This window comes from Heteronotia binoei, chromosome 21, assembly GCF_032191835.1.
Source record: "Heteronotia binoei isolate CCM8104 ecotype False Entrance Well chromosome 21, APGP_CSIRO_Hbin_v1, whole genome shotgun sequence".
Taxonomy (NCBI): domain Eukaryota; kingdom Metazoa; phylum Chordata; class Lepidosauria; order Squamata; family Gekkonidae; genus Heteronotia; species Heteronotia binoei.
The window spans coordinates 12,595,891-12,875,144 of record NC_083243.1 but is presented as its reverse complement, the minus strand read 5'-3'; the positions used below and the strand labels follow the sequence as shown (position 1 = coordinate 12,875,144).

The 279,254-nt window shown below is 49.3% G+C and overlaps 2 protein-coding genes across 2 annotated transcripts; one reads left to right on the top strand and one right to left on the bottom strand.

The window, feature by feature from the left end:
* Positions 1–103,738: 103,738 nt before the first annotated feature.
* On the bottom strand, positions 103,739–140,882 carry AP5M1 (adaptor related protein complex 5 subunit mu 1). Its single transcript, XM_060263157.1, has 9 exons — positions 140,789–140,882; positions 135,075–135,292; positions 128,796–129,447; positions 123,955–124,182; positions 119,736–119,875; positions 117,041–117,126; positions 110,946–111,061; positions 107,089–107,185; positions 103,739–103,962 (listed from the first exon to the last, which is right to left on the bottom strand). The coding sequence occupies exons 2-9, from the start codon at positions 135,140–135,142 to the stop codon at positions 103,880–103,882; spliced, it is 1,470 nt and encodes a 489-aa protein (XP_060119140.1). The 5' UTR covers positions 135,143–135,292; positions 140,789–140,882; the 3' UTR covers positions 103,739–103,879.
* A 133-nt stretch (positions 140,883–141,015) lies between these two features.
* Positions 141,016–213,765, top strand: EXOC5 (exocyst complex component 5). Its single transcript, XM_060262171.1, has 18 exons — positions 141,016–141,136; positions 149,484–149,578; positions 154,202–154,349; positions 160,485–160,679; positions 174,588–174,652; positions 175,815–175,843; positions 175,972–176,081; positions 178,211–178,255; positions 183,282–183,422; positions 184,873–184,955; positions 191,237–191,446; positions 192,591–192,738; positions 196,374–196,482; positions 200,931–201,051; positions 203,409–203,495; positions 206,621–206,729; positions 210,409–210,624; positions 213,501–213,765. Exons 1-18 carry the CDS (start codon positions 141,023–141,025, stop codon positions 213,687–213,689), a joined length of 2,214 nt encoding a protein of 737 aa, XP_060118154.1. The 5' UTR covers positions 141,016–141,022; the 3' UTR covers positions 213,690–213,765.
* Positions 213,766–279,254: the final 65,489 nt, after the last annotated feature.

The window sequence follows — 279,254 nt, the reverse complement described above, 5'->3', positions numbered from 1 at the left end:
GTGTGCCTTAGCGGGTTTTTTTAATTTACACAGCTGTACGCTAAGATCCTATAGATCCAGGGGTGACCAAACTTGCTTAACATAAGAGCCACACAGAATAAACATCAGTTGTTTGAAAGCCGTGAGACGGATGGAATGACGGACGGAAGAAAGGAGAGGTGGAAAAAAAGCAACTTTAACTTGAAATGCATTCTCCAAGCTACTGACAAATGCCTTCTCCAAGCAGCCAATGGGGCAGAGGGGGCTTTGAGAGCCACGTCTGGCCACCCCTGATTTAGGATTACCATATTTTGAAAAGTCAACAAGAGGACATATTCCCCAACGGACTGCTTCCAACAAGCGATTGCTATGTCAAATATCTTTTAAAATACCCCTTTTCTATTTAAGCTGTGAGCATTGCTACCAACTAGGAATAGTTCTAACTTTCCAAGTCGAGGATATTTTCATCATTTTTTTTAAAAAAACAGAGCCCCAGATACCCGCGGATCAATTCTCCATGATTTTCTATGGGAATAAATCTCCATAGGGAATAACAGTTCCCAGCAGACATTTCCCTCCCCTCCCCCCGCTTTCTGACGACCCTGAAGTGGGGGGAGGGATCCAAACCGGGGGATCCCCTGCCCCCACCTGGGGATTGGCAACCCTACTGAAAACAAATGCAGCTTTTCTTTCTGGCAGGAACTCTTCTGATATTAGGCCACACCCCCTGATGCAGCCAATCCTCTCGGAGCTTCCAGTAGGCCCTGTACTAAGAGCCCTGTAAGGAATTCTAGCAGGACCTCCTTTGCATATTAGGCCACACCCCCTGATGTAGCCAATCCTCCTGGAGCTTCCAGTAGGCCCTGTACTAAGAGCCCTGTAAGGAATTCTAGCAGGACCTCCTCTGCATATTAGGCCACACCCCCTGATGTAGCCAATCCTCCTGGAGCTTCCAGTAGGCCCTGTACTAAGAGCCCTGTAAGGAATTCTAGCAGGACCTCCTCTGCATATTAGGCCACACCCCCTGATGCAGCCAATCCTCTTGGAGCTTCCAGTAGGCCCTGTACTGAGAGCCCTGTAAGGAATTCTAGCAGGACCTCCTTTGCATATTAGGCCACACACCCCTGATGCAGCCAATCCTCTCGGAGCTTCCAGTAGGCCCTGTACTGAGAGCCCTGTAAGGAATTCTAGCAGGACCTCCTTTGCATATTAGGCCACACACCTCTGATGTAGCCAATCCTCCAAGAGCTCACAGTAGGCCCTGTACAAAGAGCGCTGGAAGCTCTTGGAGGATTGCCTACATCAGGGGTGTGTGGCCTAACAGGCAAAGGAGTTCCTGCTACAAAAAAAAGCCGTTTTAGCTCAGGAAAAATGGCCCCAGAGCAAGCTAATTCATGCAGTAGCTCACAACTTTGATGTCAGTAGCTCATGAAGTAGAATTTTTGCTCACAAGTGCCCACAGCTTAGAGGGAGTATTGCTGGCAACCCTATTACCTATTTATTATGTATTTTTCTAACACTTCTCCCAGAGAAAATTGGCTGGTTTGTAAGGTGGACTGCACGGCACTATACCCTACCGAGTCCCTCACCCAACAGGTCTGCCCTCAAATCTCCAGCTATTTCTCAACCTGGAGTTGGCAACCCTATGCAAAGCAATGAGAGTAAGACAAAGGGTTTTCTTAGAAAATGGCTAAATGACAGGAAGAGGAGGAGAAGAAGAAGAAGAAGAAGAAGAAGAAGAAGAAGAAGAAGAAGAAGAAGAAGAAGAAGAAGAAGAAGAAGAAGAAGAAGAAGAAGAAGAAGAGACAGACCTCCTGTGCCTATGAAGGAAGGTCGAAGGATCTGGGCATGTTTAGACTGGAGAGGAGGCGGCTGAGAGGTGATATGATCACCATTTTCAAGTACCTGAAGGGCTGTCATAGAGAGGAGGGTGTGGAGTTGTTTTCTGTGGCCCCAGAAGGTAGGACCAGAACCAACGGGTTGAAATTAAATCAAAAGAGGTTCCGGCTTAACATTAGGAAGAACTTCCTGACCGTTAGAGCGGTTCCTCAGTGGAACAGTCTTCCTCAGGAGGTGGTGGGCTCTCCTTCCTTGGAGGTTTTTAAACAGAGGCTAGATGGCCATCTGACAGCAATGAAGATCCTGTGAATTTAGCGGGAGGTATCTGTGAGTTTAGAGCGGTTCCTCAGTGGAACAGTCTTCCTCAGGAGGTGGTGGGCTCTCCTTCCTTGGAGGTTTTTAAACAGAGGCTAGATGGCCATCTGACAGCAATGAAGATCCTGTGAATTTAGGGGGAGGTATCTGTGAGTTTAGAGTGGTTCCTCAGTGGAACAGGCTTCCTCGGGAGGTGGTGGGCTCTCCTTCCTTGGAGGTTCTTAAACAGAGGCTAGATGGCCATCTGACAGCAATGAAGATCCTGTGAATTTAGGGGGAGGTGTTTGTGAGTTTAGAGCGGTTCCTCAGTGGAACAGGTTTCCTCGGGAGGTGGCAGGCTCTCCTTCCTTGGAGGTTTTCAAACAGAGGCTAGGTGGCCCTCTGACAGCAATGAAGATCCTGTGAATTTAGGGGGAGGTGTTTGTGAGTTTAGAGTGGTTCCTCAGTGGAACAGGCTTCCTCAGGAGGTGGTGGGCTCTCCTTCCTTGGAGGTTTTCAAACAGAAGCTAGAGGGCCATCAGACAGCAATGAAGATCCTGTGAATTTAGGGGGAGGTGTTTGTGAGTTTCCTGCATTGTGCAGGGGGTTGGACTAGATGACCCTGGAGGTCCTCTTCCAACTCTTGGAGGAGAAGGAGGAGAAGAATTATATCTAGTATAGCCAGGAAGTCCTAAGGTCAGAAACACTTCAGATAAGAAGTGAACAGTGACTCCTGAGAGAGAAGGTTCTCTCCTGCCACATATTTTGTTAGTGAAGGTGATGCTAGACTCTTGCTCTTTTCTGCTGCTACAGACAGACTAACACAGCTCTCCATTTCCACAGGAGAACATAGGAGGACTGTCTCTGGCTACTAGCCATGATGCCTAAAGGAACCTCCACATTCAGAAGCAGTCTACCTCTGAATACTAGTGCCAGGAGGCAATGTTAGGTAGGGTTGCCAGCTCCTGGTTGGATCATACCTGAAGATTTGGGGGTGGAGCCTGAGGAAGGGAGAGTTTGGGGAGGGAAGGAAATTCAATGGGATATAATGCCATAGAGTCTACCTTCCAAAGTGGCAATTTTCTCCAGGGGAACTGAGTTCTGTTGCCCGGACATCAGTTGTAGTCCCAGGACATCTCCAGCCACTACTTGGAGGTTGACAACAACTCGCTACGTCCTGTTGTTGTTGCACTTTCCCTATGAAGAAAGGTTGAAACGCTTGGGACTCTTTAGCTTGGAGAAACGTCGACTGCGGGGTGACATGATAGAGGTTGACAAGATAATGCATGGGATGGAGAAAGTAGAGAAAGAATTACTTTTCTCCCTTTCTCACAATACAAGAACTCGTGGGCATTCGATGAAATTGCTGAGCAGAAAGGTTAAAACGGATAAAAGGAAGTACTTCTTCACCCAAAGGGTGATTAACATGTGGAATTCACTGCCACAGGAGGTGGTGGCGGCCACAAGCATAGCCACCTTCAAGAGGGGTTTAGATAAATATATGGAGCAGAGGTCCATCAGTGGCTATTAGCCACAGTGTATGTGTGTATATAAAATTTTTTGCCACTGTGTGACACAGAGTGTTGGACTTGATGGGCCGTTGGCCTGATCCAACATGGCTTCTCTTATGTTCTTATGACGGGAGGAACTGGTGGCCACGGTGTGAGACGGATGCTGTACTAGATGGACCACTGGTCTGATCCAGCAGAGTTCTTCTGATGTTTTAATGAAGGCCTCTATGCCCTGTTGTTGGCCCTCTAGAGGAACTGGCTGGCCACTGTGTAAGGCAAGATACTGGACTAGATGGACCACTGGTCTGATCCAGCAGGGCTCTTATGATATTATTAGGTTCTTTACGTTTGGTGGAAGTTAGAGCTGAATCTTCCCTTCTCACCTTCCCTGAAGTTTCGTTCCGTGTTCAGCTGCATTCTTCCGAATTCACACGTGGTCATCAGGCAGGCATGTCCATGGCTTTGGGCTTGGTTCTTCTCAGACATGAGGCCTGCAAAGGAGTCCACTATTTTTCATCAGCCATACACTGTTGAAAGGCCTAGGCCACCGAATCATATTCTGGGACGTTCTGCCATAAAACCTGATCTTAAAGCAACGTGGCTTCTTCACCGTGGGCTTCAGAGGTCACGTTCTCTCTTCTTGAAGTCACAAAGCTCCACAGTGATGTCAGAACTGGCTGCCCATCCAGCGGATGGCTTTGCACAGATATGTGGGATTTTAGGGGAGGGACGGTGGCTCAGTGGCAGAGCATCTGCTTGGGAAGCAGAAGGTCCCAGGTTCAATCCCCGGCATCTCCAACTAAAAAGGGTCCAGGCAAGTAGGTGAAAAACTACTTGGGACCCTGGAGAGCCGCTGCCAGTATGAGTAGACAATACTGACTTTGAGGGACCCAGGGTCTGATTCAGTATAAGGCAGCTTCATATGTTCATGTTCCTACTATCAGTTTTTTTAGGAGAGGGACAGTGGCTCAGTGGTAGAGCATCTGCTTGGGAAGCAGAAGGTCCCAGGTTGAATCCCTAGCATCTCCAACTAAAAAGGGTCCAGGCAAATAGGTGTGAAAAACCTCAGCTTGAGACTCTGGAGAGCTGCTGCCAGTTTGAGTAGACAATACTGACTTTGAGGGACTGAGGGTCTGATTCAGTAGAAGGCAGCTTCATATGTTCATATGTTCCCACTATCAGGTTTTTTAGGAGAGGGACAGTGGCTCAGTGGTAGAGCATCTGCTCGGTCAGCAGAAGGTCCCAGGTTCAATCCCCGGCATCTCCAACTAAAAAGGGTCCAGGCAAATAGGTGTGAAAAACCTCAGCTTGAGACTCTGGAGAGCTGCTGCCAGTCTCAGTAGACAATACTGACTTTGAGGGACTGAGGGTCTGATTCAGTATAAGGCAGCTTCATATGTTCCCAATATCAGGTTTTTTTAGGGGAGGGACGGTAGCTCAGTGGTAGAGCATCTGCTTGGTAAGCAGAAGGTCCCAGGTTCAATCCCCGGCATCTCCAACTAAAAAGGGTCCAGGCAAATAGGTGTGAAAAACCTCTGCTTGAGACCCTGGAGACCTGCTGCCAGTCTGAGTAGACAATACTGACTGTGATGGATCGAGGGGTCTGATTCAGGAAAAGGCAGCTTCATATATGTTCAAAACCTATATGTTCATATTACGGTTGCCAACCGCCAGGTGGTTGGAAGCCTGGAGAGACCCGTGTTCGCTAATATGACTTCGCAAAGTCACAATTTCTAAAGTTTATCAATATTACAAAATTTTCACAGCTTATTTATTTATTTATTTACGTTATATTTATAAGCCGCCCATTCTGTACAGACTCCAGGCGGCTAGCAGCATAAAGCAGACAGTAAAGAAAAACAATATTAAAGCAATAAAACAATCAGATGAATGACAACGGTACTACTTCAGGCGGATGCTTCGTAGAATCCCCTTCGTATTTAAATCCACAAATTGATACAAATGAATGAATCCCGCAATTTGTCAAAACGTATGCCCCTACCAGGCTTATTCCAAGTACATAGTGACCTGGTTCCCTATCTTAGAAAAAATTGATAGTGATCCATTTTATATTAATTCTTACAACAAATCTAAATTATATAAAGATTTTTTTGTGGCTATAATTTACTTTAATATATTTAACTATGTAAGCCTACTATTGGTTTTTCTCCTTTATTTTCTATGTTTAATGTGTGTTATTGTATTGGTTATTTTTATTAATGTATGTAACTTTTATACTTATCTATGATATGTTCATTTTCAGAATTTTCATTAATAAAATCATTTGAAATTTAAAAAAAAAACAAAACGTATGCGCTTTAAAGCAATAAGCACACAATCATTCAAAAGGATACAAGCGCTCGCGCTGACAAGGCAACATTACAATATAGGAATAATATATGGATATCACGGAGAGAGTCCATCCACCAAGGATGAACATTTCTGAGAATGAGGTTGTCCTTGTAGGTGCGGTAAGCTCTCAAACGCAGTAGAGACGTAGTCGTAAAAAGACGATGCTGCTATAGAAGAAGGTGAACATATGAACATATGAAGCTGCCTTCTACTGAATCAGACCCTCCTGGGTCCATCAAAGTCAGTCTTGTCTACTCAGACTGGCAGCGGCTCTCCAGGGTCTCAAGCTGAGGTTTTTAACGCCTACTTGCCTGGACCCTTTTAGTTGGAGATGCCGGGGACTGAACCTGGGACCTTCTGCTTGCCAAGCAGATGCTCTGCCACTGAGCCACCGTCCCTCTCCTTTAACATAATAATAATAATAAATTTTATTTATACCCCGCCCTCCCCGCCGAGGCAGGCTCAGGGCGGCTTACAGGACGTGGTAAAAGCCATGTTAAAACAATAAAACAAGACTATACAATTCAATACAGATAATTAAATATTTAAATAATCTAAAAACAGTCTAAAAAAATATAATCGAATAGTGCTATTATCTCAATTATGTTAATGTTAATGATGGCGTGATGTTTATTCCAAGCTCCATCTTAGAAAGCTAGCCAGAAGAGGGCGGTTTTGCAGGCCCGACGGAATTGGCCAAGATCCCGCAGGGCCCGCACCTCTTCCGGCAGCTGGTTCCACCATTGGGGTGCTTTATAGAGAAGGCCTGTTCTCTAGTTGTTTTTAGTTTGGCCTCTTTAGGCCCAGGTACTTCCAGAAGGTTTTGTGAACTGGATCGTAGTGCTCTCTGGGGAACATATGGAGAGAGGCGGTCCCTAAGGTAGGCAGGTCCTCGGCCATATAGGGCTTTAAAGGTAATAACCAGCACCTTGTAACGAACTCGGTAAACAACTGGCAGCTCGGTAAACATATGAAGCTGCCTTCTACTGAATCAGACCCTCGGTCCATCAAAGTCAATATTGTCTACTCAGACTGGCAGTGGCTCTCCAGGGTCTCAAGCTGAGGTTTTCCACACCTATTTGCCTGAACCTTTTTTAGTTGGAGATGCCGGGGATTGAACCGGGGACCTTCTTGTTGCCAAGCAGATGCTCTGCCACTGAGCCACCGTCCCTCCCCTTGAAGCATATGAATCAAGTGAAGACTTGAAGCATATGAATGAAGAACATGATGAAGTAGTCTCTCTCCTTGAAAACCCAACAGGGTCCCCATAAGTCAGCTCCAACTTGACAGCACACAGATACTGGCCTGGAATAACCCAATCTTGTCAGATCTCAGAAGATAAGGAGGTTGAGCCCTGGTTAGTAATTGGATTGGAAATGCTAGACAGATGCAAAGCTATGGGGAGGAGGAGGAGGAGGGGAAAGAGGAAGGGGGTTGGTTTTATATCCTGCTCTTCATTACCTGAAGGAATCTTGAAGCAGCTTACAATCCCCTTCCCACAAAACAGGCACCTTGTGAGGCAGGTGGGGCTGAGAGAGTCCCGAGAGAACTGTGACCACCCAGCAGGCTTTGTGTGGAGGAAGAGTGGGGGATCAAATTCGGCTCCCAGAGTCTGCCGCTCTTAGCCACTACCGTTGGCTCTCAGGCCGTGGCCCTCAGTCTGCAAAACCTGAGCAAGATTGTTAATGAGATGGTGCTTTTAGAGTTTATTTGATCATAGCGTTACCATAACTTTCTTTCTTTCTCTCTTTCTTCTCCTCCTCCTTCTTCACCCAAAGGGTGATTAACACCTGGAATTCACTGTCACAGGAGGTGGTGGCGGCTGCAAGCATAGAGGGTTTCAAGAGGGGATTGGATAAGCATATGGAGCAGAGGTCCATCAGTGGCTATTAGCTACAGCGTATTGATGGAACTCTCTGTCTGGGGCACGTGATGCTCTGTATTCTTGGAGGGGGCACAGTGGGAAGGCTTCTAGTGTCCTGGCCCCACTGGTGGACCTCCTGATGGCACCTGGGGTTTTTTGGCCACTGTGTGACACAGAGTGTTGGACTGGAGGGGCCATTGGCCTGATCCAACATGGCTTCTCTTATGTCTGGGGCAGTGATGCTCTGTATTCTTGGTGGTTGGGGGCCACACTGGGAGGGCTTCCAGTGCCCTGGCCCCACTGATGGACCTCTGATGGCACCTGGGTTTTTTTTTGGCCACTGTGTGACAGAGTGTTGGACTGGATGGGCCAACGGCAAGATTCAGCATGGTTTCTTTCTTTCTTTCTTTCTTTCTTTCTTTCTTTCTTTCTTTCTTTCTTTCTTTCTTTCTTTCTTTCTTTCTTTCTTTCTTTCTTTCTTTCTTTCTTTCTTTCTTTCCTTCTTTCTTTCTTTCCTTCTTTCTTGCTTTCTTTCTTGGGACCTTTTGCTTCTCAAGCAGATGCTCTACCACTGAGTCACTGTCCCTCCCCTGCTCTCCGGGGTCTCAAGCTAAGGTTTTTCACACTTATTTGCCTGGACCCTTTTAGTTGGAGATGCCGGGGATTGAACCTGGGACCTTTTGCTTACCAAGCAGATGCTCTACCACTGAGCCACCATCTCTCCCCAAATGGCATCAGCTCCTGCAGGGCACAGATGTTACTCAGCAGAGAGTTCCACCAGGTTGGAGCCAGGGCCAAAAACATAGCATTTCACACACACCAATAAATGCTTGCTTTGGCAATGTTGGGAAAGAGCAAGAGTCCAGCAACACCTTAAAACCTAATAAAATTTCGGGGTGGGTGGGTGGGTTATGAGCTTTTGTGAGTCCCTGCTCGCTTCTTCAGTTTGGTGTAGTTTGGTGCCAGTTTGGTGTAGCGGTGAAGTGTGCAGACTCTTATCTGGGAGAACCGGGTTTGATTCCCCACTCCTCCACTTGCAGCTGCTGGAATGGCCTTGGGTCAGCCAGAGCCCTCATAGGAGTTGTCCTTGAAAGGGCAGCTGCTGGGAGACCTCTCTCAGCCCCATCCACCCTGTTGTGGGAGAGGAAGATAAAGGAGATTGTGAGCCACTCTGAGACACTGAGATTCGGAGCGGAGGGCAGGATATAAATCCAATATCATCGTTGTCGTCACAACTCGGGGAGGGGGGGGTCTTACCAAGTGCTGCCACCACTCTTGGTTAAAGTTTCCCCTTGAGAAGGTCCAGAGTTCCCTCCCAAGCCCTTCAGGCCTCTTGTAGCTTAGGCCAAATAAAAGGCGTGAGGACCAGGCAGAGTGAACAACAGAGTGAATATTTTAGTGTAATATAAATTCACAAGGTGCATTAACCAGTAAAAGGGTAAAGGGAAAATAAACAGAAGTCCTAACGTGTCTTAACTTACCGTCCCTAAACTACTAACCAGCACTCACCCCTTCCCTTGGGTGAGGGAAATTTCCCCTGCTCAAGCTCTTCAGGCACAGCTAGGCTTCCCAAGCCTCCCGCCCTGGCGGGAGAATACTGGATTTTCAGCCTCTTTTCCCGCTTTCCATAACTCTGGAAGCGGGGGGAGGAGGGGGGAATGGCGCCAAGGAGCATTTGCGTCGTCCGGGGAGGAGGTGCTGAGCCTGGCAAGGGAATCTTGAGAAGGGAGGCTGGCTCGCCAGCGAGCGGGTGGAGGTGGCTGCCGAACGCAGGCGGGTCTTGACGGACTCCAATGCCCGATGCTTCTCCTCCTCCCTTCCCTTCCCACCCAGCCCCGTTGCAGCAGCCGTTCTTCCTTTTCGCAAGCTGCTTCCCGCGCCCAGTCAGCTGGCTGGGGGGGGGGGAGGAGAGAAGCCCCGCCTGCAAAGGACCATGTGCCTTTGCACCTCCGGAGGCTTGATTGCAAGGCTCCACTTTGGGATGGTGTGACTGCTGCTGTAAAGAAGCTGGCAGCAACTCGTGAGTAGAAAGGCCAGTCCCTCGCTTCAGTTGCCAGAAAGGGGGGGGGGGGAGGGAGGAGGAGAGGGAAACGTCTTCATTATTCCCTATGTGGAGATCAATTCTCATAGGGTATAATGGGGAATTAATCTGGAGGTTTTGGGGGCTCTGGGGGAGCTGTTTTTTGAGGTAGAGGCACCAAATTTTCAATATAGTATCTAGTGCCTCTCCCCAAAGTACCCTCCAAGTTTCAAAACGATTGGACCAGGGGGTCCAATTCTATGAGCCCCAAAAGAAGGTGCCCCTATTCTTTGTTATTTCCTATAGAAGGAAGACATTTTAAAAAGTGTGCTGTCCCTTTAAATGTGATGGCCAGAACTCTCTTGGAGTTCAATTATGCTTGTCACACCCTTGTTCTTGGCTCCGCCCCAATGTCTCCTGGCTCCACCCCCAAAGTCTCCTGGCTCCACCCCCAAAGTCCCCAGATATTTCTTGAATTGGACTTGGCAACCCTAGGCACAGCCTGCCTCCAGCTCAGCCTTCCAGGGAAAGAATACACCTTTCCTAGGCTTGGCCTTTATATTCTCTTCCCAGGCCCCACCCCTCTCTGGGCCTGTTTCCCTCCAAAACCCTCGCTACCCAATCAGAGGGACAGAGGGGATCCTGGGAGATGTAGGCTTTCCCCAGTAACTCCTAAGAAGGCTTCCCTGGGGCCTGCAGGCCTCGCTAGGCCCAGGATCATGAGAATCATCATCTTCTTCTTCTAGAACTATGTTTCAGGTAGCCAAAGAAATGTGCTGTGACTCACTAGAGCCCCCCCACCACAAATTTTGTTAGTTTTGAAGTTGCTCCTGGACTCTGGCTCTTTTCGACCACTACAGACAAGGGTTGCCAATCCCCAGGTGGGGGCAGGGGATCCCCCGGTTTGAAGGCCCTCCCCCCCGCTTCAGGGTCCTCAGAAAGCGGGGTGGGGGGTGGGAGGGGAGGGAAATGGCTGCTGGGAACTCTGTTATTCTCTATGGAGATTTATTCCCATAGAAAATCATGGAGAATTGATCCGCAGGTATCTGGGGCTCTGGGGGGGCTGTTTTTTGGGGTAGAGGCACCAAATTTTCAGTACAGCATCTAGTGCCTCTCCCCAAAATACCCCCCAAGTTTCAAAAAGATTGGACCAGGGGGTCCAATTCTATGAGCCCCCAAACAAGGTGCCCCTATCCTTTATTATTTCCTATGGAAGGAAGGCATTGAAAAGGTGTGCCGTCCCTTTAAATGTGATGTCCAGAACTCCCTTTGGAGTTCAATTATGCTTGTCACAGCCTTGATCTTGGCTCCACCTCTAATGTCTCCTGGCTCCACCCCCAAAGTCCCCAGATATTTCTTGAATTGGACTTGGCAACCCTACTACAGACAGACTAACAGGGCGCCCATCCTCATATCTGGACGTTTGCGTAATATCACAAGAGGGCAGCATCGTCCTCCTTTCTGGGAGATTTCACACAAAAACGTGATTTTCTTTTCTCAGAAGTCGAAGGAAAACCCACACAACTGTGGGACTGTTAATGTCAAGGTGCGCTTTCACGCATTGCATTTTTCGGTGGTCCACCTAAGACGTACTAGCCGTGCACCGAATAAAATTCAGAAGGGGGCGGGCAGAATATCCTAGCAATTCACATCACAAAAAGCTGGGGCTGGCTGCATGGGCTTGTCAGCAGGGGCCGTTTGGTAGAAAAATAGGTGGTGGAGCTCGTTAGCGTAACTAATTAGCATATGCTGCCCCTCCCACCAGCCAAAAGCAACCCGGCGCAAGAAGGGAGAGCCCTGGGTGAGCGAGGCCTGCTTGGCCTGGCTAGAGATCCAGGCAGCCCAAGCAGGCCTCAATCGCCTGAGGTTCTTCTGGGCCACCCCCCTCCTGTCAAAAGGCCAGCAAGCCATCCGCCGCCCAAAATCACATAAGAAGTGGAGAAAGGGTGGCGCTGGCTTCTCCAGGGGTTAATAAGGGCTGCTGGGGGCGTGGCAAAGCCCCTGGTGGCTGGCTGGCCGCTCTCCTAATCCAGGGATTGTTATGCAGCTGCACCTACTATTCAGTGGACAAGGTAGGTGGGGAGGAAGAGGAGGAACCCTCAGAAAGGTTCAGGAGCTGTGCTCCTGTGAGTGCCTGCTGAATCTGAGGCCTGCAAACATAAAATATAAATGTAGAAGAAGAAGATGAAGATATTGGATTTATATCCCGCCCTCCACTCCGAAGAGTCTCAGAGCAGCTCACAATCTCCTTTCCCTTCCTCCCCCACAACAGACACCCTGTGAGGTGGGTGGGGCTGGAGAGGGCTCTCACAGCAGCTGCCCTTTCAAGGACAACCTCTGCCAGAGCTATGGCTGACCCAAGGCCATTCCAGCAGGTGCAAGTGGAGGAGTGGGGAATCAAACCCAGTTTTCCCAGATAAGAGTCTGCACACTTAACCACTACACCAAACTGGCTCTCCAGTTGCATAAGCTTACAATGTAAGCATAACCTTACAAGAATTACAGGAAGAAGGAGGAAGAGGAGAAGGAGAAGAAGAGGGGAGGAAGAGAATGAATTTATATCCCATCCTTCTACCTGAAGGAGTCTCAGAACAGTTTACAATCTCCTTTCCCTTCCCTTCTCCGCAACAGACACCCTGCAAGGTGGGTGGTGCTGAGAGAGCTCTCCCAGAAACTGCCCTTTCAAGGACCACTGTCTGCCAGAGCTCTGGCTGACCCAAGGCCATTCCAGCAGCTGCACTTCACCACTATACCAAACTGGCTCTCCCAATGAGCCTCACGAGGAGGTGGAGGTGAGGAGGACTTTCCGGATCAACTCTGTGGCACAAGAGACAGGGGGGTTTCAAGCTTCCCAAACCAGAAAGTACCCCCACCCAAGAAGGCAGATACAGTGCATGTCTTCCCCCCTCCCAGTTTTACAGTTTGATATAGCGGTTAAGAGTGGCTGACTCACTCTAATCTGGAGGTACAATTCTCCACTTCTCTTCCACATGCGGCTGGCTGGTTGACCTTGGGCCTGCTGCAGTTCTCTCAGAGCTGTTCTTCTCAAGAGCAGTTTCTGTCAGCCCCACCAATCTCACAGGGGGAGGGAAGAGGAAGGGAAGGAGATTGTAAGCCTCCTTGAGACTCCATGTGAAGGGTGGGGTATAAATCTAAACTCCTCCTTCTCTTTTTCTTCTTCTTCCTGAGATTCTCGTAAGCTTATGCTTATGTTTATATTTTATGTTCGTATGTTTTGTATGTTTGTAAACTGAATTTTTTTTAAAAAAAAAATCAAAATGTAGGCTTCCTCTAAACTTTTATGGATTGGCACATGAATAAAAAATCCTGTCAACCAAGAAGGTAGCACATATTCATTACAGAACCTGTGCAGGGAGAAAGAGCCGAAACCTTCCTCCTCAGTGCTGGGACCTCAGTCCATCCCCCAGCTGGTGACTACCAAGGTTAAATAGCAAGTCTGGGGTTGCAGCGCTGTTGAGTGGCTCTTCCTCAGGAGGTGGTGGGCTGTCCTTCCTTGGAGGTTTTGAAACAGAGGCTAGAGGGCCATCCGACAGCAATGAGGATCCTGTGAATTTAGGGGGAGGTGTTTGTGAGTTTTCTACATTGTGCAGGGGGTTGGACTAGATGACCCTGGAGGTCCCTTCCAACTCTATGATTCTAGGAAGGAAAGAAGGAGCTTCCTCCGGAGGTGGTGGGCTCTCCTTCCTTGGGAGTTTTTAAACAGAGGCTCGATGGCCATGTGACAGCAATGCAGATCCTGTGAATTTAGGGGGAGGTATTTGTGAGTTTCCTGCATTGTGCAGGGGGTTGGACTAGATGACCCTGGAGGTCCCTTCCAACTCTATGATTCTAGGAAGGAAAGAAGGAGCTTCCTCCGGAGGTGGTGGGCTCTCCTTCCTTGGGAGTTTTTAAACAGAGGCTCGATGGCCATGTGACAGCAATGCAGATCCTGTGAATTTAGGGGGAGGTATTTGTGAGTTTCCTGCATTGTGCAGGGGGTTGGACTAGATGACTCTGGAGGTCCATTCCTACTCTATGATTCTATTTTTCTATGATTCCTTAAGCACGTGAAGAGATCTTGTGTGGCTCCTCATATTGGCGAGACACGCATAATGCAGCAGAAAAGAGCAAGAGTCTAGCACCACCTTCGCTAACAAAATATGTGGCAGGAGGGAACCTTCTCTCTCATGAGTCACTGTTAACTTGTTATCTGAAGTGTTTTTGACCTTAGGACTTCCTGGCTATACTAGACACAATTTTTCTTCTTCTTCTCCTCCTCCTCTTCCTTCTCCTCCTCCTCTTCCTCCTCCTCATAGAGTTGGAAGGGACCTCCAGGTTCATCTAGTCCAACCTCCTGCACAATGCTGGTAACTGACAAATACCTCCCCCCTAAATTCTCAGGATCTTCATTGCTGTCAGATGACCGTCAAGCCTCTGTTTCAAAACCTCCAAGGAAAGAGAACCCACCACCTCCCGAGGAAGCCTGTTCCATTGAGGAACCGCTCTAACGGTTAAGAAGTCCTTCCTAAAGTTGATCCAGAAACTCTTCTGATTTAATTTCGACCCACTGGTTCTGGTCTGACCTTCTGGGGCCACAGTAAACAATTCCGCACGTCTGGAATTCTAGTCCCTTCCCTTCCCTAAGAAAAGAAAACTTAAATCATTTTCAAATCAGCACCTTAGTCTGCCAGATTCATTAATAAAATTAAGCATTCTATACCATTTCCAAGCTTGTCTGTTGTTCCACAATGGGCAATAAATCAAAGGTCACCTTGTTTCACATTTCAATCACTTTATTTGCTCTTTCAGCCATTTAAAAACTTCAGGTTCTCACACGGTAGGAATGAACTGAGAACACAGAAGGAACCTCTTTGGCTTATAACCAGGGCTTTTTTTTGTAACAGGAACTCCTTTGCATATTCGGCCATACACCCTTGATGTAGCCAATCCTCTTGGAACTTACAGTAGGCCCTGTACAAAGAGCCCTGAAAGCTCTTGGGAGAACTGGTTACATCAGGGGTGCGTGGCCTAATATGCAAAGGAGTTCCGGCTACAGAAAAAAGCCCTGTTAGTTTTTTGTTCTTATGGCAATACGGAGCACCTGCAGCTAGTGTGGGTTTGGTGGGTTTTATGCTGTTGTCGTGTTTTTGTTGGGGTTTTTTTTAAAGCTATTTATTTACTTTTGAAAGGGATCCAGATTTATTCCGGCTGTGCAGAAGCGATTACGCTTTCCATGCACGAGGGGAAACAGCGAGACTATATTCCCAGTTCTGTGTGTGACGGCAGACTCACCCACCACTCCGGTCTGCATTCAAATGCATTTGTGTTTGGAGATAGATAGATAGATAGATAGATAGATAGATAGATAGATAGATAGATAGACAGACAGACAGACAGACAGACAGACAGACAGACAGACAGACAGACAGACAGAAGGAGCCCCATGGCGCAGAGTGTTAAAGCTGCAGTATTGCAGTCCAAGCTCTGCTCAGAACCTGAGTCCGATCCCGGCGGAAGCTGGGTTCAGGTAGCTGGCTCAAGGTCGACCCAGCCTTCCATCCTTCCGAGATGGGTAAAATGAGTATTCAGCTTGGTGGGGAGGAAAGAGTAGATGACTGGGGAAGGCAATGACAAGGAAAGGAGAGGTCCCCTGTGCAAGCAGCAGTCGTTTCCGACTCTGGGGTGATGTTGCTTTCACGTTTTCATGGCAGACTTTTTACAGGGTGGTTTGCCATTGCCTTCCCCAGTCATCTATGCTTCCCCCCCAGCAAGCTGGGTACTCATTTGACTGACCTCGGAAGGATGGAAGGCTGAGTCAACCTCAAGCCGGCTACCTGAAAACCCAGCTTCCACCGGGGATCGAACTCAGGTCGTGAGCAGAGCTTAGGACTGCAGTACTGCAGCTTTAACACTCTGCGCCACGGGGCTTCTTACCACCCCGTCAAAAGTCTGCCGTGAAAACATCATGATGCGGCGTCACCCCAGAGTCGAAAACGACTGGTGCGTGCACAGGGGACGACCTTGACCTCTAAGACACTTTGGAGAGAAAGGCAGGGTAGAAATGAATCAAATAAATAAATTAAAAAGTCCCACAAGCATTGAGCTCTCTTTTGTACGGCAAAACCACCCTCTTGAAGCGAGTTTGACAGATGGGCGAAAAGTCTGGCATGTTTATAATCAAACATTTTTCTTTCTTTCCCTGGCTTATTTAGCAAGTTGCTTTGACTAATTGAGAAAAGTTTAATGAATTTTGTGTTTCTCCCCCCCTCCTGTGGGGGGAAAAAAAAGGGAAAAAAAGTAATTGCTTTGTGTTACCAATGTACTCATTTGAAAAATTCATTAGATTCCTGTTTTCATGTAAATACTTCTGCCAAATTGCATTAACCAAGCCTAGCCTATTAAAGGTTCATGGTTCACATAGTATCTGAAAAGGAATAATTGTATAACTGCTCAGCGAAAACAAAGTAAATGTTTCTCCTGAGCTTCTGCAATTAAAAAAGGGGAAATTAGAACTGTTCAGGCTCAAAAATGCAAATATGGCATGTTGCCCACGAAAAGGAAAATAAAACGATAATTTGCAGCCGGAGATGCGGAGAATCTTGTGATTTACCCCCCCCCCCCTTTCCCGGTGGTATCTTTTGTGAACTGTCGAGACTTTCAGAACGGCGGGGCTTCTTTTTTTTTTTTTACATATGGTAAGTTTATTTTAGAAATTCCAAGTTATACAGAACTTTGTTGGGTGAAGTAGAATCAAGTAGATTAATTCCATATAAAACAAAATTCTACTATGCATAAAGTACTATGGTATATAACATTGTAGGACATCTTATTTAGCATTTAAGATAACATCCAGTTCGCCAGCCAACCAACCAACCAACCAATCAATCAATCAATCAATCAATATCTTCTAAGGATAAATTAACTGGTAATTGGGCTAGAATTTTGACTCTTAAGCTAAGGATAATGCCTTGCTCCATCCCAAGCCAAACAAAAGGGAATATTGAAATACAAAGAGAAAGAAGGGACAGCGTAAGTTAGAAAGAATTATAGTGAGAGAAACTGTGGGGCTTCGAGGCAAGGTGGCAGCAAAACCTTGAGGTGATCTTTCGTGAGACCAGCACACCTCAAGCGTTCATTCTCTGTCGAAATCAGCTTCGGTGTCTAACTTTGTAGTTTCCTGTGGCAAGATATGAATGACGTCGGCTTGCAAATTCTGGTTCTCAGGCCCCATTTTGGGCGGGAGCAGAGCTATTATTATTATTATTATTATTATTAGATTTTATTTATATCCTGCCCTCCCCGCCTAGGCAGGCTCAGGGCGGCTAACAACATTCAGATAAAACATTATACAATATATACAATAATTTAAAACGCCATTAAAAGTTATACAATAGTTAAATCCATGTCTTAAAACCATTCCAGTTTATATAATTTAACATTTAACAGCAACAGGGATGTTCCTGGCGCTATTCTATCCTTTTACGTAGTGGCAGAGATCACTATATAGAGTCACTTTGATGGATCATCAGTTCGGCCATCCTTTGTCAGCAGTCTGCGAAGGCCTGCCTAAAAAGGATGGTCTTGCAGGCCCTGCGGAATTGGTCTAGGCTCCGCAGGGCCCGCACCTCTTCCGGGAGCTGGTTCCACAGGCACGGAGCTGCAACGGAGAAGGCCCGTGCACAAGTGTTCTGCAATTTCACCTCCTTTGGCCCAGGGATAGTCAGCTTGTTCTTCCCTGCTGACCTCAGTGCTCTTTGGGGCTCGTATGGGGAGAGACGGTCCTTCAGGTAGGCAGGTCCTCGACCATATAGGGCTTTAAAGGTAATGATCAGCACTTTGTAGCGAACCCGGTATGTAACTGGCAGCCAGTGCAGTTCGCGCAGCCTTGGCTGTATGTGCTCCCATTTTGGGAGTCCTAGTAACAGCCTGGCCGCTGCGTTCTGCACTAGCTGCAGCTTCCGGGTTCGACACAAAGGCAGCCCCATGTAGAGGGCATTACAGTAGTCCAATCTTGAGGTGACCGTCGCATGGATCACTGTTGCCAGGTCCTGGCGCTCCAGGAAAGGGGCCAACTGCCTTGCCCGCTTCAGATGAAAAAACGCCGACTTGGCAGTGGCTGCTATCTGGGCCTCCATCGATAGTGAAGGCTCCAGTAGAACTCCCAGGCTCCTGACCTGGTGCGCCACTTTCAACGGCGCACCGTCAAAAACCAGGAGAGGTATTTCCCTTCCCAGAGCACCGCGGCCCACGCAAAGGACCTCTGGCTTCGTTGGGTTCAGCTTCAGCCCACTCAGCCTAAGCCAGGTTGCCACGGCCTGCAGTGCTCCAGAACCTTTAAATTTTATTGTGCTTTCTTTTTTAAAACCATCCCCCTCCCCGCCCCAAATACTTGCTTCTGGGCTCCATTGTTCAACCCCCCTGCGAGAATTCTGCTGAACTCTTAAGATTTGACAGACTTTCTAATATTTTCCCTCACCAAAATTGGGGGGGGGGGGCGAAATATATAAAGCAGACAGACAGAAGCTGCCCTTTCAAGGACAGAGTCTTAGAGCGGCCTACAATCTCCTTTATCTCCCTCCCCCACACCCTGTGAGGTGGGTGGGGCTGGAGAGGGCTCTCCCAGAAGCTGCCCTTTCAAGGACAACCTCTGCCAGAGCTATGGCTGACCCAAGGCCATTCCAGCAGCTGCAAGTGGAGGAGTGGGGAATCAAACCCGGTTCTCCCAGATAAGAGTCCGCACACTTAACCACTACACCAAACTGGTTGGTGTAGGATGGGAGGAAGAAGGATGGGAGGAAGGTTTTCTGATGACAATTATAATCCCAGAAGCATTTTAAGGTAGATGCTGAGCTGATATAATTTAGTACACCTTCTGGTGATGTCAGGGTGTGTGTGGCATGTGCAAAGCAGTTATGCAAATGAGTTGTGCTAATGAGCTCCTGCACCTCTTTTTCTATGAAATGACCCTTGCCGGTTATCCATCTGAGGCACATCACGGTATGGACAAACAAGTCCTTTGTGGGCTTGAATCTTAACGCCGGCAGCCGGCCAGTTCACGCATCATTTCTGCTTTAGACCGCCTCGAACTCTGCTGCTTTCTTCATTCTAGCTTAGGTTTGCCAGGTCCAATTCAAGAAATATCTGGGGACTTTGGGGGTGGAGCCAGGAGACTTTGGGAGGGTGGAGCCGGGATACTTTGGGGGTGGAGCCAGGAGCAAGGGTGTGACAAGCATAACTGAACACCAAAGGGAGTTCTGGCTGTCACATTTAAAGGGACCATGCTCCTTTTAAATGCCTTCCCTCCATTTGGAATAATGAAGGATAGGGGCACCTTCTTTGAGGGCTCATAGAATGGGACCCCCTGGTCCAATCTTTTTGAAACTTGGCGGGTGTTTTGAGGAGAGGCACTGGATGAGATGCTGAAAATGTGGTGCCTCTTCCTCAAAAAACAGCCCCCCAGAGCCCCAGATACCCACGGATCAATTCTCTATTATACCCTAAGGGATTTGGCCTCCATAGGGAATGACGGAGTTCCCAGCAGACATTTCCCTCCCCTCCCCCCGCTTTCTGAGGACTCTGAAGCAGGGGGAGGGCCTCCAAACCAGGGGAACCCCTGCCCCCACCTGGGGATTGGCAACCCTACCTCCCCAATGGCACTCCCTGCTAGAACATCCCTGTTTGATTCTGCCTTCCAGCCTCTTTATTTCTGGAGTCTCCGGCCTAATCCAGCATGGCATCCACCAACACCTTTTCTGGTGCCCATGGAAGTGTTTTTAGAAGGTCGGTGAGCCCAGGTGGGTCTTTTGCCCAGCTGAATGTCTGACTGGCTATTAGCGATTTGATTGGCTGTGCAGGTATTTTAAAAACGTCGCTTCGGCAGCAGCTGCCGGGATCGCATGAGACATCCACTGCGACGGAAGGTGAGCTACGGCAGCCATTTTCTGGCTGGGTCCACCTCTGGTGGCAACCGTTGTGTGGCTGCCATTTTGTGACTGCGCCCATCGCACAGTTTTTGAATTCCAAAGATGACTGCATCTCAGAGCGGTCACAGTCTCCTTTCCCTCTCCCCCCCCCCACACATCTAGGGTTGCCAAGTCCAATTCAAGAAATATCTGGGGACTTTGGGGGTGGAGCCAGGAGACATTGGGGGCGGAGCCAGGAGCAAGGGTGTGGCAAGCATAACTGAACTCTAAAGGGAGCTCTGGCCATCACATTTAAAGGGACTGCACACCTTTTTAAATGCCTTCCTTCCATAGGAAATAAGAATGGGGCACCTTCTTTTGGGACTCATAGACTTGGACCCCATGGTCGAATCTTTTGGAAACTTGGGGGGTAATTTGGGAAGAGGGACTGGATGCTATACTGAAAATTTAGTGCATCTACCTCAAATAACAGCCGCAGATACCCCATATCAATTCTCCATTATTTCCTATGGGAATGTCTCCATAGGGAATAATAGAGTTCCCAGCAGACATTTCCCTCCCCTCCCCCTGCTTTCTGATGACCCTGAAGTGGGGGGAGGGCCTCCAAACTGGGGGATTCCCTGCCCCCCCCACCTGGGGATTGACAACCCTACCCACAACAGACACCCTGTGAGGTAGGTGGGGCTGAGAGAGCTCTTACAACGGCTGCCCTTTCAAGGACCACTCCTACGAGAGCTATGGCTGACCCAAGGCCATTCCAGCAGCTGCAAGTGGAGGAGTGGGGAATCAAACCCGGTTCTCCCAGATAAGAGTCCGCGCACTTAACCACTACACCAAACTGGCTCTTGGATGCTGGATTAGACTGAGGCTGCCCAGTGTGCCGTTTTCATGTTCTTCCGCCCTTCGAAGGGCTTCATCCCTTTGAATTTAGTAACGTCGTCGACATTTCATTCCTATGAAGCCATTCCTTCAGATGTCCAGGTTTTGGAATGGGAAGTTTGACAATAAGTTTCTCTTGCAAAAAAAAGAAACGGAGGGGGATATTCCCGTTCTGGCCCAACACGCAAAGTCTTTGTAATGACTCGTGACATTCCGTGTTCAGTGTGTACATTTGTGGGGGGTGGGGGGTGGGCTTTTGCTGTATTCTGCTATCGATCCGCCGTGCCACGAATGAGCAAATAGTGTGAAAATATAGGTAGGATTTAAAAAAAAAAAATCCCACATCTCTCGTTAGGTTGGAGGTGTGCACATCAGAAGGGCTAATTGTCGGAATCTTTAATTGTTCCCCTACGACCCCAGCTTCCCTCGTGCGATAGTGGGACACCGGTGGGGCTATTAGGAAGGCGATTTGACTGTCGCTCTGGCTAATGGAACACTTTCCTCTCATTTTCTCCTTAGGGTGGCTGTAGGAGTGTAGCCTTATAATTGTTGCTCTTACGGTAATTGGAGGTAGTAGGAGTATGTATAATTCCATTGTCTTTCCCGTAAGGGGGTAGGTTTATTTACGACCGATTTCACGACTCCTCGCCCGTGGAAGGAACACAGGGAAGACTGCATTAGTTTGGCTTCCTAGATGGGCGAGAGCAACCCGAAAGCTGTTATTAACTGGGGTGGGGGAATGAGTACTAAAGTGGAAGTCTGGAGCAATCATTAACAGTGTGTGTGTGTGTGTGTGAAGTGCCATCAAGTTACAGCCGACAGATGGTGACTCTGTAGGGTTGCCAAGTCCAATTCAAGAAATATCTGGGGACTTTGGGGGTGGAGCAGGGAAACTTTGGGGGTAGAGCCAGGAGACATTAGGGGTGGAGCCAAGATCAAGGCTGTGACAAGCAGAATTGAAACCCAAAGGGAGTTCTGGCCATCACATTTAAAGGGACAGCACACCTTTTCAATTCCTTCCTTCCATAGGAAATCATGAAGGATAGGGGCACCTTCTTTTGGGGCTCATAGAATTGGACCCCCTGGTCCAATCATTTTGAAACTTGGGGGGTATTTTGGGGAGAGGCACTAGATGCTATACTGAAAATGTGGTGCCTCTACCTCAAATAACAGCCTACCCCAGAGCCCCAGATACCCGCAGATCAATTCTCTGTGATTTTCTATGGGAATAAATCTCCATAGGGAATAACAGAGTTCCCAGCAGACATTTCCCTCCCCTCCCCCACTTTCTGATGACCCTGAAGCGGGGGGAGGGCCTCCAAACCGGGGGATCCCCTGCCCCGACCTGGGGATTGGCATCCCTATGACTGTGTAGGGCAGGGATGTCGAACTTATTTGTTATGAGGGCCGGATCGGACAGAAACGTGCCCTTGTTGGGCCGGGCCAAGCGTGTCATAAAATGTAATGCCAGGCAGGGAGGATATATATCTACGGGACCGTGTTTCCCCATTTGTTCCCCAGAGAGCACTGCTAGGGCTGTTAAGCCCCCAGTCTGGGCGGGGGGGGGGGGAACCCTCCCCCTACGTCACCGGCACAATGATGTCACCTGAAAGTGACGTCGTCATCCTGGCGATGTTGTGCGGCGGCTGCTCTAGGTGTTTCTGGGAAACTCTATGGTTTTCCCGGACGCTCTAGCCATTTGGGAGGGGAAAACTCTATGGTACAATAGGTACCATAGCGTTTTCCCCTCCCAAATGGCTAGAGCGTCCGGGAAAACCAGCTACACAATGCTGGAGACTTGCAACTCTAAGCACTGCGTTTGAGAGCTCTAAATCCGCTACCAATTCCCGGACCAACGGAGGCCAGACTAAGCTCTACACGGGCCAGGGCTTTCTCAGTGGCAGCACCAATGCTGTGGCTCAGTACCTCTGCTGTGCAACTGAGAGAGCTTGGCAAAGCTAGCTCTCCTCCCCCCACTTCCTCCTGTGTGATCGAGCAAGCCTGGCAAAGTGGTGATGCAGAATTAAGCAAGGGAGAGGGCGAAGGAAGCAGACGACAGTGAGTTGCTCGCGGACCTGATAGGAGCCCTGTGGAGGCCACATGTTTGACACCTCTGCTGTAGGGTTTTCAAGGAAAGAGACTAACGGAGGAAGTTTGCCATTGCCTGCCTCTGCGTGGCGACCCTGGAACTCCTCGGTGGTCTCCCCTCCAAATACTAACTGGGGTTGACCTTCCTTAGCTTCTGAGATTGGGGAAGCCTGGCTATCTGGGTCCATTAGAAGAAGAAGACTGCAGATTTATACCCCGCCCTTCTCTGAATCAGAGACTCAGAGTGGCTTACAATCTCCTATATCTTCTCCCTCCACAACAGACTCCCTCCTGTGGCAGTGAATTCCACATGTTAATCACCCATTGGGTGAAGAAGTACTTCCTTTTATCCGTTTTAACCTGATTGCTCAGCAATTTCGTGAGGTGGGTGGGGCTGAGAGAGCTCTCCCAGAAGCTGCCCTTTCAAGGACAACTCCTACGAGAGCTATGGCTGATGCAAGGCCATTCCAGCAGCTGTAAGTGGAGGAGTGGGGAATCAAACCCGGTTCTTCCAGATAAGAGTTCTTGCACTTCACCACTACACCAAACTTAGCAACAGTGTAAAAGATGGACCAATTTCACACTAGGTTCGTTCTGGGTGGAGAGCCCTTTTGCTCCCGGTCCTTCTCTCGGTTTTTGTACAAGCTGCCCCGGAGCTGTGAACTGATGTGCCACTTTTCTGCAGCAAGCGAGATCCTCTTACAAACAGTTTCTGCTTGCCACAGAAAAGCGATGCGCCAGTTCACAGCTCCGGGGCAGCTTGTGCGAAAACGGAGAGAAGCGCCAGGGGCAAATGGGCTTTCCACCAGGAGCAAACCCTAGTGCGAAATTGGTCAAGATGTCACTGTGTCATTGGGAGCAGAGGAGAGGACTCACAGGAATGGGTTTAAATTAAGGACGGGAGGGTACCGGCTGGATACCAGGAAAAACCTTTTTGACAGAGTTGTTTAACAGTGGAGTCAGCTACTGAGGGAGATGGTGAGCTCCCCCTCACTGACAGTCTTTAAGCAGCGGCTGGACAACTCCTTGGAGAGGCTTTTCTTCCACGCTTGGATCCGTCCCCCCACCGTCACCTGATCATTGTTGGGATTTCCCAGTGGGAGGATCAGGACTTCCAGTTAAGAACATAAGAGAGGCCATGTTGAATCAGGCCAATAGCCCATCCAGTCCAACACTCTGTGTCACACATAAGAACATAAGAGAAGCCATGTTGGATCAGGCCAATGGCCCATCCAGTCCAACACTCTGTGTCACACATAAGAACATAAAAAAAGCCTGTTGGGTCAGGCCAGTGGCCCATCCAGTCCAACACTCTGTGTCATGCATAAGAACATAAGAGAAGCCATGTTGGATCAGGCCAGTGGTCCATCCAGTCCAACACTCTGTGTCACATAAGAACATAAGAGCAGCCATGTTGGATCAGGCCAATTGCCCATCCAGTCCAACACTCTGTGTCACACATAAGAACATAAGAGAAGCCATGTTGGATCAGGCCAATGGCCCATCCAGTCCAACACTCTGTGTCACACATAAGAACATAAGAGAAGCCATGTTGGATCAGGCCAATGGCCCATCCAGTCCAACACTCTGTGTCACACATAAGAACATAAAAGAAGCCTGTTGGGTCAGGCCAGTGGTCCATCCAGTCCAACACTCTGTGTCACATAAGAACATAAGAGCAGCCATGTTGGATCAGGCCAATGGCCCATCCAGTCCAACACTCTGTGTCACACATAAGAACATAAGAGAAGCCCTGCTGGATCAGGCCAATGGCCCATCCAGTCCAACATTCCATGTCACACAGTGGCCAATATATGTGTGTGTATACACACACACACACACACATATATATATACTGTAGCTAATAGCCACAGATGGACCTCTGCTCCATATTTTTATCCAATCCCCTCTTAAAGCTGGCTATGCTTGTGGCCGCCACCACCTCCTGTGGCAGTGAATTCCACATGTTAATCACCCTTTGGGTGAAGAAGTACTTCCTTTTATCTGTTTTAACCTGACTGCTCAGCAATTTCATTGAATACCCACGAGTTCTTGTATTGTGAGAAAGGGAGAAAAGGACTTCTTTCTCTACTTTCTCCATCCCTTGCATAATCTTGTAAACCTCTATCATGTTACCCCGCAGTCGATATTTCTCCAAGCTAAAGAGCCCCAAGCATTTTAACCTTTCTTCATAAGGAAAGCGTTCCAAACCTTTAATCATTCTTGTTGCCCTTTTCTGTACTTTTTCCAATGCTATCCTTTTTGAGGTGCGGTGACCAGAATTGTACACAGTATTCCAAATGAGACCGCACTATCAGTATATACAGGGGCATTATGATACTGGCTGATTTGTTTTCAATTCTCTTCCTAATAATTCCCAGCATGGCATTGGCCTTTTTTATTGCAACCGCACACTGTCTTGACATTTTCAGTGAGTTATCTACCACGACCCCAAGATCTCTCTCTTGGTCAGTCTCTGCCACTTCACACCCCATCAACTTGTATTTGTAGCTGGGATTCTTGGCCCCAATGTGCATTACCTTGCACTTGGTCACATTGAACCTCATTTGCCACGTTGACGCCTAATTGCCCAGCCTCAGCAGATCCCTTTGGAGTGCCTCACAACCCTCTCTGGTTCTTACCACCCTGAACAATTTAGTGGCATCTGCAAACTTGGCCAGTTTCCCGTCCAAGTTCAGAGGCCTTGCTTAGTTTCTCCTGCTGCCCAGCCCCTGGTCACTGAAGAGACCGATTATTGCCTTGGGCCTCTTTGGAGCAATAGCTTCTTGCCAACTACCTGCCTGCCCCCTGACCGCACCCCCCCTCAGATAGAGTGGTTGGTCCATGTGGTACAGAGAACCACTCCCAGCACCAACAATTATAAAGTGTTCATTAAAAAAGAAAATGTTCACAAGCAGGGCTTCTTTTACTTACATACATATAGTAAAATATCGTAAAATAAAACTGTATAGGTATACAGATATAGGCAGAATTAAAGCGGCACGTAAAAAGGAGATTGATCAAATGCTTGACGAAGTATGAAAATTATATCTTGTCATGGAACGAGGTCAGAATGTATGTAGAAATAAAATTATAAAAAGTAATTTTTGTATCGAAAAGTCAGGCAATCGATATAACGTATAGTACTTAAAAGAAGAAAATTATATTAAGGCATTTAAGTGAATGTATATTTGATTAAATATGTTGTATGCAGAACATTGCCAAATCACCATAAGGTGTACATAAGAACATAAGAGAAGCCATGTTGGATCAGGCCAATGGCCCATCCAGTCCAACACTCTGTGTCACACAGTGGCCAAAAAAAAATATTTATATACACACACACACACACACACACACTGTGGCTAATAGCCACTGATGGACCTCTGCTCCATATTTTTATCTAACCCTCTCTTTAAGGTGGCTATGCTTGTGGCCGCCACCACCTCCTGTGGCAGTGAATTCCACATGTTAATCACCCTTTGGGTGAAGAAGTACTTCCTTTCATCCGTTTTAACCTGTCTGCTCAGCAATTTCATCGAATGCCCACGAGTTCTTGTACTGTGAGAAAGGAAGAAAAGGACTAATAATTCCCAGCATGGCATTGGCCTTTTTTATTGCAAACGCACACCCTCTTGACATTTTCAGTGAGTTATCTACCATGACCCCAAGACTACGACCAGGACAGAGGAGGAGAAGAAGAAGAAGAAGAAGAAGAAGAAGAAGAAGAAGAAGAAGAAGAAGAAGAAGAAGAAGAAGAAGAAGAAGAAGAAGAAGAAGAAGAAGAAGAAGAAGAAGAAGAAGAAGAAGAAGAAGAAGAAGAAGAAGAAGAAGAAATAAACAAACACAAAATTAGAAGTAAAGAAGATCAAGGAATTCTGGCTTGTGTGGTTGAATGTCACTTGCTGTAACAAACTCAATAAAAGGAAACCATTTCTCCGTAAATGTTGAGTGTTCAGTTTCTGAATTTGAATGGTGGATGTAGTCTGTGATTTTTCCCATAATGAGAATGTCCCAAACCTTGGATAACCAGCTGGAAATCAATGGAAATTGAGGTGATTTCCATTTTGAAGCAATTAGGGTATTTGCCGCTACCAACAGGCTTTATATGAATGCTCGTCTGAACCGAGGTACAGTTGAATCTTGCCAAATTCAACTAATTGAAAAACCAATTGCAGAAGAAAAGGAATTTCATATCCTGTTATAAGTTTGATTTCTTGCGGTATCTCACGCCAAAATGAAACAATATGGGGACATCTCCACCAGCAATGAGCAAAGCCACCCACCTCTCCACAATTCTTCCAGCATAACGGGGAGTGTTTAGAAGAGATTAAAGATAGCTTTTTAGGTGTAAGATACCAATGAGTTATGATTTTGTAAGATAATAGTTTTGTACTGATCAGGCTAGTGTGAAATACGTTAGATGACCAGACCAGGTTCCATTGATCTTCACTGAGAGAGATCCCACAATCATGATGCCATTTAGATTGACATGGTAAAGGTTGAGCACTATCTAGAGAAATCAGAATGACATAAGATTTAGAAACTATTCCTTTGTGACTGTATTCTGACTGCTTAAGAAGTAGTTCAAAAGCAGAGTAAAGCAGGGCTTCTTTTGAGCAGGAACTCACAGGAACGCAGTTCCAGCTGGCTTGACACCAGGGGGTGTTGCCTGATATGCAAATGAATTCCTGCTGGGCTTTTTCTAAGAACATAAGAGAAGCCATGTTAGATCAGGACAGCGGCCCATCCAGTCCAACACTCTGTGTCACACAGTGGCCAAAACGCAGGTGCCACCAGGAGGTCCATCAGTGGGGCCAGGACACTAGAAGCCCTCCCACTGTTGCCTCCCCAGAGCACCAAGAATACAGAGCATCACTGCCCCAGACAGAAAGTTCTATCTATACCTTGTGTTTAATAGCCACTGGAGGAGCTCTGCTTCATATGCTTATCCAATTCCCTCTTGAAGCTGTCAGTGGCAGTAAATTCCACGCGTTAATCACCCTTTGGGTGAAGAAGTATTTCCATTTATCCATTTTCCCAAATGTTCAGCAATTTCATTGAATGTCCACGAGTTCTTGTATTGTTCTTGTGTCTTTCTCTACCTTCTCTATCCCGTGCATAATCTTGTAAACCTACAAAAAAACCACTTCAAGACTCTTTCAGTTAGTGGAGGGTGGGGTATAAAACCAACTCTTCAGAGCTTCCGGTTCTGTGGCTGCTCGTAAATCTGGCAGTTGGGGGGCTTGTAAATCTGGCAGTTGGGGGGGGTCTTCTGGCAGGGAGACTCGACTCCAAGACTCTGGGAGGGTCTTGGAAGGCATGCATATTGACAAGGCTCTGGAGTTTGGTGGCGACCGACTCCCTGAGCAGCTGTCACTGTGATGCCCCGCTGCTTTGATCACCATTTCTGAATGGTAACAGAGAGGATTGCCGGCTTCTTCTCTTTTTCAAAGCATCTTTTTTTCTACTACAACTATCAAAACAGTACCTTGATCTACAACTTTACAGACTACTGAAATCTTTATTTCAAAACCAACTCGGACTGTTCTGAAAGAGGGGGAGGAGGAGAACCCCTCCCCCACAACAGAGGCTCCCAAAAGAAAAGATCGAACAGATTTGGGCTGACTTGGTTTAAAACGAAACAACATATCATATTACAACTTGAACACAGGTTGACTGATGCTAAAAGGGAAAAGTGCATTTGAGGACTTATTGGGACTGAATTGAGTCAAACTGGAATATAAGAGAAACATATCTTTTAAATGGAAATTTGGAAGGATTTGTTAATTTGGGACTTTGAGGTATTATTCAGTATTCACCATTGAACTGAGTTATTTTGTGGAAAGATGACACAGCAAGTGAAAATGGATGATCTAAAAGACTTTATGGCTACCTTATCCTCTATAAAACAGGGAATTGGTTTCTTAAAGGAGTTGATAACAGATCGGGTGCAGAAGTTTCTGGTTAAATGTAATGAGGCTGAAATTATACAGGAGCAGATAGACCAAGACAATCAAGATCTTCCTAATGAGCTGGGAAAAGTGAACAAACAAGTATCTGAAAATGTTTTGTGTGATCTCAAAATGGAGGTGTCATACTCAGTTTCACAGCAGAGATCCAAACCTATCAAGATAAACACAAAGGGGAGTGACTTTGTTTTGGCATCAATGCTTCCTGTTGTACTGAAGAGCAACTTAAGGGGAGAATTGGCAGATTCGACAAAAATCCACAGTTCTATGGCAATCTCTAAGACAATTAAAACTTTCAAAAAGAAAAGGCTATGAGCTCTGGCGTCTTCATTTGGATAACACTGGCATATCATCATGGAATTGGTGTATTATTTTGAGATGGAAATTTGGATCTTTAAGGCTTTATCATTTTTTTTTAATTTTTCAATTGGTTGGTATAAATAAAAGTCTAAACCAGGGGATTTGTAGGTTTGTATGGATACTAAATTAGAAATTTATTTATTTATTTATTCTTCGCATTTATATCCTGCCCTCCCCACCGAAGCAGGCTCAGGGCGGCTGAGGGAACTGGATGGCAAAATAGGCTGGAATCTAGGAAATGGTAATATTATTTATTTATTTATTTGATTCGATTTTTAACCCGCCCTTCCCGTAGAACAGGCTCAGGGCGGGTTACATCATAAAAATGGTCCATAATAAAAACAGTAAAAAACCAATTTAAAATATAAAATCTAAGATTACAAAAATTAAGATGGCAGATTCTGCCTCACAGATGTGACCTGTTGTCCAAGTCCAGCAGATCTTGTAGCACTGGGATGGTACAAAAGGAGATCGAGGAAGAATCGTACTGCTACAGCACCAACCCCAAATCAGACTTTTCCCTGCAGCCACGGTGGCCGGACCTGCCTGTCCCGCATTGGTCTTGTCAGCCACCAGCGAGCCTGCAACAGATATGGACTACTGCACCCTTCTTAAATCTTTGTTCGCGAAGTCAAGCCGAGAGGGATGGTATGAGGTGGAGGGTGAAGCCGGTAACAAGTGATGCCCACTGCCTCAGCTGAAAGCCTGACGAAAGAGCTCTGTTTTAAGGTCCTGCGGAATTGAAGCAGATCCCGCAGGGCCCGGATCTCCAGGGGGAGCTCATTCCATAGCCCTAGCAGAGGTTGTCCTTCAAAGGGCAGCTGCTGTGAGAGTCCTCTCAGCCCTACCACCTCACAGGGTGTCTGTTGTGGGGGAGGGAGATAAAGGAGATCGTGAGCTGCTCTGAGACTCTTGAGTGGAGGGCAGAATATAAATCCAATGTCTTCTTCTTCTTCCACCAGACAGGGGCCAGGGTTGAAAAGGCCCTGGCCCTCGTTGAGGCCAGATGGACGTCTCTGGGGCCGGGTATTACCAGAAGTTGTTGGTTTGTTGACCGTAAGGACCTATGAGGCTCATACAGGGAGAGGCGGTCCCGAAGGTATGCTGGCCCCTGGCCATATAGGACTTTAAAGGTTAGTACCAACACCTTGAACCGGATCTGGTACTCAATGGATAGCCAGTGCAATTTGGAGATCCCAGTGCTGTTGGGGCGTGGGAAGTATGGCAGTGGGAGAAGGTGGTTTGTAGGAAGGAGACAGAGATATGGATATGATTGGTCCCCTTCCAATCTTCGTCCCATCCCGAGAGATGCTGGCTCAATTAAAGATACAGGGAAGGTTTCATAAGCGTCTTTTTAAAAAAGAGGGTGTTTCTTAGAAAAACTTAAAGCACACTGGGGAGAAAATATTTAAAGGATAAAACAATAGCTAATAACAAACTATAGAGACTTAAATATTTTAATAGCTAAAGGGATATTTTATATTTTATTTTTAGAAGCTAAATCCTCAGTGAACCTAGAAGTACTAAAAGTTATTTTAGTAGGGCGGGATATAAATCTGTGGAGAAACGCCATTTTAGTCAGTGGTGGTGCTTCATTTGGCAGGGGTCAGTAAATCCCTCAGCAGGCTTTGTAGCCTTCCCCTCACTCCCCCCCTCCCTTCCAGAGCCAAACCAACAACGCTAGGGGGAAAATCTCCTAGAGAGGCAGGAAGTGCTTTTGTTCTTGGCATGTGTGTTAGCAGGAAGAGAAGGGCAGTTGGAAGCCAGCGCTCGAGCGAGCATGTGGTGAGCAATGGAGGCTCCTGCTTGGGAGGCCCCAGGCAGTCAGACCAAGTAAGTCATTCTCATAGACAGGGCAAGTGTAGACCAGGGACAATACGATGCGTTTAAAAACCACCTTTATTTTGTTATGCTGTTTGCTGTGCGTGTGCTGTGCTGTGCTAACTTTTTAAAGGCAACTGTTTTTGTTTTGTTTTTCTTTCCCTATCTTTTTCTCTTTTTAAATAAATATATTTTTACTGTTTAAATGCTGGCAGTCAATCTCTGTACCACCTAGATCCCCAGACCGCTTTAGACCACGCTGTGGTGAGAAGGGGGCCCCGGGGAAGGGGGAAGGCATGCAGTTGGATAAGGTGCCAATCCTCCAGGGGTGCCCCAAAGAAGCGCTGAGGTCTCTGTGAAACCCAAGTGCAGGGTGGCAGAGGACCTTGAGGCCTGGCCTCACAGCTGGAGAGGGGGATTGGGAGTCCTGTTCCTCTCAATCTGAACCCCGGGACTGAGCAGGTGGTGGCAGCGCGCCCAAGGGGCAGGAGGAGAAATAGCTCCCTCCAGGAGTTGGCGACTCCATAGGGAGCAGACGGGACCGGGTCTGAAGGCAGAATCGGGCCGGTTCCGCCACACTTGGCGGCAGCGGTGGGATAAGAACAAACAGAGAACTTGATTGGCCAGGCATTTTTTTTTTATACGTGCAAGCACCCAGAGAAAGCAACAGAGGTTTTGTTTTATTTTCGGGTCAACTGGAATAGGGAAAGTTCAGTTTAGTTAGGATGGAGCGTGCTAAGAGGCTGGAAATCCTGGAGATGACAAAGCCACAGCTCCAGGAAGAGTGTGCAAAGCACAAGCTGGAGTGTGACAACATGACTGTAGTAGATATGACAGACCTCCTGTTGGAGTATCATAAGCATGCAGGGGCACCTGCAAAAGTGCCCCCTACCCAGTCAGAAGCAATTTTGCGGTTACAGATGGAACTGGAGAGAATGCGTATCGAGGCGGACCGAGACCGCAGACGGGAGGAAAGAGAGAAAGCTGAGATCCTCAGACAGGAGGAACGAGAGAGAGAGGAAAGACAAAGAGAGAGGGAGCTGAGACGAGCTGAGATCCGCAGACAGGAGGAAAGAGAGAGAGCTGAAATCCACAGACGGGAGCAGGAAGAGCAACGTCGCCATGAGCTTGAGGTGCTACGTCTGGAAGCTGAACTAAGCAGAACGATCAAAGCCACCCCCAAAGACTTTGCAGTGTACAAGGAGGGAGAAGACCCCTCCACATACCTCTCCAACTTTGAGAGGGCAGCCAAACAGTGGGGGATTGCAGAGGAAGACTATATGTCTTACCTCTGTAGCGTCCTGACTGGAGAACTCTCAGCCATCTATCACAGCATGCCTATGGAAGATGGGGGGATAACTTTTGCGGCCTATAAAGCCACTGTATTTAAAAGGTTTAAACGGGGGCCAGACCACTCCCGAAAGCAGTTCAGGGGTTTGGCTCCACAAGAAGGTAAATCCTATTCTGAATGTGGGGTAATGAAGGAACAAACAGTTCCAGTGTTATTGGGCCGGGATTTGTTGGTTGGCCAGTACTCTATCAATGCTGTAACCCGCAGCCAAACCCTCAGGGGGAAGTGGGAGGAGGAAGGCAATGTTAGGGAAGCCACCTCACCACCAACCAGGGAGGGGGAAATAACCCAGGTTACTGAGGACGAAGAGAGGGCAGTCACCCAGGAGGGGGAGGACCAGCCTATCTCAAGCCCTGGAGGAGGGTGTTCCCAAGGGGAAGAGGGGTGTAGCTTTCCCCAAGTGCAGCAAGAGGCTGTCGATGTTCCTAGCGAGGAAGGAAACCTGTCTAGCGTAAAGGATGTGCAAGCTGAAGAGACCGAGGTGGAGAGTGGAGATTTCACAGGAGGTTCTGAGAGCAGCAAGGCTAATGTGGGCTCAGAGGAGCACATAGCTGAAGGCTTGGGGGAACAGGAGTGGTTCCAGAAGGGGGTCCGGAGCGGCCTTAGGTTGGAACCGGTTCACCAAGTAGCTGTGGATCAGGAAGTGGGATCGTCCGAGAAGCTCTCAGAACAGGTTGTCTTGAAGCAGGGCAGACAGGAGTCCTGGGAAGCTGTGGGACCTTCCAGGCAGGAAGGGGGTCAGTTTGGTAGTGCTGAAAAACCAACCGAGGGGACTGAGAACCCAAGCCAAACCCTCAGGGGAAGGTGGGGGGAGGAAGGCAACTTTAGGGAAGCCACCTCACCACCAACCAGGGAGGGGGAGGACCAGCCTGTCTCAAGCCCTGCAGGCGGGTGTGCCCAATGGGAAGAGGGGTGCCAATTTCCGCAAGGGCAGCAGGATGCTGTGGAGCCTTCCAGGCAGGAAGGAGCTCAGTTGGCTGACACTGAAAAACCAACTGAGGGGGCGGAGAACCCAGATCAAACTTTGGCTGGGTGTTCTGGAAACAGTGGGACTAGGGGTGGCTTGAAGGAACAGATGATAGGAAGTCTGGGGGAGCCAGAAATATTCCTGTCTGAGGTTCAAAGTGACCCTAGGCTGGATCCACTGTGTGAGGTGGCAAGGGACCAGAAAGTGGAGTTCTCAGAAGCTGAGACAGGGGATAGGGTGATGGATTTCCTGCCACTTCATACTGGTGAACGGAAAGTGGAATGGGAGGGACCCCATGTGATTGTGGATGACCTAGACGAGGCTACTTATGTGGTGGCTATGGAGAAAACGGGAAAGGCAGTTAAAGTGGTGCAGGTGAATATGCCACAGCCATTCTCTGCGAGGTCCATGGGGTTGCATATAGGTAGGAAGGAAGGAGACAAAAAGAAGCTGGGACAGCAATTGTTTGGAGCCCCAGAGGTGGTTTTCTGGGAGGTCAGAGTGGACAGAGGGAACATTCCACCAATGAGGGATAAAGAGGAGGCAACTGGGTGGGAACTGGGCAGTTTCCAACCTCATATGTGGGGCCAGGAATTTCCTCCTTTGATGGACCACTCACCCCAGCAACAGCAGCAACGAAGGGAGAGCACCAAACTCCAGAGGTGGTCCTGGGAGATGGAGGAATACATCTTAAAGACTGGACATTCCTTCTGCATGCAGCAATGCAACGTTTTGTCCAGAAAGGACATGGACACCGAGGTTGTGGGACTTTGTGTATTATTGGAGAAATACCTGAATGTTTGTGTAATATTTTGGTTAACGGGTTTCTCCTTGTTTGATTGGATTCTGCTACGGGGTCACCTCTGTAGGAGGCAACCCCTCCGGCTCAGAATTTAAGGAGGGGGAAGTGTGGAGAAACGCCATTTTAGTCAGTGGTGGTGCTTCATTTGGCAGGGGTCAGTAAATCCCTCAGCAGGCTTTGTAGCCTTCCCCTCACTCCCCCCCTCCCTTCCAGAGCCAAACCAACAACGCTAGGGGGAAAAATCTCCTAGAGAGGCAGGAAGTGCTTTTGTTCTTGGCATGTGTGTTAGCAGGAAGAGAAGGGCAGTTGGAAGCCAGCGCTCGAGCGAGCATGTGGTGACCAATGGAGGCTCCTGCTTGGGAGGCCCCAGGCAGTCAGACCAAGTAAGTCATTCTCATAGACAGGGCAAGTGTAGACCAGGGACAATACGATGCGTTTAAAAACCACCTTTATTTTGTTATGCTGTTTGCTGTGCGTGTGCTGTGCTGTGCTAACTTTTTAAAGGCAACTGTTTTTGTTTTGTTTTTCTTTCCCTATCTTTTTCTCTTTTTAAATAAATATATTTTTACTGTTTAAATGCTGGCAGTCAATCTCTGTACCACCTAGATCCCCAGACCGCTTTAGACCACGCTGTGGTGAGAAGGGGGCCCCGGGGAAGGGGGAAGGCATGCAGTTGGATAAGGTGCCAATCCTCCAGGGGTGCCCCAAAGAAGCGCTGAGGTCTCTGTGAAACCCAAGTGCAGGGTGGCAGAGGACCTTGAGGCCTGGCCTCACAGCTGGAGAGGGGGATTGGGAGTCCTGTTCCTCTCAATCTGAACCCCGGGACTGAGCAGGTGGTGGCAGCCCGCCCAAAGGGCAGGAGGAGAAATAGCTCCCTCCAGGAGTTGGCGACTCAATAGGGAGCTGACGGGACGGGGTCTGAAGGCAGAATCGGGCCGGTTCCGCCACAAAATCGAATAAAATAAAATAATAAATTATAAATTTACAAATTAGAAGTTAAGATCACAATTTGGAAGCATCTTTGTTTGGATACTTTTGAATGTATTTTTCTCTCTTCTCCTGCGTTTACATATGTTTGAATATTGGGTAGGCATTGTCCCTAATAATTTAAATTAATTTGAATAGTATTTAAGAGATATGTCTTATTTCTATTGGGTTATATTAATTTAGATGAAATTTTAGCCATGTAAAAAATTATTTTAGTGTTTTTTTTTCCTGTTCAAATTTGGTTAAAGCAATTTAGTGGAGGTTATGTCATAATTAAGCACTCTCTCTTTCTTGGGTCGTAAACAAGACCTTGTTTTCTCTCCTCTCTTTATAAGTATTATGGCATTTGGGCATATGTTATCTCCAAGAATGTTTAATTAATTTTGAATAACTTTTTTTAGTGTATGTTTCATTGTTATCAATTTATGGTATCTTAGAGAACGGATATGCTGTATAACATTGGAGATCTGCTTTTCACGTTTTGCTTGGAATTCTTATTAATATAGATAGTCAAAGGGTTGTATTGAGAAGTTATCTTATTTTTTGGTAGTAAAGAGCTTGTATGACAGACTAAAAATCTTTCCTCACTTTCTCCTTCACATTCTCCTTTTTTCTTGTTTTTAATTATTCCGCTTGTTATTTTTCCTTCCGCTTTTCGTTTCCTTCTCTCTTCTTATAGGTATTAAGGACAGGTGGATATGATCTATAATTTGTTTAATAGAACTGTAAGAAATCGTAAAAAGTCACAAAACGTTTGTAGAATTTTATGGTAATATTGGGTTAAGATATGGTACCTTGCAGGTATAATGAATCTTGTAGCTTTTTCTGTAGCAGAAATAACTGTAGCGTGTATATTTTATTTTTCTTCGGTATTGTTCCCCCTCTCCCCCCTCCCCTTCTGCTTAAACTTGAACTTAATAAAACCAACTCTTCTTCTTCAGTTCAGCTGCAGAGCTGGAAGGAAACTGGTGACATGGGCTCTGATGAGGGGCCTGGCCAGGCAGAGCTGACAGGGTTAACAGACCCAGTGGAGCCGACAGCTGGGCCCTCTCAGAACTTGATTGATGGCCTTCAGTGCTGCTGCCCACAGCGTTCTCAGCACCTGGATCTACAGCTCTACAGCTATGGAGAGCCAGTTTGGTGTAGTGGTTAAGTGTGCAGACTCTTATCTGGGAGAACCGGGTTTGATCCTCCACTTGCACCTGCTAGCATGGCCTTGGGTCAGCCATAGCTCTGGCAGAGGTTGTCCTTAAAGGGACAGCTGCTGTGAGAGCCCTCTCAGCCCCACCCACCTCACAGGGTGTCTGTTGCGGGGGAGGGAGATAAAGAAGATTGTGAGCCACTCTGAGACTCTTCAGAGTGGAGGGCGGGATACAAATCCAATATCTTCATCTACCTCACAGGGTGTCTGTTGTGGGGGAGGAAGGGAAAGGAGATTGTGAGCCGCTCTGAGACTCTTCGGAGTGGAGGGCGGGATACAAAGCCAATATCTTCATCTACCTCACAGGGTGTCTGTTGTGGGGGAGGAAGATAAAGGAGATTGTGAGCTGCTCTGAGACTCTTTGGAGTGGAGGGCGGGATACAAATCCAATATCTTCATCTACCTCAGAGGGTGTCTGTTGTGGGGGAGGAAGGTAAAGGAGATTGTGAGCTGCTCTGAGACTCTTCGGAGTGGAGGACGGGATATAAATCCAATATCTTCATCTACCTCACAGGGTGTCTGTTGTGGGGGAGGAAGGTAAAGGAGATTGTGAGCTGCTCTGAGACTCTTCGGAGGGTGGGATATAAATCCAATATCTTCTTCTTCTTCTACAGCTGATGAGGAACAACAACAGGCAGACACACACCCCAGTTCACCACTTTGCCTTGCTCTTGTACCGGAAAGGCTCCTTCAGGACTTAGCAACTCGACAAAAAGATGCCAGAATGCGAGCAAGATGTTTGCTCAGTCCAGAGTTTTAGCAGGCGCCAGGCTGTCCCTGCTCCTTGCTAATTGGAAACAGCAGCAGTGGGCTATCTAAGCTGCTGCTGCGAGCTGCATGCTCTGGGGAAGCAACAAGTCCATCCGGTGACTTGCGACCACTCCGGCTCCCGTTCCTCGGCTCTGTTCCTGCTCTGGCTTCCTAGTTTCCTGACTCCTGGTTTGAATGACTCTGCTGGCAGACTGTGATTCCGACTCAGCCACTGGTTCACTCAACGCTCCTCTGGCTTTGACTCGGACTGAACTCGGACTTCCCTGCACCCCAGCGTGGACTCATACTGCAGCTGGAAGATTTGTTCTCAGACTTCCCCCAAGGAGGGGGGGGGGGGTAGTATGTCTTCTCCTCCAATTTCACCCATGTCACCCTCTGGTCTGACAGGTGTCTGAAACCGTTTTGAAAACCCACAAAAGCTCTTGACTAGAAACAAATGTGAGATGTGAAAATGTTCAGAATTGGGAATGAGCCAGTTTGGTGTCGTGGTTAAGTGCGCGGACTCTTATCTGGGAGAACCGAGTTTGATTCCCCACTCCTCCACTTGCACCTGCTGGAATGGCCTTGGGTCAGCCATCGCTCTGGCAGAGGTTGTCCTTGAAAGGGCAGCTGCTGTGAGAACCTCTCCAGCCCCACCAGCCTCATAGGGTGTCTGTTGTGGGGGAGGAAGGTAAAGGAGATTGTGAGCCGCTCTGAGACTCTTCGGAGTGGAGGGCGGGATATAAATCCAATATCTTCATCTACCTCACAGGGTGTCTGTTGTGGGGGAGGAAGGGAAAGGAGATTGTGAGCCGCTCTGAGACTCTTTGGAGTGGAGGGCGGGATATAAATCCAATATCTTCATCTACCTCACAGGGTGTCTGTTGTGGGGGAGGAAGGTAAAGGAGATTGTGAGCCGCTCTGAGACTCTTCGGAGTGGAGGGCGGGATATAAATCCAATATCTTCATCTACCTCACAGGGTGTCTGTTGTGGGGGAGGAAGGGAAAGGAGATTGTGAGCTGCTCTGAGACTCTTTGGAGTGGAGGGCGGGATATAAATCCAATATCTTCATCTACCTCACAGGGTGTCTGTTGTGGCTGGGGGGGAGGGAAAGGAGATTGTGAGCCGCTCTGAGATTCTTTGGAGTGGAGGGCGGGATATAAATCCAATATCTTCATCTACCTCACAGGGTGTCTGTTGTGGGGGCGGGGGGAGAGGGAAAGGAGATTGTGAGCCGCTCTGAGATTCTTTGGAGTGGAGGGCAGGATATAAATCCAATCTCTTCATCTACCTCACAGGGTGTCTGTTGTGCGGGAGGAAGGTAAAGGAGATTTTGAGCTGCTCTGAGACTCTGAGATTCGGAGTGGAGGGCAGGATATAAATCCAATATCATCATCATCAATCATCATCGCATTTAATTTCCAAACCCGGGGGTGGGGGTGGGGGCACAACCCTCCAGTTATTGTGAGGGTAAAACGACTTGGCCAAAAGATGGAAGATCATTTGCTGGAAGGAACTACAGGACAAGGTATAGGCTCCTGTGTCTGGCTTGTAGACTTTTCCCGAAATCTCATCAAAAGCCAAGATCCGTACAAAATTACCAATGAATTCACTAAATATAAGAAATTTCACACACGATTAATGTACAATTCATAAATAATTTCATCAATTTCTGGTAAATCCCAGCGGAATTTGGAATATTCTATGAAGGGACTTTTGTAATGATTCTAGCACTTTGTTGGACTTCACAGCATTGATGCAATTGTGAAGAAATACTACTTATATCTTAGCACGATGTTACCTGCTCTGAGCTTGGACACAGGGAGAGCGGGATACAGGAGAGAATAATGAAAGCTGCTTTGGCGTTTTAGGTGCCAGTCCACGACCAGGAAGAGCCGAGTTCCAATCCACACTCTGCCCTGGAAGCTCATCAGCTGACCGCTGTCCAGTCACTCTCTCTCATCCCCACGTACCCTTAAGGGCTGTTGTGAGAATAAAATGCAGCAATGGACACATTGATGGTACTCAGTAGTAATCCTCTTCATGGATAGGGAGAAGGAGGACGAGGAAGAGAAGAAGGAGGAGGAGAAGAGGAGGAGGAGGAGAAGGAGAAGAGGAGGAGAAAAGGAGGAGGAGAGGAGACGAAAGGAGGAAGAGAAAAGGAGGGGGAGAAGGAGGAGAAGAGGAGGAGGAGAACAGAAGAAAGAAGAGGAAGAGAGGAGGAGGAAAATGAGGAGGAGGAGAAGAGGAGGAAGAGAGGAGGAGGAGGAAAATGAGGAGGAGAGAAGAAAGAGGAGGAGAAAAGGAGGGGGAGAAGGAGGAGAAGAGGAGGAGGAGAAGAGAAGAAAGAGGAGGAAGAGAGGACGAGGAGGAAAATGAGGAGGAGGAGAAAAGGAAGAGGAGAAGGAGGAGGAGATGATGATGATGATGATGATGATGATGAAAATAAGAGAGAGGAGGAGGAAAAGGAGAAGGAAAAAAAGGAGGAGAAGAAGGAGAGGAGGAGAAGTCATTTTTATATCCTGCCCTTCACTACCTGAAGGAGTCTTAGAGTGGCTTACAATCTCCTTTCCCTTCCTCTCCCCACACCAGGCACCCTACGAGGTAGGTGGAGCTGAAGGAAGCTCTGAGAGAACACCTCTGAGACAACTGTGACTTGCCCAAGGTCACCCAGCAGCTGGATGTGGAGGAGGAGTGGGGAATCCAACCCGGTTCTCCAGATTCGAGTTTGCCACTCTTAACCTCTGCACCAAACCGGCTCTGTGAACTTTATGGAACAACAGTGGATTTACGACAGACAGAAGAAAGCACTGCTTCATTTCTCCATGCATATCTGACTTGTGGAACTCACGGCCACAGGAAGTTGTGGTTAATGCTCTGGCAGCGTTAACAGGAGATTCGATAGGTTTGTGGAAGGCAGCCCAGTGAACCTCCATGTTCAGGCAGTGTGCCTCTGGATATCTGTTGCTTGGGGGCAAAGGGCTCCTTCCTCCAAACCCCACTTGTGGGGATCTCAGCAGCATCTGGTCAACCACTTTGGAAAACAGGATTCTTGACAGGATGGGTCTCCGAACTGTTCCAGCAGGACTCGCCTTACACATCTGAGATTCTTCAGAGAGCCAGTTTGGTGCAGTGGATAAGTGCGCGGGCTCTTACCTGGGAGAACCGAGTTCGATTCCCCACTCCTCCACTTGCACCTGCTGAGATGCCCTTGGGTCAGCCATAGCTTTCATAGAAGCTGTCCTTGAAAGGGCAGCTGCTATAAAAGCACTCTCAGCCCCACCTACCTCACAGAGTGTCCGTTGTGTGTGTGTGGGAGGGGAGGAAGAGGAGATTGTGAGCCGCTTTGAGACTCTTTGGAGTGGAGGGCGGGCTATAAATACAATATCTTCTTCTATCTCACAGGGTGTCTGTTGTGGGGGAGGAAGGGAAAGGAGATTGTGAGCTGCTTTGAGACTCTTTGGAGTGGAGGGCGGGATATAAATCCAATATCTTCTTCAACTTCACAGGGTGTCTGTTGTGGGGGAGGAAGGTAAAGGAGATTGTGAGCCGCTTTGAGACTCTTTGGAGTGGAGGGCGGGATATAAATCCAATATCTTCATCTACCTCACAGGGTGTCTGTTGTGGGGGAGGAAGGGAAAGGAGATTGTGAGCCGCGATAGACTCTTTGGAGTGGAGGGCAGGATATAAATCCAATATCTTCATCTACCTCACAGGGTGTCTGTTGTGGGGGAGGAAGGGAAAGGAGATTGTGAGCCGCTCTGAAACTCTTCGGAGTGGAGGGTGGGATATAAATCCAATATCTTCATCTACCTCACAGGGTGTCTGTTGGGGGGAGGAAGGGAAAGGAGATTGTGAGCCGCTCTGAGACTCTTCGGAGTGGAGGGCGGGATATAAATCCAATATCTTCATCTACCTCACAAGGTGTCTGTTTTGGGGGGGGAAGGTAAAGGAGATTGTGACCGCTCTGAAACTCTGAGACTCTGAGATTCAGCATATAGGGCGGGATATAAATCCACAATCATCTTCTTCAGATTCACAGTTATTTCACGAACAGACCATTTTCATATCTTCCCAGCTTTTTTTTTAAAACTTATTTTTAGCCCCGTTTTTTCCCCCTCTTCGCCCACTAACATAGCTGAAATAATTACCCCTTTTCCCCTTATTCCCCCCCCCCCCGAGGCTTATATTTACCCATTTGTTAAAAGGATTTCTCCTGCCGGCCTGCTGTTGCTGTGACAGGAAGCCTCCAAGCGCACAGTAGGCGAAATAATATTGTATATTGCACAGCAAAACCCCCTGCCATTGAATGTTAATTTAACCAATAAAGTAACGGCACGGTAATTAGGAGCCTAATCATTCCTTATCTCTTAACGGGGTTAAAAGGAGAAGGCAGATTTACCCCGGCGCGCTCACCAGCTCAGAAATTGCTACGCCAGCCGCTCACACAAACTGCCTCAGTGACTCTTCTGTGGCTCGCTAATGCAGACGCTAAGGGAGAAAGCCGTGCGGACGCCGCCACTCATATGGACATATGAAGTGGCCTTCTACTGAATCAGACCCTGGGTCCATCAAAGTCAGTGTTGTCTACTCAGACTGGCAGCGGCTCTCCAGGGTCTCAAGCGGAGGTTTTTACGCCTATTTGCCTGGACCCTTTTTAGTTGGAGATGCCGGGGATTGAACCTGGGACCTTCTGCTTACCAAGCAGATGTTCTACCACTGAGCCACCGTCGACAGTGGATCCAGAGCTCTCCATTTTGAGGGCCGTGCCACTTCCGGCTTGGGACCGTTTATTTATTTACTTTATTTCTACCCTGCCTTTCTCCCAAGTCGGGGGCCCAAAGCGGCTGGCGTCTCCTCCATTTTGTCCTCACAACAATCCTTGTGAGGTGCCTTAGGCTGAGAATGTCTAGAACAGGGGTGGCCAAACTGTGGCTCAGGAGAATATATGTGGCTCTTTCACACATATTGCATGGCTCTTGAAGCCCCCACCACTCTGTTGGCCAGCTTGGAGAAGGCATCAAAAGTTAAAGTTGCTTTCTTTCCACCTCTCCTCCCTCCACCTCTGTTTGTATTATGTAGCCTGCTGTGAAGCACGCTAGATCAAGAACTGTCAAACTGACAGCTAATCACATGACAAGAGTCACAGGACTACTCAACCTGGCTGATGCAAGAACTGGCAATATCCGGATCTGTCCAGAGGAGTCACTATGAGCCAGCAGTTTACCTGATTGGTGGGCAGTACTATATAAGCAGCAGAGTACCAGAGTGGGTTTTCTCTCTATGTATATGGGTTCCTGGCGAAGCACTTTGTTACTCTGGACTGTATATGTATATAACTTCACCGTAAATATCTGTATAATACACGGTTTGTTATACTACCAAACTGGCGTGTTGGCTCTGCATTTCGACGCTCCTGTTGTTAAGGCAAGTTACTGCTTTGGTCTATGTTGTGTCCTAGGCTCAAATGGGAGAACTGTTACTTTTGGAGGGAAGCCGAACAAGCCAGAGCTTGAACTCCACACCAGGGTTCCAGAGAAGGCCTAAGCGTGCCCAATCAGGGGAAGGATTGAAACATAAGTAGCCAATTAATATCCAGGCTCATACTGTACCCTGATAGGCCCTTAGGGCCCTGTAAATAGCCAATCCATGTAGATAGTTAAGGACCAATCAGAAGGGGGCAAGAATTGTATAAAGGAGCGGGAAGTTTGAACAGAGCTCAGTGTGTGTTGTGTGTGTGTTCCTGAAGTAAAGCTTGCTGAAATCACTCTCCGACTCTGGTCTCTTACTGCGCCGACCCCAGTACATTACAGTCTACCTGCGCTCAGCGCCCGCTCCTGCCGTCAACCTCCCCATTTATTTTCCTTCCTTCCTTCCTTCCTTCCTTCCTTCCTTCCTTCCTTCCTTCCTTCCTTCCTTCCTTCCTTCCTTCCTTCCTTCCTTCCTTCCTTCCTTCCTTCCTTCCTTCCTTCCTTCCTTCCTTCCTTCCAGCACTCAAACATCTGACGTTCATGTTTTGTGGCTCTCAAACATCTGATGTTTATTCTGTGCGGCTCTTACGTTAAGCAAGTTTGGCTGCCCCTGGTACGGACTTTTGAAGCCTTCTGTGAACTTTTCTACTACTTATTATTGTTTGAATTTGCGGGTTTAAAATCACTATAGAATTTTGACTTCGACATTAGTGAAATAGACACTTTTGGAATCCTTGTATTTGTGTGTACTGGGTAACCTTCACCGTTTCGACATTAGTGAAATAGACACTTTTGGAATCCTTGTATTTGTGTGTACCGGGTAACGTTCACCGTTTCAACAATAGTGAAATAGACACTTTTGGAATCCTTGTATTTGTGTGTACCGGGTAACGTTCACCGTTTCGTTTCAGCGTTTACCCTTTTCCCGTGATTCTCTTGTGGTCGCAGCACGGCTGGAAAACAGCCGCTTTTGCCCAGCTTCAGAACCTGAAGGTACAATTCACAGAATTCGAGCACATAACGCCCCCCCCCTCCCCTCCATAAGCAAAAGGGAATCATTTGCTCTAAGAATGTCCCCTTTGTTCGCGTGCAGTCGAGATGGTCGTTGTACCCCTCCAACCTCTGACTCCCGGTGACAGTGAGCTACAAGCCGGTGTTGAAAGGCCTTTTCAACAGCAATTTGCTTGTTCCAATTTGCTTTTCGAGGTCAGCGATCAGGCTGGTGAGGGAAGCCAGTAAAAGAATCGAGTTCTATTAATTGGGTCCGGCCGGCTCTCTTGTTTGAGTCCTATTGAGTTTCGCGGGCCGTTCCACTTGGCGAGCTGATTGAATCCAAAGTGCCGCCGCCCGGCCCTGGGTGCGAGTCTACGGTTTCACCTCCAGGCGGGAGCTCTGCTGGGGTGCGGTAACAGATACGCCACACCTGTTGCAAAGGTGAGGAAATGTGGGGGAGACCTCTGCCAGGGAAAGGGGCGCTTCGTTCTGCTTCCCAGTGGAAGACATCCAATTCCTCCCGAGACGACCATCTCTGGTGCTTCGTCAACAGGCTTGGGATCCTATCTGAAGAACCCTTCTTTCAAAACAGCCAGGAGTAAACGCAGGCTTCCTTCCCAAACCTGGAACGCAGGGCTTTTTTTTAAGCAGGAATGCACAGGAACGCAGTTCCGGTGGATCTTGTGTCAGGGGGTGTGGCCTAATACGCAAATGCATTCCTGCTGGGCTTTTCTACAAAAAGCCCTGTGTGAAACAATGGTGCCATCAGGGGATGTGGCCTAATATGCAAATGAGTTCCTGCTTGGCTTTTCTGCCACAAAAGCCCTGTGTGAAACGATGGTGACATCCGGGTGGGGTGGGGTGTTGGCTAATATGCAAATAAGTTCCCGTTGGGCTTTTCTACAAAAAAGCCCTGTGTGAGACAATGGTGATGTCAGGAGTGTGGCCTAATATGCAAATGAGTTCCTGCTGGGCTTTTCTACAAAAAAAGCCCTGTGTGAAACAATGGTGATGTCAGGGGTGTGGCCCAATATGCTTCTTGCTGGGCTTTTTCTACAAAAAAGCCCTGAGTGAAACGATGGTGACATCAGGGGGTGTGGCCTAATATGCAAATGAGTTCCGGCTGGGCTTTTTAAACAAAAAAAGCCCTGCTTGAATGACATGTGCTAGGATTCTTTTAGGGCCAAAACTTGGGGGGACCCTTTCAGATAGCCTTTGTCGTCCATTTTGGTAGCCAGTTGCTAACGGACTTTTTTGGTGTCCTTTCAGAAACAACAGTTTTAGCAACTGACTGCTAACAGATTTGATTTACCTTTTCGTACAAAGCCACTTGCATCCAGTTAGCGAAGCGTAGCTGAGCTGTTCCTGAGGTAAACTGCTTTCTTCTGTTTTCACCTCTTTCTGGTGTTTCTGAATTTGTGCTTTGCACTTCAGTGCTACAGTGGCGCTGTTGAGATGCCTTGGCACTATTGAGATACATTGAAGAAGAAGATTGCAGATTTATACCCCTCCCTTCTCTCTGAATCAGAGACTCAGAGCAGCTTACAATCTCCTTTATCTTCTCCCCCCACAACAGACACCGTGTGAGGTAGATGAAGATATTGGATTTATATCCCGCCCTCCACTCCGAAGAGCCTCAGAGCGGCTCACAATTTCCTTTCCCTTCCTCCCCCACAACAGACACCGTGTGAGGTAGATGAAGATATTGGATTTATATCCCGCCCTCCACTCCGAAGAGCCTCAGAGCGGCTCACAATTTCCTTTCCCTTCCTCCCCCACAACAGACACCCTGTGAGGTAGATGAAGATATTGGATTTATATCCCGCCCTCCACTCCGAAGAGTCTCAGAGCGGCTCACAATCTCCTTTCCCTTCCTCCCCCACAACAGACACCCTGTGAGGTAGATGAAGATATTGGATTTATATCCCGCCCTCCACTCCGAAGAGTCTCAGAGCGGCTCACAATCTCCTTTACCTTCCTCCCCCACAACAGACACCCTGTGAGGTGGGTGGGGCTGGAGAGGGCTCTCACAGCAGCTGCCCTTTCAAGGACAACCTCTGCCAGGGCTATGGCTGACCCAAGGCCATTCCAGCAGCTGCAAATGGAGGAGTGCGGAATCAAACCCACTTCTCCCCGAAAAGAGTCTGCACACTTAGCCACTACACCAAACTGGCTCTCCAGTTAGAAAGCTCCAGACAGCTTCTGAGAAATGAAATTCGCTATATGGAACCGCCATCCCTTTATCACTTCACTTGGAACTTGGCCGACAATGACTAACATCTGGTTTAGAACAGTAACGTGAAAGGAGCTGGGGATTCATTCATTCATTCATTGTTCAGGGTATAAATCCACACTGGCTCTCAAGAAGAAGAGATTAGATTTATATCCCGCCCTTCACTCGGAGTCTCAGAGCAGCTTACAATCGCCTTCCCTTTGAGCCATTTGTGAGCGTGAGCCATAAGTGAGAGAGCAATTTTGTGGAGACCCTGTCAAGCATCGATATTTCTCAATAACCAGTCTTTTGTCATTGAATCAAAAGTTGCTTTATTGTAGAAACTCCCTAGCTTTACCAAGGACAGAATCCACGGAAGTAATGACATATACAGACTTACACAGTTACTTTATAGGATAGCTTCAAAGGATAACATACAGATGCAATTTGAGTCACGGGTTCCAAGGTTACTACACAGTATGTATTACTAAGGAATGTAGGCTATTAAAAACATCTCCCTTTCTCACACTTTCTCTGAGAGCAGATAAGACCTGGCTGTGTGAATCTGGGGGAGAGGCGCATCGCACTGTTACCAGCAAGGCTAACCTAAACATCCTTGGGCCAGATGGATTTATTACTTGCCCTTAGGTTGTAAAAGAGGGGGGAGCAGGAGAGGTTGGTGTTCTGCTCTTTGTCTTAGGGACCATCTTGGCACACAGAAATACGCATGCTTGACAGTCCCTATGAATATTATTTAAGCATTGCACAAGTGGAATATCGCTCACTGATAAAGGCTTGAAACGGGTGTGGCAGAAGTTGACGACCTGCCCAGGGGATTCCAGCTTCTTTCGACATGAGAAAATTGAATGCTTTTGCATCAACTGGAATTGGCACCAAGTCCATTGGGATTCAAGATATGGATGCTCTTTGATGTTCTTCTTCAAAGGGACTTGTTTCTCTTTATCGTATTGCTGTTTTGTACAAATATTGGTCATTTGTCGCTATAACCTTGGGGCTGTGTTTGTATCTCTGGAGCGATTTCTATTGATTTTTTTTCCCCACCTGGGGATTGGCATTCCTAGGGTTGTCACATTGAGCTGGCGGGGGGAACCTCCCCCTACATCACTGGCGTGATGATGTCTCCCGGAAGTGACGTCATCAAAATGGTGGTGCCTGTGGCACCATAGAGTTTTTCACATCCCAAATGGCTAGAGCGTCTGAGAATACCATAGAGTTCCCCCCGCCCCGGAAATGCCTAGAGCGGCCCCACACGGGAGCACCACCATTTTGATGACGTCACTTCTGGGTGATGTCATCTGGGAAGCTGGGAACCCTAGTTGCCAGGTCTGGGCTGGGAAATACCTGGAGACTTTGGGGGTGAATTTGAAGTTTGATCAAAAATCTAATTCGATAATCCCCTGAACCCAAAGCATTCAGGTGCAAAGGAGGGAGGGCACTTGAACATAAGAACATCAGAGAAGCCATGTTGGATCAGACCAGTGGCCCGCCCAGTCCAACACTCTGTGTCACACAGTGGCCAAAAAAACCAGGTGTCATCAGGAGGTCCATCAGTGGGGCCAGGACACTTGAAGCCCGCCCATTGTCGCCTCTCAAACACCAAGAACACAGAGCATCCCTGCCCCAGATATAAGTATATAAGAGAAGTCATGGTGGATCAGGCCAATGGCCCATCCAGTCCAACACTCTGTGTCACATAAGAACAGAAGAGAAGCCATGTTGGATCAGGCCAATGGCCCATCCAGTCCAACACTCTGTGTCACATAAGAACAGAAGAGAAGCCATGTTGGATCAGGCCAATGGCCCATCCAGTCCAACACTCTGTGTCACATAAGAACAGAAGAGAAGCCATGTTGGATCAGGCCAATGGCCCCTCCAGTCCAACACTCTGTGTCACAATAGAACATAAGAGAAGCCTGGATCAGGCCAATGGCCCATCCAGTCCAACACTCTGTGTCACACATAAGAATGTAAGAGAAGCCATGTTGGATCAGGTCAATGGCCCATCCAGTCCAACACTCTGTGTCACACATAAGAACATAAGAGAAGCCATGTTGGATAAGGCCAATGGCCCATCCATTCCAACACTCTGTGTCACATAAGAACAGAAGAGAAGCCATGTTAGATCAGGCCAGTGGCCCATCCAATCCAACACTCTGTGTCACATAAGAACATAAGAGAAGCCTGGATCAGGCCAATGGCCCATCCAGTCCAACACTCTGTGTCACACATAAGAACGTAAGAGAAGCCATGTTGGATCAGGTCAATGGCCCATCCAGTCCAACACTCTGTGTCACACATAAGAACATAAGAGAAGCCATGTTGGATAAGGCCAATGGCCCATCCATTCCAACACTCTGTGTCACATAAGAACAGAAGAGAAGCCATGTTAGATCAGGCCAGTGGCCCATCCAATCCAACACTCTGTGTCACATAAGAACATAAGAGAAGCCATGTTAGATCAGGCCAATGGCCCATCCAGTCCAACACTCTGTGTCCCACAGTGGCCAAATATATATATATATATATACACACACCGGTTTGGTGTAGTGGTTAAGTGTGCGGACTCTTATCTGGGAGAACCGGGTTTGATTCCTCACTCCTCACTTGCAGCTGCTGGAATGGCCTTGGGTCAGCCATAGCTCTCACAGAACTGTCCTTGAAAGGGCAACTTCTGAGAGAGCTCTTCCAGCCCCACCCACCTCGCAGAGTGTCTGTTGTGGTGAGGGGAAGGGAAAGGAGATTGTGAGCCACTCTGAGACTCCTGCAGATAGTGAAAGATGGGGTATAAATCCAATCTCTTCCTCCTCCTCCTCTTCTTCTTCGCCTTTCCTAATGCTACAATGTCTTTTCTGAAGCGCAGTGACTAGGACTGTACAAAGCATTCCAAATGAGGCCACACCATCGACTTATTCTTGCAGCGTCTCTGTCCTTGCAATAAGCCTTGCTGGTGCATGGGGGGCGATCCTGCAACGCATCGCCTCAACTGTCACCCAGTCATCCCGCCATTTCTGTCACGGCAGAATGATTTCTTTTCAGGAGCTGCCTGTTGTATCCCTGTAAGAGTCATTACAGGCACCCCTTCTCCCCCACCCACTTAAGGGGCGGGGGACTGCTCCCTATGTCAAGAAAGCAGAACTGTATGACAGTATGAAGAATGTCCATTGGGTTGCAACCGTTTTTAATTAACCAATTTTATGGATTTTTCGTGTATTTCTTCTTGTACATCGCCTAGAGCCCGGCATTGGCCAGGATGATGTAGGGTTGCCAAGTCCAATTCAAGAAATATCTGGGGACTTTGGGGGTGGAGCCAGGAGACTTTGGGGGTGGAGCCAGGAGACATCGGGGCAGAGCCAGGAACAAGGGTGTGGCAAGCGTAATTGAACTCCAAGGGAGTTCTGGCCATCACATTTAAAGGGACCGCTCACCTTTTAAAATGTCTTCCTTCCATAGGAAATAATGAAGGATAGGGGCACCTTCTTTTGGGGCTCATAGAATTGGACCCCATGGTTCAATGTGGCCAAGTGCAAAGTAATGCACATTGGGGCCAAGAATCCCAGCTACAAATACAAGTTGATGGGGTGTGAACTGGCAGAGACTGACCAAGAGAGAGATCTTGGGGTCATGGTAGATAACTCACTGAAAATGTCAAGACAGTGTGCGTTTGCAATAAAAAAGGCCAACGCCATGCTGGGAATTATTAGGAAGGGAATTGAAAACAAATCAGCCAGTATCATAATGCCCCTGTATAAATCGATGGTGCGGTCTCATTTGGAGTACTGTGTGCAGTTCTGGTTGCCGCACCTCAAAAAGGATATTATAGCATTGGAGAAAGTCCAGAGAAGGACAACTAGAATGATTAAAGGGCTGGAACACTTTCCCTATGAAGAAAGGTTGAAACGCTTGGGGCTCTTTAGCTTGGAGAAACGTCGACTGCGGGGTGACATGATAGAGGTTTACAAGATAATGCATGGGATGGAGAAAGAAGAGAAAGAAGTCCTTTTCTCCCTTTCTCACAATACAAGAACTCATGGGCATTCAATGAAATTGCTGAGCAGTCAGGTTAAAACGGATCAAAGGAAGTACTTCTTCACCCAAAGGGTGATTAACATGTGGAATTCACTGCCACAGGAGGTGGTGGCGGCCACAAGCATAGCCACCTTCAAGAGGGGTTTAGATAAAAATATGGAGCAGAGGTCCATCAGTGGCTATTAGCCACAGTGTGTGTGTGTGTGTGTGTGTGTGTATATATATATATATAAATTTTGGCCGCTGTGTGACACAGATTGTTGGACTGGATGGGCCATTGGCCTGATTTAACATGGCTTCTCTTATGTTTTTCCAAATGCACCTTTAAGACCAACTAAGTTTAATTCAGAATGTAAGCTTTCGTATGCTCTTAAGCAGACTTCATCAGACAAAATGGGAACAGAAGCAGCAATTCTTAGTATAAGTGGGCTGTGTAGAATCATGGGAATGTTTATAGCAGATTAAAAGAATCGCAAATAGGGATCTGTGTTTGTTAGCATTAGGACAAAGCAGGGCTGAAAAAACACTGGAGGGTGATAAAAAGCAGACTGCTGTCGTAGGTGCGAAGTGCCATAAATCTAGGTAACATTCTGGCTTTGTTAGTTTAAACAGAGGGCGTGGTTTCTCAAGAGATTATAACATCTATTATAGTCTGCCATTAGAAAAAAAGGAAGACATTGAAATACAGTGGAGGATGGGTTGGTATATGCAATAAGACAAACAGCCAATATCCCCCATTTGAGTATGTCAATACAAAAAAACCAAAACAAAAAAACCCCAGATATTCTGATACACTTTTCTAAAAGAGAAATAATATAAGTTAGCCATTAGAAAAACAGGGAGCACTGAAGTATAGTGGAAGGTGGGTTAGTATTTGTAATGAAGATATTGGATTTATATCCCGCCCTCCACTCAGAAGAGTCTCAGAGCGGCTCACAATCTCCTTTACCTTCCTCCCCCACAACAGACACCCTGTGAGGTGGGTGGGGCTGGAGAGGGCTCTCACAGCAGCTGCCCTTTCAAGGACAGCTCTGTGAGAGCTATGGCTAACCCAAGGCCATGCTAGCAGCTGCAAGTGGAGGAGTGGGGAATCAAACCCGGTTCTCCCAGATAAGAGTCCGCACACTTAACCAGTACACCAAACTGATTCTACACTGCCCACTTATACTACGAATTGCTGCTTCTATTCCCATTTTGTCTGATGAGCCAGTTTGGTGTAGTGGTTAAGTGTGCGGACTCTTATCTGGGAGAACCGGGTTTGATTCCCCACTCCTCCACTTGCACCTGCTGGAATGGCCTTGGGTCAGCCATAGCCCTGGCAGAGGTTGTCCTTGAAAGGGCAGCTGCTGTGAGAGCCCTCTCCAGCCCCACCCACCTCACAGGGTGTCTGTTGTGGGGGAGGAAGGTAAAGGAGATTGTGAGCCGCTCTGAGACTCTTCGGAGTGGAGGGCAGGATATAAATCCAATATCTTCTTCTTCTTCTATGAAGTCTGCTTAAGAGCATATGAAAGCTTACATTCTGAATAAAACTTAGTTGGTCTTAAAGGTGCACTTGTAAGAGACAAAGAGCCCAACATCCCTCATTTGAGCATGTCAACACACACAAAAAAACATTATTCATTTGAGCATGTCAACACAAAAAAAAACATTATTCTGATACACCGTTCTAAAGGAGAAATACACTGGAACACTGGGGATGCGCAGCTATACTCAAAAAGATACGGCAGGGTCGCGTTGCCATATGCGAGCGCTGATCGGTCTTGATTTTTTCCTACCACCAGGGGGCAGACACGGCCTTTGAAGAACAACCCGGGGCAGGCCACGAAACCGTGCCAACCCAGGCAAAGAGGCTTCTCGTTCCGCTAATTCTGCATTTTCCAAACCATCAGAGGTTAACCTCTTCCATTCTGTAAAGCAGTCCGCGGGAACCAACGGTGGCCGTCAAACCCGGAGGCTTCAGTGCCAAGCTTGCCGACGACGGCTTCCCCACAGACATCCCCCTTTCCAAAGCGCGGATGCCGTGGATTAGGACCAGCAGCGTAATTGGGATATGCCGGGAGAGGGGGCAACATGGACAGTGGCGTGAAAGCCGTCAAATATCATCGAAGGCAGAAGTGGTCAAACTGTGGCTCGGGAGCCGCCTGTGGCTCTTCCACACATACTGCCCCACTGGCCAGCTTGGAGAAGGCATTTGTCTCTTTAAATCACTTCTCCAAGCCAAGCCAGCTGGCAGCTTGGAGAAGGCATTTAAAGTTGCTTTCTTTCCACCTCTCCCTCCCTCAACTTCCTTCCTTCCTTCCTTGTCTCGTGGCTCTCAAACATCTTGTCACGTTCTCAGGGTGGAGGCAGGCAGGCGTCCAAAGCCAGTCCAAGGTCAAAGTCCAGGAAGTCAAGCAGGAGCCAAGTCACCAATGCAGAATCACAAACCGGAATCGGAAGTCAATTTCCAAAAGCTAAAAGGTCAGGGTGCCAAGGAAATCAATCAGGCCAGGATCAGGAAGGAGCGTGGATGCAAGCCAGAGAACAGACTTGTTGCTTCCACAAGGTTACCAGGTCCTGGGCGGGAGCTATATGGGAGTCTCAATCAGCCTGCTCCCTGGGTAGCAGTGACTCTGCTAGAACTCAGGGCTGAGAGATCTGAAGCCTCGGCGTGCCTCATGTCTTCGCTCTGAAAGTTCTCTCCGGAGCCTGCTTTGAACTCTTGAGATGGGAGGAGGAGAGCTTGGAGGAGATTGATCATCAACAGCTGACACTGGTGCCTGGAGAGTGATTGATGGGCCAGCTGCTTTGCATATTAGGCCACACCCCTCTTATGTAGCCAATCCTCCAAGAGCTTACAGGGTTCTTAGCACAAGGCCTACTGTAAGCTCCAGGAGGACTGGCTACATCAGGAGGGTGTGGCCTAATAGGCAAAGGAGACAACAGAGATCAGTTTGACTGGAGAAAATAGTAGTAGTAAATGCGACTGGAGCCGATGCGAAGATAAGCAATATAAGATAACCACCGGAAGCAATAAAACTTTCACACAAAGCATGTAAATATGCGTTTTTAGTGAAGTAAAACGAAAACAAAACTAAGGAACACCGAACATTCTTGAAATTTTCCCCACAAAGTCTCTCAACAGTCACAAAGAATGTAGCCTCTTCAAACAGGGCTTAATGAAGACGTGGGTGAAGTCTTTAAATTCTTAGTGTTGCACTTGTGATGGTACAGAGAGAATAAGGAATCGCTTTTAAAAGGACTCCTCACGGTTTCAATAGTTAGTTCTTCCTCAGCCTCTTTCTCCTGACGTTACATGGAGCCACAGCTGTACTCTTTGCAACATGGATCCACGTATGCTCTAATTTGCTGCTTCCGGCTCTGACTGGAGAAAATGGCCGCTTTGGAGGATATGGGATTATTGTACCTGCTGGGACCCCTTTCCTCTCTGAAGCCACAGGAGAGCCAGTTTGGTGTAGTGGTGAAGTGTGCGGACTCTTATCTGAGAGAACCGGGTTTGATTCCCCACTCCTGCTAGCATGGCCTTGGGTCAGCCATAGCTCTGGCAGAAGTTGTCCTTGAAAGGGCAGCTGCTGTGAGAGCGCTCTCAGCCCCACCCACCTCACAGGGTGTCTGTTGTGGGGGAGGAAGGGAAAGGAGATTGTAGGTCGCTCTGAGACTCTGACCTTGGAAGGGCAGCTGCTGGGAGAGCCCTCTCAGCCCCACCCACCTCACAGGGTGTCTGTTGTGGGGGAGGAAGGGAAAGGAGATTGTAGGTCGCTCTGAGACTCTGACCTTGGAAGGGCAGCTGCTGGGAGAGCCCTCTCAGCCCCACCCACCTCACAGGGTGTCTGTTGTGGGGGAGGAAGGGAAAGGAGATTGTAGGTCGCTCTGAGACTCTGTCCTTGAAAGGGCAGCTGCTGTGAGAGCTCTCACCAGCCCCACCCACCTCACAGGGTGTCTGTTGTGGGGAGGAAGGTAAAGGAGGTTGTGAGCCGCTCTGAGACTCTTCAGAGTGGAGGGCGGGATATAAATCCAATCTCTTCATCTACCTCACAGGGTGTCTGTTGTGCGGGAGGAAGGTAAAGGAGATTGTGAGCCGCTCTGAGACTCTTTGGAGTGGAGGGCGGGATATAAATCCAATATCTTCATCTACCTCACAGGGTGTCTGGTGTGGGGGAGGAAGGGAAAGGAGACTGTGAGCCGCTCTGAGACTCTTCGGAGTGGAGGGCGGGATATAAATCCAATCTCTTCATCTACCTCACAGAGTGTCTGTTGTGCGGGAGGAAGGTAAAGGAGATTGTGAGCCGCTCTGAGACTCTTTGGAGTGGAGGGCGGGATATAAATCCAATATCTTCATCTACCTCACAGGGTGTTTGTTGTGGGGGAGGAAGGTAAAGGAGATTGTGAGCCGCTCTGAGACTCTTCGGAGTGGAAGGTGGGATATAAATCCAATATCTTCATCTACCTCACAGGGTGTTTGTTGTGGGGGAGGAAGGTAAAGGAGATTGTGAGCCACACTGAGACTCTTCGGAGTGGAGGGCGGGATATAAATCCAATATCATCTTCTTCTTCTGAAGCCCACCCTCCACAGTCTCCGCCCCCAAAATCTCCAGGAATCTCCCAACCCAGAGTTGGCGACCCTAAGAAGACCGGCTGGCCATTTCCCCCCCCCCTGTCAGTGAACTATCTCTGCCCAGAGAGATCGTTACTCCACATTAGAAATGTATCTCAAGCTGACGGGAACGATTTTATGTTGCCAAAATTGTCAAACAAAAATACGAGGGGGGGGGGACATCCACCCTTTTGAAATAATTTAACTCTCTTTAAAAACTGTTATTGGCTTCCTAGGGAGATTTGAAGTTTTATGCCTTATCTGGTTTTGGGGGCATTCGTAAACTGCCTTGATTTTAATTCAAAGGGGGAAAAGGGGGGATAACAATCTATGTAATGAATTAAAGGCCCCCTATGGGCCTTTTCCCCACCCCGAGTCCTCAGCTTTAATGGTATCTCTCAAAAATGGGTGGGCGTGAAAGAAGCTGACTTCTGCCTCTCGGGGAGCTTAAAACAGAAAAAAAAAGGGAGGGATGGAGGACATTTCTATAAAGAGAACAGGGCTGGAGTAAAACTGGAATTGTTGAGGAGGATGCTTTAATAAAGGAACAAAGGACTGTGGCCAGTGTTCCCTGTAAGCTGAGTTAGTGTGAGCTAGCTCACATTGTTTTTAGCCTCCAGCTCACACATTTTTGTCTTCGCACAGGAAAAATGGCCCCAGAGCAAACTAGCTTATGCACTAGCTCACAACTTTAATGCCAGTAGCTCACAAAGTAGAATTTTTGCTCACAAGACTCCATAGCTTAGAGGGAACATTGCCTATGGCATGTCTTATTGTACGCATTTCTTGTTTTTACCACATTGTTTTCTAATTTCTGTACTCTGGTTTTGGCATCGCTTAATGTATCATGTCTGACACTGTCCATAAGAACTTGAGAGAAGCCATGTTGGATCAGGCCAATGGCCCATCCAGTCCAACACTCTGTGTCACACATAAGAACATAAGAGAAGCCATGTTGGATCAGGCCAATGGCCCATCCAGTCCAACACTCTGTGTCACACTTAAGAACACAAGAGAAGCCATGTTGGATCAGGCCAATGGCCCATCCAGTCCAACGCTCTGTGTCACACATAAGAACAGAAGAGAAGCCATGCTGGATCAGGCCAATGGCCCATCCAGTCCAACACTCTGGGTCACATAAGAACATAAGAGAAGCCATGTTGGATCAGGCCAATGGCCCATCCAGTCCAACACTCTGGGTCACATAAGAACATAAGAGAAGCCATGTTGGATCAGGCCAATGGCCCATCCAGTCCAACGCTCTGTGTCACACATAAGAACAGAAGAGAAGCCATGCTGGATCAGGCCAATGGCCCAACTAGGCCAACACTCTGTGTCACACATAAGAACAGAAGAGAAGCCATGCTGGATCAGGCCAATGGCCCATCCAGTCCAACGCTCTGTGTCACACATAAGAACAGAAGAGAAGCCATGCTGGATCAGGCCAATGGCCCATCTAGGCCAACACTCTGTGTCACACAGTGGCCAAAACCCAGAGGCCATCAGGAGATCCACCAGTGGGGCCAGAACTCCAGAAGCCCTCCTACTGTGGCCTTCCGAGCACCAGGAATACAGAGCATCGCTGCCCCAGACTGAGGGTTCCATCTGTACCTTGCGGCTAAGAGCCACTCATGGACCTCTGCGCTGGATGTTTCTCTAACTCTTCTGTGGCAGAACACGCATCTGTCTCATTCTTTGCAACTGTGCAGCCATCTGAGGTCCCGCTGCCGCCCTACCCCAACCCCTGGTGGGTGTAACCTTTCCTTAGTTCGCTGCCACCACTCACTGAATTTGTCACTGCCGTCTTAGAGGGACAGTGAGACCGCTCTGGCTGGATCTCCTGGTTTGGAGGTGAAATCTCCAATCTTTGGGGTTGCCCTGGAGAGTTGGCACCCTAAAACAGCCCTCTTCTTTTCTTTCTCGGTAATGTGCAGAGCGGGGGAGACTTACGTGGTCAGAGCACGACTCCGGTAGTTAGCTTTAAAAATATGTAAGTATTTATTCAAACCATTCACACTATAAACATATATTGCAGGGGTGGCCAACAGTAGCTCTCCAGATGTTGCTTGCCTACAACTCCCATCAGCCCCAGCCGGCATGGCCAATGGCTGGGGCTGATGGGAGTTGTAGGCAAAGAACATTCAGAGAGCTAACGTTGGCCACCCCTGATATATTGATTGGGTAAGATACACTACAAGGGAAAACTTAAACTAAACCAACAGGGAACAAATAAAACAGAAGAACAGCACAGTCCTCTCTCTCCCTATACACCTCCCTAACTTCTCTACCTGGGAGGCTGCAGTGAAGAAGATATTGGATATATATCCCGCCCTCCACTTCAAAGAGTCTCAGAGCTGCTCACAATCTCCTTTCCCTTCCTCCCCCACAACAGACACCTGTGAGGTGGGTGGGGCTGGAGAGGGCTTTCTCAGCAGCTGCCCTTCCAAGGACAGAGTCTCAGAGTGGCCTGCAATCTCCTTTCCCTTCCTCCCCCACAACAGACAGCCTGTGAGGTGGGTGGGGCTGGAGAGGGCTCTCTCAGCAGCTGCCCTTCCAAGGACAGAGTCTCAGAGCGGCTCACAATCTCCTTTCCCTTCCTCCCCCACAACAGACACCCTGTGAGGTGGGTGGGGCTGGAGAGGGCTCTCTCAGCAGCTGACCTTTCAAGGACAGAGTCTCAGAGTGGCCTACAATCTCCTTTCCCTTCCTCCCCCACAACAGACACCCTGTGAGGTGGGTGGGGCTGAGAGGCCAGCAGCTGCCCTTTCAAGGACAACCTATGCCGGAGCTATGGCTGACCCAAGGCCATTCCAGCAGCTGCAAGTGGAGGAGTGGGGAATCAAATCCGGTTCTCCCAGATAAGAGTCTGCACACTTAACTGCTACACCAAACTGGCTGTCCAGTGCAGGGCAGGGTCCCTTCTTTAACAGGCTTTCAGCTCTCCTTCAATTCAGAGAGAAGGACGGGGTATAAATCTGCAATTCTTCTTCTTCTTCTCCCAGCAGGAAGACAGATCCCCCCCCCCCCCCAAGTATCACTGCTATGAATTAGCCATTGTGTGAGATGGGATGCTGGACTAAATGGACCACTGGTCTGATCCAGACAAGTACCTTATTTCTGGCCCTCCAGAGGAACTGGTTGGCCACTAAGTCAGGATGTTGGACTGGATGAGGAAGACTCAGCATGGCTTCTGTAAGGGAAGATCTTGCCTCAGTAACCTGTTGCATTTCTTTGAGGGGGTGAACAAACATGTGGACAAAGGAGACCCGATAGATGTTGTTTACCTTGACTTCCAGAAAGCTTTTGATAAAGTTCCTCATCAAAGGCTCCTTAGAAAGCTCAAGAGTCATGGAGTAAAAGGACAGGTCCTCTTGTGGATCAAAAACTGGCTGAGTAATAGGAAGCAGAGAGTGAGTATAAATGGGCAGTCTTCGCAGTGGAGGACAGTAAGCAGTGGGGTGCCGCAGGGCTCGGTACTGGGTCCCATGCTCTTTAACTTGTTCATAAATGATTTAGAGTTGGAAGTGAGCAGTGTAGTGGCCAAGTTTGCGGATGACACTAAATTGTTCAGGGTGGTGAGAACCTGAGAGGATTGTGAGGAACGCCAAAGGGATCTATTGAGGCTGGGTGAGTGGGCGTCAACATGGCAGATGAGGTTCAATGTGGCCAAGTGCAAAGTAATGCACATTGGGGCCAAGAATCCCAGCTGCAAATACAAGTTGATGGGGTGTGAACTGGCAGAGACTGACCAAGAGAGAGATCTTGATAACTCACTGAAAATGTCAAGACAGTGTGCATTTGCAATAAAAAAGGCCAACGCCATGCTGGGAATTATTAGGAAGGGAATTGAAAACAAATCAGCCAGTATCATAATGCCCCTGTATAAATCGATGGTGCAGTCTCATTTGGAGTACTGTGTGCAGTTCTGGTCGCCACACCTCAAAAAGGATATTATAGCATTGGAGAAAGTCCAGAAAAGGGCAACTAGAATGATTAAAGGGTTGGAACACTTTCCCTATGAAGAAAGGTTGAAACGCTTGGGGTTCTTTAGCTTGGAGAAACGTCGACTGCGGGGTGACATGATAGAGGTTTACAAGATAATGCATGGGTTGGAGAAAGCAAAGAAAGAAGTACTTTTCTCCCTTTCTCACAATACAAGAACTCGTGGGCATTCGATGAAATTGCTGAGCAGACAGGTTAAAACGGATAAAAGGAAGTACTTCTTCACCCAAAGGGGGATGAACGCGTGGAATTCACTGCCACAGGAGGTGACAGCAGCCATTTTAAAACCTGCCAACTGCCAGCACTTACTTGAACCGTTTCGTTACACCTCCCTTGGAAGCTGTCTATGCTTGTAGCCGCCACCACTTCACTTCCAGCAGTGAATCCCGCAGACTCGTCCTTCTTTGGGTGAAATAGGACCTCCTTTGATCTGTTCAAATCTGACAGCTCATTTATTTCATTGAGTTCCTGTTGCATTGCTTTAGTTCATAATCTGCCTTTAGAACTCAGTGAGAAAGATAGAGTAGATGATTTCTGAACAACTGATAGCCCAAACCAGGGACAGGAAGTAGAGGGCCAAGCCAGCCCCCAGAGGCTGGGCCCTCATGCACCCCAGCCCCAGAAAAATCTCTTTTAGAGGAAGGAGGGACTCGGACAACCCCACTTTTGCTCTTCACACTGGGGAGGACAGAGGAGAGGGTGAAGGCGCAGGGCTTTTTTTGTAGCAGGAACTGCTTTGCATATTAGGCCACACCTCCCTGATGTAGCCAATCCTCCAAGAGCTCACAGTAGGCCCTGTAAGAAGAGCACTGTAAGCTCTTGGAGGATTGTCTACATCAGGAGGGTGTGGCCTGATATGCAAAGGAGTTCCTGCTGCAAAAAAAGCCCTGAATTCAAAATAAGAGGTGCCATGTTGGATCAGGCCAATGACCCATCCAGTCCAACACTCTGTCACACAGTGACCAAAGCACAACAAAACAAAACAAACCAGGTGCCATCAGGAGGTCCACCAGTGGGACCCTCCAAAACAGCCATTTTCTCCAAGGGTTGTTTGGAGTTCAACTGAAATAGCCGGAAATCTCCAGGGGCAGCCTGGAGGCTGGCAACCCTAGGCTGACCAGGGAACTAAAAATTCTATTTGGGGGGTTCTGCACACAACACTCAGCGCCACTGACCTGCCCTTTTCCAGCCCCATCTGGCCAGCCGTTTCCTTCTGCAAAAGAGACATCCTGAGGATTTTGGCCTCCCTTGAAGCTGAATGGCACCTGGATAGACTCAGCAGGTCCCCAGGAGATGCGCAGGCCTTGTCACTGTCTACGGGGTCAATAGTACACAAACGAAGAAGGATTTAGAGCCGAGTCAGGAACAGCGTATTAGGCTGAAGTAGGCTTTACAAACAAATCCCCTTTTAGAAATGTCCCGATAGGGAATAATGTGACAGTTTTTCCAGGCAGCCGCCTCAAGGGGATCCAGGAAATGGCGTCCAACATCTGCTCAGCGTTCAGAGCGGGGATTTTTTTGGCCTCCCGAGAACCTTTTCTACTTTGATTCAGCAGCTATAAGAGCACTGCGCATCAGCAAGGAACCCCAGTGAATGGCCTCTGTTTCTGGGGGACGCACCGGGTGGGACGCACGTTTGCTTCACGTAAGGCTGGGCCTCGGCCTCACGGTTGCCCCTCAGTTCCGGTGATCACGAGGCCTCTGTGGCTTCTTTACGAGGGCTGCCAACTCTGAGCTTGGAGATTTTTGGAGATTTGGGGGTGGAGCCTCAGGAGGGTGGGGTGTGAGGAAGGAGGGACCTCAGCACGGTACAATCCTATAGAGCCCGCCCCCCAAGGCAGCCATTTTGTCCAGGGAGACTGACCTCTGTTGTTTGTAGGATTGCTAAGCCCAATTCAAGAAATATCTGGGGACTTTGGGGGTGGAGCCAGGAGACATTGAGGTGGATTCAGAAGCAAGGATGTGACAAGCTTAACTGAACTCCAAAGGGAGTTCTGGCCATCACATTTAAAGGGACCGCACAGCTTTTAAACGTCTTCCTTCCATTGGAAATAATGGATAGGTGCACCTCCTTTGGGGGCTCATAGAATTGGATGCCCTAGTCCAATCTTTTTGAAACTTGGTGGGCGTTTTGGGGAGAGGCACCAGATGCTATGCTGGAAATTTGGTGCCTCTACCTCAAAAGACAGCACCGCCCCCCCAAGCCCCAGATACCTGCAGATCAATTCTCCATTAAACCCTATGGGAATTGTTCTCCATAGGGAATATGCAGACATTTCCTTCCCACCCACTTTTTGATAACCCTGAAGCGGGGGGAGGGCCTCCAAACCGGGGGATCCCCTGCCCCCACCTAGGGATTGCTCTGGGAGTTCTTTCCTTGGCTAACTGCCGGATACACACAGCCCAGATTTGGATCAGGACCGTGGTACATGGAGAACACTTTAGGGTTGCCAAATTTCAGGTGGAGATTGGAGATTTGGAATTACAACAGAGACCAGTTCCTCTGGAGAAAATGGCTGCTTCGGGGGGGGCGGACTCTGGGGCATTATGCCCCACTGAAGTCCCTCTCTTCCCCAAACCCCCACCCTCCACCTTCAAATCTCCCAACACGGAATTAGCAATCCTAATTTTACCCTATGTGCTAAATTCAGTTTCCTTTCCCATAAGTTTCAGTTTTCTTTTAAATGTTAAAAAAAATAATAATAAAGGTAGTCCTCTGTGCAAGCACCAGTCGTTTTCAACTCTGGGGTGACGCTGCTTTCACGTTTTCACGGCAGACTTTTTACAGGGTGGTTTGCCATTGCCTTCCCCAGTCATCTACACTTTCCCCCCAGCAAGCTGGGGACTCATTTGACCGACCTCGGAAGGATGGAAGGCTGAGTCAACCTGGAGCCGGCTACCTGAACCAGCTTCCGCTGGGATCGAACTCAGGTCGTGCGCAGAGCTTAGGACTGCAGGGCTGCAGCCTTAACACTCTGCGCCACGGGGTCAAAATAGGGTTGCTATCTCCAGGTTGAGAAATACCTGGATATTTTGGAGGTGGAGGCAGAGGAGGGTGGGATTAGCAGAGCGGAGGGGTATTAATGGGTATAACTTTTTCTACAAAAAAGCCCTGTGTGAAATAATGGTGATGCCAGGGGGTGTGGCCTAATATGCAAATGACTTCCTGATGGGCTTTTTCTACCAAAAAAAGCCCTAGTTATACCCATTAACACCCCTCCGCTCTGCAAATCCCACCCTCCTCTGGCTCCACCTCCAAAATATCCAGGTATTTCTACAAAAAAGCCCAGCAGGAAGTCATTTGCATATTAGGCCACACCCCCTGACATCACCATTGTTTCACACAGGGCTTTTTTGTGGGGAAAAAGCCCAGCAGGAAGTCATTTGCATATTAGGCCACACCTCCTGACACCAAGGAACTGCGTTTCTGCTCAAAAAAAGCCCTTGGGTATAACACCATAGGTTCACCTATGAGCCAGTTTGGTGTAGTGGTTAAGTGTGCGGTCTCTTATCTGGGAGAACCGGGTTTGATTCCCCACTCCTCCACTTACACCTGCTAGCATGGTCTTGGGTCAGCCATAGCTCTGGCAGAGGTTGCCCTTGAAAGGGCAGCTGCTGTGAGAGCCCTCTCCAGCCCCACCCACCTCACAGGGTGTCTGTTGTGGGGGAGGAAGGTAAAGGAGATTGTGAGCCGCTCTGAGACTCTTCGGAGTGGAGGGCGGGATATAAATCCAATATCTTCATCTACCTCACAGGGTGTCTGTTGTGGGGGAGGAAGGGAAAGGAGATGGTGAGCCGCTCTGAGACTCTTCGGAGTGGAGGGCGGGATATAAATCCAATATCTTCATCTACCTCACAGGGTGTCTGTTGTGGGGGAGGAAGGGAAAGGAGATTGTGAGCCGCTCTGAGACTCTTCGGAGTGGAGGGCGGGATATAAATCCAATATCTTCATCTACCTCACAGGGTGTCTGTTGTGGGGGAGGAAGGGAAAGGAGATGGTGAGCCGCTCTGAGACTCTTCGGAGTGGAGGGCGGGATATAAATCCAATATCTTCATCTACCTCACAGGGTGTCTGTTGTGGGGGAGGAAGGGAAAGGAGATTGTGAGCCGCTCTGAGACTCTTCGGAGTGGAGGGTGGGAAATAAATCCAATATCTTCATCTACCTCACAGGGTGTCTGTTGTGGGGGAGGAAGGGAAAGGAGATTGTGAGCCGCTCTGAGACTCTTCGGAGTGGAGGGCAGGATATAAATCCAATATCTTCATCTACCTCACAGGGTGTCTGTTGTGGGGGAGGAAGGGAAAGGAGATGGTGAGCCGCTCTGAGACTCTTCGGAGTGGAGGGCGGGATATAAATCCAATATCTTCATCTACCTCACAGGGTGTCTGTTGTGGGGGAGGAAGGGAAAGGAGATTGTGAGCCGCTCTGAGACTCTTCGGAGTGGAGGGCGGGAAATAAATCCAATATCTTCATCTACCTCACAGGGTGTCTGTTGTGGGGGAGGAAGGGAAAGGAGATTGTGAGCCGCTCTGAGACTCTTCGGAGTGGAGGGCGGGATATAAATCCAATATCTTCATCTACCTCACAGGGTGTCTGTTGTGGGGAGGAAGGGAAAGGAGATTGTGAGCTGCTCTGAGACTCTTCGGAGTGGAGGGCGGGATATAAATCCAATATCATCATCTTCTTCTTCTTCTTCTTCTTCTTCTTCTTCTTCTTCTTCTTCTTCTTCTTCTTCTTCTTCTTCTTCTTCTTCTTCTTCTTCTTCTTCTTCCAGAGTAGTCATTTTCTCCAGGTGAACTGGTTTCTTTCGCCTGGAGGTATCCAGCCATCACCTTTGAGCTGGCAATGGCAACTGTATGTAAAAATGACCCCCCCGCCAACCCATCAGACTATATGCAGCAATTTACAAACACCCCAAAAGGGAAGCATGAAATGCCATAGGGCAACTGACCTCAGTAAGGCTGAAGAACAGAAGATTGTAGAATGTTAGCTCAAGAGCCGCTGTGCCCAGAGTTGCCAGGAAAATCCTTGGAGACTTTGGGGGTGGATTTGGAAGAGGGAGGAGTTTGGGGAGGGGAGGGGCCTCAACATGGTACAATGCCATAGCAGACTCCAGCAATACTCCCGCTAGGCTGTGGAGTTTTGTGAGCAAAACGTCTACTTTGTGAGCTTCTGGCATTAAGGCTGTGAGCGACTGCATAAATTAGTTTGCTCTGGGGCCATTTTTTTTCCTGAGCTGAGACAAAAATGTGTGAGCTGGAGGCCGAATAACTGTGAGCTAGCTCACACTAACTCAGCTTAGAAGGAACACTGGAGTCCACCCTTCAAAGCTGCCATTTTCTCCAGGGGAGCTGATCTCTGCCAGCTGGAGATCAGTTGGAAAAGCGGGAGAAGAAGAAGTAGAAGTAGAAGACTGCAGATTTATACCCCGCCCTTCTCTCTGAATCAGAGACTCAGAGTGGCTTTCAGTCTCCTATATCTTCTCCCCCCACAACAGACACCCTGTGAGGTGGGTGGGGCTGAGAGAGCTCTCACAGAAGCTGCCCTTTCAAGGATAACTCCTGCAAGAGCTATGGCTGACCCAAGGCCATTCCAGCAGCTGCAGGTGGAGGAGTGGGGGAATCAAATGCGGTTCTCCCAGAGAAGAGTCCACACACTTAACCACTACACCAAACTAGAGTTGCCAAGTCCAATTCAAGAAATATCTGGGGACTTTGGGGGTGGAGCCAGGAGACTTTGGGGGTGGAGCCAAGATCAAGGCTGTGACAAGCATCATTGAACTCCAAAGGGAGTTCTGGCCATCACATTTAAATGGACGGCACACCTTTTCAATGCCTTCCCTCCATAGGAAATAATGAAGAATGGGGGCACCTTCTTTTGGGGCTCATAGAATTGGACCCCCTAGTCCAATCGTTTTGAAACTTGGGGGGTATTTTGGGGATAGGCACTAGATCCTATACTGAAAATTTGGTGCCTCTACCTCCAAAAACAGCTCCCCCAGAGCCCCTGATACCCGCAGATCAATTCCCCATCATTCCCTATGGGAATTGTTCATGGAGGTGCATAATAGCTGTGGGGGTGGGGCTTCCCCCGCCGGCCTGCTGGCTGGGGGAGGGGGGAAGCCTGTAAAACCAGGGGATCCCCCGCTGGGACCTGGGGATTGGGAAGCCTACACCAAACTGGCTCTCAGGTCCCACCTGAAGGTTGGCAACCCTACTTACCTGTGGCTCTTCTGAGCTCTGTTCCCAAGTGTGGCCCCTGCCACATGTTTCAGGGAAGTGGGGCTTGCAGCTTGAAACAGCTGCTTTTGGAATAATAGGCCTTTCTATGAGTGGAGCCTCCATTACACACAGGCCTCATGCCGGGCTGGAAGCCAGTGTGGCTCTTTTGGTTTACGATCATTGCGAATGCGGCTTTCTGTGAGCCACAAAGTGAGTATCGATGCTATAGGAGACGGGAAACAAAGTCCAATTCACTTTTCTTCCGCTTCTCCGGGTTATTTTGACCCCTCTTTTCGAGAGAGGGTTTTAAGCAGAGGCGTTCCCTGCGATTACATTGGCTGTTCTCACACCATCTTGACCTTACGGCTCCAAGCGGAAAGCAAATTGCTTTGGAAACGATCCCCCGAAGAAGCGAATTGCAAAACGTGTAGGAATCCAGAAGAACTTAATAAATAGTCTTTTCACCTTGCACCTTTTTTTTTTTTTAGCAATTTTTTCCCCGCCTACTGGTCCGGCCAGTTTTGTCTTCATCGCTGTTCTCACAACACATCGGCAGCTGGAAGGGGTGGTGGTGGTGGTTTAGAATTCATTAACATTCCATCAGTGCGCTTCGTCAAATAAAACGCGGCGCATTCGGTGTTGCGATCAATGCCCGCTTAAGACACGTTTGCTCAAGCCGGGCGGTAACCTTTGGGTTTTGGTTTTGCTGACTGACAGACAGACAGAGAGCCCCAAGAACTCCTTCCTAAAACAAAGCCGGCTGTTGGTGCAACCAAAGATGAGACCCTGGCCTCTTGTGTCCTGAGGATCCAAATTCATTCACCATTCAGTTGACTTTTGGAGTCAGAGACGCCATCTTCAAACACGACAAGGAGACAGAATTCCTGGCCCCTTTCTTGAGGGGGTTGGGGGGACGGGAGAGGAAAAAGTTTTGGAAGAATGAAACGTGCACCCTGGGCCGTATCCTGGCTGTCTCCCTAATCTCGGTTGCACTGTGTCAGACCGAGGTAACCGCGAGTTAAATGAAATACCCTAGATCAAAGGGGGATTAATCACCAACGGAATCCTCCCTGAATAAACCTGTCATTCAAGAAAATTATTTCCAGCGAACTTAGCAGAGGATTGGGGTGGGGTGAGGGGGGGGATGGGGTGGGTGGGGGGTGGTATTTGCATAAGAGGGCCCAGTGTGCTTCAGCCAGGTTAAAAGAGCCCGAATCCATCCAAGGGACGCTGTTCTGCTCTCCCTTTCATGGGATCCTCACAATGGCCGGCTTCTAATCTGATAATGCAGCTGGCCGCCGAAAAGAGTGTCGGAACAGCCGCTGTCTGGCAAAGACAGGATGGATCAATTTCAGTTTCAGTAACTCCTAAATCTGATTTGTTGGAATTTAAGATGTAATCCTTAAAAAAGAGAGAGAGAAAGCCCTTTAAGCCTATAGGCTGTTTATTAACATCCTTTCTTTGCCTTAAAAAAGAAAAAAAAACTTGACCTTTGTCTTAGAACCACTCGGTGTGGATCCAACATCCTCATATTCTGTACCCCCCACCCCACCCAAGCTGGTCATATTAACAAAACCCACCATTTTTGTGAAGGCAAGGGTGTAAGTGTATATTGTGCAAATCAGGTCTCATTTTGGGTAGAAGCCCACAACGAATGGGGCTCTGGAACCTTTAAATTTTATTGTGTTCTTTTTTTCTTACCTCCCCTCTCCCCCCCCCCCCCATTATTCAAACTCCTGGTGAGAATTTTGCTGAACTCTAAGATTTGACAAACGTTCTAATATTTTCCCCCACAAAAAATGGGGAAATAACCGAAACGTATCAAGCAGACAGATGGAAATCTTCATCATGCCACCGTGGCCACATAGAAGAAAGTAACTTTAAAAGTCTGATGGGAATAAGGTTTCATTATGACAATTATAATCCAAGAAGCATTTTAAAGTAGACCCTGAACGGATATGATTTTGTACATCTTCTGGTGATGTCTGGGGTGTGTGGCGTATGCAAATGAGTTGTGCTAATGAGCTCTGGCACCTCTTTTTCGACCCCTGATGCAAATATATGTTTAGACTGTGCATGTGGGTAAAAATGTGGAAAAATATGTAAGCATTCCTGTCCTTCTATCGAGCTACGGTCATCTTCTGAGACCTGGCTTTGGGAGCCCCCACCTTCTGAGGTTAAGTGGGTGCTGATCCAGGGAAGGGCCTTCTCAGTTGTGGCACCGAAGCTCCAGAATTTTCTCTCCCAAGAAGATCTGACTGTCCCCTTCGTCCGCCATCAGGTGAAGATTTTTGTCTGTTTCCTGTCATGCTCCCTCATGGATTTCCTCGTGTTCCCTCACAGATTCCTCCTTCCTAAGCAATGTTTTCACTGCTGTTTTTGTGTCGTATGCATTTCAATTTTGTTTTTGATTGGTTTGAATGACGTGTGTTGATTTCAGCTGGGGTTGAAATGTGATTCGCTCATGTTTGTTTTAAACTGTTAGCTGCCTTGGTGATCCTTGGGAGGGCAGAAAGGTGGGATTTAAATTTTATTAAATACATGTTTGGGTTGGAGCTGTCCCTTTTTCATGGCAGGCGGGGCATCGCAGCCCACCTCAATTATCAGATTTCGGGCTATAAATTACTTGGGGCAGTAAATTTTCTCTTATTATTGCTGATGGTGTATTTATTATTCTTTTTTTCTTTTTCTTTTTACCATCCTGAGGGGTACTATTTTCTGTCTTGGACAACAAACCCATTTGGGGATATTTTTGGATCTTCATGTGGAGCTTTCTCAGATTCCTGTCTCCAGACTCACAACGTACTGAAAGGAGGGCCTTTTTTGTGGTAGCACCAGAACTGCCTTCCTTGGCCCTTTTGGCTGGCACCATCTCCATCAAAATCTAGGGGATCTGGTAATCTCTGTCCCGCTCTCTCATGGTTTTAATGCTATTTATGATCCTGTCTTTTTTTCCTGCCAGTTTATTGAAGGACTATCATCTTCCAGAAATTAAGATCCAGGAGAGGCCCTGTTGACTGTCCCATCAACCAAAGAAGATCATTCAGTTGGTACCCAAGAGAGGGCCTTTTTGGTGACAGCCCCATGATTATAGAGTGACCTTCCCAGCGAGGTTTGGCCCCCTCTCTTTCAATCTTTAGGAGACAATTGAAGTTGGTTTTGTTTAGAATTGCATTTGATTAAGTTCCTAGCAGTCTTTAATTGTGATTTTTTTTTAAAAAAAGGTTGGTTTATATATATATTATTTTGTGTATTTTATCTATATTGTACAATGCCTTGAGAAAGAGGGGCAGCTAATAATTTTTTTTAAAACAAATAAAAATTTATACCCTCAGCTTCTTCTATTTGAGAACACCCCAAGTGGAAGACAAAATACAAAACACAATACAGCCATTAAAAAACAGCATCCAATAAAAATGCCCCCAAAGACTAGCCGCAATAAAAGGAAAATGATTTGGTAATTGGCAACACATCCCAAGAACACTTACCTGGGAGTAAGTGCCTTTGAATAGACTAGAGCTGAAGGATTGCTCTGAGAATCACCTTATAAAACGGGCACCAGATTGGCAGCACTTATCATTTTGTTTTTAGAAATTGCCTGAATAAAATTTTATAGCTGTGATAAAAGCAATACAGCCAATCATAAAAAGATAATGAGAGTTAATAGCCATGGAATAAATCAGCAGGAAAATTGTGTTCTTCTCCTGCTTATGTCTTATTGCTGAATTTAATATTTTTCTATTCAAATGCTTATTCTTTGCCTTGCCTCCCTATCCTTTTAGAATTTTTTTTTGGGGGGGGGGGCGTTTGTTTAACCTTGTGCTTCTATTGTCTTATTAATATCTTGGTTTGGTGCGTGTGGGGCTTCGTGCTGAAAGACGGGATATCGGTTCTTGACCCTAACGGACAAATAAACATGCAAGCCGATGGCCAAATCGGGGAGAGCGTAGATATTCTCTCTGTTCACCCTCCCCCCCTCCCCAAATTAGCCGGATCTGGCTTTTCAGAAGGTAATTTCCCCCCACCGTAAAATGTGCAAACTGCTCTGCGATTTTTATCCCCTGATTTTGTACTAGTGTTGGCAAATAAACGTGAGGATTTGGCAAAGGCATTTTAAAAGAAGAAAGAAAAGGGGATTTTGTGGTATTTATTCCAATGCAAGACTAGGGTTGCCTAGTTTTTTCCCTCCAGGTATGTCATCAGAAAAACAAAACGAAAGAAAAGAGATTACTAAGGGGGGACATGATAGACCTGGGGTGTTGAACTCATTTCTTACAGGGGCCGTGTTGAGCCAGGCCATGTGTGTACCTATTTAAGATTAAGTAGCAGAGATATAAACTTTACAAAGGACACAGACAAACACAATTAAAGATTTTTTTAAAAAACTTAAAACATGCTTAAAACGTTAGCTCTCGTTGGTCTTAAAGGTGCTTTCTTTGTATCTCTCCCATGGGATCCAGGGAACTGGGCAAAGGAAGCTCTGGCTCTTTTCCTTCCTTCCCCGGGAGAACGGGAGGGAGGGGCCTCAGCCAATAGAAGCGAGAGAGGCTTGCCTCAGTAGCTCTGCGGTGTGATTGAGAGAGCCTGGAAAAACAAGCTCTGCCTTCCCCCCTCCTTCCCAAGAGAGGAGCCTCAGCCAATAGAGGTTTTGCTCTGTAGCTCCTGCAATATTGAGCAAGCCTTGCAAAGCAAGCTGTTATGCAGAAGGAAGTAAGAGATAGGAAGAAGGAAGCAGATGATAGCCAGTTGCTCAGGGGCCCGATAGGAGCCCTTCAGGGACCTGATTCAGCCCCCGGAGCGCATGTTTGACACCCCTGTGATAGACTTTTATATAATTATGCATGAGGTGGACAAACAGAACTTTTTCTCCCTCTCTCAAAATACCAAAACTGGAGGGCATCCAATGAAGCTAATGGGTGGGAGGTTCAGGATGGACAAAAGGAAATACTACTTTACGTGGAGAGCGATTAAAATGTGGAATTTTTCTGCCCCAGGGATGTAGTGATGGCCAAAGGAATAAGCAGCTTTAAAAGGGGATTGGATAAATTCATGGAGGAGAGATCTATCTGCGGCTACTAGCCATGATAACTAAAGGGAACTTCCACCTTCAGAGGCAAAAAACCTCAGAATCCCAGAGCTAGGAGGCAATATCAGGAGAAGGTCTTGCCATCTGTTGTTGGCCCCATAGAGGAATTAGTCAGCCGCTGTGTGAAGATGGAGACTGGACTAGATGGACTATTAGTTTGATCCAGCAGTGCTCTCAAATAGTTTAGTTAAGTTTAGTCTGAAGCAGGCTCCAGGCGGCTCACAAAACATAATAGAATGACAATTAAAAACAGCTAAATTAAACATTAAAATAAACAAGTTAAAGCAAGTTAAGCAATATGGTTGTCTTACATTCATATACTAGTTATAGTCCGTTAAAAATGTTTTGGTTTATAATATTTTTTGGGGGAGGGGCATCTGACATTTAAGATTGCCTTCCTTTTGAATACTGTGTGTGTGTGTAGGACTTTTTTGTAGCAGGAACTCCTTTGCATATTAGACCACACACCCCTGATGTATCCAATCCTCCAAGAGCTTACAGTAGGCCCTGTAAGAAGAGCCGTGTAAACTCTTGGAGGATTGGCTACATCAGGGGTGTGTGGCCTAATATGGAAAGGAGTTCCTGCTACAAAAAAGCCCTGTATGTATGTATTTGTGTGTGTGTGGATACTAGTCTTCCCTGTCACTCATGGATTCAAGCACTTTTGAGGCGACTTTCAGTATAAACATAAAGGTGCATGAATCTACATAATGCAGTTCTCAAATCTGGACCGAAGTCACAAAGATCAAGAATCTCCTGTTTCTTTAGGAGGCAAATTGCAGGCATCCGCGCAACAATCTCTATTGAGATTGGGGCCACGCAGGGACAAGAGCCAAGGGTTTGACTTTCCATCCCTTCCATGTTTCTGCTAATTAACACCCCGCCTCCCCCCCCCGCCCCGAACCATTATTATCACTTTCAAGTGGCCAGAAAAGGACAGGCTCTTAAAGGACCTGTCCTTTTTCCTTTCAGGTTTAATAATGAGGTAGGCCTCCTGGTTTTGAATACTGAGAAGGGGGAGGTCAAAGGGTTAAATCCAAGTTTCTCACAGAGCCCCGATCCAACTGCACACACCTGTAATTTACCTTTCAGAGCTGAACCGGTATCTGTTCTCTCTTTTGACTCCAGAGGCCTTTTATGATAAGCTGTGAAATAACAACACAAGCAGTATTGGTAGATGACATTAAAAAAAAAAAAAAAAGATTAGAAACCAGTAAGGTTAAAGCGAACAATTCTAAACAGTGACACTGGACTGGAACAAAATAAATATTTCCTCCTGGCACCTAAAACCAAATAGGTTTGGTGTAAGGTTGCCAAGTCCCCTGCGTCCTGGAGCGGGATCTGAAAGTGACGTCATCGTGCTCGCGATGTCACGCGCAGCCGGTCTAGGCATTTCCGGAAAATTCTATTGTTTTCCCGGACGCTCTAGCCATTTAGGAGGGGGAAACTCTATGGTACCTATTGTAGCATAGAGTTTTCCCTCCCAAATGGTTGGAGTGCCTGGGAAAATCGTAGAGTTTTCCTGGAAATGCCTAAAGCAGCCGCTGTGCACCATCACCATTGCAATAACATCACTTCTGGGTGACGTCATCGCGCCGGCGACATAGGGGGAGGTTCACCCTGCTGGCCCAATGTGGCCCAGTGGGTTGGGAACCCGCTGGGGGCTTGGCAGCCCTAGTTTGGTGCCATGTGGAGAGGCACTCTCAAATAGCATTTTCTGTTTTAAAAATTCTTATGCCAAATCCACATTTACTGTAATTTTTTAGCATTTGGGGAAATTTGCAAAGCAATTTAAGTTTTTTGGGGGAGATCTCCTGAAAGACACTCTTAGCCTAACTTACCTCAAAGGGTCATTGTGAGATAAAATGGCGGAGAGGAGATTGAAGGAAGCCATTTTGGGTCCCCACTGAGGAGAGAGGTGGGATATAAACAAATAAACGAGCACTAATGGCAAGGTTGCATGCCAGGCTGTATCTGGCCACTGGTGTAGGGTTGCTAATCCCCAGGTGGGGGCAGGGGATCCCCTGGTTTGGAGGCTTTCCCCTCGCTTCAGGGTCACCAGAAAGCGGGGGGAGGGGAGGGAAATGTCTGCTGGGAACTCTATTATTCCTTATGGAGATTTATTCCCATAGAAAATCATGGAGAATTGATCCGCGGGTATCTGGGGCTCGGGGGGGGGGGGGGCTGTTTTCTGAGATAGAGGCACCACATTTTCAGTATAGCATCTACTGCCTCTCCCCAAAATACCCCTCAAGTTTCAAAAAGATTGGACCAGGGGGTCCAATTCTATGAGCCCCAAAAGAAGGTGCCTGTATCCTTCATTATTTCCTATGGAAGGAAGGAATTGAAAAGGTGTGCCGTCCCTTTAAATGTGACGGCCAGAACTCCCTTTGGAGTCCAATGATGCTTGTCACAACCTTGATTTTGGCTCCACCCCTAATGTTTCCTGGCTCCACCCCCAAAGCCCCCAGATATTTCTTAAATTGGACTTGGCAACCCTGCACTGGTGGGAGGCTTGGAGGGGGGAAATGAGGGGGTGTGACATCCTGTGAGCCAGTATGCCACTTCCTGCAGAAACCTGGAAGTGAAGTAGGTTTTCCCCAGACATGACATATTGGTGCTGATTTAAAGAGAGAAATGCCTTTTTCCAAGCTGGCCAACAAGGTGGTGGCGGCTTTTGAGAGCCACGTACAATGTGTGAAAGAGCCACGTGTGGCTCCCAAGCCACAGTTTCACCATCCCTGTCATAGGGAAGCTGGCTTGTTCTACAAGCCAAATCCTGTTTCGTTGCAACCACTTCATTGTATTGACTCCTTCTGTGTAATCTGCCTTGACTCCCAGAGAGAGAGTCAAGCTGTTAAAAAAATGTAAATAAATGTTACAAAAAGCAATTTTTAGGGCCAGAACCTTGCTAAGATTTTCAGCATGTTCACGTCTGCATTCCTGAATCCAACTTTGAACCAGTTGGTCCTACATCACCCTGTTATCAACTCATTTCCCAATTGATCTCAGGTCTAAAACTTAATCAAAATAAATCAGAACTCTATCCAGTTAACTTAAGTATTACACAAACCAATCAAATTCAACTACTATGTAAATTTAAATGGATAAATCAGAACCTATCCTATTTGGGTATAAAAATAGCCTTGTGTTTGGAAAAAATTATTTAAAACGAACTATGATGATCTTTTCACTAAAGTTGAATCGGCTATTAAACTCTGGAAAACAACGAATCTTTCTTGGAATGAGAAACTAGATTTAGTGAAATCATTTATTCTACCTAAATTTATATTTTTATTTCATACTTTGCCAATCCCTATTCCTCCTGATAAAATTAAGTTGTGCTAAAACACTTTGAATAAATTCATACGGGATTTAAAAAAAAAGCACAAATCAACCTGGTTACTGTGAACCTTCTGATGGCACTTGGGTTATTTTTTTGGGGGGGCCACTGTGTATGGGCCGTTGTCCTGATCCAACATGGCTTCTCTTATGTTCTTAACAAACACAAATTTGAGCAGACTTAGGAGGATGGTGGAAGACAGGAGGGCCTGGCGTAACTTTGTCCATGGGGTCACAGAGTAAGACACGACTGCGACTGAACAACGAACAATAAGAAAAAACTCTAAACATACAATTTAAGAGACTACGACCGATTTCGCACTCACCTTACGCCGCTCTCACGTTCGTCTTCTCTGTGCGGCTCCCTTCCGATTTCCCACTCTCTATCCCAGGGCTGCAGCAAGGATCGGCATTTTCACACAGTAAACGGAAACCGCTAAAAACCAGTTTGTGTTTTTACACAAACGCGGATGCTTGCTGCAGCCTTGAGGCAGATAGTGGGAAATTGGAAGGGAGCCGCGCTGAGAAGACGAACATGAGAGCGGCGTAAGGCGAGTGCGAAATCGATCTGTATGTTTCGATAATGAAACCATATGGTCTACAGACATGAATATTCAAATAAGAAGTATAGCTTTGACAGTATTGGACAACGATGGAATAGGTTCTTGATTTAGAAAAGGGAACCGTAACGCCTCAACATTAGTGGTAAATATCCCAGTTTCTGACGCATGAATGTCTGAAGCTATTTTATCCATTACACAACGATCGCACAATGTTTTAAGCCATTCTGAAGCTATAGGTATATGATCAGACTTCCAAGAGCATGCTAAAAGAAGTTTGGCTGCAGAGCAAAACGACGCTATTAACTCGTTTCTTTTTGATGGAATTTTTGTATTTCCCCAATGATTTAAAAGCATTAACTTTTAAATCTTTTAAGAATATATATATATTCTTGCATTTGCTTCCAGAAAGCTTGTATCCATGAGCAAGCCCCCCAGCAGTATAAATAGGTGGCTAACTCACCACATTTTTTTCAACAATAAGGTGATATTGTAGGACACATGTAGTTCAGCCTTTGTGGTGTTAGATACCAATGTGACATACACTTGAAAGATTGTACACGGAGTGTTATTATAGGCATCTTACAAATATTAGAATGCCAAAGCATTTCCCATTGGGTCTTCTGTGATAATTTCATTAAGGTCTTTGTGTCATAATTTAGTATAGGATGGCTGCATAGGGTTTTTGATTGACATAAGGATCTGATAAACTTTTGAGATAAGTGCCTTGTCATTAGATTTGTTAGTAAACGCTTGTAATCTGTTAAGTGTCTATGTCAGGGGTGGCCAAACTGTGGTTTGGGAGCCTCACGTGGCTCTTTCACAATTATTGTGTGGCTCTGGAAGTCCGCACTGCCTGTTAGCTGGCTTGGAGAAGGCATTTCTCTCTTTAAGTAATTTCTCCAAGCCAAGCCAGCTGGGAGCTTGGAGAATACATTTAAAGTTAACGTTGCTTTTTTTCCACCTCTTCCTCTCCCCCATCTATTTGCCTTCATTCCTTCCTTGTGGCTCTCAAACATCTGACGTTCATGTCTTGCAGCTCTCAAACATCTGACATTTATTCTATGTGGCTCTTACATTAAGCAAGTTTGGCCACCCATGGTCTATGTAAATAGATTTTAATTCCTGGAGTTTCCATCAAACGTTGTAATTGAAGGTAGATATACCAATGAGCTTGGAGAAACGTTGACTGCGGGGTGACATGATAGAGGTTTACAAGATAATGCATGGGATGGAGAAGGTAGAGAAAGAAGTCCTTTTCTCCCTTACTCACAATACAAAAACTCGTGGGCATTCAGTGAAATTGCTGAGCAGTAAGGTTAAAATGAATAAAAGGAAGTACTTCTTCACCCAAAGGGTGATTAACATGTGGAATTCACTGCCACAGGAGGTGATGGCAGCAACAAGCAAGAGGGGGTTAGATAAAAATAAGGAGCAGAGGTTCATTAGTGGCTATTAGCCACAGTGTGTATATATATATATGTTAGTGTGTGTGTGTGTGTGTATAAATTTTTTTGGCCCCTGTGTGACACAGAGTGTTGGACTGGATGGGCCATTGGCCTGATCCAACATGGCTTCTCTTATGTTCTTAATGAGTTGTCTTATCTAGTTTAATGTCAGGTTCTTGTTTCGATAATAATTTGCCATGCCTGGTTATGTCATAAGAACATAAGAGAAGCCATGTTGAATCAGGCCAATGGCCCATCCAGTTCAACACTGTGTCACACAGTGGCCAAAAAAAAAGGAGGTTCACAAGTGGGACTAGAAGCCCTTCCACTTTGCCCCCCCCTCCAAGCACCAAGAATACAGAACATCACTGCCCCAGACAGTTCCAATAATATACTGTGGCATAGCCACTGATGGACCTCTGCTCCATATTTTTATCCAATCCCCTCTTGAAGCTGTCTATGCTTGTAGCCGCCACCACCTCCTGTGGCAATGAATTCCACATGTTAATCACCCTTTGGGTGAACAATTACTTCCTTTCATCCATTCTAACCCGACTGTTCAGCAATTTCATTGAATGCCCACGAGTTCTTGTATTGTGAGAAAGGGAGAAAAGTACTTCTTTCTCTACTTTCTCCATCCCATGCATAATCTTGCAAACTTCTATTCAGTGCTATAATATCAGTAACGCTGTCCAGCCATCTCATCTTTTGCCGTCCCCTTCTTCTTTTGCCTTCTGTCTTTCTCAGCATCAGGGCCTTCTCCAGTGAGTGCTCCCTTCTCATTAGGTGGCCAAAGTATTCGAGCTTCAGCATCTGACCTTCCAGGGAACAGTCTGGGTTGATTTCCCTTAGGACTGACTGATTTGATCTTCTTGCAGTCCGAGGGACTCTCAAGAGTCTTCTACAGCACCACATCTCAAAAGCATCTATTCTTCTGCGCTCGGCCTTCCTTATGGTCCCTTCCTGCAGGGTCCAGGCCAATAGGTGTGAAAAACCTCCGCTTGAGACCCTGCAGAGCCGCTGCCGGTCTGAGTAGACAACACTGACTTTGATGGACCGAGGGTCTGATTCAGTATAAGGAAGCTTCATATGTTCATGTGTAGAGAAAGAAGTCCTTTTCTCCCTTTCTCACAGTACAAGAGCTCGTGGGCACTCCATGAAATTGCTGAGCAGTCGGGTTAGATCAGATAAAAGGAAGTCCTTCTTCACCCAAAGGGTGATTCACACATGGAATTCAATGCCACAGGAGGTGGTGGCGGCTACAAGCATAGCCAGCTTCAAGAGGGGATTGGATCACCATATGGAGCAGAGGCCCATCAGTGACTGTTAGCTTCAGGGTATTGATGGAGCTCTCTGTCTGGGGCAAGTGCTGCTCTGTATTCTTGGTGCTGGGGGTGGGGGGGCAACAGTGGGAGGGCTTCTAGTGTCCTGGCCCCACTGATGGACTTCTTGATGGCACCTGGTTGTTCGACAGAGTGTTGGACTGGATGGGCCATTGGCCTGATCCAACATGGCTTCTCTTATGTACACACACATGTGTAGAGTCACATATGCATGAAAAGCGCTGTTAAGTCACAGCTGTCTTAAAGTAACCTTGTAGGGTTTTCAAGGCAAGAGGCCTTCAGAGGTGGTTTGCCCTTTTCTGCCTCTGCGTAGCAACCTTGTCAGCTCTCGGAGGATTGGCTACATCAGGGGTGTGTGGCCTAATATGCAAAGGAGGTCCTGCTAAAATTCCTTACAGGGCTCTCAGTACAGGGCCTACTGGAAGCTCCAGGAGGATTGGCTACATCAGGGGTGTGTGGCCTAATATGCAAAGGAGGTCCTGCTAGAATTCCTTACAGGGCTCTAAGTACAGGGCCTACTGGAAGCTCCAGGAGGATTGGCTACATCAGGGGTGTGTGGCCTAATATGCAAAGGAGGTCCTGCTAGAATTCCTTACAGGGCTCTCAGTACAGGGCCTACTGGAAGCTCCAGGATTGGCTACATCAGGGGGCATGGCCTAATATGCAAAGGAGGTCCTGCTAGAATTCCTTACAGGGCTCTCAGTACAGGGCCTACTGGAAGCTCCAGGAGGATTGGCTACATCAGGGGTGTGTGGCCTCATATGCAAAGGAGCTCCTGCTAGAATTCCTTACAGGGCTCTCAGTACAGGGCCTACTGGAAGCTCGAGGAGGATTGGCTACATCAGGGGTGGGTGTGGCCTAATATGCAAAGGCGCTCCTGCTAGAATTCCACCCCTGCTGAACTGCCTCAGTGGTTTCCCCTCCAACTACTTCCCAGGGCTGGCCCTGTTTAGCTTCCGAGATCACTATCTTGGATAATTTAGAAAGTACCCTTCAGGCGTCCAGCGGGCTTGTGCTTTCCTGCCTTATGTCACCGAACAATACCTTCACAGGCGGCAACGCTGGTTCAAATCCAAAGGCGACGCCACGGTCTCAACTTTGCAATCGAGAAGGGACCAGACGGATTAATTAATTCGCGAACGTTTCCAGCCCCTGAAGCGACGGAACTGCTGCCGCTTCTTACGTCCGTCCGTAGCTCCGCTGTTGTCCTGGGCTTTGATCCGATGCCAGACATCATGTTCTGATCTTACACAGATTGACTTTTTTGACCTCTGTGAGGCAACCCTTTCCACTTCAGCGCGGAGGGAGGTGTAGCTTTGGTGGCATGGCACACGCTTTGCATACAGAAATCCGGAGCAGTGTTCCCTCTAGGCTGAGTTGGCGCGAGCTAGCTCACAGGTTTTTAGCCTCCAGCTCACACATTTTTGTCTTAGCTCAGGAAGGATGACCGCACTAAGCACACTAAGGGCGTTTTCGCACTTACCTTAAGCCGGAGCGACGTCCCTCTTCACCGCGCAGCGTCTGCACGGTTTTTGCACTAATTGCAACGCAGCACCTGGAAGAGCCGCAAAGTCCCGCGGCTTTTGCGTCGCAAATGTAAACTGGTGTTTGGCGGTTTACATCTGCGATGCAAAAGCCGCGGGACTTTGCGGCTCTTCCAGGTGCTGCGGAGCAATTAGTATGAAAACCGTGCAGACGCTGCGCGGTGAAGAGGGACGTCGCTCCGGCTTAAGGTAAGCGCGAAAACGCTCTAAGTTAGGCAGCACACTAAGTGATGCAGCGGCTCACGACTTTAATGCCAGTAGCTCACAAAGTAGAATTTTTGCTCACAAGACTCTGCGGAGCTGTTCATCTCGCGAGCCGTTTCTGTCAGAGCTCTCCCAGCCCCACCTACTTCACAGGGTGTCTGTTGTGGGGAGAGGAAGGGCAGGTGACTCTGAGATTCCTTTGGGTAGTGAGCAGAGGGTTATCAAACCAGATCTTTTCTTGTCTCTGTAGAACAGTGGGGAGGGGAGATCTGAAAATCGCTATCACATTCTGCAAGGCAGAATTATAGAAAGGCCTCAGTCTGCATTCTGTCTTGTTGAACAGCCAAAGGAGCTGGTTAGCCAATGTGTAAGACAGGATGCTGGACTAGATAGACCACTGGTCTGATCCAGCAGGACTCTTATCTTATATTTGCCCCCAAAATGATGAAACGGTGCTAGGGTTGCCAAGTCCAGCTCAGAAAATATCTGGGGACTTTGGGGGTGGAGCCAGGAGACTTTCCCATTCCCTAAAATAAATAAAAAAAATACAACAGTGCAGTTCCCCTGAATTCCTTGCCCCCCAGCAGCTGCACTTCCGCTAAATGAAAGTGAACACGCACACAATCAAAGCAGCCAAAATAAACACACCACACACAAACATTTTTGTAACCTCGCAGGGGCGATCTATTCATGGGAGTTGCTGAATGAAGCCATCAGCTGTATTTCAACCAACTTCAGACTAACAGGGTTGCTTTCTGCTTTTGTTGAAGCAGCACAACCTAGGGGGTGCAGTTTTCCTCCAAACCAACAGAGAGACTCTGTTTGCTTCTCTTCCTTTCTCTCATGCTTCGCTCGGAAGTCCCACGTGGCTCTGCCTACTCACCCGCCCATAATCCACCCTTCAAAGCAGCCATTTTCCTCCAGGGGAGCTGGTCTCTGACAGCTGGAGATCAGTTGTAAAAGTGGGAGATCTCCCACCTGGAAGCTGACAACCCTGTGGCCCAAATTGTCTCGAGGCACACTGGGTTATGCTTCCAGTGATTCTCGATTCCTGTCATCAAAGCGTATATAATGTAAACGGGACCACGGAGGAGAGACTAAGCCACAGCAAAAAAGAAAAAGAAAAACTCCCCGTGTAAAATGCAATTTAAACTTGTGAATAATAAGTATCAAAATACAAAACGAATAATATCAGCATATATCACCAAGTTAAAACCTCATACGTAACTCAATGCTCCTATTTTCCTTATGTGGCTGAAAGCCACTAAATAACATTCAGTCCGGTGTTAAAAGTAGGTGGTCCGACTGGCAGCGGCTCTCCAGGGTCTCAAACGGAGGTTTTTCACACCTATTGGCCTGGACCCTTTTTTTGGAGATGCCGGGGATTGAACCTGGGACCTTCTGCTTATCAAGCAGATGCTCTACCACTGAGCCACCGTCCCTCCCTATTTGCATTTTACACGGAGAGTTTTTTCTTTTTGTTGTATCAAAGCGCATAATAGGCAGCTGGAGGCCTATTGGTGTTTCATGCCTCTTCGTCTTAAGCTTGTTCCGTTAGTAGGGTTGCCAAGTCCAATTCAAGAAATATCTGGGGACTTTGGGGGTGGAGCCAGGAGACTTTGGGGGCGGAGCCAGGAACAAGGGTGTGACAAGCATCATTGAACTCCAAGGGAATTCTGGCCATTACATTTAAAGGGACAGTACACCTTTTTAAATGCTTTCCTTCCATAGGACATAATGAAGGATAGGGGCACCTTCTTTTGGGGCTCATAGAATTGGACCCCCTGGCCCAATCCTTTTGAAACTTGGAGGGCATTTTGGGGAGAGGCACTAGATGCTATACTGAAAATGTGGTGCCTCTACCTCATAAAACAGCCCCCCCCAGAGGCCCCGATGCCTCCAGATCAATTCCCTATTATACCCTATGAGAATCGATCTCCACATAGGGAATAGTAAAGTGCCCAGCAGACATTTCTGTTGCAGCCGACTTCTGAAGCCTCGGGAGGTGGAAAGTCACATGGTAGTTTTGGGTGCTCCCCTCCTCTTCTCCCCTGCCGGCCAGCTGACTGGGGGCGGGAAGGAGCCTGGGAAAGAGGGAGAACCCCCGCTGGGACCTGGGGATTGGCAAGCCTATCCGTTAGCCAACTGCAGCAGCTGACTGAGTCCGTTTTTCTTTCTGGAAGTGATGAAGGCAGAGTTCAGCAGTCAGGTGAGACACGGGTTGAGTTCAGCCAGACAGGGTGCTGACTAGAACGCATAGGTTTATGTGATATAATTCAATTACTTTGGAAAATTGTTCCAGGCAGGGCTTCTTTTGCAGAAAAAGCCCAGCAGGAACTCATCTGCATAGTAGGCCACACCCACTGACGCCAAGCCTGCCGGAACTTGGTCCCTGTGCGTTTTGGCTCAGAAAAAGCCCTGGTTCTAGGTTGTTCAGCACAGCTCATGACTTGGAGAGCCAGTTTGGTGTAGTGGTTAAGTGTGTGGACTCTTATCTGGGAGAACCGGGTTTGATTCCCCACTCCTCCACTTGCAGCTGCTGGAATGGCCTTGGGTCAGCCATAGCTCTGGCAGAGGTTGTCCTTGAAAGGGCAGCTGCTGTGAGACCCCTCTCCAGCCCCACCCACCTCACAGGGTGTTTGTTGTGGGGGAGGAAGGGAAAGGAGATTGTGAGCCGCTCTGAGACTCTTTGGAGTGGAGGGCGGGATATAAATCAAATATCTTCTTCTTCTTCTTGAGCTTGCCAACCCCCAGGTTGTAAAATGGAGAGAATCACGGAATAGGATGAGAACCCAAAGAAAACTGTGACAAATAACGAATACAATCATAAATTCACTTGTAATTATTAGTGTATAAACCTTCAAAGTAATAATAATAATAATAATAATAATAATAATAATAATAATAATAATAATAATAATAATAATTTATTTATATCCCACCCTCCCCGCTGCAGCAGGCTCAGGGTGGCTCACAGCATTTAATAAATACATAATTACAATATAAAATATTATATCAATACAATATATAATTCAAAATAGTTGCTATTTAAAACCAATGTAATTAAAACCATCAAAGTTAAAAACTAACATTTACAGGCGCTATGTTCTAGATGTTTTCCTCTTCTCCAGAAAAGGGCAACTAGAATGATTAAAGGGTTGGAACACTTTCCCTATGAAGAAAGGTTGAAACGCTTGGAGCTCTTTAGCTTGGAGAAACGTCGACTGCGGGGTGACATGATAGAGGTTTACAAGATTATGCATGGGATGGAGAAAGTAGGGAAAGAAGTACTTTTCTCCCTTTCTCACAATACAAGAACTCGTGGGCATTCAATGAAATTGCTGAGCAGTCAGGTTAAAACGTAGAGACGGAAGTACTTCTTCACCCAAAAGGTGTTTAACATGTGGAATTCACTGCCACAAGAGGTGGTGGCGGCTACAAGCATAGCCAGCTTAAAGAGGGGGTTAGATAAAAATATGGAGCAGAGGTCCATCAGTGGCTATTAGCCACAGTGTGTTTGTGTGTGAATTTCCACTGTGTGACACAGAGTGTTGGACTGGATGGGCCATTGGCCTGATCCAACACGGCTTCTCTTTTGTTCTTATGTAATTTATGATGGCCGTATGTAGTAGAGAACACACGCATAGCTGGTCTTGAGGACAAAAGGAGATTGAGGAAGAATCGCACTGCTACAGGACCAACCCTAAATCAGACTTTTCCCTGCAGCCGCTGTGGCCGGACCTGCCTGTCCCACATTGGTCTTGTCAGCCACCAGCGAGCCTGCAGCAAACGTGGACTATTGCACCCTTCTTAAATCTTCGTTCGCGAAGCCAAGCCGAGAGAGAGAGAGATGTAGTAGACTAAAATCCACATTAAGAGAAGGCCAATTGGAAAAGGGTAGTCTTCCGGGCCCTACGGAATTGAGCAAGATTCCGCAGGGCCCGCACTTCATCCGGTAGTCAGTTCCACCAGCGTGGAGCTGTGATCGAAAAGGCACTTTCTCAAAAGTATTTGATTGCCATGCTCCATTTCAATAATTAGTATTGCAAGTACATATAATCCATTTACAAAACGCATCTAAGCACAATTACATCAGAACAAATAGTTTAAAGTGCTTAGTGCTTCAAAGTGCTTGTAAGTCAAAGCGCCTGTGCAGATTCTTCTTCCAAAAGGAATATATCTGAAGATTCCCCGACGTCCCTCTGATGGAACCTGGAGCTGGCAGGATGCTTGTTGCACTGTTTCCACTGTCTTTATCAAAGAGGGATATCCAACAAGTCGTTTTTCATAATGGCTACATGAAGCAAACATGCCGGCTCCAGGCTCCGTCGGAGGGACGTCGGGGAATCTTCAGACACATTCCTTTCGGAAGAAAAATCTGCACAGGCGCTTTGACTTACAAGCGCTTTGTAGTACTAAGCACTTTAAAACTAAGCACTTTATGGCTACATAAAGCAAACATGCCAGCTCCAGCTTCCATCAGAGGGACATCGAGGAATCTTCAGATATATTCCTTTCGGAAGAAAAATCTGCACAGGCGCTTTGACTTACAAGCACTTTGTAGCACTAAGCACTTTAAAGCTAAGCACTTTATGGCTACATAAAGCAAACATGCCGGCTCCAGCTTCCATCAGAGGGACATCGGGGAATCTTCAGATACATTCCTTTCGGAAGAAAAATCTGCACAGGCACTTTGACTTACAAGCACTTTGTAGCACTAAGCACTTTAAAACTAAGCACTTTATGGCTACATAAAGCAAACATGCCAACTCCAGCTTCCATCAGAGGGACATCGAGGAATCTTCAGATACATTCCTTTCGGAAGAAAAATCTGCACAGGTTCTTTGACTTACAAGCACTTTGTAGTACTAAGCACTTTAAAACTAAGCACTTTATGGCTACATAAAGCAAACATGCCGGCTCCAGCTTCCATCAGAGGGACACCGGGGAATCTTCAGATATATTCCTTTCGGAAGAAAAATCTGCACAGGCACTTTGACTTACAACCACTTTGTAGTACTAAGCACTTTAAAACTAAGCACTTTATGGCTACATAAAGCAAACATGTCGGCTCCAGCTTCCATCAGGGGGACACCAGGGAATCTTCAGATATATTCCTTTCGGAAGAAAAATCTGCACAGGCACTTTGACTTACAAGCGCTTTGTAGCACTAAGCACTTTAAAACTAAGCACTTTATGGCTACATAAAGCAAACATGCCGGCTCCAGCTTCCATCAGAGGGACATCGAGGAATCTTCAGATACATTCCTTTCGGAAGAAAAATCTGCACAGGCACTTTGACTTACAAGCACTTTGTAGCACTAAGCACTTTAAAACTAAGCACTTTATGGCTACATAAAGCAAACATGCCAACTCCAGCTTCCATCAGAGGGACATCGAGGAATCTTCAGATACATTCCTTTCGGAAGAAAAATCTGCACAGGCACTTTGACTTACAAGCACTTTGTAGCACTAAGCACTTTAAAACTAAGCACTTTATGGCTACATAAAGCAAACATGCCAAATCCAGCTTCCATCAGAGGGACATCGAGGAATCTTCAGATACATTCCTTTCGGAAGAAAAATCTGCACAGGTTCTTTGACTTACAAGCACTTTGTAGTACTAAGCACTTTAAAACTAAGCACTTTATGGCTACATAAAGCAAACATGCCGGCTCCAGCTTCCATCAGAGGGACACCGGGGAATCTTCAGATATATTCCTTTCGGAAGAAAAATCTGCACAGGCACTTTGACTTACAACCACTTTGTAGTACTAAGCACTTTAAAACTAAGCACTTTATGGCTACATAAAGCAAACATGCCAACTCCAGCTTCCATCAGAGGGACATCGAGGAATCTTCAGATATATTCCTTTCGGAAGAAAAATCTGCACAGGCACTTTGACTTACAAGCGCTTTGTAGCACTAAGCACTTTAAAACTAAGCACTTTATGGCTACATAAAGCAAACATGCCGGCTCCAGCTTCCATCAGGGGGACACCAGGGAATCTTCAGATATATTCCTTTCGGAAGAAAAATCTGCACAGGCACTTTGACTTACAAGCGCTTTGTAGCACTAAGCACTTTAAAACTAAGCACTTTATGGCTACATAAAGCAAACATGCCGGCTCCAGCTTCCATCAGAGGGACACCGGGGAATCTTCAGATATATTCCCTTCGGAAGAAAAATCTGCACAGGGGCTTTGACTTACAAGCGCGTTGTAGTACTAAGCACTTTAAAACTAAGCACTTTATGGCTACATAAAGCAAACATGCCGGCTCCAGCTTCCATCAGAGGGACATCGGGGAATCTTCAGATATATTGCTTTCAGAAGAAAAATCTGCACAGGCGCTTTGACTTACAAGCACTTTGTAGCACTAAGCACTTTAAAACTAAGCACTTTATGGCTACATAAAGCAAACATGCCGGCTCCATCTTCCATCAGAGGGACGCCGGGGAATCTTCAGATACATTCCTTTCGGAAGAAAAATCTGCACAGGCGCTTTGACTTACAAGCACTTTGTAGCACTAAGCACTTTTAAATGATTTGTTCTGACGGAATGGTGCTTAGATGCGTTTTGCAAATGAACGAGATGTACTTGCCTTACAATACTAATTATTGAAACGGAGCGTGACCATCAAATACTTTGAAGGTTAATACGCTAAGAATTACAAGTGAACTTATGATTGTATTCGTGATTGTGTCATTCGTTCTTTTTCTTTGCGTTCTCATCTCAACCTCCAACTTGTAGCTGGAGATCTCCTGGGATGACAACTGGTCTCCAGGTGACAAGAATCCGTTCACTTGCAGAAAAGGGCCCCTTCGGAGGGTGGACTCTAGGGCTTTATACCTTGCTGACCCCTCCCCTCCCCAAACTCTACCCTCCTCAGACTCCACCCCCAAAGTATTTCCCAACCCAGAGCTTGCAGATCTACCGAGAATGCCAGGGCCGGTGCCATGGTTTCTGGTGCCGCAGCCCCCGGACATCCTGCCCCCACACCTGCGGTGGTGAGGGCGAGCATGGCGGTGGTAGGTGGCATGGCACCGAGTGCCTCCAAGTGCATCTGCTAATTCCCGGATTTGTGCTTCTGCAGGAAGGCTGAGCGGGGTTGGTGGGGCACTGCATGCACTTGGAGGCACTCAGAGCCTGGCTCCAGGAGCCTCTGAATGCACCTGCTGCTCCGGGTGCCCCTTATCCACTGCTGCTGCCGCCTGCCAGCTTTTAGGTAAGCAGAGCGGCAGGCAGCAAGGGTGAGGATGGTGGAAGGGGGAAAGAGGCACCGGCAGGGGTGGAATTCTAGCAGGAGCTCCTTTGCATATTAGGTCACACACCCTGGATGTAGCCAATCCCCTAAGAGCTCACAAGGCTCTTTTTTTGTAAGCTCTTGGAGGATTGGCTACATCAGGGGTGTGTGGCCTCATATGCAACGGAGCTCCTGCTAGAATTCCACTTTACAAGGCTCTTTTTTGTAAGCTCTTGGAGGATTGGCTACATCAAGGGTGTGTGGCCTAATATGCAACGGAGCTCCTGCTAGAATTCCACTTTACAAGGCTCTTTTTTGTAAGCTCTTGGAGGATTGGCTACATCAAGGGTGTGTGGCCTAATATGCAACGGAGCTCCTGCTAGAATTCCACTTTACAAGGCTCTTTTTTGTAAGCTCTTGGAGGATTGGCTACATCAGGGGTGTGTGGCCTAATATGCAACGGAGCTCCTGCTAGAATTCCACTTTACAAGGCTCTTTTTTGTAAGCTCTTGGAGGATTGGCTACATCAGGGGTGTGTGGCCTAATATGCAACGGAGCTCCTGCTAGAATTCCACCTTACAAGTCTCTTTTTTTGTAAGCTCTTGGAGGATTGGCTACATCAGGGGTGTGTGGCCTAATAAGCAACGGAGCTCCTGCTAGAATTCCACTTTACAAGGCTCTTTTTTGTAAGCTCTTGGAGGATTGGCTACATCAAGGGTGTGTGGCCTAATATGCAACGGAGCTCCTGCTAGAATTCCACCTTACAAGGCTCTTTTTTGTAAGCTCTTGGAGGATTGGCTACATCAGGGGGTGTGGCCTAATATGCAACGGAGCTCCTGCTAGAATTCCACCTTACAAGGCTCTTTTTTGTAAGCTCTTGGAGGACTGGCTACATCAGGGGGTGTGGCCTAATATGCAACGGAGCTCCTGCTAGAATTCCACCTTACAAGGCTCTTTTTTGTAAGCTCTTGGAGGACTGGCTACATCAGGGGGTGTGGCCTAATATGCAACGGAGCTCCTGCTAGAATTCCACCTTACAAGGCTCTTTTTTGTAAGCTCTTGGAGGACTGGCTACATCAGGGGGTGTGGCCTAATATGCAACGGAGCTCCTGCTAGAATTCCACCTTACAAGGCTCTTTTTTGTAAGCTCTTGGAGGATTGGCTACATCAGGGGGTGTGGCCTAATATGCAACGGAGCTCCTGCTAGAATTCCACTTTACAAGGCTCTTTTTTGTAAGCTCTTGGAGGATTGGCTACATCAGGGGGTGTGGCCTAATATGCAACGGAGCTCCTGCTAGAATTCCACCTTACAAGGCTCTTTTTTGTAAGCTCTTGGAGGATCGGCTGCATCAGGGGGTGTGGCCTAATATGCAAAGGAGCGCCTGCTAGAATTCCACCTTACAAGGCTCTTTTTTGTAAGCTCTTGGAGGATCGGCTGCATCAGGGGGTGTGGCCTAATATGCAACGGAGCTCCTGCTAGAATTCCACCTTACAAGGCTCTTTTTTGTAAGCTCTTGGAGGATCGGCTGCATCAGGGGGTGTGGCCTAATATGCAAAGGAGCTCCTGCTAGAATTCCACCTTACAAGGCTCTTTTTTGTAAGCTCTTGGAGGATCGGCTGCATCAGGGGGTGTGGCCTAATATGCAAAGGAGCGCCTGCTAGAATTCCACCTTACAAGGCTCTTTTTTGTAAGCTCTTGGAGGATCGGCTGCATCAGGGGGTGTGGCCTAATATGCAAAGGAGCTCCTGCTAGAATTCCACCTTACAAGGCTCTTTTTTGTAAGCTCTTGGAGGATCGGCTGCATCAGGGGGTGTGGCCTAATATGCAAAGGAGCGCCTGCTAGAATTCCACCTTACAAGGCTCTTTTTTGTAAGCTCTTGGAGGATCGGCTGCATCAGGGGGTGTGGCCTAATATGCAAAGGAGCGCCTGCTAGAATTCCACCTTACAAGGCTCTTTTTTGTAAGCTCTTGGAGGATCGGCTGCATCAGGGGGTGTGGCCTAATATGCAAAGGAGCTCCTGCTAGAATTCCACCTTACAAGGCTCTTTTTTGTAAGCTCTTGGAGGATCGGCTGCATCAGGGGGTGTGGCCTAATATGCAAAGGAGCGCCTGCTAGAATTCCACCTTACAAGGCTCTTTTTTGTAAGCTCTTGGAGGATCGGCTGCATCAGGGGGTGTGGCCTAATATGCAAAGGAGCTCCTGCTAGAATTCCACCTTACAAGGCTCTTTTTTGTAAGCTCTTGGAGGATCGGCTGCATCAGGGGGTGTGGCCTAATATGCAACGGAGCGCCTGCTAGAATTCCACCTTACAAGGCTCTTTTTTGTAAGCTCTTGGAGGATCGGCTGCATCAGGGGGTGTGGCCTAATATGCAAAGGAGCTCCTGCTAGAATTCCACCTTACAAGGCTCTTTTTTGTAAGCTCTTGGAGGATCGGCTGCATCAGGGGGTGTGGCCTAATATGCAAAGGAGCGCCTGCTAGAATTCCACCTTACAAGGCTCTTTTTTGTAAGCTCTTGGAGGATCGGCTGCATCAGGGGGTGTGGCCTAATATGCAAAGGAGCTCCTGCTAGAATTCCACCTTACAAGGCTCTTTTTTGTAAGCTCTTGGAGGATCGGCTGCATCAGGGGGTGTGGCCTAATATGCAAAGGAGCGCCTGCTAGAATTCCACCTTACAAGGCTCTTTTTTGTAAGCTCTTGGAGGATCGGCTGCACCAGGGGGTGTGGCCTAATATGCAAAGGAGCGCCTGCTAGAATTCCACCTTACAAGGCTCTTTTTTGTAAGCTCTCGGAGGATCGGCTGCATCAGGGGGTGTGGCCTAATATGCAAAGGAGCTCCTGCTAGAATTCCACCTTACAAGGCTCTTTTTTGTAAGCTCTTGGAGGATCGGCTGCATCAGGGGGTGTGGCCTAATATGCAAAGGAGCGCCTGCTAGAATTCCACCTTACAAGGCTCTTTTTTGTAAGCTCTTGGAGGATCGGCTGCACCAGGGGGTGTGGCCTAATATGCAAAGGAGCGCCTGCTAGAATTCCACCTTACAAGGCTCTTTTTTGTAAGCTCTTGGAGGATCGGCTGCATCAGGGGGTGTGGCCTAATATGCAAAGGAGCTCCTGCTAGAATTCCACCTTACAAGGCTCTTTTTTGTAAGCTCTTGGAGGATCGGCTGCATCAGGGGGTGTGGCCTAATATGCAAAGGAGCTCCTGCTAGAATTCCACCTTACAAGGCTCTTTTTTGTAAGCTCTTGGAGGATCGGCTGCATCAGGGGGTGTGGCCTAATATGCAAAGGAGCGCCTGCTAGAATTCCACCTTACAAGGCTCTTTTTTGTAAGCTCTGGGAGGAATGGCTACATCAGGGGTGTGTGGCCTAATATGCAAAGGAGCTCCTGCTAGAATTCCACCTTACAAGGCTCTTTTTTGTAAGCTCTTGGAGGACTGGCTACATCAGGGGTGTGTGGCCTAATATGCAAAGGAGCTCCTGCTAGAATTTTGCCCCTGGGCAGCAGGGTGTCAGGGAGTGCACAGGCAGGGGGAGGGGGCACCCACTGGCTGCCCCTGAAGCCAGATAGCCCCTTAGGTGGCTGGCTATTTGGCCTACTGGGACACACCGACCCTGATGACTGCCCTTAGCCATGATATGAATCTCAACTACAGAGGAGCCTGAAACAAGTTTGTCAATTGAAATAAATGACTTTCTTAGTTTTGTGAGTGAAATCACCTAAAATGGATCCTTGGGAGCCCCTTTTATAGACTCCCAAGGATCCATTTTAGGTTGTTTTATCCCCCCAAAATTCCTATCATTCAGCAATCTTATCACACAACAGTTTGGCTTCCGATGTCGTGTACTTTCGGAACTGTCAGAAACAGTTGCCCAGTTTTTTCTTATCTTTCCATGGAAAGGCTTTCCCCAGTTTTTTAAATAGCACCAGTCAGGGCCTTTTTTGATACGAAAAGCCCAGCAGGAACTCATTTGCACATTGGGCCACACACCCCGACACCAAGCCAGCCGGAACTGCGTTCCTGTGCGCTCCTGCTAAAAAAGAAAAAAGCCCTGGTGCCAGTCACTTTAAAGAGGCCCACCACCGGATCGGAAAAACAACAAATAATTGTTATTTTGCAGCCGGAATCCAAAATTATGCTAAACTCATGCTGCTGATGAATTTAGGGGCAGGTGTTGTGCATTTAGGGAGAGGTGTTTGTGAGTTTCCTGCATTGTGCAGGGGGTTGGACTAGATGACCCTGGAGGTCCCTTCCAACTCTATGATTCTACAATTCTATGATCCGTTCCCTTCATTGGGAACGATGCGAATTCCTATTGCTGGCTTTTATCGCTCGGTTCGTGACAAATCTTCGCCACTGGTGCCGAACGTCAAGAGCATCCCCCTTCCATCATCTTTTGGATATCGGGAGCCCGCTCAGCTCTGTGGCAGGTGTCTGATTCCCTAATCACACTTTTTGACACTAAACGGCATTTACTCCCTTCTGCCTCCTGAAGCTCCTTGACACTTTTCAGGCTCCCCAACGCTAGCAGTTCATAGTCGCCGCCAACGCAAAACGTCTTTCAAATGTGTGCGCGCGTGTGATACACACACACACACACACGCACCGAGTGTTATAAATAAAGAGGCAAAGAATGACTATCAAAGAAAACGAATAAAATCCATATTGAGATAATTTTTTTAGGAAATGATTGAAGTTTTAACCCAAGAAAGGACTCTTAGAGTTTCCTTATAGCTTAGAATAAGAACATGCCAATCACGATTAAGCTTCTGGAATTGGAATCCCTTTGAAATGCAGCTGTTTCTTCTTTAATTGTGGCAGCGGACTTGGGAAGAAAAGAAAGGTCCGGCCTTCGAGATGAGTCAGGAATACAAAATAGCTCTGGATTAGTTGGGGAGTTCAAAGGTCGGTAATTACACCAAGGAGTTCCCAGACACAGTGAAAACATGAAACAAGTCACCTACCAAACGGAGAAAGAGACTTCAGTCTCCACCCCACCCACCGCCCCCTTTCCCTTCTTTGTCTTGTGAAAGACATTATCTCCAAGAGATAAGTTCCTAGACAGAAGCAGAAGCATTGTAAGGGTGACCAGCTGATCTCTGGAGGAAGAAAATGGCCAGAATTGGAGGTTGCCCCGCGACGTGAGGAAGAGGCTACTCGAGAGAGTGTCGGGGTCTCTCTGGCACATTTGCCGGTATTCCACTCGGTATGGTGTAAACCAATACTCCCTCCAAGCTGTGGAGTCTTGTGAGCAAAAATTCTACTTCTCGATTGAGCTACTGGCATTAAAGTTGTGAGCGAATGATTTGGCTACTGAACAAATGAACATAAGAACATAAGATAAGCCATGTTGGATCATGCCAATGGCCCAGCCAGTCCAACACTCTGTGTCACACATGAGAACATAAGAGAAGCCATGTTGGATCAGGCCAATGGCCCATCCAGTCCAACATTCTGTATCACACATAAAAACATAAGAGAAGCCATGTTAGGTCAGGCCAGTGGCCCATTCAGTCCAACACTCTGTGTCACACATAAGAGAAGCCATGTTAGGTCAGGCCAATGGCCCATCCAGTCCAACATTCTGTGTCACACATAAGAACATAAGAGAAGCCATGTTAGGTCAGGCCAATGGCCCATTCAGTCCAACACTTTGTGTCACACATAAGAACATAAGAGAAGCCATGTCAGGTCAGGCCAATGGCCCATTCAGTCCAACACTCTGTGTCACACATGAGAACATAAGAGAAGCCATGTTAGGTCAGGCCAATGGCCCATCCAGTCCAACATTCTGTGTCACACATAAGAACATAAGAGAAGCCATGTTGGATCAGGCCAATGGCCCATCCAGTCCAACACTCTGTGTCACACATAAGAACATAAGAGAAGCCATGTTGGGTCAGGCCAATGGCCCATCCAGTCCAACACTCTGTGTCACACATAAGAACATAAGAGAAGCCCTGTTGGATCAGGCCAATGGCCCATCCAGTCCAACACTCTGTGTCACATAAGAACATAAGAGAAGCCATGTTGGATCAGGCCAAAGGCCCATCCAGTCCAACACTCTGTGTCACACATAAGAACATAAGAGAAGCCATGTTGGATCAGGCCAATGGCCCATCCAGTCCAACACTCTGTGTCACACATAAGAACATAAGAGAAGCCATGTTGGATCAGGCCAATGGCCCACCCAGTCCAACACTCTGTGTCACACAGTGGCCAAAACCCAGGGGCCATCAGGAAGTCCCTAGTGGAGCCAGGACACTAGAAGCCTTCCCACTGTTCTCCCTCCCAAGCACCAAGAAGACAGAACATCACTTGCCTCAGACAGAGAGTTCAAAAAATACACTGTGGCTAATAGCCACTGGTGGACCTCTGCTCCAGATGTTGATCCAATCCCCTTTTGAAGCTGGCTATGCTTTTAGTTGTCACTACCTCCTGTGGCAGTGAATTCCAAGAGACCAAAATGAGTTTGCTCTGGAGCCATCCTTCCTGAGCCGAGACAAAAATGGGTGAGCCAGAGGCTAAAAAACTGTGAGCTAGCTCACACAAAGTCAACTTAGAGGGAACACTGGTGTCAACCGATGGGCCATCCTTGCTTCCTGTGTATGCATCCCTGTTTTCTTAGCCTGGAAACTGGTGGGTTGGACCTATCCTGCTTTTGAAGCTGGGCGTCTTCTGCTGGTCTCCTGCAAAGCACATTGAAGGTAGTTCCAACCAGAACCTGGCAGCAAATACCCTGGGTTGATGAACCAAGGAGCCAGGCAGAGTTCTGCTTACAACACAGACCTGTCCGGGGTTGCCAGCGACGGGATAGGCAGGCCCTAGAGGCTAGGGTTGCCAGGTTCAGTTCCAGAAATATCTGGGGACTTTGTGGGTGGAGCCAGGAGAAAAGTTGTGACAAGCGTAATTGAACTCCAAAAGGAGTTCTGGCCATCACATTCAATGAAATTGTTGAGCAGTCAGGTTAGAACAGATAAAAGGAAGTACTTCTTCACCCAAAGGGTGATTAACACATGAAATTCACTGCCACCAGAGGTGGTGGTAGCTACAAACATGGACAGCTGCAAGCGGGGGTTGGATAAACATACGGAGCAGTGGCTATTAGCCACAGCGTATTGTTGGAACTGATTCAGAACTGATTCACCCACAGTGATGCAGGGAGGGTCTGACCTAGCCTCAGATCGCAAAGCATGGAGGCACACCATCCACCAGGCTCTCTCTTCCTTTGAGAACGCACGCATAGCTGGTCTTGAGGACAAAAGGAGATTGAGGAAGAATCTCACTGCTACAGCACCAACCCCAAATCAGACTTTTCCCTGCAGCCACTGTGGCCGGGCCTGCCTGTCCCTCATTGGTCTTGTCAGCCACCAGCGAGCCTGCAGCAAACGTGGACTATTGCACCCTTCTTAAATCTTCGTTCGCGAAGCCAAGCCGAGAGAGAGAGAGATTGTTGGAACTCTCTGTCTGGAGCAGTGATGCTCTGTATTCTTGGTACTTTGGTGGTGGGGGGTCACAGTGGGAGGGCTTCTAGTGTCCTGGACCCACTAATGGATCTCCTGATGGTGAATGGTTTTTTTGGCCACTGTGTGACACAGAGTGTTGGACTGGATGGTAGGGTTGCCAAGTCCAATTAAAGAAAAATCTGGGGACTTTGGGGGCGGAGCCAGGAGACATTGGGGATGGAGCCAGGAACAAGGATGTGACAAGCATAATTGAACTCCAAGGGAGTTCTGGCCATCACGTTTAAAGGGACAGCACGCCTTTTTAAATGCCTTTCTTCCAGAGGAAATAATTAAGGATAGGGGCACCATCTTTTGGGGCTCATAGAATTGGACCCTCTGGTCCAATATTTTTGAAACTTGGGGGGTATTTTGGGGAGAGGCACTAGCTGCTATACTAAAAATCTGGTGCCTCTACCTCAAAAAATAGTCCCCCCAGAGCCCCCAATACCCATGGATCAATTCCCTATTATTCTCTATGGGAATCGTTCTCCATAGGGAATAATAGAATGCCTACTAGACATATCCCTCCCCCCCCACGCTTTCTAAAGTGGGGGGCCTCCATACCAGGGAATCCCCCATCCCTGCCCCCTCCCTCTCTCTCACACACACACACAAATACTTACCGTACTTGGTCTTCTTCCAGCAGAATCTGCTCGCTGTGAAAAGGAAAGCAAGCTGCACAGGAAAAGAAAGGGAGGGGCCGTTCCTGTTTTCCTGTGCAGCCTTAAAGGGACACATTTTAAAAACGGATCCCAAGCTGTAAAACAACATGATGCCTACAGGTATGTTCTCTCTCCCCCTGCCCCCAGATTTTTTAAGAGCGGGGGAGGAGGCTGAAATTTCGGGGGTCCCCCGCCAGGTCGGGAGGGTTGGGAAGCCTACTGGATGGGCTAATGGCCTGACCCAACATGCTTCTCTTATGTTCTTATGACTCACACAGTGGCCAGCAACTTCCTCTGGAGGGCCAACAAAAGGGCATGGAGGCCGAGGCCTTCATAAGAACATCAGAAGAGCCCTGCTGGATCAGAGCAGTGGTCCATCCAGTCCAGCATCCTTTCTCACACAGTGGCCAACCAGTTCCTCTGAAGGCCCAACAACAGGGCAGAGAGGCCGAGGCCTTCATTAGAACATCAGAAGAGCCCTTCTGGATCAGACCAGTGGCCCATCTAGTCCAGCATCCTGTTTCACACAGTGGCCAGCCACTTCCTCTGGAGGTCCAACAACAGGGCAGAGAGGCTGAGGCCTTCATAAGAACATCAGAAGAGCCCTGCTGGATCAGACCAGTGGTGGCATCTAGTCCAGCATCCTGTTTCACACAGTGGCCAGCCAGTTCCTCTGGAGGGCCAGCAACAGCACAGAGAGGCCGCAGCCTTCCGTGATATTGCCTTCTCGCACCGGAATGCACTGGTTTAGTGGCTCACCATGGCTAGTAGCCACTGATAGACTTCTCCTACATGAATCTTTTGAAGCCATCTATGCCTGTGGCAGCAAATTCTTCATCCTCTGGCAGCAAATTCCACATTTTAATCTGGGACGATCCATATAAGAAGCATGTACTCTGCTGGTGGACTATACCCTCTCTTGAACTACTCCCTCTTGAACTATGTTTGCCAACTCTGGAGATGTGGCGGTGAAGCTGGTGAGGGAGGGGTTTGATTGAGGAAAGACCTCACTTGGGTATAACACCATAAAGTCCGCCCTCCGAATCAGCCATTTTCCTTAGGGGAACTGATCTTTGTAATCTGAAGAGGAGTGGTAATTCTTAAAGATCTCCAGGCCCAACCCTTACCAGTAAATTCTAAGAGGTTTTTGTATTCAGGATAGGCACAGGACTGGCCTGCTTAAAATCATACACTTAAGTGGCTTTGAGCTAAATTGCTGTCTAAAGAGTGGCTTGCTTGAAATTAAAATTAAAAATGAACAATTAATTATAAAGAGTACAAGAGCAGCTGGCCATCTAAAGAGCAGCTTGCTCTTAGTAATGTATTGTAGAGAGTGACAGGCCAGCAAACTTCAGAAAGCTTGTGGATCTGGTTAAATGAATAAGTTTGGACTGGCTCAGGGCTCCTATAATATATCTATATCTATATCTCTCTCTCCCGGCTTGACTTCGCAAACGAAGATTAAGAAAGGTGCAGTAGTCCACGTCTGCTGCAGGCTCGCTGGTGGCTGACAAGGATGCCCGTTGACCGCGGCTAGCCAACTGGGGTGGAGGAGACGAGCTTTGTTTAGGCCACCTTTTCTAGGCCCCTCTCCGTGTGGAGCAAGCAGTGCTGTCCCTAGATAAGGCTGCTTGGTCGTTCAGGGTGCTGCCGAAAGATGCTTTCGTCTCCGGGTCAGCATCAGGCGACCAATACCCTGAACCGCCTACATGCGGGATCGGGACTGCGGCTTCCAGTGGCACCTTCCACCTGCCGTTTCGCCCCTAGCCCATCGCTGCAGGACTTGATGTGTTGTGGGTTGTGTATGTGGATATGCCCTTCAGGCCTGCGCAGAGGAATTTTTTAGGTGAAGCCCAGTGTGCGCGGTACTGGCTCCACCCTTTCACCTGGGGGTCATCTGCCATGGCCCAGTAAGCCGGGACGCCGGCAGCGAGTCCTCCAGGTGGTAGGTGTTACATTAACGAGCTCTATCTGCCCGGGTTTGATGTTAGAGTTTTCCTTCTCTTGGCTGGCGAGGTTGGTGAGCCCAGCCTGCCCATCCGGTTATACCGCCGGACATTCGGTCGCACCATGACGTGGCAAACTCTGTGAAAAATGGGGGGGGGGGGGGACCAGCGAGAAGGTGTTGCCACGGATGCAATAATGTAGGAGAGGCCATTGCAGTGACCATCTGCCAGGCAAAGCCAGACAGTGACCACGTGGCGTTCACTACACCGGGAAGGAGAGGCGATGCATTGCGCATACACTTTCCCTGGGGGGGGCAGGACACCAGAGGGAGCCCCCCATATCTCTATCTATCTATCTATCTATCTATCTATCTATCTATCTATCTATCTATCTATCTATCTATCTATCTATCTATCTATCTATCTATCTATCTATCTATCTATCTATCTATCTATCTATCTATCTATCTATCTATCTATCTATCTATCTATCATCTATCTACTCTTAAGTGTCATTGAGTGAATGAGAGAAGATATTGCAGAAGAACATAGGGTTGCCAATCCCCAGGTGGGGGCAGGGGATCCCCCGGTTTGGAGACCCTCCCCCCACTTCAGGGTCATCAGAAAGCGGGGGGAGGGGAGGGAAATGTCTGCTGGGAACTCTGTTATTCCCTATGGAGATTTATTCCCATAGAAAATAATGGAGAATTGATCCGCGAGTATCTGGGGCTCTGGGGGGGCTGTGTGTTGAGGTAGAGGCACCAAATTTTCAGTACAGCATCTAGTGCCTCTCCCCAAAATATCCCCCACGTTTCAAAACGATTGGACCAGGGGGTCCAATTCTATGAGCCCCAAAAGAAGGTGCCCCTATTCTTCATTATTTCCTATGGAGGGAAGGCATTGAAAAGGTGTGCCGTCCATTTAAATGTGATGGCCAGAACTCCCTTTGGAGTTCAATGATGCTTGTCACAGCCTTGATCTTGGCTCCACCCCCAAAGTCTCCTGGCTCCACCCCCAAAGTTAAATTGGACTTGGCAACCCAAGAAGAACATTAACATTTGGATGGTACTAAAGGCTGTTAACCCTGGAAGAAACATAGAAAGGATTACTCCCGAGGAAGTCTATTGACAAAATGAGCTTACATCCGGGTGCTCATAAGGACTTTTTTTTTTTGTAATATGGGAATGTCAGAATTGGACCTCTGTTGCAATATGAAGTATTAAAATATATGAAGGTTTTTAAATGGTTTTTATTAAACTTTATTAGCCAGCATATCACAGTAGTTTAACTGGCAAGACTGGCAAGCCTATGACAAGTCTTCCAAAGTGTCTTTTGCTACCTGCCAGGGAATGTACCCAAGTAGCCCCGTGGCACAGAGCGGTAAGCTGCAGTACTGCAGTCCAAGCTCTGCTCACAACCTGAGTTCAATCCCAGCGGAAGCTGGTTCAGGTCGCCGGCTCAGGGTTGACTCAGCCGTCCATTCTTCCGAGGTCAGTAAAATGAGTCCCCAGCTTGCCGGGGGGAAAGTGCAAAAGACTGGGGAAGGCAATGGCAAACCACCCCGTAAAAAGTCTGCCGTGTAAACTTTGTGAAAGCAACGTCACCCAAGAGTCGAAATCGACTGGTGCTTGCACAGGGGACTATGGCCCATCCAGTCGAACACTCTGTGTCACATAAGAATATAAGAGAAGCCATGTTGGATCAGGCCAGTGGCCCATCCAGTCCAACACTCTGTGTCACATAAGAACATAAGAGAAGCCATGTTGGATTAGGCCAATGGCCCACCCAGTCGAACACTCTGTGTCACATAAGAATATAAGAGAAGCCATGTTGAATCAGGCCAATGGCCCACCCATTCCAACACTCTGTGTCACATAAGAACATAAGAGAAGCCATGTTGGATCAGGCCAATGGCCCACCCAGTCCAACACTCTGTGTCACATAAGAACATAAGAGAAGCTAAGTTGGATCAGGCCAATGGCCCATCTAGTCCAACACTCTGTGTCACAGAAGAACATAAGAGAAGCCATGTTGGATCAGGCCAGTGGCCCATCCAGTCCAACACTCTGTGTCACATAAGAACATAAGAGAGGCCATGTTGGATCAGGCCAATGGCCCATCCAGTCCAGCACTCTGTGTCACATAAGAACATAAGAGAAGCCCTGTTGGATCAGGCCAATGGCCCATCTAGTCCAACACTCTGTGTCACACAGTGGCCAAATTTTTTTATATTTGTGTCACACTGTGGCTAATAGCCACTGATGGACCTCTGCTCCATATGTTTATCCAATCCCCTCTTGAAGCTGTCTATGCTTGTAGCCGCCACCACCTCCTGTGGCAGTGAATTCCACATGTTAATCACCCTTTGGGTGGAGAAGGACTTCCTTTTATCCGTTTTAATCCGACTGCTCTTTAACCGCAGTAACGAATTGGTGCTTGCACAGGGAACAGCCTTGACCGTTTTAGGGATTGCACCTGGCCTCTTTTGTATGCCAAGCAGGCGCTCCCGTTTTGAGCACGGCCCTTTCTCACGGCGGGAAAGCGCGTTCGTATTCATGTCGGCATTAAACGTCCGCATCGGTTGTATCTCCTAGATGGTATCGTGGAGGCAGCAGGGGATTTTTAATTTCGGCGTGCCCGGGCCGTCTTTGAGAAGCCAGCCCCAGCGGTTGCGGCAGCCCAATGGAACAGGCTCTGGGGGGGGGGGATCAGTCTCCCGTTTGGAATGTTTAGCCCGCCCTTCGATTACATCTCCACCTGACTGCTCGGGAAAATTAAGACTTTAAAACTTCTCCCCGTCTGCAGCCTCTGATCTTATTTATCACACAGCATCCAGTTAAACAAAAGTCGGGGCCACAGTTCCTGCTTATTAAAGATGCCGCTCGGCTCGGTTTTTTAATGTGATTCCTTAGGTTTTCCCTGTTTTTTTTTTTTACCTCTGTCACCGCGCTTTCATTGTTTGCTTAATTTCCGGTAACTTTCTGGAATTCTATTTTTTTTCCTTAAAGAAGGAAAAACACCCAAGATTCAGTGGGTAGTTTCTGTGCCTTCCTAACTCTCCCACTGTGGATGCCATGATTCTTTCCCTGCCACGTAGGGCTGCCAAATCTGACTCAAGAAATATCTGGGGACTTTGGGGATGGAGCAAGGAGACATTGCGGGTGGAGCCAGGAGACTTTGGGGGGGGGGGGGGGGACCCAGGAGCAAAGTTGTAACAAGCATGATTGAACTCCAAAGGGAGTTCTTGCCATCACATTTAAAGGGACTACACGCCACCACATTTAAAGAGACTACACACCACTACATTTAAAGGGACCACACACCTTTTAAGAGCCAGTTTGGCGTAGTGGTTAAGTGTGCAGACTCTTATCTGGGAGAACCGGGTTTGATTCCCCATTCCTCCACTTGCACCTGCTGGAATGGCCTTGCGTCACCCATAGCTCTGGCAGAGGTTGTCCTTGAAAGGGCAGCTGCTGTGAGAGCCCTCTCCAGCCCCACCCACCTCACAGGATGTCTGTTGTGGGGGAGGAAGGAAAAGGAGATTGTGAGCTGCTTTGATACTCTTCGGAGTGGAGGGCGGGATATAAATCCAATATCATCTTCATCATCTTCTTCTTAAATGCCTTCCCTTCATTTGGAAATAATGAAGAATAAGGGCACCTTCTTCTGGGGCTTTGGAAATTAGCACCAAATTGTTTTAACTTAATACTTATCTAAATTGTTTTATTGTGATTTACTGTGTACTGTGAGCTGCCCTGAGCCTGCTTTGGCGGGGAGGGCAGTAATTCGTATTAACTAAACTAAACTAAACTATAATTCCACCCCCCCCCCCCCACCGCACCTTCCGGCCTGGTTTTTTGTGTTGGTACTCACCAATACTGAGTTACTGGCACCTTTTCTGGCCACTGTGTGACACAGAGTGTTGGACTGGATGGGCCACTGGCCTGACCCATCATGGCTTCTCTTATGTTCTTATGTGTAACACAGAATGTTGGACTGGATGGGCCACTGGCCTGATCTAACATGGCTTCTCTTATGTTCTTATGTGACACAGAGTGTTGGACTGGGTGGGCCATTGGTCTGATTCAACATGGCTTCTCTTATGTTCTTATGTGACACAGAGTGTTGGACTGGGTGGGCCATTGGCCTGATCCAACATGGCTTCTCTTATGTTCTTATGTGACACAGAGTGTTGGACTGGGTGGGCCATTGGCCTGATCCAACATGGCTTCTCTTATGTTCTTATGTGACACAGAGTGTTGGACTGGGTGGGCCATTGGCCTGATCCAACATGGCTTCTCTTATGTTCTTATGTGACACAGAGTGTTGGACTGGATGGGCCATTAGCCTGATCCAACATGGCTAAAGATTTAAGAAAGGTTCAGTGGTCCACGTCTGCTGCCGGCTCGCTGATGGCTGACATGACCAATGCGGGAGAGGCAGGTCCGGCCACAGTGGCTGCAGGGAAAAGTCTAATTTGGGGTTGGTGCTGTAGCAGTGCGATTCTTCCTCCATCTCCTTTTGAACTCAAGAACAGCTATGCGTGCGTTCTCAAAGGAAGAGACAGCCTGGTGGATGGTGTGCTTCCATGCTTTGCGATCTGAGGCTAGGTCAGACCACTGGTGATGGTTGATGCGACAGGTGCCAAGGGATTTCTTCAAGGAGTCCTTGTACCTCTTCTTTGGTGCCCCTCTATTTTGATGGGCGGTAGAAAGTTCGCCATACAGGGCAATCTTGGGAAGGCGGTGGTTTTCCATCCTGGAAATATGCCCTGCCCAGCGCAGCTGTGTCTTCAGCAGCAGTGCCTCCAGGCAAATAGGTGTGAAAAAGCTCAGCTTGAGACCCTGGAGAGCCACTGCCCGTCTGAGTAGACAATACTGACTTTGATGGACCGAGAGTCTGATTCAGTATAAGGCAGCTTCATGTGTTCATGCGCATGCCATCCAGTTAGGGCAAGTATTAGAACAGGGAGAGAAGGAGCGTGTTTTTCGCTACTATGATTTTTCTGTTCACTTTTTTAAAATGCCTGTAAATAGCAGGGCCGGATCTAGGGAGGGGCTGTGCTTGCCCTGGGCGCCGACGGAGGGGGGGGGCGCCAAATTCTACATGGAGTCCATTGTATTCTATGGGACCATAAGACCAAATGGCCCAAAGGGGGGCGCCATTTTTTAATTTTGCCCCCCCCCCCTCAAAAAACATGTCAATCCGGTCCTGGTAAATAGTTGTATACGTTAAATAAATGTTATTTGTTTAAAGTGGAGTCCCTCTGTACCACCTAGTTCCCCCAACTGCTTGGAACGCAAAGAGTGGGTTGGGGCATCCCTGGGGTGGAGAGAAGCGGCACAGCGGCCGGTTGCCAACTCTCCTGGGAAGACCCAAGGATTCTTAGCGAGTCCGGAGGGAGGTTAGGAGACTGTCCCGCCCAACCAGAGCCCAGAGAGGGACAGTGGGGGCAGTGAATACCCTGAGGCAGCAAAGTGGAACTGCCCCTACTGGGAAGGACTGGGCAGGGCCAGCTAGCAGACGCAGGACCGGTCCGCCACACAAGGTGTCATGATCCTGGGCCTGGCGAGGCCTGCAGGCCCCAGGGAAGCCTGCTTAGGAGTACTGGGAAGAGCCTACATTTCCCAGGATCCCCTCTATCCCTCTGATTGGGTGGCCAGGAGTTTGGAGGGAAACTGGCCCAGAGTGGGGTGGGGCCTGGAAGGAGAAGATAGATAAAAGGGCCAAGCCCAGGAAGTGGGCGTGTATGTTCTTTTCCTAGGAGGCAGAGCTGAGGAAGAGCTGCTGCCAGGAAGAGACCCCTGCCCTGTGAAGAAGGGTGAGTAGGCTAGGTCTGACTGAGACAGTAGGGACAGTAAGTTCAGACGCGTTGGGGCACTTGGTTATTTTTGGCATTTGGTTATATTCGCCCCTTTTACTGTTGTATGTACCTTGTTCGTTATATTACACTGACCTTTTAAATAAACCTTTTTTGTTTTTGTTCACTCCGCCTGGTCCTTATTTGGCCTAAGCTGACGGAGGCTTGGGAGGGGGCTCTGGGCCTTCTCAAGGGAGACCCTTAACCCAGAGTGGTGACAGCAGTTGGTAAGACCCCCACCTCAACTTTCTTTGGGCAAGGGCTTGAACAAGATGGCTTCCCAGAAATCTGTGGCAGATACAAGGCAGATACCCACAAGGCAGGTCCAGATTGACAGTTAGGCCAAGTAGGCTTTGGGGGACCCAGGTTGGCTTTCCCCCCAGCTCCCAGCAGCTGAGCCGCTCTTTCCCAGTTTGGTGTAGTGGGCAGCTGCTGGGAGAGCCCTCTCAGCCCCACCCACCTCACAGGGTGTCTGTTGTGGGGGAGGAAGGGAAAGGAAATTGTAGGCCGCTCTGAGACTCTGTCCTTGAAAGGGCAGCTGCTGTGAGAGCCCTCTCCAGCCCCACCCACCTCACAGGGTGTCTGTTGTGGGGGAGGAAGGGAAAGGAGATTGTAGGCCGCTCTGAGGCTCTGTCCTTGAAGGGGCAGCTGGTGTGAGAGCCCTCTCCAGCCCCACCCACCTCACAGGGTGTCTGTTGTGGGGGAGGAAGGGAAAGGAGATTGTAGGCCACTCTGAGACTCTGTCCTTGAAAGGGCAGCTGCTGTGAGAGCCCTCTCAGCCCCACCCACCTCACAGGGTGTCTGTTGTGGGGGAGGAAGGGAAAGGAAATTGTAGGCCGCTCTGAGACTCTGTCCTTGAAAGGGCAGCTGCTGTGAGAGCCCTCTCAGCCCCACCCACCTCACAGGGTGTCTGTTGTGGGGGAGGAAGGGAAAGGAGATTGTGAGCCGCTCTGAGACTCTGTCCTTGGAAGGGCAGCTGCTGTGAGAGCCCTCTCCAGCCCCACCCACCTCACAGGGTGTCTGTTGTGGGGGAGGAAGGGAAAGGAGATTGTGAGCCGCTCTGAGACTCTGTCCTTGGAAGGGCAGCTGCTGTGAGAGCCCTCCCCAGCCCCACCCACCTCACAGGGTGTCTGTTGTGGGGGAGGAAGGGAAAGGAGATTGTGAGCCGCTCTGAGACTCTGTCCTTGGAAGGGCAGCTGCTGTGAGAGCCCTCTCCAGCCCCACCCACCTCACAGGGTGTCTGTTGTGGGGGAGGAAGGGAAAGGAGATTGTGAGCCGCTCTGAGACTCTGTCCTTGGAAGGGCAGCTGCTGTGAGAGCCCTCCCCAGCCCCACCCACCTCACAGGGTGTCTGTTGTGGGGGAGGAAGGGAAAGGAGATTGTGAGCCGCTCTGAGACTCTGTCCTTGGAAGGGCAGCTGCTGTGAGAGCCCTCTCCAGCCCCACCCACCTCACAGGGTGTCTGTTGTGGGGGAGGAAGGGAAAGGAGATTGTGAGCCGCTCTGAGACTCTGTCCTTGGAAGGGCAGCTGCTGTGAGAGCCCTCCCCAGCCCCACCCACCTCACAGGGTGTCTGTTGTGGGGGAGGAAGGGAAAGGAGATTGTGAGCCGCTCTGAGACTCTGTCCTTGGAAGGGCAGCTGCTGTGAGAGCCCTCTCCAGCCCCACCCACCTCACAGGGTGTCTGTTGTGGGGGAGGAAGGGAAAGGAGATTGTGAGCCGCTCTGAGACTCTGTCCTTGGAAGGGCAGCTGCTGTGAGAGCCCTCCCCAGCCCCACCCACCTCACAGGGTGTCTGTTGTGGGGGAGGAAGGGAAAGGAGATTGTGAGCCGCTCTGAGACTCTGTCCTTGGAAGGGCAGCTGCTGTGAGAGCCCTCTCCAGCCCCACCCACCTCACAGGGTGTCTGTTGTGGGGGAGGAAGGGAAAGGAGATTGTGAGCCGCTCTGAGACTCTGTCCTTGGAAGGGCAGCTGCTGTGAGAGCCCTCCCCAGCCCCACCCACCTCACAGGGTGTCTGTTGTGGGGGAGGAAGGGAAAGGAGATTGTGAGCCGCTCTGAGACTCTGTCCTTGGAAGGGCAGCTGCTGTGAGAGCCCTCTCCAGCCCCACCCACCTCACAGGGTGTCTGTTGTGGGGGAGGAAGGGAAAGGAGATTGTGAGCCGCTCTGAGACTCTGTCCTTGAAAGGGCAGCTGCTGGGAGAGCCCTCTCCAGCCCCACCCGCCTCACAGGATGTCTGTTGTGGGGGAGGAAGGGAAAGGAGATTGTGAGCCGCTCTGAGACTCTTCGGAGTGGAGGGTGGGATATAAATCCAATATCACCTTCTAATGTGCCTCTCTCTGAGTCTCCCCTACAACTTTGTCAACGGGGCTTTGGAGAAGGTGCCTGCAGGCTGCAGTGGGGGCCGTGGGTCGCAGGGCAGGTGCTCCGTCTCTGAGATAATTTGCAAGGGCCCCCCTGGAGTTGTGACACAAGGGTAGGAGGAACCACGCAAAATAATTCAGAGAAATTATTTTATTGAAATGCAGATCATTTACGTCCCATCCCTTAACCCCCCGGAGGCCAGAGATAACAAATACACAGGTTAAAATAGTTCTGCAAATTCATCTTTTCTTTTCTGGTACAAAATGGGAGTTGGAATTAGAAAAGCAAAGTTCGATACACAACAGGTGCCGGGGCTTTGGAATTCCAGATGTAGTAATCGGAAGAAAGCACTTCTCGGGCTAAAACAGAAAAGAAATAAATAAATAAATAAGCTGCCAGGTGAAATCCTAAGAATTAAAATCTTAAGAGCCCCGTGGTGCAGAGTGGTAAAGCTGCAGTACTGCAGTCGGAGTCCTCTGCTCACGACCTGAGTTCGATCCCAGCGGAAGCTGGCTCAGGTAGCCAGCTCCAGGTTGACTCAGCCTTCCATCCTTCCGAGGTCGGTAAAATGAGTACCCAGCTTGCTGGGGGGAAAGTGTAGAGGACTGGGGAAGGCAATGGCAAACCACCGCATAAAAAGTCTGCCATGAAAATGTTGTGAAAGCATCGTCACCCCAGAGTCGAAAACAACTAGTGATTGCACAGGGGACTACCTTTACCTCGTAAATATCCTAAAATAAACCTTGCACTTGACAACCTAATAGAGAACAAACGTAACCTGTTAAAATCACTTGCACACAAACTGAATCATGAAGAAGACGGCAGATTTATACCTTGCCCTTCTCTCTGAATCAGAGAGCAGCTTACAATCTCCTTTATCTCCTTCACCCACAATAGACACCCTGTGAGGTAGGTGAGGCTGAGAGAGCTCTTACAAAAGCTGCCATTTCAAGGACAACTCCTACGAGAGCTATTGCTGACCCAAGGCCATTCCAGCAGCTGCAAGTGGAGGAGTGGGGAATCAAGAAGAAGAAGGAGATATTGGATTTATATCCTGCCCTATAACTCTGAATCTCAGAGTGGCCACAATCTCCTTTTACTTACTCCCCCCCCACCACACACACAACATACACTTTGTGAGGTAAGTGGGGCTGAGAGAGCTCTTACGACAACTCCTACGAGAGCCATGGCTGACCCAAGGCCATTCCAGCAGCTGCAAGTGGAGGAGTGGGGAATCAAACCCTGTGAGGTGGGGCTGAGAGAGCTCTGACAGAAGCTGCCCTTTCAGGGACAACCTCTGCCAGAGCTATGGCTGATCCAAGGCCATTCCAGCAGGTGCAAGTGCAGGAGTGGGGGATCAAACCCGGTTCTCCCAAATAAGCGTCTGCACACTTAACCACTACACCAAACTGGCTCTCTAATGCACTATGGATTTCTTTCAGCAATTGGCTGCAAGTGGATTTTGCCATTGCACACAGTAAAATCCAGCTGCAAAGTGGATTGAAAGTGCATTATTCAGTCTGTGTGGAAGCCGCCAAAATCTCTCTCCCCCTGCATACATGGACACAGTTATCTCAGTCCAACGCTTCTGCCATCCACGTTTATGAATACGTTTTAAAGAATGTCCGTCACTGGAGAACACTGGGAAAACGAGACGCTGGATTCTCATGGATGACAGAACTGTGGGATGTGCTCTCCGTGTTGCAAGGTCTACGATAGCGGATGGCAACGAGACATTCCAGTTTGGTGTAGTGGTTTAAGTGCGCAAACTCTGATCTGGGAGAACTGGGTTTGATTCCCCACTCCCTCCACTTGCACCTGCTGGAAGGGCCTCGGGTCAGCCAGAGCTCTGGCAGAGGTTGTCCTTGAAAGGGCAGCTGCTGTGAGAGCCCTCTCAGCCCCACCCACCTCACAGGGTGCCTGTTGTGGGGGAGGAAGGGAAAGGAGATTGCAGGCCGCTCTGAGACTCCGTCCTTGAAAGGGCAGCTGCTGGGAGAGCCCTCTCAGCCCCACCTACCTCACAGGGTGTCTGTTGTGGGGGAGGAAGGGAAAGGAGATTGCAGGCCGCTCTGAGACTCCGTCCTTGAAAGGGCAGCTGCTGGGAGAGCCCTCTCAGCCCCACCTACCTCACGGGGTGTCTGTTGTGGGGGAGGAAGGGAAAGGAGATTGCAGGCCGCTCTGAGACTCTGTCCTTGAAAGGGCAGCTGCTGGGAGAGCCCTCTCAGCCCCACCTACCTCACGGGGTGTCTGTTGTGGGGGAGGAAGGGAAAGGAGATTGTAGGCCGCTCTGAGACTCCGTCCTTGAAAGGGCAGCTGCTGGGAGAGCCCTCTCAGCCCCACCTACCTCACAGGGTGCCTGTTGTGGGGGAGGAAGGGAAAGGAGATTGCAGGCCGCTCTGAGACTCCGTCCTTGAAAGGGCAGCTGCTGGGAGAGCCCTCTCAGCCCCACCCACCTCACAGAGTGTCTGTTGTGGGGGAGGAAGGGAAAGGACATTGTGAGCTGCTCTGAGACTCTGTCCTTGAAAGGGCAGCTGCTGGGAGAGCCCTCTCAGCCCCACCTACCTCACGGGGTGTCTGTTGTGGGGGAGGAAGGGAAAGGAGATTGTAGGCCGCTCTGAGACTCTTGAGATTCAGGGTGAAGGGCGGGATATAAATCTATACAGCCTGGAAACTCTTCAGCTAACAACATAGCTACCTCAGAAACTATTCTTCTTGATGAGATCAGGAACATCATAAGAACATAAGAGAAGCCACGTTGGAGCAGGCCAGTGGCCCAGTGACTCTGTGTCACACAGTGGCCAAAAAACCTCAAACCCAAGTGCCATCAAGAGGTCCACCAGTGGGGCTAGAAGCCCTTCCACTGTGCCCCCTTAAAGCACCATAATACAGAGCATCACAGCCCCAGACAGAGAGTTCCAATGATAAGCTGTGGCTAATAGCCACTGATGGACCTCTGCTCCAGATATCTATCCAGTCCCCTCTTGAAGCTGGCTATGCTTATAGCTGCCACCACTTCCTGTGGCAGTGGATTCCACATGTCAATCACCTTTTGGGTGAAGAATTACTTCCTTTTGTCCATTCTAACCCGACTGCTCAGCAATTTCATCGAATGCCCACGAGTTCTTGTATGGTGAGAAAGGGAGAAAAGTACCTCTTTCTCTATCCCATGCACAATCTTGTCAACCTCTATCATGTCACCCCGCAATCGACGTTTCCCCAAGCTAAAGAGCCCCAAGCGTATTAACCTTTCTTCATAGGGGAAGTGTTCCAGCCCTTTAATCATTCTAGTTGCCCTTTTCTGCACTTTTTCCAATGCTATAATATCTTTTTGGGGGTGCGGTGACCAGAACTTTACACAGTATTGTGTACATCACTGATTAGAAATGCAACGCAGCTAAAAGCTATAACCCATGGGAAGAATGCCTATTAATACTGGGGCTCCTTAAGCACGCTCTATTCTTCCGAGAGGCAGAACCTACACTGACCTGTGCTGATCTTGGGCTTGCCGGCAGCGAAGACGTGGATAGAATGTTGGTCCGTGTAGCAGCCGGTCAGCGTGAAGTCCAGGATCCTGAAATAAAGCTGAAGACAGCCAAGCAGAAAACAGTGAAATGGATGAACGGACTTTTCATTTCCACCGCAGGGGGAAGACGCGTATGATTCAGGCGGGCAGAAGGGCAGAAGCTCCGAGCGGCGATAGAAACAGGACCCCCCCCAAAAGAGTTAAAATTGGTCTCTAACTCAGATTTTGGCATTTGACTTTCAAAATTCCACTGTTTCCAAGTTGATTATTAGGAAGAAGAGCTGGTCCTTTCCCTCCTGGTAGGGCACGCACGCATATCTGGCGAACAGCCTAGCTGAACTAATTTTTTTAACGATCACATTTCTATCCTGCTCCTTTCCCCACTGGACAGCAGGGAGGGAGGAGGATGTAAATTTGATACGAAGGCCACTGGGGGCTGTTTTTTTTTTTTTGCTCCCTAACTGGGACGGCAAAAGCCAGAAGGGGGTCAAGGATGGGAAGGTGGGGGGGGGGGCAGAGATGTGGGGGGCACATGTTGGCAGCTGTTTCTTAAGAACACAAGAGAAGCCCTGTTGGATCAAGCCAATGGGCCATCCAGTCCAACTCTCTGGGTCATGCTGGCCAAAAAACCCAAGTGCCATCAGGAGGTCCATCAGTGGGGCCAGGACACTAGACGTCCTCACACTGTGCCCCCCCCCCCCCAGACTCCAAGAATACAGAGCATCACTGCCCCAGACATAAGAGAAGCCCTGTTGGATCAGGCCAATGGCCCATCCAGTCCAACATTCTGTGTCACACAGTGGCCAAATAAACCAGATGACATCAGGAGGTCCATCAGTGGGACCAGGACACTAGAAATCCTCCCACTGTTGCCCCCCCCAATCACCAAGAATACAGAGCATCACTGCCCCAGACATAAGAACATATGAGAAGCCCTGTTGGATCAGGCCAATGGCCCATTCAGTCCAACATTCTGTGTCACACAGTGGCCATAAAAACCAGATGCCATCAGAAGGTCCATCAGTGGGACCAGGACACTAGAAGCCCTCCCACTGTGCTCCTCCCCCACCCCTCAACCAAGAATACAGAGCATCACTGCCCCAGACAGAGAGTTCCAACAATACGCTGTGGCTAATAGCTCCTGTCGGACCTCTGCTCCATATGTTGATCCAGTCCCCTCTTGAAGCTGGCTATGCTTGTAGCCTCCTGTGGCAGTGAATTCCACATGTTAATCACCCTTTGGGTGAAGTAGGACTTCCTCTGATCCGTTCTAACCCGACTGCTCAGCAGTTTCACGGAGTGCCCACGAGCTCTTGTCCGGTCGAGGAAGGGAGAAAAGTACCTCTTCACCACCCACCCATCCTACCTTGCTGAATGGGGGACAGATTTTAAACAGGGATATAGATTTTTAATTGCTTTATACTTTTAAAGTTCTGTTTTTATCGTGGTAATTTTACATGCTGTTAGCTGCCCTGAGTCCCATTCGGGGAAGAGGAAGTGCAATACAAAGGTTAATAACATCATCATCATCATCAATAATGGTAATGATCGGGGTAGAATTCTAGCAGGAGCTCCTTTGCATGTTAGGCCACACACCCTTCAATGTAGCCCATCCTCCAAGACCTTACAAGGCTCTTTTTTATAAGCTCTTGGAGGATGGGGTGCATCAGGGGTGTGTGGCCTAATATGCAACGGAGCTCCTGCTAGAATTCCACCTTACAAGGCTCTTTTTTATAAGCTCTTGGAGGATGGGCTGCATCAGGGGTGTGTGGCCTAATATGCAAAGGAGCTCCTGCTAGAATTCCACCCCTGGTAAGGATAACAACTCTCTGGTTCTCTATTTATTTGTCGATTTGAATTATTTCTAACCTGCCTTTCTCCCACAGACTCAAGGTGGACTACGGAGGGAACTGGCACAATCATAAAAATGGGACAGAGAAGGTGGCGGCAGCTACAAGCATTGCCAGCTTCAAGAGGGGATTGGATAAGCATCTGGAGCAGAGGTCCATCAGTGGCTATTACCCACAGGGTGTTGATGGAACTCTCTGTCTGGGGCAAGTGATGCTCTGTATTCTTGGTGCTTGGGGGAGCAACAGTGGGAGGGCTTCTAGTGTCCTGAAACCACCAGAAAGAACTGAAGCATGGCAGAAGCAGTCGCATGACCCATTAAGTGGCACAGAAGTGACATAAAGAGGACCCTCACAATAAAATAAGCGTGGCAGTACCAACCACAAGTCCCAATCATTGACCCAGTTTGGTGTAGCGTTTAAGTGCGTGGACTGTGAGAACCGGGTTTGATTCCCCACTCCTCTACTTGCAGCTGCTGGAATGGCCTTGGGTCAGCCATAGCTCTCGCAGGAGTTGTCCTTGAAAGATCAGCTTCTGGGAGAGCTCTCTCAGCCCCACCCACCTCACAGGGTGTTTATTGTGGGGAGGGGAAGGGAAAGGAGAAATTCAACCTCTTCATCCTCTTGATCCAAGCAAGTTTGTGAACCGTTTTCTACAGCGCAGTCCTATGACCTGTGCACAGAAGTCCATCAGAGGCTGTTAGTCACAAGACACAGATGAAACACTCTGTGTGGGGCAGTGATGATCTGTCTTCTTGGTGCTTGGGGGACAAGAGCGGGAGGACTTCTGGAGTTCTGCCTCTGCTGGTGGACCTCCTGATGGCACATGGGTTTTGGCCACTCTGTAGCATAGAGTGTTGTACCGTTGGTCTGACCCAACGTGGCTTCTCATATTCTTATGTCTGTCGCCTCCCACAATCTTGTGGAGGGCCCTCTGTTTGTCAGCTGCTTTAAGACGCACTTTCTGCCTCTTTGTGCTGACTGCTGCTTTTTTAAAACAAAAGAAGAAGAAGAAGAAGAAGGAGGAGGAGGAGGAGGAGGAGGAGACTGGATTTATACCCAGTCCTTCACTCAGAGTCTCAGAGCAGCTTACAATCTCTACCTTCCTCCCCTCCAACAGACACCCTGTGAGCTAGGTGGGGCTCAGAGAGCTCTCCCAGAAGCTGCCCTTTCAAGGACAGAGTCTCAGAGTGGCCTACAATCTCCTTTACCTTCCTTCCCCACATGAGAAACCCTGTGAGGTGGGTGGAGCTGAGAGAGCTCTCCCAGAAGCTGCCCTTCCAAGGGCAGAGTCTCAGAGCGGCCTACAATCTCCTTTCCCTTCCTCCCCCACAACAGACACCCTGTGAGGTGGGTGGGGCTGAGAGGGCTCTCCCAGAAGCTGCCCTTTCAAGGACAGAGTCTCAGAGTGGCCTACAATCTCCTTTACCTTCCCCACATGAGACACCCTGTGAGGTGGGTGGGGCTGAGAGAGCTCTCCCAGAAGCTGCCCTTTCAAGGACAGAGTCTCAGAGCGGCTCACAATCTCCTTTCCCTTCCTCCCCCACAACAGACACCCTGTGAGGTGGGTGGGGCTGAGAGGGCTCTCCCAGCAGCTCCCCTTTCAAGGACAGTCTCAGAGCGGCCTACAATCTCCTTTCCCTTCCTCCCCCACAACAGACACCCTGTGAGGTGGGTGGGGCAGAGAGAGCTCTCCCAGAAACTGCCCTTCCAAGGACAGAGTCTCAGAGCGGCCTACAATCTCCTTTCCCTTCCTCCCCCACAACAGACACCCTGTGAGGTGGGTGGGGCTGAGAGAGCTCTCCCAGAAGCTGCCCTTTCAAGGACAACTCCTGCGAGAGCTATGGCTGACGCAAGGCCATTCCAGCAGCTGCAAGTGGAGGAGTGGGGAATCAAACCCGGTTCTCCCAGATAAGAGTCCGCGCACTTAACCACTACAGCAAACTGGCTCTTCTTTTACACTGCTGCTTACTTTGACGTAGGCGGTGCTTCCGGTGCACACAGGATCAGCTGCTTGCTGTTGATTCACGGGCCCAAAAGCCACGGTTCCGGTCAGGGAGATTTCCAACGATTTGGGAAATTTCTGCCCTTTAAAGTGAAACAAAGCAAAGGTAAATTTTCATGGGATTTGGAAGCAGGGTGGTACAAGATCGTTTATGCAGCCCAAGAGGTCCCCAATCTTTTTGAGCCCGTGGGCACCCTGGGAATTTTGAGAGGGGGTGGTGAGCGGCTCCCCAAAACTGCCTTCCACGGGAGATGGTGTCAAACCCCAAATTGCTGATGAGCCAAACAAAACACCTCCCTCCTCACACCTCCCAGGAAGGAGAAAATCCTGAAGGGGGAATTAAACCATATACTTTCCATTCATTTGTTAGCTTCTTTGACCAATGGCCTTAAGCTCAAGATAAGGAAAAGGAAAGGGAAAGATCCCCTGTGCAAGCACCAGTCGTTTCCGACACTGGGGTGACGTTGCTTTCATGATGTTTTCGCGGCAGACCTTTTTACGGGGTGGTTAGCCATTGCCTTCCCCGGTCATCTACACTCCCCGCCCAGCAAGCTGGGTACTCATTTGACTGACCTCGGAAGGATGGAAGGTTGGGTCAACCTCGAGCCGGCTACCTGAACCCAGCTTCTGCTGGGATCGAACTCAGGTCGTGAGCAGAGGGCTCCGACTGCAGTACTGCAGCTTTACCACTCTGCATCATGGGCCTATTAAAAGTCCCCTGTGCAAGCACCAGTTGTTTCTGACTCTGGGGGTGACGTTGCTTTCATGATGTTTTCACGGCAGACCTTTTGACGGGGGTGGTTTGCCATCGCCTTCCCCAGTCATCTACGCTTTCTCCCCAGCAAGCTGGGGACTCATTTGACCGACCTTGGAAGGAAGGAAGGCTGAGTCGACCTCGAGCCGGCTATATGAAAACCCAGCTTCCGTTGGGGATCGAACTCAGGTCATGAACAGAGCTTAGGACTGCAGTACTGCAGCTTTAACACTCTGCGCCACGGGGCCCTCTTCAAGATATGACAAGACCGTAAATACAAAACAAACTACAAATAATTTAAAACCAAAATAGAGTGTCAACAAGGAGAAAATAATCATGGTCACAAGACATAATTAAATAATCTGAAAGGCTACCTAACGTTAATACAAAATTCCGCAAAACTCTTTCACATTATAAAATTAGAGTTAAAATCTTAAAATTAGAGTTAAAATCTTAAAATTAGAGTTAAAATCTGGTGAAAGCCAATTTGGTGTAGTGGATAAGTGTGCAGACTCTTATCTGGGAGAACCGGGTTTGATTCCCCACTCCTCCACTTGCAGCTGCTGGAATAGCCTTGGGCCAGCCAGAGCTCTCGCAGGAGTTGTCCTTGAAAGGGCAGCTGCTGGGAGCGTTTTATAATGTTTATATCACTGCTACCTAGCATTAAGAACATAAGAGAAGCCATGTTGGATCAGGCCAGTGGCTCATCCAGTCCAACACGCTGTGTCACACTTAAGAACATAAGAGAAGCCATCTTGGATCAGGCCAATGGCCCATCCAGTCCAACACTCTGTGTCACATTTAGGAACATAAGAGAAGCCATGTTGGATCAGGCCAATGGCCCATCCAGTCCAACACTCTGTGTCACATTTAGGAACATAAGAGAAGCCATCTTGGATCAGGCCAATGGCCCATCCAGTCCAACCCTCTGTGTCACACTTAGGAACATAAGAGAAGCCATCTTGGATCAGGCTCCACCCCTAGAGCCTGCTAAGTGGAGATGTCAGTCAACGGAGACATTCCTTGCCACTGGGCAATTCTTTGCTTAATTATTTGCTTAATTAAAAGGTAAAGGTAGTCCCCTGTGCAAGCACCAGTCGTTTCCGACTCTGGAGTGACGTCGCATCACGACATTTTCACAGCAGACTTTTTACGGGGTGATTTGCCATGGCCTTCTCCGGTTATCTGCGCTCCCCCCCCCCCCCCCGCAAGCTGGGTACTTCTTTTACCTACCTCGGAAGGATGGAAGGCTGAGTCAACCTAGAACCAGCTACCTGAACCAGTTTCCTCTGGGATTGAACTCAGGTCATGAGCAGAAAGCTTAACTATAGAATATCTCGAGCCGACTACCTGAACTAGCTTCTGCTGGGATCGAACTCAGGTAGTTAGCAGAGGGCTCCAACTGCAGTACTGCAGCTTTGCCACTCTGCGCCACGGGGCTCTTGTGAAAGAGGCAATTGGCCCTACGTGTGAGAAGTCATCGCAACTGGCTGGGGAACTTCTGCCAGTTTGGCATAGTGGTTAAGTACACGGGCTCTTATCTGGGAGAACCGGGTTTGATTCCCCACTCCTCCACTTGCAGCTGCTGGAATGGCCTTGGGTCTGCCATAGCTCTCGCAGAGGTTGTCCTTGAAAGGGCAGCTTCTGTCAGAGCTCTCTCAGCCCCACCCACCTCACAGGGTGTCTGTTGTGGGGGAGGAAGGGAAAGGAGATTGTGAGCCACTCTGAGACTCTGTCCTTGAAAGGGCAGCTTCTGTCAGAGCTCTCTCAGCCCCACCCACCTCACAGGGTGTCTGTTGGGGGGGAGGAAGCTAAAGGAGATTGTAAGCCGCTCTGAGACTCTGATTCAGAGAGAAGGGTGGGGTATAAATCTGCGGTCTTCTGCTTCTACATATATGGAAAAGGAAAGGTTCCCTGTGCAAGCACCAGTCGTTTCTGACTCTGGGGTGACGCTGCTTTCACGACGTTTTCACGGCGGACCTTTTTACAGGGCGGTTTGCCATTGCCTTCCCCGGTCATTACACTTTCCTCCCAGCAAGCTGGGGACTGATTTGACCGACCTTGGAAGGATGGAAGGCTGAGTCCACCTTGAGCCGGCTACCTGAACCCAGTTTCCGCTGGGATTGAACTCAGGTCGTGAGCAGAGAGCTTCATTATAGAATATCAAAACAGCAAACAGACAGAAGCATGTGCAATTCTCCAAGAACGAAATAACGGGAGAGATCCCATTCTTAATAAGAGATACCGGGAGAACCTCTGGCTCGGTGGTAGAACACCTGCGTGGCATGCAGAAGCTCCCAGGTTCAATCCCCACCATCTCCAGTCAAAAGGATCCAGCCAGGAGGTGATGGGAAAGACCTCTGCCTGAGACCTTGGGTGTCACAGGCTGGGGCCGGGTCAGGCGAAGTCCAGGGGCAGTCCAAGGTCTGTAGCTGGTGAGCAAAGAGGGTCCAAGGCGCCAAAACCGAATCACAGTCCAGGTATCGCAGGTCAGAGGTTCAGAAGCCAAAGTCAGGGGGTCCAGAAGTCAATGCCAGAGTCAGGGGGTCCAGAAGCTGAAGTCAGAAGCTGAAGTGGATGCTAGAACGTCAGGTAAGTGACTAGTTGCTTCCACAAAGCCTCTTCCCAAAGCCCACAGCTATATAGCCCTGGTCTGTCTGTTGCCCATTTGGGCTAATTGCTGACTCAGAGGGCAGCCAGGATCCTGCTGGGACTCAAGCACCCTCACTCCTAGAAGGGCCAGAATCCTTTCAAAACTCAGGGAGCGTCTTGCTTGTGAGCGTGCCACCCTCCTCCGATCCCTGAGGTCCTGACGCAGGCGGTCACGCACACGAGCCACCCGAGAGGGCGAGGCAGGGGGGCTTGGATCTTCTCCAGCAGGAGGCGGGGGCACTGGTGCAGGTGGCAGGGGCACAGTTTCTTCCGCAGGCTCGGCTTCTTCTGCAGGGTCCCCAGCACCCATGACAGTGGGGCTCGCTGGAGAGCCACTATTGGCCTGAATAGGCGACACTGGCTTTGATGGACCCAGGAACTGAGTCAGTATAAAGGAGGTTCAATGCTTGTTCAAGGAAAGGGAGAGGCTGACAAGGTGGGACAGAGGAGGCTACCAAGAGAGAGAGGTAGGGAAGATACCAACCCTTTCGCATTTTATAAGAGCTCCTTTCACAACCGAGAAGAGCCCCGCTGGATCAGACCAGTGGAGCAGACCAGTGAGGGTTCATCCAGTCCAACATCCTCACTTAGTGGCCAACCAGTTCCTCTGGAGGGCCAGAAATAAGGTACTGGTCTGAATCAGACCAGTGGTCCATTTAGTCCAGCATCCCATCTCACACAGCGGCTAATTCATAGCAGTGATACTGGGCGGGGGGGGGGGGGGGATCCGTCTTCCTGCTGGGAGAAGAAGAAGAATTGCAGATTTATCCCCCGTCCTTCTCTCTGAATCAGAGTCTCAGAGCGGCTTACAGTCTCCTATATCTTCTCCCCGTACAACAGGCACCCTGTGAAGTGGGTGGGGCTGAGAGGGCTCTCCCAGCAGCTGCCCTTTCAAGGACAGAGTCTCAGAGCGGCCTACAATCCCCTTTCCCTTCCTCCCCCACAACAGGCACCCTGTGAAGTGGGTGGGGCTGAGAGGGCTCTCCCAGCAGCTGCCCTTTCAAGGACAGAGTCTCAGAGCGGCCTACAATCCCCTTTCCCTTCCTCCCCCACAACAGACACCCTGTGAGGTGGGTGGGGCTGGAGAGGGCTCTCACAGCCATTGCCCTTTCAAGGACAGAGTCTCAGAGCGGCCTACAATCTCCTTTATCTTCCTCCCCCACAACAGGCACCCTGTGAGGTAGGTGGGGCTGAGAGGGCTCTCCCAGCAGCAGCCCTTTCAAGGACAGAGTCTCAGAGCGGCCTACAATCCCCTTTCCCTTCCTCCCCCACAACAGACACCCTGTGAGGTGGGCGGGGCTGACAGGGCTCTCACAGCAGCTCCCCTTTCAAGGACAACCTCTGCCAGAGCTATGGCTGACCCAAGGCCATGCCGGCAGGTGCAAATGGAGGAGTGGGGGAATCAAACCCGGTTCTCCCAGATAAGAATCCGTGCACTTCACCACTACACCACGCTGGCTCTCCGAGAGGCATGTGGTCACTGGGGTCAGTGAGAACTCAAAGAAAAAAAGAGGCCTCTTGCTTAAGGGGAACAGATCATGAAGCCCACTGAGAAAGGGAGGAGCGCCTTTCAGGAGTCCTCGCTGGGGCCCACAGGAAATATCAACATTGAAGATGAAGATATTGGATTTATACCCTGCCCTACAGTCTGAATCTCAGAGCGGCTCACAATCTCCTTTCCCTTCCTCCCCCACAACAGACACCCTGTGAGGTGGGTGGGGCTGGAGAGGGCTCTCACAGCAGCTGCCCTTCCAAGGACAGAGTCTCAGAGGGGCCTACAATCTCCTTTCCCTTCCTCCCCACAACAGACACCCTGTGAGGTGGGTGGGGCTGGAGAGGGCTCTCACAGCAGCTGCCTTTTCAAGGACAACCTCTGCCAGGGCTATGGCTGACCCAAGGCCATTCCAGCAGCTGTGAGTGGAGGAGTGGGGAATCAAACCCGGTTCTTCCAGATAAGAGTCTGTGCACTTAACCACTACAGCAGGGGTGAGGAACCTTTTTTCTGTCAAGGGCGATATGGATATTTATAACATCACTCGCGGGCCATCAAAAATTATCAGCTTAAAAAAACAGTGCTCCGCCGAGGGAGAACGATTCAGGCCAGCAAAATTAATGCAAATAATTGTTTTTGTATTTGAAGTCACGTGGGGAGAGCCTAATCTGGCACACACACACCCGGCCCACCACCCTAGGCAAATGCATAGGTCCAGAGTTTTTTTTGTAGAAAAAGCCCAGCAGGAACTCAGTAGCCTATTAGGCCACATCCTCTAATATTAGCATATTAGGTCACACACTCATTAGCATATTAGGCCACACCATCTGGGATAAGCAAGTGCAAACCGAACGGTGGCAGTAACTTTTCCAGGCCCTGCAGCAATTCTGGCCGGCCAGTCAGGCCCCAGGGAGGCTGCTGCACAGCACATCTGGGCCCCACGATCCTCGCTGGCCAGCCAGACCCCAGAGAGGCTGCCACATGGCTCGGTTCAGTCCAGCAATCCCCGAGGGCCACACCAAGTGACCTCGAGGGCCGTATACAGCCCTCGGGACGGAGGTTCCCCACCCCTGCCCACATTGCCTGCTGTCTCCTTATCTCCAAACGGGCTCCCACCAACTTCCCTCCTCTGGCTTGGAAAGGAAAAAAGCAGCTTCCTCTTACCGATGACCCAAACCAACAAGCTCTTCTCCTTCGACACCTCGAGTTGGCCGTAGCTGATCTTGTACTCCAAGTGGGCGATAGGGCCCCTGTCCCCAAGAACGAAAACACAGCGATGGTAGTTAATGGCGAGCCTGACCTCGAAAGGTGCCTCCACGAAGGCTGCGCGTGTAAAACGATGGCCCGCACAAGTGGCATTGTGCCAAATCACTGCCCAGGGCGATATGGATATTTATAACATCATTCGCGGGCCATCAAAAATTATCAGCTTAAAAAACAGTGCTCCGCCGAGGGAGAATGATTTGCATCATGCCAAATCACGAATGGTGGGTAATGAGAGAAAAGCCCTTTGGCACATATCGGTAGCATAGTGAGAGCTGTGGCTGATCCAAGCCCCAGCAGGTGCAAGTGGAGGAGTGGGGAATCAAACCCGGTTCTCCCAGATAAGAGTCCGCACACTTCACCACTACACCAAACTGGCTCTCAGTGTAACGGAGGGTGAACAAGAATTGTCAGAGGGGTGACCTGGGCCAAGAATCCCAGCTACAAATACAAGTTGATGGGGTGTGAACTGGCAGAGACTGACCAAGAGAGAGATCTTGGGGTCGTGGTAGACAACTCACTGAAAATGTCAAGACAGTGTGCGATTGCAATAAAAAAGGCCAATGCCACGCTGGGAATTATTAGGAAGGGAACTGAAAACAAATCAGCCAGTATCATAATGCCCCTGTATAAATCGATGGTGCGGTCTCATTTGGAGTACTGTGTGCAGTTCTGGTCGCCGCACCTCAAAAAGGATATTATAGCACTGGAAAAAGTGCAGAAAAGGGCAACTAGAATGATTAAGGGGTTGGTACATTTTCCCTATGAAGAAAGGTTGAAACGTTTGGGGTTCTTTAGCTTGGAGAAACGTCGACTGCGGGGTGACATGAGAGAGGTTGACAAGATTATGCATGGGATGGAGAAAGTTGAGAAAGAAGTCCTTTTCTCCCTTTCTCACAATACAAGAACTCGTGGGCATTCAATGAAATTGCTGAGCAGACAGGTTAAAACGGATAAAAGGAAGTCCTTCTTCACCCAAAGGGTGATTAACATGTGGAATTCACTGCCACAGGAGGTGGTGGCGGCTACAAGCATAGACAGGTTCAAGAGGGGATTGTATATATATATATATTTTGGCCACTGTGTGACACAGAGTGTTGGACTGGATGGGCTATCCAACATGGCTTCTTTTATGTTCTTAATTTGTCAATAGCAACCTGGATAAGTAAGGCAAGAGGGAGAAGGGGCACGGGAAGGAGGAATGGTGGGCCGAGGCACTGGAGAGGACAGCCCTGCTGAATCAGACCAGGGGTCTATCTCATCCAGCATCTTCTTTCCTCCACTGGCCAGCCAGTTCCACCTGGAGGTCCAACAATAGGGCAGAGAGGCCGAGGCCTTCATTAGAGCATGAGGAGAGCCCTGCTGGATCAGATTCTAGTGTAGAAAACCAATTTGGGGATAGCATTCTGTCTCACAAAGTGCCCAACAACAGGGCATAGAGGTCGAGGCCTTCATTAGAATATCAAAAAAGCCCTGCTGATCAGACCAGTGAGGGTCCACCTAGTCCAGCCTCCTGTCTCACACAGTGGCCAATCAGTTCCTCTGGAGGGCCAACAACAGGGCAGAGAGGCCGAGGTCTTCATAACATCAGAAGAGCCCTGCTGGATCAGACCAGTGAGGGTTCATCTAGTCCTGCCTCCTGTCTCACACAGCGGCCAACCACTTCCTCTAGAGGGCCAACAACAGGGCAGAGAGGCCGAGGCCTTCATAAGAACATCAGAAGAGCCCTGCTGAATCAAACCAGTGGTCCATCTAGTCCAGCCTCCTGTCTCACACAGTGGGCAATCAGTTCCTCTGGAGGGCCAACAACAGGGCAGAGAGGCCGAGGTCTTCATAAGAACATCAGAAGAGCCCTGCTGGATCAGACCAGTGGTCCATCTAGTCCAGCATCCTGTCTCACACAGGGGCCAGCCAGTTCCTCTGGAGGGCCAACAACAGGGCAGAGAGGCTGAGGCCTTCATAACAACATCAGAAGAGCCCTGCTGGATCAGACCAGTGGTCCATCTAGTCCAGCATCCTGTCTCACACAGGGGCCAGCCAGTTCCTTTGGAGGGCCAACAACAGGGCAGAGGGGCTGAGGCCTTCATAAGAACATCAGAAGAGCCCTGCTGGATCAGACCAGTGAGGGTCCATCTAGTCCAACCTCCTGTCTCCCACAGTGGCCAGCCAGTTCCTCTGGAGGGCCAACAACAGGGCAGAGGGGCCGAGGCCTTCATAAGAACATCAGAAGAGCTGCTGGATCAGACCAGTGAGGGTCCATCTAGTCCAACATCCTGTCTCACCCAGTGACCAACCAGTTGACCTGAATAGCCAACAATAGGGTATAGAGGCCGAGGCCTTCCCCTGAGGTTGCCTCCTGACTGCCTATGAACGTGGACGTTCCCTTTAGGCACAATGTTTAGTAGTCACTGATGTTGCCTCCTAGCGCTGGGATCCAGAAGTTGACTGCCTCTGAGCAGAGAGATTCCCATTAGTCTCCACGGCTAGCAGCCACGGAGAGACCTTTCTTCCATCAGTCCGTCTGATCCCCTCTTAAAGCTGTCTCTCCCAGTTGCAATTCCCGAAAATCCTGTTTCCCGGAAAGAAGCTTTCTTACCTATTGAAGAAAGGGATGCGGGCCTCGCAGTATTCGAAAGAGTTCTTCATGCTCTCGTGAAGCTTCAGGTGCAGGGTTAACTTCCATTGCGATTCTTCTTCTTTCAGCTGGTAAAACCCTAAAATGGGTGGGACGGGCACCTTGGGGAAAGGGGGAGCAGAAAGAGGGAACCGGTCGTGCTTCTGGGTTACGATGGCCAGACTCAAGTCCAGCAAGCTCTGCTAGCCCCGGGGGTCCCCAAGCTTTGGAGCCTGCGGGCACCTTTGGAATTCTGACAGAGGTTGGTGGGCACAGACGCAACGTATCTGCCGCGGGAAGCGGCTTCAGTTACAACATGGCTGATGCATAAGGCGGAGTCACGCACAGAGGGGAAGCCACAGTGATAGATGAGTCAGCCTGTGTGAACCTAAAGCTTGCGCTATTGCCTTAGAAACCAATTAGGTCACATTTAGCCACGGAACAAAGTAGGAGTCAATTTGCACCTTAAAGACCAACAAAGTTTTATTCTGAATAAAGCAGGAGTCAAGTCGCAACTTTAAGACCTTTGTTGGTCTTAAAGGTGCTACGTGACTCCCGCTTTGTTCTACTGCTTCAGACCGACAGGGCTACCCAATCTGGTTTTATTCAGAATGTAAGCTTTGGTATGCATGCGTCCTTCTTCAGACAAGGGGATCGGGTACAGCGGGCTGGAATACATGTCGTTGGTGGGTTAAGAGTGTCAAGTGATACAGTCAGGGTCAAATGGCGAAATAGTGTAATAAATCGGAAGATCATTTGGTCTGGCTAGCAATCAAAGTTGCCTGTTAATTGTTGTTGCTGCAAGTCTAGGTAAAACAAAAGGACATGTATTTCTGAGTGATATTCTCGTCCGCCTAATTACCGTATTTTTCGGACCATAAGACGCACTCCCCCCCCAAAAAAGTGTGGGGGGGAAGTGCGTGCGTCTTATGGTCCGAATACTAAAAGATGAGGGGGGGAGGGGCCTACAGCCCCCGGGAGACAAGTGGCGAGATCGCTCTCTCCGCCCCCACCGCAAACCCAGCACTTCGCAGGGAGCGATCTCGCCGCTTGTCTCCCAGCCAGGCGTGCTTCCCCCGCGCCTGCGTGCCTGCCTGGGAGACAAGCGGCGAGATCGCTCCCTGCGAAGTGCTGGGTTTGCGGTGGGGGCGGAGGGAGTCGCCGCTTGTCTCCCAGCCAGGCACCTGCGTCTTATGGTCCGGTGCATCCTATGGACCGAAAAATACGGTAATTACGCAATTAATTTATTACGCCATTTCGCCATTTGATCCTAACTTTCATATCTTCGTGGCACTCAAACATCCGGCTTTTATCCTACGCGGCTCTTACGTTAAACAAGTTCGGTCGCCCCTGGTCTATAAGGTATCGCTGGACTAGAATCTTGCTTTTCTCCTGTAGACTCTGTGTTAAGATGCTCATTTGTGATACGTTTGATTAACAGTGGCTTTAAAAATCTATCCGGCGAACTGATCGAAGATCCCTCTGTACGAATCCCGAACTGAAAGGATAAAAATGGGACAGCAGCTTCCAGATATCAGGTATACGCTGTCTGATTGCTAAACAGTGACATCATTAGGCAGAAAGCGCTTAATTCTGATGGGAAACAGGAATTATAACGACTCGTTTGTAAACGGGATTTTCTAAACTGCCGATCGGTGGGGCGGCTGCAAATATTTCGAGGACGAAAGCCAAAAGCTCACGGGACACCACATTCCAGGCACGTATTGAGTTGGAGGGCCACACAGGTCACACGGTGCTGCTTTGGAGAGCCGCAGAGCTGCGGCCAGGATCAGACCTTCCGATGAAGGGGCCAGAAAGTACACCGGAAAACTAACTGCCCTTCCTTAAGGGAAAAGCAGGTAACGACACCACGCACCATAACCATTCAACGTTATGTTTCGAGGCAAGCCGCAGAAGAAATTCCTCCTTTTGCTTCTGTACAATCCCTTCCATCTTATTCTCAATCCACTAACTGTCCCCAAATATTGGTGGGTTTTTCTTTTGGCTAGGCTAAATGCCTTCCCCTCTTGTGTAGGTGGGCAGATTCCAAGGAGTTCCTCACTCGTATAGATTCTGTGCACCTGGGTTTGGGACTAAGCACATAAGAACATAAGAGAAGCCATGTTGGATCAGGCCAATGGCCCATCCAGTCCAACACTCTGTGTCACATAAGAACATAAGAGAAGCCATGTTTGATCAGGCCAATGACTCATCCAGTCCAACACTCTGTGTCACATAAGAGAAGCCATGTTGTATCAGGCCAATAGCCCATCCAGTCCAACACTCTGTGTCACATAAGAACATAAGAGAAGCCAATGGCCCATCCAGTCCAACACTGTGTCACACAGTGGCCAATATATGTGTGTGTGTGTGTACATATATACACACACACATACATATACACACACATATATATACTGTGGCTAATAGCCACTGATGGACCCGTGCTCCATAGTTTTATCTAAACTCCTCTTGAAGGTGGCTATACTTGTGGCCGCCACCACCTCCTGTGGCAGTGAATTCCATATCTTAATCACCCTTTGGGTGAAGAAGTACTTCCTTTTATCCGTTTTAACTACTAAAACTTTATCTCCTATTTCCTCGGATTGTGTGTTGACTGCCCTGCTGAAAGCTCTGTGGGTACCAGTTTGGTGTAGTGGTTAAGTGTGCAGACTCTTATCTGAGAGAACCGGGTTTGATTCCCCACTCCTCCACTTGCACCTGCTGGAATGGCCTTGGGTCAGGCATAGCTCTGGCAGAGATGTCCTCGAAAGGGCAGCTGCTGTGAGAGTCAGCCCTACCCACCTCATAGGGTGTCTGTTGTGGGGGAGGAAGGAGATTGTGAGCCACTCTGAGACTCTGAGATTCAGAGTGGAGGGCGGGATATAAATCTAATGTCTTCCTCTACAACCAGCGACAGTTTCCAAGGCTTTCCTCGTTTCTGTGCAGGGGGTTGTTTTGTAGAAAAATAGGTGGTGGAGCTCTTTAGCATAATTCATAAAAGAGTTAGCATAAAAGAACCTTGTAAGCTCAAGAGGATTGGCTACATCAGGGGAGTGTGGCCTAATATGCAAAGGAGCTCCTGCTACAATTCCACCCCTGGATGCTCCCATCATTAACACTAGATGGATTACTTTAAAAAAAAAATTTATATATCTATATCTATATCTATATATATATATATCCTAGCTCACCACCGAGTGGTGCGTGACGCTAACGAGTTAGAACTTCCGGCTGCCAGACAATCTTAGGATCTCCTGGCTATTCTACACGCACTGCCATATGATTATTCCAGTTTCTACAATGGAAGACAGATATATATATGTTCCCCACATGTTCCCCAGAGAGTACTGAGGTCGGGAACTCAAAATCTTCTCGCTATCCCCGGGCCAAAAGAAGCCCGCCTAAAATCAATTAGGGACAGGGCCTTCTCAGTTATGGCCCCTACATGGTGGAATCAGCTGCCGGAGGAGGTGAGGGCCCTGCGGGACCTTATTCAGTTCCGCAGGACCTGTAAGACAACCCTCTTCCGGCTAGCTTATACCTAGTCTACATCTAATCTGATACGGGAAATGATAGGTAGCTTACCACGTAGCTCTGTTATACATATTGTTATACTGTTTAATGTTTTTAGGTTTTAATTTTCTGAATGTTTTAATTCTTAATATTTTAAATGCTAGTTTAAATTATGTCTAATTATTTGTTGTGAGCCGCCCTGAGCCACTCGTGGGAAGGGCGGGATATAAATCAATAAATCAATATATATATATATATATCTGTCTTCCGTTGTAGAAACTGGAATAATCATATGGCAGTGCGTGTAGAATAGCCAGGAGATCCTAAGATTGTCTGGCAGCCGGAAGTTCTAACTCGTTAGCGTCACGCACCACTAGGTGGCGAGCTAGGCTTGTTCTTAAGGCAAGAGAGGTTTCAGAGATGGTTTGCCATGGCTTGCCTCTGTGTCGCACCCTGGTTCTCCTTGGGGAATCACTCTTTCAATTACTAGCCAAGGCCACTCCTACTTAGTTTCTGAGATCTGATCAGATGGGCTAGCCTGGGCCCTTCAGGTCAGGCTGTCTTACAAAGCTCTCCAACCTAACTCACAGCCACCACCACCCCCCCTCCCCGTGTGCGGTAGGTTAGGGAGAGGGAGGAAGGAGAGGAAGGGAAAGTCTGGCCTGCGGAAATCATGGGACTTTACCTGGGAAGTATAATAGCAGAGAGTGAACTGGTCTGCAGGTGGGGTCAGGGGGAACTTGTAAGGGCCGCTGAAGGCCGAGTCATCCACCGCGTCGACGCTACTGCTCGTGAGGACGGCCGAGTCGAGGGAGGTGACGCAAGGGTGGACCAAGATGTCCTGGAGCGGAGAGCCGTTGGCAGGGAGGTTCAAGCTGACCGACACGTTGGGGGTGGCGCTTTCGATGTCACACTTCAAAGACAACAAAAAAGAAAAACCTTCAAAACATCCTTAGACCAGGAGTGTCAAAAATACGGCCTGGGGGCCGAATCAGGCCCTCGGAAGACTTCTATCAGGCCCCTGAGCGACGGGCTGTCATCTGCTTCCTTCTCCCTCTCTCTCCCTTCCTTCCGTGTCAGAGCTTGCATGGCGAGGCTTGCTCAATCGCAAAGGAGCTGCAGAGCAAAGCCTCTATTTTCTCCATTGGCTGAGGCTCCTCCCTTGGGGAGGAAGCGCTTGCTTTGCCAGGCTCTCTCAATCGCACAGCAGAGCTGCTGAGTCAAGCCTCTCTTCCTTCCATTGGCTGAGGCTCCTCCCCCCTCCTGGTCCCCTGGGGAAGGAAGGGAAGAGCCGGGGCCTCTTTTGCCCAGTTCCCTGGATCCCATGGGAGAAATACAAAGAAAGCACCTTTAAGACCAATGAGTGCCAATATTATAAGCATGGTTTAAGGTTTTTTTAAAAAAAATCTTAAATTGCGTTTGTGTCTTTTATAACATTTATATCCCTGCTATCTAATCTTAAATAGGTACACACATGGCCCGTCCCAACATGGGCCGGCCTGACAAGGTCTCATTTATGTCAGATCCGGCCCTCATAACAAAGGAGTTCGACACCTGTGGCTTAATGTGTCACACAAATACTTATAGAACCGTGGAGCTGGAAGGGGCCATACAAGCCATCAATATAGGATCAGCCTAGAGCAGGGCTGGCCAAACCTGCTTAACGTAAGAGCCAGATAGAAGAAATGTCAGATGTTTGAGACCAGCAAGACATGAATGTCAAACGTTTGAAAAAGAAGGAGGAGAAGATATTGGATTTATATCCCGCCCTCCACTCCGAAGAGTCTCAGAGCGGCTCACAATCTCCTTTCCCTTACTCCCCCACAACAGACACCCTGTGAGGTGGGTGGGGCTGGAGAGGGCTCTCCCAGAAGCTGCCCTTTCAAGGACAGAGTCTCAGAGTGGCCTACAATCTCCTTTATCTCCCTCCCCCACAACAGACACCCTGTGAGGTGGGTGGGCCTGAGAAGGCTCTCTCAGCAGCTGCCCTTTAAAGGACAGAGTCTCAGAGCGGCCTACAATCTCCTTTCCCTTCCTCCCCCACAACAGACACCCTGTGAGGTGGTTGGGGCTGGAGAGGGCTCTCCCAGCAGCTGCCCTTTCAAGGACAACCTCTGCCAGAGCTATGGCTGACCCAAGGCCATTCCAGCAGGTGGAAGTGGAGGAGTGGGGAATCAAACCCGGTTCTCCCAGATAAGAGTCTGCACACTGAACCACCACACCAAACCAGGCAGGCAGGCAGAAAGGGAGGGAGGGGTAGAAAGAAAGAATCTTTAACTTTAAATGCACTGTCCAAGCAATGTTCCCTCTAAGCTGCAGAGCCTTGCGAGCAACAATTCTACTTTGTGGGCTACTGGCATGAAAGTTGTGAGCGACTGGCATGAAAGTTGTGAGCGACTGCATAAATCATTGTGCTCTGGGGTCATCCTTCCTGAGCCAAGACAAAAAAGGTGTGAGCTGGAGGCTAAGGATCTGTGAGCTAGCTCACGCTCACTCAGCTTAGAAGGAACACTGTGTCCCAAGTGGCCAGCTTAAAGAGACAAATGCCTTTTCCAGGCCAGCTGACGGGGCAAGAACCATGCTCCGGGACGAGAGCACACCTGACTTTACACTGCGTTGGAGTTCTTTCTGGCGGCTCCAGACTTCCAAAATCCTAATACCATTATCTATTAAATGTCCCATTTTGTTGACTGCAGGGACTTAACTCTGCGTAATCAGCCTCGGGTTCCAGCACGAAAGGCAGGCTACAAATAATGCGAATACATACGAGTAATAAATTATTGCAAGTCAGCCGAACCTGTGCGGCTATTGAGCTGATAACCGACACCCAAGATGTTGGCAATCAGAGTCCAGTAGCACCTTTGAGACGGACAAGATTTCTGGGATGTTAGCAGGTTTTTTTGTAGCAGGACCTCCTTTGCATATTAGGCCACACCCACCCCTGATGCAGCCAATCCTCCTGGAGCTTCCAGTAGGCCCTGTACTGAGAGCCCTGTAAGGAATTCTAGCAGGACCTCCTTTGCATATTAGGCCACACCCCACCGATGTAGCCAATCCTCCTGGAGCTTCCAGTAGACCCTGTACTGAGAGCCCTGTAAGGAATTCTAGCAGGACCTCGTTTGCATATTAGGCCACACCCCCTGATGCAGCCAATCCTCCTGGAGCTTCCAGTAGGCCCTGTACTGAGAGCCCTGTAAGGAATTCTAGCAGGACCTCCTTTGCATATTAGGCCACACCCCCTGATGCAGCCAATCCTCCTGGAGCTTCCAGTAGGCCCTGTACTTAGAGCCCTGTAAGGAATTCTAGCAGGACCTCCTTTGCATATTAGGCCACACACCCCTGATGTAGCCAATCCTTCTGGAGCTTACAGTAGGCCCTGTACTAAGAGCCCTATAAGGAATTCTAGCAGGACCTCCTTTGCATATTAGGCCACACCCCTCTGATGTAGCCAATCCTCCTGGAGCTTCCAGTAGGCCCTATCCGAAGAGCCCTGTAAGGAATTCTAGCAGGACCTCCTTTGCATATTAGGCCACACCCCACCGATGCAGCCAATCCTCCTGGAGTTTACAGTAGGCCCTGTACTAAGAGCCCTGTAAGCTCTTCGAGGATTGGCTACACGGGAGGGGTGCGGCCTAATATGCAAAGGTGTTCCTGCGACAAAAATAGTCCTGGGTATAAGCTCCCTTTGTCAAAACCTCGTGCCCCCCAAATCTTGCTGACCGAGCCCTACATGGAAAGGCTGAGGGGCTTGGGAAGGTTCAGTCTGGAGAAGAGGAGGTTGAGGGGGGACAGCTGAAGTCTCTGAAAGGCTGTCCCTTAAAGGGGGCAGGGAGCTACTCCTGTTGGCAGCAGAGGATGAGAGGACTCCCCAAGAATGGGTTTAGATCAGGGGTGGCCAAGGGTAGCTCTCCAGATTTTTTTTTTTGCCTACAACTCCCATCAGCCCCAGCCAGCACGGCCAATGGCTGGGGCTGATGGGAGTTGTAGGCAAAAAAAAATCAGTCATCGGCTCCCTTCTCCCTCTCATTTCCTTCTGCACCACCACTTGCTTTTTCAAGCTTGCTCAATCACGCAGGAGCGACAGAGCAAAGCTCCTCACTTGGAGAGGAAGTGGGGGAAAGAGAGCCAGCTTTCGCCAGGTTCTCTCAATTGCACAGCAGAGCTACTGAGCCAAGCCTCTCTTCCTTCTGTTGGCTGAAGAAGACTAAAGACTGCCGATTTATACCTCGCCCTTCCCTCTGAATTAGAGACTCAGAGCGGCTGACAATCACCTCTATCTTCTCCCCCCGCAACAGGCACCCTGGGAGGTGGGTGGGGCTGAGAGAGCTCTCCCAGAAGCCACCCTTTCAAGGACCACTCCTGCGAGAGCTACGGCTGACCCAAGGCCATTCCAGCAGGTGCAAGTGGAGGGGTGGGGAATCAAACCTGGTTCTCCCAGATAAGAGTCCACACACTTCACCACTACACCAAACTGGCTGAGACTCAACAAGCCAGTGAGGCATATTAGGCTGAGTGTGTGTGTGTGTTTGTCTGTGTCCTTTATTCAGTTTATATCTCCCTGACCTGGCATTTTATGACACACGTGGCCCGGTCCAAGAAGGTCACGATCCGGCCCTCATAGCAAATAAGTTTGATACCCCTGTTCTAGGTTGAACATATGAAGCTGCCTTCTACTGAATCACACCCTGGGTCCATCAAAGTCAATCTTGTCTACTCAGACTGGCAGCGGCTCTCCAGGGTTTCAAGCTGAGGTTTTTCACGCCTGCTTGCCTGGAGATGCCGGGGATTGAACCGGGGACCTTCTGCTTACCAAGCAGATGCCCTACCACTGAGCCACCATCCCTCACCTGCTCTCCAGGGTTTCAAGCTGAGGTTTTCACGCCTACTTGCCTGGACCCTTTTTAGTTGGAGATGCCGGGGGTTGAACTTGGGACCTTCTGCTTACCAAGCAGGTGCTCTACCACTGAGCCACCGTCCCTCCCCTGCTCTCCAGGGTTTCAAGCTGAGGTTTTTCACGCCTGCTTGCCTGGACCCTTTTTAGTTGGAGATGCCGGGGGTTGAACCGGGGACCTTCTGCTTCCCAAGCAGATGCTCTACCACTGAGCCACCGTCCCTCCCCTTCCTGAGCACTGAGCAGGGGGTTAGACCAGGTGGCCTGTCTGGCCCCTTCCACCTCTGCGGTTCTGTTGTCCCGGAGACTGACACGGCTACCCTCTGAAACCGTGCTGAAAAACGGTAAACTGAAAAGCCACCTTGTAACGATAACAGCATCTCTGCATTCGTCTATAAGCCAGCAAAACTGGGGAGCTAGGTCGGCAAGATTTTTATTCTGCTCTAGTTCCCAAATCTTTAAAAAAAAGAAAAAAAGTGGTATCTTCTCTGGGGGATGCTGAAGCATTAAAAAAAAATATTAAGTTCAGCTTCCCCGTCAGCCGAGATAAAAAAAAAAGGAGCTGACTTTCTGCTTTGCCAGGTGCATTCATGTGTCAAATAGGTTAGAGAGATTTGCGCCAGGAATCCGCTCACCTTGCAGCTGACGGCTCCGTAAACCTGCCATGTGTCCGCCGTGTCCCTTTTGTCGTACTGCACGGACTTGACTTTTTCAACGATACAGATATTAACTTGCGGCTTCCCCTTGTACGGGCAGGTTCTCCAGGCGGGCGGCTTCTGGGGGGGGCCGCTGAGAGGGAGGGGGCTGCCCTCGGACGATGAGCCGCCACTCAGGTTTGTCTCCAGCGGGGTGCCGAGGGGACAGGCGCGCGTGAGCAAGTGCGGGAGCTGGCCGACTTTGGCGCTCCTCTCGGCTTCGTTCTTCTGGCTGGAGTTCACGAAGGCCAGCAAGCCCGACAGGAGGGCGAAAGCTTGAGAGACCCCGCTGATGCCGACGAGAGCCGGACGCGGGTTCAACGGCTGCTCGACCAGTGGGACGGCGGCGTAGATCAACCCGCTCCTTTGGAAGGCCACGACGGGCCAGAGGTCGCCGCGTTCGGTCTGCAGCGCATAGACGGAAGTCTTGTGGATTCGGGCGCAGCCGTCTTGGCGCTCGATGAAGCCGCGCTCTTCGCCCGTCAGTCTCAGCTCAAAGAGCAGTGCCTTCAGGAAGGGGCCGTCTTCCGGCACGGCCACGTAGCTGGCCCCGTTGAAGCGTTTCGCACGCATTTCGACCGTGGGGTAACGCCTGCGGGGGAGAAGTGGAAACACGGCGGCGGCATTAACACCTCATTGCATATGTCTGTCATGTCTAATGGTGCTGCAGGACGTGCCTGATTGGCCCCAAATCAAGAAAGGAAGGTCCTTGCAGAAGGAGTAGGAGTAGGTGGAGGAGATTGGATTTATACCCCAGCCTTTGCTACCTGAAGGAATCTCAGAGCGGCTCACAATCTCCTTTCCCTTCCCCTCCCCACAACAGACACCCTGTGTGGTAGGTGGGGCTGAGAGCTCTGACAGAAACTGCCCTTTCAAGGACAACCCCTGTGAGAGCTATGGCTGACCCAAGGCCGTTCCAGCAGCTGCAGGTGGAGGAGTGGGGAATCACACTCCGTGAGGTGGGTGGGGCTGAGAGAGCTCTCCCAGCAGCTGCCCTTTCAAGGACAACTCCTGCCAGAGCTATGGCTGACCCAAGGCCATTCCAACAGCTGCAAGCGGAGGAGTGGGGAATCAAACCCTGTGAGGTGGGTTTCCCCTCCCCACAACAGACACTCTGTGAGGTAGGTGGGGCTGAGAGCTCTGACAGAAACTGCCCTTTCAAGGACAACTCCTGTGAGAGCTATGGCTGACCCAAGGCCATTCCAGCAGCTGCAAGTGGAGGAGCGGGGAATCACACTCTGTGAGGTGGGTGGGGCTGAGAGAGCTCTCCCAGCAGCTGCCCTTTCAAGGACAACTCCTGCCAGAGCTATGGCTGACCCCAGGCCATTCCAGTGGCTGCAAGTGGAGGAGTAGGGAATCAAACCCGGTTCTCCCAGGTAAGAGTCCGCACACACTTCACCACTACACGACGACGACTGCAGATTTATATCCCACCCTTCTCTCTGAATCGGAGACTCAGAGCGGCTTACAATCAGTGGAGCCCACACCACATTTCATTGTGAGTCACCGTCCTGGACATCTTACCTGATTGGATGGGGCAAGGAAGGCTGGAACAGGGACTCATGCAGAGACACAGCCCATGCCATGTTAGAATTTCCACTGTGTCTCAGTGGTGATCGCTTGAAGGGATTGTGTGGTGCGGCAGAACACTGAATCATACAGCAGCAGGAATTTGGGGCCAGTGGTTGCTTTAATCTTATGCATTTATGAAGCTGCCTTATACCGAATCAGACCCTCGGTCCATCAGTCAGTCTTGGCTACTCAGACTGGCAACGGCTCTCCAGGGCCTCAAGCTGAGGTTTTTCACACCTCTTTGCCTGGACCCTTTTTAGTTGGAGATGCCAAGGATTGAACATGGGACCTTCTGCTTACCAAGCAGATGCTCTGCCACTGAGCCACTGTCCCTCCCCTGCTCTCCAGGGTCTCAAGCTGAGGATTTTCACACCTTTTGCCTGGACCCTCTTTTGGAGATGCCGGGGATTGAACCTGGGACCTTCTGCTCACCAAGCAGATGCTCTACCACTGAGCCACCGTCCCTCCCCTGCTCTCCAGGGTCTCAAGCTGAGGTTTTTCATGCCTACTGGCCTGGACCCTTTTTAGTTGGAGATGCTTGGGATTGAACCGGGGACCTTCTGCTTACCAAGCAGATGCTCTACCACTGAGCCACCGTCCCTCCCCTAAATCAGGGCTTTTTTTTTGTAGCAATAACTCCTTTATCTTGCTTGCCCGGGGCTCTCCTTTCTTGCGTCGGGTTGCTTTTGGCTGGTGGGGGGTGGTGGCGGCATATACTAAGGAGTTATGCTAATGAGCTCCACCACCTCTTTTTCTACAGAACGACCCCTGGTGTTAGGTGACCATGGAGGGGATCAGAAGCAGGACTGGCTACCTTAGCTGTAGGATGAAACCTGGGACCTTCTGCATGCCAGTCGGATGCTCTACAACTAAGCTATGGCCCCTCCCCAGAGAGGGATGATGATACTACTGAATTCAAGGCCTGCCTAACACCAAGCTCAGTGGTAGAGCATCTGCTTGGTAAGCAGAAGGTCCCAGGTTCAATCCCCGGCATCTCCAACTAAAAAGGTCCAGGCAAATAGGCGTGAAAAACCTCAGCTTGAGACCCTGGAGAGCAGGGGAGGGACGGTGGCTCAGTGGTAGAGCATCTGCTTGGTAAGCAGAAGGTCCCAGGTTCAATCCCCGGCATCTCCAACTAAAAAGGTACAGGCAAATAGGCGTGAAAAACCTCAGCTTGAGACCCTGGAGAGCAGGGGAGGGACGGTGGCTCAGTGGTAGAGCATCTGCTTGGTAAGCAGAAGGTTCCAGGTTCAATCCCCGGCATCTCCAACTAAAAAGGTCCAGGCAAATAGGCGTGAAAAACCTCAGCTTGAGACCCTGGAGAGCAGGGGAGGGACGGTGGCTCAGTGGTAGAGCATCTGCTTGGGAAGCAGAAGGTCCCAGGTTCAATCCCCGGCATCTCCAACTAAAAAGGTCCAGGCAAATAGGCGTGAAAAACCTCAGCTTGAGACCCTGGAGAGCAGGGGAGGGATGGTGGCTCAGTGCTAGAGCATCTGCTTGGGAAGCAGAAGGCCCCAGGTTCAATCCCCGGCATCTCCAACTAAAAAGGTCCAGGCAAGTAGGTGTGAAAAACCTCAGCTTGAGACCCTGGAGAGCCGCTGCCAGTCTGAGTAGACAATACTGACTTTGAGGGACTGAGGGTCTGATTCAGTATGAGGCAGCTTCATATGTTCATATGTTCAAGCATAAAAAGACCAAAGCACACACAGCAAATCATAATCGCAAAAGGGTATACGACAGGGGTGGGCAACGGTAGCTCTCCAGATGCTTTTTTTGCCTACAACTCCCATCAGCCCCAGCCAGCATGGCCAATGGCTGGGGCTGATGGGAGTTGTAGGCAAAAATCACCTGGAGAGCTACCATTGGCCACCCCTGGTAAATGATATAAAGACCTTCGTCAGTAGGGAGTTGGTCCTCCAGTGCACAACCCCTAGCGTAACGTTGTTGAGCACTGTGGTGTTGAGTCAGGGTGGTGCAGTGGTCACAGTATCAGAGTAGGATCTTGGAGACCTGAGTTCGAATCCCTGCTCTGCCATGGAGGCTCATCGTGTGACCTTGGGCCAGTCGTACGCTTGCAGGGACCTTGGGCCAGTCGTACGCTTGCAGGGTGGTTGAGAGGATAAAATGAGGGAGAGGAAAACCATCTAAGCAGCTTTGGGTCCCTATTGGGGGAAAAGATAGAGTATAAGGGAAGTAACCCCCTGAACCAGATTATCAGAAAAAGAGAGGTTTTCACTGTTCACTGGTCCCAGGGGTTTTTTTTGTAGCAGAAACGCCTTTGCATATTAGGTCACCCCCCTCCCCTGATGTAGCCAATCCTCCTGGAGCAGGGGTGGCCAAACTGTGGCTCACATATTGTGTGGCTCTGAAAGCCCCCGCTGCCCCATCAGCTGGCTTGGAGAAGGCATTTCTCCCTTAAAATCAGTTCTCCAAGCCAAGCCACCCTGCAGCTTAGAGAATGCATTTAAAGTTGCTTTCTTTCCACCTCTCCTTCCCCATCTATCATCCATCCATCTATCATCTATCTATTCATCCATCCATCCATCCATCATCTCTCTCTCTATCTATTCATCCATCCATCTATCATCTATCTATTCATCCATCCATCATCTCTCTCTCTCTATTCATCCATCATCTCTCTCTCTATCTATTCATCCATCCATCTATCATCTATCTATTCATCCATCCATCATCTATCTATCCATCCATCTATCATCTATCTATCTATTCATCCATCCATCATCTCTATCTATTCATCCATCATCTCTCTCTCTATCTATTCATCCATCCATTATCTATCTATCTGTCTATTCATCCATCCATCATCTCTCTCTCTATCTTTTCATCCATCCATCATCTCTCTATCTATTCATCCATCATCTCTCTCTCTATTCATCCATCCATCATCTATCTATCTGTCTATTCATCCATCCATCATCTCTCTCTCTATCTTTTCATCCAGCCATCATCTCTCTCTCTATTCATCCATCATCTCTCTCTCTATCTATTCATCCATCCATCATCTCTCTCTATCTATTCATCCATCCATCTATCATCTATCTATTCATCCATCATCTCTCTATCTATTCATCCATCCATCCATCATCTCTCTCTCTCTTTTCATCCATCCATCATCTCTCTATCTATTCATCCAGCCATCATCTCTCTCTATCTATTCATCCATCCATCTATCATCTATCTATTCATCCATCATCTCTCTATCTATTCATCCATCCATCCATCATCTCTCTCTCTCTTTTCATCCATCCATCATCTCTCTATCTATTCATCCAGCCATCATCTCTCTCTATCTATTCATCCATCATCTCTCTCTCTATCTATTCATCCATCCATCATCTCTCTATCTATTCATCCAGCCATCATCTCTCTCTATCTATTCATCCATCCATCATCTCTATCTATTCATCCATCCATCCATCATCTATCTATCTGTCTATTCATCCATCCATCATCTCTCTCTATCTTTTCATCCATCCATCATCTCTCTATCTATTCATCCATCCATCATCTCTCTCTATCTATTCATCCATCCATCCATCCATCCATCCATCCATCCATCCATCCATCCATCATCTCTTTATCTATTCATCCATCATCTATCTCTCTGTCTATTCATCCATCCATCATCTCTCTCTATCTATTCATCCATCCATCCATCATCTCTTTATCTATTCATCCATCATCTATCTCTCTGTCTACTCATCCATCCATCATCTATTCATCCATCCATCATCTCTCTATCTATTCATCCATCCATCATCTCTGTCTATTCATCCATCCGCCCATCTTCTATCTATCTATCTATCTATCTATCTATCTATCTATTTATCTATCTATCTATCTATCTATCTATCTATCTATCTATCTATCTATCTATCTATCATCTATCTATCTGTCTATCTATCTCTCTATCCATCCATCATCCATCCATCCATCCATCCATCCATCATCTGTCTATCTATCTATCTATCTATCTATCTATCTATCTATCTATCTATCTATCTATCTATCTATCTATCTATCTATCTATCTATCTATCTACCTACCTACCTACCTACCTACCTACCTATCTATCTATCTATCTATCTATCTATCTATCTATCTATCTATCTATCTATCTATCTATCTATCTATCTATCTATTCTTTCATCCATCATATCTCTCTCTCTGTCTATTCATCCATCCATCATCTTTCTATTCATCCATCCATCCATCATCTCTCTCTCTCTATTCATCCATCCATCCATCATCTATCTATTCATCCATCCATCCATCCATCCATCCATCCATCCATCCATCCATCCATCCATCCATCCATCTTCTCTCTCTCTGTCTATTCATCCATCCATCCATCCTCCCTTCCACCCACAGATGACATTTATTCCATGTGGCTCTTACATTAAGCAAATTCGGCAACTCCTGTGCTGGACCTTACAATAGGCCCTTCACTAAGAGCCCGGTAAGCTCCAGGAGGATTGGCTCCATCAGTGGGGTGTGGCCTAATATGCAAAGGAGGTCCTGCTACAAAAAAAGGCCGATTGGCCCCAACTCCCAGAGAGCTCCGCTTCATAAAGGGGTGGGGGGGAGAGAACGACATGCCAGAGGGCTGCCAGTAGAGAGAATTACCTGGAAAAGAGCACATTCCCGCGTGCATCTTGTTCATGGCTGATGAGCCAGAGACCTCTCAAGGCCATTGCCAGCAGCTAATGAGGGGAGAGAGCAGCTCGTATGGGCTATTGCCAGGACGGATTCATAGCCAAGGAGCGTCCTACAGCCGCCATCTTCGGGTGCTAGCTGAATTCCCGTGCACAAACTCTTCTCTGATCCTGCGACGCCGATAGCTCCTGCATCCAAAGAACAAGCGCAGTGACTTCCTGACCTTCTGCCGCGTTTAATAGGCTTTGTCCTCCTCAGGTCTGAACCTTCCCCTCATCAGCTGCCCCCCCCCCCCCCCCGAAACCTGTCAGCGCCGCCCAACGAGAACTCTGCAGGCCGTTCTACAACCTCCATCCCATTCGAACTAGATCTGCTTCCTGCAGATCAAGCAGCGCTTAGTGCCCTGAAAACTAGAAGGATTAAAGGGCTGGAACCCTTTCCCTATGAAGGAAGGTTAAAGCGCTTGGGGCTCTTTAGCTTGGAGAAACGTCGACTGCGGGGTGACATGAGAGAGGTTTACAAGATTACGCATGGGATGGAGAAAGTAGGGAAAGAAGTCCTTTTCTCCCTTTCTGACAATACGAGAACTCATGGACATTCAATGAAATTGCTGAACAGACAGGTTAAAACGGATAAAAGGAAGTACTTCTTCACCCAAAGGCTGATTCACACATGGAATTCACTGCCACAGGAGGTGGTGGCGGCTACAAGCATAGACAGCTTCAAGAGGGGAATGGATAAGCATATGGAGCAGAGGTCCATCAGTGGCTATTAGGCACAGCTTATGGTTGGAACTCTCTGTCTGGGGCAGTGATGCTCTGTATTCTTGTGCTTGGGGGGGGGGGGGACACAGTAGAATGGCTTCTAGCCCTACTGGTGGACCTCCTGATGGCATTTGGTTTCTTTGGCCACTGCATGACACAGAATGTTGGACTGGATGGGCCATTGGCCAGATCCAACATGGCTTCTCTTATGTTCTTGTGTGTGACACAGAGTGTTGGACTGGATGGGCCATTGGCCTGATCCAACATGACTTCTCTTGTGTTCTTATGTGTGACACAGAGTGTTGGACTGGATGGGGCATTGGCCTGATCCAAATTGGCTTCTCTTATGTGACACAGAGTGTTGGACTGGATGGGCCACTGGCCTGATCCAACATGGCTTCTCTTATGTTCTTATGTGACACAGAGTGTTGGACTGGATGGGCCATTGGCCTGATTCAACATGACTTCTTTTGTGTTCTTATGTGTGACACAGAGTGTTGGACTGGATGGGCCATTGGCCTGATCCAACATGACTTCTCTTGTGTTCTTATGTGTGGCACAGAGTGTTGGACTGGATGGGCCATTGGCCTGATCCAACATGGCTTCTCTTATGTTCTTATGTGACACAGAGTGTTGGACTGGATGGGCCATTGGCCTGATCCAACATGACTTCTCTTGTGTTCTTATGTGTGGCACAGAGTGTTGGACTGGATGGGCCATTGGCCTGATCCAACATGGCTTCTCTTGTGTTCTTATGTGTGGCACAGAGTGTTGGACTGGATGGGCCATTGGCCTGATCCAACATGGCTTCTCTTACGTTCTTATGTGACACAGAGTGTTGGACTGGATGGGCCATTGGCCTGATTCAACATGACTTCTTTTGTGTTCTTATGTGTGACACAGAGTGTTGGACTGGATGGGCCATTGGCCTGATCCAACATGGCTTCTCTTGTGTTCTTATGTGTGGCACAGAGTGTTGGACTGGATGGGCCATTGGCCTGATCCAACATGGCTTCTCTTGTGTTCTTATGTGTGGCACAGAGTGTTGGACTGGATGGGCCATTGGCCTGATCCAACATGGCTTCTCTTGTGTTCTTATGTGTGACACAGAGTGTTGGACTGGATGGGCCATTGGCCTGATCCAACATGGCTTCCACAAAACCAGTCTCTGGTGCCAAAAAGGTTGGGGGCCCCTGCATTAGACTGGTCAAGGAGCCAAATTTCATAGTGTGATTTCTCCTGTAAATCCCTTCTCTACCCCCGCCCCAGCCCCTGGAGACCACCCCACCTTGCCCCAGCGAAATTCCCACTCTGCACTCCACTGTGGATAAGGAAGGCCCCCCTCTTCGATCGCCACATCGATCTCTCCTATAATCTCAAGGGAGACCCCACCCTGCCTTGTACTCTCGCTAATCTATAAGGGAGCACCTCCAATTCCTCCAACAGTCCGCTTGCGGAGACGGCGGGATAGAAATTTAAAGTAATAAATGATAAGCAAATAAAAACAATCTCCCTCAGGCTGGGACCCCCTGCCTATTCCTCCCAAAAACTTCTCTTCCCAGCCAGGGACCTCCCTTCGAATTCATCCCAACAAGCTCCCTTACAAACTAGGAAGAGAAAGGTCCCCTGTGCAAGCACCAGTCATTTCCGACTCTGGGGTGACGTTGCTTTCACAACAGACTTGTAAAAGACTGGAGAAGGCAACGGCAAACCACCCCATCAAAAGTCTGCCATGAAAACGTTGTGAAAGCAACGTCACCCTAGAGTCGGAAACGACTGGTGCTTGCACAGGGGACCTTTCCTTTCCTTTCCTTTCTTGCCATTGCCTTCCCCAGTCATCTACACTTTCCCCCCAGCAAGCTGGGGGTTCCTTTGACCGACCTCGGAAGGATGGAAGGCTGAATCAGCCTCGAGCCAGCGACCTGAAAACCCAGCTTCCGCTGGGGATCGAACTCAGGTCGTGAGCAGAGCTTACGGCTGCAGTACTGCAGCTTTAACACTCTGCGCCACGGGGCTCTAGGGGACTCCCCCAATTCCTCCAAGGGTCTCCCTCACAAACCAGGGACCCCTCCCTCAAATCAATTCAATGATGCGCTTTATTTAGTTTTACTGATCTATTGTTTTGGTTTTGATTGCATTGTTTTAAATTTAAATTGCAGGTTTTTATTGTTCAATTTATGTTGTAATCCGCACTGAGCCTGCTATGGGAAAGGGCAGAATATAAGCCTACTTAAATAAAATAAAATAAATCTCCTTTCCCAGTCAGGAACACACACCCCTTCAAATTCCTCTAAACCAGCGTTTCCCATTTGCAGGGTCGTGACCCGGTACTGGGCCATGGAAGCCTTAATTCCGGGTCCCAAGAAAAGCCAAAGCTGGCCCCGCCCCCAGCAAAGCATGAGCTCTGCTCTGCTTCCTTTCCCGTCTCTGTGTTGTGCAGAGAAAAGCTAGCCTTGAAGACTGACACAGGCTTCAAAGCCTGAGCCCTGTTTTCCTTCCTTCCATCCCCCAATGTCTCTGTGTTGTGCAGAGAAAAGCTAGCCTTGAAGACTGACACAGGGACCTCTACAGAAGAAAGAGACAGGCTTTCCTGTCTCCTGGCTCCACCCCTGAATTTTAGTGGGCCATGAAGAAGTGTAAAAATAACCAGGCCACAGGGTGGTGGGGGGGGAGTTTGGGAAACCTGCTCTAAACAATCTCCCTTACAAACCAGGGGACCCCCTCCTCATATCCCTCCAACCATCTCCCTTGCTGGCCAAGGGAACCCCCCCCCACCAAGTTCCCCTAACAATCTCCAAGCCAAGGATGCCACCCACCCCCTTAAAAATCCCTCCAAGTAGCTCCCCTGAAGACGACGGAGTAGGGTTGCCAAAATCAATTCAAGAAATATCTGGGAACTTTGGGGGTGGAGCCAGAAGCAAGGTTGTGAAAAGCACAACTGAAGTCCAAAGGGAGTTCTGGCCATCACACTGAAAGGGACCGCATACCTTTTAAATGCCTTCCTTCCATTGGAAATAACAAAGGATCGGGGCACCTTCTTTTGGGGTTCACAGAATCGGACTCCGTGGTTCAATCCTTTTGAAACTTGGAGGGCGTTTTGAGGAGAGGCGTCAAATGCTATGCTGAAAATCTGGTGCCTCTACCTAAAAAAACAGCTCCCCCCCCCAAGAGCCCCACAAATCAATTCTCCATTATACCCTGTGGAAATCGATCTCCATAGGGAATAACAGAGTGCCCGGCAGACATTTCCCCCCCTCTCCCGCTTTCTGATGACCCTGAAGCTGGGGGAGGGCTTCCAAACTGGGGGGATCCCCTGTATTCACCTTGGGGATTGGCAACCCTACCACAGATATCCCCCCCCCCCTTGCACCCTTAGCCAACTCCCCGCCAGTTGGAATCAGTGTTCCCTCTAAGTTGAGCTGGAGTGAGCTAGCTCACAGATTTTTAACCTCCAGCTCACACCTTTTTGTCTTAGCTCAGGATGGATGACCCCAGAACACACTAATCTATGCAGCAGCTCACAAAGTAGAATTGTTGCTCACAGGACTCTGTGGCTTAGCGGGAACATTGGTACCAACCAGTGTTCCCTCTAAGCTGAGTGAGCGTGAGCTAGCTCACAGATTTTTAGCCTCCAGCTCACACCTTTTTGTCTTAGCTCAGGAACGATGACCGGAGAGCACACTAATTGATGCAGTCGCTCACAACTTTCATGCCAGTAGCCAGGCCTCAGATTCAGCGGGAGCTCACAGGAGTGCAACTCCTGAACCTTTCTGAGCGTTCCACCTCCTCCTCCTGAGAGTTCCACCTCCTTGTCCATTGACTAAGAGGTGCAACTGCATAACAATCCCTGGATGAGCTCCACCACCTATTTGTCTACAAAACGACCCCTGCCAGCAGCTCACAAAGTGGAATTTTTGCTCACAACACTCTGCAGCTTAAGAGGGAACATTGGCACTTCGGGACCCCCTTGTCCATTGACTAGTAGGTGCAGCTGCATAACAATCCCTGGATGAGCTCCACCACCTATTTGTCTACAAAACGACCCCTGCCAGCAGCTCACAAAGTGGAATTTTTGCTCACAGGACTCTGCAGCTTAAGAGGGAACACTGGCACTTCGGGACCCCCTTGTCCATTGACTAGTAGGTGCAGCTGCATAACAATCCCTGGATGAGCCCCACCACCTATTTGTCTACAAAGCAACCCCTGCCAGCAGCTCACAAAGTGGAGTTTTTGCTCACAGGACTCTGCAGCTTAAGAGGGAACATTGGCACTTCGGGACCCTCTTGTCCATTGAATGGTATGTGACACTGCATAACAATCCCTGGATGAGCCCCACCACCTATTTTTCTACAAAGCAACCCCTGCCAGTAGCTCACAAAGTGGAATTTTTGCTAACAGGAATCTGCAGCTTAAGAGGGAACATCGGTACCTCGGGACCCCCTTGTCCTTTGACTAGTAGGTGCAGCTGCATAACAATCCCTGGATGAGCTCCACCACCTATTTGTCTACAAAGCAACCCCTGCCAGCAGCTCACAAAGTGGAATTTTTGCTCACAGGACTCTGCAGCTTAAGAGGGAACATTGGCACTTCGGGACCCCCTTGTCCATTGACTAGTAGGTGCAGCTGCATAACAATCCCTGGATGAGCCCCACCACCTATTTGTCTACCAAGCAACCCCTGCCAGCAGCTCACAAAGTGGAATTTTTGCTCTGCAGCTTAAGAGGGAACACTGGCACTTTGGGACCTCCACCCCACCCCAAAACCCTCCCCTGGAACAGAGAGCCCCCCTCCGACTTCTACCGGGACCCCTCGTGTGGTCTCGAGAGATCCCCACAGGGAACCCATCGAGGTCCCCATCGGGAGCGCCCAGCAGACCTCTCCTCCCACCCGGAGTCAAAGCCCAGCCCCACAGGGACCCACCGGCCCTCCTCAGCGCGGGGCCTCCTCTTCCTCCGTCCGCATAAAGCAGCCCCCTTCTCGCCACTGCTGCTTGCCGCCGCCTCGCTCAGGCTCGGGCCTACCCGGCGGAGGGAGGGAGGAGGCGGCGGCGGGGCGGGGCGGCTGCAGGCCTGGCTGGGAGTCGGAGGAGGAGCGGCGGCGGCGGCGGGGGAAGGAGGGCGGAGGTGGGCCTTGCTTCCCTTCCCTTCCTTCGCCATGGAGGAGGCCTGGGCCGGGCGGCGAGCGGGCGGGCCGCGCGGGCGGCTGCGGGACAAAGAGAGCGAAGGGCCCGGGCTGATGGCGGCGGCGGTGGCGGCCGAGCTCTTCGAGGTAGGGAGGCCCGAGGGGTGGGGAGATGGGGGGCAGGAAGCCCGTCTCGGGCCGGGAGGAAATAGGGCGGGGACCGAAGATGGGGAGGGGAGCTGTCAGGGGGGCGCTGAGTGGTTTTAGCAGGGTCCTCCCCAAACTAAGGGTCTCCCCCCCCCCAAGGAGGCGTGGTGGGGGGGCACACTGAAATTTGGGGAGGGCCCACTGACAGCTCCCCTCCCCATCTTCGGTCCCCACCCTGACCCCAGATGGGCCCTCCCCATATTTCAGGTTTTAGCAGGGTCTCCCCCCAACTTTGGGGGTGGGGGAATTCCCTCTGGGATTGGAAGAAGCTGGGGGGGGGGCGCACAGACTAAAATATGGGGAGGGTCGCTGTCAAGCAGGCGATGGGTGCATGGAAGAGCCCCCAAATTGTGGGGCGGGGGGAGAAAGAAAGCCCATCTGGGGTCAGGGTGGGGATTGAAGATGGGGAGGGGAGCTGTCAGGGGGGCGCTGAGTGGTTTTAGCAGGGTCCTCCCCAAACTAAGGGTCTCCCCCCCCCCAAGGAGGCGTGGTGGGGGGGGCACACTGAAATTTGGGGAGGGCCCACTGACAGCTCCCCTCCCCATCTTCGGTCCCCACCCTGACCCCAGATGGGCCCTCCCCATATTTCAGGTTTTAGCAGGGTCTCCCCCCAACTTTGGGGGTGGGGGAATTCCCTCTGGGATTGGAAGAAGCTGGGGGGGGGGGCGCACAGACTAAAATATGGGGAGGGTCGCTGTCAAGCAGGCGATGGGTGCATGGAAGAGCCCCCAAATTGTGGGGCGGGGGGAGAAAGAAAGCCCATCTGGGGTCAGGGTGGGGATTGAAGATGGGGAGGGGAGCTGTCAGTGGGGCGCTGAGCTGTTTTAGCAGGGTCCTCCCCGAACTAAGGGTCTCCCCCCCAAGGAGGCGTGGGGGGCACACTGAAATATGGGGAGGGCCCCTGTCAAGCAGGCACTGAGTTGTGGGGTGGGGGGGAGAAAGAAAGCCCATCTGAGTCAGGGTGGGGATGAAAGATGGGGAGGGGAGCTGTAAGTGGGGTGCTGAGCGGTTTTAGAAGGGTCCTCCCCAAACTAAGGGTCTCACTCCCCAAGGAGGCGTGGGGGGCACACCGAAATATGGGGAGGGCCCCTGCCAAGCAGGCGCTGGGTGCGTGGAAGAGCCCCCAAATGGTGGGGCGAGGGGGGAGAAAGAAAGCCCATCAGGGGTCAGGGTGGGGATGAAAGATGGGGAGGGGAGCTGTCAGTGGGGTACTGAGTGGTTTTAAAAGACTCTCCCCCCAACTTTGGGGGTGGGGGAATTCCCTCTGGGATTGGAAGAAGGTGGGGGGGCACACTGAAATATGGGGAGGGCCCCTCTCAAGCAGGCACTGAGTTGTGGGGTGGGGGGAGAAAGAAAGACCATCTGGGGTCAGGGTGGGGAATGATAGATGGGGAGGGGAGTTGTCATAGGGGCGCTGAGCGGTTTCAGAAGGTCCTCCCCAAACTAAGGGTCTCCCCCCCCCCCAAGAAGGCGTGGGGGGCACACTAGAATATGGGAGGGTCGCTGTCAAGCAGGCGCTGGGTGCGTGGAAGAGCCCCCAAATGGTGGGGCGAGGGGAGAAAGAAAGCCCATCTGGGGTCAGGGTGGGGAATGAAAGATGGGGAGGGGAGCTGTCAATGGGGCGCTGAGAGGTTTTAGAAGGATCTCCCCCCAACTTTGGGAGTGGGGGAATTCCCTCTGGGAGTGGAAGAAGGCGGGGGGGGGGCACACTAAAATATGGGGAAGGTCGCTGTCAAGCAGGCGCTGTGTGCATGGAAGAGCCCCCAAATTGTGGGGTGAGGGGAGAAAGAAAGCCCATCTGGGGTCAGGGTGGGGAATGAAAGATGGAGAGGGGGAGCTGTCAGTGGGGTGCTGAGTGGTTTTAAAAGAGTCTCCCCCCAATTTTGGGGTTGGGGATTCCCTCTGGGATTGGAAGAAGGCGGGGGGGGCACACTAAAATATGGGGAGGGCCCCTGTCAAGCAGGTGCTGGGTGTGTGGAAGAGCCCCCAAATTGTGGGGCGGGGGGGGAGGAAAGAAAGCCCATCTGGAGTCAGGGGTGGGATCGAAGATGGGGAGGGGAGCTGTCAGTGGGGCGCTGAGTGGTTTTAGAAGGGTCCTCCCCAAACTAAGGGTCTCCCCCCCCAAGGAGGCGTGGGGGGGGCCTGTCAAGCAGGCGCTGGGTGCATGGAAGAGCCCCCAAATGGTGGGGCGGGGGGAGAAAGAAAGCCCATCTGGGGTCAGGGTGGGGATCGAAGATGGGGAGGCGAGCTGTCAGTGGGGGGCTGAGTGGTTTTAAAAGAGTCTCCCCCCACTTTGGGGGTGGGGGAATTCCCTCTGGGATTGGAAGAAGGCGGGGGGGCACACTAAAATATGGGGAGGGTCCCTTTCAAGCAGGCACTGAGTGTGTGGAAGAGCCCCCAAATTGTGGGGTGAGGGCAGGAAGCCCATCTTGGGTTGGGAGAGGGAAACGGGGTGGGGTCAAAGATGGGGAGGGGACCTTTCAGTGGGGTGCTGAGTGTTTTTGACCCCCCCCCTTTTGGGGTGGGGAATTCCCTCTGGGATTGGAAGAAGGTGGGGGGGCACACTGAAATATGGGGAGGGCCCCTGTCAAGCAGACACTTGAGTGCGTGGAAGAGCCCCCAAATTGTGGGGTGAGGGGAGAAAGCCCATCTTGAATTGGGAGAAGGTGAGGGGTGGTGGCGGCCGTCAGTGGGGCACTGTGTGTGTGTAAGAGCCCTCCTCACTTTGTGGGGTGTTGGAAAGCCAGTTTGGTGTAGTGGTTAAGCGTGCAGACTCTTATCTGGGAGAACCAGGTTTGATTCCCCACTCCTCTACTTGCACCTGCTAGCATGGCCTTGCGTCAGCCATAGCTCTGGCTGAGGTTGTCCTTAAAAGGGCAGCTGCTGGGAGAGCCCTCTCAGCTCCACCCACCTCACAGGGTGTCTGTTGTGGGGGAGGAAGGGAAAGGAGATTGTGAGCTGCTCTGAGACTCTTCGGAGTGGAGGGCGGGATATAAATCCAGTATCTTCATATACCTCACAGGGTGTCTGTTGTGGGGGAGGAAGGTAAAGGAGATTGTGAGCCGCTCTGAGACTCTGTTCTTGAAAGGGCAGCTGCTGTGAGAGCCCTCTCAGCCCCATCCACCTCACAGGGTGCCTGTTGTGGGGGAGGAAGGAAAAGGAGATTGTAGGCCACTCTGAGACTCTGTCCTTGAAAGGGCAGCTGCTGTGAGAACCCTCTCAGCCCCACCTACCTCACAGGGTGCCTGTTGTGGGGGAGGAAGGTAAAGGAGATTGTAGGCCGCTCTGAGACTCTGTCCTTGAAAGGGCAGCTGCTGTGAGAGCCCTCTCAGCCCCACTTACCTCGCAGGGTGTCTGTTGTGGGGGAGGAAGGGAAAGGAGATTGTAGGCCGCTCTGAGACTCTGTCCTTGAAAGGGCAGCTGCTGTGAGAGCCCTCTCAGCCCCACTTACCTCGCAGGGTGTCTGTTGTGGGGGAGGAAGGGAAAGGAGATTGTAGGCCACTCTGTCCTTGAAAGGGCAGCTGCTGTGAGAGCCCTCTCAGCCCCACCCACCTCACAGGGTGTCTGTTGTGGGGGAGGAAGGGAAAGGAGATTGTAGGCCGCTCTGAGACTCTGTCCTTGGAAGGGCAGCTGCTGGGAGAACCCTCTCAGCCTCACCCACCCTACAATCCTACAATCTCCTTTCCCCTACGGCCTACAATCTCCTTTCCCTTCCTCCCCCACAACAGACACCCTGTGAGGTGGATGGGGCTGGAGAGGGCTCTCACAGCAGCTGCCCTTTCAAGGACAACCTCTGCCAGAGCTGTGGCTGATCCAAGGCCATCCCAGCAGGTGCAAGTGGAGGAGAGGGGAATCAAACCCGGTTCTCCCAGATAAGAGTCCGCACACTTCACCACTACACCAAACTGGCTCTCCAAGAATTTAACTTGGCCGGTAAACAGAACTAACCTGCAGTGCAGCTTTGGCGCTAGGTAGGCGAGAAGGAACTTGTACGTCTAGTCAGGTAGTCGATGCTGTGTCTGTTGGAGTTTGTAACCTGTTCAGTACTGAATGTTCTGCTCACCTTGGTTTGTTGTAAATGGATTGTAAAAGACCTACGGCCATATAGAATATAGAATAGACTTCAGCATTAAGCAGCAGAAATAATGCATGAAGACTACACTTGCTACACAGGCAACTTAAAATTAATTTCTTCTCCTTCTTGTTCTCCTCCTTCTCCCCCCCAATTTGGACTTGCTCTTGGATTTCCTTATTTGTGAGTGCAGGAGCGTCAAACTCATTTGTTATCAGGGCCGAATCTGACATAAATGAGACCTTGTCGGGCCGGGCCATGTGTGCACCTATTTAAGATTAGGTAGCACAGATATAACCTTTTAAAGGACACAGACAAACACAATTAAAGATCCAACAGAAGGAAGAGACGCTTGGCTCAGTAGCTCTGCTGTGTGATTGAGAGAGCCTGGCAAAGTAAGCTCTGCCTCCCCCCCCCCCTTCCTCCCCTTCTTCTTCTGTATTGTGTGTGTGTGTGTGCGCGCGCGCACGTAGCTTGCATGCCTGGAAGTCTTGGTGACTTCTACTGGGGCTTGAACACAGACAAACACAATTAAAGATTCAATGGTGAATTGGAATTGGAATTGTGAATCGCTTTTTGGTATTAATATTTAACAATACTCCTAATCAGCTGGCCCGAGAGACATCAGCTTCACTTTTCCTCACGGAAAGGCCTCTGCTTTACCTCACGGAAAGGTTCACTGCTTAGACTAAAACTACTAAAGCCAGCCCAAACGGGCATTCCCCTTTGTTTCAGAATGGCGCAAATTTTTTCCACATCCTTGTTGAAAAGTAAACGTCGTATTAGCAAGTATTACACGTTTGACATATTAAAGCAAAATGAACTTTTTAAGATGACTTGTTAGAGGGCGAAGAGTTGAATGAGTAGCTTTTTTTTTGTAGCAGGAACTCCTTTGCGTATTAGACCACACCCCCTGATGTAGCCAATCCTCCAAGAGTTTACAGGGCTCTTCTTTCAGGGCCTACTATAAGCTCTTGGAGGATTGGCTACATCATGGGGGTGTGGCCTAATATGCAAAGGAAATATCCAGGGCTTTTTTTGTAGCAGGGACTCCTTTGCCCATTAGGCCGCACCCCCCTGAGGCAGCCAATCCTCCAAGAGCTTATAGGGCTCTTCGTACAGGGCCTACTGTAAGCTCCTGGAGGATTGGCTACATCAGGGGGGTGCGGCCTAATATGGAAAGGAGGTCCTGCTAGAATTCCTTACAGGGCTCTAAGTACAGGGCCTACTGGAAGCTCCAGGAGGATTGGCTACATCAGGGGGGTGCGGCCTAATATGGAAAGGAGGTCCTGCTAGAATTCCTTACAGGGCTCTAAGTACAGGGCCTACTGGAAGCTCCAGGAGGATTGGCTACATCAGGGGGGTGCGGCCTAATATGGAAAGGAGGTCCTGCTAGAATTCCTTACAGGGCTCTAAGTACAGGGCCTACTGGAAGCTCCAGGAGGATTGGCTACATCAGGGGTGTGTGGCCTAATATGCAAAGGAGGTCCTGCTAGAATTCCTTACAGGGCTCTAAGTACAGGGCCTACTGGAAGCTCCTGGAGGATTGGCTACATCAGGGGGGTGCGGCCTAATATGGAAAGGAGGTCCTGCTAGAATTCCTTACAGGGCTCTCAGTACAGGGCCTACTGTAAGCTCCTGGAGGATTGGCTACATCAGGGGGGTGCGGCCTAATATGGAAAGGAGGTCCTGCTAGAATTCCTTACAGGGCTCTCAGTACAGGGCCTACTGGAAGCTCCAGGAGGATTGGCTACATCAGGGGTGTGTGGCCTAATATGCAAAGGAGGTCCTGCTAGAATTCCTTACAGGGCTCTCAGTACAGGGCCTACTGTAAGCTCCTGGAGGATTGGCTACATCAGGGGGGTGCGGCCTAATGGGCAAAGGAGTCCCTGCTACAAAAAAAGCCCTCAATGTGGGCACGGTTAGGGATTTATAGAGTAGCAGTGGATAGGGTTGCTAAGTCCAAGAAATATCTGGGGACTTTGGGGGTGGAGCCAGGAGACATTGGGGGTGGAGCCAGGAGCAAGGGTGTGACAAACATCCTTGAACTACCAAGGGAGTTCTGGCCCTCACATTTAAAGGGACCGCACACCTTTTAAAATGCCTTCCTTCCCTAGGAAAGAATGAAGGATAGGGGCACCTTCTTTGGGGGCTCATAGAATTGGACACCCCCCCCCCCCCCCAGTCCAGTCTTTTTTGAAACCTGGGGGGTATTTTGGGGAGAGGCGCTGGATGCTATACTGAAAATTTGGTGCCTCTACCTCAAAAAATGACCCCAGAGCCCCAGATACCCGTGGATCAATTCTCCATTATTTCCTATGGGAATAAGTCTCCATAGGGAATAATAGAGTGCCCAGCAGACATTTCCCTTCCTCCCCCCGCTTTCTGATGACCCTGAAGCGGGGGGAGGGCCTCCAAACCGGGGGGGGGCCTGCCCCCGCCTGTGGATTCTTTCCTTCACGCATGGTTTGAATTGCATTCCGCTGCCTTTACAACTTCTTCATAAGCCAACTCCGAAAAGGTCCTCGGACCAATATCTCTCCCAGCGCATACAGGCTTCGAAGCCGACGCCATGGAAGGACTCCGTTTGAACTTTACGCTTGAGTCTTAGCACTCCTTACAGACCGTACGAAGATTGTTTTCGGAGTCATCCTTCGATATTCGTTTCTCTGGGATTGTTCTTTGTTCTTTAATGTCTGAATGTTGGTATTTAGTCTGGATGTTTTCTATAATATAATGTATTAATCTTTGTAAGCTGTCGATTGTTTTTTTTTTTTGACACAATAGGTTTTGTTTTTTGGCTGCTTATATTGTGTTGCCGTTGTTTATTGCTTTGGTGTAGTGGTTAAGTGTGCGGTCTCTTATCTGGGAGAACCGGGTTTGATTCTCCACTCCTCCACTTGCACCTGCTGGCATGGCCTTGGGTCAGCCATAGCTCTGGCAGGGGTTGTCCTTGAAAGGGCAGCTGCTGTGAGAGCCCTCTCCAGCCCCACCCACCTCACAGGGTGTCTGTTGTGGGGGAGGAAGGGAAAGGAGATTGTGAGCTGCTCTGAGACTCTTCGGAGTGGAGGGCGGGATATAAATCCAATATCATCATCTTCTTCTTCTTCTTCTTCTTCTTCTTCTTCTTCTTCTTCTTCTTCTTCTTCTTCTTCTTCTTCTTCTTCTTCTTCTTCTTCTTCTTCTTCTTCTTCTTCTTCTTCTTCTTCTTCTTCTTCTTCTTCTTCTTCTTCTTCTTCTTCTTCTTCTTCTTCTTTCCTGCCTGGGGATTGGCAACCCCAACAGTGGAAGACCCACAGCAGAGCAGCAGATAAACTGAATCTCAGACGTTCTGGGTGTTGGGCAAGAGGAATGGGTCAGGAGTCCCCAATATGAAGAAGAAGAAGATATTGGATTTATATCCCGTCCTCCACTCTGAAGAGTCTCAGAGCGGCCTATAATCTCCTTTCTCTTCCTCCCCCACAACAGACACCCCGTGAGGTAGATGAAGATATTGGATTTATATCCCGCCCTCTACTCTGAAGAGTCTCAGAGCGGCCTATAATCTCCTTTCTCTTCCTCTCCCACAACAGACACCCTGTGAGGTGGGTGGGGCTGGAGAGGGCTCTCACAGCAGCTGCCCTTTCAAGGACAACCTCTGCCAGAGCTATGGCTGACCCAAGGCCATTCCAGCAGGTGCAAGTGGAGGAGTGGGGATTCAAACCCGGTTCTCCCAGATAAGAGACCGCACACTTAACCACTACACCAAACTGGCTCTCTATGGGCACTGTGGCACCCTCCAACATCTTTCCTGGTACCCACCAAGCGTTTTTGGAAAGTGGGTGGGGAGCTCAGCCTCTCTTTAAGCAGTTTCATGGGAAGGGTCCTGTTTATCTCTGAACCCCGTTTTGGATAGAGGGGGGTGTTAAGATCTGGCAGACCTTTGAACTGAACAGCAGGTCCCCAACATGCGAAAGGTTGGGAAACCACCGGTCACAGCGGCCAGTTTTGCAAACGTCGACGTGCAGATCGTTCTCCCGTCGCTTAATTTTTAGATTGAGTGTGCCAGTGTGAAATGTGCCGTTGGCCCCATTATCTGTGCTGAGTAAACCATTCACTGCAGAAGAAAAAGGCTTTAACCACTTTCTTGATGTGGTATAAACAATATGCATTTCCCCCCCCACCCCCACTCTCTACTGCAGCCTGCTTTAAAAGGGTCTTTTTCTTGTGTGTTAGGAGCCTTTTGTGGCGGACGAGTACATTGAGCGCCTGGCGTGGAGGACCCCTGGTGGAGGTTCCCGAGGTGGCGTGGAAGCTTTTGATCCTAAAAGGTAAACGGCAGCTTGCATAATCCACTGGTGTAATGAATGGATTTAACGATCTGTAATAAAGAGCGAGAAATGTTCAATTTAAACAAATGTCTACTAAGCGATGCAGTTGAGAAAGCACTGGGGCTCTGTGACCACCCCCACCCCCTCCAAACTCCCATTGCCACCAAATTTTCAGAAGACCATGTTTGGGAGCAGGGTGAAAAAGTACAACATAGGACAGAAGAAAAGAAATTTTCTTCTCAAAGTTGAAACCGGAGAAGAGAAGTTAGGGAGCTCAAGAAGAAGAAGAAGACTGCAGATTTATACCCCGCCCTTCTCTCTGAATCAGAGTCTCAGAGTGGCTTACAATCTCCTTTATCTCCTCCCCCCACAACAGACACCCTATGAGATGAGTGGGGCTGAGAGAGCTCTCCCAGAAGCTGCCCTTTCAAGGACAACTTCTGCGAGAGCTATGGCTGACCCAAGGCCATTCCAGTAGCTTCAAGTGGAGGAGTGGGGAATCCAACCTGGTTCTCCCAGATAAGAGAGCTATGGCTGACCCAAGGCCATTCCAGTAGCTGCAAGCGGAGGAGTGGGGAATCAAACCCGGTTCTCCCAGATAAGAGAGCTATGGCTGACCCAAGGCCATTCCAGTAGCTGCAAGCAGAGGAGTGGGGAATCAAACCCACTTCTCCCAGATAAGAGTCCGCGCATTTAACCACCACACCAAACTGGCTGAGATTGGATTTCACTTGGAGTCTCAGAGTGGCTTACAATCTCCTTGCCCTTCCTCTCCCCACAACAGACACCATGTGAGAGATAGGCGGGGCTAAGAGAGCTCTTTCAAGAACTGCTCTTGAGAGAACAGCTCTTTTGAGAACTGTGACTGAGCAGCAGGTGCATGTGGAGGAGTGGGGAATCAAACCCGGTTCTCCTAGAGTCCACGCTCCTACTCGCCACACCAGTCTGGCTCTCTGTTTCAATAACATGACTGTTAGAATGTAAGAGTAATATTAAGACTTCTGTGAAGTGTCACTGTGTAACTTCATGTAAGTTACTCGTTTAGTCTGTTCCACATACCATAATTGCTAGGTGTGGGGTGTAGTGGAGTGTATGTTTCTATTCTAATAATGTGAAGAGCTGTTGTCCCAAATTCTTCTAAACCAGTTTTGATAAGCTGGCCGATAGTCATCTGGGTGCCTTCTTTTCCTGCAGCCTCATGGTGGTTAGTTGGGGGTGGGTTATTCAGGTGATGGAAAAGATCTGGATGTGGGTTTTAAATCTAGTTGTTCCCAGCCATAAGTCTTTCCTTGTTCCCCTGATATCCTTTAACTGATGTTGTGTCCTTCCTGGAGGGATCTAAATATGCTCTGCCCAGTTACTCCTTGGTCAGTTCAACAGAGGTCAATTGCCATCACATTGCAGCTGATTTATTTTGACCTCGTAGGGTTTTCAAAGCAAGAGACATTCAGAGGTCATAGAATCCTAGAGTTGGAAGGGACCTCCAGGGTCATCTAGTCCAACCCCCTGCACAATGCAGGAAACTCACAGATACCTCCCCCTAAATTCACAGGATCCTCATTGCTGTCAGGTGGCCATCTAGCCTCTGTTTAAAGACCTCCAAGGAAGGAGAGCCCACCAGCTCCTGAGGAAGCCTGTTCCACTGAGGAACCGCTCTAACGGTCAGGAAGTTCTTCCTAATGTTGAGCTGGAAACTTTTGATTTAATTTCAACCCAATGGTGCTGGTCCTACCTTTTATGTGTGTGTGTGTATGTATGTGTGTGTATATATATATATATATATACACACACACACATATATATGTGTGTGTGTATGTATATGTATATATACATATATATACATATACAAATATACACATACACATATATTGGCCACTGTTTGACACAGAGTGTTGGACTGGATGGGCCATTGGCCTGATCCAAGATGGCTTCTCTTCTGTTCTTATGTCCTGGCTACACTGAAGGACCTCCTGATGGGACCTGGGTTTTTTGGCCACTGCGTGACACAGAGTGTTGGACTGGATGGGCCATTGGCCTGACCTAACGTGGCTTCTCTTATGTGACACAGAGTGTTGGACTGGATGGGCCATTGGCCTGATCCAACATGGCTTCTTTTATATTCTTATGTCCTGGCCCCACTGATGGACCTCATGATGGGACCTGGATTTTTTGGCCACTGTGTGACACAGAGTGTTGGACTGGATGGGCCATTGGCCTGATCTAACGTGGCTTCACTTATGTCTTATGTGACACAGAGTGTTGGACTGGATGGGCCATTGGCCTGATCCAACATGACTTCTCTTATGTTCCTATGTGTGACACACAGTGTTGGACTGGATGGGTCATTGGCCTGATCCAACATGGCTTCTGTTATGTTCTTATGTGTGACACAGAGTGTTGGACTGGATGGGCCATTGGCCTGATCCAACATGACTTCTCTTATGTTCCTATGTGTGACACAGAGTGAGGACTGGATGGGCCATTGGTCTGCTCCAACATGGCTTCTCTTATGTTCTTATGTGTGACACAGAGTGTTGGAATGGATGGGCCATTGGCCTGATCCAACATGGCTTCTCTTATGTGACACAGAGTGTTGGACTGGATGGGCCATTGGCCTGCTCCAACATGGCTTCTTTTATGTTCTTATGTGACACAGAGTGTTGGACTGGATGGGCCATTGGCCTGATCCAACATGGCTTCTCTTATGTTCTTATGTCCTGGCCCCACTGATGGACCTCCTGATGGGACCTGGGTTTTTTGGCCACTGTGTGACATAGAGTGTTGGACTGATTGGGCCATTGGCCTGATCTAACGTGGCTTCTCTTATGTCTTATGTGACACAGAGTGTTGGACTGGATAGGCCATTGGCCTGATCCAACATGGCTTCTCTTATATTCTTATGTGGCACAGAGTGTTGGACTGGATGGGCCATTGGCAAGCTCCAACATGGCTTCTCTTATGTTCCTATGTGTGACACAGAGTGTTGGACTGGATGGGCCATTGGCCTGCTCCAACATGGCTTCACTTATGTTCTTATGTGTGACACAGAGTGTTGGACTGGATGGGCCATTGGCCTGATCCAACATGGCTTCTCTTATGTGACACAGAGTGTTGGACTGGATGGGCCATTGGCCTGCTCCAACATGGCTTCTCTTATGTTCTTATGTGACACAGAGTGTTGGACTGGATGGGCCATTGGCCTGATCCAACATGGCTTCTGTTATGTTCTTATGTCCTGGCCCCACTGATGGACCTCCTGATGGGACCTGGGTTTTTTGGCCACTGTGTGACACAGAGTGTTGGACTGGATGGACCATTGGCCTGATCTAACGTGGCTTCTCTTATGTGTTATGTGACACAGAGTGTTGGACTGGATAGGCCATTGGCCTGATCCAACATGGCTTCTCTTATATTCTTATGTGACACAGAGTGTTGGACTGGGTGGGCCATTGGCCTGCTCCAACATGGCTTCTCTTATGTTCCTATGTGTGACACAGAGTATTGGACTGGATGGGCCATTGGCCTGATCCAACATGGCTTCTCTTATGTGACACAGGGTGTTGGACTGGATGGGCCATTGGCCTGATCCAACATGGCTTCTCTTATGTTCTTATGTGACACAGAGTGTTGGACTGGATGGGCCATTGGCCTGATCCAACATGGCTTCTCTTATGTTCTGGGGCCAGATTAGGTTGCTTGCCATTGCCTGTGTCCGCCCTTCAAACTGGACTCCCTTGGTGGTCTCCCATCTAAGTGCTAACCCTGCTTAGCTTCTGAGATCTGACGAGAATGGGCTAGCCTGCGTCATCCAAGTCAGGGCAAGTTGGCATTAGTGGTCTCTTTGCTTGCTAGGTATATTAGCTGGTTTTTTATGGAGCAAGTTCCCCAATCCTTTGTGGCTTGGTGCTGAAATGAAAGGGTCTGTGATGCTAATTCAGGACCGTGTACACGGTACAAAAAGCAACGTGATGAGTTAGACTACTCACTCTTGACAAGTAAAACCATGATAAGCTATAGAATTTAGGGGTTTTTTGCCCCCCTGATTTGCCAGTGATGAACATATATGCTGGTGCGGAGTGGGACCGATTTCCCACAAGCCGTATGCTGCTCCCACGGTCCTCTTCTCTGCGGGTTTTCCGTCGGATTTCACACTATCTGCCCCGGGGCTGCAACTAGCTTTGCATTTTTCGCACGGCAAACAGAAACTGGTTTTTAGAGGTTTCTGTTTGCCACACAAAAAAAGCGAAGCTAGTTGCAGCCCCGGGGCAGATAGTGTGAAATCCGACGGAAAACCCACAGAGAAGAGGAGCGTGGGAGCGGCGTAAGGCCTGTGGGTCTGGGTATTCAGCCCAGATTCTATCATCTTCTCATGACCTTCATGGAACGTCATAATTCAGTAATATTTGGCATCATGGTTTGTATGCCCATTGTTTGCATTTACCTGCTGTCGCAGCAAACCTTTTCTTGCCACTGAAAGGCTGAATCTCTTTAGAGTCCCGTCACAGTCAAATCTAACAGGCGAGTTGTGTTTTGGCCAGCCTTTCTTCGAAACATAATGGTTTTGTGTTTGATAATCGGCTGTTAATGCGACTTCTTCTTTGTCCTCTCAACCTCCCCAACCAGATTACAAGAAGAATTTGTCAATCATATTCAAGAACTGAAGTTGCTGGACGAAAGAATCCAGAGACGAGTGGAAAAGTTGGAGCAGCAGGTGCAGAGGGAAGCAAAGGAGTTTGCCAAGAAAGTCCAAGAACTGCAGAAAAGCAATCAGGTATCGCTCCAAGGGCATGATTGGTGTTCTTACACCACTCCCAGTCATTTCAGCAGAGTTTATAATGGAGACCTTCTTGCCAGATTGTGCTAAAAGTTTGTATTTCAGTACTAAGTAAATGTGTTCTTAGGGTCTTCTTTTTTAAAACCAGAAGTAGTAGATATTGCACAAAGTGTAGTGGATATTGCACAAAGAGTAGTGGATATTGCACAAAGTGTAGTGGATATTGCACAAAGAGTAGTAGATATTGCGCAAAACCTTTGCCCAGTAAAAGACCTGGGTGAGGAGGGAAAAAACCTTTGCCAAAGTCTGGGTGAGGAGGGAAAAAATAATAATTTTATTGTAATAAAACAAGAGCAGAGCTATGCCAGCGCTTGCATACCAGCTGCTCTCCCCTTTAAGGATGGTCAGAACCTTATATACCCATCATGACACGTTGGCACACATACATACTAATTGGCTGCAACATCCAGCATAATGTCATCATGAGAGCCCACTACACGTCACTAATACATTTTATCAAGCTGGCATCAGTTCGTTGGCTGCACACTAGTGCACATGTGCTTGTCTTGACTGGTCAAATCTGGTTTGGGTCTACTTCTGTTGTTACTTAGAAATGCAGTTTGAGAGTTACTTAGAGAGCCGGTTTGGTGTAGTGGTGAAGTGCGTGGGCTCTTATCCGGGAGAACCGGGTTTGATTCCCCACTCCTCCACTTGCAGCTGCTGGAATGGCCTTGGGTCAGCCATAGCTCTTGCAGGAGTTGTCCTTGCAAGAGGCAGTTTGGTGTAGTGGTTAAGTGCATGTACTCTTATCCGGGAGAACCGGGTTTGATTCCCCACTCCTCCACTTGCAGCTGCTGGAATGGCCTTGGGTCAGCCGAAGCTCTTGCAGGAGTTGTCCTTGAAAGGGCAGCTTCTGGGAAAGCTCTTTCAGCCTCACCCACCTCACAGGGTGTCTGTTGTGGGGGAAGAAGATAAAGGAGATTGTGAGCCGCTCTGAGTGATTCAGAGAGAAGGGCGAGGTATAAATCTGCAATTCTTCTTCGGTAGGAATTCTGAAGGGCATACTGAAAGTTATATCTCTCTTAGAGATAAGGGTGGTATGTTAGTTGCCTTGGTCTCAGCGCCTGCGCTGTGAGACTAACTCTTCTGTCTTCTTCAGCCAAGCCTGAGTGGTAGCTCTTGAAGATGTTTCTTCTACAGCCTTGTGTCCTTCCTAACTATGCAGGGAGTTGCTTAGCAACCACTATTTGTTTCCCACACACCTAACAGCCATTAAATTCGAGAGCAGCCATCTATTCTTCATTGTTGGCCTCAGTAAGAATCCTCTAGTAGATGGGTGGTTGGGTGGTTAATTTGATAGTAGAAACAACTCGTTCTCTATTACCATATGGCTCCACACTGTTGGATTCGTTGGAATTTTTAACATATTGGATGTCACATTGCTTTAAAGCCGAATCGTAAGCCCCTTTGGATGCCTTTTAAGAAGAAAAGTGGGGGATGTGTCTCTTAAAATAAATAAATAACCTCAGAAAATGAAAACATAAAAAACATCAGAAGAGCCTTGCTGGATCAGACCAGTGAGGGTCCATCTAGTCCAGCCTCCTGTCTCCCACAGTGGCCAGCCAGTTCCTCTGGAGGGCCAACAACAGGGCAGAGGGGCTGAGGCCTTCATAAGAACATCAGAAGAGCCCTGCTGGGTCAGACCAGTGAGGGTCCATGTAGTCCAGCCTCCTGTCTCCCACAATGGCCAACCAGTTCCTCTGGAGGGCCAACAACAGGGCAGAGGCGCTGAGGCCTTCATGAGAACATCAGAAGAGCCCTGCTGGGTCAGACCAGTGAGGGTCCATCTAGTCCAGCCTCCTGTCTCCCACAGTGGCCAACCAGTTCCTCTGGAGGGCCAACAACAGGGCAGAGAGGCCGAGGCCTTCATAAGAACATCAGAAGAGCCCTGCTGGATCAGGCCAGTGGTCCATCTAGTTCGGCATCCTGTCTCACTTAGAAATCCACCAGTTCCTCTGGAGAGCCAACGACAGGGTGTAGAGGCCGTGGCCTTCGTAAGAACCTAAGAAGCGCCTTGCTAGATCAGACCAGTAGTCCATCTAGTCCAGCATCCTGTCTCCAACCAGTTCTTCTGGAGGGCGAACTACAGGGCAGAGAGGCCGAGGCCTTCATAAGAACATCGGAAGAGCCCTGCTGGATCAGACCAGTAAGGGCCCATCTAGCCCAGCCTCGTGTCTCACCCAGTGGCCAGCCAGTTCCTCTGGAGGGCCAACAACAGGGCAGAGAGGCCTTCATAAGAACATCAGAAGAGCCCTGCTGGATCAGACCAGGGAGGATCCATCTAGTCCAGCCTCCTGTCTCCCACAGTGGCCAACCAGTTTCTCTGGAGGGCCAACAACAGGGCACAAAGGCTGAGGCCTTCATAAGAACATCAGAAGAGCCCTGCTGGATCAGACCAGTGAGGGTCCATCTAGTCCAACATCCTGTCTCACCCAGTGACCAACCAGTTGACCTGAATAGCCACCAATAGGGCATAGAGGCCGAGGCCTTCCCCTGAGGTTGCGTCCTGACTGTCTATGAACATGGAGGTTCCCTTTAGTCACAGTGTTTAGTAGTCACTGGTAAACAATGTACCAGTATACACTGCTTAGTTTGTGTCAGGATCTGTAGAAATATCTCTTTACATCTAAAACTTACATTCCGCTTGCTTTGATCCCCATCAGACTCTAAGACATGAATTCAGGAGTGCCTTAAAAGGCCAACATGATTTTGGGCGTATGACCTTTCAAGAGTCAAAGCTCCCTTCATCAGATACAAGCAGGAATGGAGATATCCCAGTCTGAAGTTGGGAGGAGTGTTGCAGAGATAGGGTCAGGAAGGCACAGGTCCAGTGCGCATCACAATCAGCCTGATCTTCTGCCTCCCTGCATTTCCCCTCTGCTCTAATCAAGCTGTCTTGTACCTTTGTATCCTAACTCCATTCTTTGCAACATCCCTCTCACCTTCAGACGGGGGATACAGGAATTCCAGGACTTAGATTCATAGAGTTGGAAGGGACTTCTAGGGCCATCTAGTCCAACCCCCTGCACAATGCAGGAAACTCATAAACGCCTCCCCCTAAATTAACAGGATCCTCATTGCTATCAGATGGCCATCTAGCCTCTGTTTCAAAACCTCCGAGGAAGGAGAGCCCACCACCTCCCGAGGAAGCCTGTTCCACTGAGGAACTGCTCTAAACTCACAAACACCTCCCCCTAAATTCACAGGATCTTCATTGCTGTCAGATGGCCATCTAGCCTCTCTTTAAAGACCTCCAAGGAAGGAGAGCCCACCACCTCCCGAGGAAGTCTGTTCCGCTGAGGAACCGCTCTAAACTCACAAATACCTCCCCCTAAATTCACAGGATCCTCATTGCTGTCAGATGGTCCTCTGGCCTCTGTTTCAAAACCTCCAGGGAAGGAGAGCCCACCACCTCCGGAGGAAGCCTGTTCCACTGAGGAACTGCTCTAAACTCACAAACACCTCCCCCTAAATTCACAGGATCCTCATTGCTGTCAGATGGTCCTCTGGCCTCTGTTTCAAAACCTCCAGGGAAGGAGAGCCCACCACCTCCGGAGGAAGCATGTTCCACTGAGGAACCGCTCTAAACTCACAAACACCTCCCCCTAAATTCACAGGATCTTCATTGCTGTCAGATGGCCCTCTAGCCTCTGTTTAAAAACCTCCCAGGAAGGAGAGCCCACCACCTCCCTAGGAAGCCTGTTCCACTGAGGAACTGCTCTAACTCACAGATACCTCCCCCTAAATTCACGGAATCCTCATTGCTGTCAGATGGCCCTCTAGTCTGTGTTTAAAAACCTCCAAGGAAGAGAGCCCACCACTTCCCGAGAAAGCCTGTTCCATTGAGGAATCGCTCTAAAGGTCAGGAAGTTCTTCCTAATGTTGAGCCGGAAACTCTTTTGATTTAATTTCAACCCCTTGGTTCTGGTCCTACTTTCTGGGGCCACAGGAAACAATTCCACCCCATCCTCTATATGACGGCCCTTCAAGTACTTGAAGATGGTGATCCTATCACCTCTCAGCCGCCTCCTCTCCAGGCGAAACATCCCCAGCTCCTTCAGCCTTCCTTCATAGGACTTGGTCTCCAGACCCCTCGCCATCTTCGTCGCCCTCATTGTCTGTATCCTTCTTAAAATGCGGTGCCCAAAACTGAATACAATACTCCAGGTGAGTATTGTGTTTTTGCAAAGGGAGGTTTGACTCTCTAAAGGTTATATCCAGGAAATGTTATTGTCCCTTAAAGCGCTTCTGGACTCAGGTTACGCTCTTCTACTGCAAGCCCAGCGTAGCTACCCACCTGAAATGATCCTCAAACTATATGCGTGGCTAGCATTAGCTGGAATGTGCAGGAATCCCCAGAGCTATGCATTCACATTTCCAGGGGTTAATGAACTGGGCTGATTCAGGCAAGCTGTCACCCCCAGGGCTTGCATCGGCTGCCTTTCGATGCCTGTGAGCATATCTGTGTTTCACAGCGGTCCCCAACCTTTTTGGCACCGGGGACTGGTTTCATGGAAGACAATTTTTCCACGGACTGATGGGGGCGATGGGTTTTCTGTTCCCCTTGGGCTGCCCCCCACGTCCCGTCCCTACTCGGGACGGGACGGTGGCTCAAGTGGCAGAGCATCTTCTTGGGAAGCAGAAGGTCCCAGGTTCAATCCCAGGCATCCCCAAAAAAGGGTCCAGGCAAATAGGTGTGAGAAACCTCAGCTTGAGACCCTGGAGAGCAGGGGAGGGACAGTGGCTCAGTGGTAGAGCATCTGCTTGGGAAGCAGAAGGTCCCCGGTTCAATCCCCGGCATCTCCAAAAAAGGGTCCAGGCAAATAGGCGTGAAAAACCTCAGCTTGAGACCCTGGAGAGCAGGGGAGGGACGGTGGCTCAGTGGCAGAGCATCTGCTTGGGAAGCAGAAGGTCCCAGGTTCAATCCCCGGCATCTCCAAAAAAGGGTCCAGGCAAATAGGTGTGAGAAACCTCAGCTGGAGACCCTGGAGAGCAGGGGAGGGACAGTGGCTCAGTGGTAGAGCATTTGCTTGGGAAGCAGAAGGTCCCCGGTTCAATCCCTGGCATCTCCAAAAAAGGGTCCAGGCAAATAGGCGTGAAAAACCTCAGCTTGAGACCCTGGAGAGCAGGGGAGGGACAGTGGCTCAGTGGCAGAGCATCTGCTTGGGAAGCAGAAGGTCCCAGGTTCAATCCCCGGCATCTCCAAAAAAGGGTCCAGGCAAATAGGTGTGAGAAACCTCAGCTGGAGACCCTGGAGAGCAGGGGAGGGACAGTGGCTCAGTGGTAGAGCATTTGCTTGGGAAGCAGAAGGTCCCCGGTTCAATCCCCGGCATCTCCAAAAAAGGGTCCAGGCAGATAGGTGTGAGAAACCTCAGCTGGAGACCCTGGAGAGCAGGGGAGGGACAGTGGCTCAGTGGTAGAACATCTGCTTGGGAAGCAGAAGGTCCCAGGTTCAACCCCCGGCATCTCCACTAAAAAAGGGTCCAGGCAGATAGGTGTGAGAAACCTCAGCTGGAGACCCTGGAGAGCAGGGGAGGGACAGTGGCTCAGTGGCAGAGCATCTGCTTGGGAAGCAGAAGGTCCCAGGTTCAATCCCCGGCATCTCCACTAAAAAAGGGTCCAGGCAGATAGGTGTGAGAAACCTCAGCTTGAGACCCTGGAGAGCAGGGGAGGGACAGTGGCTCAGTGGCAGAGCATCTGCTTGGGAAGCAGAACGTCCCAGGTTCAATCCCTGGCATCTCCAAAAAAGGGTCCAGGCAAATAGGTGTGAAAAACCTCAGCTTGAGACCCTGGAGAGCCGCTGCTAGTCTGAGAAGACAATACTGACTTGGATGGACCAAAGGTCTGATTCAGTATAAGGCAGCTTCATATCTTCATATGTTCATACTCCTGGCGGACCCCTGCGCTAGAGAAAGGCTGGCTTGCTGAATCTTTCCTGTATCATCTCCAGTGCTTTTTGTGCTTCCCTCCCCCCCCCCCTTTTTTTCGACTGGGGATAAATAGCTCGGCGTTCCTTAATTACAAGAAAGCACACGCGCGCACGATTGCCTTCTGTGTCCTCTTCTCCCGCAGGTTGCCTTCCAGCACTTCCAAGAGCTGGACGAGCACGTCAGCTACGTGGCCACTAAAGTCTGTCATCTTGGCGACCTGCTGGAGGGGGTAAACACGCCGCGGCAGCGGCTCGTGGAGGCTCACAAACTGATGAAATACTTTAATGAGTTTCTCGACGGAGAGCTGAAGTCCGACGTTTTCACCAACCCCGAGAAGGTAGGACCCCCCGTCAGCAGGATTGAAAGCGATTGTGCGGCGTAAGCTGAGCTGTCCTAATTACAACCCTCTGCTGTAACTTTTCCGCGCCCGGACTCCCAAGCGAGCGATTTTGCTCCAGTTCCATTGTTCTCAAATGCAAATGAACTTTTATTTGCCTTCAAATTCCGCCAATCTCAGCAGGGTAACGCTGTCAATTTTTTTTTCTTCCCCCCGTTTTGCAAAATCGTAAGCGATTTAGAAGAATGCTGAGAGAGTAACTTTTTTTTCAGAATACTTTTGGAAATCTTGCGCGTGTGTTTCTTCTGAACCTCTTGCCCTAATTCTTCTCCCTGGTGTCTTTTCTGGGAGTCTCGAGAAAGCTGTTTTTGATCGTACGGGGCAGTGTTACCAAGAATATGCATTTAGGCTCTAAGGAACCGTTAATTCTCACTTCTCTTGGGCAAACGATGGAAACTGAAGTACTTTGTTAAAAGAAACACTGTGGAAAAGGGAGCATTTTTTCTCTCTCTCTCATAGGAATATAGTTAAGAACATAAAAACATAAGAGAAACCATGTTCGATCAGGCCAGTGGCCCATTCAGTCCAACACTCTGTGTCACACAGTGGCCAAAAAAACCAGGCACCATCAGGAGGTCCACCAGTGAGGGGAGGACACTAGAAGCCCTCCCACTGTTGCCCCCCCCCCAAGCACCAAGAATACAGAGCATCACTGCCCCATCAGAGTTCCAACAATATGCTGTGGCTAATAGCCACTGATGGACCTCTGCTCCATATGTTTATCTAATCCCCTCTTGAAGCTGGTATGCTTGTAGCTGCCACCACCTCCTGTGGCAGTGAATTCCATGTGTTTATAACCTTTTGGGTGAGGAAGTACTTCCTTTGATCCGTTCTAACCCCTCAGCAGTTTCATGGAGTGTCCACGAGTTCTCGTATTGTGAGAAGGGGAGAAAAGTACTTTTTTCTCTGCTTTCTCCATCCCATGCATAATCTTGTAAACCTTGATCATGTCAGTCAACATTTCTCCAAGCTTAAAAGAGCCCCAAGCGTTTTAATCTTTCTTCATAGGGAAAGTGTTCCAACCCTTTAATCATTCTAGTTGCCCTTTTCTGTACTTTTTCTAATGCTATAATATCTTTTTTTTGAGGTGCGGTGACCAGAATTGTACACAGGACTCCAAATGAGACCGCACCATTGATTTATACAGGGGCATTATGATACTGGCTGATTTGTTTTCAGTTCCCTTCCTCATAATTCCCAACATAGCATTGGCCTTTTTTATTGCAGTCGCACACTGTCTCGACATGTTCCAGTTTTAAAGCAAGTTACTACTTTAAAGCCCAGACCTGGATACCTCAGGCTAGCTCCGTTTCATCAGGTCTCGGCTGCTAAGCTGGGTTGGACCTGGTTAGTATTTGGATTAATAGGATCCAGGTTAGTAGGATTTCTGTTAGCTTTTCAGATTTCTCCAGCAGGATTCTGCTAGGTCTCCTAAGCAAGAATGTGTCTGTGGCCCTCCAAAGCCCTTTCTTGTATGTGTAAAGTTCTGTCAGGTCGCAGCTGATTTACGGAGATACCCAGGGGTGGAATTATTGCAGGAGCTCTTTGCATATTAGGTAGGGTTGCCAAGTCCAATTCAAGAAATATCTGGGGACTTTGGGGGTGGCGCCAGGAGACATTGGGGCGAAGCCAGGAGCAAGGGTGTGACAAGCATAATTGAACTCCAAGGGAGTTCACATTTAAAGGGATAGCAAACCTTTTAAACGCCTTCCTTCCATAGGAAATAATGGATAGGGGCACATAAGAACAACATAAGAACATAAGAGAAGCCATGTTGGATCAGGCCAACGGCCCATCAAGTCCAACCCTCTGTGTCACACAGTGGCAAAAAATGTTATATACACACATACACTGTGGCTAATAGCCACTGATGGACCTGTGCTCCATATTTTTATCTAAACCCCTCTTGAAGGTGGCTATACTTGTGGCCGCCACCACCTCCTGTGGCAGTGAATTCCACATGTTAATCACCCTTTGGGTGAAGAAGTACTTCCTTTTATCCGTTTTAACCTGTCTGCTCAGCAATTTCATCGAATGCCCACGAGTTCTTGTATTGTGAGAAAGGGAGAAAAGTACTTCTTTCTCTACTTTCTCCATTCCATGCATTATCTTGTAAACCTCTATCATGTCACCCCGCAGTCGACGTTTCTCCAAGCTAAAGAGTCCCAAGCGTTTCAACCTTTCTTCATAGGGACAGTGCTCCAGCCCTTTAATCATTCTAGTTGCCCTTCTCTGCACCTTCTCTAATGCTATAATATCCTTTTTGAGGTGCGGCGACCAGAACTGCACACAGTACTCCAAATGAGACCGCACCATTGATTTATACAGGGGCATTATGATACTGGCTGATTTGTTTTCAATTCCCTTCCTAATAATTCCCAGCATGGCGTTGGCCTTTTTTATTGCAAACGCACACTGTCTTGACACTTTCAGTGAGTTATCTATCATGACCCCAAGATCTCTCTCTTGGTCAGTCTCTGCCAGTTCACACCCCATCAACTTGTATTTGTAGCTGGGATTCTTAGCCCCAATGTGCATTACTTTGCACTTGGCCACATTGAACCGCATCTGCCACGTTGACGCCCACTCACCCAGCCTCAACAGATCCCTTTGGAGTTCCTCACAATCCTCTCTGGTTCTCACCACCCTGAACAATTTAGTGTCATCCGCAAACTTGGCCACTTCACTGCTCACTCCCAACTCTAAATCATTTATGAACAAGTTAAAGAGCATGGGACCCAGTACCGAGCCCTGCGGCACCCCACTGCTTACCGTCCTCCACTGCGAAGACTGCCCATTTATACTCACTCTCTGCTTCCTATTACTCAGCCAGTTTTTGATCCACAAGAGGACCTGTCCTTCTTTTGGAGCTCGTAGAATTGGACCCCCTGGTCCAATCGTTCTGAAACTTGGGGGGTATTTTGGGGAGAGGCATGGGATGCTGTACTGAAAATTTGGTGCCTCTACCTCAAATAACAGCCCCCCCCAGTGCCCCCGATACCTCCAGATCAAGTCCGCATTATAACCTATGAATGGATCTCCACATAGTGAATAATGACGTGCCCAGCAGACATTTCCCTCCCTGCGGTGGTGATGAGGACTGCTGTCATGTCTTACTGGAGACCTGTGGAAATATATCCCCCCCCCACCCCCGATGTTTGTGCTTCATCAACAGATTCTCTGTGTTGGAAGGAATTTCCAGTATCAGAGCAAGAGAGCCAGTTTGGTGTAGTGGTTAAGTGTCTGGACTCTTATCTGGGAGAACTGGGTTTGATTCCCCACTCTTCCACTTGCACCTGCTAGCATGATCTTGGGTCAGCCATAGCTCTGGCAGAGGTTGTCCTTGAAAGGGCAGCTGCTGGGAGAGCCCTCTTCAGCCCCACCCACCTCACAGGGTGTTTGTTGTGGGTGAACATAAGAACATAAGAGAAGCCATGTTAGATCAGGCCAATGGCCCATCCAGTCCAACATTCTGTGTCACACAGCGGCCAAATATATATATATATATATATATATATATATATATATATATATATATATATATACACACACACACACACTGTGGCTAATAGCCACTGATGGGTGAAGATGGGAAAGGAGATTGTGAGCCGCTCTGAGACTCTGTGCTTGAAAGGGCAGCTGCTGTGAGAGCCCTCTCAGCCCCACCCACCTCACAGGGTGTCTGTTGTGGGGGAGGAAGGGAAAGGAGATTGTGAGCCACTCTGAGACTCTGTCCTTGAAAGGGCAGCTGCTGTGAGAGCCCTCTCAGCCCCCCCCCCCCACCTCACAGGGTGTCTGTTGTGGGGGAGGAAGAGAAAGGAGATTGTAGGCCGCTCTGAGACTGTTCTTGAAAGGGCAGCTGCTGTGAGAGCCCTCTCAGCCCCACCCACCTCACAGGGTGACTGTTGTGGGGGAGGAAAGGAAAGGAGATTGTAGGCTGCTCTGAGACTCTGTCCTTGGAAGAGCAGCTGCTGTGAGAGCCCTCTCAGCCCCACCCACCTCACAGGGTGTCTGTTGTGGGGGAGGAAGGGAAAGGAGATTGTGAGCCACTGTGAGACTCTGTCCTTGGAAGGGCAGCTGCTGTGAGAGCCCTCTCCAGCCCCACCCACCTCACAGGGTGTCTGTTGTGGGGGAGGAAAGGAAAGGAGATTGTAGGCTGCTCTGAGACTCTGTCCTTGGAAGAGCAGCTGCTGTGAGAGCCCTCTCAGCCCCACCCACCTCACAGGGTGTCTGTTGTGGGGGAGGAAGGGAAAGGAGATTGTGAGCAACTCTGAGACTCTGTCCTTGGAAGGGCAGCTGCTGTGAGAGCCCTCTCCAGCCCCACCCACCTCACAGGGTGTCTGTTGTGGGGAAGAAGGGAAAGGAGATTGTAGGCCGCTCTGAGACTCTGTCCTTGGAAGGGCAGCTGCTGTGAGAGCCCTCTCCAGCCCCACCCACCTCACAGGGTGTCTGTTGTGGGGGGGGGGGAAGGTAAAGGAGATTATGAGTGGAGGGCAGGATATAAATCCAATATCTTCATCTGCCTCACAGGGTGTCTGTTGTGGGGGGAGGAAGGGAAAGGAGACTGTGAGCTGCTCTGAGACTCTTCGGAGTGGAGGGCGGGATATAAATCCAATATCTTCATCTACCTCACAGGGTGTCTGTTGTGGGGGAGGAAGGTAAAGGAGATTGTGAGCCACTCTGAGTGTCCTTGGAAGGGCAGCTGCTGTGAGAGCCCTCTCAGCCCCACCCACCTCACAGGGTGTCTGTTGTGGGCGGGGGGGAAGGTAAAGGAGATTGTGAGCCGCTCTGAGACTCTTCGGAGTGGAGGGAGGGATATAAATCCAATATCTTCATCCAACTCACAGGGTGTCTGTTGTGGGGGAGGAAGGGAAAGGAGATTGTGAGCCGCTCTGAGACTCTTCGGAGTGGAGGGCGGGATATAAATCCAATATCTTCATCTACCTCACAGGGTGTCTGTTGTGGGGGAGGAAGGGAAAGGAGATTGTGAGCCACTCTGAGTGTCCTTGGAAGGGCAGCTGCTGTGAGAGCCCTCTCAGCTCCACCCACCTCACAGGGTGTCTGTTGTGGGCGGGGGGGAAGGTAAAGGAGATTGTGAGCCGCTCTGAGACTCTTCGGAGTGGAGGGAGGGATATAAATCCAATATCTTCATCTACCTCACAGGGTGTCTGTTGTGGGGGAGGAAGGGAAAGGAGATTGTGAGCCGCTCTGAGACTCTTCGGAGTGGAGGGCGGGATATAAATCCAATATCTTCATCTACCTCACAGGGGGTCTGTTGTGGAGGGGGGGAGAAGGGAAAGGAGATTGTGAGCCGCTCTGAGACTCTTCGGAGTGGAGGGCAGGATATAAATCCAATATCATCTTCTGCTTCTCTTGGGTTTACGGCTGTCACTGGTGTTAATTAATGACTTGGTTTCTGCCAGCGGGCCCTGCTCAGACAGTTTGCCAGGCCTTGGTGCTGTTTTCCGTTTTTCAGAATAAAAGTCTATTTAGACCATGGTTTATCTGAGGGTGGGACAGCACATGAGCTTCTCCTAAGATCAGGGCTTTTTTTGGGAGCAGGAACGCACAGGAACGCAGTTCTGGCTCGCTCGGCGTCAGGCGGTGTGGCCTAATATACAGATGAGTTCCCACTGGGCTTTCCCTACAAAATAGCCCTTTGTGAAACAATGGTGACATCAGGGGGTGTGGCCTAATATGCAGATGAGTTCCCACTGGGGTTTCCGTGCAAAATAGCCCTTTGTGAAATAATGGTGATGTCAGGGGGAGTGGCCTAATATGCAAATGAGCCCCCCCCGTTGGGCTTTTTCCTACCCAAAAAGCCCCTCATAAGATACTGTTACCACTACTCTGGCTAACAACTGTCCTGGCATTTGAGATCGCCTTCAGAAGCTCCATTTATACCCAGAAATTCTTAATTGCTCCTGTACAACCCTCTGCCGTTGTTAGGAAAATAAGGCTTAAATAATGAACCAGTTTCTTTCCAAATTTTCACTATTTACCTTCCTTATCTTATCCCGTCCTCCTTCAGTTAAATGAAAACGTAACATCTGAGATTTCCCGGGCTTTTAAAAAAAAATAACCCGATATCTTTCTTAAGTTTCTCTCTCACCACTGTTGTTCGTTTCTGGCCGGACCGAAATCGTAGCAAGATTGTCAGCACTTTTTAAATCATTCCTGCTGATTTTCTAAACCTTTGATCTTTAGAATGGTTTAAATTAACCAAGGGGGGAAAAAGCATTGAATGAGGGGCTGCCCTGTGTGGTACCACAGGTTAATTGAATTCTCAGTATTAAATCAGTATTCACAGTTCTTATGACGGCTGTGGAGGGGGGAAATGAATATGTCATTTTTATCCATATTGTTCCGTAGCCAGAAATGTCTAATGCATGGGTGTCAAACATGTGGCCCATGGGCCAAATCAGGCCCCCAGAGGGCTCCTTTCAGGCCCCCAAGCAACTGGCTGTCATCTGTTTCCTTCTCCTTCTCTCTTGCTTTCTTCTGCATCACAGCTTGCTTTGCAAGGCTTGCTCAATCGCATAGGAGCTACAGAGCAAATCCTCTATTTTCTCCATTGGCTGAGGCTCCTCACTTGGGGTGGAAGGGGGGAGGCAGAGCTTGCTTTGCCAGGCTCTCTCAATCGCACAGCAGAGCTACTGAGCCAAGCTTCTTCTCCTTCTATTGGATCTTGAATTGTGTTTGTCTGTGTCCTTTATAAAGTTTATATCTGTGCTACCTAATCTTAAATAGGTACACACATGGCCTGGCCCGACATGGCCCCGTCCGACAAGGTCTCATTTATGTCAGATCCGGCCCTCATAACAAATGAGTTTGACACCCCTGGTCTAATGCTTGAAAGAGATGCTCCCACTCCATGTAGTCGAACTCTTCCTCCGCCTCAACAAATAAGTGATGATTTCTCCCTTTTTGCCTCAACAAGAGGTTCTTTAGGTCCTCTTCACTTTCTGCCATTGATTAACATGTGGAATTCACTGCCACAGGAGGTGGTGGCGGCTACAGGCATAGCCAGCTTCAAGAGAGGATTGGATAAAAATATGGAGCAGAGGTCCATCAGCGGCTATTAGCCACAGCATTTTATTGGAACTGTCTGGGGCGGTGATGCTCTGTATTCTTGGTGCTTGGGGGGGGGGGGCAAAGTGGAAGGGCTTCTGGCCCCACTTGTGAACCTCCTGATGGCACTTGGGGGTTTTTTTTGGCCACTGTGTGACACAGAGTGTTGGACTGGATGGGCCATTGGCCTGATCCAGCGTGGCTTCTCTTATGTTCTTATGTGACACAGAGTGTTGGACTGGAGGGGCCACTGGCCTGATCCAACATGGCTTCTCTTATGTTCTTCTGTGACACAGAGTGTTGGACTGGATGGGCCACTGGCCTGATCCAACAGGGCTTCTCTTATGTTCTTATGTGACACAGAGTGTTGGACTGGATGGGCCACTGGCCTGATCCAACATGGCTTCTTGTATGTTCTTATGTGACACAGAGTGTTGGACTGGATGGGCCACTGGCCTGATCCAGCGTGGCTTCTCTTATGTTCTTATGTGACACAGAGTGTTGGACTGGATGGGCCACTGGCCTGATCCAACATGGCTTCTCTTATGTTCTTCTGTGACACAGAGTGTTGGACTGGATGGGCCACTGGCCTGATCCAACATGGCTTCTCTTATGTTCTTATGTGGCACAGAGTGTTGGACTGGATGGGCCACTGGCCTGATCCAACATGGCTTCTCTTATGTTCTTATGTCATGTCGATCTCTGGTGACTGGCCCCTACTGGGGTCCTGGAGGATATTCAGGGAGGTGGCTGAATAAAGCTGCCTCCTCCTCCCGACTGGGTATTTCAAGGACACTCTCCCATCCAAGTACTAACCACAGTCAACCCCGCTTAGCTTCCGAGAGCTGAAGCAATTGGGCTTGTCTGGGTTGTTCAGGTCAGGGTCTTGAAGGGAGGGCATCGACCAAATTTTATGTTGGGTTTTGGTTTCCTCTGTATTTTCCTCCTTTGTGTATAATCCTCTATACAAACTAGGTCTATAAAGGGAAATGATATATCAGGTCAAAAGAAAATGTTTTTGTTTGTCGGTTCTCTCTGGTGTGTGTGTCTTTTATCTTGCGCCGTATTGTAAGCCAGTTTGCTGGTTTTGCTGAGTGAAATTGGGTAGCGATGTTTCAATGCTTCTTTGATAGCACTTAGGGAGTTCCTATTATCCTCCACCGCTTCTTAAGAAGTGTTCTTGCCTTTAATTTTCCCGTTTCATCCTATCGGCTCTGTTTAAAAACTCCCAGCCGAAAATTATTTCTCCTTCGGTTACTTCCGGCGCATTGTCACAAATAATTCTTATAAAATACCCCCCGGTTAGCATTAAGAGCAGATACATTACCAAAGAGTTAATTCTGTTAATTTATGCATATAGTCTCCTGCTTAGAGGATAAATTTTCCCGAAGAGTTTCTTTTTAATTTTTTTCAGCCTCATAATTCCCATCCTTAACGTGGATTGTTCCTCCTTTTGTCTTAGAATTATCGCACGCCGGATAGACTTCATCCCACTTCCCATTTATTAAAACAGATGTTCAGGCCTCACATAAGTGGGTCTCCTGCGACATTATTAAGGTCCTCTTTTTATTTGTATCAGTGTAAAAATGATCCTCCTAACCGGATTATTTCAGCCTTTTATATCTATAGGTCGTCTTTTTGTTTCTTTTCAGAACTCCTCCCCCCCACCCCCAGAAAATTATGTGTCCAATAAATTAGGTGTTCAATAACATACTACTGTTAGAGTTTTCCTTTTAGACCAGTGGTCCCCAATCTTTTTGGCACCAGGGACCGGTTTTGTGGAAGAAAATTTTTTCACCGATTGGGCGGGTGGGGGCGATGGTTTCGGGATGATACAATAGTGCACTTTATTTCTATTAGTTTGGTGTGGTGGTTAAGTGAGCAGGCTCATCTGGGAGAACCGGGTTTGATTCCCCACGCCTCCACTTGCAGCTGCTGGAGTGGCCTTGGGTCTCGCAGAGCTGTCCTTGAAAGGGCAGCTTCTGGGAGAGCTCTCTCAGCCCCACCCACCTCACAGGGTGTCTGTTGTGGGGGAGGAAGGGGAAGGAGATTGTGAGCCGCTCTGAGATTCGGAGTGGCAGGGCAGGATATAAATCCAATGTTGTTGTCGTCATCTTCTTCTTATGACTGCATTGCAATATATAATGAAATAATTATGCAACTCGTGGCTCAGTTGCTAACAGGCCATGGACTGGTACTGGTCCATGGCCCAGGGGGTTGAGGACCCCTGCTTTTTAGACCCAGCCTATTTCACAACAGATTTCATTTTTTCCTAATCTCTTCACATTCTTAACCTGTTAGTTGAAGAAGAAGATGATGATGATATTGGATTTATATCCCGCCCTCCACTCCGAATCTCAGAGTCTCAGAGCAGCTCACAATCTTCTTTCCCTTCCTCTCCCACAACGGACGCCCTGTGAGGTGGGTGGGGCTGAGAGGGCTCTCACAGCAGCTGCCCTTTTTAGGACAACTCCTACGAGAGCTCTGTCTGACCCAAGGCCATTCCAGCAGCTGCAAGTGGAGGAGTGGGGAATCAAACCCGGTTCAAGAGCCTGTTTGGTGTCGTGGTTAAGTGTGCGGACTCTTATCTGGGAGAACCGGGTTTGATTCCCCACTTCTCCACTTGCACCTGCTGGAATGGCCTTGGGTCAGCCATAGCTCTGGCAGAGGTTGTCCTTGAAAGGGCAGCTGCTGTGAGAGCCCTCTCAGCCCCACCCACCTCACAGGGTGTCTGTTGTTGGGGAGGAAGATAAAGGCGATTGTGAGCCCCTCTGTCCTTGAAAGGGCAGCTGTGTGAGGGCCCTCTCAGCCTCACCCACCTCACAGGGTGTCTGTTGTGGGGGAAGGAGATAAAGGAGATTGTAAACTGCTTTGAGTCTCTGATTCAGGAAGAAGTACGGGGTATAAATCTGCAATTCTTCTTCTTCTCTAGGATAAGAGTCCACACACTTCACCACTGCACCAAACTGGCAGATGTTCCTCTCCTGAACAATTTCCTTGTTTGTTTCCCCTCCTTATCTAGCTCCCTGTCTTAATCCTTGCTTTTCCCACATCCTTCTTGCTTTAATCTTAGAATAAGTAATCAGACTTCCTCCCTCAATATTATCAGTTATTTTCCACTTGCAATACACTTGACGTGGTCAGCTGGCAGGCGGGGGATCCCAGCAGGGTTCAGTAGAGCTCTGTTCCCTTCCCTCCTTCCGCCCGTTTATATTGATCTAAAACAGGGGTGGCCAGTGGTAGCTCTCCAAATGCTTTTTTTGCCTACAACTCCCATCAGCCCCAGCCAGCATGGCCAATGGCTGGGGCTTATGGGAGTTGTAGGCAAAAAAACATCCGAAGAGCTACCGTTGGCCACCCCTGATCTAAAACATTTCCATTCCACCCTATTAACTGAAAAGGACTGGTTACTTCAGGGGTGTCAAACATGCAGTTTAGGGGTCGAATCAGGCCTCCGGAGATGCTCCCATCAGGCCCCCGAGCAACTCACTGCCATCTGTTTCCTTCTCCCTCTCTCTCGCTTCCTTCTGCATCACAGCTTGCCTTGCTAGGTTTGCGCAATAGCACAGCAGCTACAGAGCAAAGCCTCTATTTTCTCTATTGGTTGGGGCTCCTCCCTTGGGGGGGGAGGGGGGGAGGCAGAGCTTGCTTTGCCAGGCTCTCTCAATTGCACAGATTTTTAAAAAGAATATTTAATTGCATTTGTCTGTGTCCTTTATAAAGTTTATTTCTCTGCTATCTAATCTTAAGTAGGCACACACATGGCCCGTCCCACAAGGTCTCATTAACGTCAGATCCAGCCCTCATAACAAATGAGTTTGACACCCCGGTTTCAAGGGGTAGAACGGGGAAAGGAAATTCTCCCTTGCCATCTTTGCATCTCTTTTCTTTTCCCCCCAAGGTTTTTCATCACTTTCCAACAACAAGATTTTTCATCGCTTTCCTTTGGTCTCTTTTTTATCAAAAGTAGTTGCCCCTGTAAGTTCCAGAGGGTTTGAGTTGCCCTCCTCATCTTGGCAGTTCCGAAAACCCAACCTTAGCCATTCGGCAACCTGCTCGCGAGGGTAAAGAAACCTGTTCTGCCACCTTTGCACACGAAACGCAAATGTGAAACAGGAGGACGTGTCGTTTGCCTGCCTGGTCGGCTGTGGGTTTAAGATTTCCTTCGCGCAAGCTCAAAAAAAGAAAGAAAGAAAAGCTGTGGTTCTTACGAGGAGTTCAGAAGCTAGAAAATACATTGTGAAGTGTTCCCTTTTGTCTTCATAGCATCGAGTGGGACTGTATGTGTGCAAGTGTTGGGGTAGGAGGTTAGCTGAAAAACACTGATGAAATATCTACTGCAGGGCAGACAGCTCCCCTAAGTGTTTCACTCTGTTTTGGACCACAAATCTCTTGGGTTAAATTCTACCCTCCCCTTCCCCCCCAACCCCCCCCCCCAAAAAAAAAAACAATTGCCTTGAAATTGCTTCATGCAGTATCTCTGATTCTCCAGCAGAGAAGCCAACCGTACAGTCGGGGTAACAGATTGGGATCCCAAACCTGCTATAAATTGGATGGACCGAGGGATAACTTTTTTACGTGTTTCTGCAAAAGCTGCGAAGGGGGAGAAGGCAATAGAATGCGAGAGTGATTTTTTAAAAAAAAAATCAGAACCTGGCACGCTCCTCTGGTTCATCACTGAAATACCACATTCCATTTTAGTACTTAGAAAACTAATATCTAGAGCTGGGGTGTCAAACTCATTTGTTACGAGGGCTGAATCAGACATTATTGAGACCTTGTTGGGCCGAGCCATGTGTGTACCTATTTAAGTTTAGGTAGCAGAGTTATAAACTTTATAAAGCCACAAACACAAAGATTTTTTTCCCCCCAAATCTTTATAACATCCTTTAAAAATCAGCACTCAAGTCTTATGGGTCAGGGATGGGCCAACGGTAGCTCTCCAGATGTTTTTTCCCCCTACAACTCCCATCAGCCCCAGCCAGCATGGCCAATGGCTGGGGCTGATGGGAGTTGTAGGCAAAAAACATCTGGAGAGCTACCGTTGGCCACCCCTGTTATAGGTGCTTGCTTTGTATTTCTCCCATGGGGCCCAGGGAACTGAGCAAAGGAAGCTCTGGCTCCTTCCTTCCTTCCCCAGGGGACCAGGAGTGGGAGGAGCCTCAGCCAATAGAAGGAAGAGAGGCTTGGCTCAGTAGCTCTGCTGTGCGATTAAGAGAGCCTGGCGAAGCAAGCTCTCCCCCCTCAAGGGAGGAACCTCCAAGCTGTTATGCAGAAGGAAACAAGAGTGAGAGAGAAGGAAGCAGATGACAGCCAGTTGTTTGGGAGCCTGATAGGAGCCCTCTGGGGGCCTGATTAGGCCCCCGGGCAGCATGTTTGACACCCCTGTTCTAAATCCTACCCTCCAGGGAACCACTGCAGAGCAGTGCCTCCTTATCCCAGCCAGGAAAGGCAGTCCAGATGGATGATTGCTGGTATGTAAAGCCGCTGAGGGGTTCAAGAGAGTCAAGAGTTGCACAGCCTCTGTCCATCTCCCGTTGCTGGTCATCCACCAGGACGACCAAGGCTGCTTCAGGCACAAAACCCAGCCTAAAACCAGGACCTAAACAATTTGCTTCCTCACTTCAAGTGAGCAAAGGCTGGAAGTCCAATATCACGTGAGTTTTCAGCAAGGGCTTGAGCTGCGAAGATGGGGCAGAAGTTTTAAGTAAGGAAGCTTTCAGGTTAATCAGCGCCAGTAGGTACTTCTGTTGCCGCTTGGGCATATTTCAGGTTTTCAAAAACAAATGGAAGAACTCTATGAAACTTTCAACATGTCAAAGTATTAAAGAAAACTGTTTTAAGATGATGTATAGATGGTATATGACGCCTAAAAAATGGCAAAGATGAATAACAAGATGCGAGACAGATGTTGGAAATGTAAAAAGCATGAAGGTTCTTTCTACCATATGTGGTGGACTTGTGAAAGAGCTAAAATGTTTTGGCAGATGATTCAGCAAGAGATTTCTAAGATCTTGGGATATGAGTTTAATAAAGTTGCAGAGACTTTTTTTGTTGGGATTACAAATGGAAAAATTTCCAAAAGAAGATAGAACTTTAATCTGGTACTTGCTCTCAGCTGCTAGGACATGGTACGCGCAGTTGTGGAAGCAAGAAAAAAATACCAGAGAAATGGGATTGGATTATAAAAGTTATGACATGGAGTGAAATGGACAAATTAACAAGAATATCAAGGGACTATGATTTGGCAGTTTTTAAGACGGAGTGGGAAAAGTTTAGAAGATATGTAGAAAAAGAGTGGAAAATAAAAGGACATTGGACAATTTTTGATAATGATTAAGTTTTAAAAAGAAGAATATAAATTTTTGTTTTAATAGTTAAGGGTACCTTTAAAGATTTGCTTTTTAAGTAAATAACACTGGCGGGGGGGGGGTCAAGTAATGGGGGGAGGGGTGGGTAGAAAGTAATACATGGGGTAGATAAAAGAAGTTTTTAAAGATGTAAGATATAGATTTATTACCATATGTTACCAATAAAATTGTTTTAACACAGGTTTTCAAAAACAAACGCTTTTCTGTATAACCAAGCAGGAGTCTGGTAGCGCCTGTAAGACCGACAACCTTTTTATTCAGAACGTAAGCTTTGGTGTGCATGCCCACTTCTTCAGACGAGAGAATGAGGTGCAGTAAGCAGAGCTACATGAGGGCACTGGGAAGCAAGTGATCGGCTGGCGCAGCTTCTTTGAAATAATACGTGGTTGTCTTTATTGCCCTCCAGATTGAAGAGGCAGCTGACATTATCCAGAAGCTGCACTTGATAGCCCAGGAGTTGCCTTTTGACAGGTGAGGCGCACCTGAGAATTTCCTCTGTGGTTTCTTTCTCTTTCGGCTGAGACGTCTAATTGCTTTTGAAGCAAAAGGGTTATAACGAAGGGAGACCAGAAACAAATCGGCAGCTAATGGATGCTTGACTGGAGCTACAGAGGCAGTGACATTTAAAGAATGTTACCTGTATGGGCACCCCTGTGGGTTGAATTGACCCTTTTTCTTTTTTAAAAACGTATATGTGGAATATCTAGTCATGCTTGTGGAACTGGCCCTTGGTAGGGTTGCCAAGTCCAATGCAAGAAATATCTGGGGACTTTGGGGGTAGAGGCTGGAGAGTTTGGGGGTGGAGTCATGAGCAAGGTTGGAACAAGTACAGTTGAACTCCAAAGGGAGTTCTGGCCATCACACTGAAAGGGACTGCACACCTTTTCAATGCCTTCCCTCCATTAGAAATAATGAAGGATAGGGGCACCTTGTTTGGGGGCTCATAGAAGTGGCCCCCTTGGTGCAATGCTTTTGAAACGTGGAAGGTGTTTTGAGGAAAGGCATCAGATGCTATGCTGCAAATTTGGTGCCTCTGCCTCATAGAACATCCCCCCCAGAGTCCCAGATACCCGCAGATCAATTCCCCATTATTCCCTATGGGAATCGTTCTCCATAGGGAATAATAGAGTGCCCAGTAGACATTTCCCTCCCCCCCCCCTGCCGTTTTCTAAAGTGGAGGGAGGGTCTCCAAACCAGAGAATTCCTTGCCCCCTCCCTCTCTCACACACAAACACACACACACACTGGGTCTGGTTCCTTCACAACTTTACTTGCTCTGAAAACGAAAGCAAAGCAAACGGAGGGCCTGTGCTCTGACGACACTGCTGCTGACCCTTCCCCATGAAGCACTTCCTGTTTCCTGCTGAACTTTAAAGGCACACATTTTAAAAACGGACCTGTTTGCAGATTTCTAAATCTGCCAGAGCTCTACAGGTACATGGTGACTGTGGGGGGCGGGGCTTCCCCCCACCGGCCAGCTGACTGGGGGCAGGGGGAAGACTGTAAAACCAGGGGATCCCCTGCTGGGACCTGGGGATTGGGAAGCCAACCCTTGGCCAAGGGAGTTGGAATCTCACATTAGCAGTTCCTTTTTAAGGTGCACATCTTAATCATGGCTGTTTTTTGCCAACAGGTTTTCAGAAGTGAAATCCAAAATAGCAAGTAAGTTGTCTTTTTTTTCGCTGCCCTTACTCTGTTGGAGCTACTTGGAAGTGTCTCTGTTTCTCCTAGCCTCGCTGACTCTGTTTTTTCTCCCTTCCCTTACCCCCGCCTCGCCACACATTTTGTAGGTAAGTATCATGATCTCGAGTGCCAATTGATCCAGGAGTTTACAAACGCTCAGAGAAGGAGTCAGATCTCCCGGATGAGAGAAGTTGCCGCCGTCCTGCTTCACTTCAAGGTAAGAAGGGGGAAGAAAACAGTCTGGGGCAAAGCTTTCAGCTTTTGGGGAGGGACGGTGGCTCAGTGGTAGAGCATCTGCTTGGGAAGCAGAAGGTCCCGGGTTCAATCCCTGGCATTTCCAACAAAAAAGGGTCCAGGCTAGTAAGCATGAAAAACCTCAGCTTGAGACCCTGGAAAGCAGGGGAGGGACGGTGGCTCAGTGGTAGAGCATCTGCTTGGGAAGCAGAAGGTCCAAGGTTCAATCCCCGGCATCTCCAAAAAAGGGTCCAAGCAAATAGGTGTGAAAAACCTCAGCTTGAGATCCTGGAGAGCAGGGGAGAGACAGTGGCTCAGTGGTAGAGCATCTGCTTGGTAAGCAGAAGGTCCCAGGTTCAATCCCCGGCATCTCCAAAAAAGGGTCCAGGCAAATAGGTGTGAAAAACCTCTGCTTGAGACCCTGGAGAGCAGGGGAGAGACAGTGGCTCAGTGGTAGAGCATCTGCTTGGTAAGCAGAAGGTCCCAGGTTCAATCCCTGGCATCTCCAAAAAAGTGTCCAGGCAAATAGGTGTGAAAAACCTGGAGAGTTGCTGTCAGTCTGAGTAGACAATACTGACTTTGATGGACCAAGGGTCTGATTCAGTATAAGGCAGCTTCATATGTTCATATGGATACTGTAATGGTCTTGGCCAAAGGGCATGGGTTTGGAGACGCTGTTGTTTCTCCCCATAGGACCTTATGGCCGTTAGGAATGTACCCAAATCATAGAATCATAGAGTTGGAAGGGACCTCAAGGGTCATCTAATCCAACCCCCTGCTCAATGCAGGAAACTCACAAACACCTCCCCCTAAATTCACAGGATCTTCATTGCTGACATTAGTTGAGCCAGCATGTACTGTAATGAGAGCCAGTCTGGTGTAGTTGTTGAGTGTGCAGACTCTTATCTGCAGAGCCAGATTAACAATTAGGCCAAGTGGGCACTGGCCTATGGGCCTCCATTCCTTTAGGGGCCCCTGGCTAGCTTCCCCCCCTCCCCGCCCGGTTTCCCCCCTGCTTGCAGCCCTCCCAGCCTGCATGTGCAGCCAGCAACTGAGCCGCTCTTTGCCCAGCTTGCCTAGTGCGGCTGCTGCTGGTGTTGTTGCCGAGGTTGCCTCTCTCTGCCTCTTCCCTGCAGCTTTGTCAAAGGGGCTTTTGAGAAGGTGCCTGCAGGCTGCAGCGGGACTGTGGGTGGCGGGCGGGCACTCAGACTCTGATATAATTTGCAAGGGGACCCCCCAACATTTTGACTGCCTAGGGGCCTCCACAGGGTTTAACCCAGCACTACTTATCTGGGAGAACTGGGTTTGATTCCTCCTCTTGCAGCTGCTGGAATGGCCTTGGGTCAGCCATAGCTCTCGCAGAGCAGTCCTTGAAAGGGCAGCTGCTGTGAGAGCCCTCTCAACCCCACCCACCTCACAGGGTGTCTGTTGTTGGGGAGGAAGACAAAGGAGATTGTAGGCCGCTCTGAGACTCTATCCTTGGAAGGGCAGCTGCTGTGAGAGCCCTCTCAGCCCCACCCACCTCACAGGGTGCCTGTTGTGGGGGAGGAAGGTAAAGGAGATTGTAGGCTGCTCTGAGGCTCTGTCCTTGAAACAGCAGCTGCTGGGAGAGCCCCCTCAGCCCCACCCACCTCACAGGGTGCCTGTTGTGGGGGAGGAAGGAAAAGGAGATTGTGAGCCGCTCTGAGACTCTGTCCTTGGAAGGGCAGCTGCTGGGAGAGCCCTCTCCAGCCCCACCCACCTCACAGGGTGTCTGTTGTGGGGGAGGAAGGGAAAGGAGATTGTGAGCTGCTCTGAGACGCTGATTCAGAGAGAAGGGTATAAACCTGTAGTCTTCCTCTTCTTCTAATATATTCTGTTGTTGGGGGAAAATATTACATTTCTTCTCGTAAGGCTGTATATGACTAGCTATGAGTGCAAGAATGTAGGAGCCACGTTACTGGTATACACCGATGTCCAAACTATCTTTGTTCTTCTTGTGGTGATCTTTGTTGGCAAAGCACAGAGCCAAAATGAAGGAAGGATGTACCATGCACAGTAGCCTTGTCCTGGGATGTTCTTTAGCAGTGATTAATAAAAATGTGGCTGAATGGTGATCTCTTTTCTCCGTAGGGCTATTCCCACTGTGTTGATGTGTATATAAAGCAGTGCCAAGAGGTAAGCCTTAAGTTAATTGTTTTTTAAAATAATCAGATTTACGAAGAAAAATGTGTTGATAAGTTGCTAGTTTGTGTGCTGTCACCCAAGAATTGAAACCTTCTTCTGGCCCAAGGAGCTTTTGTCAAACAGCAAAGGCTCAGAGTTGCTTCTGTTGGAGGAGCCTCCACTGGCCAGATGAAGTTTTGAGACGTAAGCACATACGAAGAGCCCTGCTGGATCAGACCAGTCGTCTATCTAGTCCACCATCCTGTCTAATGCAGTGTCCAGCCAGGTCCTCTGGAGAGCCAACAACAGGGCACAGAGGCCAAGACCCTCATTAGAACATCAGATGAGCCCTGCTGGATCAGACCAGTGGTCCATCTAGTCCAGCATCCTGTCTCACACAGTGGCCAGCCAGGTCCTCTGGAGAGCCAACAACCGCACAGAGGCCAAGACCCTCATTAGAACATCAGATGAGCCCTGCTGGATCAGACCAGTGGTCCATCTAGTCCAGCATCCTGTCTCACACAGTGGCCAGCCAGGTCCTCCAGACAGACAACAGGGCATAGAGGCCAAGGCCTTCATAAAAACATAGAAAGAGTCCTGCTGGATCAAACCAGTGGTCCGTTCAGTCCAGCATCCTGTCTCACACAGTGGCCAACCAGTTCTCTGGAGGGCCAACAACAGGACAGAGGCTGAGGCCATCATAAGAACATCAGAAGAGCCCTGAGTCAGACCAGTGAGGGTCCATCCAGTCCAGCAGCCTGGCTCGCACAGTGGCCAGCCAGTTCCTCTGGAGGTCCAACAGACAGGGTGTAGTGGCTGAGGCCTTCCTCTGACGCTGCCTCCTGGCCTTCTCCTGATCTTCCCAATAGTCACAATGGTCCGCAGCCACTGAGAGACCTCTCCTTCATGAGTGGAGTTGTGGGCTGCAAGTAGGGCGGTAACCGGGCAACTGGCAGGAGGGTTGGAGAGAGGGATGCGTAGTATTGTTGGATAATTTTTTTAAAAGAATTCAGCCTTGTGACCAGAAGTTCTTACCAGTAATGAAAAAGGGGTAGTTCTAGGAATGGCTGGAAACGATGGTTTTTTATGATTCCTAGAACTACCCTTTTTTCACAAACTGAGAGCCAGTTTGGTGTAGTGGTTAAGTCTGCGGACTCTTATCTGGGAGAACCGGGTTTGATTCCTCACTCCTTCACTTGCAGCTGCTGGAATAGCCTTGGGTCAGCCATAGCACTCCTAGTTGTCCTTGAAAGGGCAGCTTCTGTGAGAGTCCTCTCAGCCCCACCCACCTCACAGGGTGTCTGCTGTGGGGGAGGAAGGGAAAGGAGATTGTAGGCAGCTCTGAGACTTTGTCCTTGAAAGGGCAGCTGCTGGGAGAGCCCTCTCCAGCCCCACCCACCTCACAGGGTGTCTGTTATGGGGGAGGAAGGGAAAGGAGACTGTAGGCTGCTCTGAGACTCTGTCCTTGAAAGGGCAGCTGCTGGGAGAGCCCTCTCCAGCCCCACCCACCTCACAGGGTGTCTGTTATGGGGGAGGAAGGGAAAGGAGATTGTAGGCCGCTCTGAGACTCTGTCCTTGAAAGGGCAGCTGCTGGGAGAGCCCTCTCCAGCCCCACCCACCTCACAGGGTGTCTGTTGTGGGGGAGGAAGGGAAAGGAGATTGTAGGCCGCTCTGAGTCTCTGTCCTTGGAAGGGCAGCTGCTGTTAGAGCCCTCTCAGCCCCACCCACCTCACAGGGTATCTGTCGTGGGGGAGGAAGGGAAAGGAGATTGTAGGCCGCTCTGAGACTGTCCTTGAAAGGGCAGCTGCTGGGGAGGCCTCTCCAGCCCCACCCGCCTCACAGGGTGTCTGTTGCGGGGGAAGGAGATACAGGAGGTTGTAAGCCATTCTGAGTGTCTGATTCACGGAGAAGGGCAGGGTATAAATCTGCAGTTCTTCTTCTACTTCCGGTAAGTACACAAGGCTGCATTATTTCCCCCCACCCACCACCACCACCACCACTCAAAGTGGGGGTAGCCAGTGGGATCTGGGGATGAGGGCAGGGCCATAGCCAGGAATTAATGTTTGGTGGGGCCTACCGCAGGATTTGTTGATTTGGGGGGGGGGGGGTGGCAGCCAGTTTGGCAGCCCTGGGCCTCTAGGCGCTCTAAGCTGCCTTGAGTTCCACAAGCTAACCCCCCTTCACCTGGGCAAGCAAAGCAGCTCTGCTCCCCCCACCCCTTTCTTATGTGCCCCTCTCTCAGAGAGACAAGCGATCTCTTGACTCTCCCCCCCACCCCCTTGCTCTGCACGCTGTGTTTGTAGGGTTGCCAGTCCCCAGGTGGGGGAGGGGATCCCCCGGTTTGGAGACCCTCCCCCCGCTTCAGGGTCATCAGAAAGCGGGGGGAGGGGAGGGAAATGTCTGCTGGAAACTCTATTATTCCCTATGGAGATTTATCCCCATAGAAAATCATAGAGAATTGATCCGTGGGTATCTTGGGCTCTGGAGGGGCTGTTTTTTGGGTAGAGGCATTAAATTTTCAGTATAACATCTAGTGCCTCTTCCCAAAATACCCCCCAAGTTTCAAAAAGATTGGACCAGGGGGTTCCAATTCTATGAGCCCCAAAAGAAGGTGCCCCTATCCTTCATTATTTCCTATGGAAGGAAGGAATTGAAAAGGTGTCCCTTTAAACGTGATGGCCAGAACTCCCTTTGGAGTTCAATGATGCTTGTCACAGCCTTGATCTTGGCTCCACCCCAATGCCTCCTGGCTCCACCCCCAAACTCTCCTGGCTCCATCCCCAAAGTCCCCAGATATTTCTTGAATTGGACTTGGCAACCCTATGTGTTAGGGAAGGGGAGACCGAAAAAAGTGAAAAGACGAGCAGCCGTGCAGGAGTCAAGTGGCATCTTTGAGGCCCACCAATTTTTATTTAGAACGTACCATGTTGCATTCTGGGCCACTGCCTCCCAGCTCTGTATGGCTCTGCTCAGCTCTGTATGGCTTTGCTCCCTGTGTCGGATTCCTCGTCTGATGAAGCGCGCTTAAGAGCGCACGAAAGCTTCCGTTCTCAATAAAAATTGGTTGGTCTTCAAGGTGCCCCTTGACTCCTGTTTCGTTCAGCTGCTTCAGACCAACACGGCTGCCCGCTTGGGTCAACGCTGCTGCTTGTTCAAAGTGGCGATGAGCAAATGGGGCAGATTGCGGGCCCTCCGGTTGGAGGCAGGGTTCCCGCTAAGCTGACTTAGTGTGAGCTAGCTCACAGTTTTTTTCGCTTCCAGCTCACACCTTTTTGTCTCAGCTCAGGAAATACGGCCTTAGAGCAAACTAATTTATACAGGAGCTCACAACTTTAATGCTGCTAGGTCACAAAGTAAAACGTTTGCTCGCAAGACACTGTAGCTTAGAGGGAACGTTGGTTGGAGGGTGCGAAGAAACGCCATTTGAGGACTGTATTTCACTGGGAGTTGGCAGGAAGAGGCTGTCAAACTCAAAGCAGGCTTTGGCCTAGTCTCTTCCTCCAGCCTGGAACCAGCAATTCCAGCGGCGGGGGGCTCCTAGAGAGACAGGAAGTCCTTGAGGCCTGTCTCCCAGAATGCTGCAAGAGAAGTAAACCAGTTCCTGGGCGGGAACTGGCTTTTACATAGGAGATTTTGAGTGGGACGTTGGCAGTCAGTCAGTTGCTATGGAAACAGTCTGAGGAAGGTCTGGTCAGGCTTGCAGCAGTCTGAGTAAAGTGGCCGCCCTGCGTGTCATCCAGTTAGGGCAAGCGTTATAACAGGGAGAAAGGGAGCGTTTTTTCCCCTATTTTGATTTGTTTCTTCCGTTCGCTTTTAAAAAATGCCTGTAAATAGTTGTATAGTGCGGTCTCATTTGGAGTACTGTGTGCAGTTCTGGTCGCCGCACCTCAAAAAGGATATTATAGCATTGGAGAAAGTCCAGAGAAGGGCAACTAGAATGATTAAAGGGCTGGAGCACTTTCCCTATGAAGAAAGGTTGAAACGCTTGGGACTCTTTAGCTTGGAGAAACGTCGACTGCGGGGTGACATGATAGAGGTTTACAAGATAATGCATGGGATGGAGAAAGTAGAGAAAGAAGTACTTTTCTCCCTTTCTCACAATACAAGAACTCGTGGGCATTCGATGAAATTGCTGAGCAGACAGGTTAAAACGGATAAAAGGAAGTACTTCTTCACCCAAAGGGTGCTTAACATGTGGAATTCACTGCCACAGGAGGTGGTGGCGGCCACAAGTATAGCCACCTTCAAGCGGGGTTTAGATAAAAATATGGAGCAGAGGTCCATCAATGGCTATTAGCCACAGTGTATGTGTGTATATAAAATTTTTTGCCACTGTGTGACACAGAGTGTTGGACTGGATGGGCCGTTGGCCTGATCCAACATGGCTTCTCTTATGTTCTTATGTGACACAGAGTGTTGGACTGGATGGGCCATTGGCCTGATCCAACATGGCTTCTCTTATGTTCTTATGTGACACAGAGTGTTGGACTGGATGGGCCACTGGCCTGATCCAACATGGCTTCTCTTATGTTCTTATACTTTAAATAAAAGTTGTCTGTTCAAAATGGAGTCCCTCTGAACCACCTAGTTCCCCCAACCACTTGGAACGCAAAGAGTGGATTGGGGCATCCCTGGGGTGGGGAGAAGCGGCAGAGAGGCCGGTTGCCAACTCTCCTGGGAAGCCTTAAGAAGGATTCTTAGCGAGTCCAGCGGGAGGTTAGGAGGCTCTCCTGCCTAACCAGAGCCCAGAGAGGGACAGTGGTGGCAGCGAATACCCTGAGGCAGCAGAGTGGAACAGCCCTTTCAGATCAGGATACCAGGAAAGGCTGGGCAGGATTGGGGCCAGCTAGCAGACTCAGGACCGGTCCGCCACAGAGGGGTTTTTTTTAAAGAGTAGGCCTGGCCCTCCCCCCTACAGGCTTGGATGAGGGCTCTTTGGCCCCCCCCTGCTGGGGCACTGGCAGGCCTAGGTGCCGGCCGTCACGTACAGTGGTGGATGCTTTAATGACAGACGCTCTCTCTTTCCTGAATGTCTCAGGGAGCCTACTTGAGGAATGACATATTTGAAGATACTGCCGTTCTCTGCCAGACCGTGAACAAGCAAGTGGGAGACATCTTTAGCAGTCCCGAGACTGTCATGGCCAAACTCATCCAGAGTATCTTTGAAGTCAGACTTCAGGTGACTCGCAAACATTTCATGTCTTTCAGGGGAAATTAGATTCAGTTGGGTGGCTGTGTGGGTCTGTAGCAGGGGTGGCCAAACTGTGGCTCGGGGGCCACGTGTGGCTCTTTCACACATATCGAGTGGCTCTTGAAGCCCTCACCGTCCCATCAGCCGGCTTGGAGAAGGCATTTCTCTCCTTCAATCACTCCTCCAAGCCAAGCCAGCCAGCAACTTGCATTTAAAGTTAAAGTTGCTTTCTTTCCACTTCTTCCCCCCTCCCTCCACCCCAACTTCCTTCCTTCCTTCCTAGTCCACTGGAGAGCCAGTTTGGTGTAGTGCTTAAGTGTGAGGACCCTTATCTGAGAGAACCGGGTTTGATTCCCCACTCCTCCACTTGCAGCTGCTGGAATGGCCTTGAGTTAGCCGTAGCTATTGCAGGAGTTGTCCTTGAAAAGGTAGCTACTGTGAGAGCCCTCCTAGCCCCACCCACCTCACAGGGTGTCTGTTGTGGGGGGAGAAGGTGTAGGAGGTTGTAAGCCGTATGTAATATCTGAGCATTAACAACATTCACCTTGTTCATAATGGGGAAATATGTGGATCCAAGTGGAGGTTTGGTGTAGTAGTTGAGTGAGCGGACTCTTACCTTGGAGAACCGGGTTTGATTCCCCACTTCTCCATATACACCTGCTGATGTGACCTCGGGTCAGCCACAAGTTCTCTCAAGGCTGTTCTGCTCAAGAGCACTTCTGGGAGCAGGGGTGGAATTCTAACAGGAGCTCCTTTGCAAATTAGGCCACACACCCCTGATGTAGCCCGTCCTCCAAGAGCTTACAAAAAAGAGCCCTGTAAGCTCTGAGAAAATTGGCTACATCAGGAGGGTGTGGCCTAATATGCAAAGGAGCTCCTGATAGAATTCCACCCCTGTCTGGGAGGGCTCTCTCAGCTCCACCTACCTCACAGGCAGCATTCACTCTAAGCTGAGTTAGTGTGAGCTAGCTCACAGATTTTTAGCCTCTGGCTCGCACATTTTTATCTTTGCTCGGGAAGAATGACCCCGGAGCACACTAATTTACGCAGTAGCTCACAACTTTAATGCCAGTAGCTCACAAAGTAGAATTTTTGCTCATAAGACTCTGCAGCTTAGAGGGAACATTGCTCACAGGGTGTCTGTTATGGGGAGGGGAAGGGAAAAGAGATTTGTAAGCCGCCCTGAAGACTCCTTTGGTGAGCAAAGGGCAGGGTATAAATATAATCTCTTCTCCTTCTCCTATCTCTCCCTCTCCTCCTCTCCCTCTCTCCTCTCTCCCTCTCTCCTCCGCCACTCTCTACTCCTCTCTCTCCCTCTCCTCCTCTCTCTCCCTCTCCTACTTCTCCTCCTCTCCCTCTCTCCTTTTCCTCCTCTCTCTCCCTCTCCGATAAAGAAATATAAATCCTGCCTGACGTAGAATGGGATTTTTCTCCACAGAGCTATATAAAAGACCAGTTGGAAGAGCATAAGAAGTCTGATGCAGAGCAATATCTTAAGACCCTCTATGACCTGTATACGAGGTGGGTGCTGCAACTTATTCTCGGGGGGGGGGGTGGAGTTATATCCACCATATAAACTTGCAGGCTGGTCTTCCTCCTTTGGCTTGGCCCTTGTTCCTCTGCAGTCCTTTGCTGGTCTTCTGCCAAGGCATCCTTCCAGCTACATTCTGCACTAGACCTTTAACCCTGGATCAGCCGTGTCCCCACAGTGATTTCCTGCACTATAATTTTGGAATCCTAAACTCATAGAGTCGGTTTCTATGATTCCATTATTCAAGTAAGAACATAAGAACCTAAGAGAAGCCATGTTGGGTCAGGCCAATGGCCCATCCAGTCCAACACTCTGTGTCACATAAGAACATCAGAGAAGCCATGTTGGGTCAGGCCAAGGGCCCATCCAGTCCAACACTCTGTGTCACACATAAAAACATAAGAGAAGCTGTGTTGGATCAGGCCAATGGCCCATCCAGTCCAACACTCTGGGTCACACATAAGAACCTAAGAGAAGCCATGTTTGATCAGGCCAGTGGACCATCCAGTCCAACACTCTGTGTCACATAAGAACATCAGAGAAGCCATGTTGGGTCAGGCCAATGGCCCATCCAGTCCAACGCTCTGTGTCACACATAAGAACATAAGAGAAGCCATGTTGCGTCAGGCCAGTGGCCCATCCAGTCCAAAACTCTGTGTCACACATAAGAACATAAGAGAAGCCGTGTTGGATCAGGCCAATGGCCCCATCCAGTCCAACACTCTGTGTCACATAGGAACATAAGAGAAGCCATGTTGGATCAGGCCAATGGCCCATTCAATCCAATATTCTGTGTCACATAAGAACATAAGAGAAGCCATGATGGATCAGGCCAATGGCCCATCCAGTCCAACACTCTGTGTCACATTGGCCAAAAAAACCCAGGTGCCATCAGGAGGTCCATCAGTGGGGCTAGGACACTAGAAGCTCTCCCACTGTGCCTCCCCCCCCCCCCCCAAGCACCAAGAATACAGAGCATCACTGCCCCAGACATAAGAACATAAGAGCTGCCATGTTTGGATCAGGCTAATGGCCTATCCAGTCCAACACTCTGTGTCACACAGTGGCCAAAAAAACCCAGGTGTCATCTGGAGGTCCATCAATGGGGCCAGGACACTAGAAGCTCTCCCACTGTGCCCCTCCCCAAGCACCAAGAATTCAAGAGCATCACTGCCCCAGACATAAGATGCCATGTTGGATCAGGCCAATGGCCCATCTAGTCCAACACTCTGTGTCACACAGTGGCCAAAAAAACCCAGATATCATCAGGAGGTCCACCAGTGGGGCCAGGACACTAGAAGCCCTCCCGCTGTGCCCCTCCAAGCACCAAGAATACAAGAGCATCACTTGCCCCAGACAGAGAGTTCCAACAATAGGCTGTGGCTAATAGCCACTGTTGGACCTCTGCTCCATTCTCACATTCCGGTATTACAAGAAAGGGCCTCTGAGCACCCGGATATAGGCTCATTTTGTCAATGGACTTCCTCAGGAGTAATTCTTCCTATATTTCATCCAAGGTTACCAGCGTCTTGTAGCAACCCAAAGTTAATGCTCTTCTGCAACATCTTCTGTCCACTCAAGAACACTTAAGTGCTTTTAGATGACCAAAAGGTCTTGTACTGTTATACACTTAAGTGGCTTTGAGCTAATTTGCTGTCCAAAGAATGGCTTGCTTGAAATTAAAGATAAGTAAATAATTATAGAGAGTATAAGAGCATTTGGCCATCTAAAAGAACAGCTTGCTTCTAATAAAAATATGGCAGAGAGCTATTGGCCAGCAAACTCCGGAAGGCTTGTGCATCCGGTTAAAAGAATACGTTTGAAACGGCTTGAGCTCCTAATATGAATATTATTATGAGGAAGGACGGTGGCTCAGTGGCAGAGCATCTGCTTGGGAAGCAGAAGGTCCCAGGTTCAATCCCCAGCATCTCCAAAAAAGGGTCCAGGCAAATAGGCGTGAAAAACCTCAGCTGGAGACCCTGGAGAGCTGCTGCCAGTCTGAGTAGACAATACTGACTTTATTAGGGTTTGTAGAATCTTTCGGGATCAAGTGCCGTGTTCTACCGGAGAAAGTTTTCCTTCCAGACGTTTCGTTCTCAGCTGCGGAGAACATCCTCAGTGGCGTTGCAGCCGGAGCAGGCGCTCAGACCTTCTTGGCTGCTGTGCATTGAGTGGGGCCAGGGCTGCTGGAGAGCTGCTCTTCTCCGCAGCTGAGAACGAAACGTCTGGAAGGAAAACTTTCTCCAGTAGAATGCGGCACTCGATCCCGAAAGATTCGACAAACCCTAATGATGTTGCCAGCCGTGAAAACCTGAAATCTTTGATAATACTGACTTTGATGGACCGAGGGTCTGATTCAGTATAAGGCAGCTTCATATGTTCATATGTTCAATATATGCACTTAAGCATTATTGAGTGGATAGAACTGAGTGGAGAAATTGACCGTACTGGAAAGAACAAAATAAGAGTCAATTGCGCCTTTAAGTTTGAAGAAGTGTGCATGCACACGAAAGCTTACGTTCTGAATAAAACTAAGTTGGTCTTAAAGGTGCAATCGACTCCTATTTTGTTCTACTACTTCAAACCAACACGGCTGCCTATTTGGATCTCGCTCCCCAGATGTTTTTTGCCTACAGCTCCCATCAGCCCCAGCCATTGGCCATGCTGGCTGGGGCTGATGGGAGTTGTAGGCGACAAACGTCTGGAGAACTACCGTTGGCCACCCCCGATATGCTGGATAGAAGCGATCACAAGCATCCCGAATAGAAGCAGCTGTTAACATCAGCGTTCGAATTGTATAAAAGCTTTGTCTAAGCTTGTAGAAGCAAAAGCGAAACGTGGGGTAGAGTACTACCCCGTCGCGTATCGTTTCTTGTGCCTTGCTGTACGGAAGAAATTCTTTGAAGCTCGGATCTCTGTGGACAGCTTCACCATTGGAATTACTGCCTGCATCCATCCGTTAAGGAATTTATTTATTTTATTATTTCTATCCCGCCCTTCCCACCAAGTGGCTCAGGGCGGCTTGCAACATAGAATCCCACATAAATAGGGTTTAAGCATTTAAACAGTTAAAATAATTAAAGCATTTAAAACATTAAGAGCAGCAGAAGTCTAATAGAACCACACTTAGTTTCTTGTGCCGGTTAGTTATAGGCCAGCCGGAAGAGGGTTGTCTTACAGGCCCTGCGGAACTGAGCAAGGTCCCGCAGGGCCCTCACCTCTTCTGGCAGCTGGTTCCACCAGGAAGGGGCCATAACAGAAAAGGCCCGGTCCCTGGTAGATTTTAAACGGGCTTCTTTTGGCCCGGGGATAATGAGGAGGTTTTGAGTTCCGATCTCAGTACTCTCTGGGGAACATGTGGGGAGAGACGGTCCTTCAGGTAAGCAGGTCCTAGGCCATATAGGGCTTTAAATTCTGGGCATTAATTTGCTAAGCGACTTTGGGTGCAGGGTAGACGTTCCTCATGTATTTTTCTTGTAAATAATTTTTGTGTGAAATAATCCTTTAATAGTAAACTTAGAATAAACTTTATTACGGCCGTAGACCAATATCAGAGCTATAACCCCTCATGTGAAAACCCACCTAAAATACATAAACACAATAAAATACATAAAACTTTTCCCCAGCTATACAGATCCAGGATAACTAAAATACATTCTACCAATTATAAAATCCAAAGTCGGTTCAAGTTTGTATACAATCCTTTAAATCATAACTTTTAAAATCATATATAACCTAAAATTCAACAGTGCATACAAGACTGCAATTTTCTTGTTTCTTCGTATGGAACTTCACACGGTAATGGCAGAATTTCGCTATCTGTCTGGAGATAGATGGACTTGCATCCACCAAGAGTTTCTCCAAACACGCCCCGTCCGCGTCTGCCATTGGATTAACTACAAACGGGGAGACAAACCTATCCCTATGTAATTGGTGGAATGGGCATCGAAAAAATAGTAGTTTAGTGTTTTGGGGGAGTTTTTGGGGGGTTTTGCTTTTGGAGGCTGGTTTTCGCGGAGGCGCCTGTTACCTTTTTTACCTGCTTCACTATCCGTGTTGCTCTTTGTTGGTTGCACAATCCCCAGGTGGGGGCAGGAGATTCCCCGATTTGGGGGCCCTCCCCCCACTTCAAAGTCATCAGAAAACTGGGGGGGGGGGGAATGTCTGCTGGGCACTCCGTTATTCCTTATGGAGACCGATTCCCTTAGGGTATAATGGAGAATTGTGGGCATCTGGGGCTTTGGGGGGCTGTTTTTTGAGGCTAGAGGCACCAAATTTACAGCATAGCATCCAGTGCCTCTCCTCAAAGCACCCTCCAAGTTTCAAAAAGAGTGGACCAGGGGGTCCAATTCTATGGAGAGCCAGTTTGGTGTAGTGGTTAAGTGAGCGGACTCTTATCTGGGAGAACCGGGTTTGATTCCCCACTCTTCCACTTGCACCTGCTAGCATGGCCTTGGGTCAGCCATAGCTCTGGCAGAGGTTCTCCTTGAAAGGGCAGCTGCTGTGAGAGCCCTCTCAGCCCCACCTACCTCACAGGGTGTCTGTTGTGAGGGAGGAAGGGAAAGGAGATTGTGAGCCGCTCTGAGACTCTTTGGAGTGGAGGGCGGGATATAAATCCAATATCTTCATCTACCTCACAGGGTGTCTGTTGTGGGGGAGGAAGGGAAAGGAGATTGTAGGCCGCTCTGAGACTCTGTCCTTGAAAGGGCAGCTGCTGTGAGAGCCCTCTCCAGCCCCACCCACCTCACAGGGTGTCTGTTGTGGGGGAGGAAGGGAAAGGAGATTGTAGGCCGCTCTGAGACTCTGTCCTTGAAAGGGCAGCTGCTGTGAGAGCCCTCTCCAGCCCCACCCACCTCACAGGGTGTCTGTTGTGGGGGAGGAAGGGAAAGGAGATTGTGGGCCGCTCTGAGACTCTTCAGAGTAGAGGACGGGATATAAATCCAATATCTTCTTCTTCTTCTTCTATGAGCCCCCAAAGAAGGTGCCCCTATCCTTCATTATTTCCAACGGAGGGAAGGCATTAAAAAGGTGTGCGGTCCCTTTATATGTGATGGCCAGAACTCCCTTTGGAGTTCAATCACACTCGTCACACCCTTTCTCCTGGCTCCACCCCCAAAGTCTCCTGACTCCACCCCCAAAGTCCCCAGATATTCCTTGAATTGGACCTGGTAATCCTAGTTTGGCCCCTGTCTTTTCTTCTACCTTCCCCTTCTTCCAGAAGAGTCCTCTGTGTCGGGGAAATGCTGCCTTGCATTGCAGGGAGAAGTGTATTTATTTATTATTATTTATTTATTACGTCCAACCTATCTCCTGCCCTCTCCGCAAGCGGACTCAGGGCGGCTCACAACATCATGTCCATACAGTTAAACCAATAAAACATATAAAACCATAATTTACGTATTTCAATTTTTAAAAACATATTACCATTTTTAAAACCGTCCTATAGTGCCGCATCCATACAATACAGGCGGCATTGAATTTCCGAACAGTGATCACCAACATTCTATGTGATGTCCGGTGGCAGCCGTCTTCCCGTCAAGCATCGAAGGCCTGCTTGAACAATGCAGTCTTACAGGCCCTGCGGAACGCAGACAGATCCCGCAGGGCCCTTATGGCTTCCGGAAGGGTATTCCAAAGCTCTGGTGCTGCCACCGAAAAAGCCCGGGATCTTGTCACGCATAACCTGGCTTCTTTTGGTCCGGGGGCGGACAGTAAGAACATAAGAGAAGCCATGTTGGATCAGGCCAGTGGTCCATCCAGTCCAACACTGTGTCACATAAGAACATAAGAGAAGCCCTGTTGGATCAGGCCAACGGCCCATCAAGTCCAACACTCTGTGTCACACAGTGGCAAAAATTTTTATATACACACACACACTGTGGCTAATAGCCACTGATGGACCTGTGCTCCATATATTTATCTAAACCCCTCTTGAAGGTGGCTATACTTGTGGCCGCCACCACCTCCTGTGGCAGTGAATTCCACATGTTAATCACCCTTTGGGTGAAGTAAGTTTTTTGCCCCTGAACGCAATGCTCTCTGGGGGATATATGGAGAAAGGCGGTCCCGTAGATAAGCAGGTCCCTGACCATAAAGGGCTTTAAAGGTCAATACCAACACCTTGAAGCGAACTTGGAACACAACAGGTAGTATCAAAAGTGTCACGTGTAGCGCAGTGACGCTGCAGGACCAAGCCGTTATACCTTTTCTTTCCACTTCACACAAATGCATGTCTTCCTTCTCTCTCCCCCTCCCCCCTCCCCAACTAAAGGACAAGTAATCTTTCAAGCAAATTGATGGAGTTTAACTTGGGCACCGATAAGCAGACTTTCTTGCCTAAGCTTATCAAATCCATCTTCGTCTCCTACTTGGAGAATTACGTCGAGGTGGAAATTGGTTATCTGAGAAGCCGGAGCTCTATGATATTGCAGCGCTATTACGATTCGAAAAACCACCAGAAGAGAGCCATCGGGAGCGGAGGGTGAGTTTGGCTTCAGGTCTTTTTTTTTTTTTTTACTACTCTGTGGGGCTGCATCCTCTAATCTGTGCAGGTGAGGTTTTAATTATAAAGGGATAAGGACATCAGAAGAGCCCTGCTGGATCGGACCAGTGGTGGTCCGTCTAGTCCAGCATCCTGTCTCACACAGCAGCCACCAGTTCCTCTGGAGGGCCAACAACAGGGCAGAGAGGCCGAGGCCTTCCACAGAACATCAGAAGAGAACTGCTGGATCAGACCAGTGAGGGTCCCTCTAGTCCAGTCTCCTGTCTCACACAGTGGCCAGCCAGTTCCTCTTGAGGGCCAACAACAGGGCAGAGAGGCCGAGGCCTTCATAAGAACATCAGAAGAGCCCTGCTGGATCAGACCAGTGAGGGTCCATCTAATCCAGCCTCCTGTCTCACACAGTGGCCAGCCACTTCCTCTTGAGGGCCAGCAACAGGGCAGAGAGGCCGAGGCCTTCATAAGAACATCAGAAGAGCCCTGCTGGATCAGACCAGTGAGGGTCCATCTAGTCCAGCCTCCTGTCTCACACAGTGGCCAGCCAGTTCCTCTTGAGGGCCAGCAACAGGGCAGAGAGGCCGAGGCCTTCATAAGAACATCAGAAGAGCCCTGCTGGATCAGACCAGTGAGGGTCCATCTAGTCCAGCCTCCTGTCTCACACAGTGGCCAGCCAGTTCCTCTTGAGGGCCAGCAACAGGGCAGAGAGGCCGAGGCCTTCATAAGAACATCAGAAGAGCCCTGCTGGATCAGACCAGTGAGGGTCCATCTAGTCCAGCACCCTGTCTCACACTGCAGCCACCATTTCCTCTGGAGGGCCAGCAAGGAGGGCAGAGAGGCCAAGGCCTTCTCCTGATGTTGCCTCCTGGCTCTGGGATTCTGAAGATCAGTGCCTCTGAACGTGGAGGTTCCCCAGTGGCTGGTAGCCACTGATAGACTTTACCCTCCATGAATCTCTCTAACCCCTTTTAAAGCTGTCAATTCACGTGGCCATCCCTATTTCCTTCGCTTTGTAAAGTGGTCCTTCCTCGTGCCCATCTGGAGCCTACTGCCCATCCTCTGAATTGGACGCCGACATTAAGACTTGACGTTGGATAATTTCCCCCCTTCTCCTTTATCCCCCTTTCAGCATCCAAGACCTCAAGGAGAGAATAAGGCAGCGGACCAACCTGCCTTTGGGCCCCAGCATCGATACCCACGGGGAAACTTTCCTGTCCCAGGAAGTCGTGGTTAATCTCCTCCAAGAAACGAAACAGGCTTTTGAACGGTGCCACAGGGTACGTGTGTACGCAGTCCGTTACTTTTTCTCCATTTAGAGAATATGCCTCCGTTAAGAGCAGTGTCCCCTCTGAGTTAGCGTGAGCTAGATCCCAGATTTTTCACCTCCAGCTCACACCTTTTTGTCTCAGGTCAGGGGAAAATGGCCCCAGAGCGTAAGAATTGATGTGGTAGCTCCCCACTTAAGAACATAACATAAGAACATAAGAGAAGCCATGTTGGATCAGGCCAATGGCCCATCCAGTCCAACACTCTGTGTCACATAAGAACGTAAGAGAAGCCATGTTGGATCAGGCCAGTGGCCCATCCAGTCCAACACTCTGCGTCACATAAGAACATCAGAGAAGCCATGTTGGATCAGGCCAGTGGCCCATCCAGTTCAACACTCTGTGTCACATAAGAACATAAGAGAAGCCATTTTGGATCAGGCCAGTGGCCCATCCAGTTCAACACTCTGTGTCACATAAGAACATAAGAGAAGCCATTTTGGATCAGGCCAATGGCCCATCCAGTCCAACACTCTGTGTCACATAAGAACATAAGAGAAGCCATTTTGGATCAAGCCAGTGGCCCATCCAGTTCAACACTCTGTGTCACATAAGAACATAAGAGAAGCCATTTTGGATCAGGCCAATGGCCCATCCAGTCCAACACTCTGTGTCACATAAGAACATCAGAGAAGCCATGTTGGATCAGGCCAATGGCCCATCCAGTCCAACACTCTGTGTCACATAAGAACATAAGAGAAGCCATTTTGGATCAGGCCAGTGGCCCATCCAGTTCAACACTCTGTGTCACATAAGAACATAAGAGAAGCCATGTTGGATCAAGCCAATGGCCCATCCAGTCCAACACTCTGTGTCACATAAGAACATCAGAGAAGCCATGTTGGATCAGGCCAATGGCCCACCCAGTCCAACACTCTGTGTCACATAAGAACATAAGAGAAGCCATGTTGGATCAGGTCAGTGGCCAATCCAGTCCAACACTCTGTGTCACATAAGAACATAAGAGAAGCCATGTTGGATCAGGCCAGTGGCCAATCCAGTCCAACACTCTGTGTCACATAAGAACATCAGAGAAGCCATGTTGGATCAGGCCAATGGCCCATCCAGTCCAACACTCTGTGTCACATAAGAACATCAGAGAAGCCATGTTGGATCAGGCCAATGGCCCATCCAGTCCAACACTCTGTGTCACATAAGAACATAAGAGAAGCCATGTTGGATCAGGCCAGTGGCCAATCCAGTCCAACACTCTGTGTCACATAAGAACATCAGAGAAGCCATGTTGGATCAGGCCAATGGCCCATCCACTCCAACTCTCTGTGTCACATAAGAACATCAGAGAAGCCATGTTGGATCAGGCCAATGGCCCATCCAGTCCAACACTCTGTGTCACATAAGAACATCAGAGAAGCCATGTTGGATCAGGCCAATGGCCCATCCAGTCCAACACTCTGTGTCACATAAGAACATCAGAGAAGCCATGTTGGATCAGGCCAATGGCCCCTCCAGTCCAATACTCTGTGTCACACAGTGGCAAATTTTTTTTGTGGCTAATAGCCACTGATGGACCTCTGCTCCATATTTTTATCTAAACCCCTCTTGAAGGTGGCTATGCTTGAGGCTAGCAGCTCACAAAGTAGAATTTTTGCTTACAAGACTCTGCAGCTTATAGGGAACGTTGATTAAGAGTACAAATCTAAGCGAGGGTGGCTTGCGCTTATTCAGAACATGTTGCTTTTGGGCTCTGAATAATGTGCAGTGATACAATTTATTGGCTCTGTATAGCAGCGGCCCCCAACTTGGGGGCTGCGTGAGCCACACTGCCCCCTGACACCTTGGGAGAGCCAGTTCGGTGTAGCGGTGAAGTGTGCGGACTCTTATCTGGGAGGACCGGGTTTGATTCCCCACTCCTCCACTTACAGCTGCTGGAATGGCCGTTGATCAGCCATACCTCTCGCAGAGGTTGTCCTTGAAAGTGCAGCTGCTGTAAGAGCTCTCTCAGCCCCACCCACCTCACAAGGTGTCTGTTGTGGGGGAGGAAGGCAGAAGAGATTGTAGGCTGTTCTGAGACTCTGTCCTTGGAAGGGCAGCTGCTGTGAGAGCCCTCTCCAGCCCCACCCATCTCACAGGGTGTCCGTTGTGGGGGAGGAAGGCAGAAGAGATTGTAGGCCGCTCTGAGCCTCTGTCCTTGAAAGGGCAGCTGCTGTGAGAGCCCTCTCAGCCCCACCCACCTTGCAGGGTGTCTTTTGTGGGGGAGGAAGGGAAAGGAGATTGTAGGCCGCTCTGAGACTCTGTCCTTGGAAGGGCAGCTGCTGGTAGAGCCCTCTCAGCCCCACCCACCTCTCAGGGTGTCTGTTGTGGGGGAGGAAGGGAAAGGAGATTGTAGGCTGCTCTGAGACTGTCCTTGAAAGGGCAGCTGATGTGAGAGTCCTCACAGGGTGCCAATGGCCCATCCAGTCCAACACTGTGTGTGTGGGGGGAAAGGTAAAGGAGGTTGTAGGCCGCTCTGAGACTCTGTCCTTGGAAGGGCAGCTGCTGGGAGAGCTCTCTCAGCCCACTCCTCCACTTGCTCCCCCACTCCTCCACTTGCAGGTGCTGGAATGGCATTGGGTCAGCCATAGCTCTGGCAGAGGTTGTCCTTTAAAGGGCAGCTGCTGTGAAAGCCCTCTCAGCCCCACCCACCTCTGAGACTCTGTCCTTGAAAGGGCAGCTGCTGGGAGAGCCCTTTGAAGCCCCACCCACCTCACAGGGTGCCTGTTGTGGGGGTGGAAGGTAAAGGAGATTGTAGGTCGCTCTGAGACTCTGTCCTTGAAAGGGCAGCTGCTGGGAGAGTCTTCTGCAGCCCCACCCACTTCACAGGGTGCCTGTTGTGGGGGGAGAAGATATAGGAGATTGTAAGCCGCTCTGAGTCTCTGATTCAGAGAGAAGGGCGGGGTATAAATCTGCATTCTTCTTCTTCTTTTTCTTCCATGGCAACACGATCCTCAGCCTAGGAAATACATACACGGTGGAGAGGCTGCGGTTCAGTGGTAGAGCATCTGCTCTGGATGCTCACAATCAGCCGTTCAATCCCCAGCATCTCCAGTTAAAAGGACCGGGTAGCAGGTGACAAGACCTCTGCTTGAACTGGATGGACTAACTGATTCAGTCTGATTCAGTACCAAGCCAGCTTTCATACATTTATACTACCTGGATCCCAAAGCGCTCCTCACTCTTTAAGCAATCCAGCCTGCGCTGGATGCCGACGGCATTTCCCGAAGCTGCTTGAAGCGTAGTTGAAAGAAAGCGCAGTAGCTCCGGCGGTGGAGAGAGGGTGGTATGGATGTTAGATGCGGGAGATGGTTGGGTGAAAGATGGAGGTAGCTGAGCGGGGCTCTGGGATAAGCAGAGTCCACACATCCCCAAGTGTTTCTCGCCAACCGTGAGACACGGAAACTTTGCACCAAATGACGGCTAGCGTTCTCAGAACGCTAACGGAGATCCACCACCAACTCTGCCTGTTCCAGATGGCGCTGGCTTAGTTGCAACGGCACAAGGTTAGTCAGTTTGAAATCGCTTGTGTGCAGTTCTTCATATCTCGGTGCCAGAGAAGCGCTAACATCTGTTCTCCTCTCCCCCCCACCCAGCTCTCTGACCCTTCAGATTTGCCGAAGAACGCCTTCAGGATTTTCTCGTTGCTTGTGGAATTCTTGTGCATTGAGCATATTGATTATGCTTTGGAAACTGGGCTGGCTGGTGAGCTTCATGTTTTGTGTGTGTGTGTGTGTGTGTGTGTGTGAAGTGCTATCAAGTTGCACTTCACTTACATTGACCCTAGAACAGGGGTGGCCAACGGTAGCTCTCCAGATGTTTTTTTTTGCCTACAACTCCCATCAGCCCCAGCCATTGGCCATGCTGGCTGGGGCTGATGGGAGTTGTAGGCAAAAAAAAAACATCTGGAGAGCTACCGTTGGCTACCCCTGCAATAGAAGAATCAAGTCAATTCAAGGGACCAGTTTCGGTTTCAAAAACCTTCATCACCCAAGGCGAGAGAAAAACAGAAGTGGCTTGCCTTTGCCTGCCTCTGCATAGCAATCATGGACTTCCTCCGTGGCTTCCCATCGAAGCACCAACATAAGAACATAAGAGAAGCCATGTTGGATCAGGCCAATGGCCCATCCAGTCCAACACTGTGTCACATAAGAACATAAGAGAAGCCATGTTGGATCAGGCCAATGGCCCATCCAGTCCAACACTCTGTGTCACACATAAGAACATAAGAGAAGCCATGTTGGATCAGGCCAATGGCCCATCTAATCCAACACTGTGTCACATAAGAACATAAGAGAAGCCATGTTGGATCAGGCCAATGGCCCATCCAGTCCAACACTCTGTGTCACACATAAGAGAAGCCATGTTGGATCAGGCCAATGGCCCATCTAGTCCAACACTGTGTCACATAAGAGCATAAGAGAAGCCATGTTGGATCAGGCCAATGGCCCATCCAGTCCAACAATGTGTCACATAAGAGAAGCCATGTTGGATCAGGCCAGTGGCCCATCCAGTCCAACAAACTGCGTCACACATAAGAACATAAGAGAAGCCATGTTGGATCAGGCCAATGGCCCATCCAGTCCAACACTCTTTGTCACACATAAGAACATAAGAGAAGCCATGTTGTGTCAGGCCAATGGCCCATCCAGTCCAACACTCTGTGTCATGTAAGAACATAAGAGAAGCCATGTTGGATCAGGCCAGTGGCCCATCCAGTCCAACACTCTGTCACATAAGAACATAAGAGAAGCCATGTTGGATCAGGCCAATGGCCCATCCAGTCCAACTCTCTGTGTCACACAGTGGTGATGTGAGCCAGTTTGGTGTAGTGGTGAAGTTCGCAGACTCTTACCTGGGAGAACCGGATTTGATTCCCCACTCCTCCACTTGCAGCTGTTGGAATGGCCTTGGGTCAGCCATGGCTTTCGCAAGAGTTGTCCTGGAAAGGGCAGCTTCTGTGAGAGCTCTCTCAGCCCCACCCACCTCACAAGGTAGTTGTTTTAGGGGAGAAAGATGTAGGAGATTGTAAGCCACTCTCTGATTCAGAGAGAAAAGGGCAGGGTACAAATCTGCAGTCTTCTTCATAAAAAAAACCAAACCCAGGTGCCATCAGGAGGTCCACTAGAAGACACTAGAAGCCCTCCTATTGTGCCCCCCCAAGCACCAAGAATACAGAGCATCACGGCCCCATCCAGAGAGTTCCGACAATACGCTGTGGCTAAGAGCCACCGATGGACCTCTGCTCCAGATGTTGATCTAATCCCCTCTTGAAGCTGACTATGCTTCCAGCTGCCACCACCTCCTTCTCCCGGGTCAACCCTTAGTTTCCAAGATCTTGCAAGATTGGGCTGGCCTGGGCCGTCCAGGTCAGGACAGAAACCTCGAGTCGCAGCTGACTTACGGCAACCCTGTGGAGTTTAAAGGCAAGAGAGGCCCAGATGTGGTCTGCTGTTGCTTTGTAACAACCCTGAACTTACGTGTTGGCCTCCCATCCATGTACTAACTAGAGCCTCGCTTCCAAGATCTGACGATGTCAGGCTAGCCTGGGCCATCCAAGCCGGGGTAAAGTACGTTACTGTCAGGGAGCTAGATTTGAGTCCGTTATCATTTCAGTAACTAGCACAAGGGTATGCCTTATTGAGAGCTAGATCTCCATTCATCGGGTGCTTTGACTTGCAAAAATTGTTGGTCTTTCAGTTTATTTCAGTTTATATCCTGCCCTTCCCACCGAAGCGGCTCAGGGCGGGATATAAACTGGTGCTTTCAGGTGCTGCTGATCTTAAATCTCGCTCTTCGGCTGCAGACCGACACAGACACCCTCCTGCTATTGTTTCTGACATTCTTAACCGGGTTGTGAAAAGCCCTGTTAAGTCACATCGGACTTATGGAGACACCCCATAGGATTTTCAAGGCAAAAGATGAACAGAGGTGGTTTGCCCTTGCCTTCCCCTGTTGCCTTGGTGGTCTCCCATCCAGGGCTTCTTTTTGTAGCAGGAGCTCCTTTGGATATTAGGCCACGCCCCCTGATGCAGCCAATCCTCCTGGAGCTTCCAGTAGGCCCTGTACGAAGAGCCCTGTAAGGAATTCTAGCAGGACCTCCTTTGCATATTAGGCCACACACCCCTGATGCAGCCAATCCTCCTGGAGATTCCAGTAGGCCCTGTACTTAGAGCCCTGTAAGGAATTCTAGCAGGACCTCCTTTGCATATTAGGCCACACACCCCTGATGTAGCCAGTCCTCCTGAAGCTTCCAGTAGGCCCTATATGAAGAGCCCTGTAAGGAATTCTAGCAGGACCTCCTTTGCATATTAGGCCACACCCCCTGATGCAGCCAATCCTCCTGGAGCTTCCAGTAGGCCCTGTACGAACAGCCCTGTAAGGAATTCTAGCAGGACCTCCTTTGCATATTAGGCCACACCCCCTGATGCAGCCAATCCTCCTGGAGCTTCCAGTAGGCCCTGTACTGAGAGCCCTGTAAGGAATTCTAGCAGGACCTCCTTTGCATATTAGGCCACACACCCCTGATGTAGCCAATCTTCCTGGAGCTTCCAGTAGGCCCTGTACTGAGAGCCCTGTCAGGAATTCTAGCAGGACCTCCTTTGCATATTAGGCCACACACCCCTGATGCAGCCAATCTTCCTGGAGCTTCCAGTAGGCCCTATACGAAGAGCCCTGTCAGGAATTCTAGCAGGACCTCCTTTGCATATTAGGCCACACACCCCTGATGCAGCCAATCTTCCTGGAGCTTACAGGACTCTTCTTACAGGGCCTACTGTAAGCTGCAGGAGGATTGGCTGCATCAGGGGGTGTGGCCTAATATGCAAAGGAGTTCCTGCTACAAAAAAAGTCCTGAGCCACACACACCTGATGTAGTCAATCCCTGAAGAACTTACAGGGCTCTTCGTACAGGGCCTACTGGAAGCTCCAGGAGGATTGGCTGCATCAGAGGGTGTGGCCTAATATGCAAAGGAGCTCTGCTAGAATTCCACCCCTGGGCCACACACTCCTGATGTAGCCAATTCTCCTGGAGCTTACAGGGCTCTTAGTTCAGGGCCTACTGTAAGCTCCAGGAGGATTGGCTGCATCAGGGTGGTGTGGCCTAACATGCAAAGCAGTTCCTGCTACAAAAAAAGTCCTGCTTGTAAGCACTTTTTATTCAGGAAGTCTTCCGGTGGGCAGGATTAAGTTGCTTTAAAAATTTCTGTTACACATGTTTAGAGTGAAAGGGAGGGGGTGCGGCAACAGACACCCTGTGAGGTGGGTGGGGCTGAGAGGGCTCTCACAGCAGCTGCCCTTTCAAGGACAGAGTCTCAGAGCGGTCTACAATCTCCGTTCCCTTCCTCCCGCACAATAGACACCCTGTGAGCTTGGTGCAGCTAAGAGGACTCTCACAGCAGCTGCCTTTTCAAGGACAGAGTCTCAGAGCAGCCTACAATCTCCTTTCCCTTCATCCCGCACAATAGACACCCTGTGAGGTGGGTGGGGCTGAGAGGTCTCTCCCAGCAGCTGCCCTTTCAAGGACAGAGTCTCAGAGGGGCTTACAATCTCCTTTATCTTCCTCCCCCACAACAGATATCCTGTGAGGTGGGTGGGGCTGAGAGAACTCTGACAGAAGCTGCCCTTTCAAGGACAACCTCTGCCAGAGCGATGGCTGACCCCAGGCCATGCTAGCAGGTGCAAGTGGAGGAGTGGGGAATCAAACCCGGTTCTCCGAGATAAGAGTCCTCATACTTATCCACTACACCAAACTGAGCCAGTACAGCCGAGGTGAAGGACCTCCGCCTGAGAACTGAGACAGCGGCTGCCAGTCTGGATGGACCATGGGTCTGACAGAATACACGGCAGCTTCATGAGTTCAGTGTAAGTTGCGTCGATTGAGTGTTGGCTACAGAATTATTTCTTTGAACAAAGAACGCATCGTAACTTTTGCTGCCGGTCGATTCCACAACTCTTCTCAGTAACTCGGAGGTGCAACTGGGTAGTGGAAACAGCTCGGAAAACTGGGCAAATCATAATTCTACCTTAAAAGTAGTGCCTTTTGGTGCCCATAGAGTGCTGTTGGGTACAGGATTCATGATGGCTTTTTGGGTGGCTTGTGTTCTTGGCTCCATCCAAATATTTGTCCCGTGTCGTTGTTCACCTGCCTCCAGGTATTCCTTCGCCGGATTCCAGGAACGCAAACCTTTATTTCCTGGACGTCGTCAACCAAGCCAATACCATTTTTCATCTCTTTGACAAGCAGTTCAACGATCATCTGATGCCGTTAGTCAGGTAGGTTGTTCTGCAGGCCTTTGAGCCTAGGGATCCGCCCAGAGTTTGCTTTCTGACGTGGATCAGTGCATATGACTGTATTGGCCCTGAGTGGCGGTGTGTAAAAGGAAGAGAGCAAGGAACCAACAGGTCTAGCGTGGTCACATTAGGAAACCTCTCTCAAGTTCGCTAAGTAAAAAGTCTTAACTGCCTGGTGTTCGTCTGTCTTTGCATGCACGCAGGTGTTTAGATCTCCTTCATTAATTTCGGAAAGCCCAAATTGCAGGATCAAGGGAATGCATCTGCTTGGCAAGCAGAAGGTCCCAGGTTCAATCCCCGGCATCTCCCAACTAAAAAGGGTTCGGGTAAATAGGTGTGGAAAACCTCCGCTTGAGACCCTGGAGAGCCGCTGCCAGTCTGAGTAGACAAGACTGACTTTGATGGACCCAGGGTCTGATTCAGTAGAAGGCAGCTTCATATGTTCATATATGTTGGGGAGCGACGGTGGCTCAGTGGTAGAGCATCTGTTTGGTAAGCAGAAGGTCCCAGGTTCAATCCCCGGCATCTCCAACTAAAAAGGGTTCAGGCAAATAGGTGTGGAAAACCTCAGCTTGAGACCCTGGAGAGCCGCTGCCAGTCTGAGTAGACAATACTGACTTTGATGGACCCAGGGTCTGATTCAGTATAAGGCAGCTTCAGATGTTCATATACTGTAGGCATAGTTTATTTTGATTTCAGTAAGGCTTTTGATAAAGTTCCTCATACTATCCCTGTTGACGAGTCGGTAAAATGTGGTTTGGATCCTGTTACCATTAGATGGATCTGTAACTGGTTGACAGATTGCACCCAGAGAGTTCTTGTGAATGGTTCCTCATCCTCTTGGAGAGGAGTGACAAGTGGAGTGCCTCAAGGATCTGTCCTGGGAACCTGTTTTGTTCAACATCTTTATCGATGATTTTGGATGAAGGAACAGAGGGAATGCTTATTAAATTTGCTGATGATACTAACTTGGGAGGGGTTGCAAACACAATAGAAGACAGAAACAGGATACAGGATGACCTTGACAGGCTGGAAAAATGGGCAGAAATCAATAAAGAATTTAAAAAGGGATAAATGTAAATTTCTGCATTTAGGCAGGAAAAATCCAATGCATAGCTATAGGATGGGGGAGAGTACTACTCTTAGCAGTAGTACTTGCGAAAAGGATCTAGGGGTCTTAGTGGGCCATACGCTGAACAGGAGTCAACAGTGTGATGCGGTGGCTAAAAAGGCAAATGCAAGTCTAGTGTCCAGATCACGTGAAGTGATGGTATCGCTTTACTCTGCTCTGATAAGACCTCACCTGGGGTATTCTGTTCAGTTTTGGGCACCACATTATAAGAAGGATATAGACAAGCTGGAACAGGTCCAGAGGAGGGCAACAAAGACGGTGAGGGGTCTGGAGACCAAGTCCTATGGGGAAAGGTTGAAGGAACTGGGGGTGTTTAGCCTGGAGAGGAGGCGGCTGAGAGGTGATACGATCACCATCTTCAAGTACTTGAAGGGCTGTCCTATAGAGGATGGTGTGGAATTGTTTTCTGTGGCTCCAGAAGATAGGACCAGAACCGACGGGTTGAAATTAAATCAGAAGAGTTTCCGGCTCCATGTTAGGAAGAACTTTCTGACCGTTAGAGCAATTCCTCAGTGGAACAGGCTTCCTCGGGAGGTGGTGGGCTCTCTTCCCTTGGAGGTTTTTAAGCAGAGGCTAGAGGGCCACCTGACAGCAATGAAGATGCTGTGAATTTAGGGGGAGGTATTTGTGAGTTTAGAGCGGTTCCTCAGTGGAACAGGCTTCCTCCTCAGGAGCTGGTGGGCTCTCCTTCCTTGGAGGTTTTTAAACAGAGGCTAGATGGCCATCTGACAGCGATGAAGATCCTGTGAATTTAGGGGGGAGGTGTTTGTGAGTTTCCTGCATTGTGCAGGGGGTTGGACTAGGTGACCTTGGAGGTCCCTTCCAACTCTGTGATTCTATGATTCTGTTGTGGCGATTGCACAGATTTCCAAGCAAATTGGGGGTGGGGAGGGTGGGAACACCCACTGGGCTCGGAAGGTCTTGGGACTGTCGGAGAAGGGCCTGGAGGTATACATCGTAACCTGCTTTCTACCAGAAACTCCACACACGCTTCTGAACTGATGCACTTGCAAATATATCTCATTGTTGCCGGCTAGCAACATCGGGCTAACCCAAGGCCATCCCAGCAGCTGGGAGTGGAGGAGAGAAGGCTCTTTGGGAGGAGAAGTGGTTAGGGTTAGTCCTCCTGGATTCTGCTGCTTGGCACGCAGCGTAAGTACCAAGTGCACGCACAACTCATCCCTTGCCTTCCTTTGGTGTTTTCCAGCTCTTCTCCTAAGCTCTCGGAATGTCTTCAGAAGAAGAAGGACATCACGGAACAGATGGAGGTGAAGCTGGACATGGGCATCGATAGGTGAGTGAAAATGCAGAGCTTTGGCTCATCACTTGATTTCTTTGTTGTGTTTGTTTAACATATGAACATATATATATGAAGCTGCCTTATACTGAATCAGACCCTTGGTCCATCAAAGTCAATCTTGTCTACTCAGACTGGCAGCGGCTCTCCAGGGTCTCAAGCTGAGGTTTTTCACACCTATTTGCCTGGACCCTTTTTTGGAGATGCCTGGGATTGAACCTGGAACCTTCTGCTTACCAAGCAGATGCTCTACCACTGAGCCACCGTCCCTCCCCATTTATGTATTCGTTCAGTGCATCGGGTTGTATCCAGAGTAGATCAGAGCTTGTAGAATGCCAATTTGGTGTAGCAGTTAAGAGCGCAGACTCTGATCTGGGAGAACCGGGTTCAATTCTCCCACTCCTCCACTCACAGCTGCTGGGATGGCCTTGGGTCAGCCGTAGCTCTGGCAGAGCTGTCCTTGAAAGGGCAGTTTCTGGGAGAGCTCTCTCAGCCCCACCTTCCTCACAGGGTGTCTGTTGTGAGGGAAGAAGGTAAAGGAGATTGTGAGCCACTCTGAGATTCAGAGTGAAGGGCAGGATATAAATCCAATTTCTTTTCCTCCTCCTCCTTCCCCACTCCTTCACTCACAGCTGCCGGAATGGCCTTGGATCAGCCATAGCTCTGGCAGATGTTGTCCTTGAAAGGGCAGCTGCTGTGAGAGCCCTCTCAGCTCCACCCACCTCACAGGGTGTCTGTTGTGGGGAAGAAGATGATGATGATATTGGATTTATATCCTGTCCTCCACTCTGAAGAGTCTCAGAGCGGCTCACAATCTCCTTTACCTTCCTCCCCCACAACAGACACCCTGTGAGGTGGGTGGGGCTGAGAGGGCTCCCACAGCAGCTGCCCTTTCAAGGACAACCTCTGCCAGAGCTATGGCTGACCCAAGGCCATTCCAAGCAGGTGCAAGTGGAGGAGTGGGGAATCAAACCCGGTTCTCCCAGATAAGAGTCTGCAGACTTCACCACGACACCAGTAGAAGAAGTAGAAGTAGAAGACTGCAGATTTATACCCCGCCCTTCTCTCTGAATCAGAGACTCAGAGCGGCTTATGATCTCCCGTATCTTCTCCCCTCACAACAGACACCCTGTGAGGTGGGCGAGGCTGAGAGAGCTCTCCCAGCAGCTGCCCTTTCAAGGACAACTCCTACGAGAGCTATGGCTGACCCGAGACCATTCCAGCAGGTGCAAGTGGAGGAGTGGGGAATCAAACCCGGTTCTTCCAGATAAGGCATCTGGATCGGGGTGGCTCGGCGGTGCTGATGTTGTTAGACCTGTCGGCTGCGTTCAACACGGTCGACCATCGGCTACTGACGTGCCGCCTCGCCGACGCGGGGATTCAGGGGTTGGCCTTACAGTGGCTTTCCTCTTTCCTGGAAGGTCGGGGACAAAGGGTCGCAATTGGGGGGGAGCTATCCCGGAGGCGCTCACTCGATTGTGGCGTGCCCCAAGGGGCGGTTCTCTCCCCGATGTTATTTAACATCTACATGCGGCCTCTTGCCCAGATTGCCCGAAGGTATGGGTTGGGGTGTCACCAGTATGCTGATGACACCCAGCTCTATCTACTGATGGATGGCCAGCCTGTCTGTGCCCCGGAAAATCTTGACCAGGCACTACGGGCCGTGGCTGAGTGGCTCAGACTGAGCGGGCTGAAGTTAAATCCTACGAAGACAGAGGTCCTTTGCTTGGGTCGCCGCGGCCCGGGGAGGGGGATCCCCCTGCCGGCTTTTGACGGTGCGCCGCTGATGGCGGCGGACAGGGTCAGGAGCTTGGGGGTGCTATTGGAGCCTTCCTTAAAGATGGAGGCTCAGATAGCAGCCGCTGCCAAGTCCGCATTTTTCCATCTTAGGCAGGCAAGGCAGCTGGCCCCCTTTCTGGAGCGCGACGACCTAGCAACAGTGATCCATGCTACGGTCACCTCAAGGTTGGACTACTGCAATGCCCTCTACATGGGGCTGCCCTTGTCTCGGACTCGGAAACTGCAGCTGGTGCAGAATGCCGCAGCCCGGCTGTTATTGGGTCTCCCAAAGTGGGGACACATCCAGCCGGGTCTCCGGACTCTGCACTGGCTTCCAGTGATATACCGAGTCCGGTACAAGGTGCTGGTTATTACCTTTAAAGCCCTATATGGCCTGGGACCTGCCTACCTGAAGGCAGGTCCCCACATGTTCCCCAGAGAGCACTGAGGTCAGGAACACAAAATCTCCTCACTATCCTCGGGCCAAAAGAAGCCCGTCTGAAAGCCACCAGGGAAAGGGCTTTCTCCGTTATGGCCCCCGTATGGTGGAATCAGCTGCCGGAAGAGGTGAGGGCCCTGCGGGACTTGGCGCAGTTCCGCAGGGCCTGTAAGACGACCCTCTTCCGGCTAGCCTATACCTAGCCTATATTTAGCTAGGATGACAACCTGATGTAACTGGCCAGCCATCTGTTTACAGGAAACTGAATTACTCTGTTTTTAATGTTTTAACTGTTTAAATATTTAACTGTTTTATACTTGAAATTGTTTAAATTTTATGTTTGATTGACTGTTGGAAGCCGCCCTGAGCCATTCGTGGGAAGGGCGGGATATAAATCCCAAATAAATAAAAAAAATAAAAATAAAAAGAGTCCGCGCACTTAACCACTACACCGAACAGGGTGGAGGGGGGCGTGCAATCAACGCAGTGCTAAAATAAGACATCCAGCTGGCAAGCAAAAATACGTTTTATGTGCTTTCATTCTGGTAGAAAATTAAGGAACACATGAAATGGGAAGGGGGAAGAAAGACCCAGATCTCCTTTGGGGGGGGGGGGTGGAGTCGACATAAATACGCGGTGGATAATGTGAGCAGGTTGAAGAGCTCTCCCTCCGCACACGGATATGAGCTTGCAGCCCAATTCCTAAGTGTAGAAATAATCCCTGTGCTTTGCTCCGTTCATCCTGTCAGTTCTGGGAGGCCCGGGGAGGAGGTTCTGTGCCCCCGCTTCCCCAGAAGGCAGCGCTGCCTTTGATGCGAGATCATGTCGGACCGGCATCTGGTTGGGCGCTTTAAATCGCTTCCTCTTTAAAACAGCCACCTGGTATTTTTTTTCCACTTTGAAGGACGCTGAACTGCATGATCGGACAGATGAAGCACATCTTGGCCGCCGAACAAAAGAAGACCGATTTCAAACCCGAAGACGAGAACAATGTTCTGATTCAATACACTAATGTGAGTAACTATATATAGATTTGTCGGTGCTGACTGGGGCGGAAGGTGATTGGGGTGCCGCTGGGGTTCTTCCTGGCGGACGGCTGACTCGACTCGGTGTAGTGGTTAAGTGTGCGGACTCTTACCTGGGAGAACCGGGTTTGATTCCCCACTCCTCCACTTGCACCTGCTGGCATGGCCTTGGGTCAGCCATAGCTGTGGCAGAGGTTGTCCTTGAAAGGGCAGCTGCTGTGAGAGCCCTCTCAGCCCCACCCACCTCACAGGGCACCACTGGCCTGATCCAACATGGCTTCTCTCATGTTCTTCTGTGACACAGAGTGTTGGACTGGATGGGCCATTGGCCTGATCTAACATGACTTCTCTTATGTTCTTATGTTCTTATGTGTGATACAGAGCGTTGGACTGGATGGGCCATTGGCCTGATCCAACATGGCTTCTCTTATGTGACACAGAGCGTTGGACTGGATGGGCCATTGGCCTGATCCAACATGGCTTCTCTTATGTTCTTATGTGTGACACAGAGTGTTGGACTGGAGGGGTCACTGGCCTGATCCAACATGGCTTCTCTTATGTTCTTATGTGTGATACAGAGCGTTGGACTGGATGGGCCATTGGCCTGATCCAACATGGCTTCTCTTATGTGACACAGAGCGTTGGACTGGATGGGCCATTGGCCTGATCCAACATGGCTTCTCTTATGTTCTTATGTGTGACACAGAGTGTTGGACTGGAGGGGTCACTGGCCAGATCCAACATGGCTTCTCTTATGTTCTTATGTGTGACACAGAGTGTTGGACTGGATGGGCCATTGGCCTGATCCAACATGGCTTCTCTTATGTGACACAGAGCGTTGGTCTGGATGGGCCATTGGCCTGATCCAACATGGCTTCTCTTATGTTCTTATGTGTGACACAGAGTGTTGGACTGGAGGGGTCACTGGCCTGATCCAACATGGCTTCTCTTATGTTCTTATGTGTGACACAGAGTGTTGGACTGGATGGGCCATTGGCTGATCCAACACAGCTTCTCTTAAGTTCTTATGTGTGACAAAGAGTGTTGGACTGGATGGGCCATTGGCCTGATCCAACATGGCTTCTCTTATGTTCTTATGTGTGACACAGAGTGTTGGACTGGATGGGCCATTGGCCTGATCCAACACGGCTTCTCTTATGCTCTTATGTGTGACAAAGTGTGTTGGACTGGATGGGCCATTGGCCTGCTCCAACATGGCTTCTCTTATGTTCTTATGTGTGACAAAGAGTGTTGGACTGGATGGGCCATTGGCCTGATCCAACATGGCTTCTCTTATGTTCTTATGTGTGACACAGAGTGTTGGACTGGATGGGCCATTGGCCTGATCCAACACGGCTTCTCTTATGTTCTTATGTGTGACACAGAGTGTTGGACTGGATGGGCCACTGGCCTGATCCAACATGGCTTCTCTCATGTTCTTATTTTTGTGCTGCTTTACAAAGACCCTGTTAGTGAACACTCTACATGCATTGTGCAAATCAGGATAGTATTGATGCCAGTGTCCCAGGTGGCTTTGGAGGGCATCCTTAATACTTCGATTATTGTATTTAACGCATAATCTCAATCTACCAGGCCCAACAAAAGAAAGAGGATTCCGGAGAAAGAGGAGAGGCAAGGCAGCGTGTCTTCTAGAGTCAAGCTGTAGCCAAAGTCTGGAACAAACTGACTAAAAATTACATTTGCATCGGTGGGGTTTGCTTTCAGGTGAATTGGGTGTGTTGCATCAGTCTGCTCAGTTTGGAGAGCCAGTTTGGGTTTGGAGAGCCAGTTTGTTGTAGTGGTTAAGTGTGCGGACTCTTATCTGGGAGAACCGGGTTTGATTCCCCACTCCTCCACTTGCACCTGCTGGAATGGCCTTGGTCCAGCCATAGCTCTGGCAGAGGTTGTCCTTGAAAGGGCAGCTGCTGTGAGAGCCCTCTCCAGCCCCACCCACCTCACAGGGTGTCTGTTGTGGGGGAGGAAGGGAAAGGAGATTGTGAGCCGCTCTGAGACTCTTTGGAGTGGAGGGCGGGATATAAATCCAGTATCTTCATCATCATCTTCAGTTTCTTAAATGATATATTGATTTTAAAAAGGCTTTGTTAGGCTCCCGTGTCTTACCAGCATTGCATGAACCCGTGAAGGTGCCTTCTGCTGAATCAGACCATCAAGGTCAGTCTTGTCTACTCAGAGCCATTGGCCTGACCCAACATGGCTTCTCTTATGTGACATAGAGTGTTGGACTGGAGGGGCCATTGGCCTGATCCAACATAATAATAATAATAATAATAATAATAATAATAATAATAATAATAATAATAATAATAATAATAATAATAAATTTTATTTATATCCCGCCCTCCCCACCTCAGCAGGCTCAGGGCGTCTTAAAAACATTTTATAAAAACATACAATAGTAGATAAAAGCCTTAAATTTAACAATATAAAACATTAAACATTAAACTTAATAACATTAAAACCAATCCAATAAGTGCAGTTATTCAGCGGTATAGGTCTTCAACCGCACTGGCGGATCTTTAATTACCGATCTTCTAGCAGTCCAAGTGTGCAAGTTTAAAAAGGGCGGTCTTGCAGGCCCTGCGGAACTGATCAAGGTTCCGCAGGGCCCGCACCTCCTCGGGGAGTCGGTTCCACAGGGTAGGGCTGCGATCGAAAATGCCCGTGCTCTAGTGTTCTGGTATTTAATCTCCTTCGCCCAGGGATGGTCATTAGATTTTTCCCGACTGACCTCAGTGCTCTCTGGGGTTCATACGGGGAAAGACGGTCCCTCATGGCTTCTCTTATGTTCTTATGTGACACAGAGTGTTTGGACTGGATGGGGCCACTGGCCTGATCCAACATGGCTTCTCTTATGTTCTTATGTGACACAGAGTGTTGGACTGGATGGGCCATTGGCCTGATCCAACATGGTTCTCTTATGTTCTTATGTGGTAGCTGTTCAGGGTCTCAGACTAAGGTCCCAGGTTCAGTCCCTGACGTCTCCACGTACTGTGAGGTTGTAAGAGGTGATGGGAAAGACCTCTGCCTGAGACCCTAGAGCCGCTGAGTAGACACATTTGACCAGTTGACCAATAATCTGATTTGGTATAAGGCAGCTCCGTGTGTTCAAGGTGATCATTGAAGGGGCCACGGCTTAGCGGAAGAGCAGCTGTTTTGCATCCGAAAGGTCCCAGATTCAATCCCTGGCATCTCCAGTCGAAAGGACCAGGGCTCCTTCAGTCATAACATTGCCCCTCACCTGGGTGGTCTAGGCTAGCCAGATCTTATCAGCTCAGGAGCGTCAAACTCATTTGTTATGAGGGCTCATCTGACATAAATGGATCCTAGAATCCTAGAGTTGAAAGGGACCTCCAGGGCCATCTAGTCCAACCCTCTGCACAGTGCAGGAAATCCACAAACTCCTCCCCCTAAATTCACAGGATCTTCATTGCGGTCAGTGATGGGAAAGACCTTCGCGTGAGACCCTGGAGAGCCACTGCCAACTCTCCGTAGCCCATACAGACCTTGATGGCCCAAGGCTCCGCCAGTATAAGGCAGCTTCCTTTGTTCCGACACCTCAAGCCTCCGCCGCTTTGTTGTGCTGTGAGTCTTGCAACTTGCGCGAGAGCCCTTCCCCCTTCTGATTCCTCACCCCCCTCTCTTTCAGGCATGCGCCAAAGTTTGCGCCTACGTCAGAAAGCAAGTGGAAAAGATCAGGCACTCCATGGACGGCAAGAACGTAGACACCGTCCTGATGGAGTTCGGCGTCCGTTTCCACCGGCTCATCTACGAGCACCTCCAGCAATATTCCTACAGCTGCATGGGGGGCATGTTGGCTATCTGTGATGTGGCCGAGTACAGGAAGTGTGCCAAAGAGTTCAAGGTAAGGTGGGGGGGGAAGTCCTTGGAACATCCTATTGGGTGGAAGCTTGGCAGGCTTTTAGCGGCTGTGCAGGCAGGAGGCATTCAGTAGGTAGCTTTTTCCTTCCTCGGGCATCATGTTCTCCCTGACCCGGGTGGCCAGATCTTATCGGTTCAGGCAAGAGACAGAGGCAGGTTGCCACTGCCTGTCTCTGGGTAGCAACCCTCGTTGAGGCTCTTGCCTTGAAAGCCCTATGGGGTCTCAGGAGAAGGAGATGGAGGAGGAGGAAGAGGAGGAGAAGAAGAGGAGGAGGAGGAGAGAAGAAGAGGAGGAGAAGAGGAAGAAGAAGAGGAGGAGGAGAAGAGAAGAGGAGGAGGAGGAGGAGAAGAAGGAGGAGAAGAAGAAGAAGAGGAGGAGGAGAAGAAGAAGGAGGAGGAGAAGAAGAAGAGGAGGAGGAGGAGAAGGAGATGAGAGGAGGAGATGAGGAGGAGGAGGAGGGGGAGAAGAGAAGAAGAAGAGGAGGAGAAGGTGATGAGGAGGAGGAGAAGAAGAGAAGGAGAAGAGGAGGAGGAGAAGAAGAGAAGAGGAGGAGGAGGAGAAGAGAAGAGGAGGAGAAGGAGATGAGGAGGAGGAGGAGAAGAGGAAGAGGAGAAGAGAAGAGGAGGAGGAGAAGAAGATGACGACAACGACATTATTATTGGATTTGTATCCCATCCTCCACTCTGAATCTCAGAGCGGCTCACAATCTCCTTTATCTTCCTCCTGCACAACAGACACCCCGTAAGGTAGGTGGGGCTGAGAGAGCTCTCCCAGAAGCTGCCCTTTCAAGGACAACTCCTGCGAGAGCTATATTTAAAAGGGGATCAATGAAATGCCACCCCTCAGGCTTTTGAGTGGGGGGATTATGAGCAAGATTATGAACACTATTGCTTTGGGGGGGGCAGCAGTGGAGGGCTTCTAGTATCCTGGCCCCACTGTGGACCTCCTGATGGCACCTTTTTTTTTTGGCCACTGTGTGACACAGAGTGTTGGACTGGATGGGCCATTGGCCTGATCCAACATGGCTTCTCTTATGTTCTTATGTGTGACACAGAGTGTTGGACTGGATGGGCCACTGGTCCGATCCAACATGGCTCCTCTTCTGTTCTTATGTGACACAGAGTGTTGGACTGGATGGGCCACTGGCCTGATCCAACATGGCTCCTCTTCTGTTCTTATGTGACACAGAGTGTTGGACTGGATGGGCCATTGGCCTGATCCAACATGGCTTCTCTTATGTTCTTATGTGTGACACAGAGTGTTGGACTGGATGGGCCACTGGCCTGATCCAACATGGCTTCTCTTATGTTCTTATATGTGACACAGAGTGTTGGACTGGATGGGCCACTGGCCTGATCCAACATGGCTTCTCTTATGTTCTTAGTGTGACACAGAGTGTTGGACTGGATGGGCCACTGGCCTGATCCAACAGGGCTTCTCTTGTGTTCTTATGTGACACAGAGTGTTGGACTGGATGGGCCACTGGCCTGATCCAACAGGGCTTCTCTTGTGTTTTTATGTGACACAGAGTGTTGCACTGGATGGGCCACTGGCCTGATCCAACATGGCTTCTCTTATGTGACACAGAGTGTTGGACTGGAGGGGCCACTGGCCGGATCCAACATGGCTTCTCTTATGTGACACAGAGTGTTGGACTGGAGGGGCCACTGGCCTGATCCAACATGGCTTCTCTTATGTGACACAGAGTGTTGGACTGGAGGGGCCACTGGCCGGATCCAACATGGCTTCTCTTATGTGACACAGAGTGTTGGACTGGATGGGCCACTGGCCTGATCCAACATGGCTTCTCTTATGTTCTTATGTGACACAGAGTGTTGGACTGGATGGGCCACTGGCCTGATCCAACATGGCTTCTCTTATGTTCTTATGTGACACAGAGTGTTAGACTGGATGGGCCACTGGCCTGATCCAACAGGGCTTCTCTTATGTTCTTAAGTGACACAGAGTGTTGGACTGGAGGGGCCATTGGCCTGATCCAACATGGCTTCTCTTATGTTCTTATGTGACACAGAGTGTTGGACTGGATGGGCCATTGGCCTGATCCAACATGGCTTCTCTTATGTTCTTATGTGACACAGAGTGTTAGACTGGATGGGCCACTGGCCTGATCCAACAGGGCTTCTCTTATGTTCTTAAGTGACACAGAGTGTTGGACTGGAGGGGCCATTGGCCTGATCCAACATGGCTTCTCTTATGTTCTTATGTGACACAGAGTGTTAGACTGGATGGGCCACTGGCCTGATCCAACAGGGCTTCTCTTATGTTCTTAAGTGACACAGAGTGTTGGACTGGAGGGGCCACTGGCCTGATCCAACATGGCTTCTCTTATGTTCTTATGTGACACAGAGTGTTGGACTGAATGGGCCATTGGCCTGATCCAACATGGCTTCTCTTATGTTCTTATGTGACACAGGGTGTTGGACTGGATGGGCGACTGGCCTGATCCAACATGGCTTCTCTTATGTGACACAGAGTGTTGGACTGAATGGGCCACTGGCCTGATCCAACATGGCTTCTCTTATGTTCTTATGTGACACAGAGTGTTGGACTGGATGGGCCACTGGCCTGATCCAACAGGGCTTCTCTTATGTTCTTATGTGACACAGAGTGTTGGACTGAATGGGCCACTGGCCTGATCCAACATGGCTTCTCTTATGTTCTTATGTGACACAGAGTGTTGGACTGGATGGGCCACTGGTCCGATCCAACATGGCTTCTCCGATGTTCCTATGTGAAAGGGCCCTTGGTGTTTGCTCCGCCCCACGTGAGAAGCTCAGCTTCTGCTTTGACACTGATTGTTTGCTCTTCTCTTTTGTCCCCCCTCCCCCCACCCCCAGATTGCCCTGGTCTTGCAGCTTTTCGACACCCTGCATTCCCTTTGCAACCTCCTCGTCGTCGCTCCGGACAACTTGAAGCAAGTCTGCTCCGGCGAGCAGCTGGCCATTCTGGATAAGAACATCCTGCATTCCTTTGTACAGCTCCGCCTGGACTACAGATCCGCTCGCCTCGGCCGCCACTTCAGCTGAGAGCCCGGGGGAGGCTGCGGCGCTGAGCTTTTTGCTGGGACTTAGTTGACGTAGAGAGCAGAGGGCCTGGGGGTGGGTGGGTGGGTCAGACAGACATTTGCAGCCATAATTTAAGCCCGGTCTTTCTGGTGTTCGCTCTTCCTGTGAAATAAACAGCCTCTGGATATGAACGTGCTGCAGAAATGATTCCTTCCGTACGTGTGGGAAGACCCTGCCTTGGCTGAGCACGCCCGTCTTCACTGCTGAATGTAACAAACCCTGATTGGTTGGCACGAAGCTCACCGCGGATGACTTGGATTCCACGGCAGGTTCTCAGTCCATCAAAATTTTAGTTCGATACAAAACCAGCTGTGGAGACTCAGCTGCTCGCATACCCCAGCCTGAAGGCAACATTTGGCAACTTCATTAGTTAGCTCCTGGGATGTCTAATAAGTGCAGGTTCTCATAACTGCGGATTCACATAAGGCAAGAAGAAGAAGATGATATTGGATTTATACCCCGCCCTCCATTCCGAAGAGTCTCAGAGTGACTCACAATCTCCTTTCCCTTCCCCCCCCCACAACAGACAGCCTGTGAGGTGGGTGGGGCTGGAGAGGGCTCTCCCAGCAGCTGCCCTTCCAAGGACAGAGTCTCAGAGCGGCTCACAATCTCCTTTCCCTTCCTCCCCCACAACAGGCACCCTGTGAGGTGGGTGGGGCTGGAGAGGGCTCTCCCAGCAGCTGCCCTTCCAAGGACAGAGTCTCAGAGCGGCCTACAATCTCCTTTCCCTTCCTCCCCCACAACAGGCACCCTGTGAGGTGGGTGGGGCTGAGAGGGCTCTCCCAGCAGCTGCCCTTCCAAGGACAGAGTCTCAGAGCGGCCTACAATCTCCTTTCCTTCCCCCCTCAACAGACACCCTGTGAGGTGGGTGGGGCTGAGAGGGCTCTCACAGCAGCTGCCCTTCCAAGGACAGAGTCTCAGAGTGGCCTACAATCTCCTTTCCTTCCCCCCTCAACAGACACCCTGTGAGGTGGGTGGGGCTGAGAGGGCTCTCACAGCAGCTGCCCTTCCAAGGACAGTCTCAGAGCGGCCTACAATCTCCTTTCCCTTCCTCCCCCACAACAGACACCCTGTGAGGTGGGTGGGGCTGAGAGGGCTCTCACAGCAGCTGCCCTTCCAAGGACAGAGTCTCAGAGCGGCCTACAATCTCCTTTCCTTCCTCCCCCACAACAGACATCCTGTGAGGTGGGTGGGGCTGAAGGGGCTCTCACAGCAGCTGCCCTTTCAAGGACAACCTCTGCCAGAGCTATGGCTGACCCAAGGCCATTCCAGCAGCTGCAAGTGGAGGAGTGAGGAATCCAACCCGGTTCTCCCAGATAAGAGTCCGCACACTTAACCACTACACCAAAAGGCAAAGGAATACACATTTATTCCTAGCCACCCCCAGGGCCCGATACTGCAAGCTAACATTTTGTAGACAGTTCATGGTGGAAACCATACTGACGCAGATAGAGGACTCGGTCCTATGAATCCAAACCTTTTGTTCGCAGTGTGATCTTTCAGGTGTAAATATTAACCCTGCAGTCATCTGTGAGTAATCAGGAATTGTGGTCCAGCAGAGAGACGCTTGCTTTATTCTTATTGCCGATCTCCTGTTCTATGGTGGGTCTCCAGTTGTATTCCAGAGCCAGTTTGGTGTAGCGGTTAAGTGCGCGGACTCTTATCTGGGAGAACCGGGTTTGATTCCCCACTCCTCCACTTGCAGCTGCTGGAATGGTCTTGGGTCAGCCATAGCTCTGGCAGAGGTTGTCCTTGAAAGGGCAACTGCTGTGAGAGCCCTATCCAGCTCCACCACTGAGCCACTGTCCCTCCCCTGCTCTCCAGGGTCTCAAGCTGAGGTTTTTCATGCCTACTTGTCTGGACCCTTTTTAGTTGGAGATGCCGGGGATTGAACCTGGGACCTTCTGCTTCCCAACAGACGCTCTACCACTGAGCCACTATCTTATTCCAAATTCTTCAGAGCAGGCAGGCTCAGATTCTGCACACACCTGGAGATCAGCAGTCTGGGCACAAGTGGGCTCTGGGCGGCTTACAACATTAAAAACATTACAGAAACATTAAACCACATCAAGGTTAGAAAATATAATTACAGCATTAATAAAAACCATGATCTACATCATTGGCAAATCATCAAGAGAGCCAGTTTGGTGCGGCGGTGAAGTGCGCGCACTCTTATCTGGGAGAACCGGGTTTGATTCCCCACTCCTCCACTTGCACCTGCTAGCATGGCCTTAGATCAGCCATAGCTCTGACAGAGGTTGTCCTTGAAAGGGCAGCTGCTGTGAGAGCCCTCTCCAGCCCCACCCACCTCACAGGGTGTCTGTTGTGGAGGGAAGGAGATACAGGAGATTGTAAGCCGCTCTGAGTCTCTTGTTTCAGAGAGAAGGGCGGGGTATAAATCTGCAGTCGTCTTCTTCAACCACGTAGAGGTTGGTAGTGTTCAGCATAACGTCAGCACCTTGATCAGGGGTGGCCAACGGTAGCTCTCCAGATGTTTTTTTTTGCCTACAAGTCCCATCAGCCCCAGCCATTGGCCATGCTGGCTGGGGCTGATGGGAGTTGTAGGCAAAAAGCATCTGGAGAGGTACCATTGGCCACCCCTGTTCTAGAGGATGGTGTGGCCTTCATAAGAACACCAGAAGAGCCCTGCTGGATCAGAGCAGTGGTTCATCTAGCCCAGCACCTTGTCTCACACAGGGGGCAACCAGTTCCTCTGGAGGGCCAACAACAGGGCAGAGAGGCTGAGGCCTTCATGAGAACACCAGAAGAGCCCTGCTGGATCAGACCAGTGAAGGTCCATCTAGCCCAGCATCTTGTCTCACACAGGGGCCAACCAGTTCTTCTGGAGGGCCAACAACAGGGCAGAGAGGCCAAGGCCTTCATAAGAACATCAGAAGAGCCCTGCTGGATCAGACCAGTGAAGGTCCATCTAGTCCAGCCTCCTGTCTCACATAGTGGCCAGCCAGTTCCTCTGGAGGGCCAACAACAGGGCACAGAGGCCGAGGCCTTCATTAGAACATCAGAAGAGCCCTGCTGGATCAGACCAGGGCTCCATGTAGTCCAGCATCCTGGCTCACACAGTGGCCGACCAGTTCCTCTGGAGGGCCAACAACAGGGCAGAGAGGCCAAGGCCTTCATAAGAACATCAGAAGAGCCCTGCTGGATCAGACCAGTGGTCCATCTAGTCCAGGGGTGGGGAGCAGTGGCTCTCCAGATGTTTTTTTTGCCTACAAGTCCCATCAGCCCCAGCCATTGGCCGTGCTGGCTGGGGCTGATGGGAGTTGTAGGCAAAAAGCATCTGGAGAGCTACCGTTGGCCACCCCTGACCTAGATGGTAAAGTGCTAATAAAGTGTTGGGGGAAGTGCTGACTGTGGTTCATAATGGTAAAGGTTCCCTTTGTTTCTTATGTCCAGGGGGTCGTTTTGTAAAATAATAGGTGGTGGAGCTCATTAGCATATGCCGCCCCCCTCCCAGCCAAAAAAACCCCCGATGCAAGAAAGGAAAACCCTGGGCTAGAGATCCAGTCAGCCCAAGCAGGCCTCACTCGCCTGGGACTCTCCTTGGCCACCCCGCCACCCCAGTCAAAATACCAGAAAGCCACCTGCCGCCCAAAATCACGTAAGAAGCGGAGAAAGGGTGGCGCGGGCTTCTCCAGGAGTTAATGAGGGCTGCTGAGGGCGTGGCAAAGCCCCTGGGGGCTGGCTGGCTGCCTGCTCTCCTAATCCAGGGATTGTTATGCAGCTGTACCTACTATTCAGTGGACAAGGTAGGTCGGTGGGGAGGAGGAGGAGAAGGGGCGTCAGAAAGGTTCTGGAGCTGCAATTCTCTGAGGCCTGGGAGAGGGACTTCTGAATAAACTTCCACAGGATAGCGCTAGATCATCTCAGAGGTTTGGTTGTAGAAAAATAGGCGGTGGAGCTCATTAGCATTACTCATTAGGATATGCTATCCCCCCAGCCAAAAACAACCTGATGCAGGAAAGGAGAGCCCTGGGCGAGCGAGGCCTGCTTGGGGCTGGCTAGAGATCCAGCCAGCCCCAAGCAGGCCTCGCTCGCCTGGGGCTCTCCTGGGCTACCCCACCAGTCAAAATGCCAGAAAGCCACCCACTGCCCAAAACCACATCAGAAGTGGAGAAAGGGTGGCGCGGGCTTCTCCAGGGGTTAATGAGGGCTGCTGGGGGCGTGGCAAAGCTGGCTGCCTGCCCGCTCTCCTAATCCAGGGATTGTTATGCTGCTGCACCTCCTATTCAGTGGGGAAGGTAGGTAGGCGTGGAGGAAGAGGGGGAACCCTCCGAAAGGTTCAGGAGCTGTGCTCCGGTGAGCTCCTGCTGAATCTGAGGCCTACTTATGTCCCACGGAGCTGCTTCTTGGGAAGGAAGGAATTGAATGGCAGCAGCTTTTCTTGAAGGGCCGTTGGTTCCTTCTGCCCCACGAACGCATGCAAGCAAATCACGTGACTTGCCAATGTCAGGAATTCTCCCCGCGCCCCATAAACCCACGCCTCTGGCACAAAGATGCAGTAACGGAACTGGGAAAAGCTTCGTTAGCTGAACGGATGCTGGTCACGGAGATGTTAAAGATGGCAGAAGTAAGAAACCTAAAAGGGGTTTACATGCCATTAAAGGGCCAAACGTTAAAAGCGAACTGTGCAATAAATCATAAGCAAACATGCATGTATTTATTGTAGAAAGCGAAAACCATTTCGGGGCCTGTCATTAGCCTCTTAAGGGGCCTCGTGGCGCAGAGTGTTAAAGCCGCAGTACTGCAATCCTAAGCTCTGCTCACGACCTGAGTTCGATCTCTGGCGGAAGCTGGGTTTTCAGGTCGCCAGCTCGAGGTTGACTCAGCCTTCCATCCTTCTGAGGTTGGTCAAATGAGTCCCCAGGACTGGGGAAGGCAACGGCAATCCATCCCGTAAAAAGCCTGCCGTGAAAACGTTGTGAAAGCAATGTCACCCCAGAGTCAGAAACGACTGGTGCTCGCACAGGGGACCTTTCCTTTCTTTTCCTTTCCATTAGACTCTATCCTATGTATAATCATAAAACCACAATGGGAACCACCCCTAACTTAACTTGACCTGACGTGTTTCGACCTAGACTGGTCTTCTTCAGAGGTCAGAAAAATAAGTACACATACTGGCTCATAACAGAGGATACAATAAAATGATCGAACAATGCCCCACCACAAAGGAAATTTAATGAAGTGACAAAGGCTTAAAGATATTCTTGAGGCCTCTTATTCTACAGCCTTGTGTCCTAATCGAGGGCACAAATATTCAGGCCCGGCGATAGGGGTTCCTGTACCCCAGGCCAAAACCCGCTCCTCTGCCCCACCATTGGTATATTTTTGTGCACTTTGCATGCATCCCCCGATGACGTCACTAATGACGTCACTGTCACGCCCTCCCCTCCCCCCCCCCCGACTTCACTGAGACTTCCCGAGCCTTGGGAGGCCTCAGCAAAGTCCGGAAGGCAGCAGGCATGGAAGTCCAGAAGGCAGTGCTCACTGCCACACACCCCGACTTCTCCCAGGTTTTCCGAGCCTCAGGAAGCCTTGGCGAAGTCAGGATGGCGGCGGACGCGAGGTGTGAGTAGAGGGGGGGGGCCCTCGTGGCGCCCCTAGGTCAGGTGGCGCCCTAGCCGGCCACCTACTTGGCTTACTCCCCCTGTACATATTGCATGCAGTGTCTTATTGCAGGCCACATGGTCCAGAATTGATCAAGGTAGGTGTAAGGTCAGAGCTTACGCGCCAAGAGTTATGTTATCACAGGAGACTTGAAGTTGGGGCGGGGGGGAGGAAGTGTGAGGATCTTCAGAGTGATCTCCACCACCAGTTGATCATTCCGTGTGAACATAACGACCAGCAGTGGCCTCACGGTGCAGACGGAGATACGAGTTGCGCAGGAGGGGGGGCCCTGCCTCATCCTCATTAAGATCATTAACATCCTCCTTCTTCCCTATGAAGAAAGGTTGAAACGCTTGGGGCTCTTTAGCTTGGAGAAACGTCGACTGCGGGGTGACATGAGAGAGGTTGACAAGATTATGCATGGGATGCAGAAAGTAGAGAAAGAAGTCCTTTTCTCCCTTTCTCGTGGGCATTCGATGAAATTGCTGAGCAGACAGGTTAAAACGGATAAAAGGAAGTACTTCTTCACCCAAAGGGTGTTTTACATGTGGAATTCACTGCCACAGGAGTTGGTGGCGGCCACAAGCATAGCCACCTTCAAGAGGGGTGTAGATAAAAATATGGAGCAGAGGTCCATCAGTGGCTATTAGCCACAGTGTATGTGTGTATATAAATTTTTTTTGGCTACTGTGTGACACAGAGTGTTGGACGGGATGGGCCATTGGCCTAACATGGCTTCTCTTATGTTCTTATGTTCTTATCAGCTGCTACTTAGATTCGTCTTCTTGGTGTCAAGGTAAAGGTAGTCCCTGTGCAAGCACCAGTCATTTCCGACTAGGGTGACATCGCATCACATTTTCACGGCAGACTTTTTTTTTTTTTTTTAACGGGGTGGCTTGTTATTGCCTCCTTCAGTCATCTACGCTTCCCCCCCAGCAAGCTGGGCACTCATTTGACCGACCTCGGAAGGATGGAAGGCTGAGTCAACCTGGAGCCGGCTACCTGAACCAGCTTCTGCTGGGATCGAACTCAGGTCGTGAGCAGAGGGCTCCGACTGCAGTACTGCAGCTTTACCACTCTGCGCCACGGGGCTCCTACTTGGTGTATCTTACTGGGAAAAGGCCTTTCCGATGGAAGCAGAAGGCTCGCTCTCGTAACGTTTCCACCGACAAGTATCCTCCTGAAAGCTTTTTAGGCCTTTCCGGGCCCAATCAGAATGGCCTGATTGTATAATGCTCTAGATACTGGTTTTTGAAGTACGAAAATTGAACATGGTATCCCAGTGATAAACCAGAGGTGTGTGCCAGTGTCCTTCCTTCCCCCAAAGCATTCTGGGAGAACGCCCACTCTCTTCGCTCTCTTCCTCAGCCATGGCAGAGGCACAAAGATTTCTGTGGACACCGGAGGAGGCGTTTGCCTGTACGGCTGCCATTACTTCGAAGCTGTGATGTAGTTTCCAAGCGGTACCGCTCCGATACTTCTGCGTCCGAGCGCCAGCGCTTTAAAAGCAGCGGCTCTGGTCGCCTATATAAATCGTTTGCACAAGAGAAAGATCGTCGGCTTGCCCAGGTTTCAAAATGGCAAGCGAGACGCCGCTGGCGCCACCACGGTTTGGCAAACGGCGTCACAAGAACGCTTCAAAATGTCCTTTGCCTTTTCCAACAAAGTTGTGCAAAGGTTCCTTTCCTCTGTTTGATAGGGTTATTCCTCCAACGCCATGTTTATTTGCCGTGCTTTCGGTTTAAAACCCACAGAAATCAGCAAAATGAGGACGGTGCTTCAAAATCACTCAGTGGATCCTTCATAGAACAGAATCATAGAAACGCAGAGCTGGAAGGGACCTCCAGGGTCATCTAGTCCAACCCCCTGCGCAATGCAGGAAGCTCACAAATACCTCCCCCTCCGTGCATACACCCCCAGTGACCACTGTTCCCTGCCCAGAAGATGGCAAAAACATCCAAGATCCCTGGGCAAATTGGCCTGGAGAAAAATTGCTGACTGACCCCAAAGTGGCAATCAGCATTTCCCTGGATGTGTAAGAAGGGGCTACGAGAACTAAGCACTGATGCAACCCCTCCTGCCCTCCTTCTCAAGATCTGTCTAGAATCATAGAGTTGGAAGGGACCTCTAGGGTCATCTAGTCCAACCCCCTGCACAATGCAGGAAACTCACAAACGCCTCCCCCTAAATTCACAGGATCTTCATTGCTGTCAGATGGCCATCAAGCCTCTGTTTGAAAACCTCCAAGGAAGGAGAGCCCACCACCTCCCGAGGAAGCCTGTTCCACTGAGGAACCACTCTAAACTCGCAAACACCTCCCCCTAAATTCACAGGAGCCTCATTGCTGTCAGATGGCCATCTAGCCTCTGTTTAAAAACCTCCAAGGAAGGAGAGCCCACCACCTCCCGAGGAAGCCTGTTCCACTGAGGAACCGCTCTAAACTCACAAACGCCTCCCCCTAAATTCACAGAATCTTCATCGCTGTCAGATGGCCCTCTAGCCTCTGTTTAAAAACTTCCAAGGAAGGAGAGCCCACCACCTCCCGAGGAAGCCTGTTCCACTGAAGAACCTCTCTAAACTCACAAACGCCTCCCCCTAAATTCATAAGATCTTCATTGTTGTCAGATGGCCATCTAGCCTCTGTTTAAAACCCCCCAAGGAAGGAGAGCCAATCACCTCCCGAGGAAGCCTGTTCCACTGAGGAACCGCTCTAAACTCACAAACACCTCCCCCTAAATTCACAGGATCTTCATTGCTGTCAGAGGGCCCTCTAGCCTCTGTTTAAAACCCCCCAAGAAAGGAGAGCCCACCACCTCCCGAGGAAGCCTGTTCCACTGAGGAATAGCTCTAACGGTTGGGAAGTTCTTCCTAATGTTGAGCCGGAAACTCTTTTGATCTAATTTCAACCCATTGGTTCTGGTCCTACCTTCTGGGGCCACAGAAAACAATTCCACACCATCCTCTATATGACAGCCCTTCAAGTACTTGAAGCCCTATATGGCCTAGGACCTGCCTACCTGAAGGACCGTCTCTTCCCACATGTGCCCCAGAGAGTACTGAGATCGGGAACTCGAAATCTCCTAGTTATTCCCGGGCCAAAAGAAGCCCACTTAAAATCCACCAGGGACCGGGCCTTTTCTGTGGCGGCCCCCTCCTGGTGGAACCAGTTGCCGGAGGAGGTGAGGGCCCTGCGGGAGCTTGCCCAGTTCCGCAGGGCCTGTAAGACAACCCTCTTCCGGCTGGCCTATGACTAGCTGGTACAAGAAATCCAGGTGTAGTTATATTAGAAGTTGCTGTCCCTAATGTTTTAAATGTCTTATAATTTTAAATATTTTATAATTTTAAATGTATTAATTAATTTTAACTGTTTTATGCTTAAATGTTATTATGTGGAATTTTATGCTGTGAGCCGCCCTGAGCCACTTGTTGGGAAGGGCGGGATATAAATTAATAAATAAAAAAATAAAAATAAAATAAAATAAGATGGTGATCGCCTAATTCACACGATCAGCGTTGCTGTTGTCAGGTGGCCATCTAGCCTCCAAGGAAGGAGAGCCCACCACCTCCCAAGGAAGCCTGTTTGAACTGTCAAGAAGTTCTTTCTAATGTTGAGCCTGAAACTCTTCAGATTTAATTTCAACCTGTTGGTTCTGGTCTGACCTCCAGGGCACCAGAAAACAATTCTGTACCATTTTCTATGTGGCTTCCCTTCAAGTACTTGAAGATGGGGGATCATATAACTTCTTAGCAGGCTTTTTTAAAAAATAAAAAAGCAGGAACTCCTTTGCCTATTAGGCCACACACCCCTGATGTAGCCAATCCTCCTGGAGCTTCCAGTAGGCCCTGTACTGAGAGCCCTGTAAGGAATTCTAGCAGGACCTCCTTTGCATATTAGGCCACACACCCTGATGTAGCCAATCCTCCTGGAGCTTTCAGTAGGCCCTGTACTGAGAGCCCTGTAAGGAATTCTAGCAGGACCTCCTTTGCATATTAGGCCACACACCCCTGATGCAGCCAATCCTCCTGGAGCTTCCAGTAGGCCCTGTACTGAGAGCCCTGTAAGGAATTCTAGCAGGACCTCCTTTGCATATTAGGTCACACACCCCTGATGTAGCCAATCATCCTGGAGCTTCCAGTAGGCCCTGTACTGAGAGCCCTGTAAGGAATTCTAGCAGGACCTCCTTTGCCTATTAGGCCACACACCCCTGATGCAGCCAATCCTCTCGGAGCTTCCAGTAGGCCCTGTACTGAGAGCCCTGTAAGGAATTCTAGCAGGACCTCCTTTGCATATTAGGCCACACACCCCTGATGTAGCCAATCCTCCTGGAGCTTGCAGTAGGCCCTGTACTTAGAGCCCTGTAAGGAATTCTAGCAGGACCTCCTTTGCATATTAGGCCACACACCCCTGATGTAGCCAATCCTCCTGGAGCTTACAGTAGGCCCTGTACTAAGAGCCTTGTAAGCTCTTGGAGGATTGGCTACATCAGGGTGTGTGGCCTAATATGCAGAGGAGTTCCTGCTACACAAAAAAAAGCCCTCCTGAGAGGTGATATGATCCCCATCTTCAAGTACAAGAAGAGCTGCCATATAGAGGAAAGCACCAGTCGTTTCCGACTCTGGGGTGACGTTGCTTTCACAGCATTTTCACGGCAGACTTTCAACAGGGTGGTTTGCCATTGCCTTCCCCAGTCATCTACACTTTCCCCCCAGCAAGCTGGGGACACATTTTACCGACCTCGGAAGGATGGAAAGCTGAGTCAACCTCGTGCCGGGTACCTGAAAACCCAGCTTCCGCCGGGGATCGAACTCAGGTCGTCAGCAGTGTGTCACGAGCTGGGGCTGAGTCAGGCAAAGTCCAGGGGCGGTCCAGGGTCTGCAACTGGTGAGCAAGGTGGGTCCAAGGCGCCAAAACAGAATTGTAATCCAGGTATCACAGGTCAGCGGTTCCGAAGCCGAAGTCAGGGGGTCCAGAGGTCCAAGCCAAAGTCAGGAATCCAAAAGCCAAAGTCAAGAGCCAGAGTGGATGCTAGGATGTCAGGTATGTGACTAGTTGCTTCCACAAAGCCTCCTCCCAAAGCCCACAGCTATATAGCCCTCTGCTGCCTGTTGCTCATTTGGGCTAATTGCTGTCTCAGAGCAGCAGCCAGGATCCTGCCTAAACTTAAGCATCCTCACACTTAGAAGGGCCAGAATCCTTTCAACACTCAGGGCTCAGGGAGCGTCTTGCTTGTGAGCGTGCCGCCCTCCTCCGATCCCTGAGGTCCCGACGAAGGCGGTCACGCACACGAGCCACCCGAGAGGGCGAGGCAGGGGGGCTTGGATCTTCTTCAGCAGGAGGCAGGGGCACTGGTGCAGGTGGCAGGGGCACAGTTCCTTCTGCAGGCTCTGCAGGCTCGGCTTCTTCTGCAGGGTCCCCAGCACCCATGACACAGTGTCCCCTCTAAGCTGAGTCGGTGTGAGCTAGCTCACAGATTTTTAGCCTCCAGCTCACACCTTTTGTCTTAGCTCAGGAAGGATGACCCCAGAGCATTGACGCAGTCGCTCCCCACTTGAATGCCAGCAGCCCACAAAGTCGAATTTTTGCTCACGAGACTCTGCAGCTTAGAGGGAACATTGGTCAGGAGCAGAGCTTAGGACTGCAGTACTGCAGCTTTAACACTCCGCGCCGCGGGGTCATATAGAGCAGGGGTGGCCGACGGTAGCTCTCCAGATGTTTTCTTTGCCTACAACTCCCATCAGCCCCAGCCATTGGCCATGCTGGCTGGGGCTGATGGGAGTTGTAGGCAAAGAAAACATATGGGGAGCTACCGTTGGCCACCCCTGATATAGAGAACGGTACAGAATTGTTTTCTGGTGGTCTGGAGGTTCTTTAGCGTGGCACTTCTTAATTGCCGAAATGGCATTGCTCCTATGATGCGGTGACTTATAACCAGGGGTCATTTTGTAGAAAAAGAGGTGCTGGAGCTCCATAGCACAACCCATTTGCATTTACCTCACACTCCTGACGTCCCCGGAAGATGTACTAAGATAGATCATCTTAGCAGCTGCCATAGAATGGCTCTTGAATTATAATGGCCATAATAAAACCTTACGCCCATCATAATTTTTAAATTAAAAAAGGTAAAGCACCAGTCGTTTCCGACTCTGACCCTGTTCAAGCACCAGTCGTTTCCGACTCTGAGGTGACGTTGCTTTCACAACATTTTCACGGCAGACTTTTTACGGGGTGGTTTGCCATTGCCTTCCCCAGTCCTCTATGCTTTCCCCCCAGCAAGCTGGGGACTCCTTTGACCGACCTCGGAAGGATGGAAGGCTGAGTCAACCTTCAGCCGGCTACCTGAACCAGCTTCCGCTGGGATCGAACTCAGGTCATGAGCAGAGGGCTCCGACTGCAGTACTGCAGCTTTACCACTCAGTGCCACGGGGCTCTTATAATTTTTAAATGACTTCCTCCTATATGGCCACAGTGGCATGAGGAAGATTTCCATCCGTCTGCTTTACACATTTCGGTCTATTTTCCTTTTTTTTTCTTTTTGTGGGGAAAAATATTAGAAAGTTTGTCAAATCTCTGAGTTCAGCAAAATTCTCACAGGGGGTTTGAACAACGGAGGCCAGAAGCAAGTATTTGGGGAGGGGGTAAGAAAGAAAGAGCGCAATAAATTGTAGAAGTTCCAGAGCTCAGCTCCTGTGAGCTCCTGCCCCAAATGGGGCTTATAGCCCTGAATCTTCACGGTACATCCTATGATCAGACAATTTGCATGGTATGGAAACTCTACTTATGCCACCTTTCCCTGTTTTTTTTCACTTACATTTAATATTTTCCCATCAGCAGGACCACAATCCCAGTGGCGGACCCCCGATTTTATAGAATCTAGAGTTGGAAGGGACCTCCAGGGTCATCTAGTCCACCCCCCTGCACAATGCAAGAAACTCGCAAATTTTTGTTGCCCAGTCACGCAGTTGAGTCCGACTCTCTGCGACCCCATGGACAAAGTCATGCGAGGCCCTCCTGTCTTCCACCATCCTCCGAAGTCTGCTCCAATTTCTGTGTGTTACATCATTAACGCTCTCCTTTTCTCACAATACAAGAACTCATGGGCATTCAATGAAATTGCTGAGCAGTCAGGTTAAAACGGATAAAAGGAAGTCCTCCTTCACCCAAAGGGTGATTAACATGTGGAATTCACTGCCACAGGAGGTGGTGGCGGCTATAAGCATAGCCAGCTTCAAGAGGGGATTGGATAAAAATATGGAGCAGAGGTCCATCAGTGGCTATTAGCCACAGTATGTCCTCCCAGAGAGCCAGTGCGGCTTCAGAGCTAACAGGAGCACCACCGACATGGTGTTTGTTCTCAGGCAGCTCCAAGAGAAATGCAGGGAACAGAACAAGGCTCTGTATGTGACTTTTGTCGACCTTACCAAAGCTTTCGATACCGTTAGCAGGAAAGGCCTGTGGCAAATCTTGGAACGTTTAGGATGTCCCCCAAGGTTCCTCAGCATGATCATCCAGCTACACGAAGACCAGCGAGGCCAAGTCAGACACTGCAACGACCTCTCGGAGCCCTTCCCAATAGGCACAGGTGTAAAGCAAGGCTGCGTTCTCGCGCCAACTCTCTTTACGATCTTCTTTAGCATGATGCTTCAAAGAGCCGCAGTAGATCTAGATGAGGACGATGGTGTCTACATCCGCTATCGCACCGATGGCAGCCTGTTCAACCTGAGGCGACTAAAGGCACACTCCAAGACAATGGAAAAACTCATCCGAGAGCTACTGTTTGCTGATGATGCTGCACTCGTCTCCCACTCGGTATCAGCTCTGCAGCATATGACGTCCTGCTTTGCAGAGGCTGCCAAGCTATTCGGCCTAGAAGTTAGTCTGAAGAAGACAGAAGTTCTCCACCAGCCTGCACCCCAGGAAGATTATCACCCTCCCTGCATCACTGTGGGTGAATCAGTTCTGAAGACAGTCCAGCAGTTCAGCTACCTGGGGTGCATCATCTCCTCAGATGCCAAGATCGACAAGGAGATTGACAACAGGCTGGCAAAGGCAAACCGTGCATTTGGCCGACTGCACAAAAGAGTGTGGAGCAACAAGCATCTGAAAAAAGGCACAAAGATCAATGTTTACAAAGCGGTTGTGATGACAACCCTAATCTATGGCTCCGAATCGTGGGTTTTATACCGTCATCACCTGCGACTCCTTGAGCGCTTTCATCAGCGCTGCCTTCGCACCATCCTCAACATCCACTGGAGTGACTTTGTGACCAACACTGAAGTCCTCAAGCGGGCAGAGGTTACCAGCATCGAGGCACTGCTGTTGAAGACGCAGCTGCGCTGGGCAGGGCATATTTCTAGGATGGAAAACCACCGCCTTCCCAAGATTGCCCTGTATGGCGAACTCTCCACCGGCCATCGAAATAGAGGGGCACCAAAGAAGAGGTACAAGGACTCCTTGAAGAAATCCCTTAGCACCTGTCACATCAACCATCACCAGTGGTCTGACCTAGCCTCAGATCGCAAAGCATGGAGGCACACCATCCACCAGGCTGTCTCTTCCTTTGAGAACACACGCATAGCTGGTCTTGAGGACAAAAGGAGATTGAGGAAGAATCGCACTGCTACAGGACCAACCCTAAATCAGACTTTTCCCTGCAGCCGCTGTAGCCGGACCTGCCTGTCCCACATTGGTCTTGTCAGCCACCAGCGAGCCTGCAGCAAACGTGGACTATTGCACCCTTCTTAAATCTTCGTTCGCGAAGCCAAGCCGAGAGAGAGAGAGTTTTTGTGTGTGTATATATATATGTGTGTATATGTGTGTGTGTATGTATATGTATATATATATATTGACCTCTGTGCGACACAGAGTGTTGGACTGGATGGGCCACTGGCCTGATCCAACATGGCTTCTTTTATGTTCTTATGTGACACAGAGTGTTGGACTGGATGGGCCACTGGCCTGATCCAACATGGCTTCTTTTATGTTCTTATGTGACACAGAGTGTTGGACTGGATGGGCCACTGGCCTGATCCAACATGGCTTCTCTTATGTTCTTCTGTGACACAGAGTGTTGGACTGGATGGGCCACTGGCCTGATCCAACATGGCTTCTTTTATGTTCTTATGTGACACAGAGTGTTGGATTGGATGAGCCATTGGCCTGATCCAACATGGCTTCTCTTATGTTCTTATGTGTGACACAGAATGTTGGACTGGATGGGCCCTTGGCCTGATCCAACATGGCTTCTCTTATGTTCTTATGTGTGACACAGAATGTTGGACTGGATGGGCCCTTGGCCTGATCCAACATGGCTTCTCTTATGTTCTTATGTCCAGCCATCTCATCTTTAACTCACAAACACCTCCCCCCTCAATTCACAGGACCTTCATTGCTTTCAGATGGCCCTCTAGCCTCTGCTTAAAAACCTCCAAGGAGGGAGTGCTCAAATAAACAGAACTTATTGGGAGAAAAATAAAATAAAATTTGGGGCGGGCGCGGAGCTTCAAACCGCTGTGCGTTTCTAAATATTATAGCTATTATAGCGTGTAATTGAGGAAAATATTTCCAGTAGCACCTCAATATAATTTAAGAACTATCCAAAACAATTTTTTTTTTAAAAAAAATGCCCTTTTCTGTTCTGGTAATGAGTTAAAGTGCTGCTTTTCCGAGACTCCCTCTCCGTACGTTGGCATTTAACGAGGAGCAATCAAGCGGGTGCTGGAGAGGGAGGCGGGCAAATGGCGGTGTAATTAGGCACCCTCCAATTGGTTAAAATGGGAAATTGCCAATAGGGTGGAAAATAATGTGTGTTTCTCTCCCCCCCCACCCCCTTTAAGAGTCCTATAATTTTTTTTTTTAACAGAAACACCACGACTCGGTGTTTATGTTCTGTTCTGCAAGATGGCAGAAGGGGTAAGAATAATGAAAGGGGGAGGGAGAGGGGAGAACGGAGTGGTTACTTCTCCGTCAGAAATCAGCTTGGGTGAAAAAAAATACGTACTGTGAAAGGGGATGGAGGAGGATTCTTAAATGCTTAGAAACAGGCTGGCGGAGGGTCAGAAAGGGTGAGAAAAGAAGTCGAATTCTAAGCGTGGCAGTGGCTTGCTTGGCTGCACTTTAGCCCCCTCAAAACACACATTTTTTCCAGTCCTGGGTGGGGGATCTTCTATAGGTTTTTGTGTCTTGCTTCTCATGGTGTATTATTTACATGTTGGGTGTCTATTGGCTAGTGCATGTGCTGTCCTCATCACCTGTCGCCTCCAATTCCTGGAGCCGTTTCTAAAACGTAAAGCTGAGTGGTGCGGGTGGGTGGGTTCAAGAACTGGGGTGAAGATTTAACAGCGCTGGCTTTGAAAATGTTACGCTCCTCTTTTGGGGGAGGGGCTGTGACTCAGTTGATAGAGCCTCTGCTTGGCACGCTGAAGGTCCCGGGTTCAGTCCCTGACATCCCCAGTTGTAAAGGGTGAGGTAGGAGGTGATGCGGAAGACCTGAGCCTGAGACCCTGGAGAGCAGCTGCCAGTCTGGGTAGACGATATTGGCTTTGATGGACCGGTGGTCTGATTCAGTATAACGTAGCTTCATCTGGTCGTGTGTGTGCTCTCCCAAAGATGCCACAAACTCTTTGGAGTTGGGCTAGTTAGGGCTTGAAGGCCTGCCGTGCTGTGAGCTACCGACTAGGGTTGCCAAGTCCAATTTAAAAAATATCTGGGGACTTTGGGAGTGGAGCCAGGAGACATTGGGGCGGAGCCGAGAGCAAGGGTGTGACAAGCATAATTGAACTTTAAGGGAGTTCTGGCCATCACATTTAAAGGGACTGCACAAATTTTTAAATGCCTTCCTTCCATAGGAAATAATGAAGGATAAGGGCACCTTCTTTTGGGGCTCATAGAATTGGACCCCCTGGTCCAATATTTTTGAAACTTGGGAGGTATTTTGGGGAGAGGCTCTAGATGCTATACTGAAAATTTGGTGCCTCTATCTCAAAAAACAGCCCCCTCAGAGCCCCCGATACCTGCGGATCAATTCCCCATCATTCCCTATGGGAATCGTTCATAGAGGTGCATGATGGCTCTGGGGGCGGGGCTTCCCCCACCGGACAGCTGGCCGGGGGAGGGGGGAAGCCTGTAAAACCGGAGGATCCCTCTCTGGGACCTGGGGATTGGGAAGCCTACTACTGACTCTTAGAAAGGGATGCTATTTTCAGTTAGATGGCGGTTTTGATTTTTTTATACTGTTACGTATGTAGAATTATATCTAGGATCTGGGTATTCCTATTTAGCACGTTGGAGCCGGAAGAGCGAAGCTTGGGGAACTAGGAAAAATGAGCGGTGGGATCCTGAAACCTGCTGCCCCATACCAATCATAGGACTCCAGCGAGTTTGCACGGATCAATAACGGCTCTTCAAGCTGTAGCATCTTGGCTCAGGCTGAGTCGGTTGAAGCTGAATCCGACGAAGACAGAGGTTCTCTAACTGAGACGGGGTGGTCCGGGGGGGGGGGGGGAGATCCCTCTACCGGCTCTTGACGGGGTGTCACTAATACCGGCCCCTGAGGTCAAGAGCTTGGGTGTGCTCCTTGAGTCCTCTCTTACAATGGAGGTCCAGGTAGCAGCCACTACTAGATCCACCTTTTTTATCTTCGGCGGGTGCGGCAGTTGGCCCCTTTCCTGGAGCGCGATGACTTAGCAATGGTGATTCATGCCACGGTCACCTCAAGAATAGATCACTGTAATGCTCTCTACATGGGGCTACCCTTGGCGCTGACTCGGAAACTACAGCTAGTGCAGAACGCTGCGGCACGGCTGTTAATGGGGCTCCCCCGGTGGGAGCACATTCGGCCAGTGCTGAGAGAGCTGCTCTGGCTACCTATTGTGTTCCGAGTCGGTTTCAAGTTGTTGGTATTGACCGTTAAAGCCCTTTATGGTCAGGGGCCTGTCTATCTGCGGGACCGCCTTTCTTCACATGTTCCCCAGAGAGCACTGCGTTCAGGGACAAAAAATCTATTGTCCATCCCTGGACCAAAGGAGGCTAGGTTGCGAGCTAGGGCCTTCTCGGTGGCAGCACCAGAATTGTGGAATGCTCTCCCGGAGGCCATAAGGGCCCTGCGGGATCTCTCCACTTTCCACAGGGCCTGTAAGACCGAACGGTTTCGACAGGCCTTTGAGATCTAACCGGGAGAGAGCTGCCACCCGACATCATTGTAGAGTACTATATGATCACCGCTTATATTATTATATTTTTAAATTGTAATTGTCTTTTATTGGTTTTAATCTGTAAAAATGAATGTTGTTAGCCGGCCTGAGTCCGCTTGCGGAGGGGGCGGGATAGAAATTTAAAGTGATAATAATAAATAATAATAACTTGCTAGTGCGGGAACCCAGAGTTGTATATAGTTATGGCCCCATTGGCCGGTTCTCCAGTCTTGTTAGTGCAGCCATCTACCATGCTGCCACTAATAAACTGTTATCTCATTTCCTTGATGTTTTGAACCCACTATATTATATGTACAGTCTCAGCTTTTACCATCCTCATAGAAGAAGAAGAAGATATTGGATTTATATCCCACACTCCACTCCGAAGAGTCTCAGAGCGGCTCACAATCTCCTTTACCTTCCTCCCCCACAACAGACACCCTGTGAGGTGGGTGGGGCTGGAGAGGGCTCTCACAGCAGCTGCCCTTTCAAGGACAGAGGCTCTGAGCAGCCTACAATCTCCTTTACCTTCCTCCCCCACAACAGACACCCTGTGAGGTGGGTGGGGCTGGAGAGGGCTCTCACAGCAGCTGCCCTTTCAAGGACAACCTCTGTCAGAGCTATGGCTGACCCAAGGCCATTCCAGCAGGTGCAAGTGGAGGAGTGGGGAATCAAACCCAGTTCTCCCAGATAAGAGTCCACACACTTAACCACTACACCAAACTGGCTCTCTAGAATCATAGAGTTGGAAGGGACCTCCAGGGTCATCTAGTCCAACTCCCTGCACAATGCAGGAAACTCACAAATACTTCCCCTAAATTCACAGGATCTTCATTGCTGTCAGAGGGCCATCTAGCCTCTGCTTAAAAACCTCCAAGGAAGGAGAGCCCACCACCTCCCGAGGAAGCCTGTTCCACTGAGGAATCGCTCTAACTGTCAGGAAGTTCTTCCTAATGTTGAGCCGGAAACTCTTTTGATTTAATTTCAACCCGTTGGTTCTGGTCCTACCTTCTGGGGCCACAGAAAACAATTCCACACCATCCTCTAGATGACAGCACTTCATTTGCACCTTCCCTGTCAGTTGGGTGTAGCAATTAAGAGTGGCAGACTCTAATCTGGAGAACCAGATCTGATTCCCCATTCCTCCACATGCAGCCAACTGGGTGACTGAGTCTTCCCTCAGAGCTCTCTCAGTTTCATTCACTTCACAGAGTGTCTGTTGTGGGGAGAGGAGGGGGAGGAGATTGTAAGCTGCTTTGAGACTCTGAGTGAAGGGTGGGGTATAAATCTAACTCCTCCTCCTCCTCCTTGGTGAATTGGTGAACATTACATATATACATATAAAAAAGTGCCTTCAACCGAATCAGACCCTGGGTCCATCATAGTTAGTATTGCCTGCTCAGATCAGCAGCAGCTCCCCAGGGTCCCATGGGGAGGTCTTTCCCATTGCCTTCTGCCTGGTCCTTTTGACTGGAGAAGCCGAGGATTGAACCTGGGACCTTCGGTATGCCAAGCAGATGCTCTACCACTGAGCCACAACCCTCTAAGCTGTGGAGTCTTGGGAGCAAAAATTCTACTTTGTGAACGACTAGCATTAAAGATGTGAGCTGCTGCATCAATTAGGTTGCTCTGGGGCCATTTTTCCTAAGCTAAGACAAAAATGTGTAAGCCGGAGGCATGGGATAGAGAAGGTAGAGAAAGAAGTACTTCTCCCTTTCTCACAATACAAGAACTCGTGGACATTCAATGAAATTGCTGAGCAGTCGGGTTAGAACGGATAAAGGAAGTCCTTCTTCACCCAAAGGGTGATTAACACGTGGAATTCACTGCCACAGGAGGTGGTGACGTCTGCCAGCATAGACACCTTCAAGAGGGGATTGGATCAACATATGGAGGAGAAGTCCAGCAGTGGCCATTAGCCACAGCGTATTGTTGGAACTCTTTGCCTGGGGTGAGTGATGCTCTGTATTCTTGGTGCTTGGGGGGGAGGCACAGTGGGAGGGCTTTTAGTGTCCTGGCCCCACTGATGGACCTCCTGATGGCACCTGGTTTTTTGGCCACTGTGTGACACAGAGTGTTGGACTGGATGGGCCATTGGCCTGATCCAACATGGCTTCTCTTATGTTCTTAAGTGTGACACAGATTGTTGGACTGGATGGGCCACTGGCCTGATCCAACATAGCTTCTCTTGTGTTCTTAAGTGTGACACAGAGTGTTGGACTGGATGGGCCATTGGCCTGATCCAACATGGCTTCTCTTATGTTCTTAAGTGTGACACAGATTGTTCGACTGGATGGGCCACTGGCCTGATCCAACATAGCTTCTCTTGTGTTCTTAAGTGTGACACAGAGTGTTGGACTGGATGGGCCATTGGCCTGATCCAACATAGCTTCTCTTATGTTCTTAAGTGTGACACAGAGTGTTGGACTGGATGGGCCACTGGCCTGATCCAACATAGCTTCTCTTATGTTCTTAAGTGTGACACAGAGTGTTGGACTGGATGGGCCATTGGCCTGATCCAATATGGTTTCTCTTATGTTCTTAAGTGTGACACAGAGTGTTAGACTGGATGGGCCATTGGCCTGATCCAACATAGCTTCTCTTATGTTCCTATGTGTGACACAGATTGTTGGACTGGATGGGCCACTGGCCTGATCCAACATAGCTTCTCTTATGTTCTTAAGTGTGACACAGAGTGTTGGACTGGATGGGCCATTGGCGTGATCCAATATGGCTTCTCTTATGTTCTTAAGTGTGACACAGAGTGTTGGACTGGATGGGCCACTGGCCTGATCCAACATGGCTTCTCTTATGTTCTTATGTCTGGGGCAGTGATGATCTGTATCCTTGGTGCTTGGGGGGAGGGGGCAACAGTGGGAGGGCCTCTGGTGTCCTGGCCTCACTAATGGTTCTCCTGATGGCGCCTGGGGTTTTTTTGGCCACTGTGTGACACAGAGGGTGTTTTCGCACTGACCTTACTCCGGAGCGACGTCCCTCTTCACTGCGCAGCGTCTGTGTGGATTTCGCACCAATTGCTCCGCAGAACCCGGAAGAGACGCAAAGTCCCGCGGCTTTTGCGTCGCAAATGTAAACTGGTGCTGTGGAGCAATTGGTGCGAAATCCGCGCAGACGCTGCGCGGTGAAGAGGGACGTCGCTCCGGAGTAAGGTCAGTGCGAAAACGCCCAGAGTGTTGGACTGGATGTGCCATTGGCCTGATGCAACATGGCTTCTCTTATCTTCTTAAAGAACTGTGAGCTAGTTCACACTAGCTCAGCTTAGAGGGAACACTGGTCCCAAGTCTTTCCGTGTAACACCAGCCTTTGAACCCGGACACCAGGAAGGAAGGCCGTTAACCATCTTCTTGGCCCAAGGAGGCCAGGTCATTTGGGCACCTGTGCGAAAGGGGCATTTTGGGGTGTGTGAGTTCGGGGGGGGGGGCGTAACTTTCATTTGACTGTAAACAATTCATTCAAATAGCTCGCTAAGTCTCACGCAAGTGGATTCTTGAAGGTTGCTCTGTCGACTGACTTATCCATCCAAAGTCAATTTGAGTATGAATGCGCCGTATTGTGCCCGTAATGGCAAACAGCTTCTCCGAAGAGACGTTTATTCCGCCGGCGTGGGTTCCAACTAGACAGCAATGATGCATTACAAATATATAATTATTTGCACTAATATTTGAGCAGGTGGAATGGATTAGTACACAGTCAACAGTACGGTGCTGATAACATGTATTTTCCTGTATTAATATGTACTGTGCAACATGTATTAAAATGGTCAATAATTCATTTCCACAGAGTTAGCAGTATTTATATTGCTGAGTCCTGGAAGGGGGGGGGGGATGACAATGTTGGAGACAGTGGAGGAAAGGGGGGGGGGATGCACAAGTCAGCTTAACTTTGGAAAACATTTAAAGATCGGGAAATTGCCATGATGGGGGAGTAGTGAGAAGGCGGGGGGGTTGAGCGGGAACGCACAGGAACGCAGTTCCGGCTGGCTTGGTGTCAGGGGGCGTGGCCCAGGGGTCACTGTGTAGAAAAATAGGTGGTGGAGCTCATCCGGGGACTATTATGCAGCTGCACCTACTATTCAATGGACAAGGAGGTGGAACTCTCAGAATGAGGAGGTGGAACTCTCAGAAAGGTTCAGCAGCTGCGCTCCTGTGAGCTCCCGCTGAATCTGAGGCCTGGCGTGGCCTAACATGTCAATGAATTCCTGCGTGGCTTTTTCTACAAAAAAAGGCCCTATATGAAACAATGGTGCCGTCAGGGGATGTGGCCTAATATGCAAAGGAGTTCCTTGCAGGTGTTCATTTAAACAAGCTGGCTGTTCGGCCTAACACGTAAGAGAAATTGCTAAGAGGATCGTTGCAGCTTGAAGAAGCTCACGCGAAACAAGAGTTCAGCACGACCTTGTCCTTGGAAACGTGGATTGTTGGCTGCATCTTTGGTCAGACATTGAAACATCTGGAGTTCTACCCCAGGATTGCATGGAATGAGATGGGAAGTTTTACCATAGGATGAAAAGAAGGACTCTTGGTGTTGATGCTTCCTTTGTCATTGTCATTAAGGACTAAAAGTTATGGTCGTTTTGTAATTCATGACGTTGGAATTTGTATATGAGTATGTTTATTTTTGTTGACCTTGTATAATATGATAATAGAAGCTGGTTTTCACAGTGGGTTATGTCCCTTTGATTTTTTTGTCCTTTTGCCGTGTTACCCTCTGTGTGTTGTATAATCCCCATGTGAGGGCAGGGGATCCTCTGGATTGGAGCCCCCTCCCGCCGCTTCAGGATCACCAGAAAGTGGGGGGAGGGGAGGGAAATGTCTGCTGGGAACTCTTGTTCCCTTTGGAGACTTATTCCCATAGGAAATAGTGGAGAATGGATCCGCGGGTATCTGGGGCTGTTTTCTGAGGTAGAGGCACCAAATTTTCAGCATAGCATCAAGTGCCTCTCCCCAAAATACCCCCTAGGTTTCAAAAGGATTGGACCAGGAGGTCCAATTCTATGAGCTCCAAAAGAAGGCGCCCCTATCCTTCATTATTTCTAACGGAAGAAAGGCATTTTAATAGGTGTGAAGTCCCTTTAGCTACGACGGCCAGAACTCCCTTTGGAGTCCAATTATGCTTGCCACACCCTTGCTCCTGGCTCCACCCCAATGTTTCTTGGCTCCACCCCCAGAATCTCCTGGCTCCACCCCCAATGTCTCCTTGCTCCACCCTCAATCCCCAGGTATTTCTCGAATTGGGCTTGGCAACCCCACCTCACTCTCAGGCGGCCTCTTCTTGCAGGGGAGATGACCTCAGAGCCAGGCAGAACGGCCCCACTGCCCCTTTCACCTGCCTGAGACCCAGGTGGATGAAAGAGGTGGCAAAGCCTCACTCTGACCCCTGTGGGGGGGGGGGGGCGCAGGTGTGGGGGCGGCCTGGGGTGGCAAAACCCCCAGCGTTGCCAACTCTGTGCTGGGAAATTTGTGGAGATTTGGGGGTGGCACTTTGCCTTCACGTATGAACATATGCAGCTGCCTTCTACTGAATCAGGCCCTCAGTCCATCAAAGTCAGTCTTGTCTACTCAGACTGGCAACGGCTCTCCAGGGTCTCCAGCTGAGGTTTTCCACACCTACTTGCCTGGACCCTTTTTAGTTGGAGATGCAGGGGATTGAACCCGGGACCTTCTGCTTCCCAAGCAGATGCTCTACCACTGAGCCACTGTCCCTCCCCTGCTCTCCAGGATCTCCAGCTGAGGTTTTCCACACCTACTTGCCTGGACCCTTTTTAGTTGGAGATGCCAGGGATTGAACCTGGGACCTTCTGCTTACCAAGCAGATGCTCTATCACTGAGCCACCATTCCTGAGCTCTACCACTGCGCCACCACTTGGAGAGGACAGTGACTTCAGTGGCATACGAGGCCATGCAGCCAACCCTCCAAAGCATCCATGTTCTCTGGAATCTGGAGATGAGCTGTAATTTGGAGCAATCTCCAGGCCCACCTGGAGATTGGCATCCCTCACTGACAGCTGTGTCCCCCCACGAAGATGACAGGTGGTAGCTGGAGATACCCTCCTGTTACAATTGATCTCCAGGCAACAGAATCACCTCCTGAGAGCCAGTGTGGTGTAGTGGTTAAGTGCGCAGGCTCTTCTCTGGGAGAACCGGGTTTGATTCTCCACTCCTCCACTAGCAGCTGCTGGAATGGCCTTGGGTCAGTCATAGCTCTCGCAGAGTTGTCCTTGAAAGGGCAGCTTCCATCAGAGCTCTCTCAGCCCCCCCTGGTCCATGTCTGTTGCAGGGGAGGAAGGTAAAGGAAATTGTAAGCTGCTCTGAGCCTTTTTGATTCGGAGTGTAGGGCGGGGTATAAATCCAATATCATCAACATCATCATTGTTGTCTTCTTCTTCTTCCCATATTGTCTGTCTATCTACCTAATCTATCATACAATAATAATAGAAGTAGTAATACAACTAATAATAGCATTAGTAATACGATAATAATAGTAGTATAATAATGTATAATAGTAGTATAATAGTGTGCGGACTCTTATCTGGGAGAACTGGGTTTGATTCCCCACTCCTCCACTTGCACCTGCTGGAATGGCCTTGGGTCAGCCATAGCTCTGGCAGAGGTTGTCCTTGAAAGGGCAGCTGCTGTGAGAGCCCTCTCCAGCCCCACCCACCTCACAGGGTGTCTGTTGTGGGGGAGGAAGGTAAAGGAGATTGTGAGCCGCTCTGAGACTCTTCGGAGTGGAGGGCGGGATATAAATCCAATATCTTATCTAGTAGTAATACAACTAATAATAGCATTAGTACAATAATAATAGTAGTAGTAATACAACTAATAATAGCATTAGTACAATAATAATAGTAGTAGTAATACAACTAATGATAGCATTAGTAATACAATAATAATAGCATTAGTACAATAATAGTAGTAGTAGTAATACAACTGATAGCATTAGTAATGCAATAATAATAGTAGTAGTAATACAACTAACAATAGCATTAGTAATACAATAACAACAGTAATAGAATAATAATAGCATTAGTAATACAATTAATATTAATACTATTAACAATGCCACAATAATCGTGCTATTATTAATGTAATTAATATTGATGCTATTAATAAACAACAACAAAAATTCTTTGTCCAGTCTGAGAACCCCAAAAATCTTTCCAAGAAAGAGGAAGGGTTGTGTGTGTGTGTGTGTGTTTGTGTTTGTGTGCCTTAGCAGAACACAAGCCAAGAAAGAGTTAAGTCTATTAAGCAGGGCAAAGGGGTGGTCTGGGTGGGGGGGGCGGGGGGGGGGGCAATTCATACAACCAAACAAAACACTTTTACTGCTGACATATTTGGAAGCACAAAAGACAGAGAAAAGACAGGCTGTTCTAGGTATGCAAAAAATGTTTTGCTTTTCATACATATTGACAGCCTGAGGGGGGCTATTATGGGGAATATGGGCAAAGCCCCGCCAGGTTCTGCCGGCGCTCATGTTTAAAAAGAAACTATGGAAACCAGAAGTAGGAATATTAATTAAGACCAAATTTGGAATGGCTTTGCCAGAAGTGGCTGCGTGAATTCAATGGAGGGACCTGTTGAGGCAGCCGTTCAGGGGGCCCTCGTGAGCAATTTAACCAACTGCCAAACTCTCCCTCCCCCCCCCCCCCCCCTGTAAATTAACATGTTGCAATAATCAGATTAAAAGGTTGGGCGTTGATAAGATTAGTCTCTGCTCTTGCTTTCCCCCCTCCTGCCCCTTTCCTTAAAAAAAAAAGAGAACAGAAATTCCTTTCCCGTTATTTATTGATAGCTGAGGGGGGGGGGGGAGTTTGCATATGATTGCCAGCCTCCATGTGGGGTCTGAAGACCTTCTGGAATTCCAGCTCATACCCAGTCAGTTTGGTGTAGTGGTTAAGTGTGTGGACTCTTATCTGGGAAAACCAGGTTTGATTCCCCACTTCTCCACTTGCAGCTGCTGGAATGGCCTTGGGTCAGCCATAGCTCTGGCAGAGGGCTGTCCTTGAAAGGGCAGCTGCTGTCGAGCCCTCTCAGCCCCACCCACCTCACAGGGTGACTGTTGTGGGGGAGGAAGGGAAAGGAGATTGTGAGCCGCTCTGAGACTCTTCGGAGTGGAGGGCGGGATATAAATCCAATATCTTCTTCTACCTCACAGGGTGTCTGTTGTGGGGGAGGAAGGGAAAGGAGATTGTGAGCCGCTCTGAGACTCTTCGGAGTGGAGGGCGGGATATAAATCCAATATCTTCATCTACCTCACAGGGTGACTGTTGTGGGGGAGGAAGGGAAAGGAGATTGTGAGCCGCTCTGAGACTCTTCGGAGTGAAGGGCGGGGTATAAATCCAATATCTTCATCTACCTCACAGGGTGTCTGTTGTGGGGGAGGAAGGGAAAGGAGATTGTGAGGCGCTCTGAGACTCTTCGGAGTGGAGGGCGGGATATAAATCCAATATCTTCATCTACCTCACAGGGTGTCTGTTGTGGGGGAGGAAGGTAAAGGAGATTGTGAGGCGCTCTGAGACTCTTCGGAGTGGAGGGCGGGATATAAATCCAATATCTTCATCTACCTCACAGGGTGTCTGTTGTGGGGGAGGGAGGGAAAGGAGATTGTGAGGCGCTCTGAGACTCTTCGGAGTGGAGGGCGGGATATAAATCCAATATCTTCATCTACCTCACAGGGTGTCTGTTGTGGGGGAGGAAGGTAAAGGAGATTGTGAGGCGCTCTGAGACTCTTCGGAGTGGAGGGCGGGATATAAATCCAATATCTTCATCTACCTCACAGGGTGTCTGTTGTGGGGGAGGGAGGGAAAGGAGATTGTGAGGCGCTCTGAGGCTCTTTGGAGTGGAGGGCGGGATATAAATCCAATATCTTCATCTACCTCACAGGGTGTCTGTTGTGGGGGAGGGAGGGAAAGGAGATTGTGAGGCGCTCTGAGACTCTTCGGAGTGGGAGGGCGGGATATAAATCCAATATCTTCATCTACCTCACAGGGTGTCTGTTGTGGGGGAGGGAGGGAAAGGAGATTGTGAGGCGCTCTGAGACTCTTCGGAGTGGAGGGCGGGATATAAATCCAATATCTTCATCTACCTCACAGGGTGTCTGTTGTGGGGGAGGGAGGGAAAGGAGATTGTGAGGCGCTTCTGAGGCTCTTTGGAGTGGAGGGCGGGATATAAATCCAATATCTTCATCTACCTCACAGGGTGTCTGTTGTGGGGGAGGGAGGGAAAGGAGATTGTGAGGCGCTCTGAGACTCTTCGGAGTGGAGGGGCGGGATATAAATCCAATATCTTCATCTACCTCACAGGGTGTCTGTTGTGGGGGAGGGAGGGAAAGGAGATTGTGAGGCGCTCTGAGGCTCTTCGGAGTGGAGGGCGGGATATAAATCCAATATCTTCATCTACCTCACAGGGTGTCTGTTGTGGGGGAGGGAGGGAAAGGAGATTGTGAGGCGCTCTGAGACTCTTCGGAGTGGAGGGCGGGATATAAATCCAATATCTTCTTATCTTCTTCTTCTTCAGTCAGCAAAGATCAACCCCCGCCCCCCCTGGAGAAAATGGCTGCTTTGGAGGGTGGACTTGGTGGCATTGTAACCCACATAAGGCCCCTCCCAAACCCCACCTTCCCCAGGTTCCTCCCCTCCAATCAAAATAGAGGGCTGGTTTGGTGTAGTGGTGAAGTGTGCGGACACTTATCTGGGAGAACCGGCTTTGATTCCCCACTCCTCCACTTGCAGCTGCTGGAATGGCCTTGGGTCAGCCATAGCTCTCGCAGAGTTGTCCTTGAAACAGCAACTCTCAGAGCTCTCGGTCAGAGCTCTCTCAGTCCCACCCGCCTCACAGGGTGTTTGTTGTGGGGGAGGAAGGTAAAGGAGAATGTGGCTGCTCTGAGATTCAGAGGGAAGGGCAGGGTATAAATCCAGTGTTGCCACTGGGGCAAGTGATGCTCTGTATTCTTGGTGCTTGGGAGGGGCAGCAGTGGGAGGGCTTCTGGTGTCCTGGCCCCACCAGTGGACCTCCTGATGGCACCTGGGTTGTTCAGCCACTGTGTGACACAGAGTGTTGGACTAGATGGGCCATTGGCCTGATCCAACATGGCTTCTCTTATGTTCTTAAGTGTGACACAGATTGTTGGACTAGATGGGCCATTGGCCTGATCCAACATGGCTTCTCTTATGTTCTTAATTGTGACACAGAGTGTTGGACTAGATGGGCCATTGGCCTGATCCAACATGGCTTCTCTTATGTTCTTAAGTGTGACACAGATTGTTGGACTAGATGGGCCATTGGCCTGATCCAGCATGGCTTCTCTTATGTTCTTAATCTCCAGGAATTTCCCAGCTCATATTTGGCAATCCAAAGGTTTGCCCCCAGGGCTTTTTGGGTAGAAGAAGCCCAGCAGGAACTCATTTGCATATTAAGCCACACCTCCTGATGTCACCATCATTTTACACTGGGCTGATTTGTAGGAAAAGTCCAGCAGGAACGCATTTGCACATTAGGCCGCACCCCTTGACGCCAAGCCAACTGGAAGTGTGTTCCTCTGTGTTCCTGCTCAAAACAAACAAACAAACCCTGGTTTGCATCAACATGTATTTATTTTATTTATTTATTTGGTTGATTTATATTCTGCCCTTTCTCGTACGGGCTCAGGGCGAATCACAGTCATGGTAAAACAGTTAAAATACAATAATAAGTTAATAATGTATGAATAAAACATAACTCAAAAACTCAGAAATATACACAGGCAGGCACATATTTCAGGCGAAAGCATATTTTTTTTTGCTCATTAGATCAAAACTGTACACTACTTTAAAGGGGCCAAAGATCAGATTGCCTCAATTTATCTGAAAAAAAGCAGCCAGGACAGAGAAACATACATTGAGGCCACTTTACTGGGGAAGGAAAGGGTTAATGCTCTCCCCCCCCCCCCTGCCTTTTCTCTATTAGAGATGGCCTTCCGGGACCCTTCTTGCCAATTTTGGCTTTCTGTTAATTACTCTCAGCATTCCACAATTAAGAAAGGCACATCTGCCCATCAGTCTCAGGTGTTGATATATTTAATTTCAATTTTAATTATTTGATTTATATCCCGTCCTTTCCCGCAAGCGGGCTCAGGACGGCTTACAACAGAAATGTGTACACCTGAAGAGTCGATAGCAGATGTTGGGAGTGTGTGTTGATCCGCGTTATAGAAAAAAAGTACTGTGGCTCCATGTAATGTTGGGAGAAAAGGCTGAAGAAGAACTTGATAAGCGAAACCGTGAGGATTCCTTTAATAAGCGGTTCCTTATTCTCTCTGTCTAAATCACGAACGGAACACCAAAGGACTCCACCCACGTCTACAGTTTAATTTGAAGAGGCAATTGCCGGTGAGAGACCGATGCAGTGACTTGGTGGGGGTTTTCAAACAATACGTGTTCCCTTGTCTTATTTTATTTTGCACTAAACGAGAACGCATGTACACACTTACAGTGTGATAGTATTACTACGTCCAGTGTTTTTTGCAGCTCTTTCTATATACACCAGCCCCAGTTGTTCTAATAATAATGACAGCGTATAGGCTGATACTCATCAACGCAGTACAGTCACCATAATGGTAAAGGGATGGGGAAGCCAGTTAATACCGCTAGATCAATGAAAAGCCTGGCGGGAACAGCTCCGTCTTGCAGGCCCTGCAAAACCTCAGTAAGTCCCGCAGGGCCTGGATCTCTAGCGGGAGCTCGTTCCACCAGGAATGTTATTTCCTTCACTGCGTCCCTTCCCCGCATTCCCCGCCCCCCGGGGAATTAAACACAAACCAATGATGACTATATAAAGAAGAGGAAGAGGAAGACGACTGCGGATTTATACCCCGCCCTTCTCTCTGAATCAGAGACTCAGAGCGGCTTACAATCTTCTATATCTTCCTCCCCCACAACAGACACCCTGTGAGGTGGGTGGGGCTGAGAGAGCTCTCCCAGAAGCTGCCCTTTCAAGGACAACTCCTGCGAGAGCTCTGGCTGACCCAAGGCCATTCCAGCAGCTGCAAGTGGAGGAGTGGGGAATCAAACCCGGTTCTCCAGATAAGAGTCCACACACTTAAGAAGAAGACGGCAGTTTTATACCCCACCCTTCTCTTTGAATCAGAGACTCAGAGTGGTTTACAATCTCCTGTATCTTCTCCCCCCAACAACAGACACCCTGTGAGATGGGTGGGGCTGAGAGAGCTCTCCCAGAAGTTGCCCTTTCAAGGACAACTCTGCGAGAGCTCTGGCTGACCCAAGGCCCATTCCAGCAGCTGCAAGTGGAGGAGTGGGGAATCAGACCGGTTCTCCCAGATAAGAGTCCACACACTTAAGAAGAAGAAGACAGCAGTTTTATACCCCCACCCTTCTCTTTGAATCAGAGACTCAGAGTGGTTTACAATCTCCTGTATCTTCTCCCCCCAACAACAGACACCCTGTGAGATGGGTGGGGCTGAGAGAGCTCTCCCAGAAGTTGCCCTTTCAAGGACAACTCTGCGAGAGCTACGGCTGACCCAAGGCCATTCCAGCAGCTGCAAGTGGAGGAGTGGGGAATCAAACCCGATTCTCCCAGATAAGAGTCTGCACACTTAAGAAGAAGACCGCAGATTTATACCCCACCCTTCTCTCTGAATCAGAGAGCAGCTTGCAATCTTCTATATCTTCTCCCCCCACAACCAGCCCTGCGCTAGGGGTTTTAGTGCCCCTAGGCCAAGGCCCGGTTCCTCCGCCCCCCCTCCCCCAGTCTCTTACTGGAAGTGACGTCATCAGGCTGTGTGCGCTACACAGGAGCATTCAGTTTGACCCTCCCCTGCCTCAAAGGGAGCCATTCTGAGTGCTCGCGCAGAGCATCTTTGGGTGTGGGGCGGCGAGCGGGGGTCAAGTGCGGGGAGACGGGCGGGAGGTGGGAGCACTCAGCCTAGGGTTGCCAAGTCCAATTCAAGAAATATCTGGGGACTTTGGGGCTGGAGCCAGGAAACTTTTGGGGGTGGAGCTAGGAGACATTAGGAGTGGAGCCAAGATCAAGGCTGTGATAAGCATCATTGAACTCCAGAGGTAGTTCTGGCCATCACATTTAAAGGGACGGCACACCTTTTCAATGCCTTCCTTCCATAGGAAATAATGAAGGGACAGGGACACCTTCTTTTGGGGCTCATAGAATTGGACCCCTTGGTCCAATCTTTTTGAAACTTGGGGGGTATTTTGGGGAGAGGCACTAGATGCTGTACTGAAAATTTGGTGCCTCTACCTCAAAAAACAGACCCCCCCAGAGCCCCCAGATACCCACGGATCAATTCTCCATTATTTTCTATGGGAATAAATCTCCCTAGGGAAGAATAGAGTTCCCAGCAAACATTTCCCTCCCCTCCCCCCGCTTTCTGATGACCCTGAAGCAGGAGGAGGGCCTCCAAACTGGGGGATCCCCTGCCCCCACCTGGGGATTGGCAACCCTACCTCTCTCCTTGCAGGGGCCTTCAGTGTTCCCATCAGCTGAACACCCTCCTTCTATTCCCCAGCCAGCTTCACACACACTTTTTTTTATTAGGATATTTGGTTAATGCAGCAGAATTTGGCCCGTCCCTGAAAGCGCGATCCTGAGTGCAGTAAATAAAGCTCCCAAGAAGTATATTGCAAAAAAAAAGGAGAGGGTGGAAAAATTTACATTTATTCCAGTCGATCCAGCTCACATTCAGGTTGCAGTCAAAAGAAGTGAAAGAATCCTACTCCAAAGTGTCCTTTCCCTATCACAAGTGTCCGCCTTGTCCAGCATCGTGAGTTTGTGGGAGTGTGAGGACGCTGTATCTTCAGAGAGATGCGTCTCCATGGAAGGCCATGTAGAGTAGGGCTGTCAAACATGCGGCCTGAGGGCCGGATCAGGCCCCCGGGAGGTCTCCTATCAGGCCCCCGAGCAACTGGCTGTCGTCTGCTTCCTTCTCCCTCTCCCTTGCTTTCTTCTGCATAACAGCTTGTTTTGCCAGGCTTGCTCAATCGCACAGGAGCTACAGAGCAAAACTCCATTTTCTCCATTCGCTGAGGCTCCTCCCTTGGAGAGAAGGGGGGAGGAACAGCATGTTTTGCCAGGCTCTCAGTTGCACGGTAGAGCTACTAAGTCAAGCCTTTCTTCCTCCTATTGGCTGAGGCTCCTCCCCCTCCTGATCCCCTGGGGAAGGAAGGAAATAGCCAGAGCTTCCTTTGCCTAGTTCCCTGGATTGCACAGAAGTGATACAAATAAAGAAAGCACCTTTAAGACCATGGGTGGCCACACTGTGGCTCAAGAGCTACATACGGCTCTTTCACACATATTGTTTTGCTCTTGAAGCCCCCACTGCCCTGTTGGCTGGCAGCTTGGAGAATGTATTAAAGTTGCTTTCTTTCCACCTCATCCGTCCGTCCGTCCGCCTGCCTGCCTGTCATCTCTGCCTGTCTGTCTGTCTATCATCATCATTATCTATATATCTAGGAGAGTCAGCTTGGTGTAGTGGTGAAGTGTGCGGACTCTTATCTGGGAGAACTGGGTTTGATTCCCCACTCCTCCACTCGCAGCTGCTGGAATGACCTTGGGTCAGCCAGAGCTCTGGCAGAGGTTGTCCTTGAAAGGGCAGCTGCTGGGAGAGCCCTCTCCAGCCCCACCCACCTCACAGGGTGTCTGTTGTGGGGGAGGAAGGGAAAGGAGGTTGTGAGCCGCTCTGAGACTCTTCGGAGTGGAGGGCGGGATATATATCCAATATCATCTTCTTCATCTATCTATCTATCTATCTATCTATCTATCTATCTATCTATCTATCTATCTATCTATCTATCTATCTATCTATCTATCTATCTATCTATCTATCTATCTATCTATCATCTATCTATCTATCATCTATCATCTATCTATCTATCTATCTATCTATCTATCTATCTATCTATCTATCTATCTATCTATCTATCTATCTATCTATCATCTATCTATCTATCTATCTATCTATCTATCTATCATCCATCCATCCATCCATCCTCCTTCCTTCCTTCCTTCCTTCCTTGCTTCCCTCCAACATCTGACGTTCATGTCTTGCGGCTCTCAGACATCTGGCATTTATTGTATGTGGCTCTTCTGTTATGCAAGTTTGGCCTCCCGTTTAAGACCAACCTGTGCTAATGTTTTAAGCGTGCTTTATTTTGCTTTTTAAAAAACCTTTGTGTTTGTCTGTGTCTTTTATAAAGTTTATCTCTCTTCTATCTGGCATTACATTTTATGACACACAGGGCCCGGCCCGACAAAGTCTCATTTATGTCAGATCTGGCCCTCATAACAAATGAGTTCGACACCCTAGAGTAGAGAGAGTGAGAGGACAAAATCTGCTGCTCCTAACTGCTACACCCCACTGGCTTTTTCTTCCGCCTTGGCCCTCCTTCCAGCAGGAAAGGCAGAGAGAACTTGTGCTCTTAAACAATATCACGGTTGGGTCGAGCTCTGCACAGCTTCTCTGTAGCATCCCGAAGCTTAGCGTACAGCTGTGTAAATAACAAACCCGCTAAGGGACACCATAAATTTTAAACAAGACGGTGTAATGTAGAGGTCCGTGGTGTACTGACAAAACTTGCACATGGAACTTCAAATAGAAAGCATGTAGCAAAAAAGCATAAACAGAAGACAATTCAAAAGCAGTCTTTCCAATCGCAAAGGAGTGACAATAGTCCAGTATTTAGTTCATGGAACTAAAAGATACGTTCACAGGAGACCAACAAGGTTCAGAACATGTCTGTAAGATTTCCAGGTTCTCCCAGAAATCTTACAGACACGTTCTGAACCTTGTTGGTCTCCTGTGAATGTATTGTAAAGATCGGCTTCCAGTGACAAATAAGCCTCCAGACTGAAGAAAGACGGATGAAACGTCTTGATATCTAGGGCAGACGTCTTTGGAAGGGCTTCTTTTCGTTCCATGAACTAAACACGCTCCTTTGTGATTGGAAAGACTGCTTTTGAACTGTTTATGTTTTTTCTCACGACATGCTTTCTCTTTGAAGTTCTAAGTGCAAGTTTTGTCAGCACACCACTGACCTCTACATTACACTGTCTTGCTTAAAAGTGATGGTGTCTCTTAGCGGTTTTTTTTTTTTATTTATTTACATCTCTGTAGCATCCAGCAGAAAGCTGTCTGGGCGAACGGCAAAGGGGTGCACTTCCTATCCACGGTAGACGGGAGGCAGCCGTGTCTTTCGCAACGCGCCGTCTGGGAGAGGATTCTAAATGCACAGTAGGCTGAAGTTAAAAGCACAGGCCTTCCTTTTTTTAGGTTTTTTAAACTATATCCCCTAATCCCAGGCAATGATTGACAATCATGATTTTGAGCACAGGGTCCTCCTCTCTAATCCACCGAGTTTGATGTTCGGTGCGTCTCTCGCGTGGCCGTATTCAACTCCGACAAAATGGGGGCAGGCGCGATTGATGCCCACCGCGTTGCTGAGGTATTTTTTCTGGACTGAGAGTCTATTTACAGATTAGTATCGTACACAGTATCCTTCGTCAGAGCCATTAAGAGGGGTGGGGAGGGAAAAAAAAACCCCAAACAGGCAGGGGTGTAATTTAAAGACGTCCAACTAAACCAAACTCCACGTTTAGAATTAAAATGTCCTTTGCTGGATAAGAGGAATACCAATCAGGGAGAGAATGATGTGTTTTAACACTGTTTAAATGGACACAAAGAGACAGGGGCCACGCACGTGATGATATGAATCCTGGTTTGAAATCGGCAGCCAAGAATCTGGGACACGCACACACACGCACGCTGGTCTCTACGGATAATCAAAAGACCATCATTTATTGGTTTTGTGCTACTTTGGTGAAGTGTGCAGACTCTTATCTGGGAGAACCGGGTTTGATTCTCCACTCCTCCACTTGCAGCTGCTGGAATGGCCATGGGTCAGCCAGAGCTCTCGTAGGAGTTGTCTGTGAAAGGGCAGCTGTTGTAAGAACTCACTCAGCCCCACCTACCTCACAGGGTGTCTGTTGTGGGGGAAGATGATAAAAGGAGATTGTAAGCCCCTCTGAGACTCTGATTCAGAGTAAAGGGCAGGGTATAAATCTGTGGTCTTCTTCCTCCACTTGCATCTGCTGGAATGGCCTTGGGTCAGCCAGAGCTCTCGTAGGAGTTGTCCTTGAAAGGGCAGCTGCTGTGAGAGCCCTCTGAGCCACACCCACCTCTGTAGTGGGGGGAGAAGATATAGGGGACTTTAAGCTGCTCTGATTCAGAGAGAAGGGCGGGGTATAAATCTGCAGTCTTCTTCTTCTTCTTTAAGATGAGTACATTAATTAAGGTAGAGTACAGGCTCTATATGGGTTCCCAGAAAATCTCCAAGGTTAAACAGGAAAGCCAGTGTTGTGTGGCGTTTCAGAGCGTCGAACTAGGAACTGGAAGACCCAGATTCAAATCCTGATCTTCCATGGAAGCCTAATGGGTGACCTCAGGCCAGTCTCTGCCTCACACGCTCTCAGCCTAACCTATCTCACAGGGTTGTTGTGGGTATCAAAGGGAGGAGAGGAGAAGGGTGTCAGCAGCTCTGGGTCCCCATTGGAGAAAAAGCTGCCATATAAATGAAGTCATTTAATAAAAGGAGTAAAAGGACAGGTCCTCTTGTGGATCAAAAACTGGCTAATTAAGAGGAAGCAGAGAGTGAGTATAAATGGGCAGTCTTCGTAGTGGAGGACGGTAAGCAGTGGGGTGCCGCAGGGCTCAGTACTGGGCCCCATGCTCTTTAACTTGTTCATAAATGATTCGGAGTTGGGAGTAAGCAGTGAAGTGGCCAAGTTTGCAGATGACACTAAATTGTTCAGGGTGGTGAGAACCAGACAGGATTGTGAGGAACTCCAAAGGGATCTGTTGAGGCTGGGCGAGTGGGCGTCAACGTGGCAGATGAGGTTCAATGTGGCCAAGTGCAAAGTAATGCACATTGGGGCCAAGAATCCCAGCTGCAAATACAAATTGATGGGGTGTGAACTGGCGGAGACTGACCAAGAGAGAGATCTTGATAACTCACTGAAAATGTCAAGACAGTGTGCATTTGCAATAAAAAAGGCCAACGCCATGCTGGGAATTATTAGGAAGGGAATTGAAAACAAATCAGCCAGTATCATAATGCCCCTGTATGAATCGATGGTGCAGCCTCATTTGGAGTACTGTGTACAGCTTTGGTCACCACACCTCAAAAAGGATATTATAGCATTGGAAAAAGTCCAGAGAAGGGCAACTAGAATGATTAAAGGTTTGGAACACTTTCCCTATGAAGAAAGGTTAAAATGCTTGGGGCTCTTTAGCTTGGAAAAACGTCAACTGTGGGGTGACATGAGAGATAATGCATGGGATGCAGAAAGTAGAGAAAGAGGTACTTTTCTCCCTTTCTCACAATACAAGAACTCGTGGGCATTCAATAAAATTGCTGAGCAGTCAGGTTAGAACGGATAAAAGAAGTACTTCTTCATCCAAAGGGTGATTAACATGTGGAATTCACTGCCACAGGAGGTGGCGGCAGCTACAAGCATAGCCAGCTTTAAGAGGGGATTGGATAAAAATATGGAGCAGGGGTCCATCAGTGGTTATTAGCCACAGTATATTATTGAATCTGTCTGGGGCAGTGATGCTCTGTATTCTTGGTACTTGGTGTGGGGGAGGGGGCAAAGTGGAAGGGCTTCTAGACCCACTTGTGAACCTTCTGATGAAGAGGAGGGGAGCACCCAAAGCTACCATGTGACTTTCCACCTCCCGAGGCTTCAGAAGTCGGCTGCAACAGAAATGTCTGCTGGGCACTTCACTATTTCCTATGTGGAGATCGATTCTCATAAGGTATAATGGGGAATTGATCTGGAGGCATCGGGCGCTCTGGGGGGGAATGTTTTATGAGGTAGAGGCACCAAATTTTCAGTATACCATCTAGTGCCTCTCCCCAAAATGCCCTCCAAGTTTCAAAACGATTGGACCAGGGGGTCCAATTCTATGAGCCCCAAAAGAAGGTGCCCCTATCCTTCATTATTTCCTATGGAAGGAAGGCATTTAAAAAGGTGTGCTGTGCCTTTCAATGTGATGGCCAGAACTCCCTTTGGAGTTCAATCAGGCTTGTCACACCCTTGCTCCTGGCTCCGCCCCCATGTCTCCTGGCCCCACCCCCAAAGTCCCCAGATACTTCTTGAATTGGACTTGGCAACCCTCGTGCCTGTACATTCGGTTAAACCCGCAGGCGCGGGCTGTGAGAAGCCTGTAGGGCTGTTTTAGTCATGGCGAGGGGGGGGAGAGCGAGTGGAACGCAGCAGCGGGCCTGAGGAAGCTGACGGCAGTGGCAGGGGGGAGCGAGAGGAGCGCGGGGGGAGCGGAGCGCGGTGCTGGGCCAGAGGGGGAGGCTGGCGGCTGCCGCAGCGGAGGATGCGCGAAGCACGGCAGGGGGCAAGCGGAGCGCACCTGTAGTGGTGAGGGGTGCCTGCCTAGGGGGCTATTTGCCCACCAGCCGGTGTTGACAGTAAATACATAAGCGATTCTAAAATCCAGCCTATTGAACTTATATGTCAACTGAGAAGAAGATGATGATGATATTGGATTTATATCCTGCCCTACACTCTGAATCTCAGAGTGGCTTACAATCTCCTTGACCTTCCCCCACCCACAACAGACACCCTATGAGGTGGGTGGGGCTGAGAGAGCTCTCCCAGAAGCTGCCCTTTCAAGGAAAACTCCTGCAATAGCTATGGCTGACCCAAGGCCATGCCAGCAGGGGCAAGTGGAGGAGTGGGGAATCAAACCCGATTCTCCCAGATAAGAGTCCGCACATCTAACTGCTACACCAAACTGGCTCTTTGAGCATGAATCACATAGCTGAATATCTCATAAAAAGCCACTAGACCTGATGCGTTTCGGCTCTCAGAGCCTTCTTCAGTGGCCTAAAACCAAAAGGCACACACTTAAAACCATTCACAACAATTTAGAAGCAAGCAGATGAGTAGAATTTTAGTGTGAGGGGAGGCTCCACATAAAAACCAGGCCTATATATATAATTCTGAGCCAACCCACAAAGAAAGCAATGTCTCTTACTAATTATTCTGTCTCTGGTACACACAGAGATGATGGATTCTTGGCCAGAGACTGTTGATTTCTAAAGCTTCTATTTAACCCACATTTAAATGAGCATTTTTGGCAAATTTCCTTCAGCAATCTGAACCAAAACTGTGCCAATTTCGGCACACAAAACACAAGTCACCAGCTACGTGTATGGTGTGGATTCCACACACATGATCAACCCAAAAGGGCCAGTTCCTAAAGGAATTGTGTTGTAGTAGTAGTAGTAGCAGCAGCAGCAGTAGTAGTAGCAGCAGCAGTAGTAGCAGCAGCAGCAGTAGTAGTGGCAGCAGCAGCAGTAGTAGCAGTAGTAGTAGCAGCAGCAGTAGTAGTAGCAGCAGTAGTAGTAGCAGTAGTAGTAGCAGCAGCAGCAGCAGTAGTAGCAGTAGTAGCAGCAGCAGTAGTAGTAGCAGTAGTAGTAGTAGTAGTAGCAGCAGCAGCAGTAGCAGTAGTAGTAGTAGCGGTAGTAGTAGCAGCAGCAGTAATAGCAGCAGCAGCAGTAGTAGTAGCAGCAGCAGTAGTAGCAGCAGCAGCAGTAGCAGTAGTAGTAGCAGCAGCAGCAGTAGTAGTAGTAGCAGTAGTAGTAGTAGCAGTAGTAGTAGTAGCAGCAGCAGCAGTAGTAGCAGCAGCCGCAGCCGCAGTAGTAGCAGTAGTAGTAGTAGCGGTAGTAGTAGCAGCAGCAGTAATAGCAGCAGCAGCAGCAGTAGTAGTAGCAGCAGCAGCAGTAGCAGCAGTAGTAGCAGCAGCAGTAGTAGTAGCAGCAGTAGTAGTAGCAGCAGTAGTAGTAGTTGTCGTCAGGGCTTTTTCATAGAAAAAGTCTAGCAGGAACTCATTGGCATATTAGACCACACCCCCTGATGTCACCATTGTTTCACAGAAGGCTTTTTGTAGAAAAAGCCTAGCAGGAACTTATTTGCATATTATGCCACACCCTCTGACACCAAGCCAGCCAGAACTCTGTTCCTGTGCGTTCTGCTCAAAAAAAGTCCTGGTAGTGGTAGTAGTGGTGGTGATAGTAGTAGTAGTAGTAGTAGTAGTAGAAGAAGAAGAAGAGATAGAGGTGAAAACTCTTCTGGATGATGCTCCAGAGCATTGCTGTAGATGCAGGGTGGGGGACCAAAAAGGGGGGTGGTCAAGTGGTAACTCTAACCACACTAGTTCTATATTTTCAGTGTTCCTTGTTTAAAACATGGCCAATTATGCCCAGGCAATTATTCTCTTTCTGTTACAGACTTCCCAGAATTCCCGTAACATTGCTTCAAACAGGACTGAAAGGGGACATTTAGCTCAAGATATTCTCGCCGCTCTAATTGCATTTGATTTTTCCAGATTACATCATTGAGAAGGAAAGGATTTTAATCTCCAGCGGGTTTGTCTCGGCAACTCAGACGCCGTATCAACTTTGCTAAGAACAGCTGGATCAGAAATTACAACGGTATCTATTCTCCACTCTTCAAGCGGCTGAGAGAGATCCGTTGATAACAGAAATTAATCTAAAGAGAAGCCATTTTGATGAGCCGGAAACAAGAGAAGCCTCGTCCGGCTGTGATGGGCGCAAATGCTTTCTGCGCATGCCCCTCACAGTGAGAGCTGGTTTTGGGATCACTCCCTAGGCCAGTGTCATCTTTCCAATTAGAGTCAGCCCTTTGGGTATTTTCTTTGGAGGACGGACGGTGGCTCAGTGGCAGAGCATCTGCTTGGTAAGCAGAAGGTCGCAGGTTCAATCCCTGTTCAATCCCCGGCATCTCCAACGAAAAAGGGTCCAGGCAAATAGGTGTGAAAAACCTCAGCTGAGACCCTGAAGAGCCGCTGCCAGTCTGAGTAGACAATACTGACTTTGATGGACTGAGGGTCTGATTCAGTAGAAGGCAGCTTCATATGTTCTTGTCTCTTTTGTTTTGGTGTAGTGGTTTTATGTGTGCAGACTCTTATCTGGGAGAACCGGGTTTGATTCCCCACTCCTCCACCTGCACTTGCTGGAATGGCCTTGGGTCAGCCATAGCTCTGGCAGAGGTTGTCCTTGGAAGGGCAGCTGCTGTGAGAGCCCTCTCAGCCCCACCCACCTCACAGGGTGTCTGTTGTGGGGGAGAAAGGGAAAGGAGATTGCAGGCTGTTCTGAGACTCTGTCCTTGGAAGGGCAGCTGCTGGGAGAGCCCTCTCCAGCCCCACCCACCTCACAGATTGTCTGTTGTGGGGGAGGAAGGGAAAGGAGATTGCAGGCCGCTCTGAGGCTCTGTCCTTGGAAGGGCAGCTGCTGTGAGAGCCCTCTCAGCCCCACCCACCTCACAGGGTGTCTGTTGTGGGGGAGGAAGGGAAAGGAGATTGTAGGCCGCTCTGAGACTCTGTCCTTGAAAGGGCAGCTGCTGTGAGAGCCCTGTCCAGCCCCACCCACCTCACAGGGTGTCTGTTGTGGGGGAGGAAGGGAAAGGAGATTGTGAGCTGCTCTGAGCCTCTGTCCTTGAAAGGACAGCTTCTGGGAGAGCCCTCTCAGCTCCACCCACCTCACAGGGTGTCTGTTGTGCGGGAAGGAGATAAAGGAGATTGTAAGCCACTCTGAGGCTCTGATTCAGAGAGAAGGGTGGGGTATAAATCTGCAGTATTCTTCTTCTTCCCAGGGAAAACATCCATTAATTTATAGTGTGTGTTATGTGCAGTCAAGCAACTTCGGATTTATGGTGACCTCAGGGGTCAATTTGTAGAAAAACAGGTGGCGGAGCTCATTAGCATAACTCATTAGCATATGCTAGCCCCACCCACCCTGCCGCCCCAGCCAACAGCCACCTGACGCAAGAAAGAAGAGCCCCAGGCGAGTGAGGCCTGCTTGGGCTGGCTGGAGATCCAGCCAGCCCAAGTAGACCTCACTCACCTGGGACTCTCTTGGGCAGACCCCCCCCCAGTCAAAAGGCCAACGAGCCACCTACCACTCAAAATCACATGAGAAGGGGAGAAAGGGTGGCGTGAGCTTCTCCAGGGGTTAATGAGGGCTGCTGGGGGCGTGGCAAAGCCCCTGGGGGCTGGCTGGCTTCCCGCTCTCCTAATCCAGGGATTGTTATGCAGCTGCACCGACTATTCAATGGACAAGGCAGGTGGGGAGGAGGAGGGGGAACCGTCAGAAAGGTTCAGGAGCTGTGCTCCCGTGAGCTCCTGCTGAATTCAAGGCCTGGCGACCCTATGAATGAATAACCTTGCTCGGGTCTTGCAAACCGAGGGCCGTGGCTTCCTTGTTTGACTCTCTCCCTCTCACATTCGGCCTTCCACTTTTCGTGCTGCCTTCAACTTGCGGGATCTGTCTGCGTTCCGCAGGGCCTGTAAGACCGAGTTGTTCAAGCAGGCCTTCGATGCTTGACGAAGATGGCTGCCACCGGACATCACACAGAACGCCCGTGATCACAGTTTGGAATTCTGATGCCGCTATAATGTAGGGATTCAGCACTTTAAAATGGTTTTAATAATTTTTAATTGTAATATGTTTTTTAAACTGAAAATGTTAAATTATGGTTTTATATATTGTACTGGTTTAATTGTGTAGATACTGTGAGCCGCCCTGAGTCCGCTTGCGGAGAGGGCGGGATATAAATCAAATGTAATAAATAATAATAAATAATAAATAAATAAATTCAACTTCTCCTAGCATGATTGTCTTTTCCAGTGACTTCTCGGAATGTGACCAAAGTATGACAGCCTAGTTTTAGTCACTTTAGCTTCTTGGGAGATTTCAGGCTTGATTTGATCTTGTGGACTTCCTGATGGCCCCTGGGTTTTGGCCACTATGTGACACAGGGTGTTGGACTGGATGGGCCACTGGTAGGCTTCACAAACCTCCCGCTCTGGCGGGAGACTTCTGGGTTCGCAGCCTCATCTCCCGCTCTTCAAAACTCTGGAAGCGGGGGTGGGGGTGGAGGGGGGGAGAACATACCTTTAGGCTTCATGTTGTAGAGCTCCTGAGCCATTTGCAAAATGTCTGCCCCTTTAAGGCTGGGCAGGAAGCAGGAAGCAGAAAGGGCTTCTGAGAAGAGCCCCTCCCTTTCTTTTGCTTTCGTTTTCACAGGAAGTTGAGTTGTCGGGAGGATGATCTGGTAAGTGTGTGTGTGTGAGAGGGAGGGGGCAGGGGATTCCCTAGTTTGGAGGCCCTCCCCCCCTTTAGAAAGCGTGGGGGGGGAGGGAAATGTCTACTAGGCACTCTATTATTCCCTATGGAGAACGATTCCCATAGGGAATAATAGGAAATTGATCCGTGGGTATTGGGGGCTCTGGGGGGGGGGCTATTTTTTGAGGTAGAGGCACCAAATTTTTAGTATATCATCTAGTGCCTCTCCCCAAAATACCCCCCAAGTTTCAAAACGATTGGACCAGAGGGTCCAATTCTATGAGCCCCAAAATAGGGTGCCCCTATCCTTAATTATTTCCTATGGAAGAAAGGCATTTTAAAAGGTGTGCTGTCTCTTTAAATGTGATGGCAAGAACTCCCTTGGAGTTCAATTATGCTTGTCACATCCTTGTTCTTGGCTCCACCCCCAGTGTCTCCTGGCTCCACCCCCAAAGTCTCCTGGCTCCACCCCCAAAGTATCCTGGCTCCACCCCCAAAGTCCCCAGATTTTTCTTTAATTGGACTTGGCAACCCTAGCCACTGGCCTGATCCAACATGGCTTCTCTTATGTTCTTATGTGACACAGAGTGTTGGACTGGATGGGCCACTGGCCTGATCCAACATGGCTTCTCTTATGTTCTTAGGTCCTGGCCCCACTGATGGACCTCCTGATGGCCCCTAGGTTTTGGCCACTATGTGACACAGGGTGTTGGACTGGATGGGCCACTGGCCTGATCCATAAAGTTGCCAGTCCCCAGGTGGGTTGAGAAAAACAGTGGCAGCCCAGTATAGATAAATAACTACAAAACAGCTATGCAGAAAAACCAAAACCTTAAATACGAATGAGGAGAAGTACTTCATTCTATAAGCGCGCAAGCATCGTCCATTCACACCATATCGAAATAGATAAAAACAGAAAGTCGCACAAAAGAAATATCCATCCCATTGGGCGTTTATGAGAGCTAGTCAGAACAATGTGACAAGGATCCTTATTCAGCGTATGGAAAAGCTGTGTACAGTGAAACGTGGTCAAAAGCCGGCGATCGCGTGAAGGTGAATTTCCCTTCGAAGCCGCTGCTTGCGGTTGGATTCTGTGCTGCATTTGAGTGAGGGAGTTTTACACTCCTTGAAGATTGGAAAATTCCTTCAGAGTCAACTGCCGGAATGGAGAAAGTCCAGAAAAGGGCAACTAGAATGATTAAAGGGTTGGAACACTTTCCCTATGAAGAAAGGCTGAAACGCTTGGGGCTCTTTAGCTTGGAGAAACGTCGACTGCGGGGTGACATGAGAGAGGTTGACAAGATGATGCATGGGATGGAGAAAGTAGAGAAAGAAGTCCTTTTCTCCCTTTCTCACAATACAAGAACTCGTGGGCATTCGATGAAATTGCTGAGCAGATAGGTTAAAACGGATAAAAGGAAGTACTTCTTCACCCAAAGGGTGATTGGCATGTGGAATTCACTGCCACAGGAGGTGGTGGCGGCCACAAGCATAGCCACCTTCAAGAGGGGTTTAGATAAAAATATGGAGCAGAGGTCCATCAGTGGCTATTAGCCACAGTGTGTGTGTGTGTGTGTGTGTATATATATATATACACACACACACACACACTGTGGCTAATAGCCACTGATGGACCTCTGCTCCATATTTATATATATATATTTGGCCACTGTGTGACACAGAGTGTTGGACTGGATGGGCCATTGGCCTGATCCAACATGGCTTCTCTTATGTTCTTATGACATTTCTTTTGTGGCGCTTTCTGTTTTTATCTATTTTGATATGGTATGATTTGATGATGCTTGTGCACTTATAGAATGAAGTACTTTTCCTAATTTGTATTTGTTTGGGTTTTTTTGCATAGTTGTTTTGTAGTTATTAATCCCTAGGTGCGGGCAGGGGACCCCCCCAGTTTGGAGGCCCTCCCCCTGCTTCAAGGTCATCAGAAAATGGGGAGGGAGGGAAATGGGCACTCCATTATTCCCTATGGAGACCAATTCCCATAGGGTATAATGGAAAATCAATCCATGGGGATCTGGGATTCTGTGTTGGAGGTAGAGGCACCAACTTTGCAGCGTAGCATCCAATGCCTCTCCTCAAAACACCCTCCAAGTTTCAAAAGGATTGGACCAGGGGGTCCAATTCTGTGAGCCCCCAAAGAAGGTGCCCCGATCCTTCATTATTTCCAACGGAGGGAAGGCATTTAAAAGGTGTGCAGTCCCTTTAAACGTGATGGCCAGAACTCCCTTTGGAGTTCAGTTATGCCTGTCGCAGCCTTGTTTCTGGCTCCACCCCCAAAGTCTCCTGGCTCCACCCCCAACGCCCCCAGATATTTCTTGAATTGGACCTGGCGACCTTAAGTGGGCCTCTGCTGCAAAATCTGTCTCCCTTTCTGCATCTTCTTCCCGCTCGATACGTTTGCCCCTGTCAGCTCCAGCCAGAGCTGGGCCAGGAATTTATTTCTGGCATGGGGGAGCAGCCGCTGCCCTAATAGCTGGCTGGAGAAAGGCCCCTGCTGGGGAAGGGAGCCATGGCAAAGATAGCTCACCAACTGGTCCGCTGTCTCCATCTCGCAGATTGAGTGTTCACGGATCGTACCAGCGGAGAGGGGCAGCCGGTCTTCCAGGCAACAGGAAGCTTTTGGAAGCGTAGAGCCTGGGAACAAGACTCCCAGAGCCGGAGAGGCGGGAACGGGCGGCTGTTGGGGGCAGAGATGCTTTACTGTGTCCCAAAACAAGGATTACATCCATGTGCGAAAGACATGTCTGGCGATAGCTAGTATATCAGGAAAGGGTGGTATATGAGGAGAGTTTTATGGATACTCTTAAAAAAAAAACAACCCCAAATCATTGAGAGAGCCAGTTTGGTGTTGTGGTTAAAAGTGGCAGACTCTCATCTGGGAAGACCAGGTTTGATCCCCCACTTCTCCTCCACTTGCACCTGCTGGCATGGCCTTGGTTCAGCCATAGCTCTGGCAGAGGTTGTCCTTGAAAGGGCAGCTGCTGTGAGAGTCCTCTCAGCCCCACCCACCTCACAGGGTGTCTGTTGTGGGGGAGGAAGATAAAGGAGATTGTGAGCCGCTCTGAGACTCTTGAGTGGAGGGCGGAATATAAATCCAATTTCTTCTTCTTCTTCATTTGCGGCTGCTGGAATGGCCTTGGGTTAGTCACAGCTCTTGCAGAGTTGTCCTTGAAAGGGCAGCTTCTGGGAGAGCTCCTTCAAACCCAGCCACCTCACAGGGTGTCTGTTGTGGGGGAGGAAGGTAAAAGAGATTGTGAGCTGCTCTGGGACTCTTGAGATTCAGAGTGGAGGGTGGGATTTAAATCCAATATCTCCTTCTTTCCTTCCTCTCCCCGGTGTTTGGTGTAGTGGTGATGTGCGCAGACTCTTATCTGGGAGAACCGGGTTTGATTCCCCACTCCTCCTCCACTTGCACCTTCTGGAGTGGCCTTGGGTCACCCATAGCTCTGGCAGAGCTGTCCTTGAAAGGGCAGCTCTCTCAACCTCACAGTGAGCGTTTTCGCACTTACCTTAAGCCGGAGCGACGTCCCTCTTCACCGCGCAGCGTCTGCACGGTTTTCGCACTAATTGATCCGCAGCACCTGGAAGAGCCGCAAAGTCCCGCGGCTTTTGCGTCGCAAATGTAAACCGCCCCAAACCAGTTTGCATTTGTGACGCAAAAGCCGTGGGACTTTGCGGCTCTTCCAGGTGCTGCGTTGCAATTAGTGCGAAAACCGTGCAGACGCTGCGCGGTGAAGAGGGACGTCGCTCCGGCTTAAGGTACGTGCGAAAACGCCCAGAGTGTCTGTTGTGGGGGAGAAAGGTAAAGGAGATTGTGAGTCACTCTGAGATTCTGAGTGGAGGGTGCGTTATATATCCTCCCCTTCTTTGGCTGAGGCTCCTCCCCCTCTCCTTGCTCAGCAGAGCTTCTGAGCCAAGCCTCTCTTCCTTCTTTTGGCTGAGGCTCCTCCCCCTTCTTTGGCTGAGGCTCCTCCCCCTCCCCTTGCTCAGCAGAGCTTCTGAGCCAAGCCTCTTTTCCTTCTTTTAGCTGAGGCTCCTCCCCCTCCCCTTGCTCAGCAGAGCTTCTGAGCCAAGCCTCTCTTCCTTCTTTTGGCTGAGGCTCCTCCCCTTCTTTGGATGAGGCTCCTCCCCCTCCCCTTGCTCAGCAGAGCTTCTGAGCCAAGCCTCTCTTCCTTCTTTTGGCTGAGGCTCCTCCCCCTTCTTTGGCTGAGGCTCCTCCCCCTTCTTTGGCTGAGGCTCCTCCCCCTCCCCTTGCTCAGCAGAGCTTCTGAGCCAAGCCTCTCTTCCTTCTTTTGGCTGAGGCTCCTCCCCCTCCTGGTCCCCTGCGAAAGGAAGGGAAGAGCCAGAGCTTCCTTTGAAGCAAGCTCTCCCCTTCTTCCCCAAGGGAGGAAATAGAGGCTTTGCTCTCTAGCTCCTGTGCGATTGAGCAAGCTTGGTTAAGCAAATTGTGATGCAGAAGAAAGTCGTAGAGAGGGAGAAGGAAGCCAGTGGCTCGGGGGGGGGGCTGATAGGAGCCCTCCGGGGGCCTGATTCGGCCCCCGAACCACATGTTTGACATCCCCGCTAAGGTAACTTCATGCCAACTGGCCCAGTCTTTGTGGGTGAACCTGTTCCTTATGTCTCACGGCAGCATTGAGTATTATTTACATTATTTATCGTCCAGATTTCTCGTGAGACTCAGGATTTGCAGAAGGGATCCGAGAAAGGAAAAGCCGTGCGCGGGAGGGGTTGTTCGTTGCAGGACGGTGCCGCTAAGCCCTTTGTTTTGACAGAACCGAAGCAATCCATTAATTGTGCCACGAAGCCGCTGCCTTGGCACGAAGGTGCCAGCCAGCCAGCTCCCTAATCCGTGTCGGCGAAAGGGTGCCCCAGTTCATCTCGAGACTCCCCCCCCCCACCTCGCCGCTGTCATTTCTCCCCTGTTAATTTGAGCAGAAGCTGTAATGAGATGTAAGCGGTCTTGTTCCCACAGAAAATGAATGGCAGCATAAGGGGGAAAGAGAGAGGGGCCGTTCCAAAAAAACTTTTTTGGCTCTCAGCTCTCTACAACTTCAGCGGTATGGCGCAAGGGACAGAATCCAGACGTCTGTGGGCCTAATTTTATATCTGGGAAAGCACGAGGCCAAATCCCGTATTCTGTTGTGAAGGGGTGGGGTGGGGGGGACGCGAAGTGCATTCCAGCCTTCATTCTGCCAACTCCCCTGGAAGGCCTGTCTCTCCGTACAAGATGTGCAGCGTTCTGGGTTCGCTATGCTAAGAGCAGAGGAGGTGGAAGGGAGGCTTTGGAGATGTTTTTAGGGCTGATTAGGGTTGCCAGTTCCAGGTTGGGAAATACCTGGAGATTGGAGGGGGGGGATGGTATGGAGGGCGGGGTTTGGCAAGGGGACCTCAGGAGGGTAGAATGCCGCAGAATCCACCCTCTGAAGCAGCCATTTCCTCCAGGGGAACCGATCTCTGTAGTCTGGCGATGTGCTGTAATTTCAGGAGATCTCCAGGTCTCAAATGGAGATTGGCAACCGTAATTCCTTAACTGGGCCTCACCAAAATCAATTATTTTAGGACAACTACTGCTGGTGGACCTCCGGATGGCCTCTGGGCTTTGGCCGCTGTGTGACAGAGTGATGGACTGGAGGGGCCATTGGCCTGACCCAACATGGCTTCTCTTGCGTTCTTATGTGTGACACAGAGTGATGGACTGGATGGGCCATTGTCCTGACCCAACATGGCTTCTCTTATGTTCTTATGTGACACAGAGTGATGGACTGGATGGGCCACTGGCCTGACCCAACATGGCTTCTCTTGTGTTCTTATGTGTGACATAGAGTGTTAGATTGGGTGGGCCATTGGCCTGACCCAACATGGCTTCTCTTGCATTCTTATGTGTGACACAGAGTGTTGGACTGGATGGGCCATTGGCCTGACCCAACATGGCTTCTCTTGTGTTCTTATGTGTGATACAGAGTGTTGGACTGGATGGGCCATTGGCCTGTCCCAACATGGCTTCTCTTGTGTTCTTATGTGTGACACAGAGTGTTGGACTGGATGGGCCATTGGCCTGACCCAACATGGCTTCTCTTGCATTCTTATGTGTGACACAGAGTGTTGGACTGGATGGGCCATTGGCCTGACCCAACATGGCTTCTCTTGTGTTCTTATGTGTGACACAGAGTGATGGACTGGAGGGGCCATTGGCCTGATCCAACATGGCTTCTTTTATGTTCTTATGTCTAGGCAGTATTCTTGGTGCTTGGAAGGGCAACAGTGGGAGGGCTCTTGGAGTTCAGGCCCCACTGGTGGACCTCCTGATGGCCCCTGGGTTTTGGCCACTGTGTGACACAGAGTGATGGACTGGATGGGCCATTGGCCTGGTTAAACATGGCTTCTCTTATGTCTGGAGCAATGATGATCTGTATTCTTGGTGCTTGGGATGCAACAATGGGAGGGCTTCTGGAGTTCTGGCCTTGCTGGTGGACTTCCTGATGACACCTGGGTTTGGGCCACTGCGTGACACAGAGCATTGGACTGGATGGACCATTGGCCTGATCCAACATGGCTTCTCTTACCAAATCTCCAGGAATTTCCCAGCTTACAGGTGGCAACTCTATCGCAGGAAAGAATCCTGCTTCACAAAAACACCCTCTTTACTTAACTCCTAAAACTCCTGGAACTCGTAGGCAGAATACAGGCTAGTGTAAGCAAATAATAAAGCACTTATCTTATTCCAGCTTTTCTTCAAGGTATTTATTTTAAAATATTTATCAGCCACCTTTCTTCTTATGGAGCTCAACATGGCTTACAGTATTAATAAAATATATAAAAACATTAAAGAACATAAAACCCAAAATTTAAAACCGCAATTTAGGGCTGCTTTGAACATATGAACATATGAAGCTGCCTTCTACTGAATCAGACCTTCGGTCCATCAAAGTCAGTATCGTCTTCTCAGACTGGCAGCGGCTCTCCAGGGTCTCAAGCTAAGGTTTTTCACACCTGTTTGCCTGGACCCTTTTTTGGAGATGCCGGGGATTGAACCTGGGACCTTCTGCTTCCCAAGCAGATGCTCTGCCACTGAGCCACCATCCCTCCCCTAATCAAGTGCAGGCCTAAGTAAAACAGTTTTCAGCTGCCTCCTAAAGATCTAAAGTGAGGGGGCCAGGCATGCCTCCTTCGGGAAGTTGTCCCATAATCATGGGGCTGCCACCGAAAAGGCCCTCTCTCAGGTGCCCACTAGAAGAGCTTCTTTGTATGATGGGACAGTCAGGAGGACCCTCCCCCTGTGATCTGAATTCCTGAACCGAAATGTATTAGAGAAGATAGTCCTTCAGAGACCCTGGTCCCAATCCATGAAGAGCTTTAAAGGATCTTCTTACTCCACACTGATTATTAGGAGGCAAACTACTTTTTATGTTGTCCACCTCAAGTGCCAAGATGTCTTGGTTTGATTTTCCTTCACACTGCTTTATCTGATTTTACCTCACATTTTACCTCACACTGCTTTATTGACAAGACTCATCCCACGCACATAAAAATACCCCACAAACAGAATGAAATAATGACAATCCTCGAACTATTCTTACGTTTTTATCCTTTGGTTATTGTAATTACAAGTAATTTTGCAAAGGATTTTCTATTTTTAAGAAACCACACTTTTGTACTTGATCCAGCTAACAGGATTTTCCTACATTACTTCATAAAGAGAGCCATCTTTGAAAGTTCTAATGTTATTTCTTATTCATTAGTACATATGGCTGGAGGGTACGTTCATAAATGGGTTAAAGTTACAAAGTTATGCTTATAAAAGCGCATGGTAATTTGGAATATCTGGGGGATTTATTAATTTTTGAAATCTTAAAAGAGCAAAAATGAGATTGGATTAAGTATGTTCTCGCAAGCCCGTTATTCTAAACACCCTTAAGGACCACAGAGCCGCGAACAGAGGACATTATGCAAATAGGAATCTATCTCTGAGTGCCCGTAGGCCTGCTGATGTAATATTTTACATGGTTAGTTAAGTACATCAAGAAAAAAGGTTGACCTTGATAGACTCTAAAAAGGTATTTATTCCAGAGCGGCCGATTGTTTTTGGTCCCCTTGTAACGCTCAGCCCTTTTTTGAAAATGGTTACTGCAAAGGGCTGCTCAAAGCAACCATCTGTGAGAGTTGTGTGCCTGTATTTTTGAAGGCAAAAAATTAAATAAATAAAAAAATCCACCATCGTGGAGTTTCACTGGAACGCGGCCTACGTCCCCGCTAACCCCAGGCGACGGTTGACTGAGCGAAGCTCGTCTTGCAGGGAATATTCGCAAAGGTTTGGAATCAGTTTCTCTGTGCAGAATTCAAGGGGCAAAACGCTTTGAAATTCCAGTTCAAGTACTGGATGGGGCACCGTTAACCGGGAACGGAAACAGTTTGGCTTCTCTCGGTTGCTCTGATATGGGCGCACATCAAGCGAAATCTCAACGTTAGCAACTGGCGAGGGCTGAAATTGCTGTCGCAAGCCAACTGTCAGACACAATCAAACGCGAAACTCTTGTCGGCTTGCAAATGAATATCAAATAATGGAAATGAAATCGCAAAGCCAGATATTCCATATTGAAAAAAAAATATAATTAGATATTCAGTAGCAAGCAGACATATTTTGCAAACATTTAAATAGCCAGGGAATGAATATCTGATGAACAGTCAACAATAAACCTGAACTTTCCCTAGAAGCTAAAACAACTGAACTGAAGTTGTTGTGCTTTGATCATATTATGAGAAGGCAAGAGTCACTGGAAAAGACAATCATGCCAGGAAAAGTTGAAGGGAGAAGGAAAAGAGGAGGACCCAAGAGAACATAAGAGAAGCCATGTTGGATCAGGTCAATGGCTCATCCAGTCCAACACTCTGTGTCACACATAAGAACATAAGATGGACCTCATCCAGTCCAACACTCTGTGTCGCACAGCGGCCAAAACGCCCAGGTGCCATCAGGAGGTCCTTCAGTGGGGCCAAGTCACTAGAGGCCCTACCACTGTGCCCCCCCTAAAGCACCAAGAATACAGAGCATCACTGTCCCAGGCAGAGAGTTCCAACAATACACTGTGGCTAATAGTTACTGGTGGACCTTTACTCCAGATGCTGATCCAACCCCTCTTGAAGCTGTCCATGCTTGCAGCCGCCACCACCACCAAGAGGAAATGGATGGACTCCATCAAGGAAGTTGCAGCCCTCAATTTGCAAGACCTGAGCAGGGCTGTCAAAGACTGAAGGAGCTGGGCATGTTTAGCCTGGAGAGGAGACAACTGAGAGGTGATACAATCACCATCTTCAAGTCCTTGAAGGGCTTTCCTATAGAGCAGTGTTTCCCATTTGCAGGGTTGTGACCCGGTACTGGGTCACAAGAAAGCCAAAGCTAGCCCGGCCCCTAGCAAAGCTAGCCCCGCCCCCAGCAAAGCATGACCTCTGCTTCCTTCCTTCCCCCATCTCTCTGTGCAGAGAAAAGCTAGCCTTGAAGACTGACACAGGCTGCAAAGCCTGAGCTCTGTTTGGCTTCCTTCCTTCCCCCGTCTCTGTGTTGTGCAGAGAGGAGCTGGGCTGCCTCTCCTTCCTTCTCCCCCCTCCCAGTGTTTAAGAGAAAAGCTGGAGTCCACTGGCACTTTAGACTCATGAAGTGTTCTTCAAGGTATGAGCTTTCATGTGCCTTGCAGTATGCTCTTTTGGGGAGATTTCCGAGGCCTGAGCGACAAAGAAGGGTGTGTGTGTTTTTTTCAGCTGGGAGGGGTGGGGAGTGGGCATTCCGGTAGCTATTTTTTTTACCAAACGACCCCTGGGCAGAATTGTTGCCATCTGATGGTGAGAAAGGCCTTTCTTTCTTTCTTTCTTTCTTTCTTTCTTTCTTTCTTTCTTTCTTTCTTTCTTTCTTTCTTTCTTTCTTTCTTTCTTTCTTTCTTTCTTTCTTTCTTTTTTTCTCTGCAAGTGATGCTCTGTCTGTATTCTTGGCGCTGGGAGGGGGGGAAGCAACAGTGGGAGGGCTTCTAGTGCCCTGGCCCCACTGGTAGACATTCCGGTGCTTTTTGGGCATTGTATGAGAGATTTTTGGACTGGATAGTCCACTGGCCTGATCCAACATAGCTCCTCTGATGTTCTTATGTTCTTGTTTTCCATGTCTTCTTTTCCTCTCCTTCTGTTTCTTTCTTTCCCTTTCTTTCTTTCCTTCCATTTTTACTGGATGAAACTTTTCTGTTCATCATACTGTTGTTGCGGACATAGGAGCTCTGCCAATGAAAAGTTGGCACCCCCAGTTTTAGGTGTTGGCCTTTCTATGAGATTTCTGTGTGAGTGAGTGAGAGTGAGAGATGTGGGGCAGAAAGATTGGAGATTATTGCAGTATATCTCAACAGCACTGGAAGTGATGGTACTATGAACTTGGCACCATTTTACTGGTCCTACTTTTAACAGCTGTCTGACACCAAAATTAAATTCCTCCTGTAGATATTAAAAAGGATGAAAGAAGTTCACTGGCTAAATATCTGCACAACAGGTTGCTTTTAAAGGCATGGGAGACACAGCCAGTAAAAAGCTGAAGGCCCCTCATAAATATCCTTTCTGGCATAACTACAGAAAAGCTTGTATGAACTTCATATAACTGGAAATTAATTCATTAATTGCAGTACAATTCTCTGCTACCTTTCACAGCAATTTCCCAGTGTTTCAGCCGAAGAAAAGTATGAAAAATAGCTGTCGAAAGATTTTCTTGAAACCAAGCAAGCTTGGTTATAGCTTGAGTCAGGGTTCCAGAAGTAGCAGCTGAAGGAAGGGTCTACTAAATGTTTCAGCATATTTTGAGGTAGAGCAGCTGCCAGGGCCCAGTGTGGGTGGTACACAGTGCTGTCATTTCTGATGGCAATGGCAACAGCACTCCCAACTGCATACACTGGCCAGTGCTGTTGAGGAAGGGGTGTGTAGGTGGTGCAGGCAATTGAACATGGACATTAGGAGTTCTCGCAACCTGGAAAAGAATACACAGATAGGTGTATGCAGATGTGGGAGTGGAAAGAGGGGGCTGTCCACTTTCCACCCCCATTTTGGCTCTACATAAGTTTCAGAGAGATTTTTCTGAAAATGAAGTTACTTTGGAAGAAGAAGCAGTTTTGGGGGACTGCCCTGGAAGTGACATCACAGGAAAAGGTGGAGTTTTAGTTCAGTGTGCCCCGGAAGTGACATCACTTGGCCCTTGACACCACAGGAAATGACATAATTCCTGTCTCCCGGCTCCACCCCCAAAGTCTGCTGACTCCACCCCCAAATTTTAGTGGGCCACGAAGGAGAAGTATAAAAATAACCAGGCCACAGGAAAGAAAAAGTCCAGCAAGGACTCATTTGCATATTAGGCCACACCTCCTGACACCGAACCGGCTGGAACTGCGTTCCTATGTGTTCCTGCTCAACACCCACCCACCCCGGTAGTAGTGTTTAGATCAGGGGACAGGTGAGGTTTTTGCCCTCCAAGGCTTCTGATTGGCCACTGCAGATTTGATGGGCGGTACAGATTTTTAAAAATGTCGCTCTGGCAGCTGCAGCCACCACAGCACAAGGATCTTTGTTGTGTGACTGATGGTAAGCCACAACTGCCATTTTGTGGCTGGCTCCGCCTCCTACGGCAGCCATTTTGTGCCCACTTCAGAATTCTGAAGGCGCCCACAGCCTCAAAAAAAAGCTTTACCTTCTGCAATATTCATTTGTTTATTAAGGGTGTTTTCTGACTCACTTCTGTTCAGCCCGCTAAACTGCATCGGTAACCCCTGGAAGTAGAGATGGTGATGATTCCCCCCCCTCTCCTTCCCCCTCCCCTCTCTCCCTTGCTTCAAATGCCTCCTCTCCAACTTCATACACATGCATATTTGCGAATTTTAAATGCAGATGGCAGTGGAAGGCCCATTTTGCTAAATGGTGCATGTTATCTTTTCCGCGTGGGTGTCGAAAGGGAGAGATTGGCTGATGAGGCACCTACAGGCTGCTGGAGGCGACCCAACCTTGTCTGTTCGGTTTAGCATTTCGGCGGTTATCGCTGAACCGAACCGGGAGCGGGACCTCTATAGATGGACGGTCCACGGCGCAGGGGACCCCCATAGTATTCATCAGATGAAGAATAGATATTCAGCCCTGCACGCCAAGATAGCCGAAAAACCTTTTAAAGACCGCATCGTCTGCTCTAGTTCCTGAGGGGCACAATAAGTAATGAGCATAATCTCTTTCTCCTTCCTTCCCTCCCTCCCCGCCACTCCAAAGCAACTCTTGAACGTCCCATAAGCTGTAGGCAAGGCATGACAAGTAGGTTACCTATTCCTTGGATGAGACCCACACAAATGGAGTGCAAAGAAGAAATATTTTGAGAGCGCCAGCAGGGGCTTGCTGCCTCTTCTGTTTTTAGTCCTGCTTTTGGGTCTTCAGACAAAGGGAGACTCGTGGCCCGTGGATCTCAATATTGAGCTGCGAACTAGAGGTGACACCTACCCCGTCCTCTCTGAATCAGAGTCTCAGAGCGGCTCACAGTCTTCTGTATCTTCTTCCCCCACAATAGACACCCTGTGAGGTGGGTGGGGCTGGAGAGGGTTCTCCCAGCAGCTGCCCTTTCAAGGACAGAGTCTCAGAGCGGCCTACAATCTCCTTTCCCTTCTTCCCCCACAACAGACACCCTGTGAGGTGGGTGGGGCTGAGAAGGCTCTCACAGGAGCTGCCCTTTCAAGGACAACTCCTGCAAGAGCTATGGCTGATCCAGCAGGTGCAAGTGGAGGAGTGGGGAATCAAACCCGGTTCTCCCAGATAAGAGTCGGCACATTTAACCACTACACAGGAAGGAAGGAAGGAAGGAAGGAAGGAAGGAAGGAAGGAAGGAAGGAAGGAAGGAAGGAAGGAAGGAAGGAAGGAAGGAAGGAAGGAAGGAAGGAAGGAAGGAAGGAAGGAAGGAAGGAAGGAAGGAAGGAAGGAGATATTGGATTTATATCCCACCCTCCACTTTGAGTCCCAGAGCAGCTCACAATCTCCTTTACCTTTCTCCCCCACAAGAGACACCCTGTGAGGTGGGTGGGGCTGGAGAGGGCTCTCACAGCAGCTGCCCTTTCAAGGACAACCTCTGCCAGAGCTATGGCTGACCCCAGGCCATTCCAGCAGCTGCAAGTGGAGGAGTGGGGAATCAAACCCGGTTCTCTCAGATAAGAGTCCGCACATTTAACCACTACGAAGGAAGGAAGGAAGGAAGGAAGGAAGGAAGGAAGGAAGGAAGGAAGGAAGGAAGGAAGGAAGGAAGGAAGGAAGGAAGGAAGGAAGGAAGGAGAGAGATATTGAATTTATATCCCACCCTCCACTTTGAGTCCCAGAGCAGCTCACAATCTCCTTTCCCTTTCTCCCCCACAAGAGACACCCTGTGAGGTGGGTGGGGCTGGAGAGGGCTCTCACAGCAGCTGCCCTTTCAAGGATAACCCCTGCGATAGCTATGGCTGACCCGAGGCCATTCCAGCAGGTGCAAGTGGAGGAGTGGGGAATCGAACCCGGTTCTCCCAGATAAGAGCCCTCACAGTTAACCACTACTACACCAAACAGGGTCCCTCCTGGCCACTGGCTGTGGATGGGGGTGTAGGGTTGTCAAATCCAGGTTTTGAAACTTCTGGAGATTTGGGGGTGGAGCCTCTGGAGGACAGAGACCTCAGTGGGGAACAATGCCCAAGAGTCCACCCTCCAAAGCAGCCATTTTCTCCAGGGAAATTGTCTTCTGTTGTCTGGAGAGCAGTTGTAATTCCAGATCTCCAGGTTCACAAGGAGGTTGGCAACCCAAGCCTTTTGTGAGGTGGAAAGAGGAGTTAAAAATGTTCAAAATGTTTGGATTTGAATAAAAATGATATCGCTCGAGAGTCGTGGAGTAAAAGGACAGGTCCTCTTGTGGATCAAAAACTGGCTGAGTAATAGGAAGCAGAGAGTGAGTATAAATGGGCAGTCTTCGCAGTGGAGGACGGTAAGCAGTGGGGTGCCGCAGGGCTCGGTACTGGGTCCCATGCTCTTTAACTTGTTCATAAATGATTTGGAGTTGGGAGTGAGCAGTTTGCGGATGACACTAAATTGTTCAGGGTGGTGAGAACCAGAGAGGATTGTGAGGAACCCCAAAGGGATCTGTTGAGGCTGGGTGAGTGGGCGTCAACGTGGCAGATGAGGTTCAATGTGGCCAAGTGCAAAGTAATGCACATTGGGGCCAAGAATCCCAGCTACAAACACAAGTTGATGGGGTGTGAACTGGCAGAGACTGACCAAGAAAAAGATCTTGGGGTTGTGGTAGATAACTCACTGAAAATGTCAAGACAATGTGCGATTGCGATAAAAAAGGCCAACGCCATGCTGGGAATTATTAAGAAGGGAATTGATAACAAATCAGCCAGTATCATAATACCCCTGTATAAATCGATGGTGCGGTCACCTAATAGCTGGAACTATGGGGGGAGGGGTGTTGTGTCCTAGGCTCAAATGGGAGAACTGTTACTTTTGGAGGGAACTGTTACTTTTGGAGGGAAGCCAAACAAGCCAGAGCTTGAACTCCACACCAGGGTTCCAGAGAAGGCCTAAGCGTGCCCAATCAGGGGAAGGATTGAAACATAAGTAGCCAATCAACATCCAGGCTCATACTGTACCCTGATAGGCCCTTAGGGCCCCGTAAATAGCCAATCCATGTAGATAGTTAAGGACCAATCAGAAGGGGGCAAGAATTATATAAAGGAGCGGGAAGTTTGAACAGAGCTCAGTCTGTGTGTGTGTGTTCCTGAAGTAAAGCTTGCAGAAATCACTCCGACTCTGGTCTCTTACTGCGCCGACCCCAGTACATTACACCTCTGATGCAGCCAATCCGCCAAGAGCTTACAAGGCTCTTTTTTGTAAGCTCTTGGAGGATTGGCTACATCAGGGGTGTGTGGCCTCATATGCAAAGGAGCTCCTGCTAGAATTCCACCCCTGCCTTTGGCCAATTTATATGCTGCCTTTGCACTTGCGACATCATAGCCCCTCTGATGAACTCCCTCCATCTACAAACTCTGCCCTCCCTGGGCGCCCTCCCAAAATTCTGAAGCTGGAGTTAGCAACCCTAGATTCTGTGTGGTGGGGGAACTGTAATACCAGTTTCATTGTCCATCTAACAACTTTTATCTTGCCCTTCATCCAAGCTACTCAAGATGGTGGCTCTTCTTACCCCCATCTTTGAGTATCCCCAAATTCTAATGTTATGGGAGAAGAAGAAGAAACTTTCTCTATTGACTTGTCCCCATTCCATGTATAATTTGAAAAACCCATAACACTGTGTGACTGATGGTAAGCCGCAACTTCCATTTTGTGGCTGGCTCCCCCTCCTATGGCAGCCATTTTGTGCCTGCACCCACCACCCCATGTCAGAATTCTGAAGGCGCCCACAGGCTTAAAAAAAGTTGACCCCAGCTTTACATTTTACCTCAACCCAAATCTCTTTGCTTCTCTTCACAGGGAAGACAGAGTTGCCAGTCTCCAGGTTGGGACTTGGAGGTCTCCCACTAATATAATAGATCTCTAGACAACCAAGGTCAGTATCCCACAAGGAAATGGCTGCTTTGGATATGGCATTATACCCTACTGAGGTCCCTCCCTCCCCCAAACCCTGCATTCCTCAAGCTCCCCTCCCCAAGGTATTTCCCAATCCAGCCAGTGTTGTCTGGGTGACACTCTGATATTTGGGCAAAAACTCTATGGTAGGAGCTGTTTTTACCATAAAGTCTTTGCTCAAAAACCAGAGTGTCATCTGAATGTGACACCAGAGAAGACCTAGGCCTTTCCCTTTCTCCTCATAAATTCTCCCCATCCCTTGCCAGTTGCCAGGAGAGACCTGGCCCGCCTGGTGAGCCACTGCCTGTCTGAGTAGACAATCCTGACCTGGATGGACTGAGGGTCTGGTTCAATAGAATCATAGAGTTGGAAGGGACTTCCAAGGTCATCCTGTCCAACCCCCTGCACAATGCAGGAAACTCACAAAATCTCCCCCTAAATTCACAGGATTCGCATTGCTGTCAGATGGCCATCTAGCCTCTGTTTAAAATCCTCCAAGGAAGGAGAACCTCCCACCTCTCAAGGAAGCCTGTTCCACTGAGGAACCGCTCTAAACTCACAAACACCTCCCCCTAAATTCACAGGATCTTCACTGCTGTCAGATGGCCCTCTAGCCTCTGTTTAAGAACCTCCAAGGAAGGAGAGCCCACTATCTCCCAAGGAGGAAGCCTGTTCCACTGAGAAACCGCTCTAAACTCACAGATACCTCCCCCTAAATTCACAGGATCTTCATTGCTGTCAGATGGCCATCTAGCCTCTGTTTAAAAATCTCCAAGGAAGGAGAGCCCACCACCTCCCGAGGAAGCCTGTTCCACTGAGGAACCGCTCTAAACTCACAAATACCTCCCCCTAAATTCACAAGATCCTCGTTGCTGTCAGAAGGCCCTCTAGCCTCTGTTTAAAAACCTCCAAGGAAGGAAAGACCACCACCTCCTGAGGAAGCCTTTTCCACTGAGGAACCGCTGTAAAGGTCAGGAAGTTCTTCCTAATGTTGAGCCGGAAACTCTTTTTGATTTAATTTCAACCCATTGGTTCTGGTCCTAAGATGGTGATCCTATCACCTCTCAGCTGCCTCCTCTCCAGGCTAAACATCCCCAGCTCCTTCAACCTTTCCTCACAGAACTTGGTCTCCAGACCCCTCACCATCCTCGTCGCCCTCCTCTGGACTCGTTCCAGCTTGTTTATATCTTTCTTAAAATGAACATCCATACGGAAAAGACCCACATGGAAAAAGATAACATGCACCATTTAGGAAAAGGCAGCTTTGTGTTCAAAGGGACAGCATTTTTCCCCATGTCTCCACACAGCGTTCCCAAAAGCGGCCACTTCACAACTTTATACAAAGGAATCATGATACCGGCTGTTCTGTTTTCAATCCCATTCCTAATAATCCCTAGCATAGAATTTGCCCTTCGGCACACACTGAGTCGACATTTTCATTAAGCTGTGGAGCAGAATGCCAGGATCTCTTTTATGGTCAGTCGCTGCCATTTCAGACCTTTTGGTGGATATGCAAAGAGCATTGCTTTGTTTTTGTCTGCGCTCCGCATGAGCCAGGGCCTTCTCAGTGGCAGCACCAACAACGTGGAACGCCCTCCCAGAGGTCATACGGGCCCTGCGGGATCTTTCCCAGTTCTTCAGGGCCTGTAAAACCGAATTATTTTGACAGGCCTTTAAGACCTAAATGGGAGGCGACTGCCACCCTACGCCGCTGAACGATGTCATTCATGAGGAGTTATGATCACCATAAGATCACTGTCAGAAGAAAGTAAGTTATGATCCCGCCTATACTGAAGCTTGAGTAGCACCATGAAATGTATTTTATTGTTTTAAATTGTAATCTTAAATTAGGGTTGCCAATCCCCAGGTGGGGGCAGGGGATCCCCCGGTTTGGAGGCCCTCCCCCCGCTTCTGGGTCATCAGAAAGCGGGGGGGGAGGGGAGGAAAATGTCTGCTGGGAACTCTGTTATTCCCTATGGAGATTTATTCCCATAGGAAATCATGGAGAATTGATCCGTGGTTATCTGGGGCTCTGGGGGGGGCTATTTTTTTGGGTAGAGGCACCAATTTTTCAGTATAGCATCTAATGCCTCTCCCCAAAATACCCCCCGAGTTTCAAAACGATTGGACCAGGGGGTCCAATTCTATGAGCCCCAAAAGAAGGTGCCCCTATCCTTCATTATTTCCTATGGAAGGAAGGCATTGAAAAGGTGTGCCGTCCCTTTAAATGTGAGGGCCAGAACTCCCTTTGGAGTTTAATTATGCTTGTCACAGCCTTGATCTTGGCTCCACCCCTAATGTCTCCTGGCTCCACCCCCAAAGTCTCCTGGCTCCACCCCAAAAATCCCCAGATATTTCTTGAATTGGACTTGGCAACCCTTCCTTAAATTGTTTTTTAAATTGACTGTTAGCCGCCCTGAGTCTGCTTGCGGTGAGGGTGGGATAGAAAACTTAAGTAATAAATAAATAAACCCCGCCGTCCTCAGGTTCCACCCCCCAAGATCTCCAGGTATTTCCCAACGTGGAGCTGGCAACCTTATACAACGGTGTGCTGTTTCCAGTGGTGGAATTCTAGCAGGAGCTCCTTTGCATAGTAGGCCACACTCTCCTGATATAGCCAATCCTCCAAGAGCTTACAAAAAAGAGCCTCATAAGCTCTTGGAGGATTGGCTACATCAGGGACGTGTGGCCTAATATGCAAAGGAGCTCCCGATAGAATTCCACCCCTGGCCGTTCCATTTTAAATTATGGCTCTACTGTCTTCTCTTTTGTAGCTATAACTATTTTAAACTGGCTTTTAAATTGCGGGCGTCCTTGATGGGCGGGGGGACCCCCGATGGGCCAGAAAGGTGGCGTGTGAATGAACTGCCTAAAATTAAAACCAATCTCTTCCCTGCACCGGCGACAGACTAACGCCATGTGGAAGGAGACACGACTTTGAGCCCCTGCGGAGCTGGGCCTCTGTTTGGCAAGCGACGAAAGAATAAAATATTGGAAGGCAAATAAAAGCTGTTCCAAGCCATAGAGGATGAGGGGGGGAATTACAATAACGTATAGGCACTGCAAAATATAACAACAGGTCCTTGACTGCACTTTCTCTTCGCTTTATGAAATCTCTCCTCACTTCTGGAGCGAGATTATATTGTCTATCCGGGATTGCGAAAAAGGCATCGTTTCCAAACCCCTTTTTCCTCAGTGAAATAAATCTAAAACGAAAACAAGCTGCGCAGTCGGCTAAATGCCTCCTTAAAAATTACACACGAAGAACCTTTTTTTTCTCCCCTTCCTGGTGACAAATACTTCCAAGGCAAACAAACGGAACAGAAATTAAAAAATCTCTGTGGGACATAAATATGCAATTACATTCACACAGGGAACATTTTATCAGGTAAACCATCCTACTTTGTTAATTGAAATGCTGCTGAATGGGAATTTCTCTGTCTTTCTCGTCCCCCCCCCCTCTCGTTTTTTGACAAAAGGCCTCAAATCCCCACACACATACCCACACAAAACTCACACACAGCCAGACGTGCAACCAGTGCTGTTTTGCACCTTCGGTCTCGTTTCCTGTAACAATACTTTCTCTGTTTTCTTTTAAAAGAGTTTCCACCCTTCTCTCATTTCCTTCATGAGGCAATTAAAAGATTTGAATTTAATTTTTAAATGACCCCGAATTATTATGATGACGTGTTTGTTTGTGCTACGATCATTTCGATAAATAGGCTCCCCTCCTTTTTTTTTCAGGCTGCGTCCCCCCCGCCACTTCAGCTGGCTTCAACCACTTCTCCCCACAATTTTCATTCCTTTTACATTTCAAGAGACTTTGGGTTGTATCCTGTGTTCTGCTGAGCTAACCTCAGGATTTGCAACTGGAATAATGAGCCTTCTCCCGACACGGAAGGCTCATTTTGCGAGTGGAGTGACAGGATACAACCTGTTCTCCTTATGTCAGACATGAAGGATGTTCTACCACTTCTCCTACGGATGTCAGCCTCCAGGTGGGGTAGGGCTGCCAAACCCCCAGACTGGGCAGGGGTTGTCCTCCCCTGATGTCATTGCCACAATGATGTCACTTCCAAGTGATGGCATCGCTCTGGCAATGTTGCGTGTGGCCGCTCTAGTCGTTTCTGGAAAAACTCTATGGTTTCCCTGGACGCTCTAGCAATTTGGGAGGGCAAAACTATATGGTACCTATTGTATGGAGAACATAGGGGACTTGGTAACCCTAAGGTGGGGCCTGGGGATCCCTCCGAATTACAGCCTATCTGCAGACCACAGAGATCAGCTCTCCTGGAGAAAATGGAGGTTTCAAAGGGGGAACTCTGAGGCAATTGCAGGGGTAGCACTTTCGGAAGGCTTTGCCCAGTAGAAGAAGCACAGAGATCCGGGCCCTGTGGGATCTGCTTCAATTCCGCAGGGCCTGTAAAACAGAGCTCTTCCGCCAGGCTTTCAGCTGAGGCAGCGGGCGTCACTTGTGATTGGCCTCCCCCCTTCATTCCATCCCAGCGCTACAAGATCTGCTGGACATGGACCATAGTCGGGGAGGGGCAGTGGCTCAGTGGTAGAGCATCTGCTTGGTAAGCAGAAGGTCCCAGGTTCAATCCCCGGCATCTCCAACTAAAAGGGTCCAGGCAAGTAGGTGTGAAAAACCTCAGCTTGAGACCCTGGAGAGACACAGGGAGGGGCTGTGGTTCAGTGGCAGAGCATCTGCTTGGTGAGGAGAAGGTCCCAGGTTCAATCCCTGGCATCTCCAAAAAGGGTCCAGGCAAGTAGGTGTGAATAACCTCAGCTTGAGAACCTGGAGAGCCGCTGCCAGTCTGAGTAGACAATACTGACTTTGATGGACTGAGGGTCTGATTCAGTAGAAGGCAGCTTCATATGTCCATAGGCTGTGTCTGAGGCAGAATTTGCCATTTTAGTTTCTACTGTTACTCTGTAACTTTAGAGTTTATATATTTTAATTTTTTTTTTTTACTGTCGATTGTTTTTATGATGTAACCCACCCTGAGCCTGTTGGTTTTTTTTTTTAATGCTATTTGGTGAGTAAGAAAGTGGATGTGAGAAATATTGGAGGTTCTTTCCTTGGATTGAATGATTGCTCTTGATAAAGCCAAGGTTGCCTTGTGCAACCCCAAAATATGATAAGTAATTATCTGGCAAGTGCATAGAGGAGGGGAAGACAGATTCCATTGTTGTTTATTGTGCTGGATTTTGAATTCTGTGCCCCTCATGTGGGTCTATCAGTGCAGGATTGCATCCTAAACAGACATCTATATGGACGTTTAAATTGAGCATGAACATGGACTTGTAAGCTACTTACCCTACTGTGGATTTCACGCCATTAGAGACTTCTTGTGTGCCTTTGGTGTAGTTTGGTGTAGCCAGTTTGGTGTAGTGGTTAAGCGCGTGGACTCTTATCTGGGAGAACCGGGTTTGATTCCCCACTCCTCCACTTGCATCTGCTGGAATGGCCTCGGGTCAGCCATCGCTCTGGCAGAGGTTGTCCTTGAAAGTCTTCTCAGCCCCACCTCCCTCACAGGGTGTCTGTTGTGGGGGAGGAAGGTAAAGGAGATTGTGAGCCGCTCTGAGACTCTGAGATTCGGAGTGGAGGGCGGGATATAAATCCAATATCTTCATCTACCTCACAGGGTGCCTGTTATGGGGGAGGAAGATAAAGGAGATTGTGAGCCACTCTGAGATTCAGAGTGGAGGGTGGGATATAAATCCAATATCATCATCATCTTCTTCTCCCTCAGAGGTTGTCGGACATCTCTGTGGGTTATTCCTACTATTCCTTCAGGGAGGCAGGAACACTTTTTTCAACTTCCTGTTGGCGCCTTCGGAATAACCCCGCCCTCAGTTTTGTTCCTGCCTCTACAGGGAGCAGCAGCACAAGGCTAGGCTCAGCCTTTTTTTCTCTGTTTCTTCTTCTCAATTTCCATTCCATATCCTTTCCTTTCCATATCTACTTATCCCTCCTTTTCCTTCTGCCTTTGCTGATCAAAGACTACCGAGGAAACTTGTTCTGGGTCGTTTAGAATGGCCTGTAGTAGGGACGGTTTCCTATCGGACGAGGAGGGAGAGTCGCGCGCCGCGCTTCTAGCAGCGCCGACTCACGTCGAAGGAGCCGACCTGCCTTTGCGGCTTGTTCGCGCCCTTCCTGACGCGGCCGCAGACGAGCCAGCTGCCAGCGCCAAGAAACGGCGCGTAATGAAGGCCCAGGCTACGTCCCTCGGGGCGGCAGCAAGCAGCGGCGGCCATTTTGGAAGTGCGGAGCGTAGCTCTCAGACCTTCCAACCCCCAGGAGCAGGCACTCCGGAGACTCGGAACTACCTGCAACCGCGCATCGAAGGCTTCCAGGACGGGGGTAACGTACAAATGGGCAACCCTCTGAATCCAGAGGCTATGCTTTTTATTAGAAGAGCTATGCAGGAGGAAATGGGCTCCTTTTGCGCCCGGTTGGGGCTTCTCCCTCAAGGATCAACCTTTCCTGCAGACCCTCCCCGCTCTTTCTCCTGGCCCACTAAGGCAGCGCGAAAGGCCCCAGTGCAGTCTTCCCAATCCTTAGAGCTCGAGACTATGGCATCTGACTCTGACCAGGAAGACAGGGAAGAGGGGGAATGTTTATCTGAGGAGGAACAGGAGGAGGTTAAAATTCCTGAACAGGCTAGTCGTTTCTTCCATCAGGAAGACTACCAGTTTCTTCTAGCCAAAACGCTTTCAGCCTTAGAAATTGAGGAGGGCCCTATTGATGAGGAAGTCAAGGTAGCTAAATCTAAGAAGTTTAAGTCAAGAACCAGTGGTAATTCTGAGTTCTTGCCCAGGGGGGAAGCTTCTGAACAAGTCTTCCCTTTTCCAGAATACTTTGAAAAGCAGGTTAGAGCAGAATGGGAAAAGCCAGCTTCCCTTAAGCAGTTTCCTCACTTGGTAAAGAAGTTATATGCACTGCCTGCCTATACCAATGAGTTGTTACAAGCTCCAACTGTGGACGGCCCAGTAGCAGCTCTACAGTCTTCGGGACTGGTTTCAGAGGACGGCCAGGGTTCTCTTAGAGATCCCCTGGACAAAAAAGCTGAGGCAACCTTGAAGAGATTGTACGAATCTGTGGCCATGATAGTTAAGGCGTCCTCCGCGGCCTCCCTGGTCTCCAGGGCGTCCATTGTTTGGGTACGTAAGTTACTCCAGATGTTACCAGAGGACAACAGACGCATGTTAGAGGGCGCCTCACGCATCCTTAAGGCAGCGTCATTCACAGCTGACGCAACCTTAGATATACTGACCTTTGCCTCTAAAACAATGGCTTCCGCTACTGTGGCTAGACGCCTCCTGTGGCTTAGGGCTTGGCAAGCTGACTTCCTCTCTAAATCCACAGTGGCAGCTTATCCCTTTCAAGGGGATCGTCTCTTCGGGGACGCTTTGGACAAGATCCTAGTAGAGACTAGGGATAAAAAGAAGGCCATGCCCAAATCCATTCGGAGGAATGAAAAGAGGGGCCCTCAGTCCTTTCGGACCCAACATTCCTTGGCCAGATATCGTTCTGAATCAAAGAAGTTTAATTGGGAAACACCAAAGAATTCCTTCAAAAGAGGCTCATTCGGCTCCAAATTCAATCGTAATAACTTCTCCAAAATGGACAAGACTGACAGAGAGGGCAAGTCCAAGCAGGCATGACTACGGTCACGTACCGGTGGGAGCTCGTCTACTCCACTTTGCAGAAGCCTGGGAGGCCTCTCAGGCAGACCAATGGTCTTTAGAAATTGTAAAAGAGGGGTATTCAATAGAGTTTCACCACATTCCACCAGACAGATTTGTCAGATCACCTTCCCCCAAGCAGAAGCACAAACGTCTCATCACCTCAAAAGCAATTCAGCATCTTATCGACATTCGAGCAGTCGAACTAGTCCCAGGGTTGG

Bases quoted from the DNA above. Each gene is read 5' to 3' on its own strand.
- EXOC5 (XM_060262171.1), top strand. From the start codon at position 141,023: ATGGAGGAGGCCTGGGCCGGGCGGCGAGCGGGCGGGCCGCGCGGGCGG. The intron at 183,423-184,872 runs GTGACTCGCAAA...TTTTCTCCACAG, and splicing joins TCTTTGAAGTCAGACTTCAG to AGCTATATAAAAGACCAGTT. The intron at 210,625-213,500 runs GTAAGGTGGGGG...CCCCACCCCCAG, and splicing joins AGTGTGCCAAAGAGTTCAAG to ATTGCCCTGGTCTTGCAGCT.
- AP5M1 (XM_060263157.1), bottom strand. From the start codon at position 135,142: ATGGCCTTGAGAGGTCTCTGGCTCATCAGCCATGAACAAGATGCACGC. The intron at 117,127-119,735 runs GTAAGAAAGCTT...TCTTGGGGACAG, and splicing joins CGCATCCCTTTCTTCAATAG to GGGCCCTATCGCCCACTTGG. The intron at 103,963-107,088 runs GTCAGTGTAGGT...TTTCTGTTTTAG, and splicing joins CAAGCCCAAGATCAGCACAG to CCCGAGAAGTGCTTTCTTCC.